This window comes from Equus quagga, chromosome 11 (assembly GCF_021613505.1).
Source record: "Equus quagga isolate Etosha38 chromosome 11, UCLA_HA_Equagga_1.0, whole genome shotgun sequence".
Classification (NCBI taxonomy): Eukaryota; Metazoa; Chordata; class Mammalia; order Perissodactyla; family Equidae; genus Equus; species Equus quagga.
Window position 1 is genome coordinate 11,615,684 of NC_060277.1, and position 288,358 is coordinate 11,904,041.

Consider the following 288,358-nt stretch of genomic DNA (forward strand, 5'->3'; position numbering starts at 1 on the left):
TCATGTGCCTATTGGCCATCTGTATGTATTCTTTGGAAAAATGTCTTTTCATACCCTCTGCCCATTTTTTGATCAGATTATTTTGTGTTGTTCAGTTGTGTGAGTTCTTTATATATTATGAAGATGAACCCCTCATCAGATATATGATTTGCAAATATTTTCCCCCAGTTGGTGGGTTGTCTTTTCATTTTAATCCTGGTTTCCTTTGCCTTGCAGAAGCTCTTTAGTCTGATGAAGTCCCACTTGTTTATTTTTTCTTTTGTTTCCCTTGTCTGAGTAGACATGGTATTCGAAAAAAAATCCTTCTAAGACAGATCTCAAGGAGTGTACTGCCTATATTTTCTTCTAGGAGTTTTATGGTTTCAGGTCTTACCTTTAAATCCTTGATCCATTTTGAGTTCAAATAAGTTATATGTTTATCATGTGAGCCTGTGTATAGGCACACAGGCACACACACACACACATAGTAGTGGTGTGCTGCTAAACCTCATTTGGCGCTGCCCCACAAAAGAACCAGAAAACAAAAATGCTCTGTTTTTAGAGTTTTCCAATTTCTGTAGTGTAACACTCCCATCTTGGCCAATTTCGAACTACCAACTTGATGTTACTGAACATGGAGTCTGGAAGAGATGAACAGAATTGACTCTTGCAAGCTGATGGAAGCCAACTCCAGGACATGCACGTGTGTGTGTGTGTGTGTGTGTGTGTGTGTTGGAGGCTAATGTAAGTTTTTTGCCTAAAATGTCTAAGAATTTGTCTTCTTTCTTTTCTTTGTTGGTATGTTTATCCCTACAACTCTGTATTGACACCTTTTATGCTCTCACATCTCCTCGACCCATCCTTTTACTTCAGCGGTACAGAGGCAGTCAGTCGCTAGCAAGTGTAACCTGGCAGCACCTTCCTCAGATTTCCATCTTGGGAGTTCTCTGCCTCTATCTCATAGGATGCCCTGTGGCGACTGCTGAGCCCTTGGGATTCATGTACAAACATGGAGGGATGAGGGAGTTACCATCCCACAGAGACTCCCTTGACTAATGGGGATCAGAGCCGGTGGATCAATATCTCTTCTTCTCTCTTTGGCCTGGGGCAATTCTGAGTCACGTGCCACCTGGCTCCTCAGAGGGTCCTGTAGGATTGGGGCCCAGTGCCCACAGAGGCAACTATCTTGATAGGACCTCCTTGGATGAGCTTTTCCTCCTCTCACGTTTTATTCTCCCAGCTGCTCACTTCTGTTTCTTGGATTCACATCCTAAAATCAACTATTACCTTCAAGCAAGACCTAATCTTAGGCTCTGCCTTTCTGGGGGGGGGCACGGCCTGAGAGACTGGGTGTATTGCTACAGCTCCATGATGATAGTGATTTGATAAAATGTAACTGCCACCAGCAACGCTGACTAGGCTGTTAGTTAAATTTTTGTCTACAAAATACTTAATTTGCTTTCTCTTTAGTTTAACTGCAAATGAAGACTATTTGGCTTAGATTGTAACTTGTAATAAAAAAAGATAGCAATGTGATAAAATCTGAATGGCCCTATAAAAAGGAGAAAATACTTGGGATACAATGGCATATAAAATCAGTTGCCTTGGGTTTCTTCTATTTGAGGTTTATATAACAGCAAATTGTTAAAGATAAATAAAAACACATTTAATCAGTAAGCTATATATTTCTCCTGTCCACAGTCACAAAATATGAGTTCTCATTGTCACACGGTAGAAGGAATATGTTTAAGAACACACAAAATTCTTAAGCAGTGTTGTAATGGCTATGGAAACAACTGTCACAATATTACAATAGCAAAATATGTGATTAAGCTGATTTTCACATCCATAGGTAAAAAGAAAACATTAGTAATTAACTCGGAAGGTGGCTTACCTCATGTTCATTCTGGGTTACAAATTGGGTTATTATTTTTGGCTTAGGTTTGAACTATTTAAGTATGGTAAGGCGGTTATTTCTGCCTAACATACTTTTGTGTTTTTCTTCTCCTTCAGATAGCCGGAAATAAAAAACTTAATACTGAGGCATGCTAATTCAAATAAAATAAGACAAGCAGTACATTAATACACCAAATATCCAATAGATAAGACAAATATAAAATTTAAATCTTCTTTAAAACTTTAATGGAAAATCCTCAAATACATAACCAGATGGGTAATGCTATATTTAAATTACTTACTTAGAAAAATAATTTTAATTTTTCTCAGTTTTAAAGAACAGAATTTGAAGACAAAAGAAAGATATGTACATACCGAGAATTTAGAAAATACAAAAAAATAGAAGAAAATAAAAATCACTCATCTTATTTCTTCTTTTTTGTGAGTGTATGTAAATTAAGATTTTTTTAAACAATTTCATTGAAGTACAATTGAAATTAAGCTCTTAAATTTAAATTCTGAAATTGAATGAGTTTCCACATATGTATAAATCATTACCATGATCAAGTTAATGAAAATTTTCTGCAAAGTTTCCTCATGTCCCTCTGTAATCCATCCTCCAATTGTTTTCTTCTCTTTGTCTGGGATTCCAAGTGCACATACATTAGAACTTTTGATATTGTCCTACAGATCCTTAAGATGCTATTCATTCTTCTTCAATTTAATTTTTTTCTGTCCTTCAGATTGAATAATTTTTTTTCCTTTTTGGTGAGGACTACTGGCCCTGAGCTAACATCTGTTGCCAATCTTCCTCTTGTTGCTTGAGGAAGATTGTCTCTGAGCTAACATCTGTGCTAATCTTCCTCTATTTTGTTTGTGGGATGCTGCCACAGCATGGCTTGATGAGCGATGTGTAGGTCCAAGCCCAGAATCTGAACCCACCAACCCCACGCTGTTAAAGCAGAACCCCTAAAGCTAACCACTATGCCACTAAGCTGGCCCCCAGATAGAATTTTTATTGATCTCTCCTCACGTTTACTGACTCTTTACTCTGACAGCTCCATTGTACTCTCGAAATTATCCAGTGAATATTTCCAGATATTGCATATTTTGATTGTAAAATTTTTGTTTGGTTCCTTTTTTAATAGTTTGCATTTCTCTGCTGAGATGTCCTCTTTCCATTCATTTCTCCTTTTCCAGCTCTCTCCCCTCCGCGACCCCTTTTTGCCTGTCTTTCTGTGGTTCTGAAGGCAGGTAAGATGGCAGAGGGTTCTACAGGAATTTTAATAACTGAGCCCTCTACAACATGCCTTTGGGGCAAAATCATTAGAATAAAACAACTGAGACCCTTCCCATCACTGGGGCTGCTTCCCTACATTTTGAGACCACCCCCCTCCCCCCACCCCAGGCAATCTGCCTGGTCTCATTCATGTTCAGCCCTTTAAGGTAGTTGCTTGTCACTCTTGTTGAACTCAGTGGGGAGGGATCAGTTGTAGGGGTTACACCATGATGGCTGGACCTGTACTACTCAGGAACATTGATTTTTGTTTTATAAAACAAATTTTAGATAGATGAAATCAAAGTATGCAAAAAGCTAGAATTTCATAATAAAAAACGGCAACCTGTAGCTTTAAACACATTTGTCCAGCCTCAAAGAAATTTTGGCATTAAAGATTTGAGGCCTTCTTTGGTTTGAGAGGAATAGCACCAAAGTGAGTCAAAATGGCCTCTGGAAAGAGGTTTCAGATGGTCATTGGGTGCACTTGATACATCCCAGGTCTGCTCCCGGACACCTGCCTAATGAATTAGATTATTGTAATTTTCCAGGACTTTATTAATTTATGTGTATAGAAGATAAGCAATAAGAATGGTGATCTTAATGGCTCTTATCAAAGATATGAGAGATGTGTGAAGCTGTTTCTAATGACCTGGCAATTGTTTTAGTAAGTATGAAGTGTTCCAATAGAAACCTCTTATTGTCTCCAGTGGCCTTAAAAAATCTGATTCTGCTTTCTATTTTCAAAATTACTGTTAGTCTAATACTGAGCAAAGTTTGAACACAAAGTAATGAAAGGTGGGAACAATTGGATCCATCAATCCTTTTAAAAATGTTTTTCATTTAATAAAACACCATCAGCATTTTTAGCCATATAGTACATATTTGATAAATAATCATTCTGAAGCAACTGGGAGAATAATGGAAGGATTCTGAGTGCCTCTGGTGGTTACAGGAAATTCTGCAGTGATGTGTGTGGTGTTCGGTTCACAGATTTCCTCCTCGGCGGACTGAATGGTTCTAGCAATGAGCAAGCAACAGGCCTCGGAAAGTTCTTTCAGCCGCCTTTATTCTTGTTGCTCAAGATTCCGGCTTATGGCCTCCTGGAGTTAATTGCAGCCGCCAGCCTTTCCTGCAGGGCCAGCTGCTTTTTATGGTCAGGGGAGATAAACAGAGCCTCAATGGGAGATCTATTTCTGGGGGTTGAAAGGGCCTCTGTGCTGCTGGTTGAGGGGGAAATCATCCAACCTCCCTCATGGAATGCCTGGATGATTTCTCGGGGCTGTCCTCCTCATACTGGCACTTCCTGGACCCAATTTAAACAGTGGACCAGCTAAGAGAAACAAGCCTGAAAACGCCTTAAAGTATGCAATCGTGTCTAACTTGGCAAACCGAAATTCTAATCTGGCAAGTCAAGATGTGTTAACTCAACGCTGAATTAATGGCCAGGATGAGAAGCATATTAATTTAGGGTCACAATTACAACCCAGCAATTGTTAATAACATTCTCTGGGTCAAGAGTGATTTGCTTGAGGGAGAGGAGAAGAGAGTTTCCTTTCAACGAATACTGCTTTGGGCCTCTTGTGTGAGTAGTATCCACAGTGTATTTATTCCCACTGTGCAACTGCTAAAGCAAAATTTAACTTTGTAAAATTGGGAAAGAGGGTTTTAATTGCTGTAGTTTGATTTTACTACATATTGTTATTCATATATTATATTATAGTGTTTAGAGAGCTGGTTCTCCCATATTCAAGAGAAGGAAACGTAGCTACACAGAGCTTGACCCTTGGTCCAAGGCCACAGCACCCAGGGGCAGGCAGTAGAATCCAGACCCTGAGACTCTCGAGTCAATGCTCTTTTCCTACCCCAGACCATCTTATTTACATGATAAAGTTTTTTGGTTAGGAACGCAAGTCAAAAGCAAAAATCCCTAGGCACAACAGTAACGTTAAGAAAAAAATCTTCTCTTTTCAACGATTTTTATTTCTGAAAAGAAACAGCCTTCTGTCTACAAATAATACACTTTTTAGATACTTTTCACTATTACCAATTGATTATGCAAAATGCACACTGTAAAAGGAAACAGAAAAATTTGATCCCAGCTAGAGGAAATAAATGTACTGCTCAAAGGATTTTTCTCATGAAATGGGATTTGCCTATATTGCTATTTAGTAACCATTTAGACTCATTTAAATTTAGTGAGGGTCACTTCACAAGCAGGAGGGTGTTTTTAATTTCAATGTAACACTTGTGGAGTCAGGCTCGGAAAAGTTGGGTGGCTTTCCAATATTAATAGAAGATGTTGCTCCCTTTGGACTACAACAAGCAGTCACACATTTTTCTAGAAGGAAAACAGTGCCCGTGTCAAATTGGGTCTACGTCTTAGAGAAGAATTCCCCTGCATCCTAGAATTAGATTATTCTGTTGAATAGAGGATGTGGGGTCCATTTGCCAATGGAAACCTGGGGTGCTCTCCAGATTGTGCTGTGGCCTCTTCTAGGTTGTCTCTTAGGGATGGCTGGAAACTGGCCCGGTCTTCCAGAGAGCTTCATGTAGGGAAGAGGGGAAAGTGTTCTTTCGTGCCTTCAAAGATATTGGTTGCCGTGTATCAGACTGTCTTCTGGTTGCTGAGGTACCACACACCAGGCATTTCAATCCCACACCAGCCCTTAGGTAAGTGTATTCTAATCTCACAGATGAGGAATTTGAGACTTGTCCCAGTTCCCTGAACTAAAAAGTGGAACCTAAATTTGTAACCTTGTTTGTCTAGGTCCAACATCTGTCTATGTTCTCTCTATTATGCCTGATCGATCTGTTTATCTATCTAGCTAGCTAGCTATCTGTCTATCATAATCATCTACTTATCTATCTATCTATCTAGCTATTCTATAAATAAAATATTTGGGACATATTCATACTAAAAATTATTGGTCGTTTGTCTGAAGTTAAACTTTAACTGAGTGTTTTCTATTCAGTCTATAACCCCAGGTTCGTGGTCTCCTCACAGCCAGCAAGAAGGCAACAGGATGTCATCACGTTCCTTCAATTTTTTTCATATTGGATTAGGACCCACTCTTACGATCTCATTTTATGTTAATTACCTCTTTAAAGACCCTGTCTACACATATAGTCCCATTTTGAGGTTCTAGGGGTTAGGACATCAACATGAATTTGAGGGGGACACAATTCAGCCCATAACAAGGTCATACCGGATGAGAGTGAACTTTAAATCCCATGACTGGAGTGAAAATACACAAGGAAAGGAATGCCAAGCATTGCTGCCAGCCAGCAGAAGCTAGGGGAGAGGTGAGAAACAGATTCTCTCTCAGAACTTCCAGGAGGGACCAACCCTGCTGATACCTTGATTTTGAACTTCTGGCCTCCAGAACTGTGAGAAAATATATTTCTGTTGTTTTAAGGCCCCCAGCTGTGGTCCTTTGTTACAGCAGCCCTGGGAAACTAACAGAAGGCCCTTGCTCAGTAATGATTTGCAGAGTTTCTCCACAGACGAGGCCATGGCGGTATGTCCTGTGTGGTATGGGCTGGATAGCACCCTGCAGGAGATGTTGGGCCTGAGGACCAGGAGAAGCAGGAGGTCGGTAGAGCAGGAGGAGGCAGGGAATCAGCCTATGCAAAGGCACAGAGGCTTGACACACGGTCTGTCCAACTTGGAGAAATGCTAGAACTGAACTGCCTTTAAAAATAGGTTGCATAGGAGTGACATCAGCATCATGGCAGAGTGAGCTCTCTCAGAAATCTTCCCCCTCCAATGCACAATAAAAAAAAATCCATACTCCAACGGAGGACATCCAAACTCAACACAAAAAATGTTGGAGAGATCTGCGCAGCCATAAGACAGAGGGTGGAGAGGCTGGAGCCCCCCTTGGAGGTGGAACCGGCTAAGAGAAATCTTTCCCCCCTCCCCTAAAGACTGCGATCAGGAAGCAGGAGACCTCCTAGAGGGAAGGAACAGGGGAGTGGACATTTGTTCACGGGAACATCAAGGATCCCTGGTGGGCCCCTGCAGTGCCTCGGATTCTCTGGTTGATAAGAGGAGACTCTGAGAAGGAATCCAGCGTGGTGCCTCAGGGGTCTCAGGCCTGGGTTCGGATCTCAGCTCTGTTGGGTGACAGGGGTCATGTTACTCAGTCTCAGTCAATGTCAGATAATGCGAGAGTGGTAATTCTAATGTTTTGCACAGACCAAGACACGGTGACGTAGTGGAAAGTAAATCGCCTTTGGGATTGGAATCAGATGGGGGTTGCGCCTGCCGACTTGATTTCATCCCACCCCCATCCCGGACTCTTCCCCGTAACTCCTGGCCCCATGTTCCAAACGTATCTTTTAAACTTTCCCTTCCTTTTCTCTTTCTTTTCCCTTCTCTTTTTCAGCCCCTCCCCTTCTGTTCCTTTTCTTTAGGGCTTCGTTTTTAATGAGATGTAGAAAATTTACCAGCCAGATTTATGAAAAGTGATCTGGCAAATGGAAGATGCAACCAGGACGCTCCAGGCAACTGTTTTTCTAAGCTCCCCATAAAACTGGTTTAATTTAATAAAAAATTCACTTCCTCAATGTTTAAACATGTAGGTAAAGGAGACAGCCTCGGGACGTGTTACTCTCACATACGTACACGTCGCTGCCTCAGTGTCTCGGTGTCTCTTGGCTGGTGCATCCGGAGGAGACCCGGCCTCTCCTGGAACCCCAGTCCAGGTAGGGGGGCAACAGCAGAGGGCGCGCAGGAGGGAGAAGGCGAGCACAGCCCCCCTCCCCCACCGACACCCCGCCCCAGGGCTGTCCCCCCTCGCCCGCCAGCCCGACAGCCCATGCTCCAGGTGGCCGGCAGCCTCGTGCTTGCGTTGCTGGGGACGAAGATGCTAGAGGGCACCAGCCCCGCTCCTCCCAAGGGAGGCATTTGCACCCCTTGATCCCAGGACTGCCATGGTCCCCGGGGCTCCTCCCTCTGCACGGGGCCGGGTCGGGGGTGCTGCCTGGCCGGGCTGCTCCGCTTGCAGGGGAAGCATCAGCCGAGTGGGTCAGCGGTCTCCGCGTGGGGCGCCTGCCCTGCGACGCCCTCTATGCACAAAGGTAATCCTGACTTGTTTTTGTTCTTTTGTTTTGTTGGTGATGGGAGTTGCGGACTGAGGAGAAGGATTTTGAAATTGTGAAAGGGTGTCTCCCTCTTTCCTTGTTTGTGTGTGTGTCTTTTTCTTAAAAGATGTCAGAATTTTCCCAGGAGAAGGACCTGCCTACTGGCAGGCAGCAGCCCTGGGTTTGAATTAAGCCTTTGCTGTGTGACTTCAAACAATCACTGAACTTTCATATTTTTAGTTTAGTGGGTAAACTCTAAAAATGAGCATAACAGTAACACCACAGGGGTGTTGTAAGGATTTTGTAAGAATAAGTGTGAACCTTCCGGGCGAACACATATCCTATATGAACACAAAGCAGGGTGCTAGGTATCCCCCTGTTATACAACCCGTAGAAATAACCCCTCCGACTTAAGGAGGAAGAGACTGAGGAGGCCCAGGGAGGTGAAGTTACTCAGCACAGTCGCTGGAGGGCGAGAACCCAAGGGTGGAACTTAGATTTCCCACGTCCTGTCCAGTGTTCTTCTGGTCTCCTGCTCCTCTGTCTGTTAATTCGAATCCAGCGCACTCACACCTTTGGAATAGGAAGATCCATTTTGAATCCCCAGCTTCATCATTTCTGGAGTTGAGGACTCTTGACCAAATCTCTTAACTTTTCTAAGTGGTTTTGTCGTTTATTCTACAAAACATTTCAGTGCCTGTGAGGTACCTACCTGCTGCTATAGAAGGTCCAGGGAACAAAAAATGAGCACAACATGATCCCCGACCTCATGGAATTCATATTCCTGCTAGAAAGCCTCATACATAATATAAGCAGAAATAATTAACTAATTTGTTGGTAATTACAGAATATGGTGGAAGGAAGTTGTTCTGTTTAATGTTGGGGGTGCGGGCCATTCCAAATAGCTCAAGAGTGAACAGAGCTTGGAAAGGTAACTTGGAGCATGTGGCCCAGACCCGTCCCCACCTCCACCTCCGTCCCTATCCCACCCCTGCCACCGCTGCCCCGCCCCGCCCCCCAGGGCTGATGTACTCACTACCCCAGCTACTGAGAGTGTTGATGACTGACAGCTGTCAGCCAAATCCCCCTCCGGAGATTGTTCTCAGTTGAAGACAGCCACCTCTTCCCAAAGTCATGCTCTCTTCCCAGGGGAAACTCACATTCAATGACTGATCTATGTAGGGGTATCAAGTCCTGGTTCACTCCCCTCAATTTGGGACAACTCTCTGCCAGGTCTTCCCAGCTTCCTAAGATCACAATGATGGGCTCAGGCTCACTTCTCTCCCTGCCTGCTCCTGTTGCCTTCTCTCCCACACAGGTGTTGATCCTGAGAGTGCGTAGCCATAAACCTATTGCGTGCAAATCTCCATCTGAGTCTGCTTCTCAGAGAATCCCACTCTGAGAAGTGATAATGTCTGATTGTGGCTTAGTGACATCACCCTAACAGCTCTGTAAAGAAAGCTTTTGTTCAACAAGGACACGCTGGGCTCCTCCTAGGGGCCAGTCACTGTCATAGGCATGGAAAAAATGGAGGGGAAGTGTGGAGGCAAAATCACCACTGATTGCAGTAATCCAAATAAGAAATGGGGACAATCTGAAAGGCTTGACTCGGGTGTCCATCATTGAACAAATTGGGCTGACTGATGGAGTAGGATATGAGAAAAGATGGCAGCTCCCAAATAAAAATATGGTTGGGTAAGTGAACAGAATTACTCCTAGGACAAAACAATAGATGTCAACTAACATATGATATAATTGACTTTGACCAAAAAATTTAAACAATACGCTAATCCAGAAATGTGCATATCAGGCATTATCCATGAAAATAATTTGCCTTTTAGAACGCTTCACATCACATCCTTGACAAGATGTCTAGGAATGACACTAAGCCAGCACTGTCCAGTACTTGTGACTAATATCAAGGAATCATTGTGTATTGGCCAACATGTTCATAATGAGTCACTAACAATATTAAGAGCTAACATTTATTGAAAGCTTAAGAGCAATGTACTATTTTAAGTGCTTTATATGTTTGAAAACTCAGTTAATCCTCACAACTACCCTTCAAGGCATATACTGTTATCCCCATTTTACAGAAGAGAAAACTGAGCCACAGAGAGGTTACGTAACTTGCCCAAGGTTAAACAGCCTGCAAGAAGCAGGGTTGGGGTTTGAATACAGCAGCCTGGCCACAGAGCTGTGCTCTTAACTTCTTTGCAAACCTATCTATCTCACTTGTGAGGGTTAAAACTTGGCCTATTATAAATTTCATTCCCAATAATCTAATTATTTTATATCAAATTCCTAACAGTACCTGTCTAACACCCAGAGGAAGGAATACTATATCTTCATCAGCCCTTCCCAGTCAATACCCCCACCTCAGAAGAAACCACGGCTGTGACTTCTGTCACCATGGAGTAGTTCTGTCCACGTCTGATGATCATATAATGTTATCCTACAATATATACTCTTGCATGTCTGGCTTTACTTGCTAAACAATCTCTGCGAGATTCAGCCATATTTTTGCACATATTGTTCTCTAGTTTTCATTAAAATTCTTTTCGTTCTTATTGCTCTGTAATATTCCACGGTATTAATATGCCACAATATACTTATCCATTTTACTGTTGATGAGAGTTCTTATACACATCCTTTGGTCAACAAATACCCTCATTTCCCTGGGTGTAGGTCCAGGAAAAGCATGGCTAGGTTATAGGGTAAACATACATATTTAGCTTTCCTGGTTTAGTGGTTTCTACTTTGCCCACAGCAGTCCAGGCCCCTGTCTCTAGAGAGCAGTCACCCCGCGAAGCCAACCTTCTTTCACTGTATTTGCCTCTTTATCACACCCCAGGCAGAAGCTTCAGACCGTTCTGTGCATTTTCCTCAGAACACGCCACAGCAACACGATACAATCCGCCTTCCAAAAAGCACATCCATGACTTTCTGCCCATTCCTGCCTCTCCGTTCCTAGAATCCAGTACAGAAGTGACTTCAAGGACTCCTTCTAAATTTAGTGACATCCATGTAATTTTGGCACTGTCAAATTTTACCTTTTCTTTAAACTTCAAATCTATTGGAAAAAAGACAAGAGTCTTCTCTTTTACAAACTTTTATTAGCATTGCTAGATGACACTGCACGATGTATCCGCCCACATTGTGCGAGTACACAGCACTGCACAGGAATCCATACAACAGCTTGTACAGTGGCAATCAAAATAGCTGATTTCCATGATCGTTTTCATCCAAGTTGAGTGAGTGTTGTTATATCCTTCCATGAGATCTGACCTCATAATTATGATTACCCTTCCACTCTGAAACAACCAACCCAAACCAATAAAACAGAAAGCCCAAGCCCAACAAAAGGCTGTAGGGACATTACTGAAAGTCCAAAATCAGGCTCCAAATATCACCAGGTATCCATCTTTTGAAAGACTTGCCCCTAAAATTTGTGTGATCTGACACTTGGGTTGCTTTTACTGCCAGCAGCAAGTGAGCGTGTATTTACTAAGAAGCAGCAGTCCACTGACACGCAGCCACTGAAAATTCTTGAGGTAATAGATTTTAAAATTTCACTGCTTAAAAAAAAATCTGTTAAATTTCCAGGTCCTGTCCAGCAGGACATATCTGTTGGCAGAAAGATGCTTTTCCTCCTTTTTTCTTTGTTGAATATTTACACATATTTGCATATACAACCTGTGTCTTTGTCTTTTCTAAGCATATGATTTATTTTAATTATTCATCATACATTCATCAGGAAAAGTTGAAAAATATACTATAGTACATAACGAATACAACAAAACCAGCTTTTTGTATAAAGCTAACACAAAAGGCAGACCAAGAAGAGCAAAAAGAATATATTATACAAAATGTCTTGATGTCGACAAAGCCCACTCTGAATGAATCACGATGGGTATATGGCAAACACCACAGTTCTTCAGAATCTGGGTGGGAGCAGATTACAGGTACGAGATTGCGAAAGACAAGTCATAGGGAACTGGTCAAATTCCTGAAGTACCATCTAATTATTTTTATTTTTAATGCTTTTTGTGAAGTAATTTTGTCCATTTAATTGGAGCTATACAGATCAAGACTGATAACCATCCCAACTCCTGTTTTAAACTTTAATAATCAGCATTCTTTTTTGTGGTTTAAAAATACATTTCAACTATAATGGCTTCAATTTACGGTGTTTATTACCCTTTTTAAAAATACGTTAGCATAAAAATGAACAATGAATTAAAAAAAAATACATTGTCTAACCTGCTGTTCTAGAGCTAATACAGTGGACGAAGGCAGCAAAAGCGGCCCGTAGACATCCCTAAAGGTACAGTGTCTCACCAGCACTTTAAAGAGAGGGACCGAGGAACACGCACGACAAATATATGGCTCTTTAGAGAAGAAATAAAGTCAAGTGAAAAAAATAAGGCACTAATCACATATATAAATGTCATTCATCACACAAAGCACCGTATGGAAGGTCAAAGGGACTGCTCATTAGTGCTATTGGAAAACGGGAAGAAACCCAGTTTCCCTGGCTTTTAGTCACCAATTTCTTTCTCTCTTTCAGTAATTAATGTAAAAACACTAAAATGGTGGGGAAAATTATATATTATGTTAAAAACACAATTCATGGAACCAACAGCATGAAACAATCATTTGGAAGTAAGAAGTCGATTACTGTAACAATGTAAGAAATTAAAGTTTTAAATACTCCCTATTTTCCAACGTTTTTATCTCAATAGAACTTGTGTTTTCCTTTCCAATTTTCTTTCAAGGATTTCTACATAATATTAATATCTATTTTCTTATTTTATTTCTACCTTCCTCTTTCTTAAAATATATTAAAAATGGTTTCCTCCACATAGTTTTAGGAATACCAAAGTTAACAGTATGAATAGTGAAATGTAGAAAAAGTTAAAAAATAAAATTACATAAATATTTTCCAATATCATTGAAAAAAGTAAAGAAAATCTCTTTTCAACCAGGCTCATTTTAAGCATGACATCTATTATGACATATTATTTGGAAAATGACTACAAATTTTACAGAAAATGAAAAATATGTGCCATAATGAACAACAGACAAGATCTGGTACAAACTACTAGTGAAAGTCATTCATTTTAAAATTAAGAAACCTCTTCTCATTTGTTATTGTTCAGGAGAATATAGTTAAAATGAGATATATTCTGATAATTCAGATAGAAGATAATTATTCCTTAGAACTGTAATTTCTGAATATATAGTAGTAACAGATTAAACACCCAAACGTTTTTCTTTTTAGCAGTTTATACTCTTTGTGAAAAGAGAACATGAATAATTTAATTGTCCCACACTTTTGCAATAGATATACATACATATATTTACTTCATGAATGTCTTATAACGAATTCTGTCTAAAATAGAAACAAAGCAACTAATTGTTGCAGCTTAATAAATAATGCTTTAACATAACTTAATAACATTTTAATGCCACTGTTTTCGTGTTCCTTCTACACAAAATTGCTTCTGTGACCTCCCAAAATTTACTACTTATGAAGTTAATAACCGATTTCATAAGCAACAAGATTGTCAGTTTTCATATTAAAAATCTGTAACAGATTGTCCTTGTCAAGGTAAATGACATATATATAAACCAATTACTGTTCTAGGTTTCATATGAAATATAAGGTTGGCTTACTTTTTTCAATACAACCTACAGAATTTTAATTATGAAGAAAATAATCAAATAAGTCAGCTATTGCCATATGGAACTTTTTAAAAGAATGAGTCACAAAAATGGTTTGTAGCCAGCTGATAAAAAACCATGATAGTTTATCTAGAATTTTCTTGATAAAGGAACATAAAGCATGCTAATTTTCTATAAACTGAAAAAAATCAGATATTGATGGTAAATATTTAGATAGTATTTACTTGAAAGGAACAATAAAATTATATGTGGACATAGAGGAAGAAATACATTAATGAAAAACATCTTATGTTATTTTGAAGAACTTATTAGATTATTGAGACTATGGCCTCAGCTGGGGCATGAGGTGAACACCTAACAAGTTTGCAGGAAGCCAATGACGGACAGCACAGGTTGCTGGCTACAAGGAAGAATCCGAAATGACACTATTTCAGCAATTTCTGGGGCCCTTTCACATCCATTTGACCCTCCCTTGAACTTTTCCATATCGTGTACTAAATCTATACTGAATATATCTTGAGTGTGGCTTATATCTAAATCATATCAATGAAAAAGTTGAATATTTTCAAATGACAAATGGTTTCTCTCAAATACAGCTAATATCAGTTACATTCAATGTGATCTACTTTACATTGTCAAAAATTCTAATAATGTTCAGAGTATGAATCCATGGTTTAGCCTTATATACAAATGCTACAGTACATAAATCCAGTCCCAAGTCCAAGCACAGGACTTTTTGCTGCTACAAAGACCACAAACCATCCATCTGGCCATTTTGGATGAATCATGAATGACCTGGGGTCCGGGTAGATGAATGTCCACATGTGCTTTCCGTCCAACTAATAAGCAAACACAATATTGACCTGACAATGTTCATGAAGCAATTTCTGAAGCTTGGTTTTAGAGTATTATTAGCCTCTCCGATCTAACTGACATCTCATTCATTTTACTTTTTGTTATAGGGCGGGGCAGGGCTCTCCCACTCCTCTCAAGAAGAGGGACAAGCGTCCCAGGTACTCCTGATACATTTCAATTTACAGTGGAATAAGCTAAGGTAAATTATGGTCACTACCATTGCCAAATTACGGAGTCCTTTCAGTGTTTGAACTTCATTTCATTAGAGTCAAAGGAGTTAATGGTGAGACAGAATCTATCCCACAGTTGGCCAAGATGTGAACGGGACTGCAGAGCGAACAAACAAAATAACCACAAAATCTAAAAAGAAACAGGAACTTGATGTTGAACTATGTGAGTATCACTTCACAAGCAGGGAAGAAAGTCATTTAATATTAATGCTGGAACAGAGAACAAAAATGTGCGATAGACCTGAAAAATTTTTTTTTCTATGCTAATAAGTCTGTACAATCTAAGTGATGCAGAATTAAATACACCTAATGAAATTTCTTTTATAAGCTAAAATGAAGTAGCACAAAAAAAAAGCAGTGGCAGTTTTTTGTGTATGTTTTTTTAAAAAAAAATAATTTATTGCCTTTTAAGTCCATATTGTTATTCTCAAACAGTCACTTCTTCAGCCAAAAAAAAATATATAGTTTGTAATATGCATAATTACGTGCTTCTAAAATTGGCACTATGTCTGAAGATCTATACGGTATATGATATACGAAGGCTGCAGCTAATGCACTAAGTAGACAGTTACAAGTCTTACACTACTGTCACTGTGACCCTCTGCTTCTTGGATTTAGATAAAGTCAACTAAAGTTCCAGCCTCACAACAGTGATGTACAATAGATGCCCCAGACAAGTGTTAGCTAGGAAATGAGTATGAGTCCTATCCTTAAAATCAGAGTTACAAAAGAGTTGCATTGCATTGCTCTTTTAAACGTTTGCAACATTGGTTAACATCCAAAAGGTAACATTTCACAATCTTGAACACTTCCCAAATTTTGGAACTCTGATTTTGTTCAGACCGTATCATAGTGCTTCCATAAAATTATTTCAGTTTTATTGAAGTAATAAGTGTGGATGAACACATTAAAAATGGGATTTTGGAACTTATTTTCCATAGGGGGAGGAAAATGTCATAATTAAATTATAAAGATTTGAAAAACAAAATACTCTCAAACTGTCTACTGGTGGTAGTTTTGATTTACTATGCTTCTAGTTAGTGGAATTTCTTTTATAGATCTCACAAAAGATAAAAATGCAGTAAAAACTTGCAGTAGAAATTAACTTGATATTTTAAACAAACATTCCAACTGGGTTATTAGCTAACACTTATTAATTACTTGCTATGTTTGAGCTCCTAAGACCAATTTCTAAGATTAGTATAGTTTCAGAAACTTGGCTACATTTTTTTTCCAGGTATGCTTTATTTGTTTTAAATTTTAAGCTTTAGATCTGCCCCCCTCAAATTTAAAGAGGTGACAAAAATTTGCTAACACTGCTGTCTCCATCAAAAAGCAGGATATGTATCAGTTTTTTTAACTCTGTGAAATTACTTAAATGGCACGAGCATTTTAAAGTGCATTAGTGAATTTTAAGGCTATATTTATAATAGATATTAACACAAAACAACAAAGCTGACCACAGGAAAAATTACTTTCAATGGTTGGGACAGATTTCAGTCACAAACACAAAAGATAAGCATACAATCCAATGGGAAGACTCACGAATGCGTATGTGCAGCTTGCTTATAAAATTAAAATCTACAATGGCTTTTGGCATGAATTTCTTTTTTATTTTGGTACTTAATGAAGTATACCAATTAATGTTGTTTAGACCACTAACTTTTTTTTTTATAATTATGAATTTAACGGGCAGCATAAAAGTCTAACGTTAAAAACAACCGCATTTGTTTAACAAGGGAGAGACTGGATCGATGTCTTGGCAGATGTACTCTAATTTGACAAAGGTCAGGAAGAAATGTTGATGCTTTGCACATGCCAGAGTGAGTGTTTCACCTGCTCCTGTCTCTCCTCTCTTTTAGTGAAAAGGAGCTAACTGGAGCATCAGAGGAGTGGAGAAAAAGGAGGTCGGAAGAGTCATCAGGGACTAGGGGAGATTACAGCTGTTTAAGCCTTTTAGGGGAGTCATGGGCCATATATTTGGGTGATAGGATTGAAAGATAAAGGCTCAACTGGGGTCCTTGAGACTCAAGAGATGGTGGCTGGCAAAGGACAGAGACTCTCCTGACACCACTGAATCCTGACACCACAGCAGGGAAAGCACAATTAAAGATATCAGGTTGTAACCTGACTGGTGTTTAATTATCTTTGTTTTCCTGTCTGTTCTCCCTCTAGGATGCAATAGCTTCTACCAGAAAACCAAGGTGATGGCAAGAGGATGTTGCTTGTGTCAAAGGGTATGGCTCCCTCTCCTCTTGTTAACTCCACATACAGAAGTTCTTAGGGAAGTGCTGGGATTTATTGTAAAATGAATGTTTCATATTATTCCACAATTTATAAGCATCCCAACAAACCAGCAAACTTTTACATGTAGCCTAATTTATTTTTCTATGGATAACTGTGGTCATTCATATTTGCCAATATATTGCTTCATGCTTTTCACAATGGCATGATTAAATTCCTTTGTGGAGCAACATGCATGAACATGGATAGTGTTTTAAAAAATGTGACAAACATTATCAATTTGGCTATTTCATGTAATTCCCTCAAGTTTTAAAACTAGGCAATCCAAATATCAATGCATCTTTCTCACATATCTTTAGATATCTCATGCATTTATTTTTACTGGAATAATGTGAATTTTTAAAATTAGTTTTGGCAAGGTATTTATTTGGCTAACCAAGAGGGGGAAAATCATCTCGCACAAGGTGTTTTTCTTTAAAAATTATGCACTTTTATACAATCTTTTCTTCCTCCAAGAAAAGGATCTCAAATATGTTATCTCTAGGATCTCATTCACTGAAAATGCATTAAAATTTTATTAAAAATATCTTATAAAAACCAAATTTAAAAACTTATGGAAATGTTCACACAAAGTGACAAAAATATATGTAAAGGATCTTCACTGATGCTTTGTAATAGAGAAGTGAAAATAATCCCAATGTCCATTCAATAGGGACTAATTAAATAAATTAAAGCTTAGCCCCACAATGGAATATGCAGTAATTTACAAAACAATGAGGTAAATTTATTTAAACTCTTATGGAAAGGTGTCCACCAATATATACTAAAATGAAAAGTAGTCACAGGACAGTAAGAATATTATCATTCTATTTGTATAAAACTAATACACACACAGATGCATACACACACACACTTATTTGTATATTTGTAGAAGTGTCTGGAAGGACACATACCAAACCATTAACAGTGGTCACCCCTAGAAAATAAGGGGTGGAGTAATCAGAGGAATATTTATTTTATAATTCTATATGGTGTGATGTTTTTTAAAGAAGTATATATTAAATTTACAATAAAAATATATAAAAAAGTGACAAGCCTTGGATAGAAAGACATTTATATTATGTGCAAGCTTCTTTTTGTTAAAGTAGTTTTTAGAATTCATCCCAAAGTTGTTACTTTTTACCTTCATTGTTGGCACTAACATAAATAATCCTTTTTATTTTCTCCCTCTTTTTAAGATCTTGATGACCTTTAGTAAAAAATTCACAAATAATTACTTTAAGTCACCAACAGGGCAAGGCCTAATATATACCAACTTCTAAAGAGACAAATGTATACATTAATTTTTCAAAATCTATGCTATAGAAAAACGAAAACCCTGTGCAACACAGTGCGCACCAGCTCAAGCAGTGATGAAACAGCCTTCACTGATAACAGATACTACTTTGTAACTGGAAAATTGGAACATTTCCAAATAATATAAAAATATCTCCAAAGATAAGTTATCCAAAGAAAGGAATAAAAATCCCTGAGTAGGCCAAAGACAACAGATACAATAACCTAAGAAAATAGATTATCTAAGACCAGAGAGTATATTATTTAGCCAGTTGGTATATATGTATGTGGCATATGTATTCATATGCATCTATGGAAACATTATATATGTGTGTGTATACATATATATACACACATATATACATATATACGCAAACATAGCCACTAGATTTAGAATTCATCACATTCACATATCGTCACACTAACAGCTAAGTCTGAGAAAGACGAATTTATAAAAATTAAGTACTTTTTGACAGAATTACATGGATTTATGCTAGAAATTCTTCTCTCAGTTTTAATACTAAAGCATGCAGAGTAGGCACTCAATAAATATTTGTTGAATGGACAGATGGACGTATGGATGAATGGAAAGGTGAATTTGTGAAACTAGAGCATCACTTTTTCTGGTATCAGGTTATGCTTTAGAAATATGCCATTCCAGAACCATAAATGGTACACTCTCCTCTAACTGGAGACAGACTAGTCCAGAAGCTACAGTGCAGCTATTCTGAGTGTTATTCAGAAAGAACAGAAGTGTGCTGGCTTGTTATCCCTGCAAGTAAACTTCACTATCATGGACTTTTTAGGTCAAATAAAGATGATAAAGGTTCTTATACTCCAACAAGACAAACTATCCATGTTAATGCATGTTTTATCACATAATCTATTCCAATTGAGACAAGGTTGGGGACAAATAAATGCTACATCTATGCAGATAGCTAATTCTAAGGATTTGGAAACAAGTGGAAACTTTAGGTTTCTTAGGGGTCTTTACTTCCTTTCTGCTGATGACTTTCATGATGAAAACAAAGGAATAACATAGTTTAGTTCCTTGTTCTTTTCTTATTTTTAAAGACTCCTCAGCTTGGTAAAACTTCCTGAAAATATTTCCTGCATTTTTTTTTTGCTTCCTTCTCCAAAAGCAGTTTATGTTTTGGATAAACCCATAAACACAAAAGGTTTTGTTTCTAAATTACCCCTCCATAAAAAGATACCAACACATTATTATGCATTCGAACAGTAAAAATAAGGAAAATCCTTCAAAACTAGTATTTGTTTTCATGAAAAACTTGGGGACAAAAAGAGAGGAAAAGAGAGAGGAGAGGTGAGAGGGCGGGGTATTAAATAATGTCACATCTTGACCTAAAGCAGAATTATCTATAATTACAAGTTGGTTAAGAAATATGCAGAATAAGGATTTGTCTAAAGGCTTAGGCAGTTTTCTCTACATCAGACTTGTTATTTAAATTAACTAATCCTGCCTGAAGGATTTATTCATATAGTGAAGTATGTATGCCAAAATATAACAAATCTGAAAAGACCCAAAGATCAGGTCTTGAGAATTTCCTAAAAGCCACCTATGAGTTTGTCAGTTTATAAAATTCGATAATCCTGGAGTGACATAGCACAAACTTCTGTGTGTGTATGAGACAGAAAGAGAGAGCAAGAAATAGAAAGGGTCAACATCAAAATAGCCTGTTGTCTACATTGACTTTAATTCAGTACATTACCAAATTATGCCCACAAAGGAACGATCATCTTTAAATAGGTCTATGAAAATATGGAAAAACAGCATAGAGGCATGGAACTGGACATGTAAAGGTTACTGGACCTAGTTTTAATACAGATATTTATATACACGCACATTCACACCCCTACACATACACACTTGAGTAACTCATGATTCTTCCCATTAATTTAGTTTCATGAGTTCCCTTTTGGGCATTGAGATTTTTAACAATTATAGCATCTGAAGGATAAAGGAATTATACTGCCTGGGCCACTGATGGAAACAGGTGGAGATGATGAGCCTTTATCTTCTGAAAAGTGGCTTCGCTTGTTGGTGGAGGTGGACTTCAACTATTCACATGGAGTCTCACAAGGTGGCCTGGAGGGAAGTTCAGGTACAAAGACAGTCCAAGCAATGCTCAGGAGAGGCACGCTCAGACAACTCTGAGGATAACTGGTTCTTAATCAAAATATTTTCTTCCAAGAACCATTAGGAAGGTCAGAGTCATGAAACAGATGTTTATAGTTTACGAAAGTGACCATTTTCAAAAGCAGCAATCTGTAGAGGAAAGGACAGGATACCATGTTGGGAGTGCACCAGAGCCGAGGCATTGTGGCATGCAGAGAACCACGGGGAGACGGGATGGAGACGGGTCCTCCCAGCGTTTCTCAAGATGTGGCTCTCAGACAGGTGGCCCATTCTGTAGAGCTCCCACCTGGACCAGCTTAGCTCGATGAAATCATCTGCATTTTACCAGTGCATACCTGTCCGTGACCGTTTTCTCTGTTTTTTACAAAGGCAGTAGATAGGAAATACAAATAAACCTGGGAGTAAAGAAAAAAAGATTGAAGCTCCTTAGAGGGAGACACATTTAGGTTTATATATTTGAATTTTCCATTTTGCAAACTCTTTACAAATAATCATTATTTATCAATACGTGAAAATGAAGAGAAAAGACACCTAGGCTGGGAAATGTATTTCGTTCGACAAGATTTCATTCTTTATTCTTTTTCTTTACCTCTCTCCCCCTTTTAAAAACCTCAGTGACACCGGTTTGAATATAGAATAATTCCATATGTGGAGCAATCAACAAAGCAGCCTTTATTTATAGCACTGAATTTAAAATTCTCTAAAGCAATGGTTCTCAAAGTGTGGCCCCTGGACCAGCAGCATCAGCATCACCAGGGAACTTTTTAGAACTACAAATCCACGGGCACCACCCCAATACTGGGTTGGAAACTGAGAGTAGGAACCAGGAACCTGTGTTTTAACCAGTCCTCCAGGTTATTCCAAAGCACGCTAGAGTCTGAGAACCACTGCGCTTTAAAATGCGTATTTTAATATACTTGTATGACTAAAACTATAGACATCACTGATAATTTCCTATTTGTCAGTGCTCAAGTTATATGTTGGGTGTATGTTCCTATACACATGGGAAGTATCTTTTTCTAGATACCTTTTTCCCAGGTCATCCTTTCACTAGATGGAACCAAACACCCATGGGTGTACCAGAGTCTCTTTTCTTTGATGCTCCAAACTGAACTCAGAATTTGAGAATCTGGGTTCCAGGGCCACTGGACTTTTTCACTGAAATACTAGTTGAACTAACTGTGGTATTAAAAGTGGGTTAGTAATGCTTTATAAGATACATGAATCAAAGTGTTCATAGACTGAAAAAGTATCACACCAATCCATCCTATATGAAACAGACCGAATCTCTGAATCTATAAATCATATGCTGATTATCTATCTAAAGCAAACATGGGACAGAAATGAGTCCACGTAATGACTGACTCACATCACTACATTTCCACAATATTCTCTCTGTGGCACTCAGAGAATTCTCATCTCAGATAGCTTAAGTGTTTCTTACCGATTACAACTGCTATGGCCCCTAGTGCTAATCCCAAAACCAGGATTAGAGGTGCAACGAATAATTTTCCAGCTGGAAAACAAAAGGCAAAACCATTTAAAGAGTCTTAAAACATTTACCAAACAATTTCAGCAATGCTTTTTAATACAGAGTGTATGTTATTTTTTCAGAAGTCTGATTATAATGAAGGCTATATCTCTCTAAGGAAACGTATCAGGTGTAGAACAAATATACATATGTAAGTTCAGCAGCTTTACTGAAGTCCTGGGCACATGAGTCAAACATCTCATCAAGCATTTATCCTTTATAACGAAAAAAATTCCAAGGCGACTGGCTCACAGGATCATTCACCTTTGTGCTTTTCCTTTAGATTTCTTCCATTTTCAATTTTCAAGATTTTGAAAGATTAAGAAACAAGTGACACTCTCAGTTAGAAGAAGAAAATCTAGTCAGCTCACAAAATGGAGAACTAGTAGGTGCTACAGAAGGCTTCTGCCCAAGCCCACATCTGGAAAAGTGGTTTATTCACTTCCTGGATGCAAAGAAAACTAACAACAGGAACACCTACTAGACTGAACTACAAATGGGATGGTTTAACACTGTCGTTGGAGAAAATCACCAATAAACATGTTAATATGTTGAAGGCTAGTCAAGTGAATCGTTTTAACAAATTTAAAAAGGAAGCACTTCCAAAGAAGGCTAAAGGCTGGTAAGGATGCCAAATGGCATCCACCAGCATTTTTTTTCTAAATGAGTAACTGAGCAGTGATAACAATAAGCTCTAGTCATATGTAAACGTAGCACAGAGCTCACAATTGGAATCCCACAAACTTTGAAAGGCACTAACACAAAAAAAGACGCTAGTAGTTAATATCCTGTTGTTATGCAATAATCTTGATCTTAAGGCATGTGACACAGCAGTACAGCTGCATGACCTGACAGGAGAGACAAGGAGGGAGCGGAGGGCCTCTGCCGTAGAATCACATCAACGTTTAAGAAAAAACCAACATCATTCTACAAATTAAGGACGGTAATTTGGAATAACCAATTACATAAAAAGAGAGAAATATAATGCACCCATTTGTCAGAAGTTTGTGAGAAAAATATTAACTTTTTTATTATTAAGAAATGGTCTTTGGAACCACAAACAGGCAGATAGAAAATACAGTTTCAAATACTAATTTAAAAAGACTGCCACTCAATCAACATGATGTCTAACCATGGGTTTTACTTATATTTATTACCAATGACAGAATCCAATTAAGTAATACTAAATCTCATCGAACAACTGCACTTCGTACATTCTTAAAGCTACGCTTAAGAGCTTAGAATATATTGGCATGCGTATTTTAAAAGAATCTGCTTCTTCCTGTATAAGTAGCTCAGAATGTCCATTTGTGTTTCCTTTTTAAATAATTATCAGTATATTTTCATAACAGCAATGAAACATGACCTCAAAATAATAGCACCAATTTTTTTTTTCAAACACCACAGAACTCAAAGAGCCAGAAGTGCACCCTCTCTCTTTGGGAAGTAATAAACTGATTCCAATCAAGCAATCAATGTTCAATACATGTCCAGGTCTACTTTAGAAACTGTCCTGAGGGATTAAGCATACACTCTCTTACTCCTAGATCATTAACAACTCTTTTAGAAATATCATTCTCAACAACTGAAATAATATTCTAACATACCCACATATTGTATCGTATTTAAACAGTCTTATACCTAATTTTTTCCCTTTTTTTCTATTTCAAATTATAACTTGGAAATACACCACTGTCAGCCTATCTAGTTTATCACGTTTTAAATGTCCTTTACATTACTATCAAATTTCTTAGTAAAAGAATTGCACAAAATTTCCACTTCATTCAGTTGAGTATGAAAGTCCAGCACTGAAAATTAACAAAATATTTGCTAATCAATGGTCCCCAAAAATCTCACTTTATTTTAATTTACATTTCTCAGACTACTAATATTACTGAAGATTTTAAAACATGCTTATTGGCTATTAGTATTTCTTCAATTCTGGTTCTAGGCTTTGTAGGGGAGGAAGACTTTTCCTCTGCCTAAATGTGGGTTTGTCTGGCTGGAGAACGACTTAAATTCACATGAGACAGAATAGCAAGAGAAAATTAAACAAAGCTTTATGAGGAACCATGGCCCGGGGCCTTTCTTCCCGAAGGAAGAAAGGGCACCGAAGAAGTGGGGTGCACAGAGTGGTTATATACCCCCAAACAGGGTGTGTCACATATGATTGGAATGTCCCTCCCACACTAGTCACAAGATTGCCCTGCTGGCAGAGTGCTTGATGGACACAGCAGGTATTGGGTCTGCTATCTTGGTGGGCGTAGCAGGAGACAATTCTATTGTCTGGAGCTGGGGGGTCATAGGTGAGCGCAGCAATCAGTTCCTAGCCTAAGGAAAGATGCTTAATCCTGAAGGAAATGCCAACGTTGGGAGGGGGAGGGAAGTCAGTTACAGGAGGTTCCAGACAAGCACAATAAAATGCAGATTTAAGTCCTTGCCTTTGGCATTGATTAAGAGTTTCTAGAGAGAAGGTCATCTCCTTTCTTCTTCCTGGTACAGAGAGGGAGGCACCTTTTACAGATAGAGATTTACCTTACAAATATAAATGTGTCCTAACAAAGGGCAAGTTCCATTCCTCAGAGCCTCCTTCCCTGTCCCAGTTTATCAAAAGCAATCAGCCTCAAATAATCCTGATGCCAAAGAGACAAATCTTGGGGTGGCCAATTTCAGTCCCCCACAGCTTCTTTGTCTTTTTTTAAAAATTGGATATTTATTTTTAGAGGGGGCTCCATTGCTTTTGTTCATATAAATTATCTGCCATCTAGAAATCAGCTAAAGACTTATATTTTCTCTACTATTATATGCTTTAATTAAATACTGTGAATATTTGTATGGAATAATATGAGAATTAAGCATCTTTCCTCAGTCACTTTTATTCCCAACACCATTCACTGAATAATCTGCCTGCTCCCTACCAGAGAGATGCCCTCCTGCCAGAGGCTGCTCATCACCCCCAATCTCTGTTCTCCCTTATTCTTTAGGAGCAGAACTTCTGATTGGTAGCTGGGCACCTGGTCACTTGGGATATAGAGCATGTTTCTCATCCTCCAGCTGTGAGAGAGGGGCAGACCCTTTCTCTGCCCCTGTCTAAGGACATCTGGAGGCTGCGGTCCAAAACTGAGGAGCAAACTGGGTTCTATCACACAAGGACAGAGGACGGGAGGCTTACCTATAACCCATCTTCTCTTCTATGTGGAAGGGAGAAGGTAAGTTTGTGACTTGCAGAGTGATCCCTTTTCCTGCCTTTTGTGCAGATGGGAGAGGTTGGGACCCTAACAGCACAACAGCAGCTAGGGGCAGCTGTGCTGGAGGTAGGAAAATATGTGTGGGAAGGAGAGCTTATCTCAAAGGCCACTTCTCCCTGCTTTGTCAGGTTTATTCTAACATGGTTATATCTGCATGCCTGTGTGCACACACATACACACAAATACACACACAGTAGAACACAGGCCAAAAAGAAAACCATTTACAGAAAGTTGGCCAGAAAGTTTTTACATAAAAACAGAAAGACGAGGCTGGCCCCTTGGCTGAGTGGTTAAGTTATGCACTCCACTTCGGCAGCTGGGGTTCACTGGTTCGGATCCTGGGTGCAGACCTACACACTGCTTATCAAGCCATGCTGTGGTGGCATCCCACATTGAGGAACTAGAATGACCTACAATTAGGATATACAACTACGTACTGGGGCTTCGGGAAGGGGAAAAAAAAAGAAGATTGGTAACTGATGTTAACTCAGGGCCAATCTTCCTTACACACACACAAAGCATACTTAAAATAAAAAACAGAAAAGACTACAGAGAAAATATTTCCCTGTCGACAATGTCTATGGGCTGTTCATTCTACAGGGTATTAAATAACCCAACTCTATTTCATGATCTGAGAAGAGGATTCTAGTGGCATCCAGGCAAATAGTGAGAGGACCCAAAGAGAATGCATCCAAAATATTATTGGACAAATAGGGCAGGAAATTAACTTCCTTTATTTAAGAATGACTAAACAGAAAAACAAAAAGGAAAAAAAAGACTGGTCAAATCAAAGATTATTTAAAATAAAAAATGGAAGGAAACATCTTGCCACAAAATGGCACTGAAGTAAGACAGAAAAGAACTAACAATGCAGAAAATATAAGGGTTTTGTGATTTTAGGTTGCTCTGTGGATATAAAGACTTACAAACAGGCTACAGCTCAAAGCTTAATTTGTGATTAGTTTTCTCTTGGTAATATTATCATAAAGGAAGGTTAGAATCCCTAGTTATCACTCCAAAGTCTATTTAACTAGTAAGTAAATATTGTTATATAATTATAATATATACCACTATAAGCAAATAAACAGAAAAACATTGAAAATCATTAAAACCAATCTTGCCTATACTCAACTCTTGACTATATCTAATAATGCTGTTGGCTGTGGAAAATTATGTTTGATTAAAGCTCAGTAAAAGTATTTTTATAGAGCTCATACAAGATTTCAGAAAATGATGGCACTAGTCCCCATAAGTTAAAGTGAATTAAAGTATACGTTTTACCTTTTACCTGATAGGAATATATCATTACCACCAGCTCTGTTCTGAGGAGCCATCATCTGATTCTAGAAAGGGGAGTGGTTTACGACAGTAATGAAGTGACGACGGGCTAAAGAGAGATGTAAGATTTTCATAAAGTAACCAGGCAAAAGTAGGTAGAAATGGGGAAAAGGTGGAGGATGTGAAAAAGTATTGCACATACATGAGAAAGACTGCCAAAGAAAGAAGGAATGGAGTTCTGCGTGATGGAAAGAGAGAGGAAGAAATCTCACAGTGGGTACATTCCAGACGAGCAGGGAGCTGTTGGAAGAAGAAACGTTAGGTCAGAAGAACACTGCCTCGCACAAAGGCGATGGCATTCGGCCAGAGAAGGAATCTGTTTGTGTTTGCATATTTGTGTATGAGACCACGTGTCATTGAGGATGAAGAGGGAGCTAAAAAAGTCAATCCATAAAAGCATTGCAATTGGATATTTAAACTTGAGTTTGTATGCAATGAGGGCATTTCATACTGATCTCATTAACTGTTAGCTATTAATATTAACTATTAATACAGTAGAAAAATATATACAGTGACTCATCAACTATACACATACAATGGAACTCCCTTTTGGGGCTCTGAAACACACAGATCTTTTTGATTGTACTGCACGTCCTCCACGAATGAATAGAGGACATGTGCAAGACCCACAGACAGGTACTGTCAATACAAAAGCCAATGTGACACTGTTCCTCTTGTTAAGTGGCTTGCAATAGGGTTTCAGAAATTTCTAAGACTAAAGACTTCACATTTCTGCAGTATAATAAATAATTTGTTCTTTGAACAAAATTTGCTTGCTCATATAAGTAGTGTCCTGCTAATAAACTTAACGTTTTTCATTTTAAATTCAAAGGGAGAGAAAATATCTTCCTGCTGTTTTGGATTAAAGGCCCTCCTAGAATACCCAGCAAGTGCGCAGAATTATCGTGGCTCCTACATTCCTAAGTATTGCTGCTTACTTCCCAGGGAAGATTCCTGTAACTCACGTGGGATACTCACCACAGACCGACCCTCGCACTAATCTCCTTAGATGAGGTCTCTCTGGGAGGTAGCGATATTTGCATCCAAATATACTGAGGTTTGATGTGTGATCTCCAAAGAAACGGAGCTGGCGGTATCTCTCCCCACATCGATAACAAAAATTAGTGTTACACTGTGAACAGGTCATATGGTCACATCCTTCAGTTCTCTGGATGTGGATCTGCATCAGGGAAAGAGAAGGAAATGTTATTACATTTTTTCAAAGTAAAATCTGGCAAATGTTATGGAACCACACTTAGAAGTTTTCCCAAAATACAAGCCCTACATAGTCTTCCTGAGGCTGTCAATTTGCTTATAATCACAGTCTCCAAGATCGTATTTGGATCAAATACTTCATATGTACAAAGCTCAACAACATTTCAGGTACTCAAGCTGTTGGCTGATTTTGATCAATATATAAACACACACATCCCGAAGAAAACTCACATATCTTTCTAGACATACGCCTAACTCACTGGTTAGGAGGCAATTTAAAAGGCTCTGGAAGTATATTTTGTTCATGCTATGATCAGCAAGTATAAGGTGACCTGGGGAATAAGAATAGATAAAAAGTATTTCTTAAAAGAAAGGATCGCGTAAAACTTTTTGTGAATAAGTATCAAGGAACAGAAAGCTCTCTGTGGAAGGAAATGATAGCAGCTGTAAGTGTATTCACAATGCCATTTTAGGTTCCGACTCTAGTATCATTTGAAAATACATGTATACGACTGTCCAACGCCACCGGTGCAACTAAGCACGTTCTTCTATTGCTGCAGTCAAGCTACGTGTAAACACAGCTTCGCTTACCATGGAACAAGGAGTTTATTCCTGAACAGTCCACCATAGACCCAATGCGGTGGTCACTGTCTCAAGTACCAAGGCCGTGTTATAATCAAGGTCTTACTCTTTGAGACAAAATTGGATGCTTGACTCAGAATCCTCATGGACACTGTATATAAATTGGAGCCCTCTTTCACTCAAGGATGTGTACACTTTGCTGGGTGAACACTCGTGAAAGAGGACTCAACATTATTTCATTGAAGAAAAATAAAGGTTTGTTTACACTGCCCAACTGTCATGTGATTAAAAACAGTCTTCTCATTTCACTACAGAGTAGGCACTTAACCGCATTCAAGTCACGAATCACTAATTCTCATGTCTGTTTTTTATCATATATATGAGATTATATACATATATAAAATATATTGTGTATATATATATATATATAAGTTCTTTGTTTAGAAAATTTATTTAAAATGTTCTCAATACTATTTGGACTATTTTAAGTTTCTACCCACAACTTTGCTTTGGGACTAGCATGTCAGGGAACGTCTGAATGCAATTGGGAACTTCACGGTCAACACGTGAGTCAGTCCCTCCAGTGATGGCTGGACTCTCTTCAGCTAAACCTTGGCCACAATCCACAACTTTACATAGTCCCTCTGAAATCACGCTCTCCATCCCAGGTACACAGCGCAGCTCCCTAAGCTTCTACAGTACTGCAGTTATAATTATATTTTTCAACCACTGGACAACGTTTATGGAAATAGGATAAAATCATCCGGGAGAAAGAGAAGATCTTTAATGTGAAAAGAGAAATTAAAAGGTTGAGAGATAAAGATAATTATACACTTCAAAATTTAACCTTATTTTATAGGTTTTGAGAAAAAAAATTTTAAGTTGCTGACTCCAAATCATGTGCAGTATTTGAGTTTAGTGATTAAATAACTAATATTTAAACTTTAAAGGAACAATATGATTTTTCTCTTTTCAAGATTGGCACCTGAGTAACATCTGTTGCCAATCTTCTTTTTTTTTCCTTTTCTTCTTCTCCCCAAAGGCCCCCAGCATATAGTTGTATATTCTAGTTGTGTGTGCCTCTGGTTCTGCCATGTGGGATGCCACTTCAGCATGGCCTGATGAGTGGTGCCATGTCCGTGCCCAGGATCCAAACCGATGAAACTCTGGGCCACCGAAGTGGAGCACATGAACTTAACCACTTGGCCACGGGGCTGGCACCTGGAACAATATGAATTTTAAAAAGACTTCTGAGGCTGCTTTTTTCTTTTTTTTAATTTTAATTTTTAATTTTTATTTATTTATTTTTTTGAGGAAGATTAGCCCTGAGCTAACACCTGCTGTTAATCCTCCTCTTTTTGCTGAGGAAGACTGGCCCTGAGCTAAGATCCGTGCCGATCTTCCTCTACTTTATACGTGGAACGCCTACAACAGCATGGCTTGACAAATGGTGCCATGTCTGCACCAGGGATCTGAACCAGCGAACCCCGGGCCACCGAAGCGGAATGTGCGCACTTAACCACTGCACCACCGGGCCGGCCTCCAGAAGGCTGCTTTTAAAATAACAAAAGATATTAATCAAAGTAGTGGTGAAAGTTTTATCTGAGCAATGCACGTGTTCGTGAACCCACCCATCTATGTACCTACTTACCTACTATATCTATCTACCTACCTACCTACTTACCTACTCGGAGAGTTTCTAGGTGATGGTGACAATTTTGAAGAAGTAACAGCGAAGTAAAGGGTAGCACATTACAGGCAGGGCAATGATTGGCACACGGCAGGCACTTAACACGTGATGAGTGAATAAACCAAGAAAGAAAAGTTTACTCAGGGTTTGGCAGGATGTTATATATTCAAAATCATTAGGTTGACTGCAGCTTAAATGTCCATTCCCTCCCAGTGGCTGACTGATTCTTGGCAGGTAAGCCTCTGCTCCATAGGGAAATCTCCCAAAGAACCTGGGCTTTGACTTTAAGAAGCCCTGTGCTTAAATTCTGTCTCCACTAGCCATATAAAAAGAAGTTACTTCACCTCGCCCAAGCCTCAGATTCGATGACATCACTTACATGAGAATAAAAACGTGATAATCTATGTTCAGAGCCTAACCCACTGTGGCACATACCAAGTCAGAACAATACAAGATTGGTTCTCATCTGTCCCTTCCTCTCTACTCACCTAAAAAGGTGAGACATCAACTACCTGGGCAATGGATCTGCACGTCTCCTGATTGCCAGGTGGTCCCCTGTCTCACTTCCTCATATGGGTAATTCTCAGGCTGATGCTGGACTGGAGAGCACCTTCCTAGATAGGCAAGGGCTGGCTTGTGGTCAAGGGCATATGAGCATCTGTGGTCAAGGCTTACCAAATCACTACTAGGGCAATACAAGCAAAACTTATTTTTCCTGCTATTGGCCACCTCTTCCTTTTAAAATTCTATTGAAATTTGTTTCTTTTACCTGACAGTCCAGTCAGAGTAGATCCAGGTTTTGTGGGGCCTGAAGGTTACCTAATTTGCAGGCTCCTCTTTAAGGAGAAGAATGTAAATTACAAATACAAATTAGATACAAGGCCTAAGAAGGGACCTGCGAGGTGAGAGGCTCGAAGTGCAGGCTCTTCAGCCTCCTGGTAAATCCAGCCCAGTCCAGCCCTTCCCCTCTGTTGTGCCTGTTTCTGTGACCCATTTCTGAAGACCAATTCCTGTGACCATATCCACGTAGCATAGTAGATGGCATTCAGGAATAATGTAGGCCAAAGGCCGGACTAGACCCTTGAACCATTTCTGATCCTTCTTGAATACTAGGAGAAAACATGTTCCAGTGCCACTGGTGAGAACCCAGAATAAAGGTTACCTTGTCATACACTCAACTCTTTGACTGTATATTGTATTTGATCTCAAAATGTAGACAATAAAACTTAACAAATTTCCTAGTCCCATAGCACAGTGTTGTATTTGACCTATGAAGGGAAAAGGACTAATATTTGTTTAGAGCCCATCACGTGCCAAGCATTGTAGGTAGAGTAGCACCCTCAAGCCTCATACACAGCGCCATGAGATTGGCGTTCTTGTTCACAACCAGAGCTCAGAAAAGTAACCTGCTTGAGGGAATGGAGAAAGGATTCTGATTCACGTCTGTTTCTTTACTAGGCTAAGCACCTCTCTTCATAAAGATAAAACAGAGGGTCTGTCATATTCTTTCCTGACAGCATGATCTGCGTTAGTCAGATAAACACATCTGCTCTCCTCTAGGAGGCATTTCTGAGTCTTTCTGCTTGTTTTAAACGCTGCTCTTGGGGCCAATTCATATTCTTCCTTTAAAACAACATCACAACTTTTTCTGACAGGAAACTTGTTCTCATAAGTTAAACTCATCACTGACAGTTCATTTGCCTCGAAGTTTCGCATACAATTTTCATTGTCATTTTATAACTGCTTGGAAAATTGCTTCATTAGGTTCTAAAATCTCTATGTGGCATATTTATTATCTCATTTAAATAGTGAAGACTGCAATTTCTAGTCTCTTTTAACAGTCTTTTCTTATTTCTAATTTTCTGAACACAGCAGGCAACTAAAATATTGCTAGTCCAATAATATTTCTGCATAGGCAGTGATAAAATTCTAAGCTCTGATAACACTCCATAGTCACCTTGTACATTGCAGGATTATATGGTTCTATAGATTAATTTGAATATTTTATATACATAAAGGCAGTGATTTAATCATGAAAAAATGGTTTCATCATTTACCACCTGTCAGGTACACAGTGCTTCTTTTAATATTATTGTGAATATATCCTGATTACATACGAATATTTTATAATTTGATACTAATAGAGAAATGAACTGACACAATGCAAGTTAACATGCAGGAGGAGACGTTACTTTTCACATTTGCTAAGCAAGTTGTAATTTTGAACTCCTAACGCTCAGGGGATAATAAATTTCATATGCTAAATGAGTTCCCTGAGTATATCTTTAAGGTCATACTTTGACAACGCCATTGTTGTTTGTTTTTAAAACATAGGACCTTAAAAAGGAGACAAATTATGTTTACATAAAGTTCATTTTATTTTTGAATGACTCTGTTTTTATTTGTTATTATAGCTTCAAAACATTCATTAGCTTAGTTCTGCCAAAAAACAAGTTAATCACCCAACTGCCTATAATTTGGCATCAAAATTCTATTTTTACTTCAGAGATGAGACAGACTAGGGCAGAAAAGATATTCCTAATCTATTAGGTTAAATTTACTAGTCATAACCACAAATGTCACTTAATTTGTTATTACTCACAGGGTTTCTTCTCTCCATCTACAATAAATAAAGACGGCTGATACTTAAGAAGCTGAATATTTAAACACTAAATATTGCTTATACCTCACTAAAAAGTCATGAGATGAAATGTTCAGAATATACCAGATATTTCTTTAATAAGAGTTTGATATTAAGTTCACATTGTTGTAGACAGAAATGACAACACAGACCATTTTTGAGCCTGTAATATTCTCCTCCATAGGACATACCAATACCTGTAATAAGAGATTAATCATAAAAACCATACATACATATATATTAGTACCTGCCCTCCTCAAGTTGTTTACATTTTGTTTAATAAAATGCCACAAAGTATCTAAAAAAAGAACTAAAATTCAGCTTTTAATTTTCATACAGATTCTATTTAATCATAAGGTGAAAGAACAATAATAAATGAACTGGTAAATATCCAACCCATTTTATAATTAAAACAGTACACATATGCCCACAAGGATTTATCTCCACTTTCACCAAGAAATAAGAGCTTATTTTATTCTCTAAGCACAAAATCATAACTAAATTATGTTATAAATTATTGTTACCAACAAATATTTAACTCTTGGTAGAATACTAAATGTTTGTTTACGCTTAAAAGTCTTTTTATATATAGGTTTGCCTCAATGGCTTTTGATATCTGGAAGAATTAATTAGAAGTAGCAATTATTAGGCAACTTTTAGAAAGTCCATGAGTAATGTTCAGTTCTTTACTACCTCACCAATTCTCCATAACACAGAGATTTCTAAAAAGCAAATATATACATAAAGCCTTCAAAGATGTGATAAAAGATCTTATGAGTCTAGAATTTTTGTTCAATTATAAAATAAATATATACTGGGGCAAAAATAAGACAGTTCCAGAGATGCTAAGACTGCTCTGTACGTTTTCTGGCGCCAGGACTTGACGAAAGACTTCCTTAAGTGCTTTTCTTGAATGTGAAATTCAAGAAAGGATAATGTTAGCCCATACAAAAAATGGTATAAGTAATCCCAGAGAAAAAGCTGGAAAGCAACCAGTCTCATTTAGAATAGGAGGCCAGTTGGTTTCCAAAATATCTTAAAAAAATAACAATGGAATATACACCAAGTAATAATATTCCTGAGGAGCTAACTATGAAATAACATGATAAATAAAGCAGGTATTTCTTTTACTCTCAATAAGGAAAAACAAAAAACTGGGAACTTTCAGAAAAAACAAAAGAAAACAAAAGGCACGAAAGTTCCAAATATTCAGCATAACAAAATATGGCATGATTAAATAATTGATAGTGAGCAAGGATGCTAGGGGCATTTTTCCTAGAAGTTGTGATCTCCTAGAAAAGAAACGTAATCTTAGTTCCATAATTACATGTTCTTGGTTATGTAAACACCCAACTGGTTTTTAAATCTTACAATCATTCTTTTGAAAAAACAAGTATTAAGTATTACATTAAAACTGAACTTGAATGTTATTTAATTTGACAATATGAAAACAGTTACAGCCTACAGAACATGGGAAATAGGGAAGAAGCGAAAAGAATTGTAGGAGGGCTAATATCCTCACACACCATCTAAAATTGTTAGAATATTTAACAGAGGTTTAAGTACATTATGTAAAGGTAAAAGATAATCAAAAGAAGAACTAAATTAATTACTACCAAAAATTGGAAAGAGAAGAAAGGAAGGAGATAGATAAGTGAAATGGATCCTCATCTGTCATGTCAAACTGAAAGTGGTTGCCTCTATTACAGGAGATTAGATTGTAAAAAATAAGATGTTGATTTCAAGATTATTTGGTATCTCCTTCTACATTAGCTTTTTAAACCCAAGACTCTGATGACTTTGTCCTCCAATGTACCTGTTTGTTTGTTATAGGGAATTTCATATATATTTCCAGTTGTCTTATGACTGATTTATGATGACAAAAATTCTTTGAAGAAGAATACTGTCCAATTCTTATTCCTCAGGATAGAACTGTACTACAAAGTAGCCCCTGATTTTCTTCCTTCTTCTTTCCCATACTCCCCTTGGCCCTGTGCGCCATGTTCTCAGAAATCTTCAGATGCCACTTATCTCTTCCTTCATTCATTTTCACCCCTTCCCCTCTGTGACTGTGCACTCCCTAGCCTGCCAATTGCTAAGGTAACACCTCATCCTAATAAATCTCTCCTTTAATTCCACATGACCGTCTAGCCCATGATTACCCTCAAGCTTCTGTTTTCACCAGCCTTCTTAGAAGAATACTCCATACTCCCTGCTTTTCTTACTTACCTCTCAACCCCTTCTCAGCTGACTGCAAACCCATGTTACATCAGCTGTCTTTCTCCAGAAAACATTTATTCACTCAACAAATACTTATTTGTTCACGTGGTTCCGGCCCTTAAGGAGTTTACAGTCTAAGGTATAGACAGACAATCAATTGTATGCTATATACTCATAAGCTATGACAAACGCTATGAAGGAAACAGTACAAGGTAGGAAGAGAGGACATAACAGAGAAGCTTGATCTGGTCTAAGGGCACAAGAGGCTTCTCTAAGGAAGTGACATTTGGTCTGAGAAATGAAGGACAAGTCGCAGTTCACCAGTTAAGAGGACTCAGAGCTGGGAAGAGCATCCCAACACAGCATATTCTTGGCACTGTAGCCATGAAGTGAGAAGCAACCTGCTCGAGCACTGTCACAGCATTTCTCACTCTACATTTAAAAACTCTTTAATTATCTGTACCCCTCCACTCAAACTGCTAATCTCCCAGTGGATAAGATCTAAAAGCGTTCAGTTCATGTACATCTTGTTTATTATTTTACTAAGGGGACTTGCACAAGTCCTTTCACACAGCATATTCTCAAAAAAAGAACACATGTGTATTATCCATGACCCTCTCATTGCCAAATCCAATGAACATGTTTTTAATTCTTATCTTGTCTCTCTCAGTGTCATTTAGTCAGTTGATCACTACCTCCTTCTGACCTTTGACATATCTTTTTTCCAGGTATTCCTCTTATCTCTCTTAGGTTCCTATTTCTTCATCTATCCCTTCATTCCATCCATGACCTATCACTTTGCACATACTCTTTGCGTGATCTTTTCCATATTCAAATGGTTTCAACTTCCCTCTACTGGATCTCATTTCTTCATTTCCACTGTGGATCTGGCCCCTGAGCTGCAGACTCATGTAGCAACTGTTTGCTGGTCATATGTATCTATATGCCTTACAAACATTTCAAAGTCAAATAAACAAAACCATAGTCATCATCATTCCATGACCCCCTAGCTCAAGAACAACAAAGTAAAACTAGGCCCATCTCCATTATTTTACTCAGTTTTTGATATCACCATCCATTTAGACACCCGAGCTACATATCCAGGGATTACTCTCTTCTTACTTCTCACATCCATCTCATCATCAAGGTCACACAGTTTTAGCCCCAAGATATTTATCTAATCCTTCTCCTCCTCTCCAGCCTCTACCACTAGCTTAGCTCCTACTGTCATCATTTCCTTCTAGATGTCTACAACTACCTTCATATAACCAACAGCAACCAACCGAAAATACAAATTTGATAGCACCAACTTTTCAGTCTGGAGGATAAAATCCACATTTCTTAACCGTGCATGCAAAGCCCAGGCTTCTGTGTGCTTCTACAGCCCAGCTTTCACCACTTCCTTCCGAGAACCTTACTAAGGGAACCACAAAGTGCTTGTGGCCCCCGTACACGGCACACATGTCCTGGCTCTGTGCTCTTGTGCTGTTAATCATAATACTCCTACTCCTGGATACCTTTCATCATGCCCAAATCCACTAAAAAATCCTCAACAACCCAGCTCTCCCTGGATTCCCTGAGATGAATGAGATGTCCCTTTATCAGGAACCTTCCTATAATACTCTATGCCAAGCCCTACTGAAAGGCAATTGTGTTTTATCATTGTCAATGTAACGGCTTTGTCTCCCCTTCTATGAGCTTTATGAAAAAAAGGGCCATATTCTAACAGAGCACATAACGGATTCTCACTAAAAGTCGTACAAGGAGGAAAGAAAAATGATATCCGTTTATTCAACAATTATGTATTTAGTGCTACCCAGTGCCCGGCACTGCTCTAAATGCTAGAGGTATCTCAAGGACCAAAATAAATCACAACCCCTTGCTCACATGGCTGCAAAATATACCCACTATTTTACATAGTGATAAGTACTATAGCGCTATGGCGAAAAAAATAAAGCATATGGGGGCATATTACCTATTGAGACAAGGGAGGGTAGTGACTGAGAAGCTGAATTTTGCTCAAAGACATGAAGGGAGAGAGCTGGTTGTGAAGGTATCTGTGGAAAGAATATTCTAGACAAAGGGAAGAGCAAGTATGGAGACTCTGAGAAGAAAACATGCCTGATGTCTTTGAAGCACAGCAAGGAGGGTGAGTGGCGGAGTGTGAAGGAAGTAGATGAGGTCAGAGAAGTATGGGGTGGAGGAGTGTCCCCAGTGGGACAGGGCAGATGGTCATGATAAGGACTAGCTTTTCTCTGTGTGAGATGGGAGCCATGGAGGGTTTTGAGCAGAGGAGGGATGGAATCTGTCTTATGTTTCACAGCCTCATTCTGGCTGCTGGGTTAAGAACACTGTGAAGAGTAAGAAACCAATCAGGAGGCTATTGCAAAAATCTTGGAAAGAGATGATGTCTTGTAGCAGATTAGTGGTGGTAGGCGTGCTGAGATGTGGTCAAATTCTAAATATATTTCATTGGTACAATTTACAAAACTTAGTGATTGATGGGATGTGGGGTGTGAGAAAGAGAGTCTGGGATGATGCAAAGGTCTTGACGTGAGCAGCTGGAAGGTGGAGTTGCCATTTACTGAGATGGGCAAACTATGAGAAGAATCACTTTGGGGAGAGAGAATATACTGTGTTAGCGAAGTCTATAAGGCAAGTGAAGACACTGAGCAGGCATTTGGATATATACGTTTGCTCACAGCTCCCCAAACCTTTATGATCTGCCTATGATTGCTGTCACCAGTAAAACCTGTTCCTTGTTTTGAATTCTAAGTTGAGTTTGCTGCAGAAAGAAAAAACTACTCTTAAAACTTAAAATTAAATGAATCATCTAAGAAAGCTCTAGATTCTTTAGCAAAACTGGTCCCGTCGGTATCCACATGGAAAATGGGCAGCTTTTTACTCAAACATTCCCCTGTCTACACAGCTCACTGAACTTATCCCTCTCAGAAGCCCTCATCTAACAAAGGCTCTCAATAGGGGCTCTCAGCCCCCTGAAGATGCTTCAGATTTTTCCTTTTGTAGGGCAGGGTATGCTTGTTACAAAGGTGGCTGATGCTGGCAGTTAAGTTGTTCTGCAATGCCTGGGACATCCTCTACGGTAGAGAATTGCGTTCTGACCATATAATTTTCTAATGCATTAGACATTCATAGAGGTGAAAATCTGTTTATAAGTATCTGAACATAGAACCTAACTGCATTTTACATAAAACAAAAAATAATGTTTGCATGGCTTTAATAGATAACGAATGTTTTAATTTTATAACTGCTGTGTAAATCGAGGAAAGATTGATTGTATTTAGAACCTGACTCTATTTTATATATAAGCCCAAAATATGTCTGTGTGGTTTTAATGAATATTAAATTTTCTAGCAATATAACTACATATATACATACATATATATATACACACTTATTTTGTCCTCATTTAAAATGTCAAATGGAAAGAATAGGTATTGCTAATATTTAAGTTTCACTTCAAGGTTTCTTAAATCCAAATTTATGCCTTACGAATAGGAACAAAAATCTGACTTCTTCTCCACGTCTTTTAATGTCACAGTACTGAGTATTTCCTTGTTGAAATACATATTATTTCATTACAATATTTTCACTTATTTCTGTTTTATATTATAATTAGGACAAGATATTGATTTTTCGGGGCTGGCCCCGTGGCTGAGTGGTTAAGTTTGCGCGCTCCGCTGCAGGCGGCCCAGTGTTTCGTCGGTTCGAATCCTGGGCGCGGACATGGCACTGCTCGTCAGACCACGCTGAGGCAGCGTCCCACATGCCACAACTAGAGGAACCCACAACGAAGAATACACAACTATGTACCGGGGGGCTTTGGGGAGAAAAAGGAAAAAATAAAATCTTTAAAAAAAAAAAAAAAAAAGATATTGATTTTTCAAATGACTTGTTATATGTAGTCACATTATAAATTTAATCTCAGGATAGTAAACAAATATTTAAATTATTTGTCATAAAAATGTAGCATTAGAGGCAATGTAGTTTACATCCCAGAAAGTATCTGCCATTGAACAATGAGGCTCTTGTCACAACTCAGGTCTAGATTTTGGCACACAAAGCAAACAGTGGCAGTGATAACCACTGCTCCAAAGTTCGTGATTTCAAGCAAGCTGGAGAGTTAAAAATGGGTAATCGGTGGTTAAGGGGAAGCTATTTTATTTTCTGAATGGGCACTATTTGAAAGCAGTCATCAGAACCATACAAATGTGTTTTTGCAGCAGTGTATGAAGAGCTGGAGAATTGCAGGATTATCTATAAGATCCAATATTAATACTCCAAGTTCTTTCTTCAGCAACCACAGGCTACACAGCCACAGTTCACATGTAAGAGCCACAGGCATGGCTTTTCTGCTAATTTTATGGTGAATGGGAGCAAATGAATCATTTTCTCTGCATCAATACATTCTTGCCCAAAGCATCCTGTTACAGATGTAAGAGAATAAAATATCTGAAGGGAAATATCATGATAAGTAAATTCTTTTAATTCCAAAGTCACAACAAATTATGGACGAACACAATTCACTCTCCCCTGCCTGGCGTTGGGTCCACTTAACCTCTCTGAAACTGTTTCTACACCTGGAAACCTCTTCCTCACAGCTTTCTTTTAAATGAGACAACGAATGTAACTTACATATTACTGAGTCTATCATTTTATTATTACTGTGTAACACCTCAAAGCTTTATCAAAAGACACTTAATAGATAAGATCTGGGTGGCACATTGTAACTTAGCATCTTAGTGTCACATCTAAGGATTTGAGAAGACAATGTAAGTATAAAACTACAGTGAAGACTGACATGTAGTAAATATTAATAGATGCTAGACAGTATTGCTATTACTATTTACTGTGCTAACACCACAGAGAAAGATAGATCATTGTACAAAGGCATTTTCATGAATAAAATAAAGATGGCATATCAGAATTCAGCACTCCCTATTCATATCTTTGCATTTCTTTTACAAAAAGAAAAGTGACTATCCTCTCACCTAGAATTAGGGAATATTTTGACCCTGCAATTATAAAAACAAATGACTTAATTACCCATTAATTCAGAAATTACGTTACTTACATATTAGTCTAAGAAAATGTATAAATTCCTAATTAATTATCTCTATTCAATGTCTTGTCAAACGGCCTAAACAGAGATGTGAAATTATTTCTATAAAAGGAAATTAGGGTCAGCTGCAGCTAATCGAGCGGGCTCATTGTGACTGCACCACATTACACAAATGTTCATGGAAATACTTCTCTTATCTGACATTAAAGAAGAAGGTAATTTGAGGGAGGAATATTTGAGGAATTTCCCTTTAATTTTCATAATTAAAAGAAAAATCTAAGCATATTGAGAAATATTAACCCCAACTTTGCTTTAGTAAGCCCAGTATTCTGAGCAACATTTCACTTCAACCCGAGGAAGGAAAAAAAATGTAACAGCCAAATCCTTAGAGGTTGTATGAGAAAACAGAGATGTTTAAGCTGCTCCAGAAAGCTGTGACGTTATAATCCTTCTGTTATCTTCTTAGAGTTTATTTATTTTTCATCATGAACTATTTCAAACACTTTAAAAACTAAAGATAATAATGGAACAGACATACATGGATTTACCACCCACATTTAAAAATTAACATATTGAAATATTTGCTTCAGAAATATTTTTGAAGAGATAATGCTTGCTTTATATACTGCCTTCTTTACATAATTGTTTCTTAACATCAACTTCCTGCTTCTTTAAACTAGTGCGCTTCAAATTATTGGGTAAAAGGGCCGGAAGGAATGTCCCCTCTCTTTTGAAAGAACATACGTCAAAAGAAATAGACTCAGCAGAAATAGGAGCTTTGGAAAAATGAGGTTTTAACAATTCAAAACTTCACAAAGGAAAAACATGATATGGCTAACCATCCAAACCTGGTTAACCGTAAGACAAGTGATACTAACTGACTAGTATTAAGAACAACCAGAAGGTTAGATCATTAACCATTCTTACAAAGTCCTCACTCACATCTTGAAGGCTTCATAACTTATCTTTACTGATGCTTATTATAATATTAGACAATAATATTAGAGATTTCTAATTATTCTTCTAAGATCTAAAATGATTCAGGCCTTTACAAACATCCGGCAGGTTGCTACCATCTGACATACATTTATTAATAAATTAAATATTTTAAAATTTCCTTTAAATAAGCAGATTTTTTTAAAAGTATGTATTAAGCAATGAAATTACACGTGGTATCTGGTTTCTGGAAAAAAGGAAATAATAAAATAACTTACTTTGCTTTTTGCTTTTAATTTAGTTAGTCTATGGAATCTCAATCTCACCAGGAGGAGATTCACTGCTACAAGATGGTCATGTAAACTGATTCCACAGTTCCTTAGCTCCTTTGCTTTCAGCTATTTCAAAAGCAATTCTTTTTAAAGCCCCAACCTTTTAGCTATTACTTCAAAAGGAAACCAGCGTGTATGCTTTCTCTTAACTATTTATCTAGATTTGTTAAAACCATGGGAAGTTTGTTAGTGCATTCAGTAAATTCCTTACAGTTTTGGCTGTTTTCCCTATACATCAGAGTGTATTTAATGTTAGATTGAGAGGTTACAGTAATAAATGTATGTTTTTAAGTATTACCTCAATTCACTGGAGAATTTCACCAATGTACAATGCCGCAGTATTACTCACTCAGAGCCAAGCTAACTGGTAATTGTTTTTACAGCTTTCCAGAGAGACATAAAGTATACTTATGAACAAAGTGTTAAGTACAATGACTTAACAGCACTCCTAAATTCCTACTGGCCTTTATTTAGTTTGAAACTGAGCAATAGCTTAGAATAAACTGAAAAGGCAAGATAAGGGAGGAAAGGCCTCATTTTCTCATTGTTCTTCAATGGATGGAAAATAAAAGTGTCCTGAGCAATTGACGCAGGGGTCATAAGCAGCCCCAGAATCAAAAGGACAATTGTGGATGAATTTGCCTTCTACAGGGAAAACAAGGAAAGCTTTAGCTCAAACATTTTTAGACATTACTTTTAAGAGAGCCAGGTCATCAAAACTATTTCAGAAATTTCTTCCAACTGCTAAGAACGTAACATGCTATTTCAAGCAACACTTTTACTTACTATATGTATAAACTAGTATGTGAATTTGGTATAGTGAATCTGTGCATCATACTTATGCTCATTAAGAGGCTTCAGAATGTACTTTTACTGCATCAAGTTAAATTCACAATGATCAATTTTTTAAAATTTTCTAATAATTCAAATTTCATTTATCTGGTGCTAAGTCTCCAGTAAGGAACTGTAGAATTGTTCTTAAAAGAATATTAGGCTCAATTTAGACATGATTTCCAAAAATAAGTTTGGCAAAAAGTGGAACCACGTAAGATAGAGTGTACATATACATATAAACAGATATAATTTCTAAAAGCTTTAAAGAAAACTTTCAAATTTCAACAGATCTCTATCCTGTTTTCTGACTGGATTTGTTTGCTGATTTCTCGATAGGAGACTCTCCCTGGCTGTTTGCACAGTTGGTTTTCAACATGTAGGTCTCAGTTCAAATGTCCTCTAACTCTTGATGACTTGCATGATTATCAAGAGAAAAATGAAAACTGGGATTCATAAATCCCTACATCCTGATTTTAGCTATTAGCTTGTAACTCCCTAGATTTACAAAAGCAGCTATCAGTTTAATGTCATCCAAAAGTGATAAGCAATGGCAGAGGGAAATAAAAGCAAAAGATTGCAGGAGTCAGAGCCCCCTAATTGAGAAGTGATTACAGTACGTGTGGCAAACTAGAAATAATACTTTTACATCATTTGCCTACTAGCTTTTCCCTGTACACACAACTCCATTTTTAAATGGAAAATAAGAATTTTGAAGTGTAAAATGAATATTTATATGTAGCCTCCTTAAATTTTGGAACGCAATGCAAATAAGAATATATGTTGTGTATATACAAAATTTTCAATTTAGTTATGTAATATAATTACTCTTCTAAAACGAAACAGAGAATATTCTTTTTTTCCACACTTGCATGAAGAAGTTATACACATAATTCACTTCAAGATTGTAAATATTATTGTTCAATGACAGCCAGATGCACACAATTCTTTCCTTTCCTCCCGAAGGTTCTCTCACCTTGCACTTTGGACACTTCTGGGCATTCCTCTGCCCGTGCTCAATTTCGCTGGCCCAGTGACGCAACAATTTGTCTCCTTTTTTGTACTCCTTGCAGTTAACACCTTCATGCCAAGGAGAGTGGCACTTAAAACACCAGACGAATTGGCAAGTGGGGCACTGGATCTGCGTAAGGAAAAGCAATATTAAGTACTAGTAGATATACTGAAAGCATCTAAAAGGATAAGAATGGTGAGGCTTGGGAAAATGAGCTAAAAGGTTATAATTTGTCCAGATTTAAAATAACTCCCTGTCTAAAAGACCTAAACTACAGTAAGATATAACTATTCTATCATGAAGGGAGTAAAGAGTTGCTTTGGCAAGGCTGATTTGGCTGTTTGTAGACTCTACTGGAATTAAACACTTGGGACATTCTGGAAATCAATTTGACCTTAAGAAAATCTCCTAGATTGAAGCAGAGTAAAACCCGAAGGCTCACGGTGCCTCATTTCCACACACTCAGGCTGCTGCCCTCAACTTCGCTTTTCTCTTGAAGCACTTTTCCAGGCATTTCCATTGCTCTACCTACGAACGGCTTCGTTCACTTTTATATAATCAAAGCCTGACAGATGCTTCATCAAACGAAAAACACACCAGCAAATCAACTGCTTTACCAGCATTTCCCATGAAGCACCTTCTAAAATAATGAGTACCCTGCTTTGCTATTAATCTAATGGAGGTTAACTATAAAAATAATACAAAGGATCCTATTAGAAATATATCAGTATGCTGGTCCCGTGGCCTGTACAGAGGAAACTATCAGAAAGATGTCTTTGTATTTTAACTACGTGGAGGTTTCTGTGCAAGTGTGTGTGTATGTTTTTTGAAAATATCTGTCTTCCACTCGACACGGAAGACATTTTATCTGACTTCCTTTATTTGGAATGACTGTCGAGCATCCCATTCTCACACACTATTCCCAGTCCTCATCTCTACAAACATATGGGCATAACTGGACGTTCCCAGCCCTGTTCGATTAAAGTGAATTAATACAATGTCTCCCTATGAACAACACTGATAACTGACTCTTTTTCTCTGTGCTCCTGCACATTACATTACTGCAGCACGAGTGAACTGACCGATGACATTGTGAAGATTAGTCAGAATTTATTTTGGTAAACTGTATACAATATCACCACTTACTTTCTTGGGAAACCACTTTTTGGACAATGGTGGTTCCGATACATAGATTAACTGAGAGGCAATGACCATCACAGCTCTTCTATTTATAACTCAAAGCACTGCAGTTTTCACTAATGTCAAGAATAGATAATGTTCTTCCTATGCAAATATGAAGTAACAAAAGTACATTTGCTTTTAACTTATATCAAAACAAAATAATATTTTGTTATAAATTTTTAAGATGTCCATGTATATTTATTTATTGAAATTCTGTTATATGGTAATGTTTATACTGCTGCCTTACATGCATTATTTATTTTTATCAACAAAATAATGCTGCAAAGTAGGTATGAACACCACAAGTTTACAGATGAGGAAATTAAGGCTCAGAGAGATTAAATAACTTGCCCAAAGTAACACAGCAAGTATGTGTTAAGAAGAAATTTAAACATAACTTTGTCTGGCTCCAGGACCAGCAATCTTTTCTCTCTTCCAAACTCTTCCTCATACTAAACAGAATGCTTTCTTTGACAATTAAAAACCAAAAGGGAAGTCAAAGAAGGTCACGTGGTTAAACTATTTAGTAAGTCAGAATTCTACATGATTACCAATATAGGGTGAATTTTGAAAATCCTTTTCAAGATTTTACTCAAATAAATTAGGAGACTCCTTGGTTAAAAAAAGGAATGCTACTATTCAATCATTTAAAGTAACTATTTTTGCCTTTTCTGATCACTAAAGTAAGTCATTTTTAAAGTAGGAAGAATGAGTTGAAGTGGGTAAGCTCCAGATAATAAAGCAATGTAAAATGATCATTCCTCTATGTCAGTGAACAATGAAGAATAGATGTAAATATCGCATGGGGCCTATATGAATATAATTATGAATGGAATGAGTGAAATGGGGAAGAAGTCAGAAAGACTCGCTTTTCCTCATGCATCTGCCATTCTGTAAGATGGGCTTGAATATTTAATTCAGTTCTCTTCTATTAGACATTATTCATAATTCTAAATCACTGAACTTTAGCACTGTTAAATAAAATAAAACCTCTTTGGCTTTTAGTCAGAGATTATATTTATGAAATGAATAGAAGAATGAATGAGACTGTGCTCTGAAACTGGGATTCACTCTCTGGTTCTCAGACGTCATAATGGTTCGGGATCTTCGTGATCAAGTGCTGAACCATCAGATCTATGTCTCTCTAATAAAGACAGTTAGAAAGGTGTGATTCTCCTAAGGCACCAGAATGATAAAAAATCTGACACTTGGTGTCCGTCCCATCCAGTGGCTCCCAACTTCTCGCAATAAACAAGTAAGTCCCACTGCAGATCTTACTGCCAACCCTCTCCAACAACACAGACTTGCTGACAAACTGTGAAAGGAGTTTTGCAGCAAGCTCTCAAGTGAAGATGCACAGTTTAAATTCATACCAGACTGCTTACTGTCTCTCATCGAAAACATTAAAACAACTATTGCCTTGCTTAGGATTAAAACAATGAAAGGACGAACAGCCAACCCCGACAGCCTTGGTATTCAGACTGTGCCTGAATTGTCTAAATACTGACTTTTTGGCCTGAAGATGCGTTACTCATTCTAACCTTAACCATACTCAAAATTGGCCTTAAATGAAACACACCTAGACATCAACACCGCATCCTCCTCCACTCCTGTACTATACCTATTCTTCCATGTGAACTGCCATCTCACAACCACAGACCTCCCACATGAGTGTCTGCCTTCTGAGTGATTATATTCACACAGAGGTCATCAAGCTCTATCCTTGCTACTCAAAGTGTGGTTGGAGGAGCAGCAACATCAGCATCATCTGGGAGCTTGCTGGAAACAAAGAATTCAGGTCACACTCCAGACCTAGAGAATCAGAGCCTACGTTTTCACAAGGTCCCCGGGAGATTCACACGCTAAAGTTTGAGAAGCACTGCTCTCGGCCATGGGACCCTCTCTCTCTGGCCACACCTGCACCAGGGATGAGTCCTTAAGTCAAGAATATGTATCCACTGGCTGGCAAGCACCCTGCAAGGGGGCTGGCATGGGCTTTGTGCAGCAGGGTGCTCATTGTTGAATAGACATTAACCGAGCAGATTTTCTCTTCTGAGGAGTGAAATGGGGATACACATACACTCTACCTTTGCTGTGGAGGCAAAGACAGAGAAGAGCTGAGTGACCATAGTGCAGATCACTGTAGAAGGGAACAAGAGACACTCACATCTAGTGAGACAATGGAGGGGTTCTCACGCTACCAGAGCTGGTGTCCGGTTCTCCGTGAGGCCTGCCTGGGTGGCTGCTGGGACTGCTTTCCGGCCCTTCCCACTTCCTGGGGAGTCTCAGAGTAAACCAACCTCTGAGTCAGCTTGAGAGACAGCACATCTCTGCTTCTTGTAATTGGAGAAAGTCCAATTAACACAATCTGTCTATTGAAATCTTATCCAGATCAAATGCTACTCGCTTCAAAAAGTCTTCCCTATTCCTCCCAACCAGATTGAGTGTCTTCCTTACAGAACTGACATTGGAAGTGCAGCTGTCTAATCTCCCTAACAGCCTATGAGTTCACTGAGGGCAAAGCCTGGGTCTTGCCCATCCTGTATTTCCAGAGTTAAGTAACACAGAACTTCTGGCACATGGTAGGCATTCAGTAAGTTATTTGTAAAATGAATTATTTTGCACACAGCAAGTACTACATATTGCCTAACGTGAAATGAATTCAAAGAAAAACCAACACATCTAACTTACGACCAGTGGTTGAGATGGTATCAGTACTTCTTAGATTACCAGATGATGTTTACTAAATATTTTATCTACAAGACATTTTACTGAGCATCATGATTAATGTGCAACCTCTTCTACAAGAGCAGAGCTGTATGTGCTTCAAAAATAAAGTTATCAGAGCTGGAAATCTTGGTTAACTTTCCCCCGAGTCCACGAAAAAAATTTCATTTTTGACTTTTGAATTCCCTTAGTTTTTCCAGAAATCTGGGCCACAGTGACTCTCGGATGATAAGCTAAACCAACCTACTTGACCTTAGCAATGGTATTTTCCCTTGACAGCTTATCATGCCAAAAAAGAAATAACCCACAAAATAAAAACAGAGCTCAAAACCAAAGAGCCCCCCAGATAAGTCTTTTCTTGCCTAAATTTTATACACTCTTCATACATAATTATCTTAAATAAACCACAAAATCATTACTTAAACTCAAAATATCAGATGACACCCACATGGAAATGTAGCATTGCTCATATGAGAGCTTAACTCAGTTTTCCAAGAAGAATTTGCTCTACTAGAGTTTCAGGTTAAGACAGATACTAATGAAATACGTTCATGAATTCACTTGCCCAGATACAAACCCAGAGAGCTACAAAACCATGAAATAACTGCTAGAGTAGAAGCTCGGATGAGTGGGTACCATGGAAGGGTGCTCAGGGAAGGCTGGGACGGAGGTGTTCAGAGAGAAAGTGGCCGTGAAAGATGACTGGACTGTCACCGGGACAAGTGATGGGGTAACACTTCAGGCAGAGGGTGCAGCCTGAGTTGCAACACAGAGGCCTGAGAGTACATGCTACAGTGGGGAAAGAGCCAGTGTTCCAGTGTAGCCCAAATGGAGAGGTCACTTCAGCTGGCTCAACCCTGAGCCTTGCTGAAATGTCCAAGAGGATCCAATTAGCCTTGCATTGATGTTCCTATACTCTTGATGTGTCTCTCAAAATACACTGTGGTATTTACATGAAACATGTAAAACAGCTGTCAGACTAGGGTGTGTCCTAAAGAAACAGATCAATATGTAAATAATAGGGAAATCTTGTAGTTATAAAATTTTCCTAAGAATTTAAGGTAGTTTTCCTGAAGAGGAGAAGATTGTGAAGAACCACAGGGTGTTAGAGAGAGGAGAAGAGGAGTGTTTGATGCATGGCTTCAAATATTTCAAGGAAGCACTGTCTGCTCCCTTACAAGATCAATGCCTACAGCAAGGGCTTCTCCACATGGGAAACAGGGCTTGACTTCTTGCCTTGATTCTTATTCTCTAAGATTTCACCTCCTGCTAGGTGATCTCTCCCTGACTGTGGTGCCAGTAACACGTGGGCTTCATGAGGTATTGTTCCCTGAACACAGCCCAAATGTGGCCAAGTGACCTTTCACTTAATTGCTCACAGCACAGCTGAAACTAAGCTGGAAAATGAAAGAGAAACTTTCCTAAAGGTGGGGACCTAACGAGGACAAAAACACAGAGTGTCACATGGTAAGATAAGCTATATGGAGATACAGTGCTGATTCATATAAACAACCTCACCGACCTCACTCATCCTGGTTTGCCAGCACAATACATTCACTTCAATACTAGCTTTTATTCTCAACAGGGAGGCATGCTTTTCTAGGGCAGCACATCAGAACTTGGGAATGGGGCTTTTGTCCTTTGAAAGAGTCTTCTCTTCCTAATTTGAGAGTCACTGTTCCATAACAAACACTGTTCCATCTTGCTCCCACTGCCTGGAAACACCTTTAAGCATTTATAGAGTTTTCCTCTAAACCTAGAAAGCAAGGCCCAGAGAAGTGTCTATCTGAGTCTATTTCTTGTCTGAGGACCCACCTCTTCACAGATGAATATAAAAGGTACTGGAAGATTCTGCTCTGATTTGTGTAGCCCAAACTCACTAGCCAGCGCATTGTCGCATCATCCTCTTTTGACTGGGACACTCCATTCTGAACACAGTACAATAAGGCTAACACCTCACAGAGATACTCATGTAAAGTAGAAGGAGGGCCATCTAACCACATTGTGTCCACGAGGAAATGGGAGTGTTCTCTGCAACCAACAGGTGAAAGCAGGAGAGAGAGATCTCAGGCTGAAGGGAACCATGAGTCCTTTCAAAATGGAAGGGAATGATTTTATAAGTAGAGAGTTCCTAAACAGCGGAGGTGTTCAATCAGTGTCTGATGAATGGCCAAGTGACAGGCATTTTGTAGAGAGGACTTATACACTGCGTGGATAGCTGCATCAGGTTCCCTTACAGATGTGAGAGCATACATATGAGAAGGCAGAAGTACAGTGTGGTGGGTAAGAAATGCAGTCCGAACCATCCTCCAGACCATCTTAAAATAAACACCAGATTCGGCTTACTTTCACCCAATATCCAGTGGGGCCTCAGACAGAAAAGATTCTTTACTTGTCTCCAGTGCTGAAGACCCAAAGGATGATGTGATGAAGTGAAAACCAAACAGTTCTCAATCCCATTGCAGGCAATTTATAGTAGCTGTGAGCCTTGATTATTTTTTTTTTAAGGTCAGATGTAGGCTAAAACATCAAATGAATTTTTTTTTAAGGTCAGATGTAGGCTAAAATATCAAATGAATTCCAAATATCTGGCTCTTGTTGTTAGAAGTTCAAGCTCAAGTAAAGACTCTATAAAATATTATGATGATTTTATGCATCAAGAAAGCAAACAAAGAACAATTTTAGCAAAGCATCTCATTGGTGACTAGAGGGAGAAATGCATCCTAACAAATTTAGTAGGCCTGCATCATAGCTCAGTGTTACACACTTTTTCAAAGGTAAAATGTACAACATGCCCTCTGTTTAAACTGGCTTCTTTAAACCAGACTAGACAACTACATCTTTATCTCCCTCGCAAATCTATGCCAGCAACAATCATTTAAGAAACTATACTTGTGATCCATCGGTTCCTGACATCAATGATGCATTAATGCCAAGAGAAATCAGTGTGTGTCATGAGCTAAACTGACTTTGCAGGGCTGATGCACAATCTGACTCTCAATTTGTAAACACTGTCAACTTAAAATGATGGTGTCAGGCTAAAACAGAAGAGGAAAGTAGCATACTAACCATACTTTCATGGGAAAGCTTCGAACACTTTTATATATGGAAAAGAATTTCCTCAAATCATCTTTGCTAGAAGGAAGCTTATGCACATTATTTATTTATTTATTTTAAAATGAAAATTGTTTATTATAAGCACAGCTGAAGAGGTGCAGCTGGGATTTGAACAAACCAAGGATTAGGAGGCCCCCAGAAGCAGAAACAGTGGGAAGCCATTGCCACTCCTAGGGCCTAAGAGACAAGGGTGGAAAGAAGTTTCTGGAGCCCAGTGAGAACTGGAAATGTGGAGGATGGACCACCTAGGGGGAAGCTACAGTCATGGAGGGACACAGCTACTGCCAGAGCTCTGCACTGAATCAGGAAAGGGAGGGAGGAAGTAAGGCACCTATATCCTCTCCTTCCATCCTCCCATCTCCTGCCAGTGCCAACCCCTGGCTGAACCCAAATAGAAACTGAGATGGTAAGGGAGTTTGGAGAAGTAGTCCAAAGAGGCAACTTTTTGGAGCACAGGACAGGTAGAGAAGGTTGAATAGTAGACACAGGCAGAGGGGAAACTGAATATTACCGGAATTCCAGCCTTTCACATAAGCACATTTCAAAGTACACCAATTAGGAACAACAAACCCATTGATTTGATTATAATCTTAAAGCCCTTAGAAAAGTTATTTTACCACTCAAGGAAATAATGTACTTGGGCAGTTTTATAAAATGTGATTTCTACCCAGAGGGTTTATAATTCCAAGAGAGAAAAACGAATGCTAAAGATATAAGGTAAGAATAGAATTTCCCCAAGACATTTTACTGGCTTTTTTCTTTCACTTTGTGATGAGTCAAAGCACCCTTTTGTGAATTATCAAGGTTCTGTTTAATGTTTATGGGAAGAAGAGTGGGGATTATTATTAGTTTTGCCTCAAGGAAACCATAAGGAGAATTACCTCTAATCTGTTCCCTGTGTTGATTTATGCATGGCCTTCAATTCACTCCAAATCAGTATGAAAAGGGGATCATTTCATGGTCTACACTTGGAATAAGACGGGAATCTAGAGCTGTACCTACCTCAGTAAAACACCTAGGAGTAAAATAACTATATTTAATTATTTGCAATCCTCTCCTCTTCCATGAAGAACAACTATAACTTTCCCTATCTCCCAAAGCATGTATTTTTTTCATTTCTCTGAACTCAATGACCATCCCCCTCAAATATTAATGATTCCATCAGATCATTCCTGAGCATAGGATCCATGTTTCCTGGACATCTCTTCTTTCAGGACCCAAAGGGTCTTCAAACTTAACGTCACCAACACATTTTAAATCGAATTAGTTTTCTACTCCCCAAACCTGCTCCTCTTCCTCAAGATAACGTCAATTTCATCCCTCCTTTACTCCCACCATCACCAGTCACCCAATCTTTTATTGCATCTCTATTCTTTTTGACTCCTCCATTCCCCTCCCAATAACCCACAGTTGCTCAGTCTGCTGCCCTTGACTTCTAATGATAATAAGTATAAAAGTTCATAGTACAAGTTGAGCACTTAGGATGTATCAGACGTGGTGCTGAGCACTTTATATATGTGATTTCATTTAATCCTTACTATACCCTCATGACAGGGACTATTACTACCCCAGTTAAACAACTGGGAGCTGTACTCCAGGTTACAGAGCTAGTATGTGGCAGGCTGAGAGTTTGAATCTAGTTTGAAGCCAGTGCTCTGACCCACTTTTTCCAGCTTGGCAAATTCAACATTTCAATCCTTAGTTTAATGTGTTTACTCTTTAATGAAGCTTTCTCAGTCTCTCCTGTCCTTTCTTCTCCTATGCTCTCAGCATTTTCTACCTATATTTATTATAGTACACATTGTCGTTTATGCATTGGCCCACTTATCAGTTCCTTCAACAAATAAATTATTTTGACAGTATACTCTACCAGCCATAATGCTTGACACAAGTTATCAGCAATAAGCAAGCCTGGACCTGGACTCCTAGAGACCAGTGGGAAAGAAAAACTTTAAGCAAATAACCTCACAAAAATACCATAAAATCCCAGAGGATAAGTGCTATGGAGAAAAACTTTGGGTTCTGTCTCCAGGCATCACATGAGTACCATTAGAGCCACAACTTCAATATTTCTATTTTCCCACTGCTAACTTTTCCCTGAATTTATATGCAGTTGGAGTTGTGTTAATAAATAATAGGAACTGTTGATGTTACGAATTAGATTTCTAGTTTGAAATTAAAATTACCTTGTAGAAATGGAACGGTAAAACTTTTTGGCCTCGTGACAAGAGTTACAGGGACAAGAAGGTAGAAATATTATGAATAAGAAAGACTGGATTTGACCAAAGCTGAGGTTGTCTCAATGTAAATCTCTCAATTCAGGAACACACTCGTTCTATTTGATATAGTATGAGTTTGCAGAGTTCAGAACATAAAGAAACGCTCTATTTAGTCAAACTTTTGCCAGAAGGGAGTTGTTGAGTGAGGGCCTGGAAGGATAACCTGGCACCTAAGACTTCTTGTTACTGCTTGTTGATATATTCTGTTTACCCCTTTTCCATCTGCTGAGTACAAAAAGTTAACAAATGGTATTTACAAAAGCCTATTCAAATGAAACCCCCAACTATGATATTTTAGATCTCAAATTTCATGTGAGATGTACTCAAAGGTTAGTTGCTGCTATAAGATACCTATAATACTTTCAAGCAATTTTAACTTTCTATGTTACGTACTTCCAAATTGACAGCAGAAGCCATAATAAATGCTCAAAAAATGACATCCTGGATCAAAATATTGTAACTCAATGACTCACAAAGAATAATATTGAAATATACATTACAAGGGTTTTATCAATAGATACAAAACCTACTTTAGGCTGTAAACAATATTATAAAGAGATTTTACATTGCTCAGACATGTTAGACATTACTAGTAAACTTTTTTTTTGTTTCTGTTGCCTTATGATTCAATTTATTACATTCAAGTGCTTGAATTCACTAATCTTAAAGTTATGAAAAACTATACCAATTTGGAAGTCAGTTTCATTATTAGGGTAACTGAATTTTTAAAAAATACAGCAAACCTAAAAAATATCCATTGGTTCGCCAAAAAGAATGAAGACATTTGTCTCAGTTTAGGGTGCTACACTATAATCATGAATGTCACAGTTGGTGTGCTGGAGTGTCCATGTCTGTGCTCTCTTTACTCATAACATGCAGACAGGTATAGATAGGCATGTAAATCAGATGGTTAATGTTCATATAAGAGTCTGGAGTTTAATGAAGAAAAATGTGATACAAACATACTAAATAGTCAAAATCATTGCTTCAGGAATTGCTTGAATTATCCCTGGAACTTTATACAATATAGAACAGTGGGGTAATTTTCCTTTTCTATTGTAGATATCTCTTCTACAAAAGTAAAGAAGAGTCACAAACATAACCATCCTCAGTTCTGCGGTAGTTTTATTTTTCTTGAAAGTTGCTTAGTAGTTTCACCTTATATTGGGATTTTCATTCCTCATCTATTCCCAAGGATTTTAACTGTTTCATGGCCAACAACATTTATTTTGTACTGAATTCCTCCTCTCCCGAAAGCAAATTTCCTTCTCTTTTGCTCATCAAAAGTAAAACAAAATGAGTTGACTAGACCTGAGGTCTTGACCCATTTGCCCCCTACTCCTCTTACCTACAACCCAATTGACAGATGTTGGAGGAAGCCTGACATTGGGAAATGTTATCAGGGTGCCCTTGGTTCACTCAGAATTATACAAATATAAGATCTTATATTTTTCAATTCTTCCATAGTTCATTCCCTATACGTGCGCATTGTGATAAATTATGCTCATCACAACCCGATGGTGATTTTGGATGAAAGAAGACCTATAACATTTTACTATTGCTATAATTGTACCTGAAATTACACCTCCTTTTACTCATTTCATAAGAACAATATTTTTTAAATTATTTCCACTTTTATTCAATTATTTATAGGGTTTTAATAATTGCAAATTCCAAAATAGTATAGTATGTTTATATATATAAAAATATATTTTATAAATATATAAATTATTAGTATATGTAATATATAAAATATATACATAATTTATAATTCTAAATATAATTTAGAAAAAATTCAACTATCCTGTCATAAAATAACAAGCCTTTCTGAAACTAATAATTTCTGATGACATCAGTAACATAATTGTAATAAAAATAACAAAAATAATCTAAGAATATACAGAGCCAAATTAAAATATTCTATTGCTATTAAGTCAGCATTCAAAATTACTGTAAGGGTATTATTTTAGTTATACAATTTTGTAACATCATACATGCACTTTTTAGAGAAGAAAAAGAAAGGTTTTTCCTGATAGTCATGACTTAAGGACACCAGCCGGCACAAAAACAGGAGCAAGGACGACATCACATTTGTACAGCCCAAACTTAGCACACTGCCTGGCATTTTGTTTTTGCTGAATAAATGAATGAAGAGTATTTTATACTACTTTCACTCATTATAGACAGAGCCAGAGGAGATTCACATTTGGTCCCCTCAAAAAAGTCGAGCTTATACTAAAATTTAAAAAAAGTCTTAGTATTTATTAAATATTTAGTAATGGTAATGACAATAACTTTAAGATTAGCCTTTCAATTAGGCTACTAGATGAATTTTAAACACGGTTAAAGTCAAAGAAAAGCTTTAATTAAATCCTCAAGAGTGCTCTCCCCAAACCACACATTTTCAAACCATGGTCAATATATACTCACCTTAGACTCCGGTAAGGGAAGGAAGCCCACTTAATGCCCACCACAAGTTGGCCTAATTTGGCTGCTCCCATCATGTGACATCTAACCCACAACTCTGGTGAACATGCTTACTTTGTATTTGCTTTCTGATCTGGAAGGGGTGGGAATATGTCCCTTTTTCTTGAAGGTTGTAAAGTGCTTGCACTGAGGACATGGCTTGGTGCTGGAATCAATGCGGCCAAGTTCCAAGAAGTACTTATATTTGATGGAGTCTTCATGCGTTAAGTTATAGATAACCGTTGTTTCTTCCAGGAACTCAAAACATTCTGTGATAGGGCATTTGATTTCTACTTGGCCAAGTTGTACCTGTGTGAGAGAGCAGATGGGAGAGGGAAAAAAAAGGCACTGGTTATTAAGTTTCTCTTTTTTTTCTTTTTTCATTCAGTATTGCCTATTCATAATCACAGTAAAGGATTATCTGTCATTTTTCATGATTCCTAACATCATAAATGGTAATTAGTATGATACCTATATTAGCAGTACCAAAATAATTAATCACTATATAATGTTTCCAAAATGATTTATAGCATGTTTAAACATTCTCTATCATTATATTCGTGAACTTACGTGGACCTAAGCCACAGGCTTAAGGAAGAAAATTAAACCAATCACAACAACGTAAAAAAATAATCCTTATGAGATCTGGCTACTACTGAGTTCTAAAATTACTGAGGTAATTTATAAGGTGAATTTCTTCAAAGGACCACAGAGATAGATTAGGGGAGACAAGAAGAATATATTGGAATGCTATATTTAGCATTTGGTATGGGATTCTAGATATGGCTAGCATTAAAGATTACAGTCTAAGATTAAAGCACAAAATGTGGACACAACTAAATTTTAAAATATGAAGAAAGTAAACTACTTTGAAATATGGAGAACCTAGAATGTTTGCCATAAGTAGCAACCAAGAACTCTTTATATTCATGGCATCATAATCTCTTTTGGCCCATCCTAACGTAGCAGAGGGAGGCAGTGAAAGCTCCGAACGGCAACCAGTGCTAAACCATTTCTTTCTCACTTGGGCGAACCTGACATTCTGAGAAGGCAAAACATGTTGACCCTTTGAGGACTGAGGCAGGAATGGGGAAAAGCCACATGGTCTGGGAATAGAAAAATGGCACCACAAGGAGCAAGTAAAAAAAACCATAAACTCATAGTAACTTCTAACTTTGCTGTTTACCTGGCACAGACTTGAGGAAAGAGAGTTAAGAAGCTATAGGCTGAAGGATGCATGGGAAGGATATACATAATACCAGTAGAGGACATGAGCCAGACTGATAAAGGGATGAAAGAGTCTGGCTTTGGATAAACCTCCTTCTTCATACCGACCTGCTGAAAGTGTAAATTATTAACATAATTTTATGCTACTATTGTACAAAACATGGTCCAGAGAGATTTTTCAAATATTAACCCAAAGCAAGTTTTTTCCACTTTTCTTGATGAGTCTGCTTACAGTTACAATCAGATTTTATTACAATTATTACAGTTATGATAATGTTATTATAACCCAAATAATGTTTTGCAATAAATTTTTTCCAGTTACAGCTCACGACAGAAGTCCTCAGAAGATTGTTAAATAGAAGCCATGTGTGACATTATAAGAAACTGGCTTAATGAAGAATATAAAATATTTAAAAAATTAATACGTTTCCTCTTTTAACATTCTGTTGACATTTATCAAGCCTGATTCTGAGCCAGGTCCTGGGGTGAGGCACTGAAGCTTTACACATGCCCATCAATAAAGAGGCAATCGTGATACAAAGCGGTGAGTGTCCCAACGGGGAGAGTACAGGGTGTCAAGTGAGGCTACTGGGGGGTGCTGGGTGACCTCACACTTGGGAGGGTCAATAAAGGCTTCTTGGAAGAAGTTAGGTTTCAAGTTGAGATCTTAAGATTAGTAGGACTTACTCAAACAAGGGTGAAGGTGTTTCCAGCAGACAGAAGATACAACATGGGCAAAGGTCTGGAAGTAACAGAGCATAGTACACTACAGCAGGGATACTCATGTTTTTCCCACATCCCAGGTGGATCAAATGTGCACTGCCCTAAGGTCCCTGCATCCTAACTTAAGATGACAGCCTTAGAGAGACTGAAAGATGAGCAGTATGACTGGAGAACAAAGTGGGCCAAAGAGAAAGACAGGGCTGTATGGATGAACTGAGATCAGAGCATGAAGCCTCTTAGGAGTCTGGACTATATTCCTATGAAAACAGAAAACTTCGGTTTTCAGCATGTGAAAGACAATTTCTTTTCATTCCACAAAGAAAGAGCTGACCTGGGCCAACTCAAGTGACTTGTTTATTGGGGAGCAGTCTAGTTTAGGGGGTAAGAGCCGCAATTTTTTACTCCCAGGTCAATGTTTTAATCTAGCTTCCCTCACCTATAAGTTTATTTATTTTAGCTAAATAAATGATAACAATGGAAGCAGTAACTTCACAGGCGCCAAGGAACAGTCTGGTCTTATAAAAATGGAATGCAGGTTAGGGAACAGAGCAACCCAAGGCAGCTCAAGGGGGCAGGTTATCCTGTCACTCCTTCAGCAGTAGGTGTTCACTGCCTCACCACATGCCTTGCAGATAAGATTCAACCAAATACTGTGTCTTCCTCTTCAGTGTTTCTCAAATCTGCCTGCAACCTGTTCCATTTCCATAGAACACGCAATTTCCTTACACTTTAATACTCTTTGCGTTTTGCCTATTCTATATCTTCTCTTCTTTCCGAAAGCTTCAAAATCCCTACCCGACTACACTGAGCCAAATGGTCTCACTTATTAAATGACAGAAGCAATATGATCATACTCCCTCATCTTCCCACTACCAACTCTCCCAATCTCTGTCTGTCCCCATCTTTTCTGTCTTCCTTCCTTTTACAGAATAGGGCCTGAATCTACTTCCAGGACAACTGCATGAGTCTCTTACGGTGTTTGTTGAGAACTCAAGTTTCCTGGCCCACCCCAGACCTACAAAATTTGAATCATTGCTGGTAAGCTAGTAACTGACAGTTTGGAACAAGTACTCATCCAATCCTTTGAATTACTCATACTTCTTCATACTAACAATATCCCCTTTTTATAATAAAATGCTACTCATGACCTATGCAACTCTTGACCTCTACATGGCTATCTTTTTCAGAATAATTTCCTCAAAAGACCACCAGCAAACAGGTAACATGATTAAGCAAAGTGCATTCATTTATTTACGCAACAAGATTTATATTTCATCAACTCAAAGATACATTTTTTCAATATCTTAATATCTCAAAAGTCAAGATTGTCTTACAATCAATAGCCTTTAGCATTGTGCCATAGTTTAATTTGCAGTGTTTTACTTTCTTGGTTGCCCATACTATAATGCTGCATCTTACAATTGATCACGTCTCAGATTTCAATGAAATGTGGCTTTTGTGAGTTAGGCACTGAGATGGACTCCGGAGAGATGAGGAGAGAGAGACACAGGGCTTCTAGTGGAGGAAATGTATGATAAACTAGTAAATAGGCCAGGTGGGTTGTAATCAGTGCTACGAAGGAACTACACATCAGGGAAGGTATCTCTGAGGAGCTGACAACTTGAACTGAGAACTAAATGTCCTGTCATGCAGAGAACTTGGGGAAGAGACTGCAGGCAAAGGAAACAAGGACAATGGTCCCAAGGCAGAAGATGCCTGATATGCCTGGGTTCAGTGAACAGAACTGAGTGACTGACACACATACTAAGTGAGGCAGAACATGCAGACCGTGTTGGATAAGAAGTGTGGATTGTATTCCAAGTTCAATGTGAATCACTGACTGGTTTTATGAGGAATAGTGACATACCTTGATTTACATTTTAAAAAATCATTCAGGATTTTCCTGGAGAATAGGCTGTGGAAGGAAAAAAGTGGAGACTGGGAGAATAATAGAACTCTGGATTGCACATGTTCTTCCAACCAGCAGCATATGACTGTTCCAGTTGTCCAGGCAGTAAAGGACGGAAGACTGAACTAGGTAGCAAGAGGTGGCCAGATCTGGGGTGCATTTTGGAAGGGGAACCCATGGGGTTTGGTGATGGACCAGGCATGGAGGATGAAGCAAAGAGAGGGACCCAGGATGACTCCAGGTTTTTGGCCTGAATAATTTGATGATTGGCAGGTGCTACTTACTGAGAAGTTTCGAATAACATATAATTTACATGGATATGTGGTATTTGCTGGAAATGATTCACTGCAAATTTATTATAGTAACAAGAATAAAGATCATTAATTCATCCAAAAAACATACATTGAGCTTCTACAATATTACAGGTAAAGGATATAAAGGTCCAGGATATAAAGTAGCTTAAGCCATGAATCTTGCCTTCATGGAACTTGAGACTACAACAATTAAATTTAAATTTGTGTTGATAGCCTCTTCTAGCAACTTTGGATTTGATGGTACTAATTCATTTAATATTTTAGCCAATGTTTAAAAATTTTTTTATTAGGGATAATCATAAACACTTACAAAAGTTGGCAGAGTTGTATTATGAAAGCTTAAATATTCATTTTCCAGCTTCAACAATTATCCACTCTGCCAATCTGGTTTTTTCTGTGCCCTGACTCATATGGCCCTGCCATATTATTTGAAGCAAATACCAGACATCATATCATTTCGTTCATAAATATTTCAGTAGGGTCTAAAGAAAAAAGAAGTCTTTTAAAAAACATAACTATGATACCAAATAGCTCCCAAAATGATAATTCTTTAATATCAATTTAACAGTTTAAATAATGTGTCATCTAACTTCAGTTCACAGAATTTTATGTACTTAATATGCTTAAAACAAAGTTATTTTAAATTTCTGTTGCGTTCAATGCTAATACCACTATTTATCAACGAAAAATGTGCTCTCCAATTCTCTGAACAAAAACATGCCCATTCTTGTAAAACAAAATTACTTAACTCTAAAACAACCTCCAAGGGCGTTAGTAAGAAACACTATTACCCACTTAGTGCTCAAGCTAGATGGCTAATTTGCCACCTGGGAGAACCCAGAAGTAATTTAGCGACACAAGTGAGAGAGACCTAAGGAAAAGTGGCAGATTAAGTAATTAAATCCTCCAAAGAAAAGGACAGGGAAAGTATAAACTTTGGACTTTGAAGCTCAATTTATCCAATTCAGTCGTGGTTTTAAGTGTTGCTCATCATAGTCTACACAGTGCCAAAGCTTTTGTTCACTTGATACCTTGGGATTTCAGATTTCCTCTTTCCTTAAAAATGGAACATGTCAGTATGGCAAAAGAGAAGAGAATACCACAACAAAAGCAATAACAACAATCACGAAATGTATATGGCATCTCCTAAGCCAACCCGAGCACTCTTCCAGTCCTTTCTGTACATGAATTACTTTGTGGAACACCATAGAAGCAGATTCATTTTCAGGTTCATGGATTTACCCATAACTTTCTCATCAGTGATTATAGGAAGGTGGCTGCTTTACTGATAAATAGGCATTTTTGTTTACTCAGCAGCTATTACAGAGCATTGTGCTAGATCTCTTTGAATTAAAAAAAAAAAAAAAACTAATGAAAAACATCAGGCCAAATATCCCAGAAGTTCTCTCAACCCCAAGGAAGATAAATATAAAGAAAATCACACCCAGGAACATCAAGTACCAAATACAAACAAAGTATCTTACAAGCAACAGAGGAAAAATTTATATTCCCACATAAAACACTTCAGCCCCAGGTGCCTTGCTGGTAAATTCCATGGAGAATTGAAGGATGAAATAACACCAGTATTACACAACTACTCTTAGAAAATAAGGATTTTTAAAAGGGGGGGCGGGAGAGCACTGCTCAAGGTTTTTTATGAGGCCAGATTAATCCTGATACTAAAGCCTGATAATGACATTGAAAGAAAGTAAAATTACTGATGGACCTCTTCATAAATATAGATGCAAAAATCCTAAACAAAATATTAGCCAACCAACTGAACGATACATAAAAAAGATAATCTATCATGATCAAAGTGAGTTTATTTCAAGAATGCAAGGTTGGTTTAACATTCAAAAATCAATTGATATAATTCACACATTAACAAAATAAAGGAGAAAAATCAAATGATTACCTCAATATAAAAAGGAAAAGTATCTGATAAGTTCAACATTCATTCATGCTAAAATCTTAGCAAACTAAGAAGAGATGAAAACCTCCTTAATCTGATAAACAGTATCTACAAGAAAACCTACAGTAAACATCATACTCAATGGTGAAATATTAAAAGCTTTCTTCTTGAGATTGGAAAGAGGCAAGTATGCACTGCCACCATTATTCAACATTGACTATATAGCTCACAGTCAATGCAAGAAGAGAAAAAAAGAAATGAAAATAAAACAATTGGAAATGAAGATATAAAATACCCCATTTCTTGCAGATTGCATAATTATGTATGCAGAAAATCCAAAATAATCTACAAACTATTAGAATTAGTAAGTGAATTTAGCGAGTTTGCCAAATAGGTCAATACACAAAAATCAATATACTTCTATATACTAGTAACAAGCAGTTTGAAAATAATATTTAAGAAATATCATTTAGAGCAATATCAAAAACATAAAGTATGAAGAAATCCAACAAAAGATGTACAATATTGCTACACAGAGATATTTGAAATATTTTTGAGAAAATGAAAAGAAGCAAATGAATGGAGGGATACATCAGGTTCTTGAATTGGAAGACTCAATATAGTAAAAATGTAAATCCAGGTCATATTGATCTAAGGCGATTTCAAAAAAATTTCCTGCAGTTTTCTCCTTTACTTTTAGGGGAAGGTGGGTTCAAAATTACAAGCTGATTCTAAAATACATATGGGAAAAATAAAAAACAAAAAAATAAAATAAAACACATATAGATGGTCATGATACTCCTGATGTAGAAAAACAAAGTAGTAAGACTTGTTCTACAAGATACAACATGAAGCATAAAGCTACAGAAATTACAATGGTGTGTCTCTGGTACAAAGACAGATAAGGATAGATAACAGGACAACAGAATAGAAAAGAGTGCAGAAAAGAACCACTTACATATGGACGCTAGATGTATTGACGCTATAGAGCAGTGGGGAGGATGGGTTTGTTTTTTTCCCAATAAATTGTGCTGCATCACGTAAATATCCATTAAAAAATCTGTCTTAACTTCTACCTCAAACTGGGTAGATTGTAGCTATAATTACAAAAGGGGAAACAATAAAGCTTCTAAAGATGATTAAGAAGAATATCTTCACGACCTTGAGAAAGTGGAAGATTTCTTACACATGACACTAAAAACACTCACCATAAAAAACGTGATAAATTGGAATAAATAAAACTTAAATGTCTGTTCATCAACAGATACTGTTAAGAGAATGAAAATGCAAATTAGAATGGGAGAAGATATTTGCAATAAGTGAAGGATAAGGGTGTGTTTATCCAGACTATATAAAGAACCCCTCAATAAGATCAACCAGATCAACAAGAAAAAAGCAGACAAACAACCCAACAGAAAAATGGTCAAGGCACTTCCCAAAAGAGGATGTCCAAATGATCAATAAACATATGAAAGTGTGCTGAACTTCATGAGTTATCAGGGAAATGAACATTAAAACCACAATGACATACAATTTTGAAGGAATTAATTGAGTTTGCATAGTACTTAAAGATTCAGCAAAATAATATTAAATAGTTAGAATAATAACAATACAATTAATGTAGCATTTATGTTCTATACAATCAAGCCAAATGTATCTTTCTACATACAATCACCTCTTTATGTTACTTAAACTTCTTTCCTCTTTCCTCTCTAACTGAACTTTCATGCCCCCTTATCCACTTAATTTTAAAATTTTTAATTCACTTTCTCAAGTAAGGTCATAAATTCTCAGAGTTCAAAACCATGAAGTACAAAGATATAAATTAGCAAGGCACTCTTTTACAACTTTTTTCCATCCATCCCACCAAACGGTTGCTATTTCCTTTAAGAAACTTTTTACACATCTACAAGAAATGCAAATATAACTATTTTGTCCCTTTCTGACCCAAATGTTAGCAAATAATATTCACCTTATTTTCTTTACTTAACCATATATTGTGGAGATATTTTTATATCACATATGTCGAGTTTCCTTGTTTTTTGTGACTTTTTAATAACTGCTAGTATTCCACTGTACTATAAGCAGTCTTATTTCCCACATTGACGCACATTTAGATTGTTTCTAGCATATATTTTGCTATGGCTAATAATGCCACAGCGAATAAACTTATACATAAATTATCCATATAAACTTATACATAAATTATATACACGTGTGCAAGTATATCACTAAGATAAATTCCCCAGACTAAAATTGTTAGATCAAAGGGAACATGCTTGTACTTTTAATGGACAAGCCCAGTTTGCTCTCAATTAGATAATTACATATTTTTAAAAACCTCACAGTGAAGATGCAACAATGAGGTACAAAAGGAATAATGTGTGAATGCTTACGATACAGTTTTATCCAATAGGTGAAGTGCATATTCAGATGTGGGAATCCAAAGGGTAATAAATGTTTCTTCCTTAATTTGAAAGAATTATAAGCCCAATCCAATTTTTCTTCTTGAAATGCATGCTGAGATGTATTATCAGATGGTAAGCAAACAATTTTTTAGGATTCAATAGCTTCTCTTGATTCTTTAAGAAGATAACTCCAAAATTCTGATCAATCCCTAAAGAATATTAGTATGAAGAGATTTTTCAATGCAAATTACTATTTAGACTGAAAGAGAAAAGTGTAATGTATGCTCAGATAAACAGAATGAGTACATATTCATTTAATTATGATAGAATTTACTCTTTGAAAGGCAGAAATTTTATAAGAGACCAGATATTTGGTTACACCTTAGAAAGGGAAATATTTCTAAAAGAAAAATTTTGGGTTTACTTCGCTTAAATGGTATCCATTCTTTTTTTCCACCTTTATGTCAATCTAAATCAGATATTCCAATTTTTTTTTTTTTTTATTAATGTTATGATGGATTACAAGCTTGTGAAATTTCAGTTGTACATTTTTGTTAGTCATGTTGTGGGTGCACCCAGATATTCCAATTTTTTAAAACCAGAAAATAAAGACACTACATAGGTAATTTATGAAAAGAACCCCAAAACGGGAATCAGATACCAGGTTCTGGAGCTGTTTATGTGGTTTTGTGTCCTTGAGTTTCAGGAACACACACAACCAACTCTCTCAGAGATGGACTAATTCACCTTTAGGATTTCCCGCTTGCTCTGAAATTGTATTATAAGACGTGCTCTTACAAACTTACTTACAAAAAGACCGAACTGCACTTAAGCTCTCTAAAGCTTAGTTTTAACTAAAAAAGCTGTAGAGCGTAGGAGTTAAAAGATTCCAGAGTCAAAGTGGCTGTGCCCCTCACTACTCGTTCCTTCATCTCTCCCTTGTCCAGCATCTGCAACTGTAAAATTCCATCTGGTTGGAATATACCAACCACACTGGGTTGTTTAGAGGACTGTATGAGTTTTTATGTAAAATACCGGGAACTGTACCTGGCAGACCTGGCAGATAGGGAATACTCCATAAAAGTTTGCTAATACTTATCTTCCTTGATACTTAGAAAGCAGTATTTCACAAAATTAATTTTAGAAATTAAAAACTCTTTTAAGCTTATTTCTTACTTGAGAACATTGAAAATTCTGCATTCATAATTCAGCATTCTCATTCATAATTCAGTGTTCTTCCTCCAAAAGCATATACTTAAAGGAAGATAGATAAAAGTACCAATTACACGAATATACTGTATTCCAGTAAGTAGGACTGAATGCTGAGGTACATAAGAAAAATAAATCATATACCTTTACATCGAAAGTGCCCCCGTTTTCTTATAAAATTAACCAAGAACGGAAATACAGACATATAAATGTGGAAATATAGATACATAGGTCACAATAACGGACATGAAATGACATTGGAAATATTTTTAGTTCAGCCAGTATCACAGGCTGATAATTAGCATTACTCTAGTGAGAGAGGGAAGCCTTAAAATTTCTTTTTTTTACCAAGTTTAATTTCAGTAAAAAGGGCCAAACGAAAATTTCAGATGCCAGAAATAACTTTAAGTTTTAAAAACTTTTATAGAACCTACAAAAACCTTCTATAACTTCTCTCTCTCTTCATTGGTTTCTTTCCCTTGACCTTCAAAATATGCTTAAATATCCTAAAAATGACAAAAGCAAACAAAACTGAAAGCCATTGGTGATTTAGTTATGGAAAACTATTCGGCCCTTCCACAAATCATAGTAAATTCTCTTAACACCCCTGAAAAGTGAAACAAGAAAGTAAAATTTTGCAATGCGAGGGGATTTTGAGGACTTATAAGTAGGCAAATTAGTGCCCTTGACTCAAGCATGGGCACACAAAGCAACAGATTCAGGGAAAATTATTGCAAAATGGACATGTTGGCCCAGAAGAGTAATCTCGTATTTCCCCAAATGTGTTCCCTGTCTTTGGCAAGGTGTTTTTAATTCTCTCTTGGGCCCTATAGGATATGTTTACCCACTCATCTTGGTAAGGGATCTTCAAATTCTTGAAGACAGCTATGAGGTCCCTTTAGTCTTTTCTTCAAGGAAAACACCTCCACTTCTTGAACTACTCCTCACATATTGTTTGAAGTGTTTCCTTCTTCCTAGCTTTACTGGTTTATAAAAGTGTGACACTCAGAAACCAAAGCCATCATGCAGGTGTGGTCCGGCCACTGGGGAGATAGGATTATCCTCAACCACACTAAAACCTGAAAGAAAGGAAAATGAAAAGAAAAAAAGCTCCCAGGAATGATAAATTACCAAAATTAACCCAGGAAGAAGTGGAAAACTTGAATGGGCCAATTACAATAGAAGACATTTGTTTATGGCTTCTTCTACGAAAGCATCTATTTGCTAGGTTTTCACCTCTATTGCAACTGAATATTCTCTTATTGTCTTCCCTCTGTCTCTCTGTAGTTTTCTCTCTTTTCTCATCCTGTCTATTTTTCTCACCTTGTCTCTTTGTCTTGTCTACTTTTACTTTCTTGATCCTTAAATCAGGCTTCTAAAAGAATTAATCTTTTATTTCTTAAAATAATCAGCTTTTGGACTTGCTTATCCTTTATGTTGCTTTTTTTCTTTAATTTTTGCTTTTCTTTCTTTTGGTTTTCATCTTTAGCATTATCCTTTTTGTGCTTTTATTTGTTTCATTTTGTTATTCTTTTCCTAGTTTCTTAAGATGATTCCTTAATCCCTTTGGCTTCTGCTTTTACTCTGTAATAATGAATACAGCTTTTTCTATGTTCCAAAGATTTGGCATGAAATGTTCTCTCTTCATCATTTTCTAGGCAGGTTATAATCTGTTTTCATTTTTTATTTAAGTGTTTCTTAATTTCTATGCAGTTAAAATATTTTTGGTGACTTTTTGTATTATTTGTTTTCAACTTTACTTGATTACAAATAGAGTAAATGAATAATTTAATCTTAATTTAAAAAATATTAAGGTTTTATTTCTAGCCAATTATTTACTATTTAAAAAAATGGTTCTTGAATATTAAAATTTTTTACTCTAATCAACAGATGTAAGAGTCTATATAGATTTCAATTAAATCACAGCTTTGATGGTTTAAGCCAATTTCTCTATGAGCTTATCAATGATCTACTCGATCTGATTCTGAAAGAGGAGTACTGAAATTGCTTACTATAATTTTTTTCCAATTATCTTTGCACTTCTACTTTATATATTTTTGGTTTATATATTTAACTGCAATGTTGCCTGGTGCATACAGGTTTATGACATATCTTCATAAATTGTCTTCCCCCTACTTGGCAGTTTTACAATTAAATTCCACCTTTACCTCATCAGAAATTAATACCGCCACTTCTTCCCTCTTTAATTGGCATTTTTCTCCTATGACTTTGCTCGTTTCTTCTCATTTCAACTTCTTTTTAAATCACTTTGCTGTAAATGATTCTATGGACTAGTTTCCACTCAATACACAAATATTTACTCAGTGCCCACCATGGGCAAGGCACTCTACTAGCTACAGTAAATTTTTTTTTTCACATGTGTCGTCTGAACTACAGTAGATGAGAGATCCAGAACTGACAGCAAAACCAGTAAGCAAAACTTTGGATTGGTCTTGAAAACAAGACAGGGATACTAAGAAATATGGGTATAGGATTCTACTTATCAAAACTGAGTTACGAACATAATTTACGTTTGTTTCGGAATACGCTTGATAGTCTCAGTTTATATCCTATACCACGGCACTAGTGAATTCTGGGCTTTGTCCTCCCCCTTTGTAGTGTGCAGTGGAGAAATCAGCCACGTCCTAAGTACACTAAACCCTTTGGGAATCCCATCCCACACAGCGCTGCCGTCATCTCGGCTAATTCACAGAAAGTAATGTTCTTTTTATGGAGCTAATGTCAAAATAGTTTTTAAAAAATCCCAAAACCTTTCCTCTTGAAAATTCTTTAGCAAATAGAACAACAAAATCACTCCTTACGATACTACTCGTAAACCTGGAGGTAGTCCAAGTTTGATGCTTAAAAAATACATGTTCTATATTTTTACTCACAACCATTTAAATGTTTTTTTCTTTTTCCTACAGATTTTGGTCTTTCAGTATTGGCAAGCATCGATGCTTTCCTAGACCTTAAACCAAGTTAACATGGATCTTTAACTTAAAAAGAGCAATTTCAACAGAGCCTTTTCATACCGAAACAAAGTATCTTTGTGCACCATCCACCCAGTTCTAGGAATAGATTGCTAATTACCTGGAGTTTATAGATTTAATAAAGAAAAATGTAATTACCTTCTCTCTGGCTTCTAGTCATTATTTCCAGATATAAAAGACTGTTTAGCGTAGAATGACCAAATTTGCTCAGTGTATTTAAATATGAAAAGAGAAAATATATATACATTTTCCAAAAGCTGTCTTCTCTTTTTGACGTTTGAATTCGAATACTTCCAAAGCAGGGAGAAATCTTATTCCAGGAGTATAGCAATCTCTTTTAAAAGTAGGACTGGGACAGAGAGGTGTTCAAAAAAGACTTGCATGGTGAATAGAATATACTATAAACTCTTACTGAAAAGTCTTTTGATTAGATTGAAAAAGGACTGGCATATGCAGTGCTAAATGTCTTGATGTACTGCAAATACCTTTTAGAAAATCGTACTCTGCTTCAACTGAGCTTTTTCATTTCTTTCGGTGACTCCGATACAATGAAAACCTCTTGACTCCACTAATGGCCATAAAGTAAATACTGCTCATGTACTAGAACAGAGATAGGTCAAACATGCGGTTTTTGATCGAAATAATTCACTTAAGAAAACTAGCTAAGATAAAGTATAGAGGAAGACAGTAAGATACAGACCACATCAGAAGACTGTGAGCTACCTGGAAATAGTAGAACCCATCACAATATTTTAACAGAGTTAATAATCCTAAGTAAAATCGAAAATCAAGTTGTTTTTAAAAACTTTTATACCTTTGACTTATAAACCAAACATAGGTACAAGTATAACGGGAAAATAACACAATTTAAACGTTTTTATATAGTATTTGTATAGTTCCACAAATTTTTATATATACCGTACTTGTATACTGTATACTTTATATACTAAACACTTTACATATACTAATAGTATTTTGTATTGGTATTATTTCCAGTTTTATTATACGCTTTTATCTCTTTTTATATCAAATTACACAATAAATTTTCCATAATGCATATTCTAGAAATTAAATCCTTTTGGAATTACACAGAGTATATATATATCCGGAGATCCAACCTGGGTCCTGAAATCATTTTTTGTGTGTTGCTCACCTGTGTATTGTTGGTGGCAGAGACGCCAAGATTTCATCATATACCTAAATGGGTGCTGGACTAAAAAAGGGAAGTTAAGATAAATAAGTAACCTATCAGTTGTATTAATAATAGTACAAATGATGTCATGTTCATTCAACAATTCATTTAATAAATACTTACTACGTCCCAGGCACTATTACTCTTTGCATGTAAAAATAATGCTACTATACTATTGGCACATCACGGTTCTTTTGTATTTGTTTTAATGTTTTTCATCCAGTGAGAGAGAGAGATTTGGGCTATTACGTCAATCACATACCCATCTGGTCTTCCACAGGGTCAAGGGTCACCCAGGAAAGCAGTGCAATTCCTGGAGGGTTTAGGGATTGAATATGGAAACTTGCCTACTAAAAAGACTGACTTGATAAACATTTTTGATTCTCTGTTTTTGTTCAGGGAAAGGTTTTTAATATTTGTTTTAGTGTTACCCTCTCAAAACAGGAATGCACAGTGCCTTTTGTTATTCTACCATAGAAAAGTGGAGTACTGATGACACGTTCATGCTCTATAGTAAATGCTTAAATGGTAACCTTTCCAGAAACTTCCGGTATTGTCACAGTGAGCTGAATGATGATGTTGCTGACAGCAGCAACTAACATTTATTGAAGGTTAATAGCCAGACATTGTTCTAAGAACTTTCCATTGATCACTTCATTTTTTCCTGATAAAGACCCTATCAGGATCCCAAAGCACAGAAGAATAAGTAATTTGCCCAAAGTCACACAGAAAGAAAGTACTGAAGCTTTAATTCAAACCTACTCACTGCCAGAGCTTGAACACATTGTCACTATGCCTCTGCAGATGCCTACCCAGACTTGGCAAAGCTAGCCACTTGGAATAATACTGCTGTGCTGCTAGTGACCACCAAGAATTCTTAAATGCTTCATCCAAAGCAGTAAAGTCTTTCTAAAATGATACTTTGATAAGCATAAGCAGTCTAACCGTCATCTCCCTCCTCCAAGCTCAGTCTGTAGACAGGCAGATGGTTTCCAAGCTCGTGTGGGCTGTCATCACGGAGCAGCAGCCCTTCCCTTCTCTGGGCCCCTCTGGGTCACCCCTTCCTCATCTATGAACCATTGGTAATTTTCTCCTCCCTCCTCAAGGCTTCACTCCCAACCTCCCCTTTCAGCTGACTGATACACAGGCAATCAACAACCTGACCGCCCACTTGACAAGGTGAAATCTAATGTGGTCAGATGAGAACACCTTTAACCTTCTGTTCTCCACCCACAAGGGGGTGCATCTTCTTCCATCCTTCCTTTTTGGTAGAAAGCAGGGCCTCTCAAGCTTTCCGAGATGAATATTTCTACCTACCTTGTCAGTGATCTCAACTCTTTCTGGTAACTTCAGACAATCAAGCATATAAACATGCTCAAATTTCTCCCATCATGAAAGCAAAACAAAACAATAACTTGCTAGGACCCAAGTGCATTAGTCTTTATGTCTTATTCTCCTTCCATTTTCAGCCAAGCTAACTGAAAGATTATTTAATGCTCTTATCCCTGTGTCCACATTTAACAACCCACTGCATTTCACCCTCCACTTTTTGTTACTCTCCACAAAATTACCAATGACCTTCTCATTATTAAATGTCCCTGTGAATCCTGATCTTATTCACCTCCTCTGCAGCACAGAGACTGTTGACATCTGCTTCTTTCTTGACCCCTATGACATCACATTCTCTTTGTTCTCAGTACTTCCTTCTGTCCCCCTTGTGGATTCTTCCTATGTCCATTCCTTAAAGCTTCCCAAGTCTCCAAGGTTCCACTTATAATGGATTGTTCCCATTGCGGAATCTGAGTGGTTTCAACTCCACACATATGCCAAAGGCTTCCCCATGTAAACCTCCAGCCAAGATCCCTCTACTGAACTTCTGATACCTACACGCAATTCCCTAGTCGATGTCTCCAGTTAAATACCTCAAACTCAGCCTAAAACCAAACTCATTGTCTCCTCTCTCTCCCTGACAACCCACTTTCTTACATGCTCCTTATCAAGTGAATGGCAAAGAAACCAGAAAACAAAATATTATCTCCTCCTGACTTCTGCCTCATCTCTTCCTCAGCCAATCAATTAACAAAAGTTTACTTTATTCACACCTCAAAGAACCTTTTTCATCTTTAGATCTCCATGGCCACTAAGTTAGTCCAGGCTATGGAGTACTCTTTCTAAAACACAAATCTGATCATGATACTCCAATAATTAAATTACTTCAATAATACCCTTGTGCTCAGGAGGAAGTGAAAACTCCCTAGAAGGTGAAATAAAGACCCAATTCACGATCTGACTGCTTTTCTGGACTCCTTATTGCCATTCGTCCATCGCAGGCCATGCCCCAGTCATGCAGTGGTTAGCCTCTGAAACATGCTGTGCTTTCTACCTGCAACATTATTCACACACTTTTCTTGCCTAAATCCTGCAGGTCTTAGCTTAGATGTCAAGTCCTTTTGGAAGACTTTCCTAATCCCCCACATGGGACCAGGTGATCCTTAGTGACCTAAAGCAGCCTGTGCTGATTCCTGCCACTGTATTTCTCTCATCCAGACTGACTGCTTGTTTTCCCATTATCCCATAAGCTCTCTGAGGGCAGGCACTCTGCCATGTTTATTCTTGCATCTCAAATACCTCACTCACCACCTGGCACAGAGGAGGTACTTAATAAATATTCATTGAAATTCAGAAAGAGGTTCCTAGAGTTAGTGTTAGTTTTCCAGGGAATGATCAGGTAATGGGTGTCCAGCCACATAAGGCCAAGGGTCAAGCATGGAACAGACAGAGCCGATAAAGGGGAGAGGGGCCATTAGCCCAGGAACAGCATTACTATAGGGGAGGAAACATGATTGTGTTTGTTTTCTCTAGTGTATAATGTGGGCTTGTAAAATGTCCTGTTCTGGACTATTTTAAGGGGTCCTGGGAGCAGGGAAGGGGGTGACAGCCAAATTGGCCTCGATCAGTAGTTCTAAGATAGAAATGACCAGTCACAACCGCTAGGGCAGAGACCTCACACAAGCCAGAAGCCCGGCCTCCCTTAAGGGGGCCAGTCAACATCCTTGGCTGGCCATGGGCTCAGCTGTTGCACCTAACATGCCGACTGAAAGAAAAAATGGCTGGGATGCAGGAAACGAAACACTTCTGGCCCTCTCTAGTGGCCTGCCCATTCTTCCTAGCCCAACTCCCCCCAGGTGTTCCTAAACTGCTCCAAATAAAGAGCACTGACTGTTCTGTTTGTTCTTGTTTTTGTTTTTTTTAATGCAGCAGTTGCCAAAATTTTGCTGGATCTCTACCATATATAATGGAACTACATAAATTTTATCTAACTGTTGAATAATCGCATCATTTTTTGAGAGAGAATAGAAACATATTTTTCTCCCCTATACCAAATAGATCTGGTTTGGGCCTCACTTGCTAGGACTAGTAGAAAAACAGGTATCAGTCATCTTGGGGGCCTGGAATGTGGGCAGTGTGTGACAGCAGTCTTGGGGGGCACTTGTGTTTGCATAGCTGATAAATGACTTTGTAAAGGAAATTTGGAAAACAGAAAAAGGGGAAAAATTAGGCTTTGTCTTATCATCCAAATATGACTGATATTAACGTTTAGATATGTTTTCTTCTAGAGTACACTGTATTTATTCTATATGCATTCTAAATTCAATTTGGTATCTTGCCCTTCCACATAACATAGCATGAGCATTTTCCATGTTATTACCATCTGTAGTCATCATTTCTGAATGCTGTATAATATTTCAGAAAGTAGAGGAGCCACAGTTAACCTGTGGAGGCTACTTCCAATTTTATGCTATTATAAATAATGTGGTGATGAGTAACTTTATGCATATGTATTTCAGGTTATTTCCTTAGGATAGATTCCTAGAATTGGAATTATTGGGTCAAAGTACAGGATTATTATAAGACTCTTGACACATATTGCCAAACTACTTTCCAAAAACCACATTTATTAACAGACCATGATAGTAACCATTTTACCATACCGTTCTCTGTGAGTACCAACATTAAAAAAACAAGCAATCTTTTCATGTGCCTGTTGGCCATTTGTATACTTTCGTTGGAAACATGTCTGTCCATGTTTATTAGGGAAACGCAAATCAAAACTACAATGAGAGATCACCTCACACCTGTCAGAATGGCTATAATTAACTAGACAAGAAGTAATAAGTGTTGGAGAAGATATAGAGAAAACGGAACCCTCATACTGCTGGTGGGAATGCAAACTGGTGCAGCCACCATAGAAAACAGTATGGAGATTTCTCAAAAAATTAAAAATAGAAATACCATATCATCCAGCTATTCCATTACTGAGTATTTATCCAAAGAACATGAAATCAATAATTCAAAAAGATATATGCACCCCTATGTTCATTGCAGCATTATTCACAACAGCTAAGACGTGGAAGCAATCTAAGTGCCCATCAACAGATGAATGGATAAAGAAGATGCAGTATATATACACAATGGAGTACTATTCAGCCACAAAAAGGACAAAATCGTGCCATTTGTGACAACATGGATGGACCTTGACGGTACTAGGCTAAGCAAAATAAGTCAGAGAGAAAGACAAATACCATATGATTTCATTCATGTATGAAAGATAAACACATGGATAAGGAGAACAGATTGGCGTTTATCAGAGGGGAAGGGGATGGGGGGGAGGCGAAAGGGGTAAAGGGGTGCATATGTATGGTGATGGATAAAAACCAGACTATTGGTGGTGAACATGACGCAGTCTACACAGAAGCTGAAACATAACAATATACGCCTGAAATTTACACAGTTATAAGCCAATATGACCTCAATAAAATAATTTTTAAAAAGACAAGAAAACCAAAACAGCATTAAAAAACCTCTAAAACTTGTTCCTTTAGTGTGATAAGCAAAAATGGCAATATTATTATTTTAACATGTGGTTTAAAATTTTTCTTTACTAACTGTCAGCTTTAATATATATTTGTTTATTTACATGTTGTTTTCTCCTTTTCTGTGAATCTTCTAGCCATGTGCTGACCTGTAATAGTTTGATGCTTTATATATACTCTGCAGTATTCATGGAGATTATATAATATTCCCCGTGAAATAAGAATAGTTTCCAGCAAGATGAGCCAAAGCAAGAAGCCTGTATCCAGAATCCAACCCTGAACAGATGTTTGCTTGGCAGCCTAGTTGCAATAATTAACATCAGAAAGCAGGGCAATTAAAAAAAAATACAACCAGATCTCACATCCATGAATCATGGTTCTGTAAATGTCCCAAACCATCTGGATGACTGGGTTCCAAGCCTCCATCTTGAGAAAGACCTGCACGATTGCACCAAAAGACAAGGGACCTCTGAATACCAAATGCTCATAGGATATTGTTTGTCTGCCTCTTAAATCACTTCTCATTCTCTACCTTTTAACAATAGATATTGATGTAACTGTCTCAAGTCCTCTTTCCCTGGATTATACACTTCTCACAGGCACATACCACATTTTATTTATCTTGGTATCCTAGGGAGCATCAGGACCTTGCCCTGCATACAGTAAACACTTAGTATTTGTTTGTTGAAATAAACTGCAATAGAATAATCAAAGCCTTGGCAGATGTCTGACTCCAAGCCAGACAGTGTCTCTTAATTGCACTGACAGTAGTTTATCATTACGATAAACAGCTCTGTCTTAAGTCCTGCTGATGGTGGGGCGTCTGGCAAAGGAAACACACCAGCAGTGCTGCATATGATGAACAACATGAAGAGAGAAGAGCGCTTGGCTTCGGAGGCAGGTGGAACACCTTCAGAGCACGTGTGGTCCTGGCCCAGGTTTACTGTGCGGTTCTGCATCAAGCAGCCTGAGCTATGAAGCAAACTGTGACTTCAATTTGATATGCAAAAATGGCAACATAATATTATTTCAATGTATATTATTTCAGCCAACTATTATTTGTTTTCCCAATAAAAAGATGGTGACAGGCAATTCTCAAAGGGAAAGAGATGGGTGTCCACATGAATTAGCAACCTAGAGAGATTTTCATGTCAGTACTATTTGATTGCATATTTTCAAAACATTTAACTAAAATCTTTCCCACATTTTAGGAAAAGTGCTAAGTGCCTCCAATTCCACAACATTTCTTTTGCAAAATCAAAGGCTTCACTAAGTCCCTGTACTGGCAGAGAATTTGCTAAAGCACTTTTTTTTTTTCTTCAAGATTTTATTTTTTTCCTTTTTCTCCTCAAAGCCCCCCAGTACATAGTTGTATGCTCTTCTTTGTGGGTCCTTCTAGTAGTGGCATGTGGGACGCTGCCTCAGCGTGGCTTGATGAGCAGTGCCATGTCCGCGCCCAGGATTCGAACCAACGAAACACTGGGCTGCCTGCAGCGGAGTGCGCGAACGAACTTAACCACTCGGCCATGGGGCAAGCCCCTAAAGCACTTTTTTTTTTAAAGAATGCATGGCATAATCTGTCCCTCAAATTATTTCTTTCCAGCTTTCAACTTTGAATCATTCCAAGCTTTCTCTCTCTCTCTCTCTCACACACACACCCCCCTCTTATTTTTCCTTCTTCTTTGCTTAACCATTTAAGAGAATAGAGGCATACTTTTTTTTTTTTTTGAGGAAGAATAGCTCTGAGCTAACATTGACCAATCCTCCTCTTTTTGCTGAGGAAGACTGGCCCTGAGCTAACATTTGTGTCCACCTTCCCCTACTTTATATGTGGGATGGCTACCACAGCACGGCGTGCCAAGCGGTGCCATGTCCACACCCGGGATTCGAACTGACGAACCCGGGGCCACCGAAGCAGAATACACACACTTAACTGCTGTGTCACCGGGCCAGCCCAAGGCATTCCATTACTTAATCACAATATAATCATATCACCAGGAAACAATACAGATAAAATATTTCTACCTAATACACATTCAATATTCATATTTCCCCAATTGTCTCCCAAATGTTCTTCATAGCTGATTTTTAAGAATGATTCAGGATCCAATCGAGGATCATAGAGTTCATTGGTTGTCATTTCTCTTTTGTCTATTTTAATCCTTCAGCTTTTTAAAAAATAGTGTATTACTAACATTTTGAGACATTCAGGCCAGTTGTTTTGTTGACTGTCCTGCAATCTGGAATTGTTCCTTATTTCCGCATAATCAAATCTGATTTAAACATCATTGGTGATGTGTCCTTCCCACGGTGTCAGATCAAGAAGCACATTCTTTCAGTTTACTCCATGATTGGCAATAAGTTTGATCATTTCGTGATTGTGATGTGATGTCTGCCAGATTTCTCTATTGTGAAAGTACTTTTTTTCCTTGTAATTAATATGTACTTTGTAACTGACACTTGACCATCGGACTATATTTTGTTCCCCAATAAAACCCAATGGTTTTTATCATCCATTGGTGATGCTTCTCTGAATTAGATACTGCACTGGGGGCTGCAGAATCGGGGTCTTTCTAGTTCTATTATTCCTCCTACAGTTACTAGGGGTCATTCTTCTTAAAGAGCAGTTTTCATATCACATTTTTTAAAAAGTCACTATAGACTCTATTTATTTTTTATTCATTGTGTTACAATCCATTACTGTCATTCAAATTGTCCCAAATTTGGCCATTGGGGACCACTTTAAGTCAGTGCCCTTTTGACTAGTCTGCATTAGTTTTGAATAATTCCTTGCCCTAGAGCTGGAATCAACTGATTCTCCAAAGAACCCTGTTGCTTTCATTATGGAATAATATTTTGAAACCAAGATCCAAGCCTCAGATGCTCGTATTTCTACTGGAGTATCATTGCCCCTAGGCCCTTTCTGCCATTGGAGTTATTAAATATACATATATACACACATACATATAATTCTATATACTTTTATATTATTTAAATTTAATATATATTTAAGTATATTTTTTAAATATAAAATATATTTATATTTTTTCCTTTATTTTAAATCAGCATTTCCTACTGATGCCTCCAATTCTAACCCAATGCTATAAGGGTTCATTCTCACCTTTCCTCACTCTTTTCTCCCATGGCGAGAACACTGATGTTGACATATTTATTCGCTTCATCTTTCAATACATACGTAAGAGTTTCCTAATTACTATACCAAGAAACTGACAACAACAAAATGCTACATAAAGATCAGATTTATTTGAAATTCTCTCAGAATATATCCCACTAAGCATAGAGTCAGAGCACTGTGTTTCAAGTTGCCTGAATGAACTCATCTGTGTCTTTATGCAACCAATTTGATAAACAGCTTAGCTCCTTTGTTTCTGTTCATATTTTATTTCCAGGCTTGCTTTTTTAAAAGATCCTTTTTGATTTAATTTTATCTTTGATAAGTAACATATTAACATGGTCAAAAGTCACAGCTATATAGAAAGGTATACTCAGAGTATTTTCACTCCTCCTCTTCCTTCCACCCCATTCCCACCTATCTCCACAGGTAACCATTTCACAGTTTCTAGTGTATCCTTCCTATATGCTTCTTTTTGCAAAAATAAGCAAATATATTCATATATTCTTATTTTTCTTTCATATTTTTCTCTGAAGTATTTTTAATCTAGTTGAAGAGATAAAGCATTCCTGCATAAAAAGTTAACTAAGGAATAAAAGGCAGAATATTGGTCACAAAGGTAGTCCAGTTTAACCATGCACAGAATTCAAAAATCCATAAACATCCAAAGCTGTGCATTGCCAAATACATAACACAGTAAGAACAGAAGTTTCGAAATTAGCTTAAAGCAAGTTGTAGTCCCTATTTTCACTTATTTTAATCATGAAATGAGCACTAAGAATGTGGTATATGTACTTGACAAGAAGGAAGAGTTAGCATTATACCTAAAACACTGGAAATCATGAAAATCCACCTTACAACTTATAAAATGTTTAGCAATAGAAGTAGACATAAGCTAAAGATCCTTTTAAAATAGAGTCAAGAAGCTAATACTTTGCTCTAAAATAGAAAACTTAAAGAGCTCTAATAAATAACTCTAACAGGCCTTAGAAGTAAAAATTTTATTAGTGATATAACTTCTAGCTGGAAACTGATTAAATATCTAGACATGATCATTTCTGGTGTTAAAGGTAACTTCGTAAAGTCAAAGTGTTACCCAGATGTAATCTGATTTCCGACAGCCTATCACAAATTTAATGGATTAGAGAGCTAAATACATGTGTAGAATATTAAAATAGTATTACTAATACATATACTAATATTATATTAAATATTATATTAAAATAGTATTAATAATACCCAATATTGATAATACATACCAAGCACTATACCACGTGCTTTTTATACAATATTTTGTTCTCTCTTCCTAGCATTCTTATGAGGTTATTTTTATTGTTATAATTATCATCATTATCCCCACTTTGCAAATGATGAAACTAAGACTTTTCAAAAGTTAAGTAGTTTTCCCAGGGTCACAGAGCAATACTATGCCACTTAAAAATTAGAGTTAGGTTCAGGGGCTGGCCCCGTGAAGTTCGTGCACTCTGCTGCAGGTGACCCAGCGTTTCGTTGGTTCAAATCCTGGGCGCGGACATGGCACTGCTCATCAAACCACACTGAGGCAGCGTCCCACATGCCACAACTGGAAGGACCCACAATGAAGAATATACAGCTATGTACCAGGCAGCTTTGGGGAGAAAAAGGAAAAAAAATCTTAAAAAAAAAAAATTAGAGTTAGGTTCAGTCACCTGTATGTGACAGTCCACTCTACTTTTATCGACATTATACATGTGTGTTATTTTAACAAGTCAAATGATTCTTACAAGATAGGTAATAAAAATAGATCCAACTCTTAACTCTTTATTCCGACCGGGACATAGTTTTCAAATTCATCTATTTCTTTTATGACAACCTTTATGTTTCTAGAGACTATGCTTCTGTTCCTATGTTAGAAGAGTCAAGTGTAGAACTCTCATAGCATTCTCGCCATTTCACTTATTTCCATCCTCCCAACAGAGCTAGAGCACAAGTTTTTGCTAATTAATAATCCATATTTAGCATATTGTGCCTATGGAAGTAATATTTACCATCTATTGCTGAGTCTAATAGTATATTGCAATGCCATTTCATTTCTTATATAACTATTGCATTCTTAGGAAATAAATTTTTCCTTGCTTTTTTATTTTTAGCTTGCTACAGCCCTATTATTAATATTTCTTGAAACTCTGCAACTGAGTTATAAACTTCCCCTGAAGATTATTTTCCACAGAATCAGATCAAATAGATTTCCAAGTTCCACATCTTTCTTGGATCATACTTTCTGGAGCCCTCTGTCTGTCTGCTCCAACAGGGGCTGTGCTAAGCCTGCTACTTTTCTCCTACATTGGAGCCCACGGCTTCCTGGATTCAGTGTTCCCCACCGTCTTGCTTCACTTCCCCTGTTTTGGTGGAAAACATCCTCGTGGTGGTGTCACGCAATCTACATTTCAGAGTGAGGCAGTGTGAAGCTGACTGGAAGATCAGCTTCACACTGCCTCACTGGCTGATTGCATTGCCTAGTAATCAGGTGGCAAGCTGGCCTTTTTGCTGGGAAATCACCAAGTGTCAGTAACCTTAAGCATCTTCCCTGGGGCCATATGCTTTCTCCAGAAAAGAATCCTCCAGTTTTATGCCTGGAAGTGTATGTCCAGCTGCCAGTGTTGGAGCATGTGGCCATAGCGGGTCTGGAGGATACATTGCCCTTTATGTGGATTTGCCCACAGATCTCTGTTTTCAGGGCGGTGCCTCTACCTCATTTGAGTGGGCCTGCAGCATCCCTGCTAAACCACCGATTACTCTGGGATAGGGGTGAGCACCTAGCTGCGCAGGGTCCAGAAAGGTGAGGGGGGAGGAGCTCCTCTTCCTTATTCAGATTTTCAACTACTCCTACTCCTTTCAGCCCCACAACTCACCATCATCTTCTAAATATTCTGGTGCCTCCTAGTCCAAGGACTTTGTGACGTTCAGTGGTCCAGACTAAACTTTCTTGTTGGTATCCCTATTTTTAATCATCTAAGTTTCAAATAGCTCTTGCTAAGGCAGTCATCCCTCCATTTATTTTCTCCTCCTAAAAATGGGTCTGGATTTCTGCTCCACTGTTGTCTTTCCCTTATTCTCATTGCCCTTGTGAGTTAAAACCTAAGTTTTGCGAATGCTGATATGTTTGGAAAGCCTTCAACGAAAACAAACAAGATGTTATGTTTTCAGTGAAAATTCTTGTACTCAAGGAGATTTGTCCTTGAAATAATACAATGAGCTCATTCTATTGTATCAAATGAGGTATGAATCAAGCAGAATTTTGAAAAAAAAATTTAAATAATTCTAACTTAGACTCATCCAACACGAGTGCCCCTTGGATTTCCAGCAAGTCACTTGATCTTAAGAAAGTAAAGACAATTGTAAGTCTCCCCAAATGTAAGGTGGAAGGCTTGACTAAGAAATTATTAAAAATACTGTACAAAATACAGATAAAAAGCAGTAGCACTTCTTGATTCTGTACTTCACTGATTGATGCTAATGCCAAACAAAGGAGCCCTCTTACCACGCCTCTATAAAGAACATAAATCTTTCCTTTAATACTTACATATCACTCTATCCCAAATTCTTGAATAGCCTGCATTAGAAATGGCTAGTGGCTATACTTCAAAAAACTCTAATTCTATTGATTGTGCACTGCTAGAAGCCTGGGTGTAACCAAAAATAGTTAACTGCATCAGAACATCTGATTAAGGGAAATATGTGGTAACTTCTTTTGTAAAGTGAATAAATGCTGCTCTGTATCACTGGCTTGTAATTCGAAATGTTTTATTTTAACCTTTCACCACTGAATGCGTTAATCCATTTATAATACTATGCTTCTGCCAAAATAACTACTGAACACAACTTGAATAGAAAGATTAAAGTGACTGGTGCCCACACTGCAAAAATACACATTCAGTCAAAATTTAATAATAACTTCCAAAAAAGTCAATGGCATTTAAATACACATAATTAAGGAAGGCGTTTAATCCCTATTTTAATCATAGGATTATACACACTTGAGTTTAAAGGCCTAGAAAACACACGATCCTAGTACCAAGTGGAGAGAAACGTGTGCACTTCCCAAAATAATATGACCTATACAGAAATCTTTTTGCTGCACGATAGGTTATTTCCATTATTTTATGCCTTCATGTACCTGTTTTCTCTACCTTATTTATAATTCCACAAAATCCTAAAGCTGCTTATGATAAGACAGACAATACAATAAAGATGCAAAATAGGGGCAAAAGAAAATCTGCCAGTTCATGAACGAGCTAACATTGTTGATTAAGAAACCCTGGGGCCGGCCCTGTGGCCGAGTGGTTAAGTTTGTGCGCTCCACTTTGGTGGCCCAGGGTATCGCCGGTTCGGGTCCTGGGTGCGGACCTAGCACCACTCGTCAGGCCATGCTGAGGTGGCGTCCCACATAGCACAACCAGAGGCACTCACAACTACAATATACATCTATGCACTGGGGCTTTGGGGAGAAAAAAAAAAAAAACAAAGAGCAAGATGGCAACAGATGTTAGCTCAGGGCCAATCTTCCTCACCAAAAAAAAAGAAAGAAAGAAAGAAAGAAACATTGCTCAGGACAACTGCAATTAATCTCCAAATTTAGCTCTGTGTTTCCCAGTGCAAAGACAAATGAGAAAAACAATGGGGTAAATAGCTGTTACTGTCTAATAAAGAAAAGAAAACCAATACACTGAGAGAAACATGCTTTCCTACACAAAATTCTAAGAAAATTTGTATAACTCTTCATATAAAACATATTTGACACCATGAAAGGCAGTGTCATCAAATGGCATGTCTTTTTTCCTTTTAGTTGTATTCACAGTTAAGATTTATTACAGCAAAAGGGAAAATAAGAAGAGGGAAAAGGTGCACGGGGCAAAGTCCAGAGGAAACCAGGGGCAAGGTTCCAAGAGTGCTCTCCAGTGGAGTCACACAGAATGCACACAATTCCTCCAGCAACAGACAACGTGTGTGGAGCATCGTAGTTCATTACATCAGTAGAGAAGCACTTAGCACTCCAGTTCCCATATGTCACAAAGGTCCAACTTGCAAGTAGGACTTTCTAAGGACAGTGGGCTCTAGCCAGCTACGTTAACCCTTTTCTGCGCAGATTCCATTAAAATAATGCACTAACGACCCACTAGATTGATTTCACAGCCCATTCCTGAGTCATGACTCAGTATGAAGGCTAGCTTTAATGCATCCCATCTGACACAAAGATCCCTCCACTGACACCACAGTCCCCTAAAGCTTCTGATTTTTTTTCTCTGCTCTTTCACTGTAAAATTTGTCAGAGTGCTCTAAAACTTATCTCTACCTTCTCACTTCCAATTCAGTGTTTGACCTTTTTGAGAAATTTTTTAAAATCTATAAAATTACGAAGAATAATGAAAGAAACATACCCCTGCCATCTAGTAGTAACAACTATTAAGTTGTTAGATCTGCTTAGACTTTCATTTAGGTATGGATGTTTTTATTTATTTATCTTAAGAAATAAAATAGTACAAATACTGAAGTCTCCTTTACCCAGCCCGGTTACTCTTATTTTCTTATTTCTTCTTCCAGTGGCTGCACTGTCATTAGATTGGCAGGCCTCCTTCAAGTCCTCTTTATACTTTCAAGTACAAGCATATCCATTCGAATATATGGTTGACACATATCCTTCTGTATTATGCCTTTTTTCACTAAACATTTTTTGAGATATACTCACGTTGGTAAAGATTTATTTCTTTGGTTGAAATGCTATGTAAGATTCCGTCATATGAATATGTCACATTTTAGTAACCCAGTCTGTTTTCAGTGGACTTTGAGGATGTTTCCAAATGTTAGTTCTTAGAAATAGTTTAACAAGGAAAATTCTTGTACATGTTACATATCTGCGTGAACAAATATCTCTAGAAGGAAAATTCTTGAGTCTTGGGGAAACTATGTCTCCTTTTACATTACTATTTTCTTTAAGATGATGTGAAAATATGGAAAATACAGAAAATATAACTATATAGAGTAGTATCTATATAACTCTATAATTAGTATCCATAACTCTGATTATATATGTATATATAATTTAAATAAATTGATTATACTATATATACCATTATAACTTGCATTTATGATTATATCATAACCATACTTCCTTTCTAAAACACTTTAGTGTCTGCATATATGTGTTCCATTATTTATTTAACCAACATCTACCATTTAGCATTTAGAGTTTTCCATGTTTTTCTCTATTATCTAACATAGTGACGAATATCCTAGTATTTTTGTATGTATGTGCATTTCTGATTACTTTCTTAGGAAAATTCATAAAACTGCTGGCTTCAAAAGTATGAACTTTTAAAAAGATGTCTGATACACCTAATAGACGGCATTTTTAAAATCAATGCTGTAATTTTTTGAAGAGATTTTTCTACAGGGATGGAAAGTTAACATAGTCCAGGTGTGTACTTTCTGAAGATGTGACTTCAGACTGGACAGTGAATGTGTCCCTTTGCTTCCTTTTCTGGAATATCAACATTTTTTGTTGACCTTCTAATAAAAACTAGACAGCATACACATTGATATCAAGAAAATTGCGAAGTGGCTGCTAAGTGTTAGTGAAAGGCTATATGCTTCAGACACTAGATATATAATGGACAATATTGGTGGCTTTCTGTGCAAATAAAACGTGACTAATAAATGTACAGAGTCGCAGGACCAGTTCATCTCAGGGCAGAGGTGCCCTCAACAATATCACGAGCAGGGTCTACCTGGTTCTTCAGGAAGCAGCTTTGGATTTGCTCCAAAGTTCATTCAATGAAATGACCAAGTCCCTATCAATACTGTACTATACTTTACCGTATCGTTACATACGTATACTTAAAGTAGACTCACCTACTTTATCATATGTAAGAGATGACCTTGACCTGGAGTAGTATTCATTTTTAACTAAAAAAGTAATTTTTCCTTCATTACAAAAATGGATTCTTCAGAAAACTGTACCCCAGGTAAATGAATGAGTCACGGCAGTTTTTATTACTGTCCATCAGAATGGCAAGCGTCTAATCAATATGAAAAGTTTTGTTTTGGTGTGTTTAATTTTTCACTGTTTCTGACAATAATTGGCCAAAACATTCAGTTATCTCTCAAGGCTGATTATTCTATCTACAGTTGGATGATGTAATCAGCATAGAGAAGAATACATATCCTATTTCCATCATCAGAAAGGATACGGCTCAATTAAGAGCTGTACTAAATAATTCAATCATAATATTAAATAGGGGAAAGCAGAGACTTACAACCAGTTCTAATTTGCTCCTTCTATCTGTACCCTAGTATCATCATCTACACACACATCATAGAGTTTTTCCAAGGATTTGGTAAGGTAACCCATGGAAGGCGCTTACAGTAAAGCCTGGAATGCAGTACAAACTCAGTAAGTTTTAGTTATTACTATCATTATTATTCAAAATCTCTTATCTATTCCAGAGTGCTATTTTGATAAAAGCACAGTAGAGTCTCCAATCTATTCTGGGACCACTAGTTTAGGAAGGGCCATCCATTTTGCTCAAATCCAGGGAATAATACAATATGAATGGTACTACGTGGGGCTGTCGATGTGAATGGTGTCCTTTGGAGTTGTGTAACATATTAGCCCTGAATTTGGTCTGGAGACAGTTTCCATTTAGAGAATAAGAAGCTGATGAGTAAAAATCTTAAATACAATTCTTTTTGTAAACAGAGACTGGCTGACTTAATATAACTAGCATATGTAGCCTGAAGGGCATTATATTTCTAGGATGTGCATTAACTTGCTTCACAAATTTATTTTCTATACTATAGCACTAAATAATAACTGCTTTTACTTGCTGGTGCTGTTGTATGTTATTTCCCTATAAACATTATCCCGTAGGTACATAATGGCCAAGTGGGCATTTGCACCTTGATCTACTAGATGAAAAGTCTTGTCCTCTTTCCAGTTGCCACTCAGTGAGATGACATACTGAATCATTAAAATACAATGAATATACATGGGATATTCTTGTGATAGTCTTTCTCTCAGACTTCCGTACTTTTCTTTTACTATATTATTTAATATGAATTAGATATGGTAGATGAATAAGAACTGTGTAATGAATAAATCTGCATTAAAAAATACCCAAAGCGCTCAGATTTTCTTTTAGCCCAAGCATACTCTGGCCTCAGCACTGTACCTGCTCTCCCTTCTCCCTGGAAGGCTCCTCCTCTGGGTGTTCACCTGCCTCATTCCTGTGCTCTTCTGAAGCATCCCGCCATCCACAAAGCCCCCCGTGATGACCCTCTCAAAATCAGCACAGGGACACACATGTGCACCCACCTGACAGATCCCTACCCTTCCACTTACCCTGGTTTTGGTCTTTTGGCAATAGCCACTATCACCACTGTCCTGTTATGTACATTTATTATCTGTTTCTTCTCACTAGAACGTAGGCTCCAAACCTGAGCAGGGACTCAGTTTGGTTAACTGCTATATCCTCAGAACCATGAACAGTTCATGTTTCATATAGCAGGTGCTCAATAAATACATGCGAAATCAATGAAAAAATCAAAATTAAATGTCAATTATTTCAAATATTTCTTTTTCCTTATGAGACTTTAAGAAAAATCTTTAAAAAATGCTAACTTTCAGGAAACAAACATTTAATATACTTTAACTGAAAAACTACCCATGACAAATGAGTATGTTGTTGAAAGATATTTTACTCAAAGCTCTGAAAGGACACCTTCAATTTAAGGAGTTATGAAATATACTTTTGAAAAGGAAGTGGACTATAGCCATCAAAATATAATGCACATGAATAAGAAATTCAAAGATGATAATAGGGGTTGGCCACGTGGCCGAGTGGTTAAGTTTGAGTACTCTGCTGCAGGCGGCCCAGTATTTCGTCAGTTCGAATCCTGGGCGCGGACATGGCACCACTCATCAAACCACGCTGAGGCAGTGTCCCACATGCCACAACTAGAAGGACCCACAACTAAGAATATACAACTATGTACCGGGGGGCTTTAGGGAGGAAAAAGGAAAAAAATAAAAAATCTTAAAAAAAGAAAAAATAACACTTAAAGAAAAAAAATGATAATAGATTTGCCAATAAAGCCAAAAATCAAACTAAACCAAATTATCACTCCTAATTTATTCACAAGCACATTACAAAAGTAAACTATAACTTTAATTCCCACAGACTGTCTGCTGCCATATTATGCTAAGGAGCACCAATGGGAAAACATGGAAACAAATACTTGGAAAACAAACACTTGGAATAGAATAAATTTCTGTGAAACACAAAACTTATGCTTTCTAGGAATATGTAGAATACCCTAGTTATAAATCCATCTTTATTAATGAAGTTCATGTTAAATTACAGTCATTATGAAAACATTATTTTAAGAAGCCCAAAACCACTACCCATCACGGTATAGTGAGTGTTAATACAATTGATAGAGAAAACACACTGTGGTGTGACAGAGTACATTTAAAATATCATATTCATTGTAGTTATCTTACATTTATCAGGGACTGTTAATTTGCAAAAACTTCCCAAATTCTGTCAGGTAAGCTACTCAACTTGAAAATCCTCATTCTGTTATGCTCATCGAGATAGGTCTTAGAAAATACCAAGATTCTCTCTCTTATTTAATCTAGATCTTTAATGGGATTCAATATATATTTATTCAATGAGTGTCCTTTTAAAAGGTGGAATTTGATTTAAAACGGAATCTGGCCTCCTGATGTGACCCCTTCAACTCCCACTAAAATGCATATGAAAACAGAGGAAAAAGACAAGAAATCACCAAAAACTAGGTCTAGCAGTTAATATCACACTAGGAAGAATTTCTTTAAACACCACGGCTAACAGAAGTGGATACAGAGGAGGAAGAATAAAGAAAACCAAAATGCAACGGCAAATAGAGAACTAGATGGAAAAGCATCATGAAAGAAATAGTGCTTGGTTCCGATTAAGTAATCATTTTTAAATTAAAAGTGACTTTTTCAGAACCTAACATTTCCTTGTTCTTTCATGTAAAACTTCTGGATCTAATTCAATGAATGATGCATCCACACTAATGAATGTTGATGGATGCTTTAAGACACTACCTCACCAAGCAATTTTTGAGTAATTACAGAAAGGAAGTTGTTAACAAGGCGAAAATAATCAGATCAAGAAGCTCAAAATCACAGACAATGGCACCTGACACACAGTGGATACTCAATAAATGGTGGTTATGATGATGACCTGTGTCACTGAAGGTGAGAACCCAATTACACTCAGTATTGTCTTTTAGTTTTTAGCTTTCTACTGTCCCTGAAGATCAAAATTTTTGTGGAGTAAGCCCTAGAAAAACATTAAAAATTTGTCTTTGGTGTTCTGGCTCCTTCCCTTGTTTTTTTTGCTGAGGAAGATTAGCCCTGAGCTAACATCTGTAGCCAATCTTCCTCTTTTGGCTTGAGGAAGATTAGCCCTGAGCTATATCTGTGCCAGTCTTCCTCTACTTTGTATGTGGGTCACCACCAAAGCATGGCTGACAAGTGGTGTAGGTCTGTGCCCAGGATCCATGTCCACAAACCAGGGCTGCTGCAGCATAGTGGGCTGAACTTAACCACTATGCCGTGGGGCCAGCCCTCTCCTTCCCTTTTAAAGTCCCCATCTCATTTCTTGAATTCTTGGTTCCCTTCATCACCACCCTACGACCTTCAAAATTATTGCTTTCCAAAGAGATTTAAATCTAAGAGTCTGTGCTATTGTGTTTTACATACCTATAGTTTAGTGTGTTAACCTTCCCAGGTTAGGACTGAATTTCACCTCCTGTCTTTTTGGGGACACATCTTAATTGAAATCATGATCTAATAGCAGAATTTTAGGGGCCATGGCAGACCAGGGAGGGTTGGACCTCAGAGCTGGCAGATCTCAGATCATTTCTCAGATCTCTAGTCTGCTGCATCCAAGCACAGCAGCATGAGGGAGATAACTCAAGGCACTCAAACCCCAGAGTCTCTGGTTTAACCTGTGATGTAATGGGATGGCTAGGAGCAAAGAAGCAAAAAGCATTCTTTCTGTAAATTGTGCACAAACCATTAAATAGCTGAGTCTAAGAGCTAGCATATATTTAAACAAAAGCAGTTGCTTTTTTCTTAAATTCTAAAAGGTCTACTATTTTTTACATAACAAATTAGTTTTATTGAATTAAAAAACCTCAGTCGAAGCATTTTTGAACAAAATTTCCTAAAGATTCAACGTGAAAAAGCTTGCACCGGAAACAGAGAAATTGGTATAGGCATTCAGATCTGCAAAATGCAATGCCCCCTGGAGCTACTTCATGAACTGTTTATTTAGAAGACAAATGTAGTAATGCAGATATTTAACGTTGTATTGTAACTTTTTACATCAAAGCACTTCATACATTATACTTAATTAGCACTTGATGACAGGAAGGCTCAATTGAAACTAAAGTTGAACACACCTGATCACTAATAAACCAAGAATAAAATAAACAGAAACATGGTAAATCATTATGTTCTGGCAGTTCCTATCTAAGAGGAAATAATTTCTAGTCACACTAACAGCTTTGTGTCTGCTACTTAATAACACCATCCTCATTCCTTTAGAGCAAAGACTCCAGGAGAAGAATCTAAGAAAATGTTGCTCATTTCAATTATGTGACATGAATGAGATGCAGAGAAGACATCCAGTACACCCTGAGGGTGGCCAGCCAACTGCTGTCCTTTCTCTGTTTCTCCATGAGAACCAAGCTGCCGGTCCGAAAACCTGTCTGACCCTTAGATTTAGTGAAAAAGAATGCTGGGCTGTCTTTGCATCAGCAAAAGGAAGCATGAACCAAAAAAGTTACTGAAATTAATCTAAAATGACTGGAGCAATTTGGGACTCTGAACATTTTTAAAGATTCTATAACGTTACATGGGTAAGATCAACTGGAAATAACGTTGCAAAGATATAAACAGTTTTTGCAGAAATTTCTCCCAGTGAATGTGCATGGAGAGGGAATGCTGTTGTGAGCAGTTTATCTCTGATGCTAGTTAGGAAAGCACAGGCTTTTTGATATGTGGCTATGTCTTTCAGAGGAATAAACAACAGAAGTGATGGAAAGAAAGGGAGGAAGGGTACGAGGAAAGGAAGGAAAGACAGAGAGAGAAGGAAGAGAGAAAGAAAAGAGAGAGAAAGACAGCCTATAGTTAACTACAATGCCAGTAGAATAGTCAGCTGCCATGAACCAAAGTCCTGTGGCATCACGGTGCATTATTACATGCACATAGCTCTCCACGGTATATATTTGTTCATTGTCTCTCTCTTGCTTGCTTCTTGTCCTTCCTAGAAAGAGATGACACCATCCAGAAGAGAATCACTTCTGCTTCTAAGACAGTGATAAAACCTACTGTCCAGGGGTCATGTCTGTGAGAGGGCTTGACAGGAAGTATTTTGAAGAAATTACAAGGGCTCCTGCAGCGCAAATAAATGTGCCTCCTGTGTTTACATAACCTATCTCATCCCTTTCTTGAAGAGAGCTTATGAGTGTGGATGAGAAAAGAAAGACACTCATTCTACAACAGGCTTGATTTCCCTAGCCTATGCCTGTACCAGCTCCAGCACAGACCAAGAACGTGAGCAGAGAAAAAATGGTTCAAGTTCAAAGAACAAACACTCTGCCCTGCACACTTCTGATACCTCTGCTCAGGGAAGGACCCTCTCTCTACTTCCTTCTCCTTTGTGAACTAGTTATATAAAAGCCTACGTGGTAGAAAAATACATGGAATACGGTATCATTTGCAACCATTAAATCATGAAAAAAACATTAAATAACACTGAATGCTAATACGAAGATGAAGAAACTCATACTCTCATGTATTGCTAGTGGCCTAGTAAATCATAAACCTTTTTTGGAAAGTAATTTGGCGACTTCAGTTCAATATGATGAACTTGGCTGATATGAAAAATCTCTCCACCAAACACAAACACATAAAAATACTGAATCAGGGGCTGGCCCCGTGGCCGAGTGGTTAAGTTCGCACGCTCTGTTGCAGGCGGCCCAGTGATTCATTGGTTCGAATCCTGGGCGCGGACATGGCACTGCTCATCAAACCACGCTGAGGCAGCATCCCACACGCCACAACTAGAAGGACCCACAACGAAGAATATACAACTATGTACTGGGGGGCTTTGGGGAGAAAAAGGGGAAAAAAATAAAATCTTTAAAAAAAAAAATACTGAATCAAATAAAACATTTTTACCACCAAATTAAGCCTGAAACCAACACTGGGGACTCTCCAGGATTCAGAAGAAAGAGCGGTCTCCAAGGCAAGGGCCAGATACAGGCTATAAGCTGAGGCCAATCAACAGCGGGGAAAGGATCCAGTCACAAAGAGATCCTGACTTGTGCGAAATCACAGAACCAAAGAGGGCTGGTCCATTTGCAGGACTAACCAATACCTCACCAAAGGCAAGAGGCTTCGCATCAGCCTTGACGGAGAGCAGAGAGAGGGAGTCATTCCAAGAAGTCGGAAACCAAGCCCTGGACTGTGCTCAGGGCTGGGATGTCCAGACTTACATTATAGTACCCCTGTGATTCACAGACCCTGAGTAGAAACTAGATATGAAGACTGGTCCAGGATTGGTTAATGCTTAACTTCTTTGTAAATATGGTTCTCTAACCTGGAGCACAATGGATGTCTGTGGAAAACCATCTCAGTAAAGATGACTTTATCTGTAAGAAAGTACAAGGTTAAGAACAAAGAAACAGGCAAGAAGCATTAGTCACCATGAACAAGAGATTTTTGCACCCCAACACTGAAGACAGCAGAACAAACAGAAAAAGACTTTACAAGAAATAAGCTTAAAATGTTCAAACTGATAAAGGAAGGAATAGAAACTATCAGGCAAGAATAAGCCTGCTGCATAAAAAAAAAAGCAGCAAAAATGAAGTAGAAATTCTAGATGAAAAGCACAGTCACTGAAATAATTCAACCAACTATTTATAGGCTGAACAGAGTTGAAGACAAAATTAGTGAATTAGAAGACCAATCTCAGAAAACTGTCTAGAATTTAGTTTTACATAAATGTTAAATATATATTAAATATGTATATATTCAATAATTGTGTTTATCCAAGCAGAACAAACCCAAAATATCAACAAAGCTATATTTAAAAAGATGTTCATTATCAAATTCAATTTTAATAAAAATCAATATCCAGAAATAATTTTAACGTACACTGATAGACTATTAAGTTGTTAAATATTCATTTAGTGGAATAGCATGCTTTCATTAAAATTAATTATAAAGTCTGTGGAGCAAATTGGGAAATGCATATGAAATAAATCTAAGTGAAAAAAAGGATAGAAATGTCTATGCAATAATTATAGGTATATAATATATAGAGAAAAATAACACGTCGTACACCACCACCATCCTTGCGACTACTCTAGGAAAGCGAGGTCATATACTTTTATCTGTTCTGTAGCCCTGTAGTTAGGAAGATAACTCCTCTAATGAAATTTTCTCAAATCTCACATCCCAGTTATGATGTAAATTTTGGAATCTCAAGAGGAAAGTTCAGGCCTCTTTTCTCTTCATTAAATATAACTCAAACATCTCCAACACAAAGGGACATTCTACTTCTAGGCTCCATTCTCCATTCACACTTTAAATGACACCATTACAGACAAAGTCCTCAAGCTCCCTGGGAAGCATCCTCAGGCCTCTGGCCAACTGCAGGAGCTGCAGGAGATGACACAGACTGCGACAGCACCTTCCTGGGCCTGGCAGAGTGCCTCAAAAAATATCTATAGACTTAATAGCCCATTACTGGGTCCTTATAAATAGACACTTTTTCTTACCTATTTCTCTAGGCTGTAGGACATAGTATAAATCATCTTTACCTGCATTTTAAGTACTATTCCTAGAAAGCGTGATATACATCAAGCTTGGATTTGCCACATAAACAATAATAATTTCCCAGAATTCCTAATTATGCTGGAATGCCTTACATTCTATAGAAAAACATATTTAATTAACTACCAATCTATCCGTGAAAGCTTTCTACTGCAAATAATTCAAAGAGAGCAACATAAATTCATATGTAGAATGTAACATGGTATATGAATGTTTAGCATTACATCTTAAAAATTCTTAAAGATGAGTGTTTCCTCAAGATTTCAAAGATTTGGCATTAAGAAAAAAATTATTTCAAAAGATTTTCAAAGGTAGCTTTGAGAATCTGTTACAGGATGCTTAGGTGATGAGCACCTGATGACTGAAAACCCAACCCAGGTACCTGCCTTTATCACAAAAGATTTTCCTGCAGAGATCAAGTTTCTCATTCTGTTGCCCACAAAACAGAAAGTCTTTCTGCTTTCTCATCATCATTAAGGAGTTCCTCGTTGTACCCTTATGGTTTGCAAGATATATCTGTCTTTAAATTGCAGAGTCAACATTTTTGCAAGGAACTTTTTATCCTTTGATGTCTCAATATGCTCATATTTCAATGTCAAAAACCTTCAGACACTTCCCGGAGTGACGCGAGGCACCAAGTTTGAGGCCGAGTTTACGGAAGCAGTCTTTTCCACTGCATCTATAAATCCTACCTGCAGGCCTTTAGAAAACATCTTTTTTTCCCCTCATTTTTGTCAGCTATTGAAAAGACTATAAAATAGTGAGACTAACTTTGTAACAAACAAATCAGAACTAACATTTCAACATAAGCTGTGGTCCTTTGTGCTTTGTGTGTATATTTATGCATTTATAATTTTACCTCTCCCTTTCCACAAAAGGATTGCAATAAACACAATGGTTTTCTTTCAACGATGCTATCATGGCTCAGAACACTTCTGTACCTGCCTTGGGGACAACTTCCTAGCCCGGCAAGAAAACAGTTCTCCTTATCTTGAATCTGCCAGACATTTTTACTCTCCCCAGGGCTAAGGCCTTCACTGCTCTGCTTATCTCCTCTCAGCTTCCACCCCATCCTTTTGCCACATGATTCATCAGCCACAGGAAAACTATCCTGGCTGGAGGTGGCAGTGCGGTTTCAGAGTGAGGGCAGAGGAAAAGGCCCTGAGCCAGAGTGGGAAGGCTAGGACGCAGGAGAGAGGAAGTGCCCTGTGATGACAGCCTTTCCTGCCCCAGCAGCCTGCCTGCTCTTAAGTCCACAACTGGACTGCACCTCAGTATCAGGGTTACAGTTGGATACTGGCTTCAAGTCAAAACAGAAATAATATCAATGGTATGCCTTGTCTCTTTTAATAAATGGTTTTGGATCTATTACCTATATGTTTATCTAAAACTTTCCTACCGGATTTTTTCCAAAACTACCTCTGAGAAAGGTAACCTTATTTGATTGCTGAATTTTAGAGGAAAGAAACCTTTAACTTACCATTAAAAAAAAAAGATCAGAAGCAAAAATCTAATTAAAAATACAGATTTCAAGTGCAGAGTTTTCAAGAGCTCGACATCATTTGGCTGCTGGACAATGAACTAGACATAGATGTGGTATCAATTATTTGTGAGTTCCCATCACGGGCCTTCCCTAATTTATCTGAACTTCAATTTCTTCTCCAACCACTGACCTCACAAAGAGACTCTGAGGACTAAAGGACAGCATAAATGAAAGGGCTCAGTGTGGGATGTGACAATAGCTACTCAGACACTCAATACATATTTGGCTTTTCCTCTGCTACAATTACCTTTTGATGATGACGACGATGATGATAATGATGTTGCTGTCTACCAATTGTTGAGTGTTTCTTATGTACTAGTTACTGTATCTCCATTATAACCTGAAGACCCTGAGGCTTGGGGAAGTTAACTTTTCCAAGGTCACAAGCCAACAAGCAGCAGTGCTGGGATTTTAATTCACAGCCTCCTGACTCCAGAGCCAGTGCTGTTTTCACTGCGATATGTTCACTCTCTTCTCTTATCAGTCATTACAGAAACACACAGCCCCTCTGTTCCGCTTCCTACTGACCTGAACTTGAACAAACCTATCATATGTAACAAAGTATTTCAGATTGACTTAAAATGTATAAATCCTAGATGCCAATCACAGCTATGTAAGTCACACTTTGGTAACAAATACAGAAAAATATTCAAATGAGAGGAAAAGATGAAAAATAAGAATTCTGTTTCATTCCAATCAAGGCATTCCAGACTAAACGTGAATGTTAATTACTAAATCATATGATCTCAGCACTAAAGTCAAGACTTTAAACCTCAGCTACTATACCTATGTATCTGATTCTTAGCCACCTCTACATGACTGTGAACATGAGTGTGTGCGCGTGTGTGTGTGTGTGTGGGAGCGCTCATGTGTGTATGCATATATATTTATCTTCAGCCACCACTATTATTAAATTAACCTTTCCAATACACAACCAAGCCTTTTCACTGTCTCCTTATCCTACAATAAGGTTTCCAGACTCCACAGCATCCCGATTGCTCTTATTTTGTCTGTTATATCTGCCTTCTACTGCGGATCCAGGACTATTACAATATAACAAGGAGCTTCCTCTGACTAACAGAATTGGCAAGACTCTCTCCATCGTCTAGGTATAATAGAACCAAACAGATTCCACAATACACATTAAATACTTAGTTACAACAAATAACATAATAGAGAAGATTCCACTCTAATGAGGGATATGAAGTTTCATAAGCCAGTGGCAGTCATGTGGACACTGGCAGAAAGGAGAGAAGAGGCGGGTGGCCTCGATGGCGAGCCTTCCAGCAGGAAACTGCGGGGCCACAGTCAAGCTGACAATGGAAGCAACAGAAGGAAAGAGGGTGGCAGTATTAGGAGTAGATAACAGGACCAAAAGAAATAATAAGCTTTGGAGTGAAAGTCAAAGAAGGTATCTAGATTGGAAGTAAATGAGGCAATGAAACCACAACAGAGCACGCAATTCTTCTAAGTCCTATGGGGAGACGAGGAGTGGCCAAGAGAACATTTAGGTCCTGAGATGGAAGCAAAAGTAGGACAGTAATTCAAAGTGACTTGGGCCAGTTAGAGACCATGAAGCTTGTGATGAAGAAGATTAGAAGATTTGAGGTCACGGTTTACTTAATCCACGAATGAGCACATTGTTCTAGTGCCTGGAAAGTGGCGGCTAAATTCCTCAGCAGTCAAACAAGCTTCCTCACACTCAATAGCAACAGAGCAGACAGAAAGCACTTCATTTAGAAGCTAACAACGAGACAAAGATGCCCGGGGTGGGACAATCAAATTAGGCCACTTTGGGGATTACTATTCTTTCCAGGATGTTACTCTCGAACAATACCAAAATAATCCACGTATAGGAGTTTGGAGTTTACAAAAGTTTCTGTAGCTAAAGATCCTATTTCGTATTTAGAATGCCAAAGCACTTAGAATATACCTGCAACAATTATTTTAGTCCACCCTGCCTGGATGGAAACAGTAATTCTAGAGGTCTGCCTCCGAATACTCCCTCATGTGTCAGGGATGATTGATGGGAGTCACATTTGTTCTTCAGCTGCTGTGCATTTTCTCACTTATCGCTGCTTTGAATCACACCACTCAGCATTAAAGGATAATCATTTTATTTCCCTCTCTCAGCACAAATAATACAAAATCCATGCAGTGATGCGTGGAGGATTCCATTACAATGTACTCCGACCACACAAGGGAGAAATCCTACACTTCGTTCAAAACTGTAAAACTAAAGGAGAAAACCAACACAAGTGTGTGAATTCTGGACCAGTAAGCGGCAGTCCCTAATTTTAACGACTTGTGATTCAAATTTTAACACTAGAAGAGTGTATTTATAATTAGGAAGAAACTAACTTATTTCAACTTATTTCTATTGTCATATTTTAGTTACTAGTTGACACAACATATGATTACATCTTTATCTATCACATTATAAGATACTAATAGGTGGTAACATTAATACAGGATTCTATGTGCCCAGCCTTCCTAGATCCTTCATTCTATAGTTCTCAAATTAAGTCCAACAAGCCTAAAAGCGCAACTCCATTTATCACAGACCTCAAAGGCAGAGCCTCTAAAAATAAATGGTAGCAGGAGTGCAGTATAGGGAGAGAATAAACACACAGAAAGACCGATAACAACAACAACAAAAACCATGAAGAACGTAGGAAAATTTACTAAAAATTTCATATAAATATTGAATTCAGCATTCCCTAACAGAACTCTGATCTTCAGAACACTTTTGCCTTCTTTTATTTCCCTCATGAGAAAAATCTCATAAATCAGTAGCAGGGGAATATTAATCAATAAGGAAATCAAAAGAAGATTGAAAAATTAATATTCTGAAAAATGTCAAATCAATAAGGAAAAGGTATCTCTGAGTTGACTGAAAATTTGAGACTCTACATTGCAAGGTCATTACAGAATTTTTTAATTATGTGCAATCGAAAGATAGTTCTCATATATCATCCTTCTATCTTTTTTTGTTCCTTTTTGAAGAAGAAGAAGGTTAGCCCTGAAGCTAACATCTGCTACCAATCCTCCTCTTTTTGCTGAGGAAGACTGGCTCTGAGCTAACATCTGTGCCCATCCTCCTCTACTTTATATGTGGGATGCCCACCACAGCATGGTTTGACAAGCAGTGCCTAGGTCCGCACCTGGGATCTGAACCGGCAAACCCTGGGCCCCCAAAGTGGAACATGAGAACTTAACTGCTGCGCCACCAGGCCGGCCCCCTTCTATACTTTTGAAACACTTTATAGCATTAAAAATAATAATGATATGCTAGAATTATGTTACTCTTCATACCTGAGATTTTAAGCTTTACTCTATTTATTAAAAATCCTTTTGCTATAGTAATCCATTCAGGACAATCTCTTCCCATTAATGAAGCCTGCTGGTAGACCATAAACCATGATTCAAATCAGGACATGGAAAACTTCCTCAAAATGTATTGAGCCACGAAATCATTTCCATCCCTTTAAAATGTGCAGATACTCTCATATTTCAGTCAATATATTTAAAGAAAATATATTCTAGAGTGTCTATTTCTCTAATATGTATACAAATCTGAAATGTACCATGTTTTCCTAGAATACTTGATTAATGGAAGAACAAAAATTTCCTTAGGAAATCATGAAAGAATAACATTAAAGGGTGAAAGAATCAATAGTTCTGTTTTTAAAAAAATAATGCTTTCTTTATAGTATTTATATTCATATGACAGTGAACAAATAATGTCTGATATCTCTAATACTCCCCTTGCATTTCTACAATATGTATTATAGAGAATACATCATATATTATAATATTATGTGTGTTAGTGTTTCTCAAACTGGAATCCAATGTACAATGACCACCACTGTACTCTCAGAGGTTTTTTTGATGCTGGTTTTAAAGACAATACTTCTTTTCAAGCAATTATTCATGTCTTACACCTTTTTTTTTTTTTTCCTGAGGAAGATTCACCCTGGGCTAACATCTGTTGCCAATCTTCCTCTTTTTGCTTGAGCAAGATTTGCCCTGAGCTAATGTCTGTGCCAATCTTCCTCCATTTTGTAGGTGGGATGCAGCACAGCATGGCTGACAAGTGGTGATCCGAACCCGCAAACCTGGGACACCAAAGAGGAGCACACCGAACTAACCACTAGGCAACAGGGTCAGCCCCTCTTACAACTTGTAAATACGTCTTTTGCTTCTAGATTCTTAAATAAATTAAAACACTGATTTAAGATTAAGATAATGACACAACATGGCAAGGTTTTGTAATACTAATTGCCAAGGGCTAGAGGGAAAGGAACAGAGACAGAAACACTGTTAAATGATGAGACCCCATTATCTAAACCAGGGTTTCTCAGTAGTCCAAGTGCAGAGAGGCTTGAGAGAACCAAGTCACCACATGACCAATGGCAGAGTAATAAGGATAATATTCATCTGAACTGATTTAGTTTCAGGAAAAAAAGGTTCATTACACTAAACCAATCTTATTTGTAGTTAAGTTACGAGTTGTGCAACTGTGTTGGGATCTATGTTATAATTTGTTTCAGTTTCATGGCTGTAGAACTAGGTGTGAGGAATAAGTATAAAGCATGTGACAACTGTCACGGGATGTTTATTTATATTATAGTGTTAAGTCAACAGCATGGAATCCACAAGTTCTTCCTTTAGAGGTGATCTGAAGATGGCTCCATTTTAAGAAATATTGCTCCGTCCTTATCATTTCACCTGATGCTCAGAGCAGCCCTGCAGGGCTCCCCTCCATTTTCAAGATTAGGTGAAAGTGGTGCAGTTAGGTTACCTGCATGGTCTGTAATTGTATTTTAGGCTCTGGCTAAGTACAGGGCTTTTTCTATAATACCACACTAAAGATATCAGTGAGTTTGAACTACAATTTTAAACTTTGGGAGAAAAAAAGGAAGACCACTTGTATTTGCTATTTTTCTAGAAGAAGCGAGATGGATGAGAGAAGAGATACATTGATAGGTATTCACAAGGCAGAAAGCATCCAGTGAAGCCGGAGAAGAGATCTGCGGGCACCTCAGCTGAGGAAGCAACGAATCCGGCCAGCTCCAGGGGCCAACTTCCCTGTGCACCTGCGGTTAGCCACCGAGGTCACGAGCAGGCTAAAAATGGAATGGCGTTCCTGCACGAGAAAATTTACAATGAAATATCCCGAGACCAGCCGCTCTCAGGGCTCACCTAGGAGACTCAGAACCAGAGCTAACAAGAGCCAGCAGGCCCTGCTTGTCCTCACCATAATACACAGCACATTTTTCCTTGTACAGTCAGTAGAGGATCTAAGTCACCTTGAGACATGAAAGTCTGTTTGACGTCAAATACTGCTATAAATCAAGTGCAGTTTGCAGACTATATGGAATCATGGAAACAGATATGTTTATACTTGAAAACAAAAGGTAGCAGCAAAAGGCACGTTGGAAGGACTCAATTCAACACGTATTTATATAGTGCCTATTTTATGTAAGGCATCATTCTTGACCAAAATGGGAATATAGATTCTTTACTAGTTACAAGTTTATAATCTTATAGGCACTTATAATCTTATGTTGATAAATAATTACTATAAATTTGATAAGGGCTATGACTGACATAAAAATAATGTGTACGGAAAAATGGTATATAGAGGATTCTGAATTTAGGGATGTTGGGTAAAGATCTATGTAAGCTTATGGAGTTACAGTAGCATTTAAGAAAACTCCAGTCCAATTAGTCTTCACTCCTCCTTGTCCATACCCCATGGCAGTCTATACCTGTTAGAGAGTCTGAAACAGGGGAAAGGAGCTGAGGGAAAAAAGGTAGATGCAAGTGACACATGAGGTGTCACGCCTAGGGTGGGATAACAGAGGGGGAAAGTGAAGTGTGGAAAAAAAAGGTGACAGGCAGAGATGACCAAGGTTTGAGGCTGAGCAACTCAGAGGATGAGAAAGGAACACAGGAGGATGAAGTGGTGAATGTTCTGGAGAAAATATAAAAACTTTCCTTCTGGACATATTTAATTTGAGGTATGTGAGGAGGAATGTCTCTTAGGAGATGCCCCCCACTCACAATCAGAAAAGGGGCTCTGCAGCTTGCAAGACAGATCAGAGCTAAATACAGAAATTCCAGTGATCCCTGCATGGGGGCAGCTGAAGTGATGGGATCGATGAGGTCAAAGGAATACATACGGGGTGGAAAAATAAAAGTCTGGAAGCAGATCACGGAGAAATACGTTATTTGAGAAGACAGGGTCAAGAGAAGCCGTTGAGGGTGGGACAGTGATAAGGCTAAAGGTGAAGAGAATGTAAAGCAAGCAAGGACAGCAGTGTTCAGGCCTGTAGAGAGGGTGAGCAGGAGGAAGACAGAGCGTTACCGTGAAACTAATGGTAGGGTCTCTCACTTGCACAGGCTCCCTTCAAGGACCTAGGAATGTATTCATATGGTCATATGTTTGCGCAGAAATAAGATATTTTTTTAACTGCAATTGGTTTAGACCGCTGTTACTTTCCGCTGTGACTTCTCCTCCATCACTGTGGCTGCTGTCATTATTGCAGCTCCAAGCGGACATTTTTCAGATTTGCCTAAGGAGAATCTGAGTTGATAACATATAATAAGTCTGAATTTGGGGGATATGTCTATGGGATTTGCAGTCACTGTTGAGTATAGTTAGCCAATCAGAAGGGCTCCAGGGTAGGAATGACTTCTAGGAATATCTTACTTCCTCCTGCACTGACTGACCTGGGTCATTACATTAAGCCACAAGGGTTGTATCACAACATGACCATGTCCTACAGAACCCAGAGTGGGAAATATGGGCACAGTGGAGGAGAAACAAAGTTTGAAATATATGGAGACATAAATTTAACAGTGGCAAATTCCCTCCAATCATCAAACACAAAACATTTTTAACGGATTTTGTTCTCTATACCTAGATCAAAACAGACCTTCTAAACTCTTCAATCAGTTTAACAATTAAAAACACATCATACTTTTTCTTCTTTTTTGACAGAAATGCTATGAGATAGAATTTATCAGCATGTCTGTGTTTGGAGGACACAAATTTATAGAAGTACTACAGACAACAAGTCTGTCCGGGGGGTATTTCACATGCGTCCCAACTCTCAATACTAAAACAAGTTACAATTAACTACTGGAGGAAAATAGGAATCTTCACATTCTGTCTTCCAAAATTATATTACAAATTTTTTGTCACACAAAGGTAATCAGAGTGTATGAAGTAAAATATTGGTAAAACATCATATGAAGATGTAAAAGGCAGTTAACACAAATATTATATTTAAAAATTGTGTGACTTTGTAGTATTTGTAGGCTTTTAAATTTGTAATTTGTTTTGATTTTTCTAACCATTTTCTTTTGCACCTAATTTTATATTCACAACTTTAGGCAAATTCACAATTTGTCTTAAAGAGTACACCCACATCGTACAGCTTCAGATTCCGCCAAACCTGGCTCTAGCCCTGATTATACATCTCACCTTCTAGAGGGCTCTATCAACAGAATGGAGGCAGCAGAACTCAGATTGCAATGGATTAAAGAGAATTAAAACTCTTCATAAAAAGAACATCATAAAAATAACCAAAAAAAAGGAAACCACAAATAAGGAAAAGATATTTGCAACACACACAACCAACAAAAAATTAATATTCTGAGCATAGAAACAGAACTCCTATGAATCAATAAGGAAGAGAAAAATAACCCATGAGACAAACAGAAAAATAAGCTAGACATGAAAAGGCACTTCCAAGAATGAAACATAATTGTGCAAAAGAATGTTCAAGCTCAATCTACGTGATGGAAATGCAGACATTAAACCATGAGATTTTTTTCACACCCAACAGATTTGCAAAACACTTCAAGTATGATACTACAAAGTACTGTTGAAGTTGTGGAGCAAGAGAAACTTTCATCAGCTGTGAGAGCAAGTATAAATTGGCACAACCACTTTGGAAAACAATTTGGCAATACCAAGCCGAGCTAAAGATGCACATCCCTGTGAAGCACTAATATCTTTCTCAGATATAAACCCTGGAGAAATTCCTGTACGTGTGCATTGTACGTAACAGAAACAGCAAACAACAGAGACAATTCAAATGTTTATCAAGAATATAATGTGTAAGTAACTGGGGTATATTCATGCAGTGAACCACAAAATAGCAATGAGAGCGAGCAAATGGCTATCATACACTTCAATATGGATAAATCGCAGAAATTTAACTTTGGATTAAAAATGCATGCTATAAAATAATATACAATACCTGTTTTCATTTACACAAAGGTGAATTCAGGCAAGAATAAGAAATAGTGTTTAGGGACGCATACATTTGTGATGAACTACGTTAGCAAATGATTCAATAAAATCCAAGACATTGACTGCCTCTCAAGCAAAGAGCACAGAACGTGTTGTAGACGGGCACCACGATGAGCTGAACAGAAGTACACTGCTGTTCTATTTCTTATGCATGGCGGTGAATATATAAGCATCCGTCTTACTATTGTTTTTTAAACTCTAACCTTATGTTATATATATTCCATCACATGTGAGATATTTCATGAAATAAAATTTGCAAAAGAGATTAGAGAAAGGCAATAAAAGTATGCTAACTTTTAAAAAATTATTACTCAAGAAAGTAAAGGTACAAATAAATAGCCACAAATATCTCCCTATTCAGGGTATAAATACAATGAAGAATTAGCAATAATCTTATTTCAATTCTTTCATAATGGAAATAGAAGGTTTCCTTAGGTAACATTGAGTACTTAACATCCCATTTTTGCATAATACTAGTAGCGTGGATTTACAAAGGATATTGTATATTCCTAGATGATCAAAAATTCTTGTACTATATCCTTAACTATCTCAACGCTATCTCTTTCAGACACTGAGCTCCAAATCCCAGAGGCTGCCAACAGTCAGCCACGGAGCTATAAAATTCAGAGTCAAGTAACAGGTGTAAACTTTCAAGTATAATTCTTACTCATAAAGCAGAACTGGAAATATAATGCCACACAATTGCCTACTGTAGCATGACCAGCACTGAGGAAAACACTGGGCAGCTCAGGATACATTTGAAAGTACGTTGTAGAAATTTTTGTTACCTCCCTAAAGTCATGCTAGTAACTAACTTTTTTCTCCAAATTGGAAGCAGCAAATGCAACTGAGACAGAATTGGAGATGTGGAGTCAGAAGTCTGGGCAATCTGCGTTATTTCACTTGCAAGTTTGTGAATTATGGCACTTATGAGGCAATTGGAAATTTGAACACTGACTACATATATGATATTAAGAAATTATTAATTGTTTAGGTGTAATAATATATATTAAATATATAATATATTATTAAATATATATTATTAAAATATATATTATTATATTATACATATTAATATATAACATATATTATAATATAATACATAAAATATATATAAATATATATTATTAAAATATATATTATTAAATTACATTATAAATTAATATATTATTAAATATATTGAATTATATTATAAATATATTTTATAATTGTATATAATTATAAATATTATAAATAATGAAATATATTATTTAAATTATTAAATCATATATTATTAAATATATGTTACAAAGGAAAAGTTCTTACTTTATAGAGATACAAACTGAAATATTTGCAGATGAAATTATGCCCGGAATTTGCTTCAAATAATAAAGGGAGGGGAAGTGAGTGGGAATAGGGAAGGAATAAAACATGAGTCATGAGTCTCAAACTGTTATAGTTGGGTGATGGGCACATGGGGACTACACTAATTTGCCGTTTTTTTAATATGTTTGAAATTTTCCATAATAAAAAGATGCATACATACATTCATCATACACACACACACACACACACACACACACACACACACACACAGCCCTTACATATTTTTTCTTCAGGCTAACATTTTACAATTCCCATTTCTCCTAACCTCGCTTTTTCCTCCTGTTCCCATCACGACCCCCTCCCTTTCTCCAGTCTCTTCACACTCCAAGGAGAGAGATTTGTTGGCTGAAATGCAAAACATTGTTGTTTCAATGACTTTCAATGACTCCTCACCACCTGCAGGATGAAGGCCCAATTCCGTGTCCTGGAATACAGGGCTCTTGCGGCTGATTCCTGCTCACCTCTCCATCATATCTTCTGCTTGTATTCAGCCACTTCAATTTCAATGGAAGAGCTGTGTTCTCATAGCCATGGTTCTCTCAGGCCTGGACACTCTTTATCAGCCCTTTCTATACCTGGGTAAGCCCAGCTTACCCTCAGATCTCATCCGAGGCCTTCCTGCTCTTTACAAACCCTCCTTGACAAACAGCCTACCTATCCCTCCTGTGTGCTGTCCCAGCATCAGCATTAACCCCTAATGCAGAACCTACTACACTGCAAGACAAGTGCTTTTACTTCCATGCCTAACCTCTAAGTCCTTGACTTAAAAACACGGCATGTTCAGTCAGCATCCCCAGGACCTGGAAAAGTGCATGTAGGATCAAGAAAGCACTCAGGGAGGGGCCGGCCTGGTGGACTACTGGTTAAGTTCAGTGCACTCCACTTCAGTGGCTAGGGTTCGGTTCCCAGCCACAGACATATACCACTTGTCAGCGGCCATGCTGTGGTGGTGCCACATATACAAAATAAGAGGAAGATTGGCAACAGCTGCTAGCTCAGGGCAAATCTTCCTCAGCAAAAAAAGAGAAAGAAAGAAAGCACTCAGTGAATGTTTGTGCAATTAGGGAATAATCTTATTCTCTCATATTTCCTTATCTTTTTCATCAAAGAAAGGAAGAACTAACCAAATGCTGATCAACTAAGACGGGCTAATGATAATAGTTTTAATAATAATGGGAAGGAGGAAGAAGAAAAGAGCTAATATTTATTAGTATTCACTACCTGTCAGTTATTCTCATAAGCATTCTATTTATATTAATACGTTTAACCCAAAACCCAAGACACTTGTTAAAAATACAGATTCCTGGGCCCCATCCCAGAATTACTGAATCAGAATTTCCTGGGGCAGGGCCTAGGAATCTATTTTTAATAGGTGCCTCATGCATTTTAGATGTTAAGTCAGCTTTGGGAATAACTAGCCTAGCAAAGTACAGAGCAAAGGAAAGTTCATGTGATATCATGTACATTTTTCATTTTGAAGTTATTGTTACATAATATTATTCCCATGATATTCTAAAAATTTGTGAATAATCCTAGTGTAGGCAGGGACAATGATATTGAATTAGCCTTTAAAATGGTCAAATATTCTATTCTATTAAATTGGAGAATTTAGAAGGCTATGTCTTTTTCTGATATCTAACTCTGACATCATCAAAGAAAAATTGTTTTAGGTGAAAAATGGTTGGTCAGCTTTATTAGCAAGTAAGGATAAGGTTATTAAATCTCTGTTACTTTAAAGTTAGAATTTGACAACAAATTATATTACAACAAAGAATAATATCCTACTGAATAAATATCCTTTACAAAAATTTGGAATAGAAACTCTCAATGTAATTTTATCTTCAAAAGTTAATTCCATCCTTTCCAAAACCAAAACCCAAATTCTGAACAACAACAAAAAAAGCCAATTTCAACAAGGAAAGCCTGCCCTCCTCCCACTATTCTAAACTTTCATTATCTAAACCAGAATGAGCCTAACACAGTCCAATATGTGGCTATGGGAATCAGCAGAGTAGCCATTCCATCTACGCACCATGAGAAATGTAAGCATCACAGAGCATCCTATGTCAAGTATCAAGTACATTCTTAAAATGAATGTTCTATCTCCTCTCAGTTTCTTGCTTTCTCCTATGATGTATTATTTATGAAGCTTTCATCTGAGAAGAGAGAACATGTTTTAATAGATGTAGCTGTGTGTGAGACCAGTATTTAAGATACCAGCCAGCTTTATCTAGGAAACATTATCCTAATTACAAAAGTACACCTTTGTGATGATAATGAATAAATGTTCTACTACAATAATATCAAAAGGAAGCATTCCTTACTATTTGTAGAGTGCTCTCCAGCCTTCCTTCCAAAGTGTAACACCCCAGACCAGAAGCACTGGAGTCACCTTGGAGTTGGTAGAAATGCAGAACTTGGGCTCCATCCCAGACCTACCGAATGGGGATCTACAATGTTAACAAGATCCCCTGAGGCCTCCATATGAGAAGCACTGCTTTACAGTTTTTATAAATTACTTGAGTCCCCTGGGTTCCATCCCAGTTCTGGACTAACGACCTGTGTGACCTTGGGCAATCTACCTGACTCTGAGGGTCCAGAGCAGCACTGTCCAATAGAACTTTCTGTGATGATGGAAAAGGTCTGCACCTGCACAAACACAGAGCACTGAAATGCTGCTATTGAGACTGAGGAAGTGAATCTTTAATTTTATTTAATTTTAATTAATATTTAAGTAGTGTCATGTGGCTATTATATAGCACAAGTCTAGAGAGTACTGATAATATAAAACCCCGTCCAGCTCTAAAATCTTACGATTCTAGATCCAGAAAAATGATTTACAAAATCATATTCAGGATTGTATTTAAAACAAATACTGTTGAGTTCCTACTATGCATCAAGCACTCAGGCTTCATCAATCAACAAAACCAAAATCATTATCCTCACGGCTTACAGTCTCACCAGGAGAGAAAGACAATAAAAATAAACACAATAATAAATAAAATGTAACATTATTAGAAGATAAGGCTATGGAAAAATAGAGCAGATTAATAAAGGATGAAGGATGCTGCTGAGGGGATGAGTGTTGGGAGCACTTATACACGAGATACTAAGAGGAGGCCACCAGGAGAAGCTGACATTAGAGCAACGGCTGGAAGCAGAGAGGTGTCAGCCACATAACTAGGGGGAGGAAGAACGTACCCAGAGAGAGTAAACAGCTAATGCAAAGGTCATAATGTGAGTGAGGGCCTGATGTGAATGAGGAACAGCAAAGAGTGCCAGGAAGCTGGATCCAGGTGAGCCAGGGCAGGAGTAACGGGAGATGGAGTCAGAGGTCAGAAAGGAAACTGTGGGGAGCAGAGGGTCGTGGATGATGTAGGGCCTTCAAACCACTGTGAGTCTTTGACCTTTATTGTGAGGAGCCATTGTACAGGAGTAACATGTCAGACCTTACATTTATAAATGATCCCTTTGGCTTCACTCCTGAAATCACTCTACAAAGGTGGCAGGGCAGAAGCAGGGGGACTCATTAGGATCTTATTGCTGGATTCCTGGTCAGAAATGAAAGTGACTTGGTTCATAGTGGTAGCAGTGGAAATGTGAGAAGTGGCTGGATTCTGGATATATTTTAAAGGTAGAGCTAACAATAGTGCATGAAATATAGGGAAGCAGTGTGAGAGAAAGAGAAGAGTCAAAGTCGATTCCAAGGTTTTGGTCTAACTGGAAAATGCAATGGCCATCAATTGAGACGGGGAAAACTATGGGTGGAGCAGGGTTAGAAGGAAATACAGAGAGGTGAATTTTGGACGTGTTACATTTGAGATGCCTAGTACACTCCAAGTGGAGATGTATCACACAGAAGAAGAGATCAGTCTGGAGATCAATGGAACAGCCTGAGATGGAGATACATGTGAATTAGAGAATCAATGGCGTATAGAGAATATCTGCCAGAAATTGGATGAGATGATAAGAACAGTCAGCATAAACAGAGAAGAGGATTAAGACTGTTGAGAGTTAAAAGTTAAGAAGTAACTCATAAGTGGAGGAATTAACAAAGAATTAGAAAAGAAATATTCAGTGTGGAAGGAAGGAAATCAAGAGACTGGTGTCCTTGAAACAAAGTGAAGAAAGTGCTTCTAAGGGAAGGAGTAATCGATTGTGTCAAACACTGCTGAGAAATCAAGCAATGTAAGAGTAAAAGAATAACCATTAGATTAAGCAATATGAAGGTCAATGGTGACCTTTCCAAGAGCAGTTACAGTGGAGAGGTAGAGACCAAGCTTGATTGAAGTGTGTTCAAGAGACAATGGAAAGAAGGACAATAAGAGATAGGGAGTATAGACAATTTCTGCATAGAATTGGACTATAAGGAGAGCAGAGAAAATACTCGCTAGCTGAAGGGAAAATGGGGCTATACGTGGGCTTTTATTTGTCTTTATTTTGTTGCCTTTTTTTTTTTCTTTCAAGAGCATTAACAGCCAGTTCGTATGCTGATGAGAAACATCCAAAAAGGGGAAAAATCAATGATCTAGGACAGAGCTCAGCAAATTATTGGGCCCACGGGCCAAATCTGGCCTATTAACTGTTTTGTACAGCTCATGAGCTAAGAGTGATTTCTACATTTATAAATGGTTGAAAAGAAAAATCAAAAGAAGACTATTTCATGACACACGAAAATTATATGGAATTCAAATTTCAGTGTCCACAAATAAAGCTTTATTGGAACACAGACATGGTCATCATTTAAGCATTGTCCACAGCTGCTTTTGCTCACAGCAGCAAGGCTGAGTTGTGATAAGAGATCATATGTGACATTTTAATTGATTCCCACTGTTGAACAGTGCACTATGAATCACAATGATAGAGTTATAACTTGACAGCATTTTGAGTGCCATGAAAATTGCCATACTGTGACACTTTATTTTTTTATTACCAATGCATACATCAAAAGGAGATAAAATGGACTTCAAAGGTCATGCTTTGAAGGCACAGTGGAGTGTGGACTATTTTGTTATTGAACACATGTTGTCTACTTTGTAGAAACACCATAACTCTGCTAAAAGAACACAATATAGGTCAACAATACCAGCCAAAGCACCCATTAAAATATCTCCAACTCATCGAAAAGCAATGGTCAGGAAATTTAGAAAATTTAAAACAGAATATCCCATTACAGCAGAATTTCTTCACAAAATGTAAAAACTAGGATGAGGTTGCAACCAAAGTTAAGTTCTCAAATGGCATATTTGTTAGACAAGCAAAGCAAGCTGTTTACCAATTTTAAATGAATTAAAATATGTTCGATTGCAGCAGCCAAAAATGTTCCTAGAGAAAATAAAAACTTGTTTAAGACTAACAGCTTTTTGGCAAGAACGCTTTCAAAAAGTTCAGGAAATTGGAAGCAACATCAATAGTCAATTTAAAGACAAAGCAAGTGATATCAAGTCATTTTCCTTGGTTCACTATGTTTCAATAAATGTACAGATACTGCTTAATTGTCGTTGTTCATTTGAAGAGTCTATGATGAGTCTGAAGTGACAGAAAGTTAGCCTCTACGAATAGTCTGTGTAGAATAACCAGAGTCAAGGATATGTTTAAAGAAGTTGAGAAAATACAAATTCACTACAATCTGAAGTGGAATCTGCTACGATGTGTTACAATGGGTAGTAGTAAAAATATGCGTAGAACAGAAAAACACTTAGTTTGACAAATTTACCAAGTTAGTGAAAATTTAATGTGTTTACATGCTACGATTACTCACTATATTATTCATTAGCAGGTACTTTGTTAAAAAATATTTGAATCTATCGTGTTATTGAACCAGTAGCATCACCAGTGAATTTCATTCGATTTCATGGACTTAACTATGATTAGCTCTGCGAATTTTGTCAGAAATAAAAGCTGAATATCCTGACTTGCCATACCATGCAGCTAGCAGTGGTAAAATTCAGTTGCAATTTTTTGATCTCAAGGTCAGGTTGAAATTTTTCTGAATGAGAAACACAGCCTTCAACCATCTTTGGGAATTAGCTTTTTCTGGAAACTTTATAATCTTTATTAATGAACTCAACCTAAAAATCATAGGAACTATAGCACCTATACACAAAAGTTACACTGCAGTAAAATCCTTTTGGCAACTAACATTTGAGTCACAAGTAATGTCAAGCTGCTTTATAAACTTCTTGTACTGTCAAAAATTAAAATAAGAAGCAAGATCTCCATCCCACACAAATTTGCAGTAAATATATTCTCTGAGCTCAAACTTCAATTTCAATGCATATTTTGAACCTTGATATGGTGCAATGGAAATTTCCATATTTCAAAATCCATTTAAATCAGTTAAGAGCAGATCAATCACAAAAGACCAGATATTGTATTACTGTATGATTCTATTTACACGAAATGTTGGGAATAAGCAAGTCTATACGGACAGAAAGTAGATTAGTGGTTTCTTAGGTTGGGGGTTGGGGGAGACGAGAAGGCACGGAGTGACTGCTAATGGGTACAAGGTTCCTTTAAGAACAAACTAAAATGTTCTAAAATTAGATATGGAGAATGGTTTTACAACCCTGTGAATATACTAAATAACATTTAATTGTACCCTTTAAACTGTATGATATGTGAAATACATTTCAATTAAGATGTTTTTAGAAATCCATTTAACTGTGCAACTGAGGACCTTCCACCTAGCCTTCAATTGGAAGTAATTAATTTGTAATGTAATAACACTTTAAAAGGCAAATATCAAGAGAAAAATCTAATAGAATCCTATAAAGGATTTCCAAATCATGAATATGCACACATGCTGATGGACTGATATCAGCATTTGGCGATACCTATCTGTGTGAAAAGACATTTTAAGGATGAAATATGTAAAATCTCAATACAGATCAGGATTGACAGATGAATATTTACAATTAACATTGATGACAGGAACATTAACTTTGAACTCCAATTAAGCAAAATGTTATCCCAAAAGAAAGAATTCTACTTTTCCTATTAGTAGATCTGTATTACAAATAAAAAATACCCTATTATTATTATTATATTTTCAATTTCGTCAATAAAAATACATGGAAATCTGGGTTTTTTTCCTGTTATAAGTTCCTATATAATATGGTTGATTTTGCCTCTTGGCCTGTAAAACCTAAAATATTTACTATCTGGCCCTTTACTGAAAATGTTTGCCAACCTATGATATAAGAGAGAGAAGGAATAGATATTGGAAAATTGTTTGGAGCAAGCAAGAAAAGGAAGCTCTTGCACCAATGGAAAGATTGGTTTAATTCAGACTGTTAAAAAATCTACTTGAAATGATTAGGCACAATTACCAGCACAGAGACAGGACACACGATAATCAAAATAGATTAAAGGAAAGGCTGAGGTCAACTAGGGGAAGGGCTCACTGATGGAAACCATGCATATAATATCTTTGTAAAAACCCATAGGACACTTGAAATCAGTATTTGAAAATAATATCACAGGAAGTATTGCCTAATGGTTATCCTCCCCTTCCTCTAACCACGTAACTGCATCTTTCTCAAGGTGAAAAACAAAAAAAGCCAACATGGCAATCACCAAGATCAAGGTCACAAAAGAAGGTGAGGCATTTATAGCAATAGTGATGTTTGACTTTGTAAATAGAAACAGTTTAAGATCAAGAATAACGCCAACTTGGCTGTGAAGACAGACGCAGACTTGCACTTGGAAGGGAAAATGAGAAACGCAATTTGAATTATGCTCCTTTAATGGAGATGATTATTTGCACCTTTGTAACCCACCTAGCATTCATTTTAAAGGCAATGGAAGAACCGAAGGCAGGGAGCAGTGATAGGTACAGTCTGCATTAAAAACATGATGAATAATTATGGACTACCACCCATAACTTCCATCAGAGAGATCCCCAGGGCTTTTGCTAACACACAGGTCTACACTGGTAGGGCAACAGACTTAAGACAGAGTTTAAACCCAATCATCTCTATTGTGGTATGCTACACTGTACTGTGTAGAAGGGTGCTATCTAGTAAAAAATGCTAGCTTACATACAAAATAAATCTAGATTATCTGCCACCACGGATGCCATAACAGGACGATCTTGAAGACTGCAGTCTTCATATCCCTGATTCTACAAGGGCACCAGAGTATTTAAAATGAACTTAAAAAATAAAATACCTATTTTCCAAAAGTCAAATAAATATTACAAAGTAGATTAATGTAACATACACAGGTTCATAACACCCACTATTAACAAATGTTAACATTTTATCATTCTACTTCCTATTTTTTAGATAAAAAACTAGAACATTACAGATAAAGAACACAATGCCTTACCATCCCTCTCTTCCTCCTCAGAATTAGACACTCACAAATCTGGTTTAGTTTTTGTTTCTGTATACTACACTAAAAACATACCCCTGAACAATCTCTCATGGCTTCATGTATTCTTTAAAATGTCATTGCTTTGAAACTGCTTAAATTCTAAAACTTGGTTGTTTTTTACTTAACGTATTTTCAATATGCATATTTATGTTAATATATAGATTTAGTTAAGTGTAAACACAGTTAAATATTCTACTTTATTAATGTACTAGAATTCACTCATTCATTTCCTAATGATGGAAATTTGTTTCCAGTTTTCCACTACTACAAATAACTTTGCAATACACAGCCTTGTACATACCTCTCGCACATGCAGGAGTTTGTGAGGGAGTTTTTCTAGGAACAAGCAGTGTTTGAAAATACCTGTTCCCCATATCCTAACCAGCACTTGGTTGGCATCAAACTTTTTGATCCTGCCACTCTTAAGTGTGAAATATTATCTTGTTTTGTTGTTGTTAATTTGTGTTTTCCTCATTAGTATGAATCACGTGTCCTCACAATGAGTACGAACTTTTTTGTATATGTTTATTGGTCATTGACATCATTAAAGTTTGCATTTTTCTGAGTGATTTGTCTTTTTCTTATTAATTTGTTGGAGTTTTTATATACTATGGATACTAATCCTTTATGTCTTAAATATATCATAAAACTATTTTCCCAGGATGTGAATTACTCTTTACCCAGGTTTATAGTATCATTTTCCCCCATCAGAGATTTTTCACTTAGATGGAATCAGTCATTTTAATTTAGAGTTATGTTTCTCAGGTGCTAAGAAATCTTTTCCTATACCAAGGTTATACAGATAGATATCTGAAAATCTATCCTACCAACAGATTTTTAAACTTGATTTACCTATATAGGCCTTTAATATATCTGGACCTTATTTCTCCCTACATTGAGATAAAGAATCTTGTTTAATTTTCATATGGAAAGCCAATCATCCTTGCACATTTACTGAAATGTCCACTCTATCTTCATTGATTTATGGAGCAATCTCTATTATGTCCCAAGTGCCGATATACAATTGGCCTCATTCTTAGCTCTTTTTTCTGTTCATCGATTTATTTATCTATATCTATAAAAATACTCCACTATTTTAATTAACTTATCTTTAAAACATGATTTGATATTTAGTAGGGCAAATTTTCCTTCCCTACTTATTCAGAATTTTCTTTGTTAATCTTGGACCTTTATTCTTCAACTTACACAAGATAAACCTATTGATATACATTAAATTTATAGATTAATTCAGGAAAACTGACATCTTTATGCCATTGCATCTTCCCATTCAATGGGACATCTCTCTCCATTAATTCAGGCATTCTTTTATTTCCTTCAATGATCAATCATTTTCTTGGTGAAGATCATGCATGTCTTTAGATTCACTTCTAGGAACCTATCTGAATGTAATTTCTTTTTCTCATTAGCTCTGGCTGGTGAATAGACACCAAAACTTCTGTGGGCTGCTCTATATCCAGCAAATCTATAACCAATGTCTTATGGGTTCTAAAAGTTTAGCTTTGGATTCTCTTGGATATTCTATGTAGGTAACCTTATCCTCTAAAATAATGACCATTTGTTCTCTTTCCTTCCAAATTATGTGTCTTTCTTTCTTGTATTGCATTGGTTAGGATCCACACAATAAAGCTAAACAGTCGCAGTAACAGCAAGAATCATTATCTTTTCCTCATTTAGAAATGCTTAGTTCTTAGGTTTCACCACTAAGTTTGATATTTGCCATAAGTTTTTGACACAACTCTAAAAGCTGAAGGAACTTCTTATTTTTAATTTTAATAAATGCTATTTCTTCATCTATTGACATTATTATATGATTTCTATCCTTCAATCTATTAATATGGTAAATATTATGAAATTGATTTGTTCATGTTAAATAAAGCATATTTGCATTCCTCAGACAAAGTCTCCTTGATTGTGACGTAAGAGTGGTGTTTCAAAAATGTATTTGCTGAATTTCATTTGCTAGCATTTTATTTAAGATTTTTTAAATTATTAATAATGAGGGAAATGGGACTACAGTGTCCTTTTTCTTGATGTTTTATATTCTCCTAGTCTACTTTTATCAAGCTCATACTAGCTTCATATAAACACTTTACAATGTGCAAAAGTTTCACAAACACCAACTCATTAAATGTCTTTTTCAAGGGTCCTATGGTTATTATATGGCAAAAATTGAAACTCAAATCTTCTAACTCCATGCCTCTTTTTACTGGTCCAGTAAGTAAGCACTACATTTGAAACAGATCTACAAAGCACTGTGGAAATTAATTAATTAGTTAATTAATTAATTATACACGAGGTGAAAGGTCATTATTACGGCACTTCCTCCCTCACAAAGTGAGAGTTACCATAGACGATGGAATAGAATGACAGGTATTAGTATTTCTTATTAGTCATCTCTGTTCACATAAGTGTGACTGGAAAGAAGGAAGCTTTCACACACAGATACCTACCTCAAATTAGATGACCTCTAAGGTCCTTTCCAGCAGTGAGAGGTTAAGACATAAATCCACTAAACTACCACTTGGGCTCTAAATTCACACTAGTCCTGGCTATATTTTATCCACCACTTCAATCTTCTAATTTTTGTGCCTTCCTCTGTACACTAAACAGACTGAATATGCGGAGCTCTAGCCCATACCTTGGTTATCAGGAAGTCAAATAACCCCCAGAATTTGATGGTCTCTACCTCCCAAAACATGAAAACATTTTAAAGTTAGTAGTTCTAACCCTTTTTGGAGTAATGGTCTGAAAACTCAGTAAGTGTTATGGACCTACTCACAAGAGAAAATGGATTTTGTATAAGATTTCAGGACATTTATAACCCTCTGAAGACAATCCATGAACTGATATGACCACCAAGTTAAGAACCCCTGTTTGGGGCGGGGGCATGAGAGGCTGAAGTGGTGATGAATAGTAAATATACAGAAAGCTTTTCTTTTCCTTTAAAACAGAGGACTCTGTAAAGTGGCTCTTCTACTGAAAAAGTTAGATTTGCCTCTTCCCTTTTCTCACCCTGACAGCAAACCTGCTGGCCTAGGAAAGATGAATGACTTCCCTTCGCAGATCTTTAATCTTATTCAAAGACAGTATGTTTGCAATGCAAACCCATTTCCATTCTTCTCACCAGTAACTGACTAAGTTACTTCCACATACCATAAAGTCATCAACTTTTGACATTTTTTTCTTTATAAATTTATCAATGATATACCCAAGGTGACTTAGGAAACAAGTGTTTGTGTATCGTAGGGAAATTTTTTAAAGCCTTTAGGGGGTAGGGACAAAGGTAAAACAACTGCTTGATTTGTTTTCAGATAAAATCTACTATAACATCATATGAAAGTATATTATTAATGTTAAATAGTCTACAAAATAGCAATAGTTATAAAATATTATGTAAAATGTGTTATACAAAATGCAACACAAGAATACGTTCTTTTGGTGGTTGGGGATGGGGTTTAGACTATGGAATTTTTATGAGGTATTAACCACATTTTTGCTACAGAAAATATGGAAATATCTATAAAGTGAGATAAACATTGAAAAAATATCTTGTATTACCTAATGTGCTAGCTTTTATTTTCAATAAAACAGGTACTTTTGAGGAAAAATGTTACAGTGTTGGGATCCAAAAATTAAATCTCATTCATACTTATAGGAGAAAAATAATAAATTCACTTTGAAATGAGTTGTTCTTAACAGGAAGATTAATATAGAGGAAAAAAGAGTTAAATTTCTTGCAAAGAAGTGAAATGAGATATGACAAAGAACTGAAATGAGATATGACAAACATAATAAATGTTCTAAACATAAAATATAAAGTTCAATTTTTAAATTACATATTTTTTTTTTTTTGAGGAAGATGAGCTAACATTCACTGCCAATCCTCCTTGTTTTTGCTGAGGAAGACTGGCCCTGAGCGTGTGGGACAGCTATCACAGCATGGCTGGATAAGCAGTGTGTCGGTCCACACCTGGGAGCCGAACCAGCGAACCACACGCTGCCAAAGTGGAGCACATGAATTTAACCACTATGTCACTGGGCCGGCCCCAAAAAGTTCAATTTTTTAAATTAATTTTTCTGAAATTGTTTTATAAGCATTAAAGTAGTACAAGCATCACAGATCAATTCGTACTTGCCCTATTGTGCCCTATTGTATCAATAAAAAAAAGTCAAAGTTGTTTTGCTGGGTCAACAAGCAAAAACTGCATGAGCAAAAACTGCAAGTCACGCAGCTAGAGCACGCTCAGAAGAAGATGGAAATCTCATCTTCAGATGACCTCGAGCTGCCTACGAATCAAAAGTTCCCTGACTGTGAAACTCAATGTGAAGAGAAAGCGGTAGGGGAACCTGATAAGAAGCAAGGAGTCTCTGATTTGTAGCACACCAGACTTAGAAGATCATTACCCTCCCACCCTCCAATCAGATTCTGCCAAGCTAGTATTTTTCATAACCAGTCCCACTCCCAACTCCTTAAAAGTCTGTCCCCACTTGAGCTTGAGGAGACAGATTTGAGCCTTGCCTCCTGTCTCCTTGCTGGTTGGCCATGCAATAAAGCTCTTTCTCCTCTCAAAAGCCAGTGCTGTAGTACTGGCTTCTATGTGCATCAGGCAGTGAGCCCTTGCTCAGTAACAGTAGTCATAGACACTACGCAGCATCTGTGATTCCTCACACTATTTAATTTAAAAATATTTTAAATTTAGTCAATGCTACTGTTCCTTAAACTACTTTTATCCAGTGGTGTTAGATGGCAAGGCAACTGAAAAACCTGTGATGACACAAATGTGTAGGGTTTATATTCTTCTAAAATCTAGACAACCCACACATGGAACAAATCTACTTTAAAGATAAATACTTGAGTTTTTTTACATAAATTTAAAAAAAATTAACATTGTATTACCTCCTATTGAAATATGACTGGTTTTACGATCAATAACAATGAAATCAGAGGAAACACTTCAAGACTCTATGAAAGAAATGGCAATATAGAAGGGAAGGGGACTCAGTTACTCAGCATAAAATCAACAAAGCAAATGTTTGTTTAAGTAGTTACTTTACGAGTTTGCTCCTACTGAAAACAAAGAAAAGGCCAGCCACCATCAAAATAAAACAGCCATGTATGGTTGTATGGCTGTATGGTTAAACCATGACCCCAGGGCCTTTCCCATTAAAGGTACAGGAAGTAGAACTGACACCAAAAGAGAACACCGTTATAAAAACAAGAATCAGAACAGACGAAGATGTGTAATTAGATAGGAATTAACTGAGTAAGCAAACCAGAGTCATGCAAAACAATTCAAAAAAGTAAAGACAAAGACTAAGGAGAATTACCGAAAAATTCTAACAACTTCCTCTCAGAACTGAAGGTTGACCAGTAAGACCTTCGTTATCTGTGGGAAGGGGAGGGTGGGAGTTCCTATGTGCTTTAAATAATGATGAAAGGAAACTGTTGAGCATAAATTGAGGAAAGACTAGAAACAGCAAATTGCAAAAAAATTAGGTAGCAAAGGATAGCTCAACTTCTTCAATAAATTGATTCAGACAATCCGTAAAATAACAACTATGGACACCTATTCAAAAGATGTTCTCAAATTTTTCAGTCAATGACTTTTTACATGGCGTATCTAGAACCAAACAACTAAAACCAACCAACCAACCAACCAACCCAATCCATCACAGACAGGTAAACATGAGAGGAAATCAAGCTGAACACAGGTTGATCCTATGCTGCTTGAAAGATAAAGCCTGCAGCTGGTACACAGAGCTGTGCAACTTGGGGCCTCTGAACAGAAAGGGCTGCAAGGATTGGCATGACGTTCTGCTGGACCAAAGGCAATGCACTCCCAACACCTTTTAAAGGCAAAACTCCAATAAGTGATAGGACAGGAGACAGAACCTCCTCCACTGCCTGCACACTGGGGCTGACCACTGTCATCTCTGCTCTGGACTACTGCAGTTGCCTCCTAACCCATCTCCCTGCTTCTATTCTTGCCACCCCAACCCTAAACACAACTCTCTGCCTACACAGAAGCCAGAATGCTTTTAAAGCGTTAATTATCATTTTACAGTTCTACCACACTGTTCAATGACTTCCTGTCACAGTTGGAATAAAGCATCAATTCCACAGCAGGGCAACAAGGCTTTACACGATCTGGCCCTCATCCACCTTTGTGAGCCATCTTCAGCCAAGTGCCCTTCTGCTCTCTGTTCTTGAGACACAGCACGTCTGTGCTCTTGGCTTTGCAGAGGGACTCGCGGTCTCCACCTGTGGTGCTCTGCCCTGTGTTGAGTCTTTGTTCCACCGACTCTCGCTCACCATTCAGCTCTCGCCCTTCCACCTGTATCTGCCATGCTGTCTATCTGAGCCAGTCTCTCTAGTCCTGGTCACCTGCACACCCTCTCTCTTTCGTTCCACAAGTGTGTTTTGGAGTGTGTAAGTGTGCTTGCTCATTCCAACTCACTTAGAGAGACGCCTCACCCCTAACTCCCTTCTACTCTCCCTGGGCATCAACAATCACTTTTTAGACAACAGTCAAATTCCAACTTTTTATATTGCCCTAAACACAGCTTTCTCTCCTAGGACCACTTGAGTCAACAATTAGCATCATACAATTTAGTCATAAACATTCCCTAATCTGCCTGGAGAGCCTACTTTTCACCTATTGAATTTCTAAACTTGCTAAGAGGATGGATCATGGATTTCTCTATGGGGATACACTGTCTCTTCTCACAGGGATTAGCAAAGTGCTAAACCAATAGTCTATGCCTAGAAAATGTTTTTACTAGAAAAAGAATGCTCCAGCTCCCCCTCCCCTTTGATTCCCTAAACCAACTGAACACCAGAGAACAGATCTTCTATAGCTTGACCACAGTGAGAGAAAAGAGAAAGTCTTGGCCAGTGGAAAAGATTTCTCTATGCAAAACTTTCTGCAATTCACTAATTATCTATGGGAACATGTGCTTCAATTTGTATTTCCAGAAGCAGTGATGAGATTAACAGTAATTCTTCCATCTTGTCTCAGCTACAGTCCTATGATCAGAAGGACACACTTTATGATATGACTGTGTACACTTGGGGGGATTTATGGCCACAGATCACCATGTCTGTCATTAACCAGCCTGTGAGAAGCCTGCCACCTGGACCATGGCTTCATCAGCAACCTGAGCAAACCAACAGGGTCTGTCCGGTCCAACTAGATTATAATATATTAGCCTAAAGGACATTAGAACAGAACAACCCAAAAGCTCCAGTGACTTTTCTCAGCATCTTAATTTTAATTTATTAATTAATGATATAAAAACATCTTACTATCACTAATAAAATTGTTAATAATTGTGAAAGCAATGTGTTAGGACTGGCTTCCTTATTTTTAAAAATCTTCACTCAGCATTTAGTAATACTGGATCTCTAAAGTCTATGTTCAATTTATTTTGATACATTGCTTTAATGACTGTCATAATTGGAAAAACACCTCACAAGACACAGAGATGCCAAAAAGTACGCTGTTGCCCGTGCTTCCTAAATCTTTATACTTATTTTTGTGTCTCATCTACCAGTTATTTCAAGATTGTTGATGAAATTCAGCTAGTAGATTACATCTTCCCTAATGTCAATCAACTATTCTTGCAGCTAATCAGAAAGCACTAAATTTTTAAACAAACGGGTTAAAAATTCTTTGAAGCAATTCATTTGGGTGATTTTTCAGCCTGATAGAAAACTCTTTCCAAGTTTTTAAAGTTTGCAGTGACTTTTAAAGAGAAAGGCATATCTGAACAAACACTGTTTTTCAGAAATGCTGAAAACCAAAAAAATAAAAATAAAATAGAAGCAAAGATTTGGGAAAAATTACTACTGTTTCAAATGTTTTCTTTCCAAGCATTCCTTCTAACTTCTCCCTCATCTTAAGGATAAAGCCTCAGTAACTCACAAAGTGACATATTAAAAACTAACAACAAAAAAAAGGTAAACTCAAGGAATATCTATTTTTGGTTGCTTCAAACTACACTTGAAATACATGTATTTACCCGGAAATGACTGCACTTAGATTTTTACAAATCAAGATCAGAAATAATCCTCTTGTGAACCTTGAGACCTTCACACACACACGTAATTTTCCCATAAAGTGCCAATATGCTGGACACACAGACTCTTTCTTTCTTTATTTTTAAGAGCCTATCATTTTCAAAGCGTTTCTTTCACAAATAATCTTGAGGAGGAAAAATGGTAACATAAAAAAACACTGAAGTTAATGACAAAACCAGTTAAAAATAGGATTAAATGAGAATTCTTGGGACGCACTTATCATTTCCCACCAAGGGCATCTGTGGCAGGAGAATAAAAACCCCCTACTCTCCACAGAACTATTGAAAGAAATTCACTTTCACCACTGAGGTCATAGGTTTATATAAAAAAAGGTGCACTAAGACCAGGTCATATCAAAATCCCTTCTGATTTGACCCAACAGCTCTACTTAGATCCAAATTAATAATAAACTAAACTGCAAACATTGGGGAAAATAGCATTATCAAAAGGAACAAAACAGGAGTGAAATATTATGAGCAACTGTTTTATTTCACCTGCTGTTTTGAATTGTTAAGCCAGCAACCAGAGGACAAAGCTGCCATGATTGAACTTGCCCCAAACAACTCACAGCTAATGGGCTTCAGGAACACTCAGTATGGCCAATAAGCACGTGAGGAAATAAGGCAAGAATCAGCAACACAAAAAGGGAAGTAATTTGCTACGTAGCCTATAATTAGCCTCTGAATCTTAAACTACAGATTATTGAGGTGAATAGCTTAGGAAGATTTAAAAAGGGATTAGTCATTCCTATGAATGAATAAGCCCAGAATTTAGTTACCTGAGCCAGCCAAAGAAAAAAAAAAAAAGGCACATCATCAAAGCAATATATCCCCTCTGTTTCAGGGTGCACAGATCCTCAACCAGGAGGAGAGTTCTCAGTACAAGATAGATGCTTCTGGAAATTTAAATGGTTACCTATTCTAGAGGACACTAATCAAATGATAAAATTTTCACCCAACCAAACTAGAATACCATAAACAATAAAAATGCAGCAGTGGGCCAATTTAACAAAAATTAAGTAGGGTGGTTAATTCTAAGGTGTCATTAGATAAAGTATTATTTCTCTATAGAATATGCCCGGACTACAAAAAATATCTGTTACATCAACTCTTTTTATTCAGAAAGATGCTCAACGTTTTCAAATAATATTTTAGCCACTTCTGAAGCTAGAGTTTTGATATAATGGAAAGGAAATTATACTATACAGAATAATTTTAAGTGATGTTAATTAGAATAATTAGAAGCTGGCTCTGATCTTGAGATATTTCAGTTACAATAGAATTATCTAAAATATTTAATTTTAAAAGAGAATGACTTTTACGTAACCTTTGCTTAAATTAAAACTAAGTGTTAAATTATTCATGGATAAAGCCCCAAAACACACAACACCAAAGTATATTAATGAATATAATGATATGAGTTGGAAATATTTAATTAAATGATTGACAAGTCATGAAATACTTTTTAAAAACATCAAAATTCAAGCTCAGGGCCAGCCCAGTGGTGCAGCAGTGAAGTTTTCACATTCCGCTTTGGTAGCCCAGGGTTCACCAGTTCGGATCCCGGGTGCGGACATGGCACTGCTTGGCACGCCATGCTGTGCTGGCGTCCCACATATAAAGTAGAGGAAGATGGGCATGGATGTTAGCTCAGGGCCAGTCTTCCTCAGCAAAAAAGAGGAGGATTGGTGGCAGATGTTAGCTCAGGGCTAATCTTCCTCAAAAAAAAATTCAAGCTCAGTTTTACTAAGTTCACAACGTTTCTGATTTGTTTTGGAAGTAGTGTAGTGCTTTTGAAAATTTGGTCCCAAATTCTTTGACATTTTCACAAAAGTTGGGGTCTGAGTCCCTTTCCCTTGACTCTGGGCGTGCATGTGACTGCTTTGCCCAAATGATGCTGAGCGACTTCCAAAGTTAGGGCAGAAAATGTCAGGCAGCTTCCACCTGGCTCCCTTGCCACTCCAGCCCTGGGCAAGCCAGCCTCCACGCAAGAAGCTGCTGTCCCGAATCTCGCATCCTGGCAGGGCCATGTGCAGGCACTCCTGTAGACAGCTGCAGCTGAGCATCCTGACAACAGCCAGCATCAGCTGCCAGCCAAGTGAGCTGCCATCTGACTACGGCCACATGAGACACCCCAAGTGTGAACTGACCAGCTAAGCCCTTCCCACATTCCCGACCCACATGTCGTGATCAAAATAAAATGGCTGTCTTAAGCTCCTAGGTTCTGGAGGAATTTGTTAAGCAGGAAACATAGTAACCAGACGAGGTTTTATAATTGAAGAAGCACCTCGGTGATAGACAGGATGCCAGGATAAAGACTCAGCCCATAGCATTCCGTTGCATTAAAAATTTCAATATACTGTGGAATAAGTCATCAAAAATTCAGGGTCAAATATCTACCTTTCTTTTTCTACCAAGGTAAACACGTTATAATTTACTTTCAATCATTCCCTCAGTCTTTTAACAAATATTTATCAAGCACCTACTCCATTCTGGGCTCTGTGCTATGTGCTAGTCATAGAAGTAGCTCAAAGAATAGTGAGGGTGGGGGGGAGAGGGGCAAATAATTAATCAAACATCGAATCATCACAAAAATGTATAATTACAAAAGCGGATAAGAATACAATGGTGGCTGAGTAAAAAGGACTCTAAAAACAGGAACCGCAGGACTGATTCAGTCTGGAGACCGAAGGAAGCCTGAGACCTGACAGATGCGGAGAGGCTAACGGAGGGAAGGATACTGGCTGGAGAGAAGAGGGCACGAGTGACGGAGAAGGGGTTGAAGAGGACAGCAGAGGCCATGCCATCAGCAGTGTTATGAACTGGGATCTTTAGGTAGAGCAATGGGAAGGACTTACGAGTTTTCAAGCAAGATAATGAAATGGTGAGATTCTCATTTTAAATATCATTTTGAATATCTCTTACAATACTTCATATACTGACAACACTAGCCTCTGGTTTATTAATTATTTATGGACTAAATAAATAAGTCAGCTACACAAATACTCATTTCATTCCCACAATGCCAAGAGCTAGGAAATTAATCAGCAAAAAAGATGAATAAGGTCTCCACATGCATTAAGCTGTACAGTCTAACGGAAGTACAGAGCAGGAAACAGGCAATTTCAAAACAGTGAAATAAGTACAGTAAGTACAAGGCGTTGTCAAAGAATATGAGGATGCTTAGTCCAGATATAGGAGGTCAAGAAGAATTCTCAAAGGAAGAAATGTCTAAGCTGACACCAGAAGAATGAGTAAGTGTGAAAGAGGCAAACCGAGTTGGGGGATTAAGGAAAAAAGTGGATCCCCCTGAGACAGACCCTCATGTCACTAAATCAAAGGGTCACAATTAAGAGAATCACAGAGTGCTCAACGAACAAAAAGCAGTTCAATATGGCTGTAGGGCTGGGGGTACTTGATGAGAAATAAAGTTGGGAGCGGTAAACAGGAGTCAGATCACTCAGGCACATGTACACCGTGTTTAGATGCTATTGCAAAAGCAAGAGGCAGACACAGACACACTAAGAAGAGAGTGCCAAGACCAGTCTTTCAGCTTATCAAGAACCCTCTGGCTGTAGTGTGCAGAACAGATTGGAAACAGTCAAGATTGGAGCACTGAGACCAAGCAGGAAGCAGTGGTTGGAATCCAGGGAAGAAATGATGGAGGCCTGAGCAAGGGAAATGTCAGTAGAAATGGAGAAAAGTAGAGAAAAATACAGAAAATATTTTTAGGTGGTAGAATTGAAAGGACTTGGTGGTTAATTAGACATGGGAGGTCAGGGAGAGGAAGAACTCAATGATGACTCCCAAGTGTCTGACCTGGGTATAATTGTTGAAATGGTGAAACTCAAAGGAAGAACAAGGCTTTAAGGGTGTGGGAAGGAAGAGGAGGAAAGGGAGATTTAGTTTTGAGAAGTTTAAGGTGGCTGTGGGTGGGACATGCAAGTGGAAAGGCCCAGGAAAGAGACAGCTGGATGGTACTGGAGGTGAGAAGACTGACCTGTGCTAGGAATAAAGATTTGGAAGTCAAGAGCATATATAAGTGTTCCTTAAAACCACGGGAGTGGATGAGACGGTCCCACTAAAAGTATACAAAGTGAGAAGTGAGAGGGTGAGGATAGGACTGCGCACATACTAACATTAAGAGATGGTAAAATAAGAGAAAGTTCAAATGGAAACAAAACAAATGGCCAGAGAGTTGGGAAGAAAACAGCAGAGTATGTTGCCATTAAAACTTAACAGTAAGTCAGATCATAGCTTTTCTAAACTCAATTGCTCTTGATTTTATTGCATGAAGATGAGGCTGAGTTTGGTAGAAATCTTTCTCTGGGTCTGGACAAGAGCCTTCCACTTCCTCCAAAAACGTATTTAAGTTTCTTCTCCTTCTTGGACTGGAAGACTTGTGATTTTGTACAATACAGATATAACTTTGAAGGAAAAATAAAATAAATAAATTTAGCTTATAAATAAGATAATAAATGTAAAGAATGTAAAAAGGCCATGGGTTTTACAGCCACATGGACCTGAATTGAAATCCTACTGTTGCCATTTCTTAGCTATGTGACTTCGGGCAAGTTATTTAATCTCTCTAACCTTGCATTTCCTCATATAACATCCTACTACCTACAGTACAGAAATGGAGCTGGTCCTGTTTTCTTGAACCCATTCTAATCAGAAAGCTAACCCCACTGGTGCCAAGAAAAACAGTACTGTTCACAGTTACAAATAACCTCCTTGTTGGGAAATCTGATGGTCAGTTTCAATCCTCATCCTGCTGAAACTGTCAGAAGCATCAGACAACGAAGATTACTCCTTCCTTTTTAAAACATTGCCTGTCCTAGACTTCTGGGTAACCCCTCTACCTTGCTTCTCTTCTTGCCTAACTGGCCCACTCCATTTCAGACCCTTTTCTGGTTCTCTCTGATGTCCCAGGCTCTGTATCTGTAAACATTGCTATGCCCAGACTCACTCCTCAACCCTCCTTGTCTATCTGCTATCACTCCCCAGGTGACCTCATTTAGTCCCACGGCTTTAAATATCATCTATATGCCAAAAACGTTAAAATGCACATCTTCTGTTCAGATCTCTCTTCTGAATGCCACACACCAACTGCTTATACTCAACATCCCTTCATGAATGTCTAAATAGCTTTTCAAACTTAGCACGAACTCCTGAGTCTCCCTAAACCTAGTCCTCCTACAGGATTCCTCATCTTACTAAACGGCAACCCCATTCTTCTAATTGCTTGGACTCAAAACCTGAGTCATCCTTGACTCCTTTTCTCTCAGCCCACACCCAATCATCAGCAAATTCCGTTAGCTCTATCTTCATGAGACATTCAAAATTTAATCAGTTCAAACCAGATTCCCCTCTATCACCCTAGTCTGAACTATATCTCCTCGGGATTACTGCCGTCATCTTCTAACTGATCTTTTATATCCATTCTTGACTCCTATAGTATACTCTCCACAAAGAGCCAGAGTAACCTCATTTAAAGGTTAAGTCATATCTGGTTAGCTCAGAATCTTCTTATAGCCTCCCATCTCACTCAGAGGAAATGCAAATTTTCTGTGGCCTTAACACCCCATCCAACCAGCTTTCCCACTCCTCCTGTTGTTTTCTTCTTCTTGCTCCCACCTCATTCCCTCTGCTTCAGCCACATGGGTCTCTTTGTTATTCCTGGAACACCCCCAGGCAGGCTCCTGTCCCGGAACCTTACACCTGCTCTTCCCTGAGCTACCCCGCGGTCTGCTCCCTCCCTGGCCTCATGAAGAACTCTGCTCAAAAGTCACCTTTTGAGTGAAACAAACCCTCCCTGACAACTTTTGAGTATAACAAACCCTCCCTGACAACTTGCCCCAAATGATAAATATATAAAGAAAAACACCCTCCCCAATATTTATCACCCTTTTTCTATCACCCTTTTTCTCTTTTTCCATAGCCCTTATTATCTCCCGATATACCAGATAATTTACTTAGTCTATTGTCTGTCTTCCCCACCCCCCAGCCTAGTATATAAACTCCACAAAGCCAGGGGCTTTATCTGTTTTAGTTCTCTGTATCCCTAACCCTACAACAGTGCCTGGTATGTAATAGGTATTTTATATGCAAGTGGATTAAAATTAAATAATAAAATATGTGTAAAAATGCTCATAATATAGATGTTCAGTAAATGGTTCTTCTTATTATTCACGGAAACTTAAAAACTCAAATGTAATTACACCAAAATTGATGGGGCAAATAGTACTGATAAAGTTGAAAGAGAATGCTATATTCTAGGAATTATTCTCCTGTAGACATTGAATTTTTGTTTTAAGACAAAATTTGATTTGGGAAGGTTCATTTATCATATAAAACCCTCCTGACAAGGTGAATCTGAACGAAATAAACATTTTTGCAAAAAGTATTAGAACTTTAAAGATTTGCCATATTGTCGTGAATGATCCAAAAGAAACTTAGCAAAATTATGTTTGCTTTTAAGTACAGGTAATAAATATTTCGAAAGGAGCAAGATATTTACTAATATTCCCTTTCCGAGAATTAGAAAGAGGCTTGAGAAATGTGTATGAAGAAATAAGTAACGAATGGATTTATTACTTTGGATGAAACATAATAGGAGGAATTGTAACATGCTTACTAAAATGTTAGCTTGTGTTCCAGAACTGATTTAATAAAATCCTCTCAGAAAGAAAGAAGAGAAAAAGAGACCCACAGATGTCTGGGAACTTAAAGGGAAACTTATTTATGCCACCAGAGAAAGCTGGGAAGAAAGACTGCCAACAAGGCTCTAAATGCCTTGAAGGCATTTAATATGTTTATAGAGTATCTCATGGCAGCTGGCATACAGGTATCCAATAAATGTTTGTTAAATGCATAAACGGAATACTAATAAACAAATACGTTAATAAGAAATGACCACTCAGGTATCTGTCTACATTGCCCATCACAAACTTTTAATAAAAAGCTGGGGGCTCAAGTTCTAATGGTCTCCTTTTTCTTTCTCTCCCATGAGGACTAAGGAAGAGCCTTCAAGTATAAAGGCTGAGCTCTACTCCAGGAAAAAGAAAAAATCACCACTCTAAAGGTTTCAGTACTGGTCATGTTATTTGAGATCTTTTGGGCAGTGCAGCACAATGCAGGGTTTCTCCACGCAGCCTCATCTCCAGACACCTGGAGGAGACAGGAAGGGAGACATGCATGCAGCACCCCAACCAGGTCCTGCTGACCCAGAGCTCATCAGCCCTGGACAGAGGATTCCCCTGCAGAAATCAAACACCAATTAAAACCAGATTTTGCAAAGTCGGAGAAAAAAGAACGAAATTATTAAAGAGGAATGAAGAAATTATTAAAGAGACAGAAGAGGAAAATAAGGGCATGAGTCAGTAAGGTGTGAAAGCAAATGTTACCACATCCCTAAACACACGTGCCCGTGCGCACACACACGCACATGCTAATTCTGTACATGCAAGAATAAGCTTACATATGCCTTAATCCTCACTTTTCAAATTTGTAGAGGGATTTAACAGATTTCAGTCTCATATTATTCTTCACATTTTCAGGACTACCAAAATCACACCTGGCCTGACAGGATCAGTAAATTCACCTGTGTGAAGGCAGCTGCGTTCAAACTCCATATTGAATGCGACAGTTTCCAAAAATATACAGGTTGCTTGAAGGTTTAAAGTAAAAAAGTAGGTTACACTTTTACCCATAAAGGGGTGGATGTTGCAGAGTTTAATAATAGGATACATAAGCTTTCACCCCTAGGTCACTGATTCTAGGGTGACCATAGTACACAGTCATTTTAGGACATTACCATCTAGCAGCTGTTTTGTTTGCAATCTGTAGAAAAAATGTATTGCTTGTCTCTATTAATACTCATTTGACAGGTGTATACATTCCAGCTCATGTGCATCTGCCAATCGTGAGTACTTTGAAGCAGGGTGATGCAAGCCACAACAGCTGTTACCTTTAGAAAGCCCTCAGCATGCCCAATTCTCTCCTTTCTTTATCTGAAGTACTAAATATTAATATTTTATACTATAACAGGTTTTACAGTCTAAAACCAAAATCATAAAGGAAAGATATCTGTGGAGGATTTCTAAAATGAGCACAGTGTCATTCTATGAAACAAACAAGGCAACAATCTCTCCTCCTAGGAAAATGTGGTAAAGGCCAAACCAGCTGAGAAGGTCGACACTTGCATGGCTCAGTGACCTGCAGGAGACCGCAGGCGTCCCTGGGACAGTACGCTTCAGCCATAGTCACCCATGCATGCAGGTCACTGGGAAATGTGCTTCTAAAATTTATGGACCAAACATTTATGTACCCGGGGAATATAAACCAATGTAACACCCACCGTCCCTCTCATGGTGCTCTAGCGCCTCTAAGACAACACCCATGTGGTGCCAAAGATTATAAGTTATCAGGGCGACCCTTCACCATGGCAACTGGAAACCGGATGGTACCGAGCGTGCTGTAAAGTCATCCACTCAGAAGTGTTTCCCACAGCCCCAGCCACAGCGGTAACTGGAGAAGAATCATATTTGGAAAAATAAGACTACTATTTGTAAACCACAGTACGGAGGTATTTAAATCACGGCCTAATCGTCTCTGTCTGAAATAATGACCACACCTGCCCATGGGCCTTTGCCATATATTCAGCCCATGGCACTGATGAAAATAAGACATCATCTAAAAACCCACACTCCTATCTCCCGAGTTCATACCTTCCTTCAAAGAACTCAGTGTCTCCTTTTGGAAGAATGTTAATTTAACCAGGCTAATAGTCCAACTCACATTTAGTATGCATTTTTAATGTCTGTATAAAATGCTTAATAGAGACTCTGCTTTATTTTCTTAAATGATGTTAAATAATGCACTATTTGGCACAAACTCTAAAAAAAAACAGTGGGAAAAAAGTCACTAATAACTTTTTATTTCAAATATATCATCTTATTTTAAAAGGTCTTAGGAGCCCTGCAAGTTCAGGCTTGACAGATTTGCTTCTGTCAAACCCAAGACACCTTTAAAATGAGGGGGAAAGCACACACTCCGCCCTTTTGATCTGGTTCAGTGAGGCAATAAAACAACTCGGCAAGCTGATTGTGTTTGCTTTAGACCTGGTGTGTCATCACACAACGTGGGTGCAATTCCATGTCACCGATGAGGAACTTAAGGCACAGAGAGGTTAAGTGACATGGGAACACAGATCCTTTGAGTAGAAGGGAGCTTTGAATGAATACAGATCAGAAACATTACAACCACAAGCCTATATATTTATCCAACTGAAAACGCCATTTCTGCATAAGCTAAAAGTTTGTCTAAAAACTCTTTAATTCTAAGTTTAACAACAAACTTAGCACAGGATTATTTTGGTCTGCTTTAAGTCTTTGCCTTAAACATCAAGAAGCTCAGAGTAGAATTTAGTGCCCAAGCAGAAGCCCACTTCCTAGCCGTGGTTTCTAGGGGTAAACTCCTCCTTTCTGTCGCTCAGCTCTTCCTAAATTCAACAACCCTCAGCCGAGTGTCTGTTCTACGGCAGACAACGTTCTAGGTGCTAAAGATACAGTAGTGAACAGATCATGTGAAAACTCCTGTCTTCACGGAAATTACTTAAGTAGAAGACAGAGCATGCTAGTGCTCTGGAGAAAATAAACAGGAAAGGAAATTGGGAGTGTGGGGTGAGGCTAACTTTAAACTGGGTGGGCAGTGAAGGCCCCATGGGTGACATTTGCACACAGACCTGAAAGGGAGAGGAGGCAGGAGTAAGCAAGCAAAGGGGATGGCGTCGAAGGGGATATTCCAGGCACAAGGAACACTAAATGCAAAAGCCCTGAGGTGGAAGCACGCCTGGCCAGCATGACTCACCTTTTTGTTATTATTTCAAATAATATTTTTCTATATTGAAAGTTCCACCAAACACTTTGGAAGAAGATCAGGAACATACATAAAATCGTAAACACCACAGACAACCTTCAGATACTGTGTCACTTCAGAGGAGTTTGCGGTGGTTATGTATGGCAGCAACACTTCACACACTTTGCCACCTCCCACTCCCCATTGCTTCTTTTCTCCACTAGAGATCAAAACGTTGACATCCTACAAATAACTCACAGAGGTAAAAAAAAAAAAAAAAAATCTGCTTTGGGGAAAGAGTTTACTTCAAGGAAATCAAACTGCAATGAGTACCCCAACCACAATGACTACCTCCCTTGAACTTCTAACCCCACAGTATTTGTATCCAGTGTTTAACATTAAATGCTACTGTTTACATCTCATCATATGCTACCTCCTATTGTTCTCCTGTACACATCTGCTTTCACAGTGACTTCCTTGGACCAGGGCCCATAACTTGGGAATGTCTGAATCCCACCACAGGGCTTTGCACACGCATGGCACCAAAATCTGTTTGACGGTCATGTCATAGAAGCTACCACTATGAGCAGCAGACGTTCCTCCTGTTTTAAGTATCTGTTTGCGGATAAAGCATGAAAGAAATGTCATAGTCTCTTACAGGCGTTTGGATAATCTCCACCATCTTGGCCAAGTTACTGTTTGTGTAACATTCCATTCTGTCTAAGTTTCCCTTTGCATTTCCATCTGGGCACAGTACATACTTTCAGTCTCGACGCAAGCACGGACTAGCCACAAAACAGAGAGGAACCGCACCGTGTGGAAGCCTGTTCAGTTTGCTTTAAACTATTCTACTATTACGGAAAGGGACTCGACATGAAACTGCCAGATAGAGGGACTATAAGACATTGTCCCTACAGTCTAGCAAGACAGACACACAAGGAACAACTTCAGTGCATGTAAGACACACAGAAGTATTTGGAAAGTATATAAACAGGGGGCTGAAGGGTGAGGTAAGGCTTCACAGAAAAGCTGGCACCTGAACAGCCCCGGTTTTGAAAGATGAATAGGCCTAGGACAACCAGACTGGAGATCAAAGGGCATATTGGATTGTGCAAAACACTGGCAGAAACATAGATTGAAACTGCTGGAAGAACGCATTCACCGTCAGCGAGGGGAGGGCTGATCTGGTGCACTCCTGAGCTTTCCAAGAAAAAAACAAGAAGCTTTCAAATGCGGAGCTGAGGGAGAAAGTTTCACCAGCTGCTTGTTTTGTGAACCCTCTTAGCCTTGCTGTGCTTTGTTTTGCTCTTTCTGTTTTGTTCCCTCTTAAAGAAATAAGGCACTGTGCTGGCGTAAAACTTCAGTGAGGAAAAGTACTTCAACCTTACAGTGGAAAAGGGAAAGTGGGCAAGAGCCAAGGAATAAATAAATAAATTGTACTTTCCTGAAATATACAAATGGAGCAAAATAAAAAATTCAAGCACCATGGCCCCGACATATTAATCCCAACCCTCCTCTTCACCAACTCAATACATACTTATTTCAAGCCCACTAGTTGTTAGTTCCCGGGATACCAGGCCTCTGAGGCACTCACTGCCCTCCTCGGAACAAGCTCTTGCTTGCAATCTAGTAAAAGAAATAACAAGAGCGCCCTGCACTGTACCCTGTTCTTGCCACGGATGCCAACCAAAGCCTGAAGCTCAGGCAGAGTTCAATTCCCATCAAGTTAACCATGAAGACAAACCACACAAATAATATTATAACGACAACCACCAAGATGTGAGAAACTGATAGAGGTCCCCGGTAAGGGCGTCTCATCGCCGCTTCCTGTGAGCAGGCAGCTGGCGCAGGGAGCTGGACTTCCCCGCCTGGGATTTGGAACGCTGCACGGCGTGGGGACCCGAGGAGGGGATAACGGGGGTGCAGTTACCTGGGAGCTCAGGTAGACTTTGAGGCATTCCTCGCACACGGCCTTCTTGCAGCAGGGCAAGGGCTTGATGGGCTTGTCCTCCAGGCACACCCGGCACATCAGCACCATGAGGGGCGCATAGGCATCCCCTACCCCTCCCAGGCCAGAGTAGGGTGGGGCTCCCAACAGGCTGGGCACGGAGAAGGGCTCGGGCGCCAGGTAGAACTCCAGCTCGATGCTGCCGCCGTCGGGGGACAGGGGGTCCGCTGGGTGGGACAGCCGGGGGCTGGGGAAGGAGGACGGGGTGCTGGGCGGGTTAGTCACCGGCGGAGCCCGAGGTGGCAAGGCGGGCGGCGAGAGCTGCTCCGCGGTGGGGACCTCGGGCAGGTCGTTCTCCACGCAGAACACGGAGCAGAAGACTTGTCTCTTGGCTGAGAGCGGGCGTCGCGGGGCCAGCACGTCCAGGACCAGTTGGTCCGGGGCCCCAGCGCGGGTCCTGGGCTCCTGCTCCTCGCCGGGGGGCGCCTCCTGCTGTTCATCCCCTTCCTCGTTTCGGTCCCCAGCTTCCTCCTCCTCCTCTTCCAGCTGCTGCTGCAAAGTCTGAGGATTGAGGGGCCCGGGCAGTGCCAATCCCGCGGGCTGCCCGGCCGCTGGGCTCTTCCTCCGGCCCGGGGCCCCCAGGGTCCTCGCGGGCTCCGGGGTGCTCGGGTCCACGCAGCCCAAGTCGCCTCTGCAGCCACCGTCGTTCGGCTCGGCGGAGGCGGTGCGCGGCCCGGGAGCCCCGGCGAGGTCCCCCCGCGGCCTCGGAGACTCGTGGGGACCGGGGACGCCGCTGGCCGGGGGCCGCGCCTCCGGGGCCGCGCCGCCGCCGCTCACCGTGCTCTGCTCCTCGCCCATCGCCGCCCGCGGCCCGCGCCGCCGCTGCCCATCCAGCCGCCGGGACCCCCACCCGGAGCCGGCGGGCAGCGGGGGCAGCGGCTCGGCTCCACTCGCGGCTCCGCTTCTGCTTCCGGGTCCCTCCTCCGGGGCTGGGACGCCCCGAGCTCCCTCCGGGGAGCCCGTGCTCCGCGGCGGCGGCGCGCGGGGAGCCCTGCCCGGGCCGCTGCTCCTCCTCCTCGTCCTCCGGCGCGGCCGGGCACCGCCTCGGGGGCGCTGGGGGCCGCTTGCTCGGGCCGCGGGGGCGCCCGCCCCACATGCAGGTCCAGGCGGCGCCGGGGCCCCCGCGAGGCCCGGGCGGGGCAGAGGGGTCCGGGGCAGGCGGTCGTCAGCCCCGCGCCATCGCCGCTCCCCGGGGCGGGCCGCGCGCCTCGGCGGCCGGAGGGCGGTGGTCACAGGGGCGGGGGGCCTGTGGCGGCGCCGCGCGCGCCCCGGGAGGTGCAGCCGGAGCGCGAGCAGCCGCCGCGGCCCCTGGGGAGAGGCCGGCGCGGGCGTCCTCCCCTCGTCGCGCGGCACCTCGAGCCCTGCTGGCGGCCCCCCCGGGCGCACACCTCCCCGCACGTAGACACGCGCGCAGGCCCCCGCGCTCTCACTCACACGCACACCCCGAGTGGGTGTGATCGGCGAGCCGAGATGCGCTCTCCCGCCGGGAGTTCGCACTTGGCCCCAACAAACCCCTCAGAGCAGGCAGCTCTAGGCGTTAAGCAGAACTTCCTACAAAACTCCTGCATGCTTTTCAGCTGGGGCTAGAAAACCCTGGCGACTTCAGATTTTAGTTTCTCTTCAGTTCATCCAATTTTAAATCCTTCAAAAAGGGAGTTCAGAGAAAGAGTGCTGGGGATTATTAGTTCAAATGCTGTATATACAGCTCTCCGTTTCCTGCCTAACGGGGTAGGAAGGATCTTTGAAACCCACAAATAAGCCAACAAGTACTTTTAACCTGCTCTTCCAACTGGAATCCTTGTGGGAGCTGATAACTAATTTAAGATTTATCCGGTTTTCCTCCTCTTTAGTGTTCTCTTAGGAACTTTTTTTAACCCTTTAAATATTCCAAACTGGGTAGCACCTGTAGTAAGATGATCTGGCCTAATTAATAAGCTGAGTCGTTGGTAGAACTCATGAGGCGTTTCATTAGCATAACCATATTTATCCCCCAAACTGTTTCCAAGACAACAATTTATTTGAGCCAGAACTTAATTATGTGTTGATCTGTATTTTACAGGAAGTATTAGTCACCCAGACTGGTGTGTTTTAGTTCCCTAAAGCCAATGAAAACATTTTTGGGAAGCCAACCCTTGTTTTTTCATCTCGAAGGGAATTCAATTTACACATTCATGTAATAGGAAGGAGCTGTGAAGTGTGTAGAATTTTTTTATCTTGAAGTTGTTATTGGGTTGTTCTAAAATAGTTTTCAAATCAAAAAGGGGACTAGCTATGTGGTCCTAAGAAAGCAGCGTAACACAGAAGAGCATCTCCATCAGGTGCGTCTTGTGCTCAGTTGCACCCCAAAGGGATGAGTCGGATCAATCAGTCTAAATGCCACCTCATTTATCAGTCTGACCCAAGAATGAAGAATTCCTATTTGGAAGATTACTGTCATTCAGGGATTTTTTTGATCTTGGCTAATTGATTTACTGGTAACTGCTGTTTTCTCCAAATGATACTGCTAATGTTTGTTGTTTTAAAGGCAGGGACAAGAAGCCCACATGAGTGTGCCTTTTGTGTATGCCATCTGAAAACAACTCCTTTGTTTTTTCAAAAGAACAGATATAAAAGATCTGTGTTTTCTAGGTGACAGCAGGCCTAAAGTAAGACCAGGGTAGCAAGAAGGGGTGCAAACAAGTATATCTCCATGTAGGAATCTACAGGAATCAAACCCCTCAAGGTCCTCCCTTAGTTTGGGGGATCCCTCCCCCACATTCAGTTGTCATAGGTGTTCCCAGAACTTGTTCCTGGAGTGCCCACCATTTTATTCCTCATCCTTCAGATTCCTGTTCACTGGCAGTGGCTTTCCTTGCCACAGAACCAACTAGAAGTCACTGCTAGAACTCCTGAAGGCTGCCCACAGTTCTGTGCCCTTCTTGCTGTGACTTCCTTCCTAGGGGATTCATTGGCCTTTGTGAAAATAGAACCATGGCATGCCATATCTTCACCCAGAGAGACACAGACTTGCCTGAATCCTGGGCCTAGTACCCCTGGTGTTCAATCTGGGACCCATGGAACCCCAACAGCATGGAGATGAGTTAAAATGCGAGGGTAGAATATGATGCTTCTATCAGTTCCCCTGAAATGAAATTCATGAAGCGTCTATGATGATTTGCTGATAGGGTTCATTTCTTTAAACGATTGGTTGAATGTATAGCTACCATAGCAAAAATTTCACTTATCTACCACAAGCTGAATATTCTCAAAACTCAAACCATCTGTTCCATGTAAGCTATAAACAGTTGTTAATACAACATGAGCACTATCTCCCACTACCAGTTTCAACTCTGAGTATCTCCTCACCTGCAGTGAGCTTTGCACAGTCTCTAAAGGCAAAACCAGTATCAGGAGACAACTTTCAAGAACTGACATAGTCAACTGCTTTAGTCATTAGTAAACGTTATCTTTGCTATTACCACCTTCGCCATCCTGGCCTTTAAACGTGACTTGTTTTGGTTACCTGGAAATTTTTATTCAGACGTTAATTCAAAAATGAAAGAGCCTATATATTAACTTGTTAGAAAAATGTTATGAGATATCAAAAAAGCTGTGAATCATTTTAATTTTACATATTAAAGGTAAAACTAATTTCCTCTTAACTGTTGTGGAGAAGAAATACATAATGTTTAAATACCATGAAATAATTATACAGCAAATACCTGACTTGTTTTTCTACCTGTCCTTCAACTATCAGAACAGGTAAAAAGAAATAGAAATCATTTAATTTTTTTAAAAGTTCACTTCCTGAAGAGGAATGAGCTCTGGTTTTCTGGGTCTGTTTCAGAAAGACAGAGTGGAATGGTGGGCCTCACCTTCCTTTTCTCTCCTCTTCACCCGGAGGAAGAGAACTCAGAATCATTAGGGACAAAGGGCATCAAGTAGAAAAGAAAGGAAGACAATTGTTTCACTTTCTTTTTCCACCTAAAATTTCCTCAGGAAAATCCATATAGCATACTTTTATGAAGTAAAGTTAAAAATAAAATAAAACAGTGTATTCCTTCAAATTATAAAATAAAAGCCCAAATGCTTAGAAAGCCAAGAATAAGGAGGATGAGGAAGGGGTAAAAAGAAAGAAAGGAAGGAAGGCAGGATGGAAGGAAGGAACGAAGGAGGGAGGGAGGAAGGGAGAGAGGAAAGGAAGAAAGGAAGGAGGGAGGGCGGGAGGGAGAAAGGGAGGGAAGAAAGGAAGGGAGGAACTTCATTACCCACTACCCAAAATAAACACTTAAACTACTTTAACCTACAGTTATACTTCATTCTAGTGTTTGCATTTGTGTGTATAAAAAATATGTTAAATGGTATATGCTCTTTTTTCTGCCTTTTTTTACTTAATAATTTATTCTGAACGTTTTTCATACTATCAAAACATCTGTATGTCATGATTTGTGACCACGTAGAATTTTATTGTATAAATGATCATAATATATTTAACCAATTCCATTTTATTTTTAAAAATTAGATCCTTTATGATTTTAAGAAAATAACACAATATATGTTACTATATGTTATAGTAACATATAACATAACCTTTGTGTACATTCCTAATGTACCGTGGCATAAAGTCCTAAAAATTAAATTGCTGCAGAAAAGGGTAGCTGTACTTTCGAGGCTTTCGGCACACATTATCAGAGAAACTTAGCACCGGCTTATAATCCCATCCATAGTGAGGAGAGGAGAGAGTCTACCTTCCTAATCATTCTAAGGAGATTTTTAAAAATTAAAAATGCTATAAATAACATCTCAGTTTTTAATTAATGAGCACATTATTTTAAGCCAAAAGGACAAAATCAAATATGAACTGTTGGTTCCCCTTTCGATATTTACGATTAGCACTACATGTCATGGATCTCTGTTCCTGAGGTTATGGTTCTGACAGCTTCCCTTCCTCCTCTTGGTTTGAATTTCCTCCTTACCTCTTGCAGGGACAATAATGCTCAAAAATGTTCAGTGATAAACTCAGTTGATATTTCTCAGTCCATGATACCAATCCCTCATTTCCAAAATACAGGTGAGTTTATTCGAGTGCCCCAAACTCATTCCCACATGAATACTGGGCCAAAGAAATCATCTTTCAACCTGCCCTGTGGAAGCTCTTTGAATTAAGACGAGAGGAGGTCCAGGAACAGTGCCAAATTGACCCTTCCTGACCTGAGAGAACCAGTTCCCTCTTCCCTGAGTCACCAAGACCTTGCAGTTTAAAGGCAACTCAGAGTTTCCACTCCAGTGGCTTTGGTTTACCAGAAAGATGTCAGCCTGGCTCTGCTTTTAGAAATCCCCAGTTTCCTCAAGACACATAGTGACATGGACACAGGCACGTTCTCTCTGTTCCTCAGCTTCCCTTTCTGAAAGTGCTGTTAAGTCACAGCCTCCCTGTGACAGGCTTTGTTTATAGCAGGAGTCAGAAAAATTTACAGCCTGCCTCCTCCCTGGCCCGGAGACTGGAATCCCTCATTGGTTCAGTAAGCAAGAGCAAGCTCAATCTCTTCTTGCATAGCCCTCAGCGCCATCCTTGCTTGGCAATCACAGTGAAGAAAAGAAAGGATCAAAGTAACATCAAAGTAACAGCGCTGAAGATGCACTTGTGCGAAACGACACTTTTACTTCTGAAAATAGTAGAGATATTCTTAGCAAAGGAAAAGTACATCTCTTCCAAATTAGGGAAGAAGTAAAAGGTGATTTAGAGAAGATTTATTTAGAACAGTGGAGAAATGCTTACAAAACTACTTTAAGCGAAACAAGGCAGGACCAATATAACGTACAATATGATTACAGCTGTGTAGGCATGCATATGATAAAATAAGGACAAAAGTAATAGGAGTTATTGTATAAGGGTGACGTGGTTATGATTCTCTTCTCCACTTCCTAAAATTTCTAAAATATTGTGTTGCTTTTATAATGGACAAGAGAGAAAAGGAAGATTTTTTTGTTTTCGAGTGAAACAGTTTTCATCCTAATGAGCAGAGAAATATGTTAATAGATGCTATTTGCATGCACACTCATGACAGTTTAGGTCAGCAAGTCCTCCTATTTGTGTTACAATTCAATTTGACAAGCATTTCCTGACTATCTATTAGATCCTGTGTCAAGCTCTGGAAAATTCAGTTTACTAATTTATTCAATGAAGAAAATAATCCTCTCCCCAAATTTTCCTTTACTATTAACTTTATAACCTCTGTGAAAAACTTTAAGCTCACCAGAGCATATCTCACCTACAGGTGGAAGCCTAGTTGCTAGCATTCTGCATATTTAGTTTATTTATATTTATTTTTATATATAATTATATATTTTTTTATTTTATCATATTTATTTAGAACATATTTAGTTCTCAACAAAGCATTTTTAAAGGACAGAAACACCGAAAAATGGTCCTCTGTAGTAATTTCAGCATTATATAGAACTGTGGTTCTCAAGCTATGTGCCAAGGTGCCCTGAGCCACATACCCCTAAATACGATAGGATATTTAAAATCCTGCAAGGAATCACAGCATCATCTGTTGGACATCATGCAAACTACTGCTCTTCAGTTGTTTGGACCTAATTACTATTAGGAATTTCTTTTGGCCTAAAGGGCACCATGAAAAATAACTGAGACACAAGGGTGCCATAAACCAAGAAAATTTGGACCCTCAGATTGCAAACTTCAGATATAGGACAGAAACAACAGGATAGAGACCCTAATTTCTTAGAAATTTATATTTTAAATTTATAAGAGACACTTGTATAGTAAAGGATTAACCTTGCCTAAAGAAAAGTTGGTCCGCATCTCCAGCTCCTGGGAGGTAACTTCTAGATCCTGATTGCAGGTGAGTCTCTTTGTTTACTTGGGGTCCTTAGGCCATGTGACATAGTCAATGTTAACAATGTGATTTATGGTGGGGGCCTTGGGTCACATCATATCAGATTGACCTCTGGAGGGGCTGAAAACTAAGGTCAGCCACATGAGTGGTCAGCCGTGTCCACATCACTGACTTCCAATAAAAACATTGGACACCAAGGCTTGGTGAACTTCTGTAGTGGGCAATATTCCATGCATATTGTCACGCTTAGTTGCTGGGGGAAGTAAGTGCTGTCTGCTCAACTCTACTGGGAGAGGAGGTCCATTCCTAGTCTCTCCTGGACCCTGCCCCATGTACCTCTGCCTGATGCTGATTTTAATCTGTGTCCTTTCACTGTAATAAACCATCACTGTGAGCAGACAGCTTTGCTGAGTTCTGAAAGTCCTTCTAGAGAATTATCGAACCTGAGGGTGGCCTTGGGAACTTCCTGAACTATACCACTGCAAAAATGGAAGTTCATTAACTTTCATAGGTTTTCATTTTTCTTGTTTTCCCAAGTAGAAAAATGTCATTGAGAAGGTATGGTATCCACTCTTGCAACAATAAGGCAAGTTGAATATAAAAAGAGAATCAGAGAAAATGCATCACCTTGTTCTTGTGGCACAAGAAAGTTGATCCTCAGATAATATAGATAACTAACTGGCTCTTTTGATTTATGGGCTGCTTGAAATTGGTTTTGGCATTTTGCTTGACAAAATCCAGCTAAGGATTAAATGATTCTGAAATTTTCTCAGCTGATAGCTGAAGTCATTCAGTTATATTTCTTTTTAAATTATGGCAAATAATTTGATCTATTTGTCTCTTAACACACTTGCTACCAAGTTGGAATGGGAGAACCCAGCTGCCTTTGGGGGATGTTAAATACCACAAGCTGTTTCTCAAACATTGTGGAATCAATAAAGCTCAAAATATTTTCTCAAATACTTTTAAAAAATTTCTCAAATTGCAAGTATCTTGAAAAGCTTTCTATTCACATATTCCTAACTCATTTCCATTTTATTCTTTCTTATCTTTATAACACTTTGGAGTTATGAGCTTTGTAAGAATAATGCTTTATTCCATAATTATATAATGGGTAAAGCACCAGACTGGACAAATTAATGTCTGTATCCTCATTCTATTTCCATTAATTATCTATTTCTTGGCCTCAGTTTTTACTTCTGTAAATGGGAAGATTGAACTGGGTGACTCTAAGTTTCATTTCAATACTAAAATTACTATTTTCAATTTAACCAATAGGTATTAATCCCTATTTTGTGCCGACTGTTCTAAAATGTATAGGGCTTATACATGGTGAATATAACTCATTCCATGCCCTGAGGAATCTTGCAATAAATAGCGAAGGCAGATGCCTAACTACAATATCAGACAGATTTTGGTGGATGCTATCGTAGGACTATAAACTCAGGACTATGAGAGTTGTAATGTAGGGAGGATCTCTGCCTAAGTGGCTTGTAGAAAGTGTCATGGGGAGCCTGGAAGATGAGTTCGATTTTTACAGATGGAGAAGGTGGTAAGGATAGTAAACATTTCAGTAGGGGGACTATAAGAGCAAATACATGATGGCAGAACATGTGTGGTGCCATGAGTGGCAACTAATGTTCCTGGGTGTCTGATCATATGCAACGTGGAGAAAGGACAGGCGATGAGACAGGAAAGATAAGTTGACACAGAATTGTTTAGAGATTTTGTGCTAGATAGTTCTATTTGTTCCTTTAGATCCCTTTCTGCTTTTGTCTGCCCTCGGTGCCCCTAGAGGCTTGACCCATAGGGGCACACATCAGTGGCCTCAATTGCCCTCTGCCTTCCAATGCAGTTCAACCAGGGGAAGGCACTGGCAAGTCATCAGAGGGTTGGGGTGTTTATTTTTCTGACTTTCAACCTGCCAGGTCCCTGTGTTCTGTCTGTGCCCCTCTATCAAAGGCCATAGGGACTATCATCTCTGGGTTCTGAGAGTTCCTCCCTTCACGCCAAAGGGAGGCATATTCCTTTCCTAGGGTTGCTGTAACAGAATATGCAAACTGCATGGCTTAAAACAACAAAAATTTATTATCTTGTAGTTCTGGAACCTAGAAGTCTAAATCAAGGTGTCAGCAGGGCCATGCTCCCTCAGAAATCTGTAGGGGAGGATCCTTCCTTGCCTCTTCTAGCTTTCTGTGTTTGCTAGCACTCATTGGCATTCCTTGGCTTGTAGGAGCATCGTTCCAATCTTTGCCACTGTCATCACATGGTCATCTTCTCCATCGTGTCTCTCTCTGTTTCTTCTCCTCTTCTTATATGGACATCAGTCATAATGGATTAAGGGCCCACCCTACTCTGATATGACCTTATATTAAGTAATCACATCTGCAATGACCCTACTTCCAAACAAGGTAACATTCTAAAGTACTGAGGGTTAGGAATTCACCTGTCTGTTTGGGGGACACAATTCAACTCATAACAAGAGGTAAGGCTCCTCACAGTTTCTAATCCCAGGGTACCCCTCTATCTCTTATGCAAGTCCTAAACCCTGTCCACACCTCTGTAGTTTGTCCCATTACTAAGCTTTCCTATGTTACCCAGTTTGTTTGTACCGTCCGTTTTCTTCAGAGATTCTGATGCTGTAGATTTGATTGCCTTGACTGATTTGACCAGGTGTTTGTTTTGTTTTAGATACGGGGCTATATTTAGTAGAAGAGTAATGATCAGTTCTGGTCTTAAGAAAGACAGATATTGTGACAAAGTACAATATGCATTAGGGGAAATAGACACAGGAGGCAAGATATGAGATAGTAGCCTTTTGTTATGTTGAGACATGATGGGATCTGAAGTGGGACGGGGCACCAATGGCTTCCCGTACCGCAGAGTAAAATCCAAGACTCCTTAAAGCCTTTTGTATGGTGCCCCCTTTTCCCACCCCCGCCCTCACTCACTATGCAGACTTACGGGTCCTTTGCTCTTCCTCAAATGTCCCAATCATGCTCCTACCCGGGGTCTTGATCCATGTTCCCTCTGCTTGGAGCGTTCTTTTTTTTTTAAAGATTGACACCTGAGCTAACATCTGTTGCCAATCTTCCTCTTTTTTTCTTCTCCCCAAAGCCCCCCATACATAGTTGTATATTCTAGTTGTGGGTCCTTCCGGTTGTGCTATGTGGGAGGCCACCTCAGCGTGGCCTGAGGAGTGGTGCTGGGTCCGCACCCACGATCCGAACTGGCAAAACCCCTGGGCCACCAAAGTGGAGCATGCAGACTTAACCACTCAGCCACCAGGCTGGCTCCTGGAGTGTTCTTGCTTCTGTCATATGCAGGGCCCCCCCTCACTTTCTTCTGATCTCTGTTCAAAATGTCCCTTTATTACAGAGACCCTCCTTAACCAACCTCGATAACTGCCGTACCCCAATACCTCATCCCCAGTCATTTCTAATCCTTTATTTTTCCTTATAGTACTCACCAAGTGACATAGTATATATTTATTTATTTATTTGTTATTTGACTCCCCCATCTTAGATTTTAAGCTCCATGAGAACAGGGACTTTTTCTGTTTTGTCTGCTCTTCTGTCCCCAGTGGGTGGAACTATGCCCTGGCACGTAGTAGGTACTCAGTAAACATTTGTTAAATGACCATCACCATTAGAGATAGAGTCTGTGGGATGTGGTGGGAAGTGTAATATGGTGACAAGGATGACAGAAAAGGCATTAAATATGGCTCCAAGGGATTTTTTTCCTCTTACGTAAACCTGATTTCATACAAGTAATTTTTATGCCTTTCTAAAACAAGATTTGCTAACCCAGTTTAATTACTTTGCATTTTACATTTTAAAGAGTTTCTTTCATTTCCAACGTCATTTTAAAAATCCTAAAGTTAGTCATAGAAATCAGTAATTCCTATGAGAAATGTGAGTAGGGTGTGAGTCATAAATGCATTTTTAAGATTGTGCTTCTGATTTGTATTCTATTAACAGATCCTATTGATACTGTTCTATCTGTGGGTTGTGGCTGAGAGTTCTAGGGCTTTTTTTTTCTTTCTCTTAACTTCATGTAACAGTCTTATTATGCCTATGCTTCATCAGTTGACTCTATGCTTCCCCCTCTACATCAGATAGTTAAGTTAGAGAATCAGTCAATGTGTTTATGATGATTATCCAGCTTGTTCGGTGATGCATGATATTTGTTATTTAATTACTTGCTTCCAATTTTAGGCATGAGTAAGAGACGTTGTGAAATTACCACACAACAATGCTCTATGGCACAGGCTTTCCCACACCTAAGAAACCATCTGGCATGGTGCCAGCATTTCTCAAAATGGCATCTGTGGATAAAATTCTATGGGCATATGGGCACACAATCAACTGACCTCCAGTTGTCATAGTGAGTCAGGGATCTGCAAAACCTCTCAGACCTTGTAATCTAGAGAGTATTTATGTTATTATTTTAAGAATAATCCATTGAAAGTCATAGGGAAAATTAAGTAATAAAATTAGGATAATGTTTAATGTTACCAGTGATAAATAACTGTCAGTGAACTTGAATCAAACAAGACTTGACTCTTGGGAAAACTACCTTCTTCATTTCCCCCAGAAAATATTATGATTAATAAAGCATCTTAAAGTCTAGATATAATTCTTACTTATTTATTTCTTTTTTTGCTGAGGAAGATTAGTCCTGAGCTAATATCTGTTGCCAATCTTCCTCTTTTTTTGCTTGAGGAAGATTAGCCCTGAGTTGACATCTGTGCCAATCTTCCTCCACTTTATATATGGGTCACCACCACAGCATGCTGACAAGTGGTGTAGGTCCCCACCCTGGATCTGAGCCGGTGAACCTGGGCCACCAAAACAGAGCACACCGAACTTACCTGTTACGCCATGGGGCCAGCCCCTTAATTCTTACTTTTTATATTCATTAAAATGCAGCAGTGAAGACTCAGAATGTATGATCGTTCATTTTATTATTTACAACACTCCTTTGAAAGACTATTAAACAAAAGTTAAAAGTACAAACTTATAGAGAAATTCAATTTTTTATTGAAAGATTATGTTAAAATAAAATTGTTTAAAAAGTCAAATGATGGCACCTTCCTGGCTAGGGAGGATTATGACTGTTGGTTTTGTGCCGTGTTTCTCTAACTCCAAAGCAGCTAGATTATTTTTACTAAGGTTAGCTTTGGAAGAATATTGTGAAGTAGGCAATGTGTGTGTTGGTGTTTCCTCTACCTTGCCTTGCTCATGGTATAAGTGCTGGGATCTTATACTGGTACTTAGAAAATAGTGTCGCACACCACGTTAATCTGGCGAGACTCAGAATTTTCCTTCATCATTCATTCCCTCCATCAAAAATTACCTCACCGATGTTCAGTTCTCTCAGGCATTTGTACTGCCCTTCAATTGACAAGGGGTAATTATCATCATTAATAATAGTATCATGCATATCTATAGCATGATTTACAATGTATTTTCACATGCATTGTCTCATCTGATTCTCCAACATTATACAATAGGAATGTCTAATATACAGAAATCAGCAAACTATAGCCCACCTCCTGTTTGTGTATAGCCCTTAAGCTAAGAATGGTTTGTACATTTTTAAGGTATTGTTAAAAAAAAAGAGAGAGAGAGAATATGGAACAGAATGTTGCCCACAAAGTCTAAAATATTTACTGTCTGCCATTTTATAGATAAATTTTCCCTATCTCTGGATTAGTACTGTAATATTTATTAAAAGATGCTTAAACAGAGGCAAAGCTACATATAGCTCAAGAGCAAGAAGTCTTTTGATTTTAAATCTATTAACAATGCCAAGAAACTAGTGTGCTCGCTTTCTTTCTCTCTCTCTCCCTCCATCTCTCTGTCTCTCCAAGTTTCTTTTGCTTAGAAAGGAGTGAGAACAACTGCTCTCTTCTCATTATCCATAGCCTGAGCCCCTTCTGACCTTATCCTGCTTACTTATCTGTCTCTTTGAAGCTGTATTAGGGAGAAGGCAATGGAATAGCAGAGATAAACAAGACAAGAGGAAAAGAAAGGATAGGAGTATGAAAGAATTGTACTATTTGAGAACAAGAATAAAATAAAAGATTCCGAAAAAGAACAGGAGTGCTACTTTCTCTCGTTCTTCCTGAATTCGGCTGTGTCCTGAGAGTACGAGCGATTAAAAATAAGAAGGATGAGAAGTGGGAAGAAGATGAAGAATGGGTACTTATTGAACACTGACCTTGTACCAAGAACTTGAGGATGTGCTTTTATAAACATTATCTAACTTAATTCTTAATTTATACCAGTATTATCCTATGCATATCAACTACTCAGGAATGTTCTTTGATTCTTAGCAGCTCATGAATATGGTCCTAAAGACATCCAACAGAAAGATAGGGTACACAGAGTTAGAAATATGTAGTGATATACTGCAGAAGCAAAATCCCTAGGATGTGATCCAAATCGCTCTTATTGGACATGCAACATCAGGAAACTGTCTAATTCCCATCTGTGCTAATCTTTAAATTAACATAATCATTTGGTCTTCAATTTCTCAACTGCAAATTAGCGGGTTTACCTGGATCACTTGAATCTACTCCATCTCTAAGGGCTCTAAGTCTGAAATGCCACCATGGGCTAAACTGTAGATAATTACATCCTTCCAAGTCTAAAATATACCAGGAGTTAAGAAAATAAAATGTTGCAAGGGGGTTGTATCATCACTTTGACTCTCTTGAAGGTATAAAAGTAAACTGGGATCAAGTTCAATAGAAAATACAACTTTCAAAATTCACATCTACTTTCCTTGACATCTTAGACACTATAGTTGAACTTTTTCTCCTTGAGACATAACAGTTCTACATGTTTTTAAAATTTCAGAAACTGACAACCAAGTTCTGCTTCCCTAGCCATGTAAGTTCCTAGTGAACTGACCCCCCCCATATGAAACAGCTATAAACTCTGAGTCAAAACCAAAAACAAAACAACAGCACGAGACCAAAAAACCCTCAAACAGCTACTTGAAAACTCTAGGCAGTGAGCAAAGCAGGCAGATTCTGGAAGAGAGTTGACATTGAAAGAAGGAGCTGGCTCATGATGAGTCTTTTGTTACTATGGCTTCAAGCTGAGGACAGACCTATGGTCTGTGCTACACAGGGTGACAGAAAACTTGTTAGAAAACTCAGAGGTTTGAAAGACCAGAGGACAGTTTAGGGCAACGTCAGCTTCCAGAAAGTGAGAGAGAAATCCCATAAAGAGAGAGTCAGAGGGGAAAGCCACAAATTCTATGGACTAATTCTACCAAAATCTCTGAGTGACCCTGAAACACACATGTATGGGGCAGACTGTAAGCAGCCCAGCTAAGGGTAAAATCATTAAACTGAGATGGAAGCTGCTACAAAGAGACAGCATTTATAGTTTGAATCCAGCCAAGTGAAGTGTTTGCTAAAACAAAATCAACGAGCAATTAATAGACATTCAAATCCAAATATCTCAAAATATCAATTTGGAGAAATATGAAGAATTGAGAATTTCTACAAAATATCATTCCCAATGTCCAGGATGCAATCCAAATTTCCTTGATTTGAACACCAAAGAAAAATGACTCATTTTCAGAAGACAAAACAATCAACAGAGACCAAATACAAGATAACCCAAATGTTGGAATTAGCAGACAAGAACTTTAAAGCAGAAATTATAATTAAAGCAGACGTTATAATGAATTTTAAAATCTCAGCAAAAGTACAGAAGCTGTAAATCAGAACCAAATGAAAATTCTAGCTGAAAAATACAATATCTGAAATTTTAAATTACACTGTATGAGCATAAAACTGAATAGAGATGACAGTGGAAAGAGTCAATAAGACTTGAAGATAAATGAATAAAAATTGTTTAATCTGAAAAAGAGGAAAATAATTTTTAAAAAACAGCAAGAGCTCCAGCTACCTGTAGGACAATAGCAAAATATCTAATTTTCATGTAACTGAAGTCTTAGAAGGAGAGGAGAAAGGTTTGGGGATAAAAAATATTTAAGAAAATAATGTCAAAAATTTTCTTAACTTAGGGGCCGGCCCGGTGGTGCAGCGGTTAAGTTTGCACTTTCCGCTTCAGCGGCCCGGGGTTCATCGGTTCGGATCCTGGGTGCGGACATGGCATCGCTTGTCAAGCCGTGCTGTGGCAGGCGTCCCACGTATAAAGTAGAGGAAGATGGGCATGGACGTTAGCTCAGGGCCAGTCTTCCTCAGAAAAAAGAGGAGGATTGGTGGCGGATGTTAGCTCAGGGCTAATCTTCCTCAAAAAACCCAATTTTCTTAACTTAGTAATCAAATATTTCAGCAAACTTTAAGCAGAATAAATAAGAACTTCTGCTCATTATAGTCAAATTGTTGAAAACCAAATATAAGAGAAAAAATTTAAAACAACCGGAGAAAAATGACGTTACATACAGGAGAACACTACTTCAAATGATCACTGACTTATTTGAAACTATGGAGGCCAGAAGATACTGGAACAACATGTTTAAAGTGTTAAGAACACTAACACTAAAGTGTAAAACAAAAATAACAGCAACAACAACGAAAAAAACCCCTGTCAACCCAGAATCATATAGTCAGTGAAAACATCCTTCAAGAATAAAGGTGAAATAAAGACATTTCAGGTAAAAGAAGGAAGAGAAGTCATTACCAGCAAAGCTACCTATAATATAAGTAATGCTAAAGAAAGTTCTTCAGGCTGAAGAGAAAGGATACTAGAAAGAAATCCCTATACTAATGAGGAAATTAAGAGCGTCAGAAATGTGAAGCATTATATAATTTAAGTATAAAATATTTTGCTTTTTAATTTCTTTATGCACAAATGTTTAAAGCAAAAATTTTAACATTGATTTCTGAGAAATCTCTTTTGAGTTTGTTCTCTCTTATTTTTCATTTTTAACTTTTCTTTCTTACAAGACAAGAGTGTCCACTTTCACCTTTCTAGACATCATTATATAGAAAGTCGTAGTTAGTTCAGTAAGGAAAGAAAGGGATATTAGAGAAAAAGAAGCTCACCTGCCTTTATTCACAGATTACATGATTTTTTACAAAGAAAATCCTACAAAATCTACAAAAACGTCTTTAGAAATAACAAGTGTATGTAGAATGTCATAGCATACAAACTTACTATATAAAAATGTGTTATATTTTTATGTATTAGCTGTGAAAAATTATAAAATGAAATTGAAAAATCATAGTGTCAAAAACATAAAATACTTGGTAGGAAATTTAACAAAAGATGTCAAAGGCCTCCACATTGAAAATTACAAAATATTGCTTAGAGAAATTAAAGAAAAGCTAAATAAATGCAGAGAGAGACCATGTTTGTGGATTGAAAGCCTCAGTATTATAAAGAAGTTAATTCTGCTCAGTTCATCTATAGCTTTAATACAATTCCAATCATTAACCCAAAGGCTTTTTGTTTTTGTAAAAATTAACAAATTAATTAAAAAATTGTATGGAAATGCAAAGGACCTGAGCATCCAAAGCAATTTTGGAGAAGAAAAACAAAGTTGGAGGACATACGTTACCCGACTTCCTGACTCATATAACTTCGTGACTCTTCATAAATTAAGACAGTGTGGTATTGGCATAAAGACCAACCAATAGAGTAATGGAACAGAATGAATATCTCAGAAATAAACCCAGGTTTTAAACAGTCATTTGACTTTTTACAAAAGTCCCAATGGATATAATGAAGAAAAAAGGTATTTTCAATAAATTGTGCTGGAACAACTGGATATATATTTGGAAAAGAACGAACTTTGACCCTTACTCTCATACTATACATGATAATTAATTGGAGTTGGCTCTTAGACTTAACTGTAAAATCTTTAATCATTGGGCTTTTAAGGAAATCATGGGAAGATATTTTTGTGACTTGAGCATAAGCAAAAACTTCTTAGAAAGATTATGGAACACAATAACTATGAAAAACAAATAGTAAATTATCAATTTGCCAAATTTAAATATTTCTCATCAAAAGACACACGTTAACCAGCAAATTGATGTCTGGGAGAATATATTTTAAAAACATGTGTGTAATAATAAAAGACTGGTATCCAAGTTCTATAAGTAACTTCTCTGACTTGATGATAAAAAAGTCAAATCACCAAGAAAAAACAAGCAAATAGAAAATTTCATAAAAGAAGATACATGAATGACTAATAAGCTCAAGAAAAAGTGTGTCCGTCATTAGTTGTCAGAGAAATGCAGATCAAAGCCTCAAGGAGATGCCTCTGCATAACCATCAAATGTTGGTGAGGAAGTTGAGCAAGTGGAATTCTCATACATACTTGCTGGTAGTGTGAAAGGGTATAAATACTTCATAAAAAGTTATATATAACAATTTACTATAAAACTAAACATATACCTATCCTACCCGGTAATTCCAATCTAAGTATTTACCCAAGAGAAACAAACACATAGGACTACAAAAAGACCAGTACAAGATTGGTTGTAAGAGTTTTATTCATAATAACCAAAAGCTGGGAGTATAAGGAAATGCATTTAAAAATCTATGGTATATTTATATAATATAAATACTAAAAATTTAAAAAAAGAATGAACTATTGGTACACACATTAACATAGATAAGATTTTTAAAAATATGCTGAGAGACACCTTACACAAAAGAGTACCTACTGTATTATGCTGTTTATATGAAGTCCTACAACAGGCAAATCTAATACACAGTAGGAAGGAAATCAGAGCAGTGGTTGCCTTTGGGGATGGAGGAAGGGATTGCTAGGAAAGGAACACGAAGAAATTTTCTGATGGGATGGTACTGTCTTGGTAAAGGGTTGGATTACACCAATATGTTCATTTGTCAAAGCTCAGAAATAAAACAATAATGGTAAATAAATATCACACGATAAATATGCAAGCTCAAATACTTGACGGAAAGGTACAGATGTCAGTAATTTACTTAAAATTGTATCAAAAACATAAGAGCGATTGATAGATGGAAAGTTGAATGGATGGATAAATATGTGACACAACAAGCGTATAAATGTTAAGGAATTATATTGTGGGAATGACCGAAACGTCATCTTATTTTAAAATCTTCACAACTAGAAGGACTTACAGCTAAAAATACACAACTCTGTACCAGGGGGCTTTGGGGAAAAAAAGGGAAAAATAAAATCTTTAAAAAAAAATCTTGACTTTACTTAAAAGGCATTTTGGAAAGTCTCTCTAAAACCTATGCATCTATAAGTACTTGAAGGAAAATTCAATTCCATATTAATCTATAGAATCTTAAAGTTAATTCTAAAGATATTATTCTAAAATTACAAACAACCCCCTTAGTAATTTACAGTTAAAACAAAACGAATTCTTTATAAACGGGAGAAAAACGTACAAACAAGATACTATAAACTGAATGTTTGTGTCTCCCCAAAATTCATATGTTGAAATCTATTCCCTCAGTGTGAGAGTATTTGGAGGTAGGGCTTTTGGGAGCCCTCATGAATGGGATTAGTACCCTTATAAAGGAGACTCCGGAGAGCTGCTTTGTCCCTTCCATTGTGTGAGATTACAGTGAGAAGACAGCCATGGAAACCAGGAAACAGGCTCTCATGGACACCAAATCTGCTGGTGGCTCGATCTTGGACTTCTAAGTCTCCAGAACTGTGAGAAGTAAATTTCTGTTTATAAGCCACCCAGTGTATGGTATTCTGCTATAGCGGCCTGAATGAACTAGGACACTAGGCCTAATTGCTTTATATAGAAGTTCAGGTTTAATCCAGAGTGAAAACTTGAGAAGATGGGCTCTGGGAGAAATGTGACCAGACAGGTTCTCGTATGAAGAGAAAGCTCAGGGCCCCTGAAAGGCATTGTGCAATAACAAATGTCTTCTTTCTCTATCTGGCTGTCTACAGGAATTTAGACATAAAAGCATGGAATATATTTTGTTTTTTTAAAATATAAATGATGTAATAATTGCATCTGTGCAGCTCCTTTGATCACTTAGAAAAGGAATTTTCCAGCTATTACTAAACCATCTTATGATTAGCCTTGAACCAGAAGACAATAAATGATCTACTAAGCAGTTGGCATACGTTTACAACATGTCTCCTATGCCTGAGCGATCACAGGATGTATGGCCTTCCTCACGGAGCGTTTTCAGTGAAATATTTTAAGTAACACTATGATGCTACTGATTTTAGATACTTTTCTTTTTCTCCAAATATATATTTTCTAATGAAAGTTCTGTTGCATTGTATTTTATTACCTATCAACAGCATCACGTTCTCAGTTTTAGGAAAAGAAAAATTTAGTTAGTTGGAATAATTGTGTCTTTAACTAAACAAAGAGTCCTGTCATTTTTCACATCCTCTCTGGCTTGATTTGAAGTTGTTCTTGGGTTGCATCCATGTTCACTTTCACTGCTCAGTGCTTACCTCTAACGCAGCAATTGTTTCACTATCTTGTAATTATTTGTTGGCTCATCTCTCTTCCCCAACATACCATAAGCTCCTTGAATGAAGGGCCATCACTTAGACATTTTTCATCACCAGTTCATAGCATAGAATCAGTTGGATAGTCAGAAACTCAATAAATGTTTGTTGATGAATAAATGAATACAGTTTGTTAATTCACTCAAATTTAACTAAGCTCTTACATGATGATATAAAGCTAAGAAAAGTCACAGTGGAGTTGCAAAAAAGGCAAACAAAGTAAATATTAATTTATAGTTTGATCCAAAGATGAAATTCCAGGAGTCCCAACTAATGCACCAGTTTGCTGAGGTCCCTCCCTAGGGCACCTCCCTTCCTTGTATCAAGTACCAGGAAAGCTGAAGCTTCAATCTGGAGATGGCTTGGGTATATATTTAATCTAGCCTCTGCAGAGGCACCCCTCGTCTGTAAAGAACACATTTCTCCAGTGATCATCTTCATGACCCTCAGATCCGTTGTCTCTGAGCTTTAAGCAATACTGGCTAAGCCTTGACAGATATTGTGTTTCTGAATGTGTCCCTTTTGCTAATCATCCAGTTTCTAATGACACATTCAGTAAATGTGTTTATGTTGTGGAATGAAGCATTAGTATCATAAACAGTTAGTGCAAAGATTCAGATCTCTGATTTTGACAAAGACCCACGTGATCTGGCTCTTGTCCACTCTTTCAACTTCATCTCACAATGTCCTCTCCTTCCCACACTGTGCTCCATACCTATGGGCCTTCTAGTCTCCTAAAATGCCCACCTTATTCCTACCTCAGGGCTTTTGCACTTGCTATTTGTCTGCTTAAAATGTGCTCCTCCAACACCCATCTATGCGTGGCTATTTTCTTCTCCACATTCAAGTTTCAGCCCACATGTAACCATCTCAGTCATTCTCCATCACATCACCCAGAGTCACTTTCTTCATAGCACTTACTGCCAGATGAAATTATCTTTTTTATTTATTTGCTGACTTTTCCTTTTGAATGCAAACTCCGTAAGCACTACGACCTCATGTATTTTCTTCAATGCCATAAAGCCAGCTCCAGTGCTTAGAAAATCATCTGACATATAGCAGACCTCAAAAAATTTGTTAAATGAATGACTAAAGATAAAAGTCTGCTTCCTCCCATCACCTGTTGACATTTAGACTGGCTTTTGTAGTCCTAGGAACATTTTCAGCATACAACCTCCTTACCTTTTTTACACCCACTAATCTCTTCAATTTATTCCTAGCTCCTCTGCCAGTCCATCCATTGTTATCTCTGGGTAATTGTAAGTACTTTGAGGTTTAGGTCTTCTTTTTAAGTCTGCACTATTGTCTCTCCAGTAGTGAATGTGTGTTTATTGTTTGATGGTGCTCCATGAAGGGGATGCCCTCTGGACAGCTGGAAATATGGAACTACTCTGTGGTAAGGAACAGGGCATTCAGATTGGGATTATTGAGATAGGGATGAAGCCATGGGGCAAAACTCTCTTGGGCAGTTGAGTTCAGAGGGAAAAGAGCAGAGAATCCTAGCCAAGAACACTGTGGAGGTAAAGCACAAGAGATAAGAAGGAAAATAGGAGCATACCCACTTGGTGGAAGAGAAAATGTGGGAGTGGGGAAGTAATGTATAAAAGAGGATAGAATTTTAAAGAGTGATGAATAGCAGTGGATTTGACTAGAAGAAATAGTTTCTCTAAAGCCGTGGAATCAAAACATGGCTACAAAGAGTTCTGGAAGAGGGTGAGTGTTCAGCCAAATATTTGGCATTAAAAACTCCTTCTTTACTTCCTTAGCAAGCAAAATATTGAATAAATTATTGTGACTTAATATACTAAGTTGTCTGATCTGATTTTCCAGAATGAATATCCACACAAATGTATTTCTGTTGCCTTGGATTTATTGGTTCCAAATGTAATTGTATCTGGATGTTCTCCATTTATCTGCGCTTTTATTCATTTCCTTTTTTTGATAACTTCATACTCTTTAATGCCTTCCCTTTTGATGTAGTCCTGCCTCTACACCACTCCCGAAGTCATTTTAAAACACCCAGTGGAGTTGACAGTTCTTTGAGAAATACTGAAGAGATCTCAGAGAAGACACTTAATGTCCATAGAGAAGGAAGTGAGCTACAGTAGATAACATAGCTCCATTCTGCCCTTAAGAAAGGAAGAAGGATGTGTCTACTGAAGAGCTACCCAAGGTATGTTGGGATGCCCTTGAGAAAATGCCTGGGTGGAGAGAATATCTTTCCGGGAACATTTGACCCTTGGAATGAATGTGAAAAAACAGGTAGAATTGTACCTCTTTTCAAAGCAATTAATTTGTCAATCCTTTCAAGTTGAGGTTTAGCAGGTCATAGTGGTCTAGTACCAAATCTGTCATGAACTGGTTATATGATTTAGACAAGTCATTTAGCTTTCGTGTCTTTAGTTCTCATGTATGAGTGAGAGCTGTTGGGCACAGCAATCACTAAGGTCTCATTGAGATCTAACATTCTGTGATTCCTTGGAGAAGAAAGTTTGAACATGGCAAAATCAATAATAAAATAAACAGCTGGACAAATCAGCCTGTTAGCTTTCCTGTGTAGATAGAGAGTCCACTGAACAATCTTTCTTTTTTTAAAGTTTCCACATTTCTAGATCCCTTAATCATTTCTTAATTTTTCAATTATTTTCATTGAGAAATTTTAAATTTCTTCTCTTTACTGCCAGATAAATAAAGCACATAACACACTAAAAAGAATTCTTAAAAACTAATGAAGAAGACACAACTAGAAGGACCCACAATGAAGAATATACAACTATGTACTGGGGGGCTCTGGGGTGAAAAAAAAAGGAAAAAATAAAATCTTAAAAAAAAAAAACTAATGGAGAAGATAAATGGCAAATACAAAGTTCCCAACTCAGGTTTTTACTAAATTATGTTTATTGTTAAAGACTAAAACTTCACAGTCAAAACAAAAGGGGGAGTTGAGGCAATGATTTTGGTTCCTGTAAAGATAAAAGGAAAAAAGTTTCCAAGAATGATGCAACAATGTAGAGAGACACATGCTCCTCCTGTCTAGTCCTTTGAATTTACTGAACCCCTCCTCCCTTTCCCAAGTAGCTTGTATTCTTTGATTGCTAGCAACATCGAACGTCTTGGCATATCTTTATTCACTCCTCGTAGTTTTCCTATCATAATCTTTAGTCATTTTGCCATTTATTGATTTATGTATCTTAAAGATATAACCTGTTGTCTATATGTATAAAACCTGTTGTCTAATATATTAATTTGCTTTGTACAGCAGCAATTTAATGATAGCCAATCACATTTTATTTTATTCACTAATTGTCTCTTAAAGGCATTCATGATTTTATCCTTGCAAGAAATCAGATTTCAGGCTGTAGGTCAGTAGTCATAGGAAATATCTCTACAGGTCTCACATGCACTTTTTAATAAGCTATAGTTTTCAAGCTCTCCCATTACTAACTCAGACTGGCAGGATTATAGCACAGTGCTTTCACTGCAAATCCAGTTAAGCTGGCCTCCACTGCCTCTCTATGCCTCATGGCCCCTTCCCAAATACCCGTGTTTGATGTGTTATACTTATTCTATGAATACTCCCCAGCATGCAGGACTTTATCCTTCAAGAATTTGAAAGTATTAAAATTGCCAGAATTTCAACAGGGACCTGAAAAAAGAAAAGGAAAGAGAAGAACCATTGTTGGCAATGAGGGCAAAGAAATGGAAGAGACTACGATAGATGAATTATCTTGACTTTATGTCACCACTCAAATAGTCCAGTAAAATGAGAACATAGTTTTAGAAGTAGAATTGTAGAATCAGAATGAATAGATTTTGCCCAATTTTATGTTCTTTGGAAAAGGTTTTAGAGAAATCTAAGGTTGTGATCTAATTTACTGAGAGCTGCAATCACATGAAAAAATCCACACACTAAGAACAATTTTTTGTTTTATAAAGAAAGAACCATTGGGCAATAGTTTTTTATTCTATATTGAAATTAAAAATGTAATACTTCCATAGTATTACATGATAAACAGCAGGCAGACAAAAACTGTAACCAAGAAGCAAACGAATTATAACAGAAATCATTAAATTAACCAGCTGTTCATTCTAATATACAAGTGAATGTTGGAATAAATTAAGAATAAGTCACTGTATTATCCAAATTAGATCTTGTGTAATTCTCAACAGAACAGCTTATCATTTCCCACTTTTATTTCTTTTTTTCTTACTTGAAGCCTTATTAAGCACCGAACATTTGTAAAAAATTCATTTAGAGTAATAACATTACAAAATCCCATTTCATCATTCAGAACATGAGTTTCACAATATTAATAATTTAAAAATATTCTAGAAGATAATCAAATTAAGCAATTAAATATGATCAATCTGTATGATTACATGGGATGGCTCAAATTTGCCATTTAATTATATTTCTCTTCTCCTTCAGGCAAAAATTTCAGAATTAGATGAAAAAAAAAAAATTCCTTATACTTACATGAATGGCTGAACTAAAACTTCCTTCATCACCTGAATGCATATAATCTGTTTCCTAAAGAAATTTACTTTCTTCTGCAATGCTTCTTTGTTAATTATAGTATGAATCTTCAAACAATGAGTTAGCAGCTAAATTTAAACAAATTTAAAGTTAATTCCTCATGTGATATAAGTCCAAAAATTATATTATCTTTGAATAATGAGGTAAAAAATTGTAGTTTACGGACTCACTCTTATTTCTTTTGAATAGCTTAATCTCCAGGACATATAGTCTACATATCTTTTACATTTCATTTTAAATAAGTCAATAATGTCTTTAAAAACTGACCAGGTAACCATAGTCAGATTAATCACAATGTTAGAAATGATTTTTAGATTGAAATTTTCTCAATTTCTTTTTATGCCCTAGCACATGTAAGCAATTCTGGGGAAGGTCTTAGTGGCCTGGTCCGCTGGGATGTACTACAAACTGGAGCTGGGGTGATGTATATCTCCCCCACCCCAAATTAAAATCACTCTTCTATGTCATTGCTTCACAATTTTGTATTTGAGACACCCATTTGAATACAAAAATGTTGTTGAAAATTTGGAACCATTAAAAGGCTCAAATAAGTCAGCAAAACTGACAATAAAAACATCCTGCATATAACAAGATCCCACAGAGTTTAGAAAAGCATGTATAAAAACCTCATTATTTATTTGATGGCTTTCTGAAATATGCCTTTGATAAAAATTCTTTACTGTTCTAAGCTCTGTCGTACACTCACAAAGCAAATTTCATGGCTATCCATGTAAATACGTGATCTTTCTCTAACATCAGTTGGACATTACATTAAGCTTTCTTATCTTTTCCTTAGAGCCAGCTCTATCTCATTTATCAAACCTACTCCTCTAAGTGCTCACATTGTAATGTTATGTAGCTTCATTTCCAACAGAACTGACTTTTTCACACCATAAAGCATTTCACAGTACTCTACAAAGCACTTTGAAGTTCTCAGTAACACTGTGGATCACAGCACGTATGGTTGAGAAACACTCTTGGAGAATCTAATCTGCTTATGTGCCGGTTTCCTTTTCTCCTGATTTGTGCTTTTGTGCTTTATCTAAATATCCTATTCTTCTGCATCAATTAATATTTTCCAGACATGTAGTGAACTTTGCTTCATTTCCTCTTTCTTGTTGCTGTTGAGCAGTCAGCCTTTTTAATTCTCCTTTTTCTAAATCCACTACAGATGATTACTTTTCTTTGGACTAATTCCAACTTTTGTAGTTGGTGTCTAATAGAGGTAGAAGGGAGATTAAGAAATCCTTGGATCTAGGCTCCTCTGATAGGGGCAGAGAGACATATTGGTATTTGGGGTATGCTCTTCTTTTCCATTCCTGACATAGTCTAAAATCTAGACCATCCGAGTGGCTCTGGAGGGAGTGCCATTTAGGGGCAGGGAGACTTGGCAAACCAAGGTCCAAAACCACAGTGTTACGGGGTCTCCTGCGTCACGAGCATGACTCATCATGACAAAGAAACTGCTCCACTGTACAAATACCAGTTTTCAGTACTATCTGGGCTCTAACCCTTTCACTCAAGCAAGGGCGATATTGTACCTTGCTTGCACTGCCTGTCTGGAAATAACAGTGCGAACAGCTTGAGGTCTGGATGATGGCCAACCTTCAGCCTTTCTAAAACTGCCAAAGAGCTCACTGTTTTTGGGGAATTGTGTCTGTGGACCCACATTTCCATTAGACTGGAGGACCTCCAGGTGTTTGCTTAAGGAAGTCATTGAAATTCAATGCAAATTAAGGCCAGATTTCCAGGAGAAGAAATTGAGCAGCAAGAATTTTCCAGGCCCAAGGTTTCAAGAGACATTATTTAGATGTTTAATATATGCTTATAATGTGAGGAGTAGAAATAAGTTTTAACTTTTAAATATAAGCCCTTTTGCAGTTTGAAATAAGAAACACTTTGATTGGGGTATATAATACAGCATATAAAGAAATTTTTAAGTTCAGGTGAAATTTGTTCAATGGAGATATAATAAAATTGTATCATTTTCCAGAGACTTGTTGAAGATGTAATTTTCCACTGAGAATTTAAAACAAATAAATTGTCATATAGAAAAATCAAGAAAGTTTAATTTTAGAGGAATGTAATAAGGATGAATAAACAAATAATATTAATTTTAAAAGTTCATTTTTCACTCTCCATGGGGCTAATCAGGTGTTACCTATGAAAGAAGACCTGACATAAAATGTTACAAAACCAATAAGTTAAGGGACACATTGGAAAGTCAGACTAAAAGACTAAATGAGTAAATGACATGCTATATAAATGCTAAGTTGAGTGTTTACAACCTATCTAGATACAATATTTCTAGAAAAACACCTATCATTTTCCATCTAGCATCTTCATTTTGTAGATGAGGGAAGCCTAGGAGGAGATGGGTCAGAGATTCACTTGCTGTCACATAGCTGGCATGGTTGAACTGACTTCTTGGCTCCTGATCTAATGCTACGTAGATCAGATCATAAAAAGTTATGCATTAAAAAATAAATTCTTGAGCCAGCCCTGATGCCCTAGCAGTTAAATTTGGCATGCTCTGCTTCAGTGGCCCAGGTGTGGTTCCTGGGCATAGAACCACATCACTTGTCTGTCAGTAGCCATGCTGTGGTGGTGGCTCACATAAAGGGACTAGAAGGACTTACAACTAAAGTACACAGCTGTGTACTGGGGCTTTGGGGAGAAAAAGAAATAGAGAGAAAGATTGGCAACAGATGCTAGCTCAGAGCAAATCTTTGGGAAGAAAAACCCAAAAACCAAATTATTCAACTAATAATGTTAAATAGTTATAAATTTGCAGCATTTTGATTAGAAAACATATGTTTTACATGTTTGTAGTAATTAGTTCCCAATGACATCCTAATCAATACATTCATATGAGTTTTTAAGCAAACTTGTAAATACTGATAATAATATGGAGAAAACACATAAAAAACATTGGCATAACTAAAATGATTGGTTTCATTAAAAAATATTAATGTAGCATATTTAATTGCAAAAAATGCCACATCATCCTAAGACATACTGAAGCTGAGACTATTTCCCTGTCAAAAATTTGAGTTATTTTCTCTTGCAGGTGTTTTAAGACAGAAACAGCGGTCTTTTCAGAAAGAAGATAGGTGCTTGGGAAAAGGCACATAGAAAAGATAGGCACAGAAAGCCATAGAAAAGATAGAAAGAAAAAAACAAAAAAACACACAGCTATCCTTTGTAAACTAGTAGTTTAAGAAAGTCACTGTTTTTTAAAATAAAGTAGTTTTTAAAAACAAATCAGATCAAGGGGCTGGCCCCGTGGCCGAGTGGTTAAGTTCGCGGGCTCTGCTGCAGGCGGCCCAGTGTTTCGTTGGTTCGGATCCTGGGCGCGGACATGGCACTGCTCATCGGACCACGCTGAGGCGGCGTCCCACATGCCACAACTAGAAGGACCCACAACGAAGAATATACAGCTATGTACCAGAGGGGCTTTGGGGAGAAAAAGGAAAAAATAAAATCTTTAAAAAAAAAAAAAATCAGATCAAGTCTTGCTCTTGCTCAAAATTATTCATTGGCTTTCTGAAGCTAAGTAAGTAAAACAAGAAGTCTTTACCATGGCCTGTAAGGTCAGTCTGCCTCCTCTAAGATGACCCTTCTCCCCTCCTGCTCCACTGTGGACACCTGGGCTTTCCCCCCCCAAGTCATTTCCTCCTTGGGGCCTACCTACTTCTCTTCCTGCTGCCTTTCATGCTTTGCCCCCAGACATCAGCATGGCTGACTCCTGCACACCAGTAAGGTCTCTCCACAGATGTTGCCCTTGCAGAGCTGACTTCCTTGTCTAGAACATCCTTCCCACACAACTCTATCCGTCTTTATCCTGTTTTATTTTACTGCCCAGCACTTATTGCTACCTGGAATTAGGTTATCTGTTGCCTGTATCTCTCATGAGAATGTAACCTCCCTAAGGGGAGAAAACGAATACTTTATGAGAACATATATGCTTTTGCTTATATGAGAATAGTGAGATTTCTTTTGCATTTACTGTAATCCCTGCATGATAAGTGCTTTCCATTCGTTTTCTCAGTTTATCTTCATAATAAGCTTACTAGAAAAATACTATTATCATCATGATTGACAGATGGCAAAACTATAGCTTGTAGACATTAAAAAATTTGCTTTAAGCCACACAGATATTAAATATTTGGGACAGGAGTCACACGTAGGTCTTTTTGGCTTTAGACCCTGAGCTGAAAATGAGAGAAATGGGGTTTCAAGGCAGGCAAGTGACATAATCACCCTTATATAATATACAAAGTGGTAGATCTTAAAGCAGAATGTAGGCGTAACACTCTCAGGGAATAGGATCACAAAGAGAAATTTTACATAGACTACTAAAACAAGATGTATTACATCATCTAAGATAAACAGAGCTGAACACATAGTAAGCTCGCACAAAATGGTTGCTTCCTTGATGCAAAAAATTATTCATGCTATTATCAAGTCAATTATACCATCATGTCTGAATACAGAGTTATAGACTCTTAGAAGTGGACAGTGTTTTAAGATCTCCTCATGCTCTGGCTTCCTACATCATTGAGGCTAACATCTAAAATATCATAGACAGACTGCTTTCGTATATTAAATATTCCTGGAGTAGATTTTTCTTTTCTTCCTTTTAATCGAATAAATTCTACCCTCTTTTAACTTGTACTTAACTTTTCTGAACAAAGTTTCTTTCTTTGGATGAGTGTTTTTGTGGAGTTGGGAGAACAATAGATCTGTGTTTCCCCATCATAACTCATCTCGGTCATAGATGTACTTCTATCTAGTAGAACTTCGATCCACTTCTACTGGCAGTAAAGAGACTCTTTGACTGCTCAGTAACTAATTCCTCCCTTTTCATGAACCATATAGCTTAAGAGCTGCCTGCCCGGTGTGCGAGAGTATCTCTTATCAGTGAAGCAGGTGCGAAACTGCACACTGGTTTCTGGAGTAAGCATAGTTTCTTGGTTATCCCTTTGAGATTCTCAAGTATCCCTGGTACATCATCAGAAGACTTCTTGGCAGCACAAAAACTGCAGCATCAACTACCAAAGTCATCAAATTATAGGACTGGAATGGAAGATGAATACATTTTGGTTGAATAAGTCTGGTCAAAACTAGTCCCTCCAAGTCAGCCTTCTGTTTAAATGCACAAATTATGAGCTAATTATTCTACATGAAACACAACTTGCTCATTTGCCTTTTGATGCTCAAATGGAAAACCAATAGTGTAGATTGGTTCAAACTAACTTCAGTGAATCATGCATCCTATAGAATTAGCCAAACAATTACATCTAGTACTGGCCCAGACATTCTCTCAGGGATTTTTGAGTAAATGACATAGTGATTAAGAATGGGAGCAATGGAGCTAGACCATGCAGGCACATCTCTGCTAACCGTAAATATTTCTTTTCATAGAGCATAGAGTAATTCTTGTCTTTAAAATCTCTCATGAAATCCCTAAAAGCACGGAATATAATTAATTCAGAGTTTTTCAGATGATTGAGGTTGTCTGTGTGAATAAACATGTGGTTCAATTGGACTGGCTTACAAATTCCTTGGTTGGTTTGTCTGTATTTGCTCTTGCTGCTCAGAGTGCTTTAAAATGGTCCAGTGAAATCAGACTGTCCAAATGGTGAGGTTGGCTGTTTGATTTACCCATGCCGCATGAACCCACACAGACTGTCATGAATGCCACATTTGAGAAAATCTCCCATTTGTGAAAACTTATTGGGTCACATTAAAAAGGAGATTAAATGAATCCCTTTTTCAAAAAGTTTTTGGTAGGTAGAAAGGAATGCTGAGGTGACGCCTGTGTAATGGCAGAACTACAGATGTCTCTTTCTCCTGGAAATATGCTCTTTGAGGTAAATTTCATCATACGGGGGAGGGGAGAACTATAAGAAACATGCTTCAAATTACCCTGAAATGGAAGCCTGGCAAATTAAATCCTGACCTTCTGCAGGGTATTTACAGTGCCGAGCAAGAAACAGCCCACACATTTCCAAAAGAAACTCCATTGTGAGCTTAGCTGTACCTTAGCACTGCCAGGAATGCTGTCCTTCACTGTTCTACATCGTAGAATGCAGGCAATTAAGTGTGTGGCCCACTTATTTTACTCCTATCATTTACTGCAGGCACACTATGTTTAAAAGGTCTCAATTCCATTGCTTTTAAAAGGAATTATAGGGGCGGGACCAGTGGTGTAGTGGTTGGCTTCTGTGGCCCGGGGTTCACAGGTTCAGATCCCGGGCATGGACCTAGCACCAGTCATCAAATCACACTATGGCAGCATCCCACATAAAATAGAGGAAGATCGGCACAGATGTTAACTCAGGGCCAATCTTCCTGACACACACAAAAAGGAATTATAAAACCAATGGATTTAAATGTATATGTAAGTGTATCATGCGGATGTGTCCTAAGTTAGATAAGATGGTGTTTTATAGAAACCAGAGTGTCTTCCAGAGTGGACTGTGCAACAATGTCCGGCAAGGTGCATGTGAGAGCATAGGATGACTAATGACTATTTCTGGGGACCTTAATTTATGGGGAACACTGGGGATGAGGAAAGGGATGGGATGGTCAAGATTGAGCTACATCCTTCAATTTAGGGACTCTCAATGTAGGACCAGAGTCAGGCCCTTAAGGAATGATTCTCAATACTAGGAGCTCTGTTGTAAGTAAAATGATACTGATCAGATAAATATCTTCAATTTTCTTGAAATAATTACTCATAATCCTAAAACTGAATTTTAATTTTAAATTAATTTTAAATTTCACAAGCAGCTAAAAGGTTTAAGTGATGTACCATTTATTAAAATGACTTATTTGTGTCCTTTAACATAATTTGCTTATCAAGTGAGTCCTATTGGAGTCATATCACAGCTACAGTTTCAAACCATTACTACGACTACTGCATTGTTGGAGTTTAATGGGACAAGACTTGTTCATGTTGCTCTTCAGGAGCTCTGTGTTTAGTAAACTTCTCACACTTAATTTTGTTTTTGCCCCTTTAATATTACAAATCAAGCTATTTTCCATCTGGTCTAATATGTCATTTAAGGTCAATGTTTTCCTATTGATTTTCTGTCTGGATGATCTATCCATTGATGTAAGTGGGGTATTAAAGTTTCCTACTATTATTGTATTTCTGTCTATTTCTCCCTTTAGGTCTATTAATATTTGCTTTATATATTTAGGTGCTCCTATACTGAGTGCATAAATATTTACAAATGTTATAGCTTCTTGTTGGATTGACTCCTTTGTCATTATGTAAGTCTTTCTTTGTCTCCTATTACGGTCTTTGTTTTAAAGTCTATTTTGCCTGATATAAATATAGCTACTCCAGCTTTCTTTTGGTTTCCATTTGGGTGGAATATTTTTTCCATCATTTTACTTTCAATTTGTGTGTGTCCTTACACCTTAAGTGAGTCTCTTGTAAGCAGCATATAGATGGGTCTTGTTTTTTTTAATCCATTCAACCACTGTATGTCTTTTGATTGGAGAATTTAGTCCATTTACCTTTAAAGTCATTATTGATAGGAACGAATATATCGCCATTTTGTTAATTATTTTCTGGCTGTTTGGTATTTCCTCTGTTCCTTTTTTTTTTATTATTAATGTTATGATAGATTACAACCTTGTGAGATTTCAGTTGTACATTTTTGTTAGTCATGTTGTGGGTACACCACTTCCCCCTTTGTGCCCTCCCCCCACCCCCCCTTTTCCCTGGTAACCACCGATCAGATCTCCTTGTCAATATACTAACTTCCACCTATGAGTTGAGTCATATAGAGTTCATCTTTCTCTGACTGGCTTATTTCGCTTAACATAATACTCTCGAGGTCCATCCACGTTGCTGTGAATGGGCCAATTTTGTCTTTTTTTATGGCTGAGTAGTATTCCATTGTGTATCTATACCACATCTTCTTTATCCAATCATCAGTTTATGGGCATGTAGGTTGGTTCCACGTCTTGGCTATTGTAAATAATGCTGCGATGAACATAGGGGTGCAAGGGACTCTTGGGATTTCTGATTTCAGGTTCTTAGGATAGATACCCAGTAATGGGATGGCTGGGTCATAGGGTATTTCAATTTTTAACTTTTTGAGAAATCTCCATACTGTTTTCCATAGTGGCTGTACCAGTTTGCATTCCCACCAACAGTGTATGAGGGTTCCTTTTTCTCCACAACCTCTCCAACATTTGTCGCTCTTGGTTTTGGATTCCTCTGTTCCTTTCTTCTGCTCTTGCTTTCTTCCTTTGTGGTTTGATAATTCTCTTTAGTAGCATGCTTAGATTCCTTTCTTATTATCTTTTGTGTATCTATTATAGGTTTTTTTCTTTGTGATTACAATGTGGCTTACATTTAACAACCTATATTTGTAACAGTCTATTTTAAGTTGATAACAACTTAAGTTTGAACACATTCTAAAGCTCTGCATTTTTACTATCCCCCTGTTTTGTGTTTTTGATGTCACATTTTTCATCTTTTTATCTTGTATATCCCTCACTTAATTTTTGTAGTTGCAGTTATTTTCACTACTTTTGTCTTTTAACCTTCATACTAGTTTTATAAGTGATGAATCCACTACTTTTACTATATATTTACCTTTATCAGTGAGATTTAGATTTTCATATGTTTTCCCGTTACCAATTAGTGCTCTTTCTTTTCAACTTAAAGAAGTCCCTTTAATATTTCTTGTGAGGTCAGTTTAGTGGTGATGAACTTCTTTAGCCTTGACTTGTCTGGAAAATTTTTATTTTTCCTTCAATTCTGAATGATAGCTTTTCTGGGTAGAGTATTCTTGTTTGGAAGTTTTTTCTTTCAGCACTTTGAATATATCTTGCCACTCTTTTCTGGCTTGCAACATTTCTGCTTAAAAATCTGATGACAGTCTTATGAGGGTTCCCTTGTATGTAACAAGTTCTTTTTGTCTTATTGCTTTTAAGATTCTCTCCTTGTCTTTAATTTTTGACATATTAATTATAATGTGTCTTGGTGTGAGTCTCTTTGGGTTCATCTTATTTAGAAGTCTCTAGGCTTCCTGGATCTGTATATCTATTTCCTTTCCCAGGTTATGGAAGTCTTCAGTAATTATTTCTTCAAATAAGTTTTCTACCCCTTTCTCTCTCTCTTCTCCCTTTGGGACTCCTATAACATGAATGTTAGTCTCTACCTGTTGTCCTATAAGTCCCTTAAGATATTTTCACTTTTTAAATTCTCTTTTCTTTTTTTGCTACTCTGATTGGGGTGAGTTCCTCTGCTCTGTCTTCTAGTTTACTGATCCTCTCATCTGCTTCATCTAGTCTGTTGTTGAACCTCTCTAGTGTATTTTTCAGTTCAGTTATTGTATTCTTCAGCTCTGTGACTTCTGTTTGGTACTTTCTTATGTTTTCTATCTCTTTGTTGAAATTCTCACTGTGTTCATTCCTTCTTCTGCAAAGTTCAGTGAGCATCTTTATCACCATTACTTTGAACTCCTTATCAGGTAAATTACTTATTTTTATTTCATTAAGGGTTTTTCTGAGGTTTTCATCTTCTTCTTTCCTTTGAGACATATTTCTGTGTTTCTTCATATTGCTTGACTTTCTGTGTTGGTTTTTATGCATTAAATAAAGCAGCCACTTCCCCCCGTCTTGAAGCATTGGCCTTGTGTAGGGGATGCATTTTATTGTTCAACCCTCCCTTAGCTCTTGGTTGTCTCTCAGACCTTTGTGGTTGTCCAAGCAGCCTATTTTATTTTTAATGACTCCCAGCAGTTGAGGGTGTGCCAAGATCAGTCAGTGTTCCAAAGGGGAGGATCTCAACCAGCACCAAGATTCAGACTGATTAGAAGCCAGACCTTCAGGAAGCAGCTTCTAAAGAATGCAAATATATACAGTCAGATGGGACCCTAAGTGTAAGCCCCACTGGCCACCAGAACCAGGTGATCTGGAGGTGACTTTTGGGTGGTAGTCACAAAAATTGGGACTCCAGGTGAGTGCATAAGCACTTTTCTGGGAGATATTGGTGAGCTGTAGTAAGGCTGAGGGAGAGCGCAAAGATAGGATCCCCCAGCCTGTGTTCCCTGAGATCAGCTCTGCAGCTTCTAGATATGTGCCAAACCTGAAGTCTGCCTGAAGTCTGTCCTTAAAGCTGAAGCCTCAGAACAAGCAAGTATGCTTCTTTCATAGAAAGTCTGGGGAGGTGTTTCACTCTGCTGTCGGTGCAATGCCCTGGGATGGTAGCCTGCCAAGAACTGTCTCTCTGATTGTTACAGTCCTGTGGGACCCAGCAATGCAAGCTTACCTGGCCACCAGAGCCAGGTGATAAAGGGGTATTCCCTGGGTGACAGCCACAAAAACCAGGGCACCAGACATAAAAACTGGAGTAGAAGACACATATAAGAGCTCCCCTCTCAGAGAAGCTGGTGCTCTGGAGCACTGCAGAATAAAGCTTGAAGATAGTGCCTGTCCTCCAAGGTCTCAGGAAAGGTTTACAGTCAGCCCTTAGATGTGTGTTTAATTAGAAGCTAGCCCCTCAGGCTGCAGCTATGATGATAAGCTAATAGATCTCTTTCTCAGAATGACTGAGCTCCTGGGTTTGTTGCCTCTTGCTGTGCCCTGGAGGTGGTAGCTGTTTGAGAACTCTTTCTCCATTGGTTACAGTCCCGTAGGATCCGCCAGCCACTAGAGCCAGGAGATGTAGAAGTGTCCTCTGCGGCAGCTGCTTCAATGTGGTTTCCCTCTCATTTGCCTGATGTGAAGACATTGCTCTGCCAGTTTGTAGGTTTCTTTCAGAGAAAATTGTCCCATATATAGCTGTAGATTTGGTGCCTAGGTGAGAGGAGGTGAGTTCAGGATCTTCCTATGTAGTCTTCTTGAACTGGAACCATCAAGCTATTTTTAAACCCAAATTCTTAGTGTTTGAAGCACTAATTTCATAGAGTGAAAAAGACCTAAGCAAAAAGAACAAGCTAATGTTGTTTATTGTTACAAATTTTCCCTCTCAGACAGGAAGAAAGTGGGAAACTCAACCTAGAACTGGAAAGAAAATCTTCTCTCTGATCCATTTGTCAAATCCTTGACACTGTTAATCTACCCGTATAGCCCAGACGAGTTGAAAATCAAACACATATGAAAGGTACATTTCATTTGTTAAGTCTCTGGGATTGTGTCTGCAAGACCCTAAACATGTAAAAGAATATATGTAGATGAGAATGGATATGGTACATTTGAAGGTGTGTCTGGAGGGTGGCCAAACATAGCAAAAACATGCCTGGCCATGGGTGGCTTTAACAGTAGGGGCTGCTGGCCAGGCAGATTCCCTTAGTAGCGGCATGAGCCTGGTCAACATGGAAAGTGTCCTAAACTCAGCATTATATTTCTAAAAGAGACAATGGATCTTGGAATGCCACTCCCTACAGAATAGTCTCTGGTGTCACTGATCTGTATTGGGCCTTATCCAAGAAAGTACTAGGTAGATGTATCAAAGAGATTAATTTGGTTTTCAAGTGATTTCTCCCAAAAGGCAGATACATTGCAAGGATTTAAAGGTCAGCATGATTATGAGTCTATTGTTTTATTTTATTATTTGGGAATGTACAATTTAGCTCTGTAACCAGCTGCCATAATAGGACTATATTTTAAGCAGTAATTTAATTCTTTGAAAAGTGGTGATAACCTTTATATCAAGAGAATATTTTGGTGAGTTCCTGGCATGTAAGGGTGGAAAAAGATAATAATCTTATTTTCAAATTCCAAGATCATAACCAGATTTTTTCCCCAAACAGATGGGACCTCATACATTGTTTCTTAAAGGTTACAAAATGTTGAAAACAGACAAACAGAATATCTTGGCAATAGAACTTATAGCAGAGGTAGAATTTACTAAATTACACATTTCATGATAGCACGACAACTTAAATATATTGCAGAATAAATTTAGAGAATAAATGTAAAAGTTTACCATATCAATTATAAGAAGTATCTGAAAAATAAGAGAAACATTCAAAGGAATTCCTATTAATGTGTGCTTCACTTCCAGTTTACAATCATGACTCAAACGTTTATTTGAAATCTCAGGACTTAGAGACAACTTTGTAAAAAATCATTCACACACAATCAATCTTCCATCTATCCATAGAAAATTTGAAGATGTGTATAAATTGTCTAAAAAGTGGCAATGCTTAGATAAATACACTTATCATGGCTATTGTTCTGTGCGATGATCTTTTTAAAAATAAAATTAACAAATACTCTTTGAATGCATGGAGAAAGCTTGATAATACATGATAGGCAGATGATCTAATACTTTTTTCTTTTTAAGGAACTAACAATCCTTAATAATACGAGACAATACACCCTAAGGAGTCAAGTAAGTGGTAGATGTGGGGAATGTCGTATAGTCAGTAGAGGAGTTCAGTAGGGGGTGATCCATAGAGAGGAGGATCTAATTGTAGAATGATCAAGAGGAACTTATGCAAAGAATGAGGGTTCCAGTTGGATCTTGAGATGACTGAGGGCCCCTCCCCCCGACCCAGTGAAGGAATTTAAGTGAGACGTGGACAAGAGAAGACTGCATAGGATCTGCAAAAAAAAATAGAAATAAAGATGGTGATTTCTGCCCTCATGGAACTTACATGTAACTGAAAGACTATGTGTACAGAAAAAATCCCAGGAAATACTTAAAAGAACCATATTTTATGGACAATGTAAATTAATATTGTGGGCTCTCTACACTGCTGAGGAAGCCTTAAGATGGCAGCGACATTCTTGGGTAACTTTTGGGAGGATTGTGGAGGAACTGGGTTTAGAGTTACAGTTTAAAGAGAGCCTTTGGTTTGAATTTCTTAGACTTAATTCAACATTCTCACCAAAGTATTTGACTGTCCAGTAAATATATCTTGACTGCTCATTCTGTAGCAGGTTTTCAGACCCTAATAAACTGAATTTGAAAGGTTTTTCCTTTTATTGTTCATTATAAATGTAACTTGTAATTGCTACAATGAACCATAATTACCTGAAGCCAGATTAGATGAAAACTAAGTGTCCTTACTATCTTCCTTAATTAGAGAAGGCAAGCTCAGGGGAAAAGGAAATGGATCCTGTGATGCTGACTTTTATTTAAGCAGAGCAAGGATACTCACGGGAAGTCAGACTACAATATTCTAATTCCAACTTATTAATGCATTAAACATTTACCATGTAAGAACTATGATTACTGCTATTCTGAAGTCACATCTCAATTCTCCGAAACCTCTAGTTTGGCTTTTTCTGTAAAAAGCTTTTTTTAATGGGTGTGTCCTCTGAAAATCCTTCTTCTGACAACCAAATATAGAAAGAGAATGACTTCATGGTTGGAACCAATGAATGGGCTTCCCAAATTTTATATTTATGTAGTTCTTTTGCTCTTACATCATATGCCAATTTTTTCATTTTTTTCCATTATTCTGATTTGTAAGGGAAGATAATTCTAACCTAGCTTAGATGGAGGAGACAAAAGAAATGGCCTTCTGTTTTTGTGCAGAGAAAATAATTCTGCCAATGTAAAGACTCGCCGTATTTGCTTTCTTCTTCCGTAGCTCTCTTTTATTACTGAAGTGGTAGTAAATAATTCTTAAGGAATTATATAGATGAACTGCTTCCAACTTTCAAGAAAATAAAACCCAAACCAAACAAACAAGGCAAGAATGGTGCAGATGTTCAACTTGTGCCTCTCAGAGCATAATTTCCCCACTGTGTCTGTCATGAAGCAAGATCTTCCCATGCAGCCCAGGTTCCTCAGGGACTGTCAGCACCGGTCTCAGAAGGCCCAGCAGGAGCATTGGAACATGTTTTATTACAGCTAGGAATTTTTCACTTTTCTTTCAATAATCAGGGTTTCATTATGGTCACACAGGGGCTCAAGAACTTTTTCTGATGAATTAGTCAAAAGAGGGTGGAGGAGGTAAAGACTTCTCTTCTGCATATTTTACACTGGAGTTGGGATACAAGACAATAGGATGCCTAAGCGTGTAACATTTGCAGTAAGAGAATTCAGGACCTGAACTACTCTTGCTGTTTGACCTTGGAGATCTCTCTCTTTTTCTTTTAAGCAAAACATTTCTGCTACAAAACAATGCCTTACAGATCACATCTAACAAATATAGAGTAAAAATTCATAATTTCTTTTTGTCTTTCACTCTTACTGTCTAGAGGAAACCATATTTACAGTACGACCATAGGGACCTTTTTCTATATACATCCTTTTTCTATCACATGGATGCTATTTTTTTTAAAACAAAAAAGGGAATTTCATTTACCTGACAGAAATACTTCTACTGAAAATTTATGTAATTTTGTGGGTGGATTATTTAACTTCTCCAAGCCTTGGGGCCCTCAACTTTAAAAGGGGATGTTAATTCCTATTTCAAAGAAGTTTGATGAGGATTTGATGAGTTAACAAAAGCAGAACGGTTGGCAGAGAGACTCAAATATAGAAAGAGCTCAATATATACTGAATGTTATCCACAGACCTTGCTCACTTTCTCTTCTCTGGTTGCGCATCACTTCCAGGGTTCCGGGGTTGCACAAGCCTGTGTAACTCACCTACAGCTTCCTAAATCCTGGAATTGCCCACAGCTCAGGGAAGATGCTTAATCAGTGATTGCTGAGTGAATGAACACACCAAAAGTCTAATACATACTAAGCTGCTTTGCAAAGATTATGTCAAGTTCCTTTCATGCCAAAAGCTCCTTGAAGATAGTCGCTTCCTTGTCCGTTTTCCTCTGGTCATCACACAAAGTGGGTCTTAACCAATACTTGGTAGACATTGGTTTTAAGCATGCTCCTAATCTAGTCAGGCCCAGAGCTAATCTTTACTTCAGTGGGAAGGAATCTGAAGGAGTACATTCTAAGCCCTATTTGGGATAGAATGAGAGCCTCATAGCCTCATTTTTCTCAGGCAGGATGTCATCATTTTAAAACACCAAAGAGTCCTTTCCAGCTCCTTGTGAAATTTTGTATTTAGAATGTTTGAGGACTACAAAGGAAGGGGGAGCTGATGCCCAGACAAATGACTCATCTTTGAGAGAAGCCACAGGGGAGAGAGGATTCATTGACAGTTGAGAAAAAGCCAAAGGTCTCTGGGTCCTTTTGGTTGATCTCCAGGCTTGGATTCAGTTCTCTCCTATACTCTTCCGGATTCTTGGAGAAAAAAATCTTGACTGAACAGAAGGCACTATCTCTTTATTTTCATTTTAAAGATTGCTCTAGTTAACTAGCTTTCCAGTCTGGGTACATAGCCCTTGGGATTTATCCTGAGGAATTAACTGGTTTTCAACATATTATTTATATTAAAATCTTCTAGTTGATTTTCCAGAATTTCCTAGAAGCCCTTTTGTTTCTTCCTAGTGCCACATCATCTGTTTACCTACCCTGGAGCATAAACCCACTGATACAAGCAACAATTACCAATATTTCTAGATCCCCTATCATAGCCTCCATATGCCCCAGAAGCCTTCAATTACATGTAATTTTTTATTCTACACAACATATGTAGAAGTTTCCATTTAGTAAAATATTATTATATTTGAGACAATAAAAAGGGCTTTTAAAAAATTAGTGGTAAAATATACATAATGTAAATCTTACCATTTTAATCATTTCTTTTTTTTTCTTCTTCTTATTTTTTTTTTGAGGAAGATTAGCCCTGAGCTAACATCTGCCGCCAATCTTCCTCTTTTTGCTGAGGAAGACTGGCCCGGAGCTACCATCCATGCCCATCTTCCTCTACTTTATATGTAGGACGCCTGCCTCAGCACTGCTTACCAAGCAGTGCCGTGTCCACACCTAGGATCCAAACTGGCAAACCCCGGGCCACCGAGAAGTGGAACTTGCAAACTTAACCTCTGCACTACCGGGCCAGCCCCTTAATCACTTCTAAGTGTACAATTCAGTGGCGTTAAGTACATTCATAATGTCATGTCACCATCACCACTACCTATTTCCAGAACTTTTCCATCATTCCAAACAGAAACTCAAAACAGCTTTTGTTTTCTTTTTTTTTGTTTAGCAGATTTTATTTTTTAGAGCAGTTTTAGGTTCACTGTAAAGTTGAGTAAAAAGTACAGAGATTTCCCATATACCTAATGCCCCCGCAAGTTACCAAAATCGAAATGGATTCCCTCCTGGTGAGTTAAATCAGACTCTCCAGCAGCTGTAGTTGTCTCACAAAGTGAAATATTTTTGCAGAAAATCGGAGACCATGAGGAATCACTTCCAGAGTCATGGCGTCCCCAAACAAAGGGAAGCAGGGACTTTTATTTTGGATGGGGAATGAATATTCAAAGGGGAGAAGTGGGTATTAGCTTGTGCAGGCTCAGTTGGAAATCATGCTTCCACATACAGTGAAGGTTATGGTAATAAAGCATAAACTCCTCCTGGAGAGATCTCAGCATTAAAAATAAGGCAAAGGTCATAGGCATTTCTCTTGTGGTGAGGCCTGGTCTGGTTCAGGGAGATTGGTGATTGCATCTCCTTAACATAACAAAAGGGAAAAGAACAATTTGGGAAAACAATTAAAATATCCAAACCCAACCCACCTTTGAGTTCCTGGGGGTAACTAGTCGGTGACACACACGCATAGCCTCCCCCATTATCAACCTCTCCCACCAGAGAGGCACATTTGTTACAAGTGATGAACGTACATTGACACATTAGCCAGAGTCCATAGTTTACATTATGGTTCACTGTTGGTGTTGTACATTCTGTGGGTTTGCACAAATGTATAATGACATGTATCCATCATTATGGTATCATGCAGAGTATTTTCACTCCCCTAAAAATCCTCTGTGCTCTGCCTATTTGTTCCTCCCTCCCCCTAGCCCCTGGCAACCACTGATCTTTTCACTGTCTCTATCGGTTTGCCTTTTCCAGAATGTCATATAGTAGAAGTCATATAAAATGTATCCTTTTCAGCTTGGCTTCCTTCACTATGTCATATACATTTTAGGTTCCTCCATGTCTTTTCACGGCTTGATAGCTCATTTCTTTTCAGTGTTGAATAATATTCCATTGTCTGGATATACCAGTTTATTCATCCACCTATTGAAGGATATCTTGATTGCTTCCAAGTTTCAGTAATTATGAATAAAGTTTCTATAAACATCCATGCACAGGTTTTTGTGTGGACATAGGTTTTCAGCAATTTTGGGTAAATACCAAGGAGCATGATTACTGAATCATATGGCAAGAATTTGTTTGGTTTTGTAAGAAACTGCCAAACTATCTTCCAAAGTGGCTGTACCATTTTGCAGTCCTGTTGACAATGAATGAGAGTTCTTGTTGCTCCATATCCTTGCCAGAATTTGATGTTGCCAGTGTTTGGAATTTTGGCCATTCTAATGAGTGTGTAGTGATATCTCATTGTTTAAATTTGCATTTCCCCGATGACATATGGTGTGGAGCATCTTTTCATATGCTTATTTGCCATCTGTATATCTTCTTTGATGATGTGTTAAAATAGAGTTAACATTGTATAACAATGTAACAATGTCAACAGTGCAAACAATGTGTTAAACATTTTAATAAGATTTTTGTTTTTAATCAGTAATTCAGAAAGCATGTTGAAAAAATTTATGCAGTTCTTCCTCAAAGATGGGAAAGCACACAATGAGACAAAATATAGAATATTATCTAAGCAGTTATTTATGTTTCCTTTTTTAATTGCAGCTTTTAAAATAATGTAAAAGCAGATTAGAAATATCCTATCTCGCATATAGAACAAAGGTAGAAGTAGAAGGCAGAAGAACCGATTCATCAACAAATATACCTCTCCTCATTTTGGTTTCCTATTTTTTTAGACTTAGTTCAAATTGTACTTCCTCAAGGAAATCTTCCTTGTTAGCCTTCCTTAGAAATAATTTCTCGTTTCTCTGAAATCTACTAGTTATTAGTTTCTTTCATTGTACTTTTACTTTGTATCTCATTAGAATACATTTTCCTCACCAGAGAACTAGCTTCTTGAGAACAAGTTCCTATTCATTCATGAATAGAATATTCTATTGTATGTCTATGATAAAATGCTTACCTTAATCTTACCTTTAAGTATGTTTACTTCTGCATTAAAAATTATTTTTTCCCTAATAACCGAAATAATATTTAAAAAGAAGAAGAAATTTGGAAGTCTCACACTTTCTGATTTCAAAATTTACTGCAAAGCCGCAGTAATCAAAGCAGTGTGGCACTGGCATAAAGACAGCTGGATAGATCATTGGAACAGAATAGAAAGCCCAGAAATAAATCCTCGTGTACATGGTCAAAAGATTTTGGAAAAGAGTGCCAAGACCCCTTAATGGGGAAAGGGCAGTTTTTTCAACAAACAGTGTTAGGAAAACTGGATATATACGTGCAAAAAAATGAAGTTGGACTCCTACCTTACACCATCTACAAAAATTAACACAAGATGAATAAAAACCTAAACATAAGAGCTAAAATTATAAATCTCTTAGAAGGAAACACAGGGAAAGATCTTCATGACATTGGATTTGATGATGATTTCTTAAATATGATACTAAAAGCATAAGAAACAAAAGAAAAACATAAATATGTTAGACCTCATCAAAATTAAAAACTTTTATGGATCAAAGGACACTAGCAACAGAGTGAAAACATAACCCACAGAATGGGAGAAAAAAATTGCAAATCCTGTAGCTGATAAGAGATTGATATGAGGATATGTGAAGAACTGATACAACTCAACAACAAAAAAACCAAACCAGGGGCCGGCCCTGTGGCCAAGTGGTTAAGTTCTCGCACTCCGCTTCGGCGACCCAGGGTTTGGATCCTGGGCACAGACATGGCACCGCTCATTAGGCCATGTTGAGGCGGCATCCCACATACCACAACTAGAAGGACCCACAACTAAAATATACAACTATGTATTGGGGGGATTGGGGGAGAAAAAAAAAGCAGGGAAAAAAAATTGAAGATTGGCAACAGTTGTTAGCTCAGGTGACAATCTTTAAAAAAGCAAACAAACAAACAAAAAGCCAAACCGTCTGATTGAAAAATGGGCAAAGGACTTGAATAGACATTTCTCCAAAGAAGATATGTGAATAGCCAACAAGCCCATGAAAAGATGCTCATCACTTGTCATTAGGGACACGAAAATTAAAACCACAGTGAGATACCACTTCACACCCATTAGAATAACTATTATAAAAGAAACAGAAAATAACAAGTGTTAGGAAGGATGTGAAGAAATTAGAACCTTTGTGTATTGCCGGTGGGACTATAAAATGGCTCAGCTGCTGTGGAAAACAGTGTGGCAGTTCCTCAACGAATTAGACATAGAATTGCCATATGATCCAGCAATTCGGTTTCTGGGTATATTCCTCAAAGAAGTAAAACTCATATTGATATTTGTACACTCTTATTAATAGCAGCATTATTCACAATAGCCAAAATGTGGAAGCAGCCCAAGTGTTCATTGACAGATGAATGAATAAACAAAATGTGGTATATATACATACAATGGAATATTCAGTCTCAAAACGGAAGGCAATTCTGATACATCTTACAATGTGGATGAGCCTTGAAAACATTTTAAGTGATAAAGCCAATCACAGAAATGTAAATGCTGTATGATTTCACTTATATGAGCTTCCTAGAGTAGTTACATTCTTAGAGACACAAAGAAGAATGATGGCTGCCAGGAACCGGAGGAGGGAGTAAAGAGTTTCAGTTGGGAAGGAAGATGGAAGAAGATGAATGGTGGTGACGTTTTCACAATAATATGACTATACTTAATGCCACAGAACTGTAGACTTAAAAACAGCCAACTTGCAAATTTTATGTTATGTATATTTTACCACAAAAATTTCATTTTTGCTGTTCAGTCTTATATGCTTTATTTTCCCTGATGTCTAAAAGTAGATTTGATGAGAAGTAAAGAGAAATTTTTTCTCCTTATCTTTTTGTTCACTAGCATCTTCTGGACCTTGTCCTTGAACAAAGATGATCTAGTGAGATTTAATCAATTACACTCTGGAAGCATCTGTGATGTCTATAATTTTTCCCAGAACGGAAAATCAGCAACAGAATCCTTGAGCTCAAAGGTAATTGAATCTAACTCTGAGGTTTACAGACAGAGATGCTGAGACCTCAGGGATTTCATGACTTGAGGAGATAACACAGCTGCTCTCTGATGCTGTGGATCCACTGGCGTTCCTGCTTTAACAGAAGCCAGGAGGTTTACAGGCTGTGTATTACTTGTGGTGCAAATCATATTAGCTAGGAAAACGAAGTACTTACGAATTCAGTAAACAAAACAGCCATTAGGAAAACAGGATTAGGAAAGGGCTCAAAGAAGCCTCAAGGCAGCACGTTTTATGATTTCAGTCTTTGATCCCCAGTCTCAGCCCTCAGCAGTTGCAAGACCAAGGGCTCTAAACTGCTCACTTCCGTCTGCTGCAAACTGAGTTTAACTGCCGGGCATCATCATGGCGCTCCCACGAGGTAAACTGAGATAGGGCATATAGAGTGTCTGGCATGGAATGTACACCCTGTTAATGTTAGCCTTTGCTATATATAATCCAGTTATCTATTTCATAAGGAAAAAATGAGCTGGATCTTTTGTTTGCTTTTCATAAATCATCAGAACATAAGGGAATTATTTAATGGCAATACATTCTTGAAGAGTAAAACTATTTTCCCCTGGGAGATCAGGTCAGACTCATGTAAGAGGAAATGGCCAGGAGCACAGGAACTGGAACTTTGGGTAAAGCCTCCTTTAAACTGGCCCCTTACCTTTTGTTTTCTGATCGACCTCAGGACCTTGCAGCTTCCTTCCCGTCAACACTGTGACAAGCTTCCTGTGGCTCCTCTCTCCCATGGGCCAGCCAGGCAAGAAGACATCATATCTCAGACGCCCCTTTCTTGGTGGTCACTAAACAAGCATGTGAGCCCTTTTCATTTGAAGGGTTTCATTACTGTTCACTAAAGAAAAACAAAATAAGATGTTGAAGAGGAGTAAAAGTTTAGGGAATGTCAAAGGCTCTCACAGGAGACACGCCCTGGGTTATGCTGAACAACAAATGGAATTAGGTTTGCCTTCTCCTGAGCCGGTTTCTTCTTTTAGATGGCCCTGTGGAATGACCTATTATTGCTGTTTCTGATTCTTTTATTCTGACAATGGAGCAACCCAAATTCATAGAAAAGCTATGATATCATAACCTTAACAATGTGAAATTATTGTGCTGCCATCTCCACTTCCCTTTTTTCTTATTTATGGATTTTGTTCACCAAATTGCTGCCTTAAATGTCTGGGAGATTGTGCTAAGAGATATCATTCTTAGATATTCTCTGAAGTGATTGAAAGACTTAAGAAGTATTAAAGAGCAAGCTTATTCATAATACTTATACCTATTAGAAACTAACTAGCCATGGTAACTTGAGGTTTGCAGGTGCAACCCAAGAGTGGACTGTAAGATCTTTAAAGAAAAGAATATCATCTCCTCCATCTCTCATAGTAGTTGTATGCCAACAATAGATGTTGTTGATGGTCAAATAAATAAAAGGATGAATAGAAAAATAATGATCTGCCTGTTCATTCCTTATTAATATTGATAGAGCCTTGATTATTTTTTCTATTGCACATCTCCCAGGCATCTTTTATGTACTAGCATTTTGATTAAGGTCTTTCATTAAAAAATTAGTTAAGGCAATATTGCCACAATACTGGGCATCCTTTAACCCCAGGCTCAATATCTCTGTTCTATGGGAACAGATGAATCCTAACCACAATCCTGTATCCTGTGTCGATTAACAACATTTTGGGTCATCCCAGGGATTGAAGTTGGCAAAAGAGCAGGACATCCCAGAATGAATTGAAACAAGGAATTTTTTAGGTATGCAGGACTAGGTCCCAGGCTTCTGGTGACATCAGTGAGGGTCAGATACCCATGCGGACTGGTCTGAAAAAATTGCCAACTGGTTTTCTTTCTATCATGAACGTGCTTTCTTTTATGTCTTTAGCCATCCTAATCGATACACTTTTTTACATTAATTTATATTAGTCTGATTGTCAATTTTTTCTTTTCCTCCTCACTTTCTGTTTTCGGTCATTTCCTTTATCATAAAAAAGATAAAATTTCCTTCTAGCACCATCTTCTGTTCCTCAAAGCCTATAAGAACATTCACAAAGTGCAATTACTTTGTGAAAGAAATGTTGCAGAAATCTAACGTGATTTACAATCGTTTTGGAGCTGGAGCAGGACCCAGAGCTAGTCATGTAGAGAAAAGAAAACATTGTGTTTGCTGCTGTCTGGGAAACAACTACTAAGTCTACTGTTCTCTATGATTCTCCTGAAACTTTTCCAAGAAAGGGATTACTGTCATCACAGAAACTAAATTTGTGGTCATATATCACTGCTAGGAAAAATAATTATTATCTCCATTTGACAGAAGTATGTATAAATGTTCAGAAAATATAGAGGCATAATTAAATAAGAAATTTCTAAAAGCCTAGTCGGCTAAACAATTTCATATCTGAACTCTTTTACTTTTAAAATAAGAAGAACTTTAGGAATTTGGTTGATGGGAAGGAAAGCAGAGAGTGTCAGGACCTCCGTGCCCCTCGCGATGTCTTTCTCGAGCACCACATTATCAATAACCTCACAGCCCTCTCGTAATTCAGAAGTGGATTCAGTCACTGAAATTATCTCCTGAGAATATTGGCTCACGTTTCTGTTTTCTAACTTTCCCATTGTCTATTTTAGAACTGGTCCATCTGAAGAATTTCGTTTTTCATTCCAGAAAGTGCTACTTGAGTTATTACTGAATTTCACGTTACCTCCATGAAGCTCCCCTTTCAGTGCATGCTGACATCAGGTTTAGGGGCAATATCCAGATATAAGGGCTGCTAGTTTCCCAACTACTCTCTGCCAAGGTTTCACTAGCATTTAGTTAAGGTGATTCAGTGACGAGCATGGGCATCTACTCACCAAGGAGATGAGTGCAGTCGGCAATATAGCGTTCAAGGGAATAGTGGAGGAGCTCATCCAAGGACATGGAGAATGTGATGGGTGGAAGCAGGTGGCAAAAGGCACCTACGGAAGGGCTGCTAATTATTTGTCCTTGATACAAATGGAGATTTTATGATAATGAAATCTCTCTCCTAGTGATAGGCTTGCTTGTTCTAGAACAAGATGGAGGCCAGGGTAGCTGGAGGGGAATGAGTGAAGGGGACGGATAATAGGAGTTTACATCAGAGATAGGTAACAGGATCACTCTAGCATCTGTGTTAAGAAAGGACAAGAGGCAAAAAAGTAGAATCAAAGATGAACAGGTAGGAGACCATTACGATAAGCCCGTGTAGAAATGAGAGTGACACAGATTCAGTGGTAAGTGGTCAGATACTGGGTGGGTTTCAAAGGAGTCAACAGGACTTGCTGATACATAAGATGTGGAAATTGAGAGAAAGACAGGATCCATTCTATACTTGTTGAGTCAGTATATGTGTCAGACATTGTGCCAAGTACCTTGGCCTAGAAAGATAAAAAAGCACAGTCCCTCCTTTTAAGGAGCAGATGACCTAGCACTTTTTTTTTTCAAACTTTTTGACTGAAGCAGTAAAAAATAAATTTTATCTTACGACTGAGTATGCACGTACATATATCTGCATAACTGAAACAAAGGTTTCAAGAAACTATATTTACCCACATAATATAAAACAGAAAATTAATGTAAAATAAGATTTTAGTAATATAAAAATACAATATTGTTTTATATTCTATTTCATTTAAAAAATGCTGGTCACAATCCATTAGATCAGTGGTTCTTAAACATTTTGGTCTTAAGAACTCTTTGTACTCTTAAAAATGGTTAAAGACTCTAAAAAGCTTTCATGTATGTGTGTTATACCTCTTAATATTTACTATATTATAAATTAAAATGAGTAACTAAAAAATTTAATTTATCTAAAAATGACAATAATAAACCCATTATACGTTAACATTACTTATTTATTTTTTTTTGGTGAGGAAAATTGGCCCTGAGTGAACATCTGTTGCCAATTTTCCTCTTTTTGCCTGAGGAAGATTGTCCCTGAGCTAACATCTATGCCAATATTCCCCTATTTTGCGTGTGGGATGCCACCACAGCATGGCTTGATGAGTGGTATGTCTATCCACCCCCAGGATCCAAACCCTCGAACCCTTGGCTGCCGAAGCTGAGTGCGTGAACTTAACCACCATGCAGCCAGGCCACCCCCAACATTGCTTATTTTTAAAGAAAAATATTTTTAAGGAAAGCCACACAAAAAATGGTGAGAAGGGACCTTATTTTACATTTTCAAATCCCTTTAACGTCTAAGACAGCTAGATTCTCATACCTGCTTCTCTGCTCAGTCAGCTGAGATGTGTTATTTAGACTGAAGGATGTGAAGAAAGTCCGGCCTTACACAGATGTGTAGTTAGAAAAGGGGGGTGGCGCATTTTACTAGCCTCTCGAAGATAATTGGGGATATCCCTCATTACACCAAAATTTGATGAGTGTTAGTTTCTTAAAGGTTACTTGCAGCATGAAATCTGAAACTGTGTCAATGAACTTTCAGTCCACTTTTATTAAAATCCGTTGGTCTGTCTTGCATTTGCAATGGATCTTTTACCCATGCAAGATTTTGGAATATCATGCATTGGTCATTTGGAAAATATTGATTTCGCTAAGTTAAGAAAATTTTTATACATTTTATGTTTATACATTTCATTATAAAATATCAAAAAATTACATTTCTTAGTATCACCATCCATCTCATCAGAAAAGTCATTAAGTAGCAGGAAGTTGTCAAGCTCACAGTATTGAAGACAAGTTTTCAAAAATTCCAACTTTTGCTAGAAATTTTGAATTTTTATAATGGCAACAATGATTTGTTCAAATTCAAGACCGTGGTGGTCAAATACCCTGGTCTGAGTGACAATAGTTTCTCAGTTGTTCTTTCAGGTAAAAATGGTGTGTCATTTAAAAAGGATGTGGTTCATCTCATAGTGCAACTGCACAAGAATTTTCCTTGAGACAGCATTTTCCTTTGCTATTGCCATATTGTCACTGAGAATATTGAAAGGATGCACACTTAAGGTTGAGATTTAATAAAATTAATACTTTTACCATTTCATCAAGGACATCCCTAAAGGAAATTGGCAATTTTTTTTTAACTGTCTGTGCATTGCAGTGAAGAATATAGTGGCTCCTAGCAGAGGTTGGTGCTACTCCTTTGATTTTTGCTAAGGGCATGCAGTTTTACCCACTGTTTCTTCTGCACCATGGTTTTGGAATATCATACACTGTGTTACGTGTCAACACAGTGGGAAAGGCAAAGAACATCTTAGGATTATTATGAAAGTGATTTTGACCTCATGGATCCCCTGAAAATATCTTGGGACTTCCCTGCCCAGGGTTCCACAGACCACATTTTGGGAACACCAGTGCTAAATTGGCTTGGCAACCCACTAGCAAGTAGCAAACCATACTTTGACATAGAGAACACACCAAGGCAGGAAAATAAAAAAATATAGAAATTTAGAGGAAATGAAAGAAACATAATTGAACTAGACTTTAGTTTTATCCCCACCAACTGGGTCATGGCAAATAATTGGATGAGAAGAAATTCAATTTAAGTTTACCCAATTTAAAAGACCATATTTTTTTCCAATATAAATGCCATTCTTTCAAAGGAAAATGCTGTGAAAAAATAATCATTTACTTTTTCAAAAAATATTTATTTAGTACCTGCTGTAAGCCAGATGTTATTCTATTATCAGGATTCCTATTATTCTAGGTATCAAAACAGGCAAAGTCTTACTGTTTGACCAGTGGTAGCGATATTAAAAAAAACAAGTAGATTAAAACCAGAAACAAAATATTATCTCAGATAGTGTTAAAGTCTATGATTGGAGTGTAGGAAAGTTAGAACAGTACCACCAAGACCCCTTACTTTAAAGGACTCCACGATGGCCCCCCAGCCTTACCTCTGTCCACAAAGCAAGAAGTCCCTGGGGCCAAGGGTCATGTCCACCCCACATCAGCAATCCCAGAATTTCCCACTCCTGGGGCTTCCTAATGGTGTTTGTACTCTAAAGGGTGTGCTCTACAGGTGTGCACATTCCTAGGACGATTTCTGGAAGCATGGAGGGTGGACTGAGCTGTCCATAGGTAAGAGAGTGGGGTCTTTCTTGGTACAGGATGAAGTGGAATGGGAAGGAAAGTGAGCATTGGGCAAGAGCCTCCATTTATACTCTGCCTTGTCCTGTAAATGTTGAGGATGGTCCCAAGTAAAGGGATAGAGAGACTGGGTACGTGGTTTGGAACCTGCTTTTAGTTACGTAGATCAGTAGGTTACATGTGAAGATAGACCAGACCCTCTTGTAGGGGCCCCATCTCACATCACATCAAATGTATCAAAAACGTACACATTTTATATTAATTTTAATTTTTTAATAGTTTTTTTTTTTTTGAGGAAGATTAACCCTGAGCTACCATCTACTGCCAATCCTTCTCCTTTCGCTGAGGAAGATTGCCCCTGAGCTAACATCTGTGCCCATCTTCCTCTATTTTATATGTGAGATGCCAGCTACAGCATGGCTCGATAAAGGGTGTGTAGGTCCATGTCCTGGATCTGAACTGGCTAACCCTGGGCCACTGAAGTCGAGCATTCGATCTTAACTGCTATGCCACCAGGCCAGCCCCTTATAGTTTTGCTTTTTAATAGAATTTGGCCATAAGAAACTCACTTAATTTACAATTGGCTATGATTTGATTTTTTGGCAATTATCGTGTATACTTGGAATTCTTGTGAAGAGGAAAAATATAAACAACAAATTATTTGGAAACATAATGTAATTTTCCTGAGTTCTTAAATAATTTTTAAAAACGGACAAAATATGTTTTGCAATATTTAAACATGTATTAATTTTGATTTTGAGGTTCGTTGTTATCTTGTAATAATATTTTTTCAGGCCTCATATATTTTTCCAGGTCCTTGAAAATCTTGTTGTGTTTAATGGGTTGAACCCTCATAACATCATTTGATAGCCTAGGGCCCAGACTTAGACTAACTACATGTGGCTATTTAAATTAAAATTAAGTAAAATTAAGTAAAATTTAAAGTTCATTTCCTCAAATGCATTAGCCACATGTCATGTCCGATAGTCACGTGGGTTTAATGGCTACCATATTGAGGAATACAAGTATAGAACATTTCCATCATCATAGACAGTTTTATTGGACAGTACTGATCTAGGCGAATATTACCCCTGGAAGTACAGACACTGATGCTATCTGTAGACTAGAAATTAAGTTAGTTTCAAAGTTCTCTCAACTGGATTGTAACAGAAAAGCGTGTGAAGAAGACAGACAATGTTTGCAGAATGCTTTGGAGGATGGTCTCCAAACCAAGTGCAAATGACGTAGAACCGAGTCCAGAATGAAAAGAAAGGCTGAAGGGAAATATGAACAAAGAAGTGAGTGGAAAAAGTGATATTAACAGACAATAAAGAAAAATTCAAGACTGAAAATGAGAACTTGTGACACATAGGAAAATGAGAGCCCATTTAATCAAAGACCAGAAAATCTGATTCAGGTATCTGTCTGCTGCACTGAGAGGAAGGAGCAGATCTTGGAGATAATACAGAGGAAATAGCAGCAGAATTTGGCAACAGATTAAGTGTGATGAGGGGATAAAAAGCTTTCAGGAGACTGAAGAGAATGGAGAGCTGGTTCTATAGAGTTGGCACAATTGAGAAGAGTCCTGTTTGTGAGACTGGACAAATCTTGGGAGGAAATGGAGACTTTAGTGTTTATCCTTTTCAATGGAGAGGGTGCTTAGAGGGTGTCACCATTCAGAAAACAGGAAGAAATGTGGGACTTGATGGGGTCAGGGGTTAGTGAGTAGATCATTCACAAAAAACGATGGTTAAAGACCTGAAACAGATGGGCTTTCTCAAGGAAGGAAGAAAATAACCCACAATTCTTGGTCGGAGGGTGCTCTGCTTGGTGAGAGGAAGGAAAAGCAATGCCAAAAGGAAAGCGTAGGAAAGGTCAGTGAGGGTGGAGAGTCCAGAAGAGGAGCAGTTCCGAAAGCCATAGGAAGGTCTTAGGGAAAAGGACTGACATAGTGAACCATAGTAGAAAAAACTTTGAGATTAGAATAGAAAATGAATAGACTTGCACTTACAATTACACCACTGAAAACCTTTCTCATAGTGCTTGACTATGAGGCAAGAAAATGCCTTGGCCCTAGGGCATGATGGACCACATAGAAAATTCTGGAATCAGGACTTTTCGTCGCAACAAGGACGTGAGCATTGATTCATGGGGTGAGAGCAGAAGGGATATGCTTCCGTAAGCCAGTGTTTAAAAGAGCGGAGGCTATGATTACGGTTATTTAGTAAGAACAACTAAAACTTGCGAAACACTGTTATTGTTTCTAGAGTGCTCTTCTTGAACATATTATCTAAGTTTCTTCATGCATCCTGTAAAAAAGGCATTACTCTTACACCCATTTTGTGCATAGATAATAAAGTAACTGAGATAAGATGATTATTTGTTTGGGACTATCAATTCTATCTTTGTGGCCCTTCTGGTTCTTCCTTCCACATTCCTAAGGCTGCATTTAAGGGTTTGTAACATATTTCCCTTGTAATAACAACATTCCACCTGTCTGGTTTTTTGAACCTGCTGAATTGAATCTAACTGCCGCAGGACTATGTAATGCTTTAAAAATTCACCCTTTGCCAGGAAAACGTAGAAAGAAAAGAGTTTTCAAAGTTGCTTTCCTGACTGTGTTCTTGTGTCACAAAAGTGGTTTATATTTTGGCTCAAACCTATTGGGAGTGCCTTAGGCCTGGTGTAGATTTTGTATCTTTCTGATCTTAATGAGGCTGTTTTGTCATAGAAAGAGAGGAAGGGTTTGGACCCCTACTGGCAGCAACAGACTTTGGAATAATAAAGGAAACTTACAGTTGGACGAAGCCACACCTTCCTGGTAACTCCTGCATAAAAACTATTGAGAACAAAGTATATTTCTTTAAGAGCAAAATAGAGCAGCAATTTTCATTCGAAAGCGTTAATCAAGACTAGTTCTCTCATTAAACACAGGACTTGAAACTTGTGCTTTTATTTCTGTTTCTGCTGTGAGCATAAGAGATGTGAAAGAGAGTCAGAGGCAGTAAATCTGATTTAAGGGTTTCAAAAGACTAACTAAGGGAAAACCGTTAATTATCACTAACAGTTCAAAGAAGATGAACAGCACCTCATCACGTCACTTCTCCGGTTAAAACATTCCTGGGACTCTTATCTCCTACAGGGAAAGATTTAGATCTCTTAGCTTGGGATGTTGCTCCCAACCTCTCTTTCCAGTCCCATCTCCTGTCAGTTTTAATCTTTACTCTGCATCTCAACCACACAGAAAACCCCAAACACACAACCGTGTTTTGTGCCTCTGTCTTCAAGATCCACCTCACATATCATTTCCTCTGTGAATCTGCCAGAACTCCCTGAGGCTGAGTCTTTCTCCATTATGCTCGCACAGAGCTTCCTATGGACTACTTCTCCAGTGTTTATTACTCCATTCAGTCACTATTTGTTTATGCATTTTCTCCATCTCTAGTTTTTGACTCATGGAGGCAAAGGATCCTGCCTTAATAACTTTTGTGGCTAAATGACAGCCCCAAAATATTTTAATACCAAACATCATTTGATTTATAAACTAGGTGAGCACTGAAGAGAGCCATGACACTATGATAGTTGTTGAGTGAATTTGAAAGAGAACAGTCATGTCAAGGAATTGTAAGGGAGATAGCAGTGTTGATGTCTGTGAAAAATTTGCTCTAGTATTTCCATTTTTAAATAGTTCACATGCAGTTGACTTCATAAATAGTTCAATTTGAACGGAATTTTAATTGGTGTCTCATTCTGATAAGGCCTAGGCCTTGTGTTTTGGGTCACTTGAAGAAGGCACCTATGGTGGTGGTGGAATCGCTCAGTCGCTTCAGTGGAAGAACTCATATGGAAGAATAACAAAGCCTCTTGGGCCGAACTTGAAAACATACTTTAAAGTGGTGGCAAGTGTTGCAGCAGCCAAAGCATAGCGGCCCAATGTAGCGGGCTAATTAAAAAAAAAACAAAAGTAATTTTTAATTTGAAAATTAATGCCAAATGCTTTTAATTTGATGATAATTTTTCTTCTAGTGCAGTTTAGGTATGCTCTAAATTTGTGACTTCTAAAGAGTGTTTTAAAGAACACAGCCTCTGTAGAGTATTAATAAGTATTACACTTTTTAAAAAAGTTCATGGTCAACTTTGGGAAACATTGGGTTAAAAGGAATGACGGTGGTTTCTCTACTATTGTTTTTAATACTCGATGTGTTATGAATCTCCAAGAGATGTATGTGGGGTAGTGTAGCTTTACATTTTCTTCACAACAGACCTCTCTCTCTTTTTCTCTCTTTAATGTGACTTGATGTCTTAGTCCGTTCAGCTGCTATAACAAGATACCACAGACGGGGGGGTTTATGAACAACAGAAATTTATTTCTCACAGCTCTGGAGGCTGGAAGTTTAAGATCAAGATGCCAGTACGGTCACGTTCTGGTGAGGGCTCTCTTCCTGGTTCGTAGATGGCACTTTCTCGATGTGTCCTCACATGGCAGAAGATGTGTCCTCTTTTATAAGGTACTAATCCCACTCCTGCGGGCTCCACCCTCATGACCTAAGCACCTCCTGAGTCCTCATCTCCTACTCCCATCATTTTGGGGAATTAGGATCTCAACATATGAATTTTAGGCAGACACGAACGTTCAGATCATAGCATTCGAACATCCCAGAAAGCTGTCTGTTATGGGTGCTCATTTGGATATAAATTGTAGAGGCATTTACTCTTCTGTCTTCCCCTGATTTAAAAGGAAAAAAAGAAAAAGATGTAAGCAAATTGACATTACATGATGCCGTGGGATTTTTAAGAGATGTCCTTTGAACTATAATCATTCTTGGCCTCGCCAGCAGAAGTGAGAAGCTGGAGGCTGGATACATAGTGTTTATACATGTTTGCTTGAGACAAAATGTTACAACTGGTATAATATGTGTTTATGTGTTGTAGTTGTAGGGAACTAAATTCTTATAAAGCTTTTAATTTAGAAGAGCATTTCCCAAAGAGTGTTTTATTCAACGGTAGAACCCTCTAGATGTATTATGAGAGATAGAAGGAGAGACATCGTTTGACTAAAGAGGCAGTGAACAAGTCAACAATTTTAAGGAATTTTTGGGCTTGGGACATACCAAGAACACTTTGAGTAGGCAGAAATAGCTGAGACTTTCAGGCTACTGCTCAAAGGATTTGAATAGCCCTGATATGGAAGTATTAAATATTGTAAATTAGAGGTAGAGAGAGTAAGAGCGAGAGAATCATCTAGATAATAAGGCAAAGGATCCATCTAGTTGTATGAATTTATTTTTTTTCAGTTCTGGTGTGGAAGAACATTTTAGAACATTTTCCTTTCTTAAACTAAACACCCACATCTGTGTCAACTGAAGATTTCCTACTTTCGCAATAAACAAAACAAGGTAGGGATGAGAATGGAGAGAAAAAGGAATGTTTTTTTAACAATAAATCACCCTGGACTTGAGAGAAGGTGTAAACCTTTCCAGAAGTGAAATTTATTTTGAGCAATGGTTGCAAGATGGAAATGCCAGTGTATTTCACAACATAAGTAGAGTATTTGACCATAAGAACAGTACAATACAAAAGCAACCACGTTAAGAACGAGATTATTGTGGAATAATGCTTGTCTCTCTAATAAAATTTTCCTGATCAAATTTCACAGGACAATTTGTACCTTTCTATTTTGGGCTGTTTGGGGGGTCTTCCTTGAACGAATCTGACAGGAAATGATTCTTGCCACTAAGTCCAAGGGGGTGTATTTACATAGTTCCTCATGATGTGACCAGGAAATCCTGTGTAGAAAAATGTTGCACAAAAAGGAGGAAAAAAATGTAGCCTGCTTATGTTTTCTTAAACTTCTCCTGCCCCACCCCTGGAGCGATTTAAAATAAAGTCTCACTGTTTTTTGTGTTCTAACCATAGATGTCAGTACCAAGGCTCATATTTCTGGGTTCGCTTGTCTCTTGTGGATAAAAACCTGAGAAGGTGGAGATTTCAGTAGTGTTTTTTTCTCCTTCCTGGTGTGTCCAGTCCCAACAGGGATGGCTGGATCTCCATGTGCAGGCAAGGCCATTCCTGTTTTGCAGATTTTTAATCTCTTGCCTGACACACCATCAGGTCTCCTGCTGACGTCCGTGAGCTGCACGTCAAAGGCAGAAAGGATACAGACTCTGTGATCTCTCTCCTGAATGACAGTGACACTACCAGCCAGGAGGGGGCTGTCACTTCAGATTCCACAGCAACTTGAGCAGCTGCAGCTGCTGCCTTAGGGAAAACCAGATGCACCAATATTTTGAACGTGTTTCCAGGTTTGCTAGGAATGTACAGACTTGTTGCAGTTGCTTTGCAGGATTCTGGTGTTTGAAATCTGTCACAAAGCCAATTCCAATTTGGGCAATAATATGATCGCTCTTGAGCACTAGGTGCCATGTACTAAATTTCACATGAGGGTTCACACATTCTTACTGACAAGTTCTGTGAATCCCGTGTTATAAATAGGAAAACTACCCAGCATGTCTAAGGACACTCGGTGAGTCAGTTCTATAAATGGTAATCCGGTGGCACATCTATTCTCCCATAACTTTCATCCATTTGTGTTCCACCTATAACATATTCTATTGTTGGGAAGGATGGGGGCCATTTATTATTACCACCTGGGAATGAAGAATTAGCAAGTTAAATCAATTGCTCTAGAAAAATTTTATTTGGAAGGAAACATTATTACGTGATCCAAAGACAGAAAATTGTGCCTTTTATGTTATATATATTTGTTTCTGGTGGTTATTGGGCATTCAAATGGCACTCACTCTCAAATCCCCTTTCTTTGTAAAGAAAGCAGACTTTGTTCTCTCCTGATCAGATTCTCTCCTTCCATAGTTGTTTCAAAGTTTGCTGTTTTTGTCACTTTAGAAAGTGTGAGCCTGACCATTTAAGAAGGCCATCATGCTTCCTTGCTTTATTGACCGAGTATCTTGACCCTCAACCTGAGTGGTATATGATACTTTTGAAACTTAGTTGAATTCTTTGATCAGCTAATAAGGATTTTCATTCAGCAAAAAGTCCTAATGTGATGAACCTCCCTACAGGAAGAGTTTATCTCTAAGGAGAAGACGTGAGCGTGTTGCATAAACAAGGATGCTGTGTGCCTTGTTCTCCTGTATCTCTGGCACATAGAACAGCTCCTGGCATAAAGTAGGGACTATCTAATATTTATTGAAAGAAAGAATGAACGAATGAATAAGCAAATGAATAAATTGCAGACATTCATGAGGAGCATTTGATGTTAATCTGGGAAGAGAAAGGAAGAAGACTGGGAAAACTCTTCCAGCCATTTCTTTTTTCCTCATCTTTAATAGCATAAATGTATGTTGCCTGCAGGAGAGGGGCTAAGATAAGATTGCTGCCCTTGAGCCATTTACATAACAGCTACTGATTCAGATGGCGAGCTGCAAGTCCTCGGGCATTCCCAGTAAGTGTTCTCCTATGCTGTTCCCAAGACTCAGAACATGAACTTTGTGGTTTGCGTCATTGTTTCTCACTGTGGGGTTTCCTGCAGCTCTAATTCCTTATACATATTTGGTGTTCTATTAGTATTATGGTTGAGCTGAATTACTAAATTTCAAAAGCATATTTTTAAAGAAAGCTATAATAATATTTCCACTTAGTATAAATAGCTGTTTGATCACTTTCTGCCAAATAAGGATGCTTAGAGCATCCTCAAAAAGTTCCTTTACCATTGAACTTATTTTACATGGGCATTAGTAAATTTTTTCCTGTGTATATATTTATTTTTTTCTTTCCAGCTTCAGTGTCATGTGTCTTTTTCTGACTCTCGGTTTCCTCAGGTATAAAATGGGGATAATATTTAGCTTCTGAAGAGTTAGCAGTATTCAAGTCAGCCCATATAAAAACACTAAAACTCCTGCACATTATAAGTACTCTGCTCAAAGTTGCCAATTATTAGTATTATATGGGATTACTATGTGGGATATTGGGATATTGGGATATGCCAGAGATACTAAAGTGAAAAACACATTGACTTTACTCTCAAGCGGTAACCGTCCCAGCACTTAAATGATTGAATCACAACACAACTATGCGATAATAAGAAATAAATAAGTTCTTAGGCATTTAGCGATGAACTTCATCAGGGCTATTCCACCAAGACTTCCCAGAGCGTGGGAATTTTGACTTCAGACTTGAAGAATGGGTATAAGCGTGCCAGGCAAAGAAAATTAAAAGGGTCATTGTGGGCAGTGGAAACAGATTCGCGAAGACTTGCTATATGGGATGTTCATAAAATAGAAGTTCAGAGTAACCGGAACTTCAATGAGGATTCAGACAGTGGTGGTTAGGGAGCTGTGGTTGAAGAAGTGGGGAAAGTTTGTTGCAGATAGGTTGTGAAAGAACTTGTATGTACTTGTATGTAAGGTACCCCAAGGAATTCGATTTGATTTTCTGTCGTTAGATCTTTGTTTTAGGAAATTAGCTCAGGAGGGAATGTGGATGCTAGCATAGTGATTAAAAGGATGCATTCTAGAGCCAGAGTGCTTAGGTTAAAATCTTGCCTCGGCTGTTTACTAGTTTATGAATTTAGGGCAAGTCACTGCAACTCTCTGTGCCTCAGTTTCCCCATCTGTAAAATGGGGATAGCAGAAAAATCATACCTCATAAAGTTATTGTGTGGTTTAAATGATTTACCCATGGTTAGAACAGTAGCAGGCGCATAATAAGTGTCATATATAGGTGTTGCTTAAATAATTATATAAAGCAGAATGTGCGTAGCATGAAGGCAAAGCTCAGATGAGAGGATTTCCAGTGCACCAGGTGAAGAGCAGGTCTAGGATGGACAGTAATTTCGGCGGATTGAAGGAATGCAGAAGGAAATTTCTCTGGTCCAAAACATAGAAAAATCTGAATAAAACACAATGCTTCTTAAAACACAAATGAGCTTGAAACCATCAGTGAGTGGGTGCAAATACACAAAAATGCATAGGAGGATCCAAACAAATCTGGGTCCTCTTGCTTAGGACTGGGACCAGCAAGAGATGGAAAAGCCAAGCTCCAAGACACGTGCACATAGAGAGCTGAAATTAAGCTATCTGTATAAATCTAGACGCAGCGAAGAGCTACTCAAGCTATGAAAATGGTGCCAGAAAACCTTTATGTATTGGCCTGGGACATGTGACAAAAACATCTTTATTTTGTACAGTTCCATAAATGGAAAAGTGTCACCTGCAAAAAAATAGGTATGCAAAGCAGCTATGGGATCCTAATTAATATTGCCACAACGTATGGAGATTTTAAGCCAATAAAATGAACATAAAAACTTTTCCTGAACAACTCAACTGTATGCTATTTATAAGAAACACACTTCAAATTCAAAGATGTGGATATTGAAAGTAAAAAGATGGAAAAAGATATACCGTGCCAATGTTAACCAAAAAGAAGGAATTGTTCTATTAATATCTGATAAAGTAGACTGCGGAGCAATGAAAATTACTAGCGCAAAGGAAGGATATTACATGAAGATAAACGGACCGACTCGCCAACAAGACTTAATAAACCTCATTGTATGCACACCAAACAGCATATATGAAGAACAAAAAAGCAAAAATGATAGAATTGGAAAGGGATGTAGACACATCCTAAATTATAGTTATCTGGGATATAGAAGATATAAACAATACAATCAACCCGTGGGAGTGGTTGACATCTACACAGCACTTCACTCAACGACAGCAGAATACACTTTTTTTTAAGCCTCCATGGAAAAGAGGAACCAAGATGGGCCATACTCTGGGCTATAACACGAAGAACTGAAATCATCTGGATTCTGTATTCTCTGACCATAACGAAATCAAACAGAAAGTAGTAACAGAAATACAGTAGGAATACCTTCAGACGGTTATAAATTAAACAACACACTTCTGCTAATCCAGGGACCAAAGAGTAAGTCCAAAAGGAGAAAACAACAGCAAAGAACAGAACGATAAACGAAAATGCAGCACATCAAAATGTGTGGGACGTAGTTAAAGCAGTGCTGAGAGGGAGATTGCAGCATTAAACGCTGACATGAGAATGAGGGAAATTGTCAAATCAGTAAGGTAAGTTTTTACCTCAAGAAACTAGAAAAAGAAGAGCAAAATAATCCAAAGCAAGCAGAAGAAAGAAAATAATAAAGAAAAGAAATCAACAAAGCTGAAAATAGAAAAACAATAGAGAAATTTAATGAAACAAAAAGTGGGCTTTTCAAAACAAAAACAATAACATTGATAAACCTCTAGCAAGACTGGTAAAAATAAAAAGTGAAAAACAGAAATCAACAATATCAAGACTGAAATAGGTAACAGCACTTCTTATGCTGCAACCATTAAACGGATAATAAGAGAATATTGCAAACAATATTATGCTCATAAATTCAACAGTTTGAAAGAACAATTTCTTTCGAATTCTTTAAAAACAAACTGGTACAACTCAACCATGAAGAAATAGTTAGGGGGCCGGCTCCGTGGCCGAGTGGTTAAGTTCTCGCACTCTGCTGCAGTGGCCCAGGGTTCGGATCCTGGGTGTGGACATGGCACCGCTCATTGGGCCACGTTGAGGCAGCGTCCCACATCCCACAACTAGAAGGACCTGCAGCTAAGATATACAACTGTGTACGAGGGGGGTTTGGGGAGATAAAGCAGAAAAAAAAAATTGGCAACAGTTGTTAGCCCAGGTGCCAATCCTTAAAAAAAAAAAAAAAAAAGAAATAGTTAATCTGAGTAGTCCCATAACGAGTAAAGAAATGGAATTTATAATTAAAAAGCTCTTATAGGAAGATATCTAGGAGCCAGCCCGGTGGTGTAGTGGTTAAGTTTGTGCTCTCTGCTTTGGCGGCCCAGGGTTCTCAGGTTCAAATCCTGGGTGTGGACATATACACCGCTCATTAAGCCACATTGTGGCAGCATCCCACATAAAATAGAGGAAGACTGGCACAGGTGTTAGCTCAGGGACAATCTTCCTCAAGCAAAAAGAAGAAGGTTGGCAACAATGTTAGTTAAGGGTCAATCTTTCTTGCAAAAAAAAAGGAAAGATCTCTAGGCCCAGGTGGTTCACTGGTGAATTCTACCAAATATTTAAAGAAAAATTAACACCAATATTATACAATCTCTTTCAGAAAATAGAGGAGGATAGAACACTTGACAATTATTTTTATGAGGCCAGTGTTACTCTGATAGTAAAACCAGACAAATATGGTACAAAAACATAAAACTACAGATCAATTTCTCTTATGAACCTAGATGCAAAAAACATTAGCAAATGAAATCTAACAATGTATAAAAAAATTATACACTATGACAAAGTGGGATTTGTTTCATGTTTGCAAGGCTAGTTCAACATTTGAAGATCAATTAATGCAATCTAACAGACTAGAGAATAAAAATCATATGATCACATCAGTTGACACAGAAAAAGGCATTTGACAAAATCTAACAACTATTTATGATGAAAAAAACTTAGCTCATTAGGAATAGAGGAAATTTACCTCAACTGGTTAAAGAATAAATACAAAAAATCCATACCTAATTTCATATCTGAGTTGAAAGACTGAATAAGATAGAGAATAAGGCAAGAACGTCCACTATCGCCAATCTTAATTCAACATAGTCCTGGAAGTTCTAGAGATGGTAATAAGGCAAGAAAAAAGAAATAAAATGCACGCAGGTTAGAAATGAAGAAATAAAACTGTCTCTATTTGAAGATAAAATTATTGTCTATGTAGAATATGCCAAGGAATTTACAGAAAAACTCCTATCACTAATAAGTGAGTTCAGCAGAGGGTTGTATGATAGAAGAATCAATGGTATTTCTGTATTTGAACAATGAAGATGTGGATGCAGAAATTAAAAAGGAAAGAACATTTATAAATATTAAAAAAAATTAAATACTTACATATACACTTAACAAAATATGTACAGTATCTATATGCTGAAAATTAAAAAATGCTGATGAAAGAAATCAAAGAAGACCTAAACAAATGGACATACCTCGTTCATGGGTTGAAAGACTCAACACGATAAAGATGTCAGTTCTCCTTAAATTGATGTATTGATTCAATGCAATTCTTATCAAAATTCCAGATTTAGACAAGTCTATTTTAAAAATTATGCAGAAGGGTACAGGACCTTGAATAGCTAAAACAATCTTTACAAGCTATTGATAAGGCTCACCACAGCGCTACAGTAATCAAGACCGTGTGGTTGGCACAGGGGTACACACAGACCAATAGAACAGAATAGAGAAACCAGAAATAGACTCACTCAAATGTGCTCAACTGATTTTTGACAAAGGTACAAAACAATTCAACAGAGGAAGGCTAGTCTTTTCAACAAATGGTGCCAGCGCAATTGGACATTCACAGGCAAAAAAATGAACATTCACATAAATCTCACATTTCATATGAAATGTGACTCAAAATGGCCTTAAATGTAAAAGATAAATCTATAAAACTAAATATATATATTTATATGTGTAAATAACATAAAACACACAGAGGGTCACAGAATTTGGGCATTTGTAAAGCCATAGGAATGTGCCCCTAAACTTTAGCAACCAGGAGAAATTATAGAAGGGTGTGACAGAGGGAAAAATGACACCTCCCTTCACAGTTCTCAAACATTTTTATAAATCAAAAATGACATATCGTAATACACTGGGAAATCTTTTAAATACTTGTGTATATTCAGATATATGAGTGGACATGCTGTTTATAAACATGCATTGGAAGAAACATTCATGCTAATAAAATGAAAGTTTATATTGCATTTGGAACAAAAAATAAATTATTCCATATTTAAATCTTTGAATGTAGACTCAGAATTCTTTTGCTGTCTTTATTTTATAATTTAGGTATTTGTGGTTCAGAATTTGCTTATTTGGAAAAGTTAATAAAGTTTTAGCTTTAAGGTGGCTGGAGTTTGTATTCCAATCTTAGAGCGCCCTCGTCTGGTTACTGGTAGATAGGAGAATTTCCGAATTTTATCAATGGATTCCAAAATTTGTATTAGAATTTCTATTTCCATATTTTTATAATTAAACTTTTGAAATGTGACTGCAAATCACTAGTTTTTATAGTTAGTGATTGACCGGTTTACCTGAAATCCAGTGTGTGATGACCAGGCACCATCTGTATGCACCAGGAAACTCTAAGAGGTTTATATCTGGGACCAAGATGCTTTGAATTTCAGAGGTCAAAGGGGAACACCATAAGGGAAGAAGAAGAAAAAAGGAAGAAAACTGATATAATTTGGCAGTTAGTATATGCCAGGCAAAGAACTAGGTATTCTGTAGCCATTATCTCAAAGAGTCCAATGGCTACTGGTTTGACAAAAGGGAAACTGACGTGCAAAGAGTTAAAACCACTTTCCCAAGATCACAAGGCCTTCTTGGTCCAAATCTTGTCCTCTCTCCACTAATACATGACAAAGGGTAGAGAGAGAAGCAGAAAGAGAGTGATGTACGACAGAGAAGAGTTTGTGCCTCATTTATTCAATTACTCATTTTACTGCATGATTAGATTGGTAGATTGTAGAGTATATATTATTAAAATAATTTAAATATATTTTAATTTGTAATATTTTAGTGGGAAGATAGATTGAGTTATAAATATTGTTGGATGTCAGATAATGTCTTCATTATAAGTCCTAACAAATTGTGTTCTTCTTATTTTTAACACAAAAAATTGTTTTTTTCTTATCCCTCAGGGGAGAGAGAAAGAAAAAGATAGAATGGATAGAAAGACACTGATTTTTACGTAACGCTGACTAGATGCTAAGCCTTTTATGTATTTTATTTTAAATTTTCTCAACAATCCTGTGGTGTGAGGAATTGATTTTTAATTATGCTGACAAGATAACCATACATCCTGGCTTGTCAGACAGTCTTGGTTTACTCCTGGTATCCCGGAGGTAATTATCAATAGCACCAAATTTCACCCTTCAAAATATCCCAATTTGGACAATGTGTTATCTGTCCTTCTAATTATCCATGTTTTATATTTGTGGGAGGCGAGGCCCAGAGAAGTTAAGCAACTTGCGCAAGGTGACCAGTTGGTGAATTGCCAACTAAGGACCAGGAGAGAATCCTACCTGATCCTAAAGGCCATACTCTTCCTGCCGGAACGAGGTTGCATCTGTCGAAACACCTTCAGGATTTCTTCAGGGCCTTTTTGGCTCTCCCTTGCCCATGAGGCATATGATTTATCACTTATCTTGCAGGTGTTATAGGCGAAGTTGTAACTGTGATTAAACTTTCCACATAAAATAGAATTCCATTTTCAAAATGAAACACAGATCTTGCTGATATGACTACTCATGAAGGCTAACAGCTTTTTTACCAGCTGCATTTGGTTTCTTTGAAAAGTGATCATCATACAATGCTTTACTAGGTTGTATCAAAAGGCTCTTAGGATATTAACAGGCTGTGTAATCTGTATTTGGTATCCTGCCCTTTCTGGAGAGATCTATCACTTCAAGGTGTTGAATAATAATTCTGTGAACGAGCTCCTGGTAAAATTGTGTCATTGTCAGAGAGGTGAGAGTCTTTTGTATTAAAACTTTCAAGGCTGGGGTCATCAAATGGATAGATCCTTGAAATTAACCCTCAGGAAAACTGTGCACGGCTGAAACAGACTGTATGAAAAGAGGGTCATTGGTGGAGGATGGGGAGAGCCCCTTTGGGGAAAGAGCTCATGAAAAGGCAGCCTAGGGGGCATATAAGAGGTGTGTGCCTGATGAGAAGCAGTTTCACCTCCTTTTTCTTAAAGACAGTGGGGAGCTCCGAGCAGTCGGATGGTAAGATTCTCTACTTGATAAAACTCATTGACTGTAATGTGACAGCACTTTTCTTCTCCCAAGAATATTTGAATTTTAAAAAATGATATGGTAGACAGAACTCTGAGCACTGGCTGACAGCCTAGACAACGATATGTGCGTATTTCAGTGAGGGATCTGCCTGGAAAGTCTCAATTCCAAGGTGAGGGCTAGCTACTCTGACAATTGCTGGGTGCCTCCCAGGACAGCGCTGTGCATTTAGATAGCCTGGAAGAAACATTGTGAATGATGATTTTAAAAAGCTGCCCTCTTTCTGGGTTTCGCTCGTGACATAAGAATCCAAATCATATACTCATTTTCTTTTCTCTCTTGGCTGAAAATAACATATACATAACACAGGTATGTCATAAACTTTCTTTCTTTCGTGTGAGAAACACTTTTGTATTTTATGTGGTGGGAAAAGGACGTTTTTGTGGATAATGAGGGAGAGGAGAGAGAAATATTTCAAAATCTGTACCTCGTATGGAGAAAAACCATCCTGAATTTTGCAAAAGCACTTCTACAAAGTCAGCTAGCTGAAAACCTGTCCGATTTTTGCAAAATCCAACTGGAAAAATTCCTCTACCATTTTATCAGCATCTTCTTTTACGGATTGTCAAAATGTCTTCCAACGTACATTAAAAGAAGCCTCCCTTTCTTTTTCTACCCGCATGTCCTGTGTCTAGCCTCTTAATAGCCCATAATCAGGTGAATTGTTTATGCTGCAGTTATGGGAAGACGGCCTTATCCTGGAGGCACCCTGGTGTGTTGCCATGGAAATGCCATGATCACTGATTCAGCATTAGGATTTTTGGCCACACTATGGAAATGAGCATAGAGAGAAGGCAACTTGAGATTTTCTTTAAAAGGATCCAAAATAACCCCAGTTATACTTGTTCCCTGCTTATGCAATAGACATGTCCTTTAAAGAGTTTATTTTTTATATATAACTTACAAAAATAAAAGCCTATTGTAGATTTATTAAAGTAGCCGGAATAGCTATAGTTGGCTAGTCTGGGAACAAAGAGTATGGCAGTTTTTGTTGTTGTTATTGCTGTTAGCGATGACAGTACCTATCCCCTGGTTATATTATTTTAGGATAATTAAATACCACAATGTATGAAAAGCATTCAGCATGGCTTTTAACCATGTTGTAGGCAGATTTCTAAAGCCGTTGCCTTAAGATTCCCATCCTCTCATTATTCAACCAAACCCTTGTCTCCACATTTCTGTGAAGAGGATCTACAGATGTAATTAAGGTTACTAATCAGCTGACCCTAAAATAGAGAGATTGTCCTGGATTATCCAGTTGGACCCACTGTAATCTTATGAGCCCTTCAAAGCAGAAGAGGAAGGCAGAAATGTCAGCCACAGAGGAGGCAAAAGAAGAAGTCAGAGATATTTGAAGCACGAGAAAGACTCAGTCCAGCGTTGCTGTGAGCCGAGAGAATGTGGGTGGCCTCTAGAAGCTAAGAACAAATCCTGGACAACAGCCAGCATGGAAACAGGTATTCCAGTGCCACAACTGGGTGGAACTGAATTCCAGCAACAACCTAAGTGACCTTGGAAGCAGATTCCGCTCTGGAATGGAATGCAGCCCTGCTAACACCTTGATTTGAGCATCGTGGGACCCAGAGAAACTATCTGAACTTGTAGGACTTCTGACCTCCAGAACCATGAGAAATAAACTTGTATTGTTTTAAGCAGCTAAATTTGTGGTAATTTATGATGGGAGGAACAGAAAACTAATACAGACACAAAGGAATGACTAATAGATGTCTTTCCTTTTCTTCCTCTTTCCTTGCCCCCATCCACTGTTTCATCATTGCTATCTTCCTCCTTTATCGGTATCATTAATTTTCTTGCCGTTGCTCACACACTAGCAAGCAGAGGGAGTGAGAGAAAGAGAAGCCTTGTCCGTTTCTAGAGGGCCCTTCTCAGAGCGCTTATGCTCCCACATGCCCCCTTTTTTCCTCTCCTCTTGTCATGTTTATTCCCCTCTTCCCCCAGCAGGTTCAAAGTGATAGATAGGTTGTTGTGGCTGGGAGTAGACCAAAATTATTTGGGAGACAGGGGAAGAAACATTTCACTTGTTTCTTCATACACACAAAAAAATCCCGATACCCTGTTCTTTAGGTTAAAGCAAATCTGTGATAGAGAGGACTCAGTGTGGGGCGTGAAGAGATCTGAGTGCTGCAAAGGTCTATTACAGCAGATGCTCTTTTGCCCCTCGCCACGTCTCCTTGGTCTACATCTGATTTCAGTCATTGGGAGGTGGGCAACTCTATTTGAGCTCACGCTCAACTGGTGCTGTTCCATCTTAAGGGTGTAATGTGTACCTTTGCACTTTCAGGGTTTTCTCCAATGCCATGAGATCCTACTTGGTGCATGGGTAAGTGAAGCTCAGCAGTGCAGGGGGATTTAGAGTACCCCCGAGGCAACACTCATCTAAAAGGTGATGATGGGAACCAGAGGACGAATCCTCCAGATTCCAGTTCTCCAAGTGGTAGTTTTAGGAAGGTGTTCTCTACCCATCTCAGAGGATCAGAGGTGAGAACCAAGTCCCTATTGCCAACAGCTTTTGTTTCCTTCCTGCTTCCTGGGATGAACGTCCCAATAAACAGCCAGCTTCTAAGCCCTTGAACTCTTTCAGAAAGCAAATGTAGCAGAAAAGTAACGACACCAATGCTGGAATTCACCAGAAGATGAATTTGAAGGGTAACTCCTATTTGCATATTTCAGTTTATGCGTGTATCTTTCAAAATGTGTGACTAAATAATGTATCTTTTGGGAAGGTCTTCTACATGACAACAGTTTGACTTTAGTTCTCTTAATATTATTAGTATCTTTGAAGTTGCAGACTGTAAATCTGCACAGGACTTTTATACGTTTTTGGTGATGTATGCAACTTGAAGAGCATATTTGTGTATGTGACTCATGATAAGGTGGCTACTTATCACTTTTTAAACAATTACATTTTACTGGATATTTTCTCATAATTACTTTATAAACTGGGTAGATATTATTAATTTCTAGATTTATTTTTATGAAGATAATGTGCCTTAGAAAAGGTAAGTTTCTTTCCTAAGATCACATAGCTGTTAAGTGGCTGAGACAGAATTTAAGTCTAGGCATTTCTGTCTCCAGTGTCCGTATTCTTATTATATCTTAAAAGACATTATTAGGAAACCCTAAAATGAATGTTTATCATGCCTGGAATAGGTATAATCAGACCTAATATTTCCTAACATAATCAGAGCAATCATAGAAACAAAATTTTGGAGATGGATGAGAAATAAGAGATTATTGAATATTTTATTTAACCATCACTACATAGTTGATGGTATTGAATATATTAGTAACAAGATATTAGATAATAACAGTATATATTAACACGTTAAGTGGCTTTTAAAATTTTACCTAGAGTCATTCAGGGAGATTAAATCATACTGCAAATTTGCTAACAAAAGTAGAGAAATAGTAAATTAATGGTAGACTTTCACCCAGAGAAGAGTCAGAGATCCTGGGCAATAAGTCATCTGGGATTGTCACCCACATTAAAATAACAAAAAACTCACTATTTTGCTTTCTGATTTTATTTGATTTAAAGGATGGACGAAAATCAGTGAGTAAAAGACAGACTCACCATACCTGAGAATTTAGAGTCAAATAATCACACAAATGGACATAAAAATTTCCTGTGGGAGAGAGGGCTCTGCCCCAGCTTTGAGGGAGCTTCCTGTGGGATGAGGACTTTGAGCAAGATCCCTTTAGTATCTAACGTTGGGTAACAAATTAGCACAATTTGGTGGCATAAAACAACCATTTATTATGCTCATAAATTCTGTGGGTCGTGAATTTGGTCAGAATACACTAGAGATTTTTGTCTCTGCTCCACGATGTCTGGAACCCCAAATGGAAGACTTTAAGGCTGGTGTGTGGGAGTGGGTGGGTGTGGTGAGGTGAATGAGTTTTTAGCCTGGAATCTGGAATCATCAAGTGCTCAGCACTCAGCTGGCTGAAGGCCGGGACTTCAGTTGGGAGTCTTGACCAGAGCAACCACATGCGGCCTCTTCATAAAGCCTGGACTTCCTCATAGCACAATGGCTGGTTTCCAAGTGCAAGCATGTTGAGGGAGAAAAAGCCAGACAGAAAGCTGTATCATGGTGTTGCTTCTATTACATTCTGTGCTCAAGGCAGTCACAAAGGTCAGCCCAGGTTCAAGGAAGGGGAAATAGACTCCACCTCTTTATGGGAGAAAGACAAGGTTCTGGGGAAGCTCATGTGGAACAGGAAGTATTGTTGTGGCCATTTTTGTGAAGAACAACCCTCCACAGATCTGAAGAATAAGTGGAAATTAACTGAACTAAGAAGGAGGGAGTGAGATGGGATGAGGAGTAAGGCCATTCTAATGGAAGAAAAATGGATCCCAGGCTCTACTTGAGGGGCTGCATAGTTTTAAAGCAGGGAACCAGTAAAGGAGGCAAGATTATTAGGTAGGCAAAGCCAGGGCATGTAGGACCTTGTAGACCATGTTAAGGATTTTGCCTTCATTATAAAAGAAATGAGAAGCCTAGAAGCATTCTAAGTGGAAGTGAGCATGTGCATGTGTGGGATGTTGTGGTGGAGGAGGGGATAATGTGGCTGATCTGATTGGCATTTTTAAGATATCACTTTGGTTACAGTGGAGTGTGGAGTGCAGGCAGATAAGGATGGGTGGCATGTTAATAGGCAAGTGTGATGGACCTTTGGTAACTCAGACCTGAGAAGTAATGAGAGAGATGGAAATAAATAGAGTAGCTTGAGTGTGGTCAGAAGATGAGACTGTCAGCAATGTTTGATTTACTTGTTTTACAGGGTAAAGAAGCAAGAACATTCAGGAATGACTCTTAGGTTTCTGATTTGCACACCTGGAGGGAAGAGTGGTACTATTTAATGAGACAGGAAACACTAGTTTTGGGCGAAGATCAAGTATAGATCTTGGGTTGAAGGTGCCTTTCAAACATCAAATGCAAACAGCAGTTTGCAGTGCCAGGAGCTCAATATATTTCTTCAGAATATATCAGATAGATTTTCTGTGGTTTGGTCCCCATTTAAGAACTGTACACTGCAGCCTTCACTACATTACTGTCTGTCATATCAAGACATCTGATCATTCCTTTATCTAACAAGTATACGTTGAGCACAATATATACCAGTCACTGTTGTAAGCACAAGGGTTAACTGTTGGGAAGAAATCAAAGTTCCTGTCCACATGGAACTTACATGCCAGTGATGGAGACATTCAATCCACAGGCCAATAAATATAAATTATGATTGTAAGTGCTATGAAGAGAACGGGTAAGGCAGGTACAGTAGCAGACAATGACAGATGGCAGTCATTTTAGACCTTGAGGGAGGACATCTTTAATAAGATGATCTTTAAGGGCAATCTGCTGACAGGGATCATGGGGGATGAGCTAACCAAGGCCAACAGAGGCCAAAGGGCACTGCTGCATCATCTCACCTGGGCAGGACTCTGTTTAGAGGTGTTCAGTCATAATCCCACAGATGGTAGCTTTGCCCCCTTGGCTCCTCAGCCAAGCACATACATCAAATGGTGATGACTTGATTGAAGTGAGAGTGCCAGCCTGCAAATATCTGGGGACACAATGTTCAGGGCAAAGGGAAAAGCAGCTGTCAAAGCTGGAGTTAGGAGATTCCTAAATATTCGAGAAAGATCAAGGGGCCAGGATGACTGGAGAGAAAGTGGTAGGGACTGAAGTTGTCGCTGGATCCAGGGATCAGCTCATGGAGGGACTTTTAAGACATGGGAAGGAAGGTTGTTCTTATCCTAAGTGTAATAGGAATCTATCAAAATGTTTTAGGTCAAAGAGTGAGATGTAAAATGGATCCATTTGGCTGCTGTGTGAGAACAATCTAGAAGCACCAAGAATGGGACCAAGGAAGCTGGTTAGGAGTTTACTGCCGTGATCCAGGAAGAGAAATAGTGGCTTGGACCAGAGTGATGGAGGCAGAGATGCTGAGAACAGTCAGATTTGGGGTACAGTTTGGAGGTGAAACCTACAAAGAAGGCTCTTTCTGGTCATCATGAGCCATATCGTTGTTTCTATCTCACCCCACTCACATTCACCACCCCAAACGAGCTCGTTTTAATTGCTTCCCAGGCCACTATGCTCATCTCATGCTGCTCCCTTGGTCCATAAAATGCCACCTCCCGTCACATCATATGTTGCCTCCCTGAAGCAGGGAGAACATAATTCCGGCCCCTCAGACACGACTCGGGGTGCCGGCCCCAGCATGTGTGCCCTGACTCTGTGTTTCTCTAGAGTGATTTTTCTCCCAAGGATGCTCCTTGGTCTCTCAAGCAAAAAGACCCTGTTGATCCCACCCCTCTGCTCTCCAGGCAGTCCTGAATGTGTCACGTTGGGACACTATCCAGTGACAGCCTCCTCCCCAAGAGCCAGCTGAGGTGGTGTGGGCAAGAGAACACTGAGAATCTGTGTGGTATAGTTATCTTTAAGTTCTGGTATACTTGTTAATTATTTTCAAAATTGTAGGAATCTTAGAACTTTAAAAAATAAGACTGGCTTATCGTGAATTGCACAATGAAAGATTCCCTGTCTCATATCTGAAAGTATTTGCTCCTCCTCTCATAATGGCACTCATTTATTTAATATTCAAATGTTCTCCTTGTCTTTGCCTTCCTTTGTGCTTTAGTCTGAAAAATTGTCCTTTAAATCTATAAAATGCCCCAAGGATTGTTGGAATCAAGAAATGACTTCAATATTAAATGAACGAACAATGAATATCCAAGTAAATAAACTACTTTGCCTTACAGGCTTTGTGGCGAAGACCTAGAAGAAAGAAATAATTATTTACCTTACAGAAGAAACCTTCACGAGGCATCTTAAAGCTTGTTTTTCATGTACATGAAAGGGAGTAAAGCCTAATATTGATTTTCTTTGAACACAGGGCCTCAGAAAATGATCCCGGGTGTTTATTATAAATACCCAAGAATAGAAGAGGTATTTGTTAGGAAGAATTTCTGTACAGAGAAAATTGCAAAATATTGGAAAGGATTAAGGAAGGTAGTTGTGATTGGGACTTTTTAGAAGATTCTTTAAAATAAGTTGTTTTCATCTGCTTGACACTACTTGATTGCAATTCTTTGTGGAAAAGAACATAGAATAGATGGGCTAAATAAAAATGATTTTTACAAATGAAAGATGTAATTATTATGTGACTTTCCAATTTATTTTTGGAAAAATAAAAAAATAACATACAGTTTCAAAATGTTCCAATGATAAAAATTTTGGTATGTAATAGCATTATATCACATTTGAAGCAATTTTTTTTCTTTTTCTTTTTTTGAGGAAGATTTTTTTTGAGCTAACATCTATTGCCAATCGTACTTTTTTTGCCTGAGGAAGATCTGCCCTGAGCTAACATTTGTGCCAGTCTTCCCCTATTTTGTATGTGGGTGGCGGCAACAATGTGACTGATGAGGCGGCTAGGTCTGAGCCCAGGATTCCAACCAGCGAACTTGGGCCATCGAAGCAGAGCGCGCACAATTTTAACCACTTGGCCATGGGGGTGGCCCCTTGAAGCAATTTTTAATGGGAGATTTAAAGGAAAAAATTATGACTGATGAGCAAGACACAATATCTAGTCAAATTTATGATTCTTTTTCTTTCTTATTGTCTCTATAAAGCTTGAGGACTAGTGTTCTAATTGACTATAAGTAAAAATTGACAGCCTAGATTCAACCATCCACTAAAACCAGAAAATAATTTAGGGTCAAAGATGAATAATTCAAGAAATATTTCCGCAAGCTCTTTTAATATTGCAACTCTAATCAGCAGGTGGAATTTAATAGCACCCGATAAAGCAGAAACTAACGAGGTAAAAATTGCTTCCTCTCTCTACACAACAGTTTTCTCATTTGCAGTGGCTCTTTTTAAAGGGAGAAATCACTCAGAGTGAATTTATTGAGTATCTAGAATGTCTAGCAAAATAGTAGGAAGAAAAGATGCGTACTTATGGATCAGAGATGAATTCACTGAAAAATGCACTCTTTTGGGTTCTAGTCAGAGAGGCTTATCTGTGTTGCTTGTCACTTAAAATACACAGATTCTCGCGTACACCCCCACACACCTGCTGCTACTGATGCTATCTGATATTCGGTTTGAATCAAGGAAATTTCCAGCCAGGCACTACTCACTTGCTTGAACTTCCTGTTCTCCTTCCCTGGGGTTACCTGGAGTTCAGCAGCCCACACTGTTGACTGATAACTTCTTGAAATAACTTGTCCGATATTTCCATAACTTCCAGGTGGACGGTAAAGATTTAGTTCTATAATACCTGGTATAGTGGCTGCTGGCCTGTGCAGGCCTGGAGTGGACTGAGCAGTCTGGGAGTGGTTGCCCCTGGAGAGACAGACAAACTGAGAGGTGGGTGACTGTGTGACCAGGTCTCCTAGGGACTGAAGAGTGAGCATCGGCTGGGCTCAAGAGGACCAGTGTCCAGTGAGAGTCATCGCTCCGTGCCACTGCTGCATCCTTAAAAAAGCCTCTGTGAGCCGAAGGGAGTGCAGTGTGTTACTCTAAGTTTTAAAACATTAACCTGGAGTAAAAACACCATGATGTCTTCGGGATCTTGTGGCGTTTGTAGCACGTGTTGCTTTTAAAAAATTTGTAATTTGTTTTGATTTTGTTTCTTAGTCTAAATCCTCTGAATATAAGTGTAATATGAGTTCAGTAGCATGTGAATTCAGCTGTTTTATATGGCCAATGAATTAATAATAAAGGAGGCGAAAGGATGAGTCTGTTGCCTATCTGTTATTTCTCATGTTGACTTTAAAGAAATGTTTTCATTTTTAGTTTTATGTTTCACATATAACAATAATTAGTTCAAATAAACCCTTGTTTTGTTAACCTAGTATTGTTTGTTATAGGATAAAAATGGGAAAGCCAAACAAGCTATGTTATTTTGATAAAATTAAAGAACTTAAGCATCTGTTTTTGGTGACGACGATAATAAATCTACTGATTTACTGAACAATATTTTTGCTTTTAATAGAGTTATAAAGTTAGTCATCAACAATAAATTATTATCTAAAAAGATGTCATATGCAGCTTAAATTCAACTATATTTGAATAAAACATATCCTTCTAGACCTAAGAGTCTACGAAGAGGGGCTTCCCCGTGGCCAAGTGGTTAAGTTCAGGTATTCAGCTTCTGTGGTCTGGGGTTTCGCCGGTTTGGATCCTGGGTGCGGACCTAGCACCGCTCGTCAGGCTATGCTCAGGCAGCGTCCCACATAGCAGAGCAAGAAGGACCTGAAACTAGAACATACAACTGTGTACTGGGGGGCTTTGGGGTGAAGAAGAAAACAAAAAAGATTGGCGATAGATGTTAGCTCAGTGACAATCTTTAAAAAACAAAAAAAGAGTCTCTGAAGAAAGGGTATCTGGTTGGGCATTTCCATGAGAACTAATTTCTTTGTCTTATGGCACCTGAGGTTCCAACTGACATCTCCTGTCAGAGTAGTGAGAGAATTTCTCCTATTGCATGAGAATTAATTTAATTTAATTCCTAGAAGCTTATGTGGGTTTACAATAATTATTTTATTGTCAATATTTAACGTAAAATCTTGGATGTAGATTTAGAACCAAAGAATAGATGTTGACAAATAATTAAAACTAAATTGTGTGTTTATTTATTATATCTTTGACGTCTTTTAAACACTAGATGGCACTAAAAATATATCATGATAAATTCTGTCATTCATCAGACGGGACTAATTTATGATCTCATAAGATGATGCATTCTTTGTTTATATTTTTTCAAATATTTAAAACAGTTTAAGTAAGTGCTACTAGGGCAATTGATCACTGAAATAGCTAATCAGATTTCCAAATGGTGGAAATACATAATTCATAATTACAATTATTCTAAGTGTTATCTCAGTGGCCCACAGACAATGCCTTATCACAAGCTTCTTCATCATATGAAATTGCTCCCTCCAAGTTCACTAAAGGAAAGAAATATGCTGCAAATGGAAAGAATGTATAGGTGCTTGAACTGTCTGATAATCTGATTAACAAAGGTATGAGTCATATGAACATACTGATAAAAGATTTAAATTCTTAACATGCAAAGCTTCCTCCACAAAGATAACACCACTACATGAGGACATCAGTGACCCGTGATTAATTTGTCATCGAGCCAAGGAATATTTACAATTAGTCACTGCATAGAATACTTTGAAATGACCTGAAATCTCACATTTTAGAGGGTTTCCGAAATTTGATAGTCACCCTAAAAATTGACTCATCATCAATAATATTTTGTGAAACTGAAAGAAACGTTTAGATACTATTGATAATAAACAAATTTTGGTCATTTGTGACAGAGGAAAGGCTGTTGCCTTCAGTGTCATCCGGAGACGCGACTGAAGAGTGTGGCCTGTCAACGGGGAGAGGTGCGTCAGACAGCAACACAATCCAAGTGCTTCCACAGTTTCGGGATCTTGTGATATTTGTAGTATTTGACTGCTTTTAAAAGTGTCTAATTTGTTGTAACTTATTTTCTCATTCCAAATGCATATTCATTTTTCTATGTAATTTTGCATTCTTTTTCTCAAATAGGGCTCAGAAAAACTGTGTAAACTTCAGGCTGTGCAAACCTGGATCCACTCTGCTCCAACCCCTTCTAAGTCCTGCTAATGCCTTGGTCCTACTTCACTCTCTGGTCTTATCTACATTCAGCCCTAACCTTGTGTTCCTATAACAGGTAATTATTCGTTGTATTCCACACAGTCTATGCCTTTTTTCTCTTATTGGACTTTTGCTTATCTTGTTCTCTTTGTTTTTGATGCCCTCTCTCTTCATATTGCCTCTCTAATTTCTACTTGCTGAGGTCTACAAGAGCTCGTTCATATATTATTTCCTTCACAAAAGGGGCTCTGATCTCTCTCCCAAATCCCCATATTTTCTCAAGCCAGTCAAGAGTAATTTCTCCCTCATCTAGAAAAATGGATCCTTATTTCTTTTGGGACACATTCCTTGAATACCTTGCATTATATATATTTTTGAATATACGTTATTTTCCTTATTGGGCTCTTAGCTTCCTGGTGAAAGAGTCTAAATCTTCCCCATATTTGCATCTCTTATGGTACCTAGCACAGTAACTTATTCATCACGGGCAATCCACAAATAGGTGTAATACAAATTAATGAATGCATGAACACTGTCTGATCTAAGAGTCACAGCGTATGTTTTTCTCCACCTGCTTACTTGAACTTTCAGTACTTTGACCTTAGCGGCTGCTTATATGTAACAACCAGAGAGTCATGGAGAAAATAAGGAAGGGTGTATTCTTCTAAGTTTACAGGAAAACATGGCTCTGTCTCGATATAGACAACTTTACCAGACCATAGTCACCTCTTCTACCATATTTTTAATCTCTATCAGGACTCAGCAAACTACAGCCCACAGGCTAAGTCCAACCAGCTGCCTGTTTATGTAAATAAAGTTTTATTGAAACACAGCTACACCCATTCGTTTTTGTCCTGTGTATGGCCAATTTCAAGCTACAACAGCAGAGTTGAGTAGTTGAGACAGAAGTCTCAGTGAGCAAGTATAGTGAGCAAGCCTAAAATCTTTACTGTCTAGCATTTTAGTAAAAAAATTTTGCTGATCCCTGGTCTAAATCTTTTTGGTACCACTAGGTAGCCAGATGACGGGTAAAAAGAGCCCAAAAAGTTTTCTTTAAAAAAAAATCAGTGGGGAATGAGAGAATTACTACAATTTCATTTTTCGATCTTTCACGTTTTCAGAGTGAGAGGCTAGTGTTCTGTTGGTGCATAGACACCCCGTTGGATAGCAGGAATTGTTCCACAGAAAAAGGAGAAGGAAGTGGGGTATGCTAGCGTTTTTGTTTCTCTTTGCTCAATTTTGGCTTTAAATCAGGGTTAATTTCTCTTAATGGAATCCAGACGTAAATCCTGAAATAATTCACCGGATTTTTCTTAGGCCTTTTGGAAATGGATAAAGTTGTACCATCTCCCCTAAAATAGATGATGTATTCATAGCCAAACCATGAGTACATTAACATGAAATATACCCTTTCCTATAGTGTTAATGAACTAGTGTGTTATAAACTTATACATATTTGTAAATAAATGCAATAGAAAGAAAGCTGACACCAGATTGTTATATATATATACACTGAAAGAATCTGTTTCTTCTTATATATCTTAACTTAGTGCTCTAAAAATTGGCTCCTGAGCACTCAGTTTAAAAATCCAACCAGCTGTCTTAGACCTTATTTTTTATGATTTCCCTAAAACTTTTATCACTGTTGACGTTCTCCGCCTTCTCCAAACACTCTCTTGGCTTCTTTGATGTTGCACTTTTGTCATCTCCATCCACCTCGTGGATGATCCTTACCTACGTGGCCTTTTGCCTCTTCTTCTTTCCCTGAAACTATCAATGTATCACAAGCCTCAAAGCTGGTCTTATGTTTCTCCCTTTATTCTCATTCCTAGAGAGCTCTTCTTTTTTCGTAATTTCAGCTTGTATCCCTCTGTAAATGATCCTCAACCTTTTATTTCTATATCTCTTTTTCCTTAATTTCAGCTCCACAACTGTAAATGCCAACTAGAATGTATAAATTCAACTATCTTGCCACTCAGGAACCTCCTAATTCTGTCATTTTCTTAGTAATTAAAACTCAAAGTGTTATCTCGGTCCTGTCTCTGGCTTCCTTCTTTCATAACATCTCATCATCTCCCGCAGTGAAACAAAGGTTTCCCCAATATCTTTGCTAGTATCTTGGTCCAAATCAAAATGATTCCACACTTGTGTGATACTGAGTATTTTGACTAGATTCCCTGACTCTTTCCGTACCCAATCCATTTTACAACTTATATTCAACTTACTTATTTAATACAGTCAAGTGCCACAGACTGACATTCCGGTTCATGACAGACCACATATATGATGACAGTCCCACAAAATTAGTACCATAAAGCCTAGGTGCACAGTAGGCTATACCATCTAGGTTTGTGTAAGTATACGCTATGATGTTCGCACAATGATGAAATTACTAACCATGCATTTCTTAAAATGTATCCCTGTAGTTAAGTGCTGCATGACCGTATTTGAAGGGAAATAAAGATTCCAGAAAATGCATTCTCTTCATTAATATTATTCATAATTAAATCAAGAGGAATAATTTAATGATAGAGGGTTTGTTCATTCATTTAATATTTAATTTAATAGCTTTGATATGCCAGGTCTATTCTAGACTCTGGAAATAACATAATAAATAAATAAAAAAAAGTCTCTGCCCTAATGGAGTTTATGTTCTAGTTGGAGTAATAGATGGGAAATGAGATCAAGAAATAGATTTATGATATGTTAATTATATGTCCTAGGGAGAAAAATTAAGAGAGTAGGAAGATATGAAATGTTGAAGGAAGATTCCACTAAAACAGTGACTCTTCAGTAAAGAAAGGAAGAAAGTAAAGGAGACAGCCATGTGAATATATGGGCGAAGAGCATTCCAGGCAGAAAGGCAACCAAAAACAGAGAAAAGATGCCTAACATATTTAAGGAATAACAAAGAGGCCAGTGTGACAGGAACAGAGTGTACAAAACTGAGAGGATTAGGGACGAGGACAGAGAAAAGGCAAGGGGGGCAGATCTTGTTGGGTCTTGTAGGTCATCGTAAGAACTCTGGCTTTGTTCTGAATGAGAGAGGGATCCTCTGGAGAGTTTTGTGCAGACAAAAGGAACATTATCAAACTTAGATTTTAAGAGACTTGCTCTGACTGCTGTGTTGAGAACTAGGGGAGAAAGGATAGAAAGAGGAAGACCTGTTAGAAGGCTACTCCAATTCTGTTGTTTAATTTAGGCTTCCCGGGAAGCAGCCTCTGAGATTAGTGTGAGAGGTTTATTAGTTCTTTTGAAACTGACAACTGTGAAAGGGAAGGGAAGAAAGCAGGATTGGACAATGGCAAGGGTTGTGTTGTCATGTAATGTCCACAAATTCTCAGCCAACCCAGAAGGGGATGGCCACTCAGACTTGTCCTGCCTTAAGGTAAGAGGACTGGGCCTCTGTCCTCCCATGTTGGCTAGTGACTGGATGTGGGATGCCCCCAAAAGAGAATATGACCTTGAGTGAAATGGCTTTCTTCAGTGAAGGCAGTTTCCAAAGAGGGCCAGCAGCTGAGTTTCTGTCTGCCAGAAGAACTCCCAGTGGCTGGGGAAACTAGTCCTTCAATCCTGAAGGGGATCTGGGTGGTGCATCACTGCATCCACTGCACCAGGTGAGAGATATTGGTGGTTTGGACTAGAGTATGGGCAGTAGGGTGATGAGAAGCTGTCAGTCTGTGGATACGTTTTGAAGGTAGAATACGTAGGGTAGGATCAACTTAGCATGTTCTGATGGATCAAATTTGGGGCCTGAGAGAAAGAAAGGAGACAAAACTGACATCATAGCTTTTGGCTTCAGCAATTGGTAGAATGGATATGTCTTCAACTGAGGTGAGGAAAACTGTAGAAGGAGCTTGTTTGGGAATGGATATCAGGAGCTAAGTTTACACATACTTAGTTGTGGATATCTACCAGGCAGTGAAATGAATATACTGTTCTGGACTTCAGTGAGATGGCCGGGCAGGAGATGTAAATTTGAGTTGCCAGTCACGAGACTGGGTAAAACCCTAAAGGTGATGGCGTAAATTGACAAGAAAAAATCCAGGGACTGAGCACTGGGGCACTCTGACATTTGGAACCTGGAAAAATAAAGAATAACTAACAAATGACACTGAGAAGGGATATTTAGAAAGCTAGGAGGAAAATCAGTTGAGTGTCATGTCCTAAAAGCCAAATGAAGAGAATGGTTCAATAGGAGAGAAGGCAGTGTTTCAAATGCTTCTAACAGGGCAAGTAAGAGGAAGACTGAGAGGTGGTTTAGCAATGTAGAAGTTTAGTAACTTTGACCAGAGCAATTTTGGTGTAATGTTAAGGGCAAAAACTTGTTTAAAATGAATTAAAGGGACAACTGTGGAAAGCGTATGTACAACTCTTTCAAAGAGTCTTTCTCTAAAGGGAAGGATAAAAATCGAGCGTTAGGTAGAGGAAAAATAGGGACAAGAGGAGGAATTTTTAGATAGAAGAAATAACAAGTTTTATATGCAAATGAGTAATGATCCAGTACAGTATGAAAGGTTGATGATAGAAGAAAGAGGTGACTTGCTGATGTTTATGTAAAGCTATATAATTACTTATATTTAGTAAATAATATTAAATATCTGGTAATGATGGCTTAAGATACAGAACCTACACTCATGTGCACATAATGACATGGACCACATATATGACAGTCGTCCTATGAGATTAGTACCATATAGCCTAGGTGGACAGTAGGCTGTACCATCTAGGTTTGTGCAAGTACAGTCTATGATGTTCATACAATGACTAAATTGCCTAATGACACCTTTCTCAGAAGGTATCCCCATTGTTAAGCGACATATGATTGTATTTAATCTTTTACTTCAATACATTTCTATTATTTTATACAATGGAATATAAATTATTGCTACAAGAAACTTCACATGCAGATCATTGTTTTACCCTGGCTTCCTCTTAAAGCAACTCTGAAACACAGGCTGGAGTGTAGATAGTTGAATTGGAGGGTGATCCCATCAAGCACAAGTGCAGGCAGTGGGGTAGGAAACAGAGAAAATAAAACAGTTGGTAACATATGTGATGAAAGCTGTGGGCTCTGTCTGTGCCATTAACCAATTTATTGCCCCTTCTCTCCAAATCCACCCTTCATTACCCACTTTGCGATAAGGGGTTGGAGCCTTTAAGCATGTCTCCTCTGCAACAAGCATGATATTAAGCTTCGCAGTAGAGGGTGCTGGGGGACCTTACAGGAACAAGGAGATTCTCTCTCTGGTTCCAGTGTGCTCCTCTCAACAGCTTCCTGCAGCGTGTTCTTTTTTTGGTCTTTGCTGGGTGGCCAGCAGCACACAGCGCCCTCTTGTGAGTAGTTTCTCATGTAGAGCCAAGGTTAAGGATCACTGATCTGTAAGGTAAACCCAGATAAAGTTCAGAGAATTCGCTGAACTTCAACACTTATGTAAACTCTCAGCAAACTAGGAAAAAACGGAAATTATTAAAAACGATAAAAGGAATCTACAAAAACCTTATAGCTAATGTCCTACTCAATGTTGAAATATTCATCACTTTTCCCTTGAAATTGGGGAAAAAACAAAGAATACCCACTATCAAGATTTCTACTCTAGACTGCATTAAAGTTGCGAGTCAGTACCTTTATTTAAAAAGTCAATAAAAGATATTGATATTGAAAGAAGGAAATAAAATCACTGTATTGCGGAAGATATGGTTGTGTACATAGAAAATACAAGAAAACCTACAGATAGGTTAATAAGTTTAGCAAGATTTCTGAATACAAAGTCAACATACAAAGACCAATTTTATTTCTACATATTAATTTCTATATATTTTGTTTTTGTATATTTATTTGTGTATATATACACACATATGTAAAATAGTACACAAAAACTATCAAATACTTTGTAATAAATCAAAAGAAAGATGTACGGATTATACACTGAAAACTGAAGTATTTCTGAGAGAAATGAAAGAAAATTCAAATAAATGGGGAGATATTTAGATACATTGACTGGAAGACTCAATTTTCCCCAAATTCATGTATAGATTCAACATCATACCAATCAGCATCAAGTGGATTTTATTTTGATTTTTTTAAAGAAATTGATATGCTGCTTCTGCATTTTATGTGGGAATGAAAGGGACCTAGACTAGCTTAGGTAACCTCGATGAAGAACAAAACCGTAGGACACGTGCTACCAAACGTCAAAGCTTTTGATAAACTTGGAATATTTAGGATGATGTACTGTTGCTGCAAGGATAGACAAACAGACCAAGGGGACAGAATGCAGAGCCCGGAAGTAGATCCAGATATATACAGTCAACTGGCTTAAAATAAAGGGGCAACTTCAATTTAGTGGGAGAAGAACGGCTTTTTTAATAAATTGATACCAGAGCAATTAAATATTAACTTGGAAAAAAATGATTCCTTACTCTTACCTCACGCCACACAAAAAAACCAATTCAAAATGTCTCGTAAACCTAAATATTAGAGGAAAAAGAATGAAGCTTTGGAAGGAAACATAGGAGAATACCTTTACGACGTTGAGGTGGGCAAAGAGTTCTTAAACAGATATGAAAAGCACTAACCCTAAAAGGAAAGATTGATAAACTGGACTTCATTAATTTAAGAATTTCTTTTCATTAAAAGACAATGGAAAGAGAAAAAGACAAGCCAAATCACAGAGTAGGACAAGATATTTGCAATATACATATTAAAAAGATTTGAAACAGAAATATATAAAGCACAGAACAAAATAAAAAAATAAAGTAAAGACTTTGCAGAAGAAGATATCCAGATTACCAAGAGGCAACTGAAAAGGTGCTCAACATCACTAGTCATCAGGGAAATACTAATAAAAACCATATTTAGACACACTACATATCCACCAGAAAGACTAAAATTATAAGGGCTTGTGAACAATAGTAACTCTTGGGGAGGATGTCGAGTATCTTTGCTGATTGGAGAGTAAATTGGTACAAAAGCTTGGAAAACCATTTGGCAGTATCTTTTGGGAACAGAAAGATAGGGGCCAGCCTGGTGGCGTGGCAGTTAAGTTCGCATGTTCCACTTCTCAGCGGCCCAGGTTTCGCCGGTCTGGATCCTGGGTGCGGACATGGCACCGCTTGGCAAAAGCCATGCTATGGTAGGCGTCCCATGTATAAAATAGAGGAAGATGGGCATGGATGTTAGCTCAGGGCTAGTCTTCCTCAGCAAAAAGAGGAAGTTTGGCAGTAGTTAGCTCAGGGCCAATCTTCCTCAAAAACATACAAAAAAAAAGATAGACAGTGACAGATAGATAGATAGATAGATGATAGTTAGAGAAAGGATAGACTGATAGATGATAGATAGATAGATAGATACTGCCAAGCAGTTTTCAAAAGAACCAATTTGTGTTTATATATGTATCCAATATTTGGTGTCTATCTATCTATCTATCTATCTATCTATCTATCTATCTATCTATATCTATCGCCAATATTTGAGCAATTCCACTCCTGAATATGTATCCATGAATCTTTGTTAGCAGTGTTATTCATAACAGCTTCAATCTGGAAACTACCCAAGTATCTTCAGTAGCGGAAGGAATGAATACATTGTGGTACATTCACACAATGCTGTGTTAAACAGCAAGAAAAATAATCAAATACAGCCTTTGGAAACAACCCGGATAATCACAGACATAATATCGAGCAAAAGAATGCTGGCACAAAAGAGTGTATGCTGTGTGATCCCATTTACATGAAGTTCAAGAATAGGCAAAACTAATTTATGATCATTGAGACTGGAGTAGTGGTTTATTTGGAGGGATAAGGAAGGGGCATGACACACAGATGGGACATGAGGGAGCCTGCTGGAAATTATATCTTGATCTGGGTGGCTGTTACACAGGTGTAATCCGCCTAAAAACCTTTTGAGCTAAACACTACAGATTTTTATAGTTTACACTATGTAAGTTATACTTTAATTCAAAAGATCATGTACCGAGAATGGGAGGGGAGTAGCAAAAGAGGAGGTTTTGAGACATACGCAGTATATTTGAAATAGTTACTGTGAAGACTGAGAGAGTAAGCTAACCAAAACAAAGAAGGGCCATCGAGAGCCCAGTGCAGTTGAAAATCATAGATTTTTACAGGAGTTCTCTCACTGCCTTTGGTATAAGTCTAGAGATGGTACATAGTTGAATCTCAGATAGATTTAGTGGGGAAACATTTTGGAGTGAATATCAGATATTTGCAATAGAGGGGTTAGAATTCTGCACCTTGGAATTTCCCTGGACAAGAAAAGCAGTAAAGACAGGGGAGAATGATGGCAGTGATGAGGCAGAAGAGTCAAGGAGCTGGTGATTTATGTAATCACTAAACAAGCGTAAAGGGAATATCTTCATGAGGGGGCTGAAGTGAGAGAGCTGTAGTAAGAGAGAGATTTGGCTAAACTGATATTTCAAATACGCAACAGTTTTAGTTATTAATATGGTCACAGGTCAATTTTCCTAGGAAGCAGTGTCTGAGAGAGAGAGAGTAGAGTGCAGGAAATTTACTGAGGAGGGCTCTGGGAATTAACATCTAAGAGAGAGTGAAGGAGCAGGACTGGGCAGAGAGAGAAGTTGACCTGTGACGCAAACAAAACAAAAGCCTCAGTTGACTCCACACGGAGCTACGAGGTTAGTATGATGCTTCAAAGCTGAGGCAAGGGGGCTGGGCTTTTATGTTTCCATACTGAGCAGTCATTGATTATGGGCTTTGGTGAGGGGAAAGTGGTGTGATCTTGGGTTTGGTGGCTTTCTTCAGCCAAGGAGATGTCCCAGGGAAGGTGTTGGTAGAAAGCTGTGAGCCACCAGTGCTTTCAGGTTCTGGAGGAATGAGTGCTGCAGCCCTGAAGGGAGATTCAGGATAGTGTGCCACAGCATCCCCCCACGGCTGATAGTCTAGGGTTGGCCAGGAGCTAGCTAAAGAGAAGGGTGGGAAAGATCCCTAAAGATCAGGCAATCAGAGAATCGAGAGGCCAGAGGGTTGGACAGATTATTCACATGGATATAAAGTCATCAAAGATGACGTAAGGAAAAAGGAAATGTTACGAATTGAACTAGGTGCTATGTTCTCATACATTACATTAACTTCACGGCTGGGATGTGGTTAAATGCCCTCCTTATTTCCCAGGAATTGTTGCTTCATAGACCTTGATTTCTCCCACCCCAGCTTCAGTTTTATGCTAATCTGCTAGGCTCACATCAGTTCCTCCTTCATCAATGACCTCAGCTCAATTATGGGCCTCTGGATCATGATCTTCTTTAATATACAGAGTCCACAGGTCATCCTCAGTAACTCAAGCTTCCATGTAAATATCCCATCAAATAACCTAGCTGCTTGGTTCCTTGACTACCTTACTTTCAATGACTTCTGTCTGCACCCACTCCAACTTAGCCACCCACACTCCCATGGCCACATAAATGCAAGAGTGACATAAGCATCAAAGTAAAACCATTGATGGGCAGTGACATAGACCCATCTGAGATTAACGAGTATGAGTTTTTAGTGGCACCAGTCAGCAAGATCCTAGAATTTTTTCTTTTTCTTTTAAAAAAATCTTTAGCAGTATTTAACAAAAAGTAGTAGAGAAAAGTTTTGCTCCATGAGAGTGACTGGAAGCTAAGTATGCTGAATAATTCAAGGCACAGCTAATGGTCTGGGAGCCCATGATAACTAGGGAATTAAGAAAGCTCAATAAGGAATTGATAGTCTAGGAGATAATGGAAGGATCAGTGGACTTCTAGTCTCATCTCTCTGAGATGAAAGGCTGCATAGTGGTCTTGGGGACATGAGAGGACAGCAATGACAAGAAAGTGTGGTCAGAGTGGACAACTGAGGTTTAATGTTTCTGGGATGGAGCAGATCCTGGTTATGACAAAATCTAGGAGGTAGCCTGAGAGTAGCTGGAGTAGAAGTGGAGGTGACAGCTCTACTCTAGGTGGGACCATCACTTCTGGTGTTTGGATGTATAGAAAGAGTTCTGATTGCTGCCAGAACTTCCCTGAGACTTGTGGAGAAGAATGTGTACAGTTTGGTGGTGAGAGGTCTCTAACCCAAGAAAACTAGTAATCTGAAAGCTAATCCCTCTTAATATTTGAAGAAATGAATTCTTTAAAAAGGTTGTTAAATTGCTTGCTCTTTCCTTCTACAACTCTTGAAAATTTTATATGACTTCAAGTTAGCATTTAATTATATACATTATATGCATATATACATAAAATGACTTTTAAACTGTTTCTTGTAATTTAATTTTTATCCCCCTTGAGATAGTATACCTCTGGATGGCAGGAAGTTTTATTCAAATCGCCGGAATGATTTTTCTATTTCTCTGGTTTCTTCCATAAAGATAGGCCTGAGAAAGGATATGGAATAGGGATACAAGAAATACAGGACATTTTGGTGGTTCCAACTTTATTATTGTATGCTTTCTGCACATATATGTATTTATAATTATTGGAGTTGGCTTTAACCTCCAGGGGACTATTGGCCTAATTGGGTCTTCTGGACAAGCTTCACTTTATCGTGAGGTTTAGGAAAGTGAACAGGTTAACTTGAAGACCTTTGCTCTCACCTTTGCAATCCACAGTTAACGTTTTCTTCAGATTTACCTTCTCCAGGAAGGCATTGCTGACAACATCCTCCCAATGCCAATTGCTCCTTTGCCCCGGTTCCATTTATCCTTGTGTAATCACTTCCTATGAAAATCACATAATTTTATTTTCTATTTATAAATGTATTTTGATTCATTTTTTTCTTTGGACTATAGGTTGTGGGATGTAGCTTGATTCTTCCTCTTAAGCTTGGGTATCAATACCAGATAATTTATGTTGGAACTTGGAGTGACATGAAAGATAATGTAATTCACATTATCTACCCCTTCATTTTATAAACATAGAAACTGACACAGAGAATAGGTAAAGGATTCAAAGACTTATCTGTGACCACACAGCTTGTTAGTGTGTAATCTCAGTTGTGCAGTGTATATGCTAGGGCATCCCCATGGTCATTCTGTACGTTAAACCCTGTCAGAGCTAGCCCTCAGCAAAGGATGGAGGGGTTAGGGTACATTGCAGCAAGTAGCTGGATGGTAGCAAAAGGAAGATCAATTTAGAGCAGGTGAATCAGAAGAGACCCAGAAGGAATATAGGAAATAAAGGCTGAGCTACAGTGCGATGAACCAGGCTTCACAGTCTGAGAGCGGGCCTTGGCAGGAGGATGACTGGGCAGCAGAGATCAAGAGGTACTGGATCTCAAGGCAACTAGCAGGAATATGACCTTAGGAGAAACTGATGGCCTCAGAAGTCAATGAAGGAAGAAACCAGGGTGATGGATGGATCATCTACACGGATGTTGAAGTCTTCAGGAATAAGGGTGGAATTAGGCTGGAGAGAGAGACTGAAGTCAACACTAAAAGACGGAAAGAGACTAGGACATACAAGATGATAAGTACATACCTACAAGAGTAGGGTGTGGTAAAGTCTAACTAATGAGCACTTCAGATGATCTGGGGCTTTCGAAATAAGAATGACGAGGAAAGGAATGGAGTGTTGTTGGTGAGAAAGGATACACTCAACCAGTATGCCCTAAGAAATGGGAGGTATGGGAGAGAAAGAGCCTTCACATGTGAAAGGAAAGTGAGCCCTCAGACATTTTCATAGGGAGTGGTTCTTAAAATGTGGTCCTTGGATAAGTAGCATTGGCATACTCTGTGAAAATTCATCGCTTCATCCCCACCTACTGAACCAGAATCTCTGGGAACGGGGCCTGGGACAATGTTCTAACAAGCTCTTCAGGTGATTCTTTTTTTCAGTACCACTAAGTCTTTATTTATTCATTGTATTTTCCCAGGGAAAGAGAGGGGAAGGGAGAAGGGTCAGCATGTGTGTTACAAAATGATAGCAAATGGGAAAGGAAACACTTGGAAATCAACCATCAAATAAACACTCCCCAGTGATGAGGTCACCAAAAACAAGGGCGCTCAGTCTCCTGCAGTTCAGAAATGAGAGGACGGGGTCAGGGAAAGAACAGAGAGGCATATGTTTTCCTACCCTCCCTCCCTCCCCATAAATTCAGGATATCACACAAAGCTTTGGTTTCTAGCAATAAACAAGGAGTTACAGCCATCTCTCTCCTATAAAAAAATCTTGTGGCCACTTTGACATGTTTCTTACACTTGTATGAAAGTTCCTGAGTGACTTGAATATGCATTCATTTTCCCTTTCTTGGTCTTCTATCCCCACTTTCTACATGGAAGCCCCCCTCCCCTCCTTTGCTTCTCTCTACTCTATGATTAGAGATTAAAGGAGAGTTGATCCGTCCAAATAAAGCAGAGTAAGTGTTTGGAATGAACCATGTCAAGGAATGGTCTTGACTCATGAGGTTGGAACAAGAGATAGAGTGTTTCTAACTTCTTCAGGATTTTTGTGCAAATCATTGAGTTGTGAAGACATCCCACAAATTAAATGTGCATGTGTGTGGGTGTCTGGGCTTTTTGGGAGGAGATGGAGGAGGGAGTAGAGTAGGATTCAAGTTTTTAGGACAGAAGAGCTGGTCAAAAATAGAAACTAGGGGGAGGAGAAGACCAAAGAAAGGATGGTTCAAGATCCGCACTTCAAGGAAAGGAGCCCCCACCCTTGTATTTCAGATCCTTTGCCTAGTGCAGAAGCTTTTGTCAAAGATGCTTTGGCCATTTGTCTCTCAATACAAAAGGAAGTCTGTAAACAATAAAACCCTAAAAGAACGTGGAGACAGACCAAATATATTTACACAAAGTAGGCCACCTAGCAATCACCAAATCAACGACTTGTGAAGTCCTACAAAGCTCAGAGGAATACAATAACCAGAGGGGGCAGCAGATGAGGGAGACAAGAACCCAGGATCAGACACACATCACTGATTGTTTTCTATTCCATTCTCCCTCTTCCGACACAGTGAGGTGGGTTTGCGGTGATCTCACAGAGTGTAAATGAAACCCCGTTTTCTCCTTTAGCTCTCAGGACATTAATCACTGTTGCAGCAAGGCAGGACCCTGGCTCTGGGCACCACAAAGAAGCCATCGCTTATGGTCAGTCTGGAAGCGAAGGAAGAAAAGCCTAGAATTTGAAAAGGTTAAGGATTTTAGACCTTACTTCACGTGTCCATCCCTGGGCAGCACAAGATGAGTACAGGGGTATCCTTCTTAAAACCTATCCTTACAAATTCACATTTTTTACAAAAACACACACATACACCCTTTGTGCATGGTAGGCCTGGCCCAATCCAGTGAAGGATGGATCTTCTATGTACAGTGAGTCCTGGGCCCTGGGATTGGAGGTCTGGAACAGGAAGCCATTATTAAGGAAGTAGACACCCTTCACCCAATCTTGGCTTCCCCTCTGCACCGTCCACTTGGCCCAGGCTCTCCTAACCTCTCTGTACCAGCTTTCCTGGTCAGACTAATTTCCAATCTTCCAGTAGGAGATAAGTCATGGGGAAACCCAGTTTAAACCTAGTCTCCTATGAAACACTGAAGGTGAAGGGATTTCAAGCACACTATGGCAGAATATCCAGCTCTAGCTGGCAAAAATGAGGAAGTTCCAGAGGCTACACACTCCGAACAGTTGTCTCTGTGGTGATACAACCACAGGAAGTATTCCTGCTGTGCAGACCAGAGCTGCTCCCACTTATCCCTGAGATGCCTCATGTGGCTGAGAACACAGTGTGGGAACAAGGGCCTTAGATTGAAATGCACAAAAATACTAAACCAGAATGTTTATATTAGAAAAAAAGGTTAAAATGAGCAGGATGCACCACTCGCAGAGGGCAAGTGCAGTTGGACCGCTGAGAAAGTGGGACCCGAGGTGCAGTTATTCAAAGGAGCAAATGCACAAATCGCATTGGCCCAGAAGAGGGTGGGAGCGAGCTTAGGAGCAGCCATCTGCAGCTCTTCCCACAACCACCCCATTGCCTATCGTCACAACCCAGTGCTTGGGACTGTTCTTGGTGCCCCAGGCCAAGGGTGGGTTATGAAAGAACAAGACCGTTATGAGGGAACAAGACGTGGAAAACCCCTGCCTTACCCCTGAGAGAGTCGCTCCCACAGAAGGTGGTGGCTTGTACCCGTCAATCAGGCGTCAGGCTTAATCTTTTCACTCTGCTATGGGAAATGTTATAACACATCCTGCTTTAAAAGGAAAACAGCTTCCCTATCCAGGCCACTTTCAGAACCTGGAGATTCTGGGGCTGGAGACTCAGATAAAGCATGCAGGGAGGAATTTGCCCAAAGCCCTCGCATGTGTTTTTGGTTAGAGCACGGATGGAGTAACTTTGCCTCAATCCCACAAAGAGGGAAGAGGAGGTGATGTTGTGGACACTGGCCTGAGGCAGGAATCAGTGCCAGCTGCCCCCTATCCACCCTGTACCTACTTTCTCCCTTCTGCCAATGGATACTGGTCCCTTGAAACTTCCTGATCCCAAAAGCATAGCCCCTGTCTGCTGCAGCTCATTTTTGGGCCTCTGGGAGCAGGGCAGGGCTGTGAATCTCTTCTTCCTCCCAAAAGTAGGCTGGCTTTCCCTGGGAGCTGGGGGCCAGCGGGCCTTCAGTGGACACGAGGCCACCAGGTGGCCGATTCTCCTGCAGAAGGGGCACTTCTGGGGCTGGGGTGGCAGCTTGCATTCCTTGGCGATGGTCTAGTCCTCCATGATTGTAGCATCTGTCTTTCTTTGATTTGTGCTTCTGCATGTTCTTCCCTTTTGGACGCCTCGCACTCCCCAAACAGAACACCACTAGGTTCAGAGCCAGAGAACTAGAGAGACTGTAGCCCTTAGCCTACTTCTTAAAGGTGGACTCCACTGCCTCACCTCCTTCAAGCTCTGGAAGCCCTCCATGTGCAGTTTACTCTGGGCACAAAGACGTCCACCCGAGGGTCCAATCTGGCCCCTGAGCCGGTGGCCGTGGACAGGAAGCCCAACCCCACGCACACCGTGACCTGCTTACAGATTGCTGCACCATGCTGCAGCTGCGGCTCCTCGGCTGCCCAGGCCGTGTCCTCCCACCCTCCGCAGCCTTGGCGCTCCCACCTGCAAACTGCTGACGGGACACGGAGCCCACGGCAGTCGGCTGAGCCCGTGGTCCTGGGCCCCTGGTCAAGCAGCTGCTGGCCCCTGAGAAGTCCGGAGGCAAAAGGGTGGCGGGAGAAGAGGCTGTGGCAGCTTCTCCAGCACTCCAGGTGATGCTTATGATGCAACCATTTGAAAACCACCACGGAGAACAAGAGGGTGAGGAGCATGTTTAGAGAAGCCTATGAGGATATAGGAGAGTTTGCCTATGATAGACCTGTGGACTCCAGAGTGCATACTGGATGGGGTCCGGGGAGGGGAGGGGGAATGGGTTGGAGGTCAGATGGGGTGATGGGCAGGACATAGATATTTAGCATCTGGACTCTGGGACGGCTCTGGGAGGGCGGACTTGGGAAGAATCTCACTAACAACCGTTAGAGTCCACATGTCTGAAATATTTCAGGTCAGAATAAGATGGCAGTTAGCTGTGAAAAACACACTTCATTCAAGATCAGGTCATAACGGCAGATCTACTGGCTCCCACCCAGGTCTCATTGCAGTGGCACCTAATTGAAGTTTTTATTACCTGAAGAAAAACATGCCATTCAACTTCTCGGGTTTTCATCTTCAAGTGTGTCTAACATGAAAACTAATGTATTTTTTCTAATATCTGAAATAGAGAACATTTCATTTTTAATTTTGAGCCCCCTTAGGTCTGAATCCTCTAGAACTAGTCAGTTTACACATGTTGGTGTCGAGCCCTCTGGCGTGCAATAAATAGAACCAGCACAGGGGGTTCTGATTCTCCAGCTATTTTGAAAGTAAGACAAAACAATACAAAAAGATAGAAAACCTTTGCTTAATTGCAAATTATTTTGCTCTATGCTTCTCTCTCTTTCTCTCTCTCTCTCTTTGTAGTAGCCTAGAGGAGAGAGACAAGATGGGATAGGAAAAAAATGAGAGAAAAATGAGTTTTACATTTTCTACAGTTGACTGCTTTGTTCTTTCTACTGTTTAATGATACTAGATTATGAGCAATTTCTAAGTTTTTTTGTAATGTAAGTGCCTGTCTTCATCAGAGGTATTTTGAGGTGTTTTATTTTTCCTAAGACCATTCACTCTTGTTTAGCTAAATCTCAGTAATATGCATAAAAAACAAATCATTGAAATTTAGACCACTTGTTTTTAGCCATAAGTGGCTCTCATGAGAACTCACGTCTATTGCACTCAGTGCATATTTACTACGCATTATTAATTCTTTATGTTCACTAAGGCAGATATCTCAGTCTTAAAACTCCTTTGTATTCCATCGGAGTTCATAGTACATAGATCCTCAATATGTATGAGTCGATTTGTGCAGCTATGAACAATAGGATGGGTTCAAATTCATTGATCATCCCAGTTGGAAAATTTGAGATCTGTTCACTGCACATGGCTAGGTTAATGAGCATTTATAAGTGAAATGTCTGGTGAATAATGTGAGATAATGTGAGAATATTCCAGCAAAAAAAAGGATTTCTGAAAAGTGGGCAGTTATTCACACAAGAAATTTACAAAAGAATAATGATATATTGCAAAGTATAAGATTTGTACTTTTAAGCATTTTCCAAAGTTAGAGAAAAAAATATCTATTATAAATCCTTTTTGGAATCAAATATGTGTTTGACTACACTCTTTATTGCAATTTGCATACATCTATCCTCTGCAGAGACCTTTTGTTATCAATTTCTCCTTGTTTATTTATTTATTTTTCTGAGGAAGAGTAGCCCTGAGCTAACATCTGTGCAAATCTCCCTCCGCTTTATATGTGGGTTGCCTCTGCAGCATGGCTGACAAGTGGTGTAGGTCCGTGCCCAGGATACGAACACCCAAACCCAGGCCACTGAAGCAGAGTATGCCGAACTTAACCACTATGCCACTGGGCCAGCAGCTCCTGTCAATTTCTCCTTGTTGATGAAGACAGAGCAGTTGCTGCCTCCCTTGTGGACCTCAACTTTTACCCTTACTGCATCTGTCAGTCACATGGTATTTCTCTTCTGTGTGCCCCATCCTAGAAAGTACCCATATATGATTTTCTTTGCCTTGTTTCTGGACATAAATGTTTCTCTTGCTTATCTGTTACATCAAAGATTGGGGTTATTTTGAAATATTAAGAAACAAATGGAAACCCATATGGCAGAGATTTCTTAAAGAAATATTTGTCACCCCTTTTGGAATGATAAGCAGCCATTCTGTCCTCACTGAAGACAAAGCCATTGTCCATATGCTTAAGTTGCCGGAAAGTGCACTTAGAATTGGCATAAAGAAGAGTTTCTCTGCAGAGCATGTGGCTGGGCCCTCGGATGGCTGGCGTAATTGGTAGGTCGAATCAGAATAGATTTTTATTAATAAATCTTGGCTGGCTTCCTTAATAAAATCTGAATTATCTTAGACAAAAGTACATTTCTCATATTTTGGAAGTAAAAAAAACAAAACAAAAAATTATCACCAAAATGTCCTTCTTTAAAAGGCCTCAGTTCTTCCTGGAGCTGGTGATAATCAAATCGTGTAGAGCAGATTTCACCGAAGACTGTGAGGGCTGCCATGGAAAGATCATCAAGGTATTGTGTTAAGTAAAAAAAAAGCAAGACGCACCCAGGGGATGTCTAACTACGGCTGCTTCAAAAAGAGAAGTGGGGTGTTAAAGGACAGGGTTGTGAGAGAGACTTATTTGATTTTGAACCAAGTGCATATATTACCTATTCTGAAATAAATGAAAATGAAAAAATTTTTTAAAAATACTAAAAAAAACCACCAAAAGGAAAAAACCACAACCCTGAATCCATCTAATGTTGACCAATAGGGGAATAGTTAGATAAATTATTGTGCTCTATATAATGGAATATACTCTGCATCTATTACAAAGGATTCAGTTCAGATCCCGAGTGTGGACTTACACACTGCTTGGCAAGCCATGCTGTGGCAGGCGTCCCACATATAAAGTAGAGGAAGATGGGCACCGATGTTAGTGCAGGGCCAACATTCCTCAGCAAAAAGAGGAGGATTGGTGGCAGATTTTAGCTCAGGGTTAATCTTCTTCTTCTTCAAGAAAATGAGGTAGATGGGCATAGATAAATTAGTAAGTGATCAAAAGAAAAGCACAGTTTGTACACTTTCTTTCTGTGCATTTTTAAAGTTCACACAAAGAACATTATGTACATTTGCTATTCTATACATTAATGTTCTTTTCTAGAAAAACACACATGAAAGGATAAATAGGGATTACCCTTAGGGAGAGGAAATAAAGTGAATGTATGGGGAGGATGACTTTTATTTGTCATTTTTATACATTTCTGTAATATTTGTATTTTTAATGTGTATATATTATTTTTATTTAGTGAACACTTAAAAGTTAACTTGTCATGCTTCTGCGAAAAATGTTCAATGTCATATTCCATATTTTCCTAAGCTGATCTTAATCCAAATGGATGAGTCATATAATAGAAAATTTCTGTAAAATTTTCTCAAGGAGATAGATAGCTAATCCATTCTAGAGACCTTCTTTTTCTTTTCTTTTTTTCAGTCACAGTCTGTAGAAATAATTTATAAAAAATGGGTTGGATTTTACAAATTATTAGCAGCAGTATGATGAGGTGGAAATAGCAGTGGCCTGGGAGTCTCCCTGTGGCTCTTCCACTTGGGCGCCTTTAGCCTAAGAGAGGACAAGCTCCTATATTAAAGGAAGGGGGTGACTAATTCATCTTTAAGATTCTGTCCCACCTTAGAATTCCAGGATCCTAACTCCTATTGCTAGAAAGCAGAGGATTTGATGCTAATTTAAGCAGTTCTGTGAACCCTTTAAGTTTTTAATGTCCTGCATGATATTACATGTCAGCAATTAGGAATGCTGACTCTCAGTAGGAACATTGTACTCCAAGGTGTGTTGAGCAGTACCTAAGTAGAGACTTAGATGATTATGGTCAGGAGAACGATGGCCTCCAATGATATTCGTGTCTTCATCCCTGAAAACTGTGAATATGTTACCTTACGTGACAAGTGGACTTTCATATTCCTTTTTGCAGATGTGACTAATTTAAGGATTTTGAGATGGGAAGATTATCTTGGATTATCCCATGTAATCACAAGGGTCCTCCTAAGAGGGAGGCAGGACGGTCAGTGTCAGAGAGGGAGATGTGACCACGAAATCAGAGGTCATAGAGTCAGAGAGAGATTTGAAGATGCAATACTTCTGACTTTGAAGATGGACAACAGGGCCTCTGGCCAAGGAATGCAGGCGCCCTCTAGAATCTGGAAAAGGCAAGGAAATGGATTCTTTTCTTGAGCCTCCAAAAGAAAAAAACCCTGATCTCCACAAGAGTATCTTAATATCTTGATAAGGTTATGTTCTTTTAAATCACCAAGTTGTGGTAATTTGTTACAACAGCAATGGGAAATGAACACAGTGATTTATATGTAGAATTAAAATTTGAGGGCCATATAAATTGTATGTGTTTTCATCTCCTTTAATACAAATAGAAATTGTCAGCCAAAGCAAAACTGAAGAAAATTTGTGGCCACCCACTAACAATCAATAATATACATAAAATGCTGTTGTCTTTTATGGGCAAGCTATAAGAAAAGATCCATCAGTAGGTAAGTATTTTTAAGAAATATGTATATATTTTTATTTTAGTTCAGATGCCTGGCTTTTAATTGTAAATGTACACTATTTAAGAGGGAGAAATTGCAATAGGTATTTGATGAGACTAAGAATGAGGAAATTCAATTATGCTTGCTGTGAATGGTGGAAAACTTTAGGGAATTGTTTCAGTTTCTGTCTAGCCTTCTAGTGTAAGTAGTCCTTTAGGAAGATATGACATTTTTAGTGATATTAAATCCTTTCTGTAAGAATGAATGACACTGGCAACAAATACTTAACAAGTCCTGGTTTACTGCCCAACCATAGCCCTTTTTACTCTGGCTCAGCACTTCTCTGTTAGTTTCAATTTTATGTGTCAGGCACAACCAAAGTGGGACTTATGGAGAAAGGAATCTATAAACACAATATATTACAAGTGTCTTGTTTTCCTTCAGAGTTGACCAAGTTTACCAAGATTTACTGTGCTTTTATTTCTCGCTGCACAGACAGGGAGAGAACGTTGGTGAGAGAGGTCTCAATGGTCTTGATAGGACTGTATTTAAGCCAAGGTGACTCTTAGGGAGGGATAATTCCAGAGTCTTCCCCTTAAGTCCACCCTCTGCCTAATGGCCTTTGTTGTCAAGAAATCCCATTTCATGTCTTAATGGAGGGCATGTGAGGAGGTGGAGTGGATGGGAGGAAGCAAGTTCCTTGAACAGGATCAGACTACATATTCTGTGAGTGAATGAAAAAGGATCGACTATAACCAGAGAGACAGATCTTCTTCGATGTCAAAGGAAAACATATCTACACACATCTGCATACTGCCCTCTGGAGATTTTGTTTATTAGAGGTTAAAACTGTGGGCTCTGCAGACAGACTGTGTTTGAGATTTCGATCTGTCACTTACATGCTGTGACCATGTAGAGTATTGCATGACACTTACCATATCTTTAATATTATCTTTCATTGCAGAATGTTGAAAAATAGAAAAAGGAGTAAGGGAGGGGACTTCGCCATACTAGTGCTTCCAATATATGCCCACATAGAGAAATATAAAGGAAGAAACTATCCCTCAATTACATAAAATACAGTCATTTCAATTCACTTTTTTGACGCATAGTGTTTTGACTCATGATGCATTGTAATTAGGTATGTTTTCAGTGTCTAAATGCATTTTAACAATAAATCCATCTTATTTTAAATATATTGGATATCACTAACCTTGACACTTCTTATTTTAGAATTTTCGTGGGAAGGATTGAGAAACAACCATTGCTGTTATTCTTGAAATTTATTCTTAAACTTGCGTTACTAGATTGAATTAGAGCCATGAAATGTTGGTGCCCATGCACTGTAATGGGTTTCAGTTATCCAAACAAAATCTCTTTCTTTAACAGACGTGTAGTAAAAACCTGGCTAATTATGCATATAACCAGATATTTGATCCAATTCATTGGAAAGTCTGAAGATACTGACCAGCCTGGATATCCAAGGTATCTAACCTATTCTTTTTGTATTTTATTCTTTTTTGAAACATAATCATTCTTTCATTCTTAGAAAAAACATCCCAGTACTGTTTTTAATAATAAGTAAAATATGTCCTGATTCCACTTATTCCAGTTACAAAATGGGGGTAAGTTTGAAGTGGGGGTAGAGGTAAAAGAATTTTTTACTCTTGGCTGCTATAGCAAGCAGGGCTGGCTTTATGGGCTTGTGACATGTGTCATCGCACCTGGTTCCCATGCTCAGAGGAGTTTGGTGCTTGGTTTTAAGCTCTACTATCCTCTTGATGAAATTCTTAATATATTATTTTTGAGCATGTGGTGAGCAGAGGAGATATCCCGGGGTGACAGCCCTTGTGAATGTTTGTGATCTACCAGCAGTACCCCATGGTTCTGGCTCAGGCCCGTGGGCACAGTGTGCAGCATGCAAAGCAACTGGCCTGGCCTCAGGGCAATCCAAGGAGCCACTGGGCTGAGTGGCTGACTAGGGAAAGACTTGGAACCAGACTGGCAGTGTTGATAGTGGCAGCAACAGCAGAAGTGGCAGCTGCACTCCAGGGGAAAGCAGAGGGCCCTGGCAGCCCTAGGAACTGCGGGAGGCCAGCGTGTCCATTCATTTCCCAGGAGAGCTGGTCCCTGAAGCTTCTGCCAAATATTAACTATGGTTTAGCGCTGGGACAGGAACTGCTGGTGCTCAGGCAGTAAACTTTGCTGGTAAATTATTACAAGATAAAACATACGCGTGGACATTGCAATGAAGCAAATCAGAAAGTCATTAGAATTAGTCAAAGAGTTTGAGTCTCTGGTTTTGAAAACTGCCACAATATTGTGAAACAAACATCCATAGGCTTGCCAATAGCAATTAAACTTAAAGACTATAGCATTAGCAGTAGACAGAAAACCCTATTTTCATATGAAGCTTCAGATGAACAAATTATTAACAAGGAAGATGATTTTTAAATTATTTTCTTGTAATTGAAGATATAACAATAGAATACATAAGTAGGTGTTTTCAGTTATGGAGAAGCCATGAAGCCATTTTGAACTTCCTGAATAACTCCTATGAGTTACAGAAAATGTCAGAGAAAATACTAACATGCCACAGTATAATTTTTATTTAAAATTAAATTCAGACTCACACAAAACTTATTTATTTATTTTTTTGAGGAAGACTAGCCCTGAGCTACCATCTGTTGCCAATCCTCCTCTTTTTGCTGAGGAAGACTGGCCCTGAGCTAACATCCATGCCCGTCTTCCTCTACTTTATATGTGGGACGCCCACCACAGCATGGCTTGCCAAGCGGTGCCATGTCCACACCCGGGATCCAAACTGGCGAACCCCTGGCTGCTGAAGCGGAATGTGCAAACTTAACCGCTGCGCCACGAGGCCGGCCCCCACACAAAACTTATTTTTAAGAAGAGTTAAATCTTTTTAGAAAAATTGCTCTGTGAACTATTAACTCAAATGACTAAAATTTGTATTTGAAAATAATCTGTCAGAAATTTATCCCAATGTTATCACTGTTTACAAAATATGCTTCACAGCTCCAGAAGGATTCTTCTCAAAATTAAAAATTATTGAAAATCAATTGTGATGCATTTGTCAAAACTGATGGACATCATATTCACTTATATTGATTGAAAATGAATTGGCTAAAGTATACATTTTGATGAATTCATAAATAAAGTTGTAGAAAGGTTAGTTAAAAATCTTATGATCAATCAAGATATCTCATTAATAAAGTATTCATTTATTGAATTACTTAAAATTATAACACCAAAATATTATTTTTATAGCATATTTTATATTATTTGTGTTACTATTACTTTATTTTACAGTAATAAAATATTTTTAAAGAAAAATCTTTATATTTTCGTACCTTCAGCAGCTCTTTTCCCTACTCTTTGAACAAGTGGCCCTACATTTTCATTTTGCACGAAGCCTCACAAACGGTGTAGCCAACGCTGAAAGCAAGATTTAATGTTGATGTTCCTTTCCAGGCATCTTCTCCTTGAATCCTTGCTTTTTACAACTTAAACTGACAGGCCCAGTAGAAATAGGAATGTTCCACGTTTCAGAACATTTGCCTTTCAGCACCCAAAACAACGTAATCACCAAATATGTTTTGTTTTCTTTTGGATTATTAGCATAGCCCCCAGCCTCTCAGCCCTCTGGCTCTGTCCTACCTACCTGCTTTTGGAGATGGGAAGGCTTGTTCCCGGGTATTTGGAGCGCAAGGTTGTTACATTCTTACCCATGGAGGATTTTTTGTGGTCTTCTCTCAATTTGATACTTGCCTGTCGACTTGCCATTCATTACTCAGTGTCCGGTTGTTTGACTTCGTCCTGAGAGAGTCTTGGTCAGCTGGAGATAACAATGACAAGAGGCTCAGGTGTTCTGGTGGCCTCCAGTTCGAAGCTTGGAAGATTTATGTCTAGACAGCTGTGTGCAAAACCTCTCTGCACATGGAGATCAACATATCCCCAAAGGATATCACGAGTAAAACTAGGAGAATAATGAAGAAAAATGACAGGCGCATGGAAGGGGAATAAACAGGGTATGCTTCTGGTAAATAACTCCCTGAAGGACTCTTAGAAAAGACTTACTGATTAATTGAATCAATCCATCATCCTTGGGGGTGACAGCATCAATTTGCAATCTTTTTTTGGAAGTTGTTTTATTCCATTGCTGCAACAGTTTAAATTCGTAGGAGTGTAGAATGAGAGGTTAAAAAATATACCTGTTTTATTATTAAGGTGCTACAATTCTGTGCTCTCATTACAGAAAAGGCTCACATTAATTTTAATAACCGTTTAGACTGTGTCAGAGCATCAACATGTGGCTTCTAAAAGGAGTTTTCCTCTCTGAATTTATCTTCAGAAATCAACTTTGATTACCCATGAAAATTTTAAGCTCATCTGCTTCTAAACTCCATAATGTTTAAGGAATTTTTAAAAACAACCTTCACTATGATTCTAGAGAATGTAAAAAGATCTGCCTTTATTTCTTTCAGGAGGAACTCACTTTGTTTTCTTTGTTGTCATTGGCAATCACGACTCATGACACTTCTGCAGATTTTGGTGGTAAATGAGACCCTTGAAGGTATTATCTAGTTGAAGTTTTTGTTGAATTAAAAGACATAGAATATATAAAAGTCTTAGAGATTTTACTCTCATAGCTAGCAAAAGTGATTGTTTCGAGATGCTATCCTATTGAAATTGGACATAATGTATCAATCACAGATTTTGTTCTCTCTTTTCTTGGGAGTGGGTGCAAGGTAGATGTAATGCAATGTAAACAGGATTGAACATGGATCCTAAGCAAAGACTCACAGGTGGTGAGAAAAACGGGGGCTTCATTTTTTATAATTTAAGGATCTTGACATCAAGATCTAGCTCTCAAATATTAGCTGTTCGTAAATGTATTATAAAAGAAGTAGAAAAACCTCTAACCCTGAAACTGAACATAATTGATGCATTAATATACAAAAATATATCATGTATATGTTTACATATGGGTATGAGTTGGTTTTTAAAAGAACTATAACGTAACAAACCATATTTAACATTGAGCCTATACTGAACTGAGTACACAATAATTCAGAAGCATTTTATGATCTTATGTTGTTTTAGGGTCTTCCATGTCAGAGTTCATTCTGATTTACACAGTCCCGGGCCAGTTAATAGTGTCTGGGATTTATTTTCCTCTATTCTGATCAGAGTACACATACTAGAATTTGTCGTAGAATGGTGAGTTATTTGCATTTTCAGTGTATATGGTAATCTTGAGTAATTTCTTAACCTCTGTGTTCCTTAGTTTATTGTCTCTATAATGAATGGGCTTGGATCTCACAAGTTTGTTCTACAATGTGACCTATTTAAAATGAATTTGTATTTCTGAGTTTAAAGGGTCCACTTATTATAGTACAGTGGAATGTTGGCTATTCGCTTCACTGTATCAGAGATTATGTTTTTTAATAGTTTTCAGATCAAGATCTTGCTAGGTACCACCTGTTATTTACTGACTGCACACCCTATTTAACTGAGAACTCCAGAAGAAGGAATCTTTTCTTCAGGGTATATAAATCATTGCTCTATTAACTTTGGTCTCGTTATATGCAACTGAGATGTATGCATTTGATCTCACAGTATGAAGTGACCTCCTGACAACCATCCACATCTTCTTCAGTGAACCCACATCAGCAAACTGTCACACAGGGAACAAAAGTGAAAACAGCCTTGATCATTTACAAGGCTCTCACCATGTGGCCAAGAAGTCAAATACTACAAGGTGATCTTCAACTTCTTGGAATGCTACCTCAAAACCTTCCTTGTTTTCAATCAACTTCAGCATTTTGGCTTCTGGGGGCGGACGTGTGTCTGTGTGCAGTGAGAGGAAGGGCACGACCCCACCAGCAGCCCAACTCTGCTGCCCTCCATCCCTTTAGTCCATACAGTGAACCTCAGCTGACATTATGGTTGTAAAATGCCAGGGGTTAACCTTTTCTATTTGTCTATCCTACCCCAACATGTTTCACTAGAGGTGTCATCAAAGACTATGTCATCAAAGAGCAATAAATGAGGATCTTAAATTGTTTTATTTTTCATAATTTCACCTATAAAAAGCGAAAAACCCTACCTAGGTTAACCAAAGGTTTTAACAGACTGCCCTAACACCTCTGTCAGCTATTAGCCTGATGCTAACTCTAAATTCCAGAGAGATGGAAAAAAACATTCTCCAAATGACAGTGAGTGTATTCCAGGCAGTCTTGTAGAAGAACCCTTAGTGTCAGGAGATAATGAAAGCACGTGTTACCTGTGACTGAGCTCAAATGGTGCCGTGACCCGGCAATTTCTTTTTACTGCTGGCACATCCCTGCACAGCATAGGACATCAGCATTGCCTTCATGTCAATTTAATAAGGTTTCTCTGTCAATGACATAATCAAATACACAGTGGGAAGGAGCAGGGGCTTTCAGGGATGGCTCGGAAACTTTACGGTTTTTCCATTTATTTTTAAAATGCAAATTACACTAGTAAGTCAAAAAAATCACTCTGTTAAAAATACATTCAGAATTAACAAACGCAAAAATGAAAAAAAAGACACATCAGGATTGTAACTCTTGCCTTCTGAATATTAGGTTTATAACAAAAGCTCAGCCTAGAAAAATAGCATTCTTCACCGGATTTTGAGGAGGATACAGCCGTACAACTTAGGTGTTTTTCCAGATATAATCACGCTACTGTGCTCACTGCTCTCAAAAAAAGACCTGTCCACTGATTACTTTTTAGTAGTCAACAACTGTTTTTGAAAATTTTGGTGGTGATGATCGGAGTGATTCGGTGGTAACTTGGCTGCAACTCAAAGCAGGAATATGAGGGCTAAATCTTTGTGCACCGAACTCTCTATCCATATACACGTCCTAGAAGGTGGAATCTCATCACAGCATGAATGTACAGTGAAACCTCATTTTAATAGTCACATTAATAGTCACGTTAGAATAGTTTCTGGCATGTATAGTATTTATATTTTAAGAATCAAAGGACAATACATTGGTAAATAGTTTTCTCATACGTTAAACATGCATGTCACTATAAAATTATCATATGAGGTTTCACTGACATGATTTAATTGGATATTTTATAAGTGTATGTATGGACAAACATATACAAACCACTGAGAAAATTCAAGCACAAGAGCTGGAACCTTTTTTCGTAGTTTATGTTCCAGTAGTAACCTTTGTTCCTTTATCATTTTCAAATGTATATGTGTGTATATCACAGACATCCATGCAAACACAGTAATGGGACTGGTTTATGTGGGTCTGGATGGGTTAAGGTCCAAGGTAGGTTAACCCAATAACTTAAACTTCATAGAAACCAAGAGAAAAAGTTGCTCCATGCCAATTTGTAACTTTTCAAGTCTGAATTTCACCCCATTTAAGGATGATGTATTAGTTAAAAAAAAATTGATTTTAGTGTCTCAGGTGGATCCAAGAAAAACCATGACTCATCTGAGTTCCTGACAAGCCTGAGCTAATTATGTTTCCCACTAGTGAAAACCAAATAATGCTTGAATATATAGAACAAAATTTCCCAGGAATCCAGAATATTCCATAAACACATTGATCTACTATTAAGTTTCCAAAGGCATCTTGTTGCCAACTACGTTAACAGCACAGTTTTTCTGCCACAATAATACAGGAGGATTAAAATACACTCTAACACGCAACAGATCCCCCGAATACCACAAAGAGATCTCAAATATTTCACCAAGGTAACTATTGCTCCCCCCGCCCACCCAAAAAATAATCTCGTACGCTGAAGTTAGGAAAAAAAGTTCACCTACATAGGGTCTTCAATTTGAATTAGATATAAAAGAGTAAACATAGCTAATACATATTCAGTTGGCCTCTGTCGATAGAAATCCACAGCTGTTTCTGTGTTAGTAAAAGACATTTGTAGATACTTTTAAAAGCACCTAGAGTGCGATAAATACAATCAGTGAGTTAAGCCATTGCTGCTCTCTGCTTCCAGTAGATTAAGGAGTTTAGTAGAGTAATAAGTTTTACTTTGTCCCACTCAACCCCATCAGAAGACCATGGTTAAGGATTATAAAGATGACGATTATTGTTGTTGTGGTTATTGTTACTTGTCTCTTTTTGGCCACCACGGAGGCTCAATGGGAAAGCACTTTGCTGACAGCTGGCGGTTTCGTACACAGACACACTGGAGCTGCTGAGCTAAGCAGTCTTGTTCCTCGACATGAAACACACAGACTGGAACCCACTCGGAATTAATAGCAGTGTGTTAGCCTAAAGGAAGTGACTCGGGGATGTCTGCACTGAGATTCTTGGGCGCACAACGTAGGTGGGTTAAGGCAAGTATGTACGGTACAGCCTTTAGGGCCAACAACCTGCCATTCGGACTTGGGTGACAGGGGCATCATGGCGTGTTTTGTTTGTGGTTTTTGCAGTTACCTTGCCTACATAACCATGGTGCTATCAAGACGTATGGAGTGCAGAAGACAGGGCTCTCAAACTAATGTGCCCTGGATGACTTCACAGCTCACAGAGGCCGAAGGGCTGGGCTGCGGAGGAGTTAGTGACGGCCAGCAGAGGGCACCAACATGTCTCCTTAGGAACTTTCCAAAGGCCTGGGAGAAAGAAGCCTGCTTTCAGGAAATCCAAAATGGGCCTGTCCTGCATATTTGTCTGTTTCAGTTAGAAAGAGGAGGCCAAGAGGAATTGGTGTGTGCCTGTGTTTGTATCTGTGTGTGTGTGTGCGTGTGTGTGTGTCCCAGTATGGAAGCTTTATGTTTGTTTTGTAAATATGTATGTATATTTAAACTCAATTGCTTCTTGCTCTTCATAAAATGCAGGAGGCCACTGCGAAACAAGTTCTTTGAAAGGTCCAGGAGCCGACGTACTGAAGCCATCTGTATTATTTTGACCTAAGAGAGGGAGAGAAGAGAGGTTTTAGTTGAGGGGGAGAGCTCAGCACCTTTCCGCCCCACCGCCAAGCACAAGAACAAGACCCTGCCCCCGAAAAATGAAGTCCAAGCCCCAATTGTGCTTAAAATAGACAATTTTCCTCTCCTTTTCTTTTTTTCTCAGTGTGACCTCCTGGATAGAAAGGCCACTCATGGTAATTTAAAATCCACTTCTGGGGACAAATGAAATGAATATGTTATTGCTGTACAATTAGGCTACCAAAAAGAATGCGATGTTTTCAAATGTTGTCTAACAGACCATGAGACATTCTCACAGTTGATGCTGCAGGGAGCCCAGACAGACCCACACGAGCCATGGCACACAGGTCAGCGGTCGTCAAAGCAGCTACTTTGTTAGAAAATTAACCTGTGGACACGAGAATGTTTTTGTGCAGCAACTTCGTAGCTATTATTTGTTTCTAAGAGGCTTACCAAACTATAAGAAAAAAACGAGTGAAAACCTTTCCTTTTTAGATGGATTATAGATCATCTAAAGAATTACAGGCCAAGAACATTCACTCAACTTAACGGAAAAAAAAAAAAAAAAAGAGGACCGTCTATTGATTGACTACAGGAACTGAAACATAGCTGTGAATGGAAATCAGTAAGGGCAGTGTTTTCAAAGCTTTGTCCACGCTCTCGGCCACAGAAGATTTGCTGGGGATAATGGAACCCCCACAGCTAAAAGTGCACATTGCTTTTAAGCGTTTGCTTCCTTCTAAGGAACAGCTTTTATTTCCAGTTGCTATACAATATTGTTAGAGTGCTTGAACTGGCCCATGATGTTCAATTACTCTTAATTTACAACACTTATTTATGGTAGGTTGACAGGAGGAGGTACACCCCAAAGGACAAAGACACGGGAGACGCTCAGGTCTCTGCCTTTCAGCAGCGGATGAGGGTTATGTGTGAATCAGTTTTGGTTTTTCATAGGATTTGAGTAGGCAGTGGCTCTCCAATAATAGGTTTTGAGGGCTCCAAAGTTGAAAGAGCCCTTCATTCCGCACTGTATAATGTTTTCACGTTATATCCCATGAAATTCACATGAAATCCTATGAAAAGGGAAGAAAGGGAATGCAGAAAAAGGGGAGGGGTGCAGGCAGGTATGGAAGCATGGCAGCTACGTTAGCGTGGAGAAGGACAAATAAATAAATTAAAAATTGGGGGATGTAATGCCAGCGCACACTCACAGTCCGTCTGAGAATTTGGAAGAAACATTGAACCAAGGGGTCAGGAAAACTGGTTAATAATCAAATTGTGTGACTGTTTTTCTTTCTCTTGGTTCATTTTCCTCAACTGTAAAATAAAACCTTACTGTTCTAGTATTTGAAGGGGGGTGCTTTGTGGAAGGGATGGTAGTGGTATTTTGGCTGATTTGATATATACCTTAAGTATTTCTAGCTTCCTAAATTTGAATTCCATTAAACATTTAACTTATTTTATGGGCAGTGAAACTGGGAAGCTCTCATATAGTTTTACCATTCCCAGACAGTAAGCAGAAAAAAAGTATTTTTATTATTTTTGGTTTGGCATTTAAAGGATTCTATTTAATGCAATCGTGGGAAGGTTTGTCCTCCAGGAATTCAATGCTGGATATTAAGCTTGCAGAGTCCCCTCTTTAAAGACACTAGAATTATAAATACCGGATTTGAAACCATATACTTGATTATAAATAGCATTCTCAGGTTTTTATCATAGCTGGTCCTTACATAAGTGGTTACATCTAATTTATTATAGCTTGATCATATTCACTGATCATTCCTATTGACCAACATAATGAAATACTATGTGATAAAAATGTTATGTGATATTGTCCGAAGCGAGCAATTGCAAGCCTTGTAGATGTTCTGATCTACTCTTGAGCACAAACATATTGTGACATGTTATTGGGCTGATTCGTATGTAATATACTGTTTACAGAGAAAATCCTTTGGGAATGAAATATAGCATATGTTTGATTTCTGACTTGATAGTCTTTCCATGAGTAATATTGGTTAAAATAAGCATTGTTCCAACTAATGATAAATTGTTTAGTAAGCTCTTACTATGTGACAGGTTTTATGTTTTATATGCTTTACATGCATTATTTCATATAAATTCAGAACAACTATATGAAGTACATATGCTGTCATCTCTACTTTGCAGGCGAGGACACTTAGACTTGGCAAGAATAAATAAAGTTATTCAAATAAAGGTATATGTCCAAGGTCATGAAGGATTTTTGCTCAGGCAGTCTGCCTTCAGTAGGTCGTCTTAACCACTACTCCTTACTGCTTTGCCTTTGCTTTTTAATAGAACACTTTACACAAGGCTATGATACAATACTGAGAAGAATGGTAAAGAATTTAAAGGATTTATAACTTTTAATTTTTGTTTAAGCTGTCAAGTCTTTCTGGGAGGATAGGAAACATATGGTATAAATAGAAAACAACTGTAGTACAGGGCAAAGGAAAAAAGAGAAATATCAGAGGAAAAAGAGATGTTTTATATGGGAAATATATTTTAAGATACAATCTGAACGACAGTATGGTTTCAGAGTAGAATTTGGAAAAAGAGATGTTTGGTGTCAAGAGAACAGCATGGACAATTGGAAAAATACATATAATACTTGCAAAAGGCAAGAATTCTAGCTTGTCTGGAAAAAAAAATGGCTAAGGGGAGAAATTAGACTATTTATGTCCTCAGTAGATTTGAAGCTTCAGGAGGACGGGTGCCAATTCTTATTCATCATTACATTTTCCTAGTGTTTCCCAGCATTATCTGCATATGGTTGGGACTCAAAAGTTATTAAGAGTTGAAGAGAAGGATAATATTTCAACAGAACATTGGGGCTGGATCACAGTAGACTTGCAGGCTATGCTAAGGAGTTTGGACATTGTTCAGTAGGTAATAGGGAGTCATTGATAGTTTTGGGGCAGGGGAGTCAAATTATCAGAGTGGTATTTTAGGAAGATTAATTTGGCAGCCACATGGAAAATGGGATAGGGTTTCCAAAGTAAGAAAGAGACTGAAAAACTTAAGGCAATGAATGCCCAAATTAAGGTACTGGTTGTGGGGGTGTAAAAGAGGGCACGTATGGGTACCGTTTACAGAGGGAATGCTTTGAATGACACACAGTATTGGCTGATTTCTGAACTGATAAAGTCTTTTTTATGAGTGGTGTTACCAAATGCTTCCAGGGAACCACAAGGGACACAAAGAAAAATGCAGGCATGATGCATCGATTATTCCCTTTTTAAAGAGAAGCTTAAAAGCAGTATATAAAGATTACTTTAATCTCTCTGGAGGAGAAATACTCTAAAAATCCATTTATTATCCTACACACTAACAATATCTAAAGGTAAAATGATTCAATGGTGGAGGACAACGACGACAAACACATATCTTCAAAGAGAGAAGCTCACATTTCAAAATGAATTGGAATCTTACTTTCTATTTTGATCTTCGCTTGCAATTCAGCATATCACTTGATGCTGATATATAGAATTTGTTATCAGTTGTTATCCAAGGGAATTTGCCTAAACACAGATATAAAAATCAGGCTTTGATTGTTTGTCTGCTCTCTTGAGTGCTAGAGTTAAGGGACTGATAAGTTTCAGGGTTAATATTCTGGTTTCATTTTCACTTTTCTCAGCAGAAAAATGCTAGAGAAAGAGTATTATTGCTCAGTTTTTGATATTTTTAACACTGTATAACTAGGGTGATAACCTATCACTTATCATCCAAACGAGAACATTTTCGGGAGTAATGAGTGCTGGTAATAATATACCAGGGCACCCGACGTAAACTGAGACTATCTTGAGAAAACCAGAACATATGGTTTATATAGTTACATATAACCACCTACAATGTTGTAACATTTTCAAAATATATAACTTTGGGTTAACGCAAAGAAGCCATATATTATATAGGTTTTTTAGCCATAGAGTCAATACCATGACTAAAGGTTATTTTAGAGATGGCATTTCTGATAAGTTAAATTTTAAGAAAATTATGAAGGAAATGTTATTAGAATTATCCCAATCAAAACAATATTAATAGAAGGGAAAATACTGGAAGTAAACAACTGAAGGAAAGCCACATGCATCTATTTTGTGCACAATGACGTTTACTTAATCCTCTTTCAGTATCCCAGAAGAACACCTCCAAAGTAAAGCACTTACATGTACATAGGCTGTAGTTGTAAATGAGATGTCTTCTGAGGGCCTTGATAGCCATAAGAGTCAAAGCCACCTATGAAATCAACTGAAAAGGGACAATTGCCTTCATTAGTTAACTTTTCAGAAGAGATAAACATGTACGTTCAAGATCTCACACAGGTTACTAATATAAACCTTTTAATAATCTATTAAACTCAAAGTGACTAATTGTGCAGAAAAAAATCCTTCAAGATAGTGATTCCCCCCCTCCCCAACTGTTAGATTCAACTATTGCTTTCCAAGAATCTATTTACTTGGGAGAAGGAATTATGTACTCCTCTCAAGCATCCAGGACATAATTGGAGCAGAAATTCACTTGCACATTAAAGATGCTGTATGTCTTTTTCGTTAGCATGGAAATTTTCTGCAAAACATTACAAATGTAAAAAATAATGATCGCTCAAATGCATGTATCTATCAGCAATTGCAGTGCTAGTAACAATATTATGTACTATGATTGTCAAAGTACAAGGTGCTGCGATGGAGCTCATGTAAATTCACTCAACACAGCTGTCCCTGCCATTATGTGGTTTATAATCTGAAATAGACAATCAGAAATAAAGATGTGGAGCAAAGTCTAACCAAACATTCAAATGCAAAACATACCTAGATATTGAAAGTAAATAACATATAACGAGAGTTACTGTGGTAGATTTTATTATCCAAAATGGCTGCAGCAATATCTCCTATTCCATATCTGCTTGCGATGTGACCTTGACACTCTTTCCATCTGGTGGTTTGGGGCTATGTCCCTTCCCCTTGAACCCAGGTAGACCTTTGTGCCTGTTTTGATCACCAGTAGAGTATGGTAGAAGTGATGCCATGTGACTTCCGATGCTAGATCATATGTCATGCACTTCCCTTTGCTCTTTTGGGATGTTCTCTTTTGGAACACAGCCCCCATGCCCAAACTAGGAATCCCATACTAGCCCAGGTGGAGAGATGAATGGAGAATCCGTGGATATGTATTTTGGCTGACAGGGTAGCTGAGGTCCCAGCTGATAGCATCTACCCTCAGACGTATGAGAAAAAGTGCCTCCAAATGATTCCAGCTCCAAGCTGTAGAGTCAGTCCAGACTTGGAGTCTTCCTGGCTGAGGCCCCTGACATCAGGGATCAGGAACAAACCATTCTTGCTGCCGTCCCGTGGCCAAGTGGTTAAGTTTGCGTGCTCCACTTGGTGGCCCAGGGTTTCCGTGGTTCGGATCCTGGGCGTGGACGTGGCACCGCTCATCAGGCGGCATCCCACATAGCACAGCCAAAGACACTCAAAACTAGAATATACACCTATGTACTGGCGGGCTTTGGGGAGAAGAAGAAGAAAAAAAGAAGAAGAAACAAGCCATTTTCACTGTGCCCTGTCTGGGTTCTTCACCCACAGAATCCAGGAGCATAATAAATGGTTTACATCACTAAGTTGTGGAAGCAATAGTAGCTGGGACACTGAATACTAAGAGGTAGAGTGAAAAAGTTTTGCTTTTGTTTTTTCTTTTCCTCCTGGATATAGAGCTTGTGTGATGGGGATTTTAAAAGAGGCAAGACAACAGAAGGCTGACAAGATAGATGACAGGCGGGAGAAAGAAATGGAAGTAGAGGCTGAATTAGGATGCCAGAGGATAACCTTACTTTTACTTGGGCTTAGCTTTGACTAGTTTCTGTTCTCTTTTTAACATCCTAAGTGCTACAGGTAGGAATTAGAGCGAGGAATGAAGTAACGTAAAGTCCATGATGTCTATTTGTTTGTTTAGTAGGGAATTTTTTTATTAGATTTTATTTTTTAGAGCAGTTTTAGGTTCACAGTAAAATTGAGCAGAAAGTACAGAGAGTCCTATATACCCTCCCATCTTCACACAGGCACAACCTCCCCTACTACCAACATCCCACACCAGAGAGGTGCATTTGTTACAATCAATGAACCTACACAGAGATGACATCGTCACCCAAAGTCCATTTACATTGGAGTTGACTTCTGGTGTTTTAAATTCTATGGGCTTTGACAAATGTATAATAATATGTGTCCACAATTTTAGTATCATACAGAGTAGTTTCACTGCCCTAAAAACTCTCTGTGCTCTCGCTTTTTATCCACCCCCCCTTAACCTCCAGCAATCACTGATCTTTTTACTGTCTCCATAGTTTTGCCTTTTCCAGAATGTCATACAGTTGGAATCATACAGTATGTAGCCTTTTCTGATTGGCTTCTTTCACTCAGTACTATGCATTTAAGGTGCCTCCATGTCTTTTTATGGTTTAATATCTCATTTCTTCTTAGCATGAAAATGCTTTTATCGAAGCAGAATTTCTCTTCTCATCAAAAGTGAGTATCATGAAAAGAACAGAGACCATGATATTAGAAGGATCAGAGTTCAAATACCGCTTTGACCACTTGCCAGCTGTGTGACCTTAAACAAATCACTTAACATCTCTTAAAACAGGAATTGTAATACTTATCTCATACAATTAGTGTGAGGATAAAAAGGATAAGGAATGTAGAGCTCTGGGTGAGACATATTGTATGGAAGGAGAAAATTAAAACCCTCTGAAAAAATTCAGGATTTTCTTTATAATTCTTCTAAGCCACACATTGTAGGAGAAAGACAGACAGAAAATGTTTAATTTGAGACAACTATAGAACTATACAGAATATTTTATAGAGGATGAATTAAAAGAGAGTGAATCTCTTTTATTTTCTGAATTGCCCACATTTGCTAATTAGCTAATGTAAATGGTACCAGAAGAGTTATACAATAATTGAATGGTGACTATATTTAAAGTTGGTGTTTTGAGAAAATGTTGTCCAATATTGAGAAATATTGAGAAAATATTGACTGGGGATTCGTTGCAGATAGTGCTTAAATTCCCATTCACTTGGTTTTGCTCTTGTCAACATTGAGACTTAATTAAGGACTAGCTTGATGAAAAGTATTCACAGCATTAGAGTTTCCTTGTTCTGAGGTTCCCTTTCAGTAGCGTGGTCCCACCTTGGTGCTGGAGAATAAAGGGCGTTAGATCAAGATCAGGGCGAATGTAAACAGTAAGGTCTCCTGCACTGAAATCGAGATCCAAGTCAAGCTCAGGTTTATCAGTGTTGTTGTTTTGAAATATCTCCTTAGCTTATTTCCCGGGGGTTTGAGATGGATGGCAGAAAAAGCCAGATGGTAATTACAAGCCGACAACTGTAGAGTGAGCTAAGGAAAAACCTGAAGAAACCAAGATGAATCTTCAAGACCAATGGATAGAACCAGGACCAAAAATGGGAAACAAAGCTTGAGTCAGGAGCAAAGAATACTTTCCTAAGACATGAGAAAAGGCCAGAAGGGAAATGAGGTGTGTCTTGAACATGGGTTGTGATGGAGCTTGAGTTGTCTGAGGCTTGCTCTTATTAGCCATGTTCTGTCTCGTGTGTGGGTTGGTAGAGCTGGCTACAACTGCCCAATTGGAGAGAATAGCTCTAAATCTCTGATGGAAGGATTGTGATTGTTTTGATCATTCTGATCATTTAGATTAGCCCGGGCCGTGGAAGAGGATCCAGCAGCAGGACACTCAGAACCAAGATGAGGAAAGAAGAGGATCTGAATGTAACCAGGGTGGATTTTTACCATTTCACCCATAAGGGGACATTCAAATTTATACCAGAATCAAAGGGCATATTTTCTGTAGCATATTTTACATACATGCCTGAGTTCACAGCCAAGGAAATGCGTAAGGTCCATTTCCACATTCATTCATCCTCAGAAACTGCTTAGATGTCTTCCTAAAGACCTCGGGGAGAGGAATAGGAATACGTTGGCTCCAACTGACCGCTACAGTTAGGATTATGGTGGTCAGAGTAGATAGGCTTGATTCCTAGTGCCTTTTGCAGAAAGGAGCTTTAACTCCATCTGGAAATCTTTGGGGTACCATTTGGGTGAAGAGCAGAAGTAGGAGAAGCTATTTTTTTCTCTCTCAAAAAACTGAATTACTAGGGTGAGCTTAAATTTTTGAAATACCCTTAATGCGACTTTGGTCTGTTTTCTATTTCTTTTATATAATCACATTTATTTAGGCCTGAAGAGGTTACTGCATCCTGTAAAACTTCTGAGCAACAGGGGTCATGAAACATCTGACCGGTCCTTCTGCAAGTAATTGTGATGGCACTAGTTGTTCGGCTCATAGCTTATCTCTGTATTATTTAGAAAAAAGTACTTTTTATTAATCAGGAATCTCCTTAATTCCTGAAAATAAAAACAAAATAAATTCCTGACAATTGCAAAATACTTAATAGTTCCTAAGCCTTTTCAGGTGACATCATTTATCTTTATGATAGTACTGTGAGGTGGGTAGCAACAATTATCTTCACTTTACAGATAAATACAGATTTACCTGACCGCTTGGGGATACACAACAGCTGAGGACGGGATTAGAAGCCAGGTAGTCTCTTTCCCTCCTAAGTATATTGAAAAAGTGATTTCTGCTTTTTACCCATGCCATTCCAGTAAATTCCTGGAAGGTTATCAAAGGTTTTGCATCACATTTTGGATTCAGTCTAAAATCTTCAGGCTTTTGTTTTCTTTTAATATTATTCATTTAATAAAAGTTTTTGAGTTTTTGCTTTGAGTCTTTTATTGGCTGTAGATGCCTCCCTTTGTTCTTTATTCTCCAGCATCTTTCCTCTGTTCTCTCTAGAAAATTTACTCTTCCATCTTCGTCTCGTCTCCAATCTAATACGCTAGGTGTATCCCCACGGGAAGAGTAATCGATGCAAAACCACCTGTGCTGGGTTTGCAGGTGGTGGTTACTAACAAGATGTCTTGGTTTTCTGTAACATATCTTTAAGAGGGGATGAGGCCAGCATCCTTCAAGGTTTAGTTCATTTCTTTTGTGTCTGATAACTTCTGCAGGACACCATATAAACATTTAAGCAATCCTTTCTTCTGAAAATTATTTATATTCTCAGCCCCATCTTGCATAACTCTGATTACAGTGATGTTTTTCAAAGTAAGGAGGGATGTTTTCTTTACAGCCACTTGGCTATTGTCTATGTTATTTCAATGCTTATCAGAAAATGTGAAAGACAGAGGAATTACTGAAGGCCTGAATTAGAATTAGGAGAATGAGAAAGGAAAGATAACAATGAGTGCAAGATAAATGGAGAAAGAGGTAGAAAACAGAGGACATGCCGAGTTTTTGAATATGGATGAAGGGATGGAAAAGGCAGGATTTAAAGCTGGCTCTTAGAAATTTGTTGGCTAGGGGAATGTTGCTGCCTTTAACAGGACAAAAAAGAATGTCAGGAGGGAGTTGGGGTTTGACTTCATTTGGAAATGTAGTAGGTAAGTTATAAGTGGCACATGCAAGTGGCAAGGACCAGGAAACACTTGAAAAAGGGAAATGTAACTGTGATTGGTGCAAGGTGAATCGGGGACACGCCGGGATTTTAGAGATGAACTTCTTTCTCCTCATTCAGCTTTGTTGTGCTTCATTGCAACCTATCTCCACCTGACCTATTATAAGTCTACTTGTTTCTTTGCTGATTCCATCACGACAATGTCAGCTGCATGGGATTTACTGTATATTACCGTTTACTACAGTAGCCCCAGAACCCAGGACAGTGTCTGGCTCATGGGAGACCCTCAATATGTCTTTACTGAATGAACTCTGTAGACCCTGTAGGCTGTAAAGAAAAAGGAGGAAATCAATTAGAGCATGGAAGATGCTGGTAAAATTTCTAAGGGAAATCTGAGTGCTTTCACCTTTTCCTCCATAAAGCCTTGAATAATAACAAAAAGAAGACCTTTTATAGAAGATCTAGAATGTTAGTTGTGGCCTGGGTCCCGTGAGATAAAAGAAACTCTTTTATACCAATGGAAAGAAGCCACCACTGTAGTCTCTTTGGCCTGGAGGAATGGAAGGAAAGAGGCTAGGACATCCTTTAGCAGGAAAATGGCTGGAGTGAGAGGGTCATTCATTGACAAATGCTATCAAGTGTCACAAATGTTGATAAAATTAGTAGGAAAAACATTGTTCGTTCTCTGGCCAGTTCAGAGTATTGTAAACAGAGGTACACAAGTGAGCAGAAGGTGACAAAACAAAATAAAATTGGAACTTGCTTAATCTTCGCCTCATTGGGAAGATTTGCCTTTGGTTCTCTGAAGACAACTCAAGAACGTTATCATTTTCTTTGCAATTGTGACAGCGTTTTCTCTTTACCTTAGTTTTCTTATCTGCAATATGGGTATGTTTATATCTACTGACCTATAGAGGCACAGGGTGGTCCAATTATTTTAAATTAGCAAAGTGCCATATCAGTTTAATAACTATGATCTAATAACATTAATAATAATGGAATTTAGAAATTACCTAGTAAGAGAAAAATGCTTTTTGAATAAATATGCTTCACTAAAATATATTCCCTGTTGTGAATTTCCCTTTCATATAAACCTTTTGATCACGAACACTGAGTTCAGTGAACCTAAAACTGCCTTTTTAAATACATGTTGGCAGCGAGGTATTGTAATAGAAAATTGTACGTTGGTTGTTAATGACAAAGCCACTAGTCAACATACTCTGTTTTGGAGACAGAGCTGGAAAAGACCATGAGGGGAAACTTTAAAAGGCAGTTCACAGAAAGCTAAGCCTAAATATTTAGAAGAACTCATTGAAAGACATGAAAGAGTTTGTGTGTGCCTATGAAAATGGAGCGTATATCCATTATCTCTGCAGGTAAGAATTTTAGGGGTACTTATCTCCAGTTGCACAAAAAGAACTTAGAGCATAACCAACTGTAGGCCAAATTCAAAAGAAGCACCTTCCCCCCGTGCAGACTTATTTGGTGATGGCAATTCAGCTTATTGTGTGAGCCTGAGGTATTTGGTCTGGGCTAAATGCCCTGAGTGGACTCTGAACTATTTTTTTTTTTCTAATTAGGAAAACACAGCCCTTTGTAGGGGTACTTTATCCGGTTGTTGCCTGAAAGGTCACTAAATTGTTTCGCTACAGAGAGCTTCTGGCAGGTGAAGCATGTGGTGAATGAAATGAGACGACTTAGCGAAATCGCTGCCCATGCTTCACTTCCTAACCTGGTTCAGCAAATACATTTCCTCAGGGTCCCTCTGAGTTGTATCAGAAACAGATCTTCAATATTTTAAACTTGGTGACACATTTACATACGCTAAAAAATGAAAGTGAAAAGCAATGACTACAATGGTATCCGAATAAATAAAATATTTCTTTAGTTAGAACTAGTTTGAGTAATCACTTTAAGTTTTTGGGCCTAAAAACTCCAAAATGAAATATAACTTCTACTTGATAAGCTGATTTTTTTTTTTTTATTCTTGCCCGTTTCTGCCAATTCTCAGGGAGGGCAATGCCTTAGGTGAGATTTGGTGAAACACATACTGGTATTCTGCTGAGACCAGGATCCCGGCATCTGATAGTTTTCTAATAATTGAAGCCACCACTGGATACATCACAGGGAAGCTGTGACGTGGCGTAAAGATTGAGGGCTTTGGAGTCAGAAGACCTGGGCTCATGTTGTGCGTGCACTTCTTAGCAGCGTCGTACCCATAAACAGATCACAACTGCTCCGAGCCTTCCTTTCTTCCTCCATAAAGTGGGGATAATAAAACACCTTCAACTTCACAGGGTTACTGAGAGAAGCATATGTGTGCCATACTTAGATGCTCGTATATTAAAGATACGCTATGGATAGATTTGGGATCTCATTTCTTTTTGAAAGGGATTTATACAAAGAGAATGATTTGAATTATGCTTTAAAATGCATATTGAGTTTCTTTACTGAGAGGATGAGAACTTTGTATTAGAATTTACTAGAATTTTGTGTAGAATGACATAAGCACAGAAGGCATCAGCAGAAGCTGAGGAGAGCTGAGATAAGGCTGTGGAAACCCTTGAAACGTCCATTTAGTTGGTTGAGAGGACTGTGGTCTGAGAAGAAACAGGAATAGCCTGTGTGACACATGTAGAAAAAAAAGGGAAGATATTTTCTATTAAAAAAAAAACTACATAGAACTGAGTTTCCATATTTTCAATGTTTTTGGAAACTACCTCTTATATTATTTGAAAGGACAGAGACAGAGAGACTGGGACCAGCGTGGTTTGTGGTCCATGAGGTCTGACCCATCTGTGTCCAATGGAGTGGGTGAGAATAAAACGCTGAGAGCCCGTCCTCCTGGTTTAGGCAGAGGGGATGAGGTCAGCGCTTGGTGGAAGGACCACTTGGAGAGGAAAAGCTTAACTGTTCCTCTCAGACTCGGGCAGGGCTGTGAGGAGACAAAAGGATAATTCCAGTACAGAGAATTGTTGAAGATCTGGGGGAAAAACAGAAGGACTTTATGTTTGATAGCTTTGATGTTCTCAGGTTTGAGCACTAGGCTTATGGAGCCCAGAAAGGTTTGGATCAGGTCTTGTGGCAAGTCAATGGGAGAGGAGTGAAAGCATTGTCAACAACAGAGGAGTGAAAGCATTGTTGAGCAGGAGAAAGTATCCAGCAGAGTTTGCTGACTTTCTCCAGCAATATGCAGCAAGCCAGAATTAGAAGTGGGGAAACTGAACCTGAGCCTCGTCAGGCACGGATGTCGGAAATCCAAGCATGATGCAAGTGCAGGCAGGGAAGGAAACCAAGGGTGCTAGAGAAAGCATCACGGCAATTACTAATCCTGGAGATAGAGGATGAGTTGAAAGAGCCCAAGTATGAGAAAAACAAAGGTTCCAGTGGAGGAAGCTCGTAAATAAAGGTGAAGAAAAATTTCTCCAGGAGGGCAGCCGGAAAGCAAGGTGGGAGAAAAGATAGAAGCGTACAGTCAGGCAGAGAATTTAGAATTGGTGATTTTGGGGAAGTCTCCCTTCTCCATAATGAAGGAAATCCAAATGAGCCTCCCTGATGAAGGAAATCAAACAGGTAGATGAAGGGAGTGGTGATGAGGGTGGTAAGAATTGAGAAGGCCAAGAAATTGTAAAGTGAGAGTCAGAAAATCATGTATCCAGGTATCTTTAACACTTTGGATAGATGTGGAGAAGCATGCAGAATATGATGAAATAACTAAGCAAACTTCACCTTAGAGATGCCTGGGCTCACTTCTTGCCAATGCCATTTGGGTGGATTAGATTCACAAGTCCTTTCTTTTTTTGGTGAGGAAGATTTGCCCTGAGTTAACATCTGTGCCAATCTTTCTCTGTTTTGTATGTCGGATGCCGCCACAGCATGGCTGATGAGTGAAGTAGGTCTTCGCCTGGGATCCAAACCCACGAACCCAGGCCACCAAAGTGGACCGGGTGGAACTTTACCCATTCAGCCACTAGGCTGGCCCCTAGACTCACCAGTCTTTGTTTTGTTCTTTCCCCATTAGAATTGCTGTCAATTATATATGACATGCCTTTCAGCTGAAATTGGAGAGAGCATTTATTACACGCTATAGGTGAGCTAGGTAGACATGACTGGGTAAGTCTTCTCAGCTGACATCCAGGATGTATTTAGAATATATTTTAATACAGTGGTTTTAATTAGGGTGTGGGCATATCCATGTATACATATTTTGGGAAATAAAAAATAATGCATGCATGCTATAATCACCCAGTGGAGAAATATTTCTCGCCTTGTGGTTTTTGCTGCCATAATCTTTGCATCATTTTGCAGCCTCCAGAAAGGAAAATTACAAAACTCCTGAGCCTAAATTAATCATCTTTTTAGAACAACAGTTGCAGTTTCAGGAAAGAGAATGTCCAGTGGTTACGCTAACATTTTTATTGATATTTGGGAAAGTTGAAACTAGATTTGCTATGTTGAGCTCATTAAAAACACTTAAGAATACTCCTGTGTGAATTATGGTGTACATTTGGTCAATATGTATAGATCGAAAAAGTAGTCCCTTTAAAAAAGGTACACTTATTTTTGTTAAATTCTATGTATGCCTCTGATTTATCTCGGAGGTTTCACTGAAATGTCACTCCCTCAGAGAAGAATTTCCTGGTCTTCTTAATTGGACAAGGTGCCCCTGGGGTGCATGTCCACCTCACCTCTTCCTTCTCCTTGTCCAGGCTCTTAGTACACCTTAGTATAATTCCTCGTGTGAGTTGTGTGCTGGACCGTAAGCACCATGAAGGCAAAGGCAGCATCTGTTTGGTTTCCTGCTCCTCTAGTGACTAACACCCAGTGTACCAGAGAGTGGTTACTCCATAAATATGTGTTGAAAGCATCTATTTCAAGTACCACAGTGAAGTGATGTGGGAAGTAACCTTAGGAGATTTAAGTTCCACTCCCGGTTCTTTCTCTACATAACTGACTTGGAGCAAGTCAATTCGAGAGTTCCTTTCCTCAATTGTAAGATCAGGAGATTAAAGGAGGTAATTGCTAATACTGTTCATAGCTCTATGCTTCTGCGCAATTCCATATTTCTGGGATTGGTTTATATACCAAAGGTGGCAATAAAATATTTAAAATGAGCAAACCACCCAAAGGCATAGTGAATGGGAAAAATTAATACAGAGGAGTTAATTCCCTCTGGCTGTCACTACTATTATGCACTGACTTTGGTAAGCAAGTTTCCAGGGAGAGGAGCTGATGAATACAATACATAAATATATGGCATTTGGAACCAGAGACATGGCAATTCCCAATTGGAAAACAGTGATGTAAACGGTGGAATCTGGGAGAGGGGAGTAGGATTGACAGGTTTGGAGCCAACAGAAATACTGCCCCCCATTCAATTTCCCTCCGTGAGGAAGGTGTGTGGATGTGTGACTCTATGCTTCCCTTTGCCTCTCTCCTCTTGGGAATTCCTTTACCATCAACTTCATTAGTTATAAAGGCAGCAATCCATATCCAATTTTCTTTTTGTCAGGACTGTTCATGTATAAACTAGTCTCCTTTGTTGGAAACATTTGCAATTAATCCTATAAACCAAGAAACAAAAAATGCAAATCTTGCGCTGCCTGCCCCAGCCAACCCCAAGGACTCTAAGGCCTGACCACCATCTATTATACACAAAAACGAACTGAAAGTCCCACTTTGGGCCTAACCTAATTTTCAAGTGATAATAGACATGCATTCCCAGAAGCTCTCTATGCCTCTTGATAGCAACATCCTAATTTCCTTTCTGGTAAATGTTTTAAATAAGAGTTTAGCACCAAAGGAAATTAACCTTTAAATTAATTGTAATTATAAAATGCCATCACTGATTTTTGTCTTCAGCCTAATTACTTTCTATTATTTAAACAAACCTCACCTCCGGTGAGCTTTAAGTTTGTTTCTCTTTCATTCCCGGCCACACAATGCCAACCAATCCTAGCAAAGGCTTCCCTGAGTCTCTGCCGCTAGAGCAGCCTCATTTAAATGTCACACAGGATGTAGGGTTTGCCCCGTGCTCGCTGGTTTCCGAGACACTCTTTCAGCGCTACGTGAAGGCTGCTCAGCTCAGATGTTTTCGTTCTGCATACCTAGCGGCCATGCTTAGAGATGCAGTGTGTTTCAGTTCTCCTGTTAAGGAGCTAGCTAAGCCCAGCCTTCTGTTTCTATTAGATGTCACTTGCAAAACTAAAGCACAACTGGACGTAATGAAGTGGACACGTGCCAGCATCATTTATCAACAGACTAACTTTGAATGGGCAGTCTTCTTTCTCAGCATGTCTCTGCCATGGAGGGCTCTCAGAGTTGTTTCCTGTGCCAGCTCTTTGTCTTGTTCTCATTTATTCTTTTAAGATGGAACTAAGGGATCCCAACAACTTTATTTTGTGAGCATGTATATCTACATTCGGGTGCTAAAAGCATCCTATTCTTTTGCCACTTAGCTGCTTCCTTTCTCATGTTGTTATCAGTGTGAGTCTAGAGAGAGATGGAGGGGAAATGAGCAGAGAGCACCCATTACAGGTGGCCTGGGTATCTGCAGAATTGGAATAAGCAGCAGAATAATCAAAATGGAAGATTTTTCTTCTAATCGTTTCTGTAAATTTCACCACTTCTTCCATTCACATGCTCTGGCTTTCTTTTCTGTTGAGGCTGATTAAAACAACTTAGGTGGTCTTCATCAACTGGATAACTTCTGTTCAATCCGGACAGAAATATTTTCTGCATAAAATAACTCCGTTATTACACCCTAGTTAAAGGTCCTTCTTTGTTAGTCTGAATTGTGTTACCTCAACATTGATCTAGAAACAAGGTCCTGATTGTTCTGAATCAACAGAGGATAGAAAATGAATCAATTTCTTTCACCCATATTTTTGACTTAGGAATATTAGATTTACTTAAAGATGATCATAATATGTGTGTGTGTGTGTGTATGAGTGAAAAGCAGTATAGTATAATGGAGAAGAAATTATGAGAAAATAAGAATTAGTGGGTGCTGAGGAATCAGACTCAACTTTGACCCGAATATCTAAATTTAAAAATAAAGCTCATATATTTTCTCCTTAGTACCACAAGGGGGAGTAATTTAACAGCAGGCTGAAAAAGAGACCAGTGCAAGCTAATTTTGAAGACAATGGGAAAACTACGCGTCTCCCCGTTAGGCAATGCTCTTGTCACCGGTGGGATCCTGCGTGTGATTGACAGGAGGCAAATGTGTATGCAGGGGTTTGTTTCAGGTGTTGATCATTTATTCAGGCTTTTATTTTCACATGCGACAACATTTCTTTTTCCTTTTCTTTCATTTGTTTAGAAAATGACAAAAGGTGCTTTATTATAATTGGTTATTGATTTATTTAGAATAAACTGGGCTCTAAGGACACGTCACATTTGCTCAGCAGTTTCCATATAGTCCAAGAAATCTTTGTGGAGAGCTGACGGATTGATGCATTTATTTCCCAGATACTTATTGAGCTTGGTTCCAGGTTGGGGATATGCTAGACGCTGAGGATATAGCTGTGGTCAAGACAGGTGTGGTCCCTGACGGCCTTCCCTCAAACTCTCTCATCCTGAGGGAGTCAATAGGTGCTGTATTCGTGTCAGAAGCTCACGGATAAGCTCAGTGACCTTGGGAAAGTCACTGAATCTTTATGGGTCTATAAAATTAAGGTGTTGAAATAGAGCAGTGGGCAGTATTCCATCATCTAAAACTCTGCAGTATCTTAGTCCAAAAGAAATCTTAAGCAGAATAAAAAGTTGTAAAATTAAATAAATGCAGAGCTCCTGTGCTTTGGGGGTTTTGGGAAGGAGCAAGGTGGCACTTTCTATCTTGGCCCCACTAAAATTCTGTAGAGCATAGCTAGAGATTAGTAGTGTTCAAAGTCTGGGGCTCCAGGCTCTAATAGTATGCGTTTCTGTTGAGTGATGGGGAAAGAAATGGCAAGTTCAGGTTTTGTGGGAGGCTGGCAGATGCAGATAAGATGATTTTATTCAGTCACCTTCAAAATCACAACACAAATGTTATAAAGAGATCATGAAACAATAACATACTAACGATATATCACTCTTTCATTTGATTGCTTGAGTATGATACTTGAAAAGTAAAATAGACACATCATTCTTACAACTCTACCTATCATCCTGGCACCCAAGACCTTGGCACCTTTTTTGAACTGCTAATTGCCTGTCCCTAAGGTTACCTTTGAAGAGCGATTTATAAATAACAAGAAAGAAAGCTCAAGTTACCAAACAGAATGTGTAGTATGGCCCTAACAACAAGATAGAGTGGTAGATAGATAGACAGACAGATAGATAGATAGATAGACAGGGAAGGAGGGAGGGTGGGAGGGAGGAAGGAGCCGGAGGGGAAGGTAAGAAGGAAGGAAGGAAGGAAGGGAAGAAGGAAGACTAGGAGAAATATAATACGCTGAAATGTTACCTGAGAACCAGAATTCAGAATTATGGGTCATTCTAATTTTCTTTGAGTTGTTTTTGTTTGTCTGTATTTTCTCTACATTCTGCAGTAAACTTGCATTCCTTTATAAGCAGAGAGAAACAAGTATTTTTAAGTGGGGCGTCCTCCTCCTTCCCCCACAAGTGAGAGTGTGTGTGACTGTGCTCAGAGAATCGCATCCAAACTCCAAGATCATGACAGACTGGAAAAATGATCAAAACATAGAGCGTGGAGTTCAATACACAGAAGTGTAGGCCAGCAGGCTTTAGAGGAAAAATCAAACAAAAATAACAGAAAATTATTAGCCTCAGAGAAGTGAATAATTTCCTGTGGTTTGCTTTTCAAATGAAAGAGTCTATCAATCGATCGAGACTTTTATCCCCAGGCCAGTTGATTTTGGAGAATTCAGGACAGGTTTTTGTGCATTTGTGCTTGGTTGACGGGTTTGTGCATGTGTGTATCTACAAGTATAAACATCCAGAGTTCATTTTTTAATGTTTTTTTTTCAAAGTAGGTCCCCTTAGGATATTATTTTTTTTAAAATAACATTCTGTATCTTTCCCCAGATGATTTGAATATTTAATAACATTTGCAAATACGTTGAATTTCTTTTAGTAAAGATAGTGACTACTTAGAAAAATGGACTCATTTTCCAGAGGACCAGTATTCAGTTTTAGTTTAACTATTAAGCCAAAGGTTTATGAGAAAACATAATAAAAATTGAGAATTCATATGATGATTTTTTCTATTCTGGATTAGTGATGTTTTCCATGGCTGCATGTCTTCCTTTCTTTCTTTCCTTCTTTTTTTTGTGTGAGGAAGATTGGCCCTGAGCTAACATCTGTTGCCAATCTTCCTCTGTTTTATGTGGGATGCCACCACAGCATGCCTTGATGAGTGGCGCTATGTCTGTGCCCAGGATCTGAACCTGGAAACCCTGGCCTGCTGATGCAGAGCACATGAACTTAACCAGTACGCCACAGGGCTGGTCCTGCATGTCTTCGTTTTTGTTTTCCTAAGATTGGCCCTAAGTTAACATCTGTTGCCAATTTTCTTTTTTGCTTCTTCTCACCAAAGCCCCCCAGTACATAGTTGGATAAGCTAGTTGTAGGTCCTTCTAGTTCTGCTACGTGGGACACCACCTCAGCATGGCACGATGAGCGGTGCTAGGTTTTCACCCAGGATCTGAACCAGCGAAACCCTGGGCCACCAAAGTGGATCTTGTGAACTTAACTACTCGGCCATGGGGCTGGCCCCTGCATATGTTCCTTTTAATTGTCACGTCTAACAATGATGATGAAGCAGAGAGATAGATTCTTAGTTCTATCACTTTAAGTGGACATCCAACTGTGGAGCAGAAGAGCTAAGAATTGAGTGAGAGAAGAGCCACGTATATAATAAAAGGCACAGCGGAGAATATTGTAAAAGAGAACAAGTAGAGGGAAATGGAAAAGGCTGGAGGTCAGAAGGAGAACAGCTTGGCTGGTAACATGATACAGTGAAGAGCCATCCACAAAGAAGCTCAGCGAGGGACGCCCGCTCTCCTGGAGAAAGCCTTTTCTCTTAAGACATATCACTGCCTTTTCATGAACAAATATATCAAAGTATGTTGTGATGGTTGTCCCACTCAAATAGGGTTCAAGTGTCCAGGCACACCTTCTGGAGCAGGGTCCCTGCTTTTTTACTGGTGAGGAGTTACTCATCTGAAGACAGATCACCCCACCCTACAGCGGGAGATGCTGACCGGAAACTCCTGCCTGGTGGCCATGAGTGTGGAGCCTGGGAGGCGGGTAGCATTACAGCCTGGAGCCTCTTACCCACAGGCATTTGATGAGCCAGGGAGCCACACCTAGTCCACTCTGTTCCCCAGAGGTATTTTCAAATATCCAGGAGTCACATGGTGTGTGTGTGTGTGTGTGTGTTTGGATATGGGATGTTATGGATTGAATTGTGTCCCCCCATATTTATATGTTGAATGCCTGACCACCTCCCTACATGATGCATTTGGAGATGGGACCTTTAAAGAGGTAATTAAGGTTAAATGATGCCATAAGGGTGGGGGCCTGGACTGGTGTCCTTATAAGAAGAGAAGAGACACTGAGGGCATGCACAGACAGAGAAAAGGCCATATGAGGACACAACGAGAAGGCAGCTGTCTATAAACCAAGGAGAGAGGCTTCAGAAGAAACCAAACCTGCTGACACCTTGATCTTGGCCTTGTAGCCTCCAGAATGGTGAGAAATAAATTTCTGCTGTTTAAGCCCCCTAGTCTGTTGAATTTTGTTATTCCAGCCCCAGGTAACTAACACATGGGAGCAGGTGTGCCCCCATCTTCCTATTTGGCACCTCTGCCCCGAAGGTGGTTGTTGTCTCCTGGCAGGCACAGCAGAGGGCAGTGGTGGTCTGTGAGCTTGCACATTGGCCAGCTATCACGCTGCGGCTCTGGCTTAGATAATGAAAGGGCTAGTGATGGAAACTTCAAGGTCCAGGCTTTTTCATTGTAAAAACAACAACTTTGCATTAAAGTATCTATATAAATATTAATCAAACTTGGCTCTAGAAAGGTAAGTGTGATACTTTTTAAAAGGAGAAACAAGGAAAAGAAACTTCTCAGGCATTTGCTGTGCCCGCAGTCTTACTCCCTATAGGTCAACGATGAGTCATTGCTGTTTCGTGGAGTCCCGGTTTGAGTCTTTGCTGATGGAGACTGAACCCTCTCCACTGCTCCCCAGAAGTTTCTCCTCTGAAGCTATCTGGCTACACTTGCTGCTGAGGCCTGAAGTATCAGAACAGAGCACATCGCTGGTCAGCTTCCTATTAACATCAAAAATACTTTACTCTTTCAATTGGGCCCTTATCTCCACAATCCTTTCTCAGCACAGATGCAGAACCAAAACCGTTCTCTGTTTCTCATGAGGCTCTGAGGAACGGAAACTGAACTAATTAGGCAAGCGGAAAGCTAGCCCCTGCCCCTGCACTCCACTGCCATCTAGATGCTTCACTCAAATCCACAGCAGGTCTGAATAGACACACAGAGATCCTTTCCCTGTTCACATAGACACTGAACTTTCCCCATACTTTAGGGCTTACTGTCTGAGAGCATTTGTGTGTATTTTACTTTCATTTTGCCAGAATGCTTTCAAAGGATTAAAATAATTTTCTTTATAATATAATGACCCAAAATTAGAAATTTCAAACCTTTTTTATACTCTTGAGCATTGGAAGCCATATGTTCTAGGCAGTGTCTGGAGGTGAACATACAGACAAGTGACCAAGACAATGATAATACATGGGAAATATCAGTCCACAGCATTGTTCTCAACGAATACTCATAACTGTCTTGTGTGAATGACCACAAGTAAATGTACCTAACTGGACAGAGACTTGGCCCAAAGGAGCATGTCCTTCAGGCTGGTTAGTGGCCCCAGGAATGTCTTAGGTAAGCTTCAGTCTACTTGCATGTAAAAATAAAAGTAGTTCCTATCTTACCCACTGAGCAAAAAGACTAAAATTAGAAAAATTATCTATGAGAAGTCTGCTTATGTTTTAGATTAACAAAGGCAGATAAGGGGTTGCGGTCAAAATATATATAAAGACATAAGCATTATTTTTTGGAGTTTTTGGGAAAATAGTTTATTAGATGCTTGAAAGATAAAACTGACCTTCCAAAAGGTATTTGTGACTTCACAAACCCTTGGATTTACACGGCTTTGGTCAACATTTGATCTAGAACAGAATTCCCTAAAATAATTCCCTTATTCTCTGGAACATGAAGATTTCTTGTGAAAAAGAGTTTTGTGTTTGCATGTTTGGGATATTAACCAAACTTTTGATTTCTATAAATTGATGCCTTAGCAGCTACAAAATGACCACTGGCTGTTTCCCAACTAAACTTAGCTCACCTAAAACCTCTGGCGACTTTAGATAGCCTCAAGCCATATTCTCTAACAGTTGCGGGAACACGAGTTTCATGGGGTGCCCCTTTCAAACTGCTGGCCAATCCTGAACCCACTTACTCTGCATTCCTTTCCCTGGAAACCACAATAAAGGCGCTTGCCCACAGTTCTGCTCTCTCTCTGCCTTGTCACCAAACCTACTGCTTCCTGAGTGGCCCCGCGTGGCATGTGATGTTCTCCCCAGGGAACTGTGAGTATAATGAAACTGGAAAACTCTTTCTGGTTTCTCTCTTTCATCTGCATTGGCTTCTCTCTACCTCACCCACATAATATGGTTAAAACAAAACTGTGAATTAGGAAAAATCAAACATATTTCTTTACTGCAGGACTCTCAGAGATGTTAATATGTAAATGTGCATTCTAAATTTTCACTGATAAACTTACTTGGCTTTGGAATCTCTTTTGAACGGTATATCTTATGGATCTAGCTTTACTGAGATCCCCTTGGGGAGGCACTATTCTAGAGAGATACTGATTATCTGTCTAGGAGACTTGGTGTGTCAGTATTTTCTGAAGACAAAAATGCACGGGTATCATTGTGAAATGAAATCAAACTATATAGTCTAAGGAAAGCTCAACACCTATATAAAATTTAATCTGTAGACTTTCCCTTCATCAAGGATTTGTCACAGCAAAGACACTGAATGGTGAAATCTGAATCAACTTACATAGTTTGTGGAGTCCATACATTATAAAATCCATATATCTATTACCCTTCCTAACCTTTGACTAAATCTTTTGTGCACAAGACAAGTGCTTACTAGATGCCTTGTCTTGTATATTCATAAGGCACCTCAACCTCAACTTGTTCAAACTGAACCAATTATCACATCCCCGTTCTATTTTCCTCAAGAGCACTTCCACTTACCCACTCACTCATACCAGAAACCCAGGAATCTTATCAGTCTCTTCCCTGTCCCTTACATGGTACCCATCCATAGCCCCTTAATCACTTTGTTTTAGCATGTCTCATATCATATCTGTCCTCTCCATTTCCAATACTGGTCTTAGTCCGGAACCTCATCATCTTGTACCTTAGTCATTTTCATGGTGTCTAAGTAGACTCTCTTGCCCTAATCTTGCCCCCATCCCAAAGTCTTCCCTTCATACTGATACCAATGTGATTTTTCTAAAGAACATTTCTGATTATATTACTCTCTTTTTATAAGCTACCTGCTAATTGATTTGCCAGCATGTTATACAAAATAAAATCCAAACTCTTCACTCTGTCATAACCATTTTCTACTATCTCATCCATGCTCTCTTTTCCACTCTTCTCTGGGTGCCCACCTCTAGCACAGGATACAATCCAGTCATATTATCTGGCTGCTCTGCCCCCAACATGGCAGGCTGTGATATGCCTTGGTGCTTTTTCACTTTTTGCCTGGGTTCCCTTACTCCCATATCAGGTACCCAACAAATGCCTATTCATCTTTCAAGAGCAAGCTCAAGAGTGTCCTTCCCTCTGAAATCTTTCCTAGTCCCTTTCCTGTCTCCCCTGAGTATACACTCCATGAAGTTTTATTGTACTTATTTGTTCACGTGTTTGCTTTTCTCTACTAGATGGCAAATTCCTAGAGGTGAAAGATTGTGTATTACTAATCTTAAAATCTCCAAAGCCTGACACAGCACTTGACACACTGAGGAGTATTTTACAAATGTTTATCTAAAGGACCATCATTTCCTTTTACACACAAAATAATGTAAACTATGCATTGTATATTCCTGATTTTCCATCAAATTGAGTGTGATTGAAAAAGAGCCTCTTCTAATTCATCACTTGAGACTGCCTCCTCCTTTCTAGTATGATTGGAAAGTGAAAAAGAAACACACATTTCTCTTTGGGTCTTTTCCTCAAATCATCCTGTGTCAGAGCAGTGGAGTCTTGTCTTTTTCCCCACTGTTGAAACCCCAATTGTTAGGAATATTTTTGGAAACCAAGAAAAATGATTCCCAACTCTGATTTTTCCTCAGAGTAAATATAGCTGCACGGGTAAGTATGCTTGATATACCCAGAGAACAGAATTACTGCTTCCAGCCCTCCTATTTCACATCCTCAGGGGGCAAGGAAGGATGAAACCTTCTACCTGCAATTTTTAGAAGAGCAGAGGACAAGGGAGCCACTTGGAGGCTTGTAAGAGAGCATCGCGGTCGACACCCTGGATCAAGCAATAGCACTAAATGCTGAAACTCAGACATAGAGTTCTGGCCATGTGTATCAAATTGTAGGAACAAAAAAGAAATAACGAACATTTGGTTTCCTGAAGACAAATTTCTTGAATTAATCTGAAGTCTGTTCTTTGGAGAATTTTAGTAACTATTGCAAATGGTTGATTATTGAAATTTGTAGCCCTGGGTGAAACTGATTAGTTATCAATACCTAATAAATGAGTTATAAAAAAGAAAACAGGTTAACCACATTTAAACATCACTTCTGTCTCCAATTTCCTCTCTATATTCTCCACTAGCATTGTCATAAGAGGAATAGACTAAAAATATTTTTCAATGAAAAGAAAGGAATATGTTTTCCAAACGGGTGTTTCTCCATCTCTTCAATATGCTGGATACTTTTATGAAAAACATTTCAGCCCGACTGGTACAAATGGCTTATCCCCTGTTCTAATGCTGTGTTGGGGAATATTGTTTGAGAGGTAGGAAGGCTTGGTAGAAGGCAGAAAAGAAGATGCTTTGAACTTGAAAGAAACAGAATAGAGCTTTAATACTCACAGCTGTCCTCTTCTTCAGTTATACATTTCACAACATAACAGGCGTAGACGAACCCTGCCAGCTGAAACAAAACAAAGACGCTTTAGACGTGAGGCAAAGGCAACAGTACCGGACCTCACTGGGGGGTGGCTTTTCAAAGGCATGCAGTTTACGACTAGATTCTGCGTCCAAAATGTTTTATCAGGCTGGATCTTGACTCCAGTGTGGATTCTTGATCCAAGTGACGTCTCTGCCTTATAAACAAACATATTGCTCTGTTTTTCTCTGACCTGAATTTTTGTGTAAGATTTGTTAATTGCCAAGCAATCTAAAATAAGTTATTTGAGGTGCATGAAGAAAAAAGAATTATGGTCATTCGTTAATGTAATAGCATTTCCATTTGTGCCAATAAACTTCTCATTTCCCTTCATTTGCCAAGAGCCTTAGATTCTAAAATTGGACTCTCACTGACCATCAGAAAAATGTTTTGAGGGAAAAATATTAAGGAGGTTCCATGGTATGTTGCATGGACACTTTGTAAGTAAAAAAAAAAAAATCTTATTTAGACTTGGACCAGGAACCAAAGCATCCAAGGGTAATTAGGACAACATGCTACAGAGAAGCGCTGCGGTGGACCCTGTGGGTAAGGAGCATCACAATGCATTGAACTGGGATTGCACACATCAAATCATCTTTTCTGAAACATCCTTACAGAAAGGTCCCTATGGTCAGGGAAGTCTTTGCTCAGGGAAATTGGTACCTGTAAAGGAGCATAGCGAAGTCTTTTGATATCCATTCCCTCAGATTGAGCGGTTTTGTATTCCCTCATATCAGTATAATATTTATTTAGTCAATATGAGTGTTGATGGAAAGAAGGAAACTAACATAATTTCCTGATAAGCAGAAAAAAATGTTTTTTCCCCAAAATAATACAGTTTGGGGGAAAATCTTTAAAGATATGCCAGTTTCATCAGAATGATGATCAGAACAGTGATGAAGATTATTCATGATGACAGTTCAGAAAGGCATTGCTCCGGCTGAGTATTGACTCTACGTGGTAGTATTTGGTGTGGGAAAGGGGCTGTTAGGAAAGGCTGCAGTCTTCCATCAGGAGGTTAAGGCACAGAGAAAAAAGGAGCTGCCCTGATGGCCTAAGGAAGCCTAATGAAGCTGTTTTTCATCAGCTGAGAGATAACGATCTTTTTGGAAGGTATGAGCAGAACATTTTACGTCAGAGAGTACACTGATAGTTATTTAATGAGCACAGAACTGTTTGGAGACAAAAAGAGATCCAGTTAAAAGGAACTTCAGAAAATCTTTATTGGGGTTTGAAGGAGAAAGCATGTTCTGGCAGATTCTAGCTCTCTTCCAAAGAGAACTAGCATAGGATCAAACAGTGGCTCCTGGAACAGAAGCGGCGACCTTACTTGGGGGAGGAAATGATGGAATAGAAGACCTGCGTAACACATTCCTCAATGGCCTTTCTTTTCAGATCTGGGAGAAGAGGGAGTGCGCACTCCCTCCCCCTCCCCCCGTGTAGTATCTGACCCTGTGCATATGACAGAGAGAGAAATGAAAACAGCACTGATGCTATATTAGCAGTTAGTTTTCTTTTTTAAAAAAATATCAAATTAGCGTTTTTCACTTTGACTTATATGTTGCTGTTGGCAATAAAATAGTGATAATAAGAACTCTTTCCTTATATAAGAGGATCATCAGGATCATTGTTTTTATCTTTAGAATACAGAGTACTATTAAAAACCAGTGTCTCCCATTTGGCTTTAGAAAAGATTTTGATTTGCTCAAACAAAATCACGATTTATAAAAAGAAAACAGACAAGTTAACCACATTTTTGTGATTTGGGCATTTTTATGGGTACTAGAAAAATAGACTAGGCTAACACTTCTTAATTTTTTATCCACAAAGACCCATGAAAATGCTCTAATCACTGAGTGACCCAGTCCAATGGGTACTCTGTCATTGGTACCTGGATCTGGCTATGGTTAGGTGAAGAGGCTATGCATTTTGTTCAGTCCCCTGGGTACTGTCTATAGCTCCACCCTTTCCTCCACATGAAGTCCTCGCCATCATGGTTCAGTGCTGAGGATTTATCAGTAGTTTAGCTCTTATTTTCCGTTTTAGGTACTTGTTACTTGCATTATCTATAAAGCAATTTTTTCCCAATCACGATTTTTTTTTTTGATTCTTACTCATCACTTCATTCCTTTGAAATAAAAATCTAGGTAAAGAGCATTGATGAATTCCGAGATTCAGGACCAATAAGTTTAGATTCCTCATTGAAGTGTTACTAGTTTCTAGATTATTAACTGAACTACTCTCCCAGATGCAGCCCAGACACTGTATTCTGCTCACCAGAGACCTTTTCATTGTATTTGGTTGCATTCTTTAACTATCAGGGGACCTCCTTTGATATAAAAGGAAATCCTACTGCATTTCATTACAAAAGCTTGCTGATTAAGGGCACTTTAGCTTTTAAACTGGTTGCTTCTAAAGACAGATGGAAATTTATTCCTCCAAAATTAATCAAGATTCATAAACCTCTGTTATCTTCCAATTTTCCTACATCATATAAATTTCTATTTAATTTTTACTTCCTTATAGCATTTATAAAATTTGCCTACAGAAAAGGGGTTTCCAATCATTTTTAACAACTCTGAATGCCTCCTGTGATGTGCAACTCTGCTATTTGCTACCTGGGCTGTAAAGATGAGCTAAGCCAAGGTTTCTTAACCTTGGCACCATCGACATTTTGGGTTGAGTAATTCTTTTTTCGTGGGGTCTGTTATGCATTGTAGGATGTTTAACTAGTAGCATCCTACAAACAAGACAGTTGACAACTGAGACAACAAAAGTGTCTGCAGACATTCCCATATGTCTTCTAAAAGGCAAAATTACCACAGGTTAGAGCCACTGCTTTAGACACAGTCCTATCCTGATGGAATTTGCAATTTCATAGCAGGGATATGTGTGTGATTGTAATTTGAAGTAGATTAAGATAAGCACCAGGAGGAAGGAAGAAATTGATTGTCTAGTAAGTGACAAACAGTAAACTGGGGGCTTTCACACATTAGCTCATTAATTCTCACAACCACTCTTGGAAGGATGCTATACCTTTTTGCAGAGGAGAGGTAAAATGGCTCTTGCTTTTCCAGAGTGAGTTCAAGTGGGAAAGCTATGGGTTGTGTTCAGGGAAGAGCCAGTAGTTCCATCTGAGAGTTTGGGGACCTCATACTAGAGCAACAGAAATAAAAGCTGTGAAGGCACATTTGGGCTATAATTGGAGAGCTTTGAGTATGTATCAAATTGCAAATCTGTCATTTTCTACACAATATACTTAAGGAGCACCCTGTCTTCTACTGAAAAAGTGTAAAAGTTTTCATGAAATAAACATCCTTCCTAACGTGATCCTTAGCTCCTTTTCTAGCCTCACTCCCCATCACTCCCGGTCTCAGAATTGATGCTGTGGGGACCTGGAATTGGCCACCCCAAGATATGTCTCTTTGGCATCAGGATTATCTGAAGCTGATTGCTTTTGGTAAACTGGGACAGGCAAGGAGGCTCTGAGGAATGGAACTTGCCCTTTGTTAGGACACCTTTACATTTGTAAGGTAATCTCTATCTGTAAAAGGTGCCTCCCTCTCTGTACCAGAAAGAAGAAAGGAGATGACCTTCTCTCTAGAAACTCTTAATTAATACCAAAGGCAAGGACTTAAATCTGCATTTTATTGTGCTTGTCTGGTAACCTCCTGTAACTGACTTCCCTCCCCCTCCCAACGTTGGAATTTCTTTAAGGATTAAGCATCTTTCCTTAGGCTAGGAACTGATTGCTGCGCTCACCTGTGACCGCCCAGCTCCAGACAATAGACTTGCCTCCGGCTACGCCCTCTGAGATAGCCGACCACTACCTGCTGTGTCCATCAGGGCAATCTTGTGACTATTGTGGGAGGGACATTTCAATCACATGTGAAACACCCTGTTTGGGGGTATATAACCACTCTGTGCACCCCACTTCTTTGGTGCCCTTTCTTCCTTCGGGAAGAAAGGCCCTGGGCCATGGTTCCTCATAAAGCTTTGTTTAATTTTCTCTTGCTATTCTGTCTCATGTGAATTTAATTCGTTCTCCAGCCAGACGAACCCCCATTTGGGAAGAGGAAATGTTCTCCTCCCCTACAATGCCAATATTAAGCTGTTGGTGGTTTGTTAACAAATATAAAGTGGTTTCCCTCCTCTGTTAACTCATTAACATATTCTGCCAACAAAGCTTGCGAATGCTCTATACCTGCTCCCTCCCCTCCTTGCTCAGCCTTGCACCTTTGAGTAACTGGAACTCATCCTCTAAGACTGAATTGACGTGTTGTCTCCCCAAGAACTGGCAAGTCGTTCCCGGGGTAGGTTGTAGGTTGCACTTTGGAGACGGACCTCGAGAGGTGGGAGGGCTTTGAGAGGGAACGACAAGGGGAAAGCAGAGGACACGTTCCAAGCAGAACTCAGGACAGCTCTGGGAAGACGTGGATTATGTTCAGAGAGGAACAAGTGGCCCCAGGTCAGAGGAGCTGGGTGAAGTGAAGGGAGTAACGGTGCCAAAGCAGAGAACAGTGACCCATGTTGTCATAATAGATCTGAGTACCTGGAATTAAAATAAAATTATTTATTTTAAAGATAGAATAACAATGAAAGGTACCAGAGGTATTACACTAGGCAAACATACAATTATCCACGTGTAAGAAAACCAAAATATTACAGTTGTCTTAGTCTTTGGCATTCAAAGCAGAGCTAAACCTAAATCTTTTTATTTTTATTCATCTTTTCACCTCAATACATATAATATGATTTGTTCACTTCTAATTCACCTGATGGGGAATTACTATCATCTTGATATCATTACCGGCTGAAAGAAAGGATATTTTCTCTCTATAACTAAATCAGGTTAAAATTCTTTTTCGTATCTACAAACCATATTATGATTGTATGTCCCAGAAATTCACTTAGAAGCTAATAGATAAGGGGAAACCAAAGCCTTTGGTAAGTATTTAAAAAGATTCAATTGTAGTAATTGAAAATATAACAACCTTAGTTTCTAAAATAGTATCTTTTGGGCTTTTGTTTCCAGGAAGTTGGAGTAGACATCTTTTTCCCCAACCCTCCCAATAAGTACGACTAAATCCCCTGGACATTACATACACACACACACACACACACACACGTATATGTATATGTAGATAAAACACACAAAGGAAGACCCCGAAAGGTGGAAAGAAGGTAGACTGTTTAGGAATCTTGGGACCAAAGGAAGGACATGGGACTGAGTTTTCTATTTTTCTTTTGTCTCATATATACTAGACTTGGAGCTCAAGAAGCCCACAACCCAGACATGCCAATGGGCACAGATAAAAAAGCTGAAACAAAAGCCTGCTTTCTGTAGCCAGAGAATCAGGAAAGGGATAGCTTAGCAGACGAAAAATTTTTAAGATAATAACAGGTCTTCTTTAGCCAACAACATGGAAAAAACTGCAGCCCCCCTCCCCAAGCACAGCAGCAAATAGTGGAGAGCAAAGACTCCCCGTCAGGCCAGGCTGTGGTGCTGAGAAGTCAGGCAGGAAGCCTAGACTTTTGTTCTTGCCAGGAAGGAGGAAGTCCCCCTCTCTAGTGTCAGTAGGCACCACATGGGGCATCTAGACTTCTAGCCTCATCCTGTAGTAAGAAGGCACTCCTCCCCTCCTAACTCTGGTGGTGTCAGAGGAGCCCTACTGGAGAATCAGAACTTGTATTAATGCCGAGCAGTATTAAGGCCAATCTCATGCCCCTATGGTGTCAGACGAGCAGGAACAAGGCACTCCTACCCCTCCTAGCCTTAGTGGTATCAGTGAAAGCTGAGTAGAGAGCAGGAATTTCCACTCCGTCTCAGCCTTAATGAGAAGCCCTTCCCTCCTTGGGTCTCAACAAAGTTTGAGTGGGGATCCTGGACTTCTAAACTCCACTTGGCAGAAATGAGTCCATGTCTCTCCTTCCCGTTTCAAAGTGGTATCAAAGGAAGCCAACTAAAGCAGAAGGTTTAGGGAAAATCTAGTCTCATGACACAATACCCAAAATGTCCGTGTTTCAATTTAAAATTACTCATCACACCAATAAGGATGAAGATCTCAGCCCGAATGAAAAAAGACAATGAAGGGAAGCTAACACAAAGCTGCAGGACAGAGATGTCAGAATTTCCTGACAAATATTTTAAAGTAGCAATCGCAAAAATGCTTCAACAAAGCAATTATGAACGTGCTTGAAATAAATAAAAAATAAACAGTCGTAGCAAAGAAATAGAGGATATAAAGAAAAACCAAATTGAAAATTTAGAACTGAAAAGATGCAATAACCAAAATAAAAGAAACAACTGCAGAATGGAGGATACAGAGGAAAGAATGAGAGAACTTGAAGACAGAACAATAGAAATAACACAATATGGACAAGAGAGAAAAAAGTAGACTGAAGAAAAATGAATAGAGACTCAGGGACTTGTGGGACTACAATAAAACATCTAACATTTATGTCACTGGAGTCCTGAAAGGAGAGGAAAAAGAGAGCAGTACAGAAAAAGTACTCGAAGAAATCAAAACTGCCTAAATTTGACAAAAGACATGAACTTACATATTCAAGAAGCTGAGTGAAACCCAAACAGCATAAACCCAAAGAAATTCACACCAAGATACATGATGTTCAAAATTTGGAAAACCAAAGACAAAAATCTTGAAAACAGAAAGAGGGAAAGATTTATGTATAGCCACTTTGGAAAAGAGTTTCGAGGTTTTTTATAAAAAACTACATATACAACTACAATACAACCCAGCAATTGGGCTCTGGGTCATTTGTCACAGAGAAATGAAGACATGTTTACACAAAAAACTGTACACAGATGTTTATAGCAGCTTTATCCATAATAGCCAAAGACTGGACACAACCTAGCTGTCCTTCAGTGGGTGAATGGTGAAACAAACTGTGGTATATTCATATCATGGAATACAAGCAATAAAAGGAAGGAACTATTAATATATGCAACAACCTGCACGAATTTCCATAGAATTATACCAAGTGAAAAAAGCCAATCCCAAAAGGATTGCACAACTCCACTTACATAACATTCTTGACATGACACAACTATAGTCATTATAGATTAGTGGGTGCCAGTGAAACTGGGTAAAGAGTATATAGGATCTTTCTGTATTATTTCATACAATTGCATTTTGTATGATAAAATACAATTATCTCACATAAAAAGTTTAATGTAAAAATACTACATTTTAGGGTACTATTAGTTATGTTAAAAATATTTTGTATTATGAGTTCTAAATTTGCAAATATATTTAAACAAGGTGGATACACTTGTTTTCTTAAGTACAAAGACACATTTTAATTCTGAGACCTTAGACCAGCATAGAAGGCCACAATAGTTTTTGATGTTGATACAATGTGGAATCCTTATTCAACACTCTTTTTTGGCTGAGAGTGGAGATGGGGAATAGCAAACACCAGTTTTTATCTGCAATTATCTCATTCTCATATAAATTAGTTCTATATTTCATTTAAATTAAATCATCTATTTTTGTTCTGAATTCATATCAGACGCTATAAGCCCATGCTTTTTGTAATATGAATTTGAACAGAAGGATATTATGCCCTCACAAAATATACTTTTAAGTTGCAAACGATTTTACTTGCTCTTTTGCACCTTATTCCATTTCCATAATTTGAGAGAGCTTCAGCAAAGGATTCTAATATGATTATATCAGTGTTATTAATGAAGGTATTTTATGTGAAATGTTTTTTATGTGGGCTGGTGTATCATCTCTGTGGTCCACCAGATGATTTTTATCCCATACTATTCCACTGGCTGGACTCTCAGGGAGCATGTTGCAAATTTTCTTTGCTACGAGTAATCCAGGTGCAGTTATCAACCTACAATAACTCATGGAGGATTGCCTTTAGGGCTATTGTGAATGTTCACAGCCTACTGAGTCAGAAAAGCTTTTCAGAGGATCAGAAACATATCTTAACCCTAGCCTTTAGGTATTGCGCCGCATCATCGAGCATGACTGTATTAAACACTTTTTAAAAGATTTAATAAAAGTAGATGTACATGCAAACTTGTATTATCTACTTAAGGCTGGGAAATGGACTGAACCAAATGCCAACACTGGCTTAACCAATAATTCCCGTTATAAATTGCCCTCTGGAGACTGGGAGATTTCTTCAGGCCAAACCCACCAAAAGGTTACCCGAGTTCAAATGAGTCTAATGTATTAGTCAAGCCAGCAGAGCAGAAGGTATTCAGGCAGGGTGAAAGACAGCTAATAAAATTCAAATGTTATCATGGTTAACACCTCTCTCAGAGTTTAAATATCTGATTAATTTTAAAAACTGTATTGACAGCAGTAGTTCAACGATTCTATACATATGTCAGTTGGGAAGAGATCAAACAAATAGCTGATCTAGTGCAACAGAACAGCCACAAGATGCATTCAGTTTTTGAGATAGGAGCCATAAGGGGAATCCTTAACTAAAACTGCTCATTGAAAATAATTGGCATTATGTTGTACACCTAAAACTAATACAATGTTATATGTCAATTATATCTCAACAAAAAGAGAAAATGATTGGGAAATGCAAAAAGCAACTTATTGACAACATCCTACTATTTTAATAGTAAAACTAAGTTTAAGATTATATATATTTCACATATTTGGATCCTGATTTATTTATAATGAAGCATTAGAGAAAGAAAGTGCAATTTTAAAATGTTCTGTAAAATGTAAACAATGAATATGTCTGGCCGAAATTTTGAACAAAATGAAATGAACACCTCCACCCATGCTAGATTAGTAAATATCTCTTATTCCTCCATGTTAAAGTAACAATGATGAAATACAGCAGGCTAGTTAACATTTTGGGCATGATAAATAAGACACTATATTTGGTCTCTAAGATTCTGTCTTGCCCACATTTCTAGAGGAATCTGGGGCCATCTAGGATCCCTAGAATAACAGAGATGTATATATGTGAGCAAAAGGCCCCTGTTTGGGTAGAAGTCATTCCTTCCAATTTCATCTGAAGATATTAAGTAGATTCAATAGAAATCTTTCTGGAATTGACCAGTTGTCATCTTCCAGACTAGAAGTTGACCTCCATTTAAGTGTTTCTTTATATAAAAAAGGGCTGAGTCAAGAAATATAGCAGAGATTCATAAATCTCACTAGGCAAACTATAAGTCTGCCCTAAAGCTCCTTGCTGGTTCTATGGATTTTTGGCATGGACAGCTGGGATGTCCCTATGGCTTAGAAGCACATGTTATTCTCTCATAGTTCAGAATCCTTGGTCCAGGCTGTTTGGTTATGTGGTAGGATGTAAGAAAGAGTTAGTTACCCAACTTTGACGAATCTTCATAAAGCATCTTTTCCTTTGGCAGATAATGTGTGCCAGAAGAGGTGTTAAATGACAAACTCATCATTATAAAAAATAGTTTATTGATTAACATTATATAAACATAGTGCCAACAAAAATAGTATTCTCACTGTTCTAAAAAGAAAAATCTAAATGAAAAGAAAACATCAGAACATACCAGCTAGAGAGAAAAGTTGCTTCAAAATGTTATAGTACACTTAGATGTATTATTAGGGCTTGGAAAATATAGTTAAGTAGGAACCTTAGAGCAATTGGTCTCTTTACCATGACATCTGTGGGAATAAGCTTTATGAACTACGAAAAGGTATTTTATGTTGCATTCAATGAAGCTGGCTTCTGAAGCAAAGTACTTGCTGCAATATGTGGTAGAGGAAGATGAATGGGAGTGAAGAGAGTAACAGAAAAAGATCCCCCAAGGGGAATAAGATGTGCATTGGCGAAGACACAAATTTGAAGACTATTTTTTTCTCAAAGCAATTTTAAAAGGCACGAAACTGAATCAAAGTGTCACTTAAAAGGCCTGTCAACCCTTCCCATGTGTAGCAGTAATCTAGGTAGACTGAATAACTTTGGAGTCAGAACTTGGCTATGATTGGTGTTCTTCACTGACTCTTTCTTCCCTTCTATCTGAGTTACCTTCTTTTGAACATAAATCCTAGATTATCTTCTTTCTACATAACTCATAAACAAATAGGAGGGTGAAAGACAATGCATCAACTACCTCAGAATGAAAAGATTTCATCAGTTACTGGTAACATGATCATTACCATTTGGGAATAAACTAGGAAAAACTGTAACCATATTTGTATGTTTTACTTTTTTATTTTCCACGTTTAAATCTCAAAACAACCAGTCATCTAACTAACCACTCACTTCCCAGGAAGTAGGAAAGGAAAGGCTAATGATTAACAGTCAAGGTAATAGTTAGCATCGCTGAAGTGCTCACTATGTTCTGGGTACATGCTAACAACTTTATAGCTATTGCCCTATCAATTCTTTCCAGAAAAAAGGAGAGAGTTTCTGTCATCATCCATGATTTATAAATTAGAAAACCGACACTTACTGGAATTAAGTGATGTCCCAAGATAAAGAGATAGTTAGGAGAGGACTTGAATCCATGTCTACAAACTTGAAATCCTGTATTTTTCACTCTTACATGGCATTGTTAACTTATCCAACAGGCAAAACTGACAACACTTTTAAGTGAAGGGAACTTGAGATTCTAAAAATCTGAATGGATTCACATTCAGAAAAAAAATCTTAGAGACTTCATTATCATGGTGGCTGAGAGGATTCTTTTTGTCTATCCCCTTCAATCTATAACAAGTAGAACATCTATAACCCAACAAAGGCTACATTGCACAATACACCAGGATACTGGAGAGATCCACACATTGGTACACAAAATGGTGGGTGAATTAAAGCACATAGAGGAGGCTAAATGGAGGAATAGCAGAGACAGAGCCCAGGATCCTGGATCCCCAGCTGCAGTAGCTGACCCAGCTGCCTCTAGCTATAGAGGACTTAGTGGGCATCATCAGAGGGCACACGTGTGACTCCAGCCAGAAAGCCACAGTGGCACCTGTGGCCATGGGAAATGGAGCAGCAGTGGAGGCAAAGCCCATGCTCCTGGCCTGGCCATAATTCATAGCCTAGTGTTAGCAGTGGAGGTATGCACAAGATTTTGCTATCCCAACAGCAGTGGTGTCTGTCGTAAGGGGCAATAGCTGAGGCAGTGCCTGCAGAATGTGGCTCCCTCTCCACCACCCCCAACACCGCCCCGCCATGGTGTGGAAGCCTCTAACCCGGTGATCCTGGATGCATCAGCCATCCCCGTGCCCCTGGCAGCAAAACCGGTGACTGCTGCAAGACCAGCAACAGCAACCCATCAGTGACCCCAAGAGGTGAAGGGAGTAATGAGGAGAGTGCTAGTGGCAACCCAAATAGAGGGAGTGGAGGGTGGAATGTGTAGATCCTCAAATATAGCCAGAGGCAGCTCAGTTAAGAGAAACCAAAAGCTAGTGCTATAGCGCCATCTATTGAAAAATAAAAGAAAGTCTTGTAACCTCCAAGTGGTTGAAAAGTTTGAATCAAAACAAACAAAGCTAATAATTAACAAGACAGGGAACAACAAGTGTTGGAGAGGATGTGGAGAGAAGGGAATCCTCGTACACTGTTGGTGAGAATGCAAACTGGTGCAGCCACTGTGGAAAACAGTATGGAGTTTCCTCAGAAAACTAAGAACAGATCTACCATATGATCCAGCTATTCCACTGCTGGGTATTTATCCAAAGAACATGAAAACACAAATGCGTAAAGATACACACATCCTTACATTCATCGCAGCATTATTCACAATAGCCAAGACTTGGAAGCAACCTAGGTGCCCATCAAGGGACGAATGGATAAAGAAGATGTGGTATTTATACACAATGGAATACTACTCAGACATAAGAAATGATGAAATCTGGCCATTTGTGATAACATAGATGGATCTTGAGGGTATTATGCTAAGTGAAATAGGTCAGAGGGAGAGAGTCAAATACCATATGATCCCATTCATAAGTAGGAGATAAAAAATGACAAACAAACATATAGCAATGGAGATTGGACTGGTGGTTACCATGGGGAAGCAGGGGGAGGGAGGAGGGTGAAAGTGGTGATTAGGCTCATATGTGAGGTGATGATTTATAATTAGTCTTTGGGTAGTGAACATGATGTAATCTACACAGAATTTGAAATATATTATGATGTACATCTGACAGTTATATAATGTTATAATCCAATGTTACTGAAAAAGATTAAAATTTTTTTGTTGTTTAAAAAAGCACAAAACAAACAAAGCTATACCTAAATAAGAAATGTGTTTGCTACAACAAAAGTGTTGGCAGAGGAATAGCTCAGCAAGCACCACAAAAAGCCCCAGTAACATGGGATCTCAAAAAGAAAATAATAGCTCTCCAGAAACCAAACATAAAATCATGGAAGATTGTTATCTAACTGATAAAGAATTCAAAATAGCTGTTGTGAAGAAACTCAACTAGTTACAAGAAAACTCAGAAAGGCAGTTCAATGAGCTCAGAAATAAAACCAATGAACAGAAGGAACAGTTTACCAAAGAGATTAAAACTCTTAACAAAAGAACCAAACAAATTCTGGAGCTGAAGAACTCAATAAATGAGATGAATAATGCAGCAGAAAGCATTGGAAATAGAGTAGATCATATGGAATAGGGAATTAATGAGCTTGAAATGGAAAACCAGAAATGATTCAGGTGGAAAAGGAGAGAGAACTAAGACTTAATAAAATGTAGAAATTCTATGGGAATTATCCGACTCTACTAGAAAAGGAAACATTAGGAGAATGGGTATCCCAGAAGGAGAAGAGAGAGAGAAGGGAACAGAGAACTTAACTAAAGAAATAATATCTGAGAACTTCTCAAACCTGGGGAAAGAACTGGTTATACAAATCCAGGAAGCTAATAGAACACCCAGTTATCTCAATTCAAAAAGACCTTCTCCAAGACCCATGATAATAAAATTGCCAAAAATCAATGACAAAGAAAGAATATTAAAGTCAGCCAAGAAAAAAAGAACAATAATCTGCAAGGGAACTCCCATTAGACTATCAAGAGGTTTCTCAGCAGATACACTATAGGCCAGGAGAGAGTAGAATGATATATTCAGAATATTGAAATATAAAAACTGTCACCCAAGAATATCCTATCCAGCAAAGTTGCCTTTCACATATGAAGGAGAAATAAAGACTTTCCCAGACAAACAAAAGCTAGGGAACTCATTGCCACTAGATCTGATTTACAAAAAATGTTGAAAAGAGCTCTCCTACCTGAAACAAAAAGGCAAAGGTTTACAAAGCTTTGAGCAAAGTGATAAATAGACAGAATCAGAAAATTGAGACTCTGTATCAGAATAGGTTAGTAAACAATTGTAACATAGAAGCCAAAGGGAAAAGAAGCATTAAAAATAACTATAACCACTTCAATTTGATAATGAATTCACAATACAAAAAGGGATAATTTACAACAACAAACACATAGAAAGGGAAGAGGAAAACTACAGAACCTGCAAAGGCAACTGATACTATGATGCTATCAGCAGAAAAAGAACTATTTATCTATGAGAGCTTTTATACAAACCCTATGGTAACCAAAAAACAAAAATTCAGAGCAGAGACACAAAACATAAAAAAGAGGAAAATGAGATACATATCACAGAAAACCACCACACTGAAGTGGCAAACAAAAAAAACAAGGAAAAAGTGAAAAAAGGAAAGATAAAATGGCAGTATTAAGTCCTCATATATCAACAATCACCCTAAAAGTAAATGGATTGAACTTGCCAATCAAAAGACAGAGTGCCTGGATAGATTAAAAAACAAGACCCAACAATATGCTGCCTCTAGCAGACCCATCTTATCTCATAGGTTCAAAGTGAAAGGATGGAAGATGATACTCCAAGCAAATGGCAATCAAAAGAATGTGGATGTAGTCATACTTATATCAGACAAAATAGGCTTCAAGCCAAAAAAATTAACCTGAGACAAAGATGGACATTATATAATGATAAAAGGGGTGATCCATCAAGAAGATATAACATTTATTACCATATATGCAGCTAACATAGAAGCACCAAAATATATAAAGCAATTATTAACAGAACTAAAGGGAGAAATTGACCTCAACACAGTAAGAGTACGGGACTTTACTACCCCACTTACATCAATGGGTAGATCATACAGACAGAAAGCCAACAAGAAAACATTGGCCTTAAATGAAGCACTACTCCAGATAGAATTAGTAGATATACATAGAATATTCCATGTAGAAACAGCAGAAAACACATTCTTCTCAAGTTCACATAGGACGTTCTCAAAGAAAGACCATGTGTTGGGAAACAAAAGAAATTTAAGAAGATTGAAAACATATCAAGCATCTTTTCTGACCACAATGGTATAAGACTAGAAATCAACTACAAGAAGAAAGCTGGAAAAGTCACAGACATGTGGGGACCATACAACATGCTACTGAACAACTATTGGATCAACAAAGAAATCAAAGGAGAAATCAAAAACTATCTGAAGACAAATAAACATGAAAACACAACACACCAAAATATAGCGGATGCAGGAAAAGGAGTACTAAGAAAGAAGTTTATAGTAATACACTATAAATTTTTTGTTGCTTGTTGCTTAAGAAACAAAAAAAATCTCAAGTAAACAATCTGACGCTACACCTAAAGGAACTAGAAAAAGGACAAATGAAGCCCAAAGTCAGTAGAAGGAAGGAAATAATAAAAATCAGAGCAGAAATAAATGAAACAGAGACTGAAAAGACAATAAAAAAGAACAATGAAACTGAGAGCTGGTTCTTTGAAAAGATAAACAAAATGGACAAACCTTTAGCCAGACTCACCAAGGAAAAAAAAGAAAGACTCAAATAAATAAAATCAATAACAAAAGATGAGAAATTACAACAGATACCACAGAAATACTAAGGATTATAAAATAATCCTATGAGAAGCTATCCACTAACAAATTAGATAACCTAGAAGAAATGGATAAATTTCTAGAAGAATATAAGTTTCCAAAACTGAATCAGGAAGAAATGGAGAATCTGAATAGATTGATCACTAGTAAGGAGATTGAAACTGTAATCAAAAACCTCCCAAAGAACAAAAGTCCAGGACCAGATGGCTTCTCCGGTGAATTCTACCAAACATTCAAAGAAGACTTAACACCTATCCTTCCCAAACTCTTCCAAAAACTTGAAGATGAGGGCATGCTTCCTAGCTCATTTAATGAGGCCAACATTACCCTGATACAGAAACCAGACAAGGATGATGATACAAAAAAGAAAACTACAGGCCTGTATTGCCAATGGACATAGATGCAAAAATCTTCAACAAGATATCATCAGATAAATACAACAATACATTAAAGGGATTATACACCATGAAAAAGTGGGATTTATTCCAGGGATGCAAGGATGGTTCAGCATTCACAAATCAATCAACATGTACACCACATTAACAAATGAAGAATAAAAAATCATATAATCATCTTGATAAATGGAGAGAAAGCATTTGACAAGATTCAGCGTTCATTTATAATAAAAACGCTCAATGTAATGGGTATACACCTCAGTGTAATAAAGGCCACATATCACAAACCCACAGCTAACATCATACTCAAGTGACAAATTGAAAGCTTTCTCTCTAATAACAGGAACAAGACAAGGATGCCCATTTCTGTCACTCTTGTTTGGCATACTGTTGGAATTCCCAGCCAGAGCAACTAGGCAAGAAAAAGAAATAAAAGAGATCAAAATTGGAAAGAAAGAAGGAAAACTGTCAATGTTTGCAGATGACATGATTTTATATACAGAAAATCCTAAAGAATACACCAAAAAACTATTAGAAATAATAAATACAGTAAAGTTGCAGGTTAAAAATAAGCATACAAAGTCAGTTGTGCGTCTACACACTAACAGCAAACTAGCAGAAAGAGAAATCAAGAATACAATCCCATTTACAGCTGCGACAAAAAGAATAAAATACGTAGGAATATATATAACCCAGGAGGTGAAAAACCTGTATGCTGAAAACTATGAGACTGTTGAAAGAAATCAAAGAAGATACAAAGAAATGGAAAGATATCCCATGTTCATGTATTGAAAGAATTAACATAGTTAAAATGTCCATATTACCTAAAGCAATCTATAGATTCAATGTAATCCCTATTAAAATCCAAATGACATTTTTCACAGAAATAGAACAGAGAATCCTAAAATCTATATGGGCAACAAAAGACCTCAAATAGCCAAAGCAATTCTGAGAAAAAAGAACAAAGCTGAAGGTGTCACACTCCCTGATTTCAATGAATGCTATAAAGCGATAGCAATCAGAACAGCATGCTACTGCAGAAAAACAGACACACAGACCAATGCAACAGAATCAAGAGCCCAGAAATAAACTCATACATTTATGGACAGCTAATTTTTGACAAAGGAGCCAAGAACATATAATGGAGAAAAAAATGTCTCTTCAATAAATGATGTTGGGAAAACTGGACAGCCATGTGCAAAAGAATGAAACTAGACCACTATCTTACACACCACACACAAAATTTAACTCAGAACGGATTAAACACTTGAATGTAAGACCTGAAACCATAAAACTCCTAGAAGAAAACATAGGCAGTATGCTCTTTGATATTGGTCTTAGCAATATCTTTTAGGATATGTCTCCTCAGGCAAGGAAAATCAAAGAAAAAATAAACAAACGGAACTACATCAAATTAAAAAGCTTCTGCACAGCAAAGAAAACCAGCAGCAAATATTTTCAAATTGTATATCCAATAAAGGGTTAATATCCAAAATATAAAAAGAACTCATACAACTCAACAACAACAACAAAAAACCATTAAAAAATGGACAGAGGATCTGAACTGACATTTTAGCAAAGAAGATATATACACAGCCAACAGGCACATAAAAAGAGTTCAACATCAGGGAAATGTAAATCAAAACCGCAATGAGATATCACCTCACACACAGCAGGATGGCATTATTAAAAAGACAGAAATAACAGCTATTGGAGAGGCTGTGGAGTAAAAAGAGCCCTTATACATTGCTGGTGAGAATGTAAATTGGTACTGCCACTATGGAAATCAGTATTGAGATTCCTCCAAAAATTAAAAATAATATTACCATATGATCCAGCTATTCCACTTCTGGGTATTTACCCAAAGAACACAAAAACACTAATTCAAAAAGACATATGCACCCCTATGTTCATTGCAGCATTATTTACAAAAGCCAGGACTTGGAAATCATGCAAGTGCCCATCAATGGATGAATGAATAAAGGAAATGTGGTATATATATATATATACACACACACACACACACACAGTGGACTATGACTCAGCAATAAAAAAGATGAAGTCTTGCCATTTGTGACAACATGGATGGAACCTGAGGGTATTAAGCTGAGTGAAATAAGTCAGACAGAGAAAAAGAAATATCATCTGACTTCACTCATACATGGAAGATAAAAAAAATAATAAACACATAGATACAGAGAACAGATTGTGGTTACCAGAGGGGAAGAGGGTTGCGGGGAGGAGAAAAGGGGAAAAGGGGCACATTTGTACCATGTCAGATGGAAATTAGACTTTCGGCGGTGAACATGATGTAGTCTATGCAGAAGTCAAAACATAAGGATGTACACCTGAAATGTATATAATGTTATAAACCAACGTTACCTCAATAAAAAATAGATTTAAAAAATCCTAAAATTAATTTCACCTAGTTTTCCAGGCTGAAAATTTGAATGCAGAGGATCGTATTGAGCTTTGGGTGAGCAGAATTTGGAAATCAGCAACAAACAAACTGGCTCAGCTACCAGACAAACCACAGAGGACTTGAACGCCGCTCTTGGGAAACCTGGAGCTTGTAGAAGAACTGGCCAGTTCCTCCCGCTCATTTAATTATCATTTCACTTCTGTCTCAGTGGTTCCAACTCATCATGATTTTATAGTCCTCCTCTGAATTGTTTATATGTGCTCCTAAACACCAGAGTGGGCTTCTTTTATTAGAAATATATTGGTGAGCCACTAATTACCTTCAGTTTACTACTGGTGAGCAAGGCGAGCCTCACATTAGGTGGATAGTCACAGGAGTGGTATGGTTCTAAGAGCCTGAAAATCTAATCAATGGCTCCCCTTGCTCACGAGATAAAGAACTGATAACAAAGCATCTAAGAATATATGTGATTTGGCTCAAGCCTACCCTTCTAGCCCCAACTCTCGTGGCTCCCCTTGAATTTCCCACATTAAATCTCCAGGAAGTTGCCCCAATATACATGCCATGCTGTTTGATACCATCATGCTTTTGAATATGGCATTTCTCTATCCAACAAACAAAATTTAACAACATTTAGTGAGTGCCTACATGCACATGGGCTATTTCAAGACTACTTTTCAGCGAAGTGTTTCCTAAACGTCAAAAGGCACAGATAGGTACTCTTCGCTCTGTACTCACATAGCACCCTGTTAAATACCTATATTATACAACTTAATTTATTTTATTATGATTCATTTTCTGCATATTAACTCTTAAACTGGGCTATGAACATTCTTAAGAATCCCCAAGAATATGTCCATTATCTCAGAAAGTTCGCCCTTGACCCTTTTTCATCACCATTCCTCCATCCTCACCCCAGCCACCAGGCAACCACTATTCTGATTTTAATAACCATAGAATAATTTTGCTGGGTCTTGAACTTCATAAAAATAGAATAATGCTTTTTGTCTGGATTCTTTCATTGAGCATACTTTTTTTGACATTAATCCAAGATATTGCATGTATCAGTAATTTATTCTGTATTATTTTCAACTGGCATTCCATTGTATGAATATTCATATATCAGTTAACTTTTGCTACATAACAAACCACCCCAAAATTTAGGATTTGAAACAACAGCCATTCATGTTTTATTCATTGTTCTGTGGGTTGGCAATTTGGGCTGAGTTCAGATGGGCAATTCTTTTGCTAGACTAGGTTGATTTCACTCATGCATCTGTGGTTGACTGTCAATCATCTAGGCAGCTCTTTTCCTCTGTGTTGGCCGATTGTTAGTTGAGGTGATGAAGACAAATGGACCACATATTTGTGGTCTCACATATTTAATCATCCATCAGGGCATTCTGGCTTACTCAAATTGATGTGGCAGTTTGCAAGAGCAGTTATAGTAGGGTGAATTTTTCAAGTCTCTATATTATCTTTGCTATCATCCCAATGTCAAAATGAATGGGTGTCCACTACAGCAAAATTCTCCCATGATATCTCAATTTATTTATCTATCTATCTATTGAAGGACCTTGGAGTTGCCTCCAGGTTTGGGCTACTATGAATAAAACTGCTTTAAATATTATCTATGGATCTTTTCGTGAACATATATGTTCATTTCTCTTAAAGAAATGCCTACTAGTGGAACTGCTGGGTCATTGCAGGGTAGGAACCTGGCTGGACAGAAGTGGTCTGGGCTTCTGGAGATAATTAGTAGAGAGAATAAACAGTAGATTCTTCAGGAATATAAATTGCTATTGTCCAAATTTTATTTTAAATTTTTGGTATGTTTATACAATGTGATCATCTTCCCACCATCTCATTACACTCGAAATTTCAGTTAAGTTTTGCCATGCATTCTTGTGTGAGCAGCACTTGGTGGAGCTGAAGGAATCAAAGTGACAATGTACACAGATGAAATGTAAAGAGATAATCGAGAATTCAGTTGAAAGAGTGGAGTTAGGGGAGTCAAGAAAGGTCCCAGGAATCCTCCAGGGGTACTCCAGAATACTTTGTGTACGAGATGGGGGTTTGAACTCTTTTTTAATCCCAAAGAACAAGTTGATCCTAGTGGATGGAAGGCTTTTGCTGACAAATACATCATAAGCATAATGCCTAACATTTAGTGAGCTCTCAAGCAAGGATCAGCTAGTTCCTGTTTCCAGCTAGTTCCAATCTTGTATCTTGCTCTAATTCATTTAAATAACCATATTTTAGAATTCCTGATTAAATAGTGAGAGGAAGATATGTTCCACGTAGTTTACAGGTCCATGTGAAGATAAATGAAATCTTAACTATGAATGTACTTTGAGCTCCTAGGGGAAACATCGTATGATCCAGTCATTCTCCTCATCGCTAAACGTTCATCACACTAGACTCTATGCAGCCATCTCCCCAAAAAGAAAGGTGGTCCCTTTATTTCTTTTTTGTCTTCGGCATTTGTTAATTGTCTCAAATGATTTGCTTTTTTTTTTTAACTTTAAGGGTGTAGAAATTGAGAACTGTCAGCTAATTTAGAGATTTTTAGGGAAACACCTTCTACAATTGAAGTTTAAATGTGAGATTTAGAATTGTTTCTCTTACCCCCCAAATTTTAAAAGTCCTTTAAATAATAATAAGTGAATATGAATATGTATTCACTTATTATTTATTGGTAAATGTCATTCATATTTCTAAGGTTTAATAGCTTTAATTCTTTCTATACTTATGTCAAATTAATTCTATATGGATTATCAGTTCTTATTTTAGTGATAAAACTTTATCACTGGTTTTTCAATATATACTTGTCAAAAATCATCAAAGAGATTTCAACATTGATGACTCCATTAAAGAAATAAGAAGGGAGGAGAAAACAAAAGAGAAAGAAAAGGATTTCATAAGTATGTAAAGATATTAAAAAAAAAAAAAAGAAACTGCTGGGAATGGCTCCCATGCAGGGATTAAAAAAAAAATTCATTTTTTAAAAATTGTGATCCAGATGCTGTAAGACCCACGTTTTCATTCCTTTAATTGAGCATATTAGTATTTACACTGACTTGTAGTTTTTTTCACCCTAATCCAGGAAAATATGTTTTTTTTATCCCATTATATATATTTTTATTACATTTGAAAAGATACAAAAGAGCATGCTCATCTTAGCCACAGCATCAGAACTCAGAGGGAGAGAAAGCCATCTGCTTTCGTCCTATACTTAAAGATGCTGTTGTTATCTCATTATCTGTTGTCGTTATCAGTTGTTCTCCCAAAAAAGTAAGGCTTCGGGACAATCCATCTCTACACTTTACCTTAATGACGTCAAAACTGCTGAAACCTCAGGGCTGAATGTCATTGCTGTGTGCCTGTGTGTACGTGTGCACATGTGTGCGTCAATGTGGGTCTTAAGAAAGCAAGAAATACTGAGAGAGAGATGACATTCTGTTGATGTTCATGGTCTCTTGTGAAGGTTGACTGAGTTCTTCTAAAATTAGCCTCCATCTGCTTTTGCAGCTCAGTTTCCTAAAATTAAGTCTAAGAGAGATTTTTCTACACCTCACTTCTCCCCTCCACTTCAAAAGTCCCCATCTAGAATTGGTTTGTGACTAAGTGTGATTCCTTTTAAATCCCTTTCTTCAGAAAGCTGATTCCCAACTACTTGCAATGTCACTATCCCTGTCACATGCCATGTTCAATCTTTACAGCTTCCTGAAAAGCAGGTGGATTTTGCTTCCTTGTCTCTGATGAACAGAGTCAATCTGAGTACTAGTGACTAACAATAATTAACATTTATATAGCACTCAGTTTGTGCCAGGCAGTGTTCACACATAAACTCTTTTACTCACAATCACCCTATGAGGTAAGTATAATTGTTATACTCACTTTATAGATGAAGAATTTGGGGCATAGGGGGGTTAAATAACTTCTTAGATGCCACCTGCTAGCAAGTAATAGAGCTGGAATTCAAAGCCAGGCTGGCTAGCTTCAGAATCCACGCTCTTACCCACTACACTATGCTGCCAACCCAGCCGAGAGCCCAAAGGCTGCATTCTCCCTGGCACAATGGCCTTTTAGAATATCTACTTCATGTATTAAAATTTGTCCTTTGAAATGCAGCTGGCAATAAAAGCAAACATAAATAAATACCAAAAAGCATAACTTTCTTTCTGGGCTTTAACATTATTTTTTTATTAGAAATCCTGAATTAGGGCCCAGCCCAGTGGTGTGGTGGTTAAGTTCATGCACTTTCCTTCAGTGGCCTGGGGTTCATGGGTTCCAACCCCAGGCACAGACTTAGGCACCACTCATCAAGCCATGTGGTGGCGGCATCCCACATACAAAATAGAAGAATATTGGTACAGATGTTAGCTCAGGGACAATCTTCCTCAAGCAAAAAGAGGAAGATTGGCAATAGACATTAGCTCAGGGCAAATCTTCCTCACCGAAAAAAAAAAATCCTGAATTAAAGACAATATATTTTCTTATATTTAAATCTCCAGGCAATTAAAAAAAAATCTGACCACATGACAATATATTTTCTTGACTACATTTTATTTTGTAGAGGTAAAAACTTCAAGTTCACATCAACTATTTCTACTTACGAGTGACAATTAATGGAACAAACAGCTAAGCCTCTAACCTAAATGGCATTATCTACAAGTAAGATGAAATAATCTATGATAAAGGTGAAACATAGACATTCAGCGGGAGAAAGAAGAGAACTTTTAATTTTCCTAAAGGTGAAGTAACTCAGAAAAAACGACATGGCACAAAAATACATAAATAATTGTTAACATAGAGTTCCTATAACTTGAAGGTGCACTTTCCCCCTTACCTTTGTGTGGCTATGATTCCTTCTCCTACTCTAGGGGGTGTATTGAGTAATTGGAGGGTGAATGAAGAGCAGAAGTGAAACAGTCTACTTATTCTCAGTTCTTCTAGCCTAGAATTTCCATTCTTTTTCAAACTGAATAATGTCAGCCTCAAGTATGGTGTCTTCAGTAAAAACGGAGAATTGGGTACAATAAACTCGAGGGCACTGGAATTATCAGAGAAACTCAGATGTTATACTTTCGGGTAGAACTATGAAGTCCATAGTTAACGCAAATATATCTGTGGAGGCTGAATGAACAATCAAAGCAAATTAGATGTAATCATTTCTCACAGGATGGACTGAGTGTGAACACGGACCTCTGCATAAGGTTTCAGAACAAAAATTCCGCAAAACAAAACTGCAAATGGGAGGATGGGAGGATGAGGTTTGATTTTCTTCTCTGCCAGAGATGCCAGCCTCACTCAAAAGGAGCAGAATATTGAAGCTGGCACAGCAAGTTGGGGCATTTTCACACTATGGAATCTTCCCAGGCTGGACCACTTTAAATTTCTCTTTTGGTCCTCTTGGCCCTGACTCTTTGAATGCTCTTGGTACTTCAGCAGCTTGACCTCTCTAAGAGTACAGAAATGTTCGGGATAGTAAAAGAAAAAAAAAAAAAAAGGCTTTATTTCAATTAAACCGGTGTCAAGAGGATTCTGAAGCCGCCCCGTGCAATAACCCTGATTGACAGGGTTTGGTTCCTCGCAGCATTATCACAGCTGAAATGACAGGGTCGCTGCTCACGTTGAACGAAAGATTGAAGCTAAGGGCGTTTTCCTACTTTAGAGATAATCTCTTTATGTTCACATGGAATTATAATACATTCTTTCAAAATAAATCGCAAAGTTTTACCTGTATACAACTCTGTCCTATTCAAAGAGCTCTTGGGGAAAAATGAAGTGGGATTAAATAAACAGAAATAATGTTTTCTGGCTGGTCAAAGTTTCCTAAATAATTTAGAATGTAAATATATTATTTGAAGATAATCTCAATTTATAATGTAGGTTTTTAAAAATCTGTCATGTATGAACTTCTTACTTAAAACCAGTAATCCAATGGATGAAAATAGAAGTTCCTTTGAGACTAAAGGCTGGCTTCATCCCAAGACAGCTGCAAAAGAAGGTTCAGAATGACTTGGCCCAATTAGTCTCCTGAGAAATGGGTATATGCAGAACTAGCTTCTGAGTTCCATTTTTGCCTGTGTCAAAAATCATCTGAACACATGCTCTTGCCTTTACCTCTCAACCCATTGAATACTTAATATTCCCAAATCCTGTAGTTAGAAGAGATGAAGCATGTTCCCTTCAGGGAAGTAAAGAACAGTCTCGAATTATTTGATTATCAAATATTGACTGAGCCCCTTCCACATGCTATGTTCAAGTGTAGTGGGCGTATGAAAGATTGAGGGGTCAGGAAACAAAACCTTCCTCTTCTGTTCCCTGTAGAATTGGAAACTTAACTTTTAAAAGTGGTCATCAAATTCCTTGACAGTATCTCTGGAGCTTCATAGTTGTGTTTCCAACTGCCCACCACGCATCTCCCCTTTGGTGTCTTAGACTTTGCAAATTTACCATGTCCCAGAATAAACTCCTGCTCTTCTCCCTAATGCTTGAGTGTACCCACGGCCTTTCTGTTTCCAGTGATGACAATGCCGTCTTTCCAGATGTTAAATTCCAAACTGTGGACTCATCCTTGAGGCTTCTTTCACATCACAGAACCAATCTGTCAGGAAATACTGTAGGTTTTGCCTTCAAAGGTATCCAGAATCTGACCACTTTTAACCACTGCTGTCTCCTAGGTCCAAGCTGACATTTCTTTCACCTGGATTAACGCCACAGCCTCCTAACTCATCTTCTCCCCACTTCCAACCATTCCCTTCCACCTATAATCTACTTGCAACACAGTAGCCAGTGTGATTGTTTAAGAATCTAAGTTAGATTCTCTGTTCAAAACCCTCTTTGGGTCTCCAGTTTACTCAGATTAAAGGCCAAAGTCACCAGATCTGTCCCCCCATTAACTCTCTGATGGGATCTTCACCTCTTGTTTCCCTTGCTCACTCTTCTCTAGCCATCATGAGTTTTCTTGCTATTACTTGAACAAACAGACCCATGGCAGCCTTTAGGCACTGGATATTCTCTCTATACCTCTTTTCAGGTTTTGTTCAAGTGTCGCCTTCTCAGTGAGACTTACCTCTCTGCTCTATTTTAAACTAATCTCTCCTTGGCACTCTCAATACCTCTAACCCTTTTCTGTTATTTTTTCATAGTAATTTCACCTGCTGCATGAACAAGTTTTTTTTATTTCTTTTCTAAAGTTAATTATGTGGTTAATCTGGGTTATTTTGGCACTAATAGTGTGGATAGAAATTTCTTGGTCTGGTCCCTGTTGGGGAAACTGGATATAAGTTGTAGTTTAGTCCTGTTATCCTACTTAGAGAAAACACTCCAGAATTTCTTCCACATTCAAAGTTACCTCCAACCCTGTTCATGCTGAAGGCCCATGATCCCATTTCCATTCCATCTTCATCCTCTGGGCCATAGTTGATCCTTTTACCATGGTTCAGATGTTGCATCCTCTTGCTTCTTTTCTTCATCAACTACCTTTACCTCCACCTCTACCTTTAAATGTTCCCAATCCACTGTTGGAAAAAACACTGAAATTTTAAAAAGCTCTCCATTGATCTCTCTCTCTCTCCTCTTCCCATTTATAGCCAGGCTTTCTGAAGGTTTATTCTACACTGCTCTTCATATGTCTTTCATTCCACAACCCAGAACAGTCAGGCTTTCACTTTCTGCTGTATATTAAAACTTTCCACACTAACATGATATCCAATGACTTTCAGGATACTAATCTCATGGACAGTACTCAGACCTTATTTTACTTGGCTTGGTTTTAGTACAACATTGTTGAAAACCCCACTGTGTGTTGAAATTCTCACATCTCTTAGCCTTAATGGATGGATTTTTTCCCATCTATTGGTAAATTTCATTCTCCTTTCTGGGTTCTTCTTCTCTTAACAGAACATTAAGTAATTGCGATCCAAAGTTATCTCCTGGGCCCTCTTTGCTATCACTTCACATACTCTCATACGTTCACTCTCACAACTTGCACTGCCTATGTGCAAGTTCACATCTGCTGCCCAGGTCTACCACCAAGGCTACAGACTCTGATGTGCAGCTTTCCATGGCACCACCATCTTCCTGAGTTGGGGCTATCTCAGATTGATCCTATTCAGTACTGGGCCCTCTTTGCCCTCAACTCTAGCCCTCCTCTTTTGCTCCGGTCTCAGGAATAGCATTAGTCTATTTCACTGTATTAGCCTGAATCCCAGAAATTATCACTGACACTTGCACCCTCTCCTCCAACCTATGAAGTCCCGAGTTTGTACTTACAAAAGATCTATACACTCGGTTCTCATTTTTCCAACCACATCGCCACTGCATTCATCTAGGACCTCGCTGTTTCTTGCCCAGTGTACTGTGATAGGTTGCCAATTTATTTTCCACAGTGCTGCAAAAATGCAATCCTATCATGTTAGTCTTCCTTTAAAAAAATCCTTCACATTCCTTCAGGACAAAATTCAAACTCTTTCACCTGGCATATGTTGTATTTCAAGATTTGTCTCCTGCCTGTCACAGCAGTTTTATTTCCATTGCACTGTTTGTTCTAGCCACACTGAGCTACTTGCCGTTGTTCACAAAGATCATGCTAACAATGTCCCCAACATCTAACAGCCTCGCCCCTGCTGTTCCTTCTGCCAGAAAGGGAATGACTGCATTTACCTTGTGAACTCTTCCTGTTTCTTCAAAGCTCTGCTTAGATGTCACCTCCTCAGTCTTTGTAGGAGGTCCTTACTTAATGAGACAAAACTTTTTTTGTTTTTGAGGAAGATTAGCCTTGAACTAACGTCCACTGCCAATCCTCCTCTTTTTGCTGAGGATGATTGGCCTTGAGCTAACATCTGTGCCCATCTTCCTCTATTTTTTATATGTGGGATGCCTGGCACAGCATGGCTTGATGAGCTGTGTTTAGGTCCATGTCTGGGATCCGAAGCAACAAGCCCCGGGACACTGAAGTAGAGCGCGTGAACCTAACTGCTACACCACTGGACCGACCTGACAAACCCTTTGTTTTAAAATTTGGTTTAAATTTCATTAAGTTCAAAATTAAGTTATGCTCACTCCAAAAACACCAGAAAGAGAAAAATAGAAATTACTCATAATTCTGCCATTTACTTAATCTCTGTTAACATAGTTTTGTCTATCTTATCTATCTAATAAAATGCTTTTCTGATATACACATAAAACCTCAATTTTTCAAAAATGTTAAATACTTTTGTATTATATATGCTATGTGAAACCAATCCTTTTCCTTCAGCAAACATGGTGAAAATCTTTCAATGACAACAAATGGAACTCTTGATCATTTTTTTGTAATGGTCACATATATTTCATTATATAAATGGAGCATAATTCACTCAATTCCCTATTATTTTCAGGTAGCTTTAATTTTTTTGATTAAAGACATCCTATTAAAACACACATGTTGGTTCAATTATCAAATTATTTCTTTGGGACACATGCAGAATGGAATTGCTGAATCATGGACACTAATACATTTCACACCTTTAGCAAAATTTCACTTGATCCTTCTATAAACAATTTCAAACTCCATTTTAAACATAGCTTAAACTTGATAAAATAGATCATAACACTTTTAGAACTACTTCAAAGGCACAAGTTCTCCAAAATGCCTGTGGATGAAGAAACTGTCTTAGACAACACTCATTTTTCTGTTAGTTCTTGAGGAAATGAGGAGCAAGAACTCTTAGACTGGTCAAGATGCTCACGGAGTCAGGACCTTCAGAGGAGCCTTAGGGGATTCTAGAAGTATTAAAAACAGAAACTCAGAATTATCAGTAGCTGTTGACTTATGGTGAGAAGAGCCATTCTTAGATTTCCTATTGCTCTCTTTTCTTCACAACTGAATAGTCCTCCCGATGTAGCAAAAGGAAGATGAACTGTGGATAATATTTTTTTGGTATTATTTTAATAACAGGGATGATATAGTGTATGCTTGGAAAGAAAACCTTAATGAGGGCATCAGATAGAAGACAAGTGAGAATCACAGGGCTAATGTGAGAGTACC

The 288,358-nt window shown here is 38.4% G+C and overlaps 2 protein-coding genes and 1 pseudogene across 3 annotated transcripts in view; all 3 read right to left on the reverse strand.

Moving 5' to 3' along the window:
- Nucleotides 1-11,335: 11,335 nt before the first annotated feature.
- Nucleotides 11,336-132,390, reverse strand: RNF217 (ring finger protein 217). Of its 2 annotated transcripts, XM_046676085.1 has the most exons (6): nucleotides 131,513-132,390; nucleotides 55,255-55,488; nucleotides 43,373-43,537; nucleotides 27,845-28,046; nucleotides 22,194-22,265; nucleotides 11,336-21,144 (listed from the first exon to the last, which is right to left on the reverse strand). In XM_046676085.1, the coding sequence occupies exons 1-6, from the start codon at nucleotides 132,386-132,388 to the stop codon at nucleotides 21,071-21,073; spliced, it is 1,623 nt and encodes a 540-aa protein (XP_046532041.1). In that variant the 5' UTR covers nucleotides 132,389-132,390; the 3' UTR covers nucleotides 11,336-21,070. The 2 variants fall into 2 exon arrangements, with proteins under 2 accessions (XP_046532041.1, XP_046532042.1); XM_046676086.1 differs by lacking the exons at nucleotides 11,336-21,144; nucleotides 22,194-22,265 and adding an exon at nucleotides 26,098-27,106.
- An 89,319-nt stretch (nucleotides 132,391-221,709) lies between these two features.
- On the reverse strand, nucleotides 221,710-228,778 carry LOC124246679 (protein lin-28 homolog A-like; annotated as a pseudogene).
- A 4,652-nt stretch (nucleotides 228,779-233,430) lies between these two features.
- NKAIN2 (sodium/potassium transporting ATPase interacting 2) overlaps nucleotides 233,431-288,358 on the reverse strand; it is a 919,670-nt gene continuing 864,742 nt past the window's right edge. Inside the window, exons 5-7 of the mRNA XM_046677804.1 lie at nucleotides 260,553-260,613; nucleotides 240,045-240,126; nucleotides 233,431-235,842 (exon numbers count right to left, since the gene is read on the reverse strand). Coding sequence (XP_046533760.1) covers nucleotides 235,833-235,842; nucleotides 240,045-240,126; nucleotides 260,553-260,613 — 153 coding nt within the window. The 3' untranslated portion in view covers nucleotides 233,431-235,832. The remainder of the gene's footprint in view (nucleotides 235,843-240,044; nucleotides 240,127-260,552; nucleotides 260,614-288,358) is intronic.

Coding starts and splice junctions, on each gene's coding strand:
- RNF217 (XM_046676085.1), bottom strand. CDS start 132,388: ATGGGCGAGGAGCAGAGCACGGTGAGCGGCGGCGGCGCGGCCCCGGAG. Junction 43,538..55,254: donor GATCAGAAAGCAAATACAAA/GTAAGCATGTTC, acceptor TTCCTTACGCAG/ATCCAGTGCCCCACTTGCCA. Junction 22,266..27,844: donor AGTGCGAGGGTCGGTCTGTG/GTGAGTATCCCA, acceptor TTTGTTTTCCAG/CTGGAAAATTATTCGTTGCA.